The following is a 288162-nucleotide window of genomic DNA, read 5'->3' as shown; positions in this document are numbered from 1 at the left end:
TTTTTCAAAGCATTTCCAAAAACCAGAGTAAGATACCAGTTATTTGCTCACCTACGAAAAAGGACACCATTAACAAATTGGTCATTTAAAAGCTCATTTCTTTTTTTTTTTTTTAATTTTTTTTTTAACGTTTATTTATTTGTGAGACAGAGAGAGACAGAGCATGAACAGGGGAGGGTCAGAGAGAGAGGGAGACACAGAATCAGAAATAGGCTCCAGGCTCTGAGCTGTCAGCACAGAGCCCGACGCGGGGCTCGAACTCACGGACCGTGAGATCATGACCTGAGCCGAAGTCGGACGCTTAACCGACTGAGCCACCCAGGCGCCCCTAAAAGCTCATTTCAATGAGATAATTTGGTCTTGTATGAAAACTGCTGCCACAGGAATTCCAAATATTGGAATTTGGGCACAGGGTTCACAGCATCCCTAATGGAGAAAAAAAAAATGCAAGTATGAGTGAGAAAGCTACTTTCATATTTCTTGCAATCAGCTTTCCATCTTCATAATCACACCACACATTAACTACAACCTCCAATATTACATCCTACTCTCAGGTTGAATATTAGGTATTTACCCAGTAGAACAAGGTAGGAGGGATGATGAACTGAAACAAATTCTCAATGGCAGAAAACAAAAGCCAATAGCAGCCACAAGTCCAGTTGGCAAAAATCGTATCTCTCAGGTTTACCAGTTTATAAAAATTAAGAGGAGTTTTAACAGGGCATATACCGAGCCATAGTGATTGGGGACACTATTCAGTAAGATACGACCAAAATGCTGGCTGGATCCAAATCATACTGAAACATGCTTGAGAACACTAAATTTAATTCAAACCTGTATATAGATTAGAAAGTCTTTTGGGGGCAGCTGGCTGGCTCAGTTGGTTAAGTGTCTGACTTCGGCTCATGTCATCATCTCATGGTTCATGAGTTCAAACCCCAAGTTGGGCTCTGTGCCGACAGCTCAGAGCCTGGAGCCTGCTTCAGATTCTCTGTACCTCTCTGTCTCTGCCCCTCCCCAGTTCCCACTGTCTCTGTCTCTCTCTCTCTCAAAAATAAACATTAAAAAAGTTAAAAAAAAAAAGAGTGTTTTAAAAAAGAACTAAAAACAAAAAGTTTCTAAAGATGTAAATCCACTCAGTGAAAAAAACTCTACTGTATACAGTTTACCAAACAATTAACACATGCATAAAAATAGCCAGAAAACTCAAGGAACATCCTGGTGCTTTTCCAGAAATAGCCTTTGTTCCTTTCTGCTTTTTCTCCCTGGACCCCCCTCCCCCTCTTTTTAAATTTATACCTATTTGAATGCCTACTGTATGCCAGGAACTGTCCTAGGAGTGAGGTTAAAATGGTGGCAAAACAGACAAGAGCCTAACTACGAATATGTAAATCAGGGCAGCTGTTAAGACAGCAGGGGGCAGTGATATCTGTGATCAGAACACTTGGAAAGGCGTTAAATCTTTGCGATAACACTAGCAACCAAGTGAGGGGTTTAGATTAAGTGGTTAGGCTGTTAATTTTAAATCCCTCCACTGGAGCCCAGCATATCCAGGGACTGTTTTCAGTCCACTGAGGAGCATTCATTTCTTCCTACTAAAGCGAACACTACACGTCACTGTTAGACACTGTCTTCAGTGGCTTATGCTTCATTCTTTGATGTGTTTGCATCAACTGCATAAGATATATTTCTGTCGTAGCGCTGCTCCCATTAAGTGACTCCTTCCAGCTGCAGAAAAGCTGAGGCGCGATTCTCTTAAACACACTGCGGCCATAAATGCTCATAGGTGGTGTCACACACTCTTCCGAACTTAGGTGATAAAACACAATCTTCCAGGCTCAGTGCAGCACAGAAGTCGACCTCCTCAAAGGTGGTTTCCTCTGTTCTTCCCACGAAGCTTCTCTCCGGGGCTGGGAGGTCTTACTTTCGATCCCACCTGGTGCGTGTGCACTTCCCTCCCAATCAAGCGCCATCTGTCCATCAAACACCGGCAGCTGACATTCGACACCAGGCTGTCCTCAGCAGGTGGTCGTGCGTCCCACTCACTCAGTTCCCACCGCCTGCTGCCCAGGGCTGGCCCGGGTGCTGAGCCTCATGAGGCGGCCTCGCTCGGCCCGCCAACGCGCACTCAAAGGGAGGGGCGAGGGCGGGGGGGTGGGGGGGGGCGGTCCGTGGTGCTCCTCTCGCTCCAGAACCTTCAGCAGGGCGCTCCCGCTCCCCACAGCTCCCTGGGCGGCGCCGAGGTCCCCGGGGCGCAGCCGGGCCGCTGCATGGTGGGCGGCACCGCGCCCCCGAGGTTGGCGTCGAGGGACGCTGGCCACGCGGCCGGCCCAGCCCCGCCCCGCGGAAGCGGCGACCCGCCCTTCCGGCCTCTCTTCCGGTCCGGGCCGGTGGGCGCGCGCCGATTAACGACCTTATGCGCCGACGGTCGGCAGGCGGCGGCGGAGGCGAGTGGATGGAGGCCTCGGGCCCCGGCTGGGCGCGGCGGGGCTGGCGGCGGGCCCGGGCCGCGGGCTCCCCGCTCTCCCGGGCCGCGGTCGTCCTCCTGCTCTCCGCCTTCATGGCGCGGGCGTCCTCGTCAGGTGAGGCGCAGGCGCCCGGGCGGCGGGCTCTCTCCCCCCGCCCCCCTCGGGTCACGTGCGCCCGCCGAACCGAAGAAACTCCGGTACCGGCCATGGTGGGGGGTGTGTTTTCTTGGAAACCCGCGGGGGAAACGCGCGTTAGCGCGGGGCAGCGGCTGACTCCGTACAGGCAGCAGGGCTCCCGGGTTTGAAGTCAGATGGGCTGTGAAGCAGCCCCCCGATTGGCCCCGGGCGGTTTTCGGCCCCACAGGGGGTTGGTTGCACACGGAGCTTTGTGATCATCCGTGGTCGCGGGGCTCCATCTACTGGTTTTAGTCGTAAAACGGGGGAGAGACTGGGATGTTCAAGGGTTTGACGTGTTCCCGCCGCCCTTTGTCGCCCTCTTTGTGCCCCAAGAAGTTCCATCCTGTTTTCAAAATGTTACTTCGGTTATTGGCCAACACAAAAGTGAAGCAGGAGTTTCAGCCGGTGTCCTGTAACTGGAAAGGTGGTGGCTGCGTTGTTTAGCCTTCAAATGTTAGACTCTTTTTTTTTTTTTTTAAATAAAGTCTCTCCCAGAATCGAATAATAAAAAGCACAAAAGGGAGTTGCTTAAAATGCTACAAGTTGTACAAAAGAAGAGAAATGAGAAAAGAAGCCCTCCAGGAATGTAATTGTAGAGGGACTGTGGAGGAAGGCATGGGCTAAGGAGGAGAAAGGAAAGAAATGGAGTGAATAGACATTCCGAGCTATTCCAAAGTCTAGGCGTCAGGGCTCGTAAGGTTCTAGGATATGTAAGGAGTAGCCCGTAACCTTTAATTACCCAGTAGGAGAAGGATGCTTCTTGACCCTGACCCTTGGTCTTATGCTAGATGTGATGGGGTGTGTGTGAGCTACCTGTTGATCCGTTGACAAGATCAGACCTGAGGATAGAATAAATAGAACAAAGCAGGCAGTGTCTAGTATGTAAGCTCTGAATAGAAAAGACTGATACTTACATAGCATCTGATAGTTTGGGTTCAGCCCCTACAGTAACTGTAAATCTGCAGTTCAGTCCCATTTTGCAGATGAGAAAACTGAAGATGCTAGAGTTTAAGGTGACTTTCCTAAGACCAGTAAGTGGTTTTCTGACTTTGAATACCATACTTGTTTCTTTGCACTCTCCTCCCTCTCTGTTAAATGTTTTTGGGTATATGCCTTACTGTGTTTTTTTTTATAGTGCTCCTACGACTTGGTCAGTGCACACTATTATGCCCATTTGCTCATTCAGCAACGACCGAAGAATATCAGAATATATTGTATGCAACTATTATTATTTAGTTTGTACCATGTGCAAGATGCTTGGTACTGGTTCTTCATAGGTTGACACAAACATAGGTTCTACCATCGATGGAGTCTATAACAAGAAAAATCACATGTGTACATAAAGAACTGTAATACAATGTACAGTGCATGTCATTGAAGAGGTGCTGGTGATGGAAGCGAGGGAAAGTAAGTGATCAGGACAGACAGGTTTCAAGGAAGAGGGACTTGTGATTTGGGTCTTGAGGCGTGGGGCATTGGGACTTTAAAAACAGAGTTTTCTGAGTGGATGTAGAAAAAAACCAGGGATGAGATACAGTAGGGGGAAGCAGGAAGTAGAGTAATTTCGCTGGCATCTCTTCAACCGAGATCAAATATACTCTACTAAAGAATACCCTGGAATTTCTAATGAAGCAGATTGCTGATCGTTTGTTTTTGTTCTTGATAGCTGGATATTTGATTCGATTACCAAGAGGTTTTCGCTTGACCCAGGATACGGTGAAAATAGTGGGATCGTCAAATTTTCCAGGTATTAGCGAATAGATGTTCAGTAATTTTAAGAAAGTATTTATCATTTGTTTAGGTTTTATCAATCTCGTCCAAGAGGCTAATGTTGTGCAGACACCTTAGTCTCCTAAGGTTCTTTTCCTTCTATGGAAATGGATTTGAATTGTTTCCATATAGTTTTATTCATCCAGGTCTGATTCTGTTTGCTGTAATTGCTTAAGTGGGCCAAGTATAGTTATTTCTAGAAGTCATGTAATTAAAGTTGCCTATAGTGTTTCTGCTTGTTATTGTATAATTTTAGCCATTATATTAAATGTATGCAGTTCAAATATGCTACAGTTTTTTCAGTTGAAAAGGATTTGGATTTATAAGCTTTTGCAATAGTCACATGAGAAGCATAGCAACTAAAACTTTTTTTTTTTTTAACTGAGGTAAAGTCACATGCCTTAAAATTCCTCCTTGTAAGTGTACATTCCAGTAGCTTTTAGTATATTGACAAGGTTGTGTAACCATCAGCAGTATGTAATTTCACAACATTTTGGTATCTCCACAAAGAAATGCCGTGCCCATTAAGCAGTCACTCTCCAGCTGCTGGAAACCACTAATATCCTATTAATTTGCCTATTCTGGACCTTTATGTAAGTGGAATCATACATTTTGTGCTGCTTTGCATCTGGCTTCTTTTACTTATTATAATGTTTTTGAGGCTCATTCATGTTATAGAAAGTATCCGCACATCATTGGTTTTTGTGGCTGAATATTCTATCCTATGGATGCACCATGGTTTCCACTTTTTGACTATTTTGAATAATGCTGTTACAAACATCCCTGAAAAGTTTCTGTGTGATCATGTTTTAAATTCTCAATATACACCTGGAACATACGGCAACTCTATGTTTATTTGAGGAACTGCTGAACTATTTTTCAGAGTCTTCATTATTTTACTTTCACATCAGCAAAGTATGAGGACTCAAATTTTACAGCATCCTTCCCAGCATTTGTTATTGTTCATCTTTTTCAATCATAGCTAACCTAGTGTCTGTGAAGTGGGTTTTCATGTGGTTTTGAGTTACATTTCCCTAATGTCTAATGATGTTTAAGATCTTTTCGTGTGTTTAATGGACGTTTGGGTATCTGCTTTGCATAAATGCCCAAGTCCTTTGCCCGTTTTTTAGTTGAATATATATACGTATATGTATATATATATATATATGTATATGTATGTATGTATATATATATATATATATATATATTGAGTTGGAAGAGGTTTTTTCTTTTTCTTACATTCTGGATGCTAAACCCTTGTTAGATATTTGATTTACAATTTCTCCAATATTATAGATTGTATTTTCTTTTTTTTCTTAGTAGAATCTTTATTTTATTATTTTTTAATATAGTTTATTGTCAAGTTGGCTCATGTACAGTGTATACAGTGTGCTCTTGGTTTGGGGGGTAGATTCCCGTAATTCATCAGTTACACACAACACCCAGTGCTCATCCCAACAAGTGTCCTCCTCAATGCCCACCACCCATTTTTCCCTCTCCCCGACTCCCCACGTCCACCCTCAGTTTGTTCTCTGTATTTAAGAGTCTCTTATGGATTTGCCTCCCTCCATCTCTGTAACTATTTTTTCCCTGCCCTTCCTCCATGGTCTTCTGTAAAGTTTCTCAAGTTCCACATATGAGTGAAAACATACAATATGTGTCTTTCTCTGACTGACTTACTTAGCATAAGACCCTCCACTTCTATTCACGTTGCTGCAAATGGCAGGATTTCATTCTTTTTCATTGCTAAGTAGTATTCCATTGTCTATATAAACCACATCTTCTTTATCCATTCATCAGTTGATGGACATTTAGGCTCTTTCCATTTTTTTCCAACATAATTTGGCTATTGTTGAAAGTGTTGCTATAAACGGTGGGGTACATATGCCCCTATGAATCAGCACTCCTTTGGATAAATTCCTAGTAGTGCTATTGCTGGGTCGTAGGGTAGTTCTAGTTTTAATTTTTTGAGGAACCTCCACACTGTTTTCTTAGAGCGGCTGCACTGTGGATTGTGTTTTCACTTAAAAAAATGTTTTTAAAGACTTTAAATTTTAATTCCAGTATAGTTAATATACAGTGTTGTATTAATTTCAGGTGTACAATATAGTGATTCAACAATTCTATAAATTATTCAAAACCTATCAAGATGTGTGTACTCTTAATCCCCATCAACTATTTCACCCATCCCCCCAGTACCTCCCTCTGGAAACCATCAGTTTGTTTTCTGTAGTTAAGAGTCTGTTTTTAGTTTCTCTCTCTCTCTCTCTCTCCTTCTCTCTCTTTTTTGTAGTTTTATGGTTTTATTAACACAAACGCAACGTGCACACAAGTTGTCTATTCATTTTCTTTGCTGCACAAACTGGCATTGGGATTTGTGACTCTGATGGCCAGCTGGGCTGCTCTTTCCACAATGGCTTTGCCATTCTTAGAAGAGACATTGGGAGCAGTTTCTGCACATAAGACTAGTTGCACATCAGCAGCTCTTCATGCTCCTTGACGTTGTGGACCAGGAACTTCTGGAAGCAACTCCAGTGTTGGGCATCAGGATCTGGCCCTTGAATCTCCTGCACACCCTGTCCCGATCCCCTGGGTTTCTGCTATTGCACTTCATTTTGACATATCAGTCTGGTGCTAGATGAACTTCATGGTCCTCTTTTTAATGATCTTGGGCTGCACCAGGGGTCTGAGGGTGGCCTTGATGACTGTGCCAAGGAAGAGTGGGGGGAGGGACTTCTTTGTTCATTTGTAAGCAACCCAAATGACCATTGTTAGATGAATAGGTAAAGGAGACGTGGTACATATACACAATGGAATATTACTGAGCCCTAAAACAGAATTAAATCTTGTCATTTGCAAGGATGTGGATGGAGCTAGAGAGTATAATACTAAGTGAAATAAGTCCGTCAGAGGGAGAGTCAAATACCATATGATTTCACTCGTATGTGGAATTTAAGAAATAAAGCAAACGAACAAACGTGTTTTCAGTTTTTTAATAGTGTGCTTTAAAGCACACATCTTAAACTCTGATAAAGTCCGGTTTTTATTTTTTTCTTTAGTACCAGTGTTTTCAGTGCTATATCTCGGAAACAGTCCTCTAATCAACAGTCATAAAGTTTTATTTCTGTATTTTCTTATAAGAATTTCATAGTTTTGGCTCTTACATTTAGGTCTTTAATCCCGTTTTGAATTAATATTTGCATATGGTACGAGACAGGGGTCAAAGTTCATTCTTTTGCATGTGGACATCCAGTTGTTCCAGTACCATTTCTTCAAGAGACTTTTCTTTCTCTGTTGAATTTTCTTGGTGCCTTGTTGAGTAGAAGTTTGCCATAGATGTATGAATTTTTTCTGGACTCTAAATTCTATTTCATTGCTATCAGTCCTTTTGCCGGTACTATGCTGTCTTGATTGCTGTTTTGAAATCATTAAGTGTGAGTCCTTCAAATTTGGTCTTTTTCAAGATTGTTTTGGCCATTCTGGGTCTCTTGCAATTCGATATTAATGCTAGAATCAGGTTGTCCATTTCTGTAGAAAAGCCCATTGGGATGTCAGTAGGAATTGCATTGAAAGTGTAGATCAGTTTTTGTAGCACCACCAACTTAACCATATTCGTGAACATAGGGTGTCTTTCCATTTATTTATTCTTCAGTTTCCTTCAGTGATGTCTTCTAGCTTTCAGTGTACAGGTCTTGTGCCGCTTCTGTTAAGTTTATTTCTAAATATTTTATTCTTTTTTATGCTGTTGTAAATGGAACAGTTTTCATTATTTAGGTTTTGGATTGCTCATTGCTATTATGTAAAAATATAATTGAATTTTTCACATCGATGTTGTGTCCTGTCACCTTACTGAATCATTTATTTAGCTCAATATTTTTAGTTGGTGGGGAAGTCATTTCTTAGGATTTTCAAATATAGTTTTATTTTTTCCTTTCCAATATGGATGCCTTTTATTTTCTTGGCAGTTGCTCCAGCCAGAACCTTCCGTTCCATATTGATAATAAATATGCATGTCTTAGTCCTGATCTTAGGGGGAGGGAAAGGTTTTAGTCTTTCACTATTAAGTATGGTGTTAGCTGTGACTTTTTAAAAAAAAATTTGTTAATGTTTATTTTTGAGAGAGACAGAGACAGAGCATGAGTGGAGGAGGGGCAGAGACAGAGGGAGACACAGACTCTGAAGCAGGCTTCAGGCTCTGAGCTGTCAGTACAGAGCCCGACGCAGGGCTCGAACTCATGGACCGTGAGATCATGACCTGAGCCGAAGTTGGACGCCCATCCGACTGAGCCACCCAAGCGCCCCAGCTGTGACTTTTTTGTAGATGTTATTTATCAGATTGAGGAAATCCCTTCTGTTCCTAGTTTGTTGAGTGCTTTTATTGTGAAAGGGTGTTGCATTTTGTTAAATGCTTTTTCTGCATACATTGAGATGATTGTGTGTTTTTTGTCCTTTATCGTATTGACATAATGTGGTATTACAGTGACTGATTTTTGTATTTTGAATTAGCCATGCATTCCTGGGATAAATCCTGGCTTATTATGAAGCATAATTCTTTTTCATGCTGCAGGATTGGCTGCTACTATTCTGAGGCCTTTTATGTCTATATTCATAGGGGAAGCAGTTCTATAGTTTTCTTGTGTTGTCTTTGTCAGAATTTGGCTTTAGGGTAATAGTGATTTGATAAAATGAGTTGGGACATGTTCCCTTCTCTTCTAATTTTTGGAAGAGTTTGTGAAGTATTGTTGTTAGTTCGACTTGTTTGGTGAAATTCACCAGTGGATTCATCTGGTGCTGGGCTTTTCTTTATAGAAAGAGTTTTGATTACTAATTCAGTCACTTTCCTTGCTTTTGGTCTATTCAGACTTTGTTTTTCATTGTTTCTGGTGAGAAATCAGCTCATTTGAGGACCATATGTATGTAACAAGTTGCTTCTCTTGCTGCTTTTAAGAGTCTGTCTTTTGGGACTTGGGCAGATGATTATGATGTGTCTGGATGTGGATCCCTTTGAATCTGTCCTAGTTTGAGTTCATTGAGCTTTTTAGATGTGTTGATTCATGTTTTTCATCAGTTTGGGGGATTTTGCCATTGTTTCTTCAAATATCTTTATGCCTTTTTGCTCTCCTCTCTTCCATGGGACTTTTATTATGTATATACTGGAGTGTTTGATGATTTCCCACAGGTCTCTGGGTACTGTTCATTTATCTTTATTATTTTTTTCCCTCTTTCTTACACTGGATACTCCCCAATTGATCTGTCTTGAGGTCTTTGGATTCTTTTTTCTGCCTGCCTACATCTGCTTTTGATTCTTACAGTGAATTTTTCAATTCAATTATTGTACTTTTTAATACAGAATTTCTTTTGTTTTGTTTTTTGTTTTTGATAACTTCTGTTTCATTATTGATAATCTTTGTTGGGAGGAAGACATTTCCATACCTTTTTTTTAGTACTTAAGACATAATGTTCTTTGATCATATTTAAAATAACTGTTCAGTAATTCCAAAATTTGGGCTTCCTCAGGGACAATTTCTATTGATTGCTTTCTTTTTTTCCTACCTATGACTATATCTCCCTGGTTTTTGTGTGTTTTTTTTTTTATGTTTCATATATTTGGTTAAAAACTGGACTTTTTAAGTAATTTAATGTGGCAACTCTGGAAATCAGATATTGATGTTGTTGGTGTTTGCTGTTGTTGTTTGTATGTTTAATGACTTTTCTGAACTAATTCTTTACATTTTGTGTTGTTCGTCATGTAGCCACTGAAGTCTATGCTCAGTTAGCTTAGGCCAATCATTGGATGGAGATTTCATGAACACCACAGCCAGTCTCCTGGTCTTTGCAGAGGCTCTGCGTGCTGGTTGGGGCACACCCTAAATATTAGCTAGCCAGAGCATCAATTTCAGCCACACGTTAAGAACTTAAGTTCTTGTTCTTGACTGAGCATGCTGAGTCTTAGGCATGCACCCCCCACCCCCTGCCCTCTGCCCCATGCATGCATGTATGTGGTCTTCTGCTTTGCTAGGAATATGTTAGAACTTTCAAGCTCCTGTGGATGTCATTTCCAGCTTTTCCTCATAAGCTTATTGGTTGCCCTGCTGTTTAACCCAACTGTTACGCACTGCATCAGGCATTTATAAAGTTAAATGAAACTCTCTAGTTGCTTTTGAAAAATACTTTTTGGGAAAAGGCTTCTTATAGTGGTTGTGCTTTGCGTTAGATCCAGCAAAGACAGCCTTGTTGGAAACTGCCAGAGAAGTCCAATAATGGCATTCTCTGGGACGGAAGCATAGAAGTCTTGCCAACCCTGTTGGCCCTTCTAGTGGCTACCAGGGTGCTCGTTCTTACAGTGATTGGTGTAGCGGTGGGCAGAGCTAAGGCAGAGCTAGGGAGGGGGGCGATGGGAATAAGGAAACTTACAGTGCTACCAGCGCACCTGGATCCTGCCACAAATTGCCACACAGTGGTTGGATTAAACAACACAATTTTATTGTCTCCCAGTTCTGGAGGGGAGAAGTTCAGTCACAGAGACAGGGTTGATTCTGCTTGAGGGCTGCGAGATCTGTACCAGTTCTCCTTTCATGGCTTGTGGGTGGCCATCTTCTTCTGCCTGTGTCTGTTCACATCACATCCCCTCTGTAATTTGTATGTGTGTCCAGATTTTCCCCTTTTATAAGACACCAGTAGTATTGGATGAGGCTTGCCGTAATGACTTCATTTTAACTTTATTACTTTTCTTTTTTTTTTTAATGTTTATTTATTTTTGGGAGAGAGAGACAGCAAGCAGGGGAGGGGCAGAGAGAAAGGGAGACGCAGAATCCGAAGCAGGCTCCAGGCTCTCAGTTGTCAGCACAGAGCCCGACGCGGGACTCACACCCGCAAACCGTGAGATCATGACACGGGCTGAAGTTGGACGCTTAACCGACTGAGTCATCCAGGCACCCCTAACTTGATTACTTTTCTAAAGACACTATGGCCAAATAAGTTCACATTCTGAGATACTGGTGGTTAGGGCCTAAACATATGAATCTGGGGAGAGGCATAATTCAACCCATCATGCCAAAGATTCAGTTGTTTTTCTTGAATAAACTTTTCATGAGTTGCCTCAAGTCTTTGAGTAATTTCCAGAGCTCTGAAAATGTTGATCCAGACAATTTCTGTCAGTTTTTGTATTACCTTTATGAAGGGGATAATTTTTAGAGTTCCTTACTCTGCCATTTTCACTGATACCACAACTTTTTATCACAGTTTTTGTTTTAAAACTCTAATTTCTAAACTTAAATTGTAAAACATGTATCACTGATTTCTTTTTTATTGCTTTTTAAATGGGATATGATTACATTTATTCTTAATAGATGGACATTTCAGTTCAGTGTGGATTTCTTACAGCACATAGATTATTCTACAATGTTTTACTACTTGTGCCTACGTTTTTATTTTAACGTTTATTTATTTTTGAGAGAGATTGAGAGAGAGAGAAAGCGAGCAGTGGAGGAGCAGAGACAGAGGGAGACACAGAATCCAAAGCAAGCTCCAGGCTCTGAGCTGTGAGCACAGAGCCTGATGCGGGGCTCAAACCTACTAACTGTGAGATCATGGCCTGAGCCAAAGTCGGACGCTTAACCGACTAAGCTACCCAGGCATCCTATAGAACAAAATTGCTTAAAATTTAACAGCAATTAATGATATAAAACAAATAATTTAAGCATACAGGGAACTTTCTTAACCTATGGAAGAATATCTATATCTAATAGCTATATTCAGGGGAGATTGGTTCAGTTGGTTAAGGGTTGGACTCTTGATTTCAGCTCATGTTTCATATCAGGGTTGTAACTGTTGAAGCCTACTTAAAAAATGAAGGAGTGAATGAAGGAGTGAGTGAGCGAAAGCTGCATTCAGTAACCATCACACTATATGGTGAGACTTGAGAGACCGTCTCAAGTTAGGCAGAGTTTTGATTCTCAGATACAACTCTTTACTGGATCACAAAAAGCTTTGTATTTGGTGAATCAGTGAAATGTTGGCATGCCAAAACCTTTTCTACTCATAAGCTGATTTATGAGTAAATTCAAGATAATTGAATCTTTACTGTGTTCCTTTTGTATTTCCTAAAGAATATAATTTTGGCTTGTTTAATGATCAGGATTCTTTGAATTTTAAAGCAAAGTGGGAAAAATGCTTAACAAAATCAAAGCATATGTTTATTTTTTGACTTTTTAATCGCATTATAACTTTCAAATTCAGTACTTTGTATCACATCAATGTGAATAGTTATTCTGCTAATATAAACAGATTTATTGGTTCCTTTCAGGTTTGGTGTCTTTGCAAAACAGATACAGTCTAGTATAGACTAGTTTTAATACTTTGTAATTAAAATAATATCCTGAGAATAAAATAAGTTAGTGTCATGAACTCTGCATAAAAGCCCAATGCATTATTTTCAGATTGGTAAACCCGCATACACCCCCAAATATAATACATGTGTATATTTTTGAGTATTAGTGATCATATGGAATGCAATGAAATTTAGTCCTTATCAAGTAATTGCAGTTACCCAAAGAAAAGTTATAAAAACATGCAACGCAAACTACAAAAATGTGAGGCATTATAGAGCATAAAATGATACAAAATATTATTGGAACATTTTAATGTTGTATTTTCAGTGAAAGTATATGTTATGCTTCATCAAAAGAGTCCACACGTGTTATGTGTAACCCAGCGACTGCGAAATTCGGAACTGATAGATCCATCATTCCAGTGGCATGGGCCAAAAGGAAAAATTATTTCAGGTAGGCTTTTGTTTCTATTATAATTCAATGGATATGTCTGAAATATACTCAGAACACAGAATAGTCATATCTCATACATATGTATATGTTTCCTCACTTGTTTTTTCCTGTGATTTCCCTTTGGAGTTAGAGTCTAACAGTGCAGGTGGTATAGACATTTTTTGCACATCTTAATCTGAGATAGAGACACTTGATGACTGTTTAAGAGTTTGGGGAATTCTCTGAGCACCTATATTCCACAAAAATGTTACTTTTTAAAAAGTTCTTAGAGCCATTTTGGTTTCTTCATTCTGACTTCCGTTAGTCAAGTGTGTACGAAGAAGCAGATATAATTCTGGTTTTTATTGACAAATACAAATGAGCCCTTTGAGCTGCAGATTTATAAACATGGTTTTGTCTTAAACAGCACCACATAGGGACAGCTCAGGTCTTTAGTAGAGTTTTTACATTTTTTGATCTTATATTTTTTCTGACTAAAAACCATACCAATGTGGATTATATTTGAATTTAATTTCAATATTAGAATCTATTAAAAAAAAGACCGTATTTAGCTTTTCATACTTTGGTATTAAAAACATGCATTTAGATATACTGCATGGTTTGACCGTGATTGTGTATTAATGTATGACTGGTGCTGTGCTTACGAAAGAGGAAACTTAGTAAATCAGTTACTCATCCAGAGGAGAAGACAGACTCGAGAGACAGATGTGAATGGTAGCCTTATGGTTTCAATAAATTTTTGAGGAAACAAGATCTTAATCTCACGAAAGTATTTTTGTTCCACATAGCGATTACTATTGGTATGACTGGTCTGATCAACATTTGCTCCATTCAACTTCTTTTGTTATTTTGAAATGCATTATCTTTTTTCTAATCTTTCATTTGCTGATCTGTTTTTGCAGTGTAGTTTAAAAAATATAAATCAGCTTAGCTGTTCTTGTGTTCAGCCTTGCTAAATACCAGCTTAATGAATTTTCATCCTAACTATGTGTTCAATGAAGCACTTAATCATTTTTGCATACCATCCGGGAAGTTGTCTTTATTGCTCTGTTTACATCTGTTTACATTTTCTTTTTTCTTCCTTCCTTTCTTCCTCTCTTTCTTTCTCTCTCTCCCTCCCTCCCTCTCCCTACTGGTATTTGGAGAGAGTGCCTGTAGACGGAAACCTGGGGGTTTATTTTGTTATGGTGGTTGGGGGAAGGCATTATATTCATACCAAGACTTGGCTCAGGAAACATTCATAGGAAACACTTGTTTCGTAATAGGTTTTAATTCATATTTTTATATAATTGAATAATCTTAGCCGTACAGTTCTGAACTATTTATGCTGATTCTGAAGAAGCTCAAGGTTTAAATAGTTACTCCTCTCTAGGTGAGATGGTTCTTCAGAGTGAAGTACTCAGCTCTTAGTGAGAAGTACTCAGCTCTTAGTGAGTGCCTGCCTGGGGGCTGCACTGTGCTAGGCTTTGTGTAATGTCTCTGCCTCATTGTACTAACATAGTAGGAATGGATTAGCAGAGATCAGTGACAAAAAAATTCCAAGAGATCGGGCACTTAATAGAAATCAGTGAAATGGGCCAGGTATAGAAGCATCCAGTACTGATGATGTGATCAGATTTTATTTTTACTGCTCTGTGATAGTAGCACATTATGTAGTACAAGCATGTAGGTTAGTATATTTTACATTGGTGTTAAAACTCCATAAGTTCAAAAATAGAAGCATTTAAGTATTGAATTGTTTTTTTACAATTTGTTACTCCTTTGATTCGGAAATTGAAATCTGAAACATTTTCTTCTCTAAGATGCGTTGCCAGTCTTGTAGTTTATCTTGAAAAGTATAGTATGTGATTGAATTTTGAATCCTGCAACTAAGAGCAATATTTTATTTTACTCACTTTCATAAAGGAAAATAGACATTCAGATGTGTAGTTATTTCCAAGTAAGGATTAAATCATGTTAGTACAGTGGTTTGTTTTTTTTTTTATTTATAAAAACTATTCTCAGGAAATTCGGGTGTTGACATCATCATCATATTTGAGATTTCAGTGCAGGATCACATCATAATTCACTGTCTACCAGTCTGCAGGCTCATTAGTTCTATCATTATCATTTCAGAAAGATCTGGAAATGTCTAATTTTCCTAAAGCTTGAAAAATGGAGAATCTTTTTGGACACTTATAAATATTCCAAAGATAGTTTCCCTAAAAGTTAGCAAAAGAAATCATGTAATTGTATAATTACTTGCACATGCCCCTGGAGAGAAACATTCAGATTGTTTAGATGGGTTGTAAAATATAGGGGACCTATGTTAGATTTGTTCGGTCCCCCCCCAACCCTGTCTCCCTACCTTCTCTCCCTCTTTCTCTTCTTGCCCCCACTCCTCCTCTGTTTGTCTTCCCATATTTTAAAATTTTTTTTTTCAACGTTTATTTATTTTGGGACAGAGAGCGACAGCATGAACGGGGGAGGGGCAGACAGAGAGGGAAACACAGAATCGGAAACAGGCTCCAGGCTCTGAGCCATCAGCCCAGAGCCTGACGCGGGGCTCGAACTCACGGACCGTGAGATCGTGACCTGGCTGAAGTCGGACGCTTAACCGACTGCGCCACCCAGGCGCCCCTGTCTTCCCGTATTTTTTATTCACAAACAAAATGCATTTTTTGCAAAAAGACTTGTACGTCTTACCCCAACCCTGATCCCAACCTGATGAATTAACTCTTCTTGGTGGTGGGCTTCCCCATTTTTCTAAATATATCTAAGCACATACACACATGAGTTTTACCCAGTAACTACACTCTTATTATTCTTCTTGAGATTGAAGATGACATTCTATCCTGTACTATTTTTTATTGAATGAATCACATCATGTGTACAGATGTATATAAGATATATGCAAGTCACGATATGGTAAAACAGACATCCTAGAACCTGCAGGATACACCGTTACGAAGACCGTTGCACTCCTAATAAGATGCTTAAAAATCCCATTTTTCTGTCCCCGAACACTGGTCAGGTAAACACTACTGTGAACATTTACAGAATTATTCCCTGGCTTTTCTTTATGTGTTTGTCATGTGTATAAATATACCCACAGACACGTTTATCCATACTGACCGCCCTCTGCAGTACAGTACAGTCATTCTGTCCATTTTGGGTGTGAAAAAACTGAGGCATTGAGAGAATAGGATGCTTACTGAAGTCCTCGGCCTCTGAAGTCCAGCTTCAGAGTTCACAGATACAGTCTAAGTGAGGGAGGAATGGGATTTTGATTTTCCCTTTTCATCATTTTGTGAGTTTTTGGTTTTTTGTATCTTTTAAAGAATTTGCCCAATTTAGAGTCTTCTTTCAACTTGTTGAATTTATGTGCATAAAGTAGTTACGATACTGTCTTACTATCTTTTTAATATATTCAGGATCTATATGACGTGCCCCATTCTGCCTGATATTGGCTCTGTCTTTTCTCTTTCATTTTGGTCTCTCTGGATACAGGTTTAAAAATTTTACCAGTCTTGGGATGCCTGGGTGGTTCAGTTGGTTCAGTGACTTCAGCTCAGTTCATGATCTCAAGGTTCCTGAGTTCAAGCCCCATGCCAGTCTCTGTGCTGACGGCTCAGACCCTGGAGCCTTCTTCAGATCCTGTGTCTCCCTCTCTCTCTGCCCCTCCCCTGCTTGCACTCTCTGTCTCTGTCTCTCAAAAATGAATAAACATTTAAAAAAAATGTTCTTACCAGTTTTTTCAAGGGACCGGCTTTTGGTTTGATTTATTTTTCTCTCTTATTTTGTTTTTTTTTTTACTTTCACTGATTACTGGTTTTATTTTTATTATTTCCTTTCTTCTATTTGCTTTGGGTTAAATTTGCTTATCTTTTGTTGCTTGTAGAATTCTGGATTGACAGTTTATTTCTTTCAGCATTCTAAAGATGGCCCTCTGTATTCTTTTTGCTTGCATAGTTCCTAATGAGAAGTCTGCTGTTATCTTATCCCTGTCCTTCTGTAGACAGCATGCCATTTTATTTCTGACTGAATTCAAGATTTTTTTCTTTGCCTTTCATTTTCAGTGATTTGAATTTTACGTACCTCTTTTTTTTTTTCTTTGTATTTTGCTTAGTGTTCTCTCAGCTTCTTGGATTTTTATTTTATTTTATTTTTTATTTAAAAAAATTTTTTTTAACGTATATTTATTTTTGAGACAGAGAGAGACAGAGCATCAACGGGGGGAGGGGCAGAGAGAGAGGGAGACACAGAATCGGAAGCAGGCTCCAGGCTCTGAGCCATCAGTCTAGAGCCCGACGTGGGGCTCGAACTCACGGACCGCAAGATCGTGACCTGAGCTGAAGTCGGTCGCTTAACCGACTGAGCCACCCAGGTGCCCTGATCAGCTTCTTGGAGCTTTAATTTGATGCTTGCCGTTAATTTTTGAAAATTCTCTGCCATTATGTCTTCAAATATTTATTCTTTCCCATGCTGTCCCTCCTCTCCTTCTGAGATTTCTATCACCTATATGTAACGCTCTTTGATATTGTTGCACAGCTCTTGGATCTTTCTTCCTGGTGGTGGTGGTGGTTTATTTTTTCTCTTTGAGATTCAGATTGGGTTGTTTCTTTTGACATATATTGAAGCTCATTGATTCTTTCCTAAGCTGTATCGATCTTTTTATGAGTCCATTGAAGGAATACCTTGTGTTACTGTGTTTTTTGTTCTTGTTTTTGTCCATGTTGTTTTGCTTTTAGTTCTGGCATTTTCATTTGATTATTTTTTGTAATTTCAGTTTCTCTGCTAAAATCTCCTGTCTGGTCTTGCATATTATCCATGTTTTCTATTCAATATTTTAATGCTTTTGTCATTGTTATTTTAAATTAACTGTCTGATATTTTTGACATATATGTCACTTAAGAGTCTGACTCTGTACATCGCCTGGTATTTTGGAAATATGTCTTACTTATCTGTATGTCTCCTTGTTTTTTGTTAAAGTTGGACATCTTGAATAAAATAAGACTATAGATAGTAAGAATTTTTATGCTTTGAGATAAATACCTTTTTAAAAATAGCATTAATGGGGCGCCTGGGTGGTTCAGTTGGTTGAGCGACCGACTGCGGCTCAGGTTGTGATCTCAGTTTGTGAGTTTGAGCCCCGTGTCGGGCTCTGTGCTGACAGCTTAGAGCCTGGAGCCTGCTTCTGATTCTGTGTCTCCCTCTCTCTCTGCCCCTACCCCACTCATGCTCTTTCTCTGTCTCAGAAATAAATAAACATTTAAAAATTTTTTAAAAAATAGCATTAAGTCTTTAGTATTAGAAGTTTGTGTTAATCTAGTCACGAATTTATCTTGGTTTAATATTGGTTGTTGCTGTGGTTATTGAAAGCTTCAGTCAGATAAAGTTAAAGGTGTTTTAGGTATAGGCTGGTTGATGAGAAGTTCTTTTTCTCCAGTGTCTTTGGAGAAAACATTTCCTTTCTTGGCTTTGTTTTTCCTTTTTTATAAAAAAAAAAATCTCTAGAATCTCTTGCATCTCTTCTAATTTGATTATACTACATTTTGACTAGACTCTTTTACTGACGGGTCATTGGGAGAGAGGGACAGTCTCTGATGTTCGGTTAAGCCTGGTCTTTGGCAGGTATGGTGTCCCTGGGGCTTGTGGCCGGGGTGGGGGCAGCCGTCACAAATGCTCTAACCCCTTCTCCATCTGTAGTGTTGGCCTAGTACTTCTTGCTGACTGTTCCTCAAGGATGAGACTCTTTTCCCTTTATGTTTCCTTCCCCAGTGGCAATAAGTCTCCACAGAGTCCTAAGTGACTATTTTTGTTCCTTCTCTCCCTATACATTAAATCATTGTTGCATACCAGGAAGTAGGGGAAATGGGTGTGGGTGGACTTTTGGCAGGGTTGCTGGGCCCCTCCTTGAGCCAAGTCCGGTGGGAGTCATGCCTAGGATTCCCCTGACCTTCTCTTTGATCAGTCTGAGGTGTTCCTGAGGGTACACCCTATAAGAGGGTGTAACACCTCATCTCCCCCCACCCCAGTATCTCTGGTCCTCAGAAGTTTCACATGTTCACACAGGTTGACACTTGGCTTTTAGTAAATCATTGAGAACTTTCAGCTGAGTCTTCTTAAATGCTTGGGTCCTGGTTCTATCCACAGGTCACTGTCCCTCCCCAGATTTCAGGTTTATTGGTTACCTTCTCACCTCAGTTTTTTTGATAGGTTCGAGATAAATTGTTAACTGACAATTTGTCTTTTTCCTTATTGTAATAGTGGGGTCGATGTTCTTGTGGTCAGTTTCCATATCTGAGCAGAAACTAAAAGTGCAAACTTAATTTTTTTGTTAAATAATAAGTTATAATGAAATTGTGCTTAAATTTTGCCGTGTAATTTTAGAGTTGTAAGTCATGAACTAGAAGTCTAGTCCAACTCTAAAGTTTTAGATGATCAAGCTAAGTTGTGGAGAAAGAAGTATTGACTTTAGTTCAGTTATTCACGGACTGTGTGCTGTTGCCTGAGTTGTTCCTTTGCCTACATGTTCCTTTGGCATCATGAAATTCACATTTAAACACTGTTACTTAAAGGTCATTTGTTAAGTGGTGTTGTAGCATGGCTTTTTCTGTTGGCTGTGAAATCCTCTGAGTATCTTTTCAAAATGTGCCGCTTTTAATTTTTATTCATTCATGCATGCATGCATGCATGCATGCATGCATTTAGAGAGAGGGAGTGCATGAGTGAGGGAAGGGCAGAGGGAGAGGGAAAGCATCTCAAGCAGGCTCCACGCTCAGCTCGGCCCCAGTGTGGGGTTCAGTCTCAGGACTGTGAGATCATGACCTGAGCTGAAATCAAGAGTTGGACGTTTAACTGACTGAGCCTCCTGCGCACTCCCACTTTAATGTTTTAAAAATAAGAAGGTGAGAGGGTGCTTTATCGTGGATCATGTCCTACGTGATTTTCTGGCCGTCATAATACTTAAATTGTAATAGGTATTCAGATATGTATTAGTGCACTTATACTTCTAGTTTGGGAAAATTATAGCCAAGAATGCATAGCCTAATTGACAGCATGATATTCATGGTGTTTAAAATCTATGGGCATTTTATTTTATAGTTTGAGAAGAATCGGTATTAACTCTTCTTTATTTAAAAATTTTTTTTGAAGTTTTTATTTAAATTTTGGTTAACACACAGTGCAATATTCGTTTCAGGTGTAGAGTGTAGTGATCCAGCCCCTCCGTACAATCCCCGGTGCTCCTCACAAGTGTGCTCCTTGATCCCTGATCACCTGTTTCACCCAGCCCACCACCCACCTCCCCCATGCCAACCATTAGTTTGTTCTCTCTTGTTAAAGAGTCTCTTTCTTGGTTTGCCCCCCCCCTCTCTCTCTCTTTTTCCCCTGTGCTCATTTGTTTCTTAAATTCCACATACTAGTGAAATCATGTGGTATTTCTTTGACTCCACCTTTTATCATATTTACTATAAAGCATTTGTCTCTGCTGAAATCTATAGCAAACACTTGAAAACTTGTTAATCTGTTTTAGAAAAGAGACATTTTATGGTAAATATGTAATCTTTCATCAAAAAAGAAATGAGCATTACAATAGGAACATAGTCACAATTTATAACCTCTTTTTCAGCTTCATCCAAGGATTTGGAAATGGGAATTCTTAAGGCATAATATTCTGTGTAAATTCCTTGAGGGAGAGTATATCCATCTCTATTCATTTCTCCTTCAGTATCTGAAGTAGGACTTTGCATGTACTAGAAACCCAGCAAACTTTTAAAAATGTTTATTTATTTATTTTGAGAGAGAGAAAAAGAGAAAGCATGAGCAGGGTAAAGGGGTAGAGGGAAAGAGAGAATCCGAAGCATGCTCAGCATGGAGCCCAGTGTGGGGCTCCATCCCACCACCTGGGATCATGGCCTGAACTGAAATCAAGACTCAGACACTCAGGCAACTGAGCCACCCGGGCGCCCTGAAACCGAACAGATTTTTATTGAGCAAGTTAATAATGAAAATTTCATCATTAAGAACATTCCTGTTGTGTCTTTTTTTGAGGAACTACATTTATTCAAAAATAAATTTCAACCTGAAATTTATAAGCAATATGTTATTTACTTAAAGTGGAAAAAGATAATTATTTGCTGGGACAACACTTTCCATTCTAATGAAGGGCCTATGAAATTATTGAATGAGTTTTAATATAAAAATTTTCAAATGCAAAATTGGTTATGCACTTTCAGAATAATGACTTGAATTACTTAAGGATTTATAGCTTTTTCAAGTAATTTAAGTTGTATTTGTTACACGAAAACAATTCTGTGAGATATGCTGTCGTATATTATGATTCTTTGTTTTACAAATGATGGAGCTGGACCTAAGAAAGATTAAGTGATTACCCTCGGGTTACACAGTTTATGAGAAAGAAAGGTAGACCTGAAACCCATGTCTCAAGCCTCTAAATCACACCTCTTTGCTGTTACACAGCACAGCTTCCTCCCAGTGTGGTACTTAAGTAACAAAGCACACGGAAGTCCCAAGGGCTCTTAACATCCAGTCCTCATTCTCAACACTGCAGCTCTGATTGTGTGACTTTGGGCAGGTCGGGTGATCCAGTCTCTTGTTTTCTCTCTTCTGCAACCCTAAGGTTGTAACCCAGCCTTTGCCTGGTATCTTGTGTAATGACTAGAAGTTCCTAGTTATTAGTATCTTGGGTTAGTCTTTGTTCTGGATACATTGTTTCCTCCCTTTCACATACAGTTTGTAAGCTTACGGAGGGCAGAACTTATCAATCAGTGCACATACATATGTGGATATATAATTACTTTATAGCATATGTAAATAAATGCTGCTTTTATACACATGCGAATATCTGATAGAGTTCATTTCAATGCAAGGAGATTAGGAGTGCATGAAGTACATGGAATTGTCAGTCTCCTCTGCCACTTAGGCAGCCGCACAGTTGGTGACCCCTGGTTAGTCCAGTTCACACACTAAGAAGGTCATCCTGGCATCTGCTGTCAACAAACACCAGACGGAATCACTAGTTATGCCCCCGACAAACTCCAGTGATTCTGTAGGTAAATTTTGATGGTTTTGCTCTGTTTAGAAAATATTTTGTTATTTTATCTCAGTGTCGTGTAATTTAATTACTGTGTTATTCCTTTATTAGAAAACAGCACTACACAAGTAACATCCACAGGAAGCCTTATATTCCAGAACTTTGAGGAGGGAATGAGTGGAGTTTACACCTGTTTCCTGGAGTATAAACCTACTGTGGAGGAAATCGTGAAAAATCTTCAACTAAAATACGTTATATATGGTAAGAAGTGCATTTAGTTGTATGTTAACATTTCTTAATGTTTTCAAATATTTAAACATCTTTAGGTTTGTCTTAAAGGGACTTTATTTTTATTTTTATTTTTTGTCTTTTAAAGAAAAACTACTACTTGCCGCTATTTTACAAAGTGCTGCGTAAGTGTTAGTGCTGAGGGCAGACCTTCTTTTCTTTGGGGGAGTGTTGATATGAACGCAGATAAATTTAAACTGCTGAGTGAAAATGGGGCTGGAAATCATGTTTTCAGATTTTTACAATATTATAGTTCATACTGCTGTTAAATTCTGAGTTTCACTCTTGGTGGCACATTGCCATCCCCCCAGACAGGAGCATGAAATGCCACCATAAATCCTTCTCTAAAAGCAGTGCGGTCTGTGGAGGTATGAGATGGGGAGAGCTGGGTGGGTTACTCGAGTGGCCGGGAGAGCAGCGTGAGCAGAGGTTGCTTGTATGTCCCCTTTCACCGGGGGAACCTGCATGTGGTGGATGGAGTTGGGGTCCTCCGGGATGCACCTGTCTGATCTCCAGGACCTGGGCCTGTGCTGCCTTTCTGGACAGAAGGCTCTTCGCAGATATCGATTACATCTTGAGGAGAGGAGGTTGTCCTGAAGTCACTGAGCAGGCCCAGCGTCAGGGTCCTTAGCAGAGGAGGCACGAGGGCCATGGACACATAAAGGAGACGTGATGGCGGAAGGAGAGGCCCCCGTGGTTTCCTCTGAGGATGGAGGAGGGGCCACGGCCAGGGAGAGCAGGAGGCCTCTAGAAGCTGGAGCTGGAGGTGGAGGTAGCAGAGGCCTAGAACTTCCAGAAGGAGTGCACCTTGTAAGATTCACTTTGGACTTCTGGTCTCCAAAACTGCAAGATGATAATATTTGTGCTATTTGAAGCCACCGCGTCTGCGGTGATCTGTCACAGTAGCAACGGGAAACTAACGTACCATCCTTGTCACAGCTGGGTTGCAGAACGCGCGGCAGAATTATTAGTGGCTTCCTGATGATTTTCAGTCACTGATGAAACACTGTCCCATATATCCAAAGAAAGACATAATTTTTTTATGAGAAACTATGTTAACTTTCTTAGGCAAAAAATGTTTAAACTTTTGAATGTGTCACACTTCCTTTTTGTTACGTAGTTTTCCCCATCTTGTTATTTCACTTGTTTAAAAGGAATATACTTTGAAATCTCTTCTAAGGGTATATTCGCACATGCCTAAAATGAATGCTGATTTATAGTAATGGTAGGTGTAGCTAATATTTACTGAGCGTTCATTATGTGCCAGGCAGTGCTGTGTTTCCGTGGGATTAGGGCATTGTTTAAAGTGCTGTATTTGTATTCGACTCAGTCCTGCAACAGACCTGTGCAGTGCATACTGCCATGTCCTGTCTTGTGCAGAAGCACTGAGGCACGGAGTGGTGAAGCGACTCACTCAGGGCCTCACTGTGCGAATGGGGCGGAGATTCAGATTTGAATCTAGGAATTCTGATTCCGGAGTTGGTTCCACAGAGACCGCAGGATGAAGCCTCATTTAATAAAGCCTGACTTTGGAGACCTGCTATTCTTGTGCTTAAAACAAATCATGTAATTCGTTCTATTTCAATTATGGGAAGAGGCCAAATGTCTCCTCAACTGACGAATGGACAAAGAAGATATATGTATATAATGGAATACTACTTGGCAATGAGAAAGAATGAAATCCTGCCATTGGCAGCAACGTGGATGGAACTGGAAGGTATTATGCTAAGTGAAATAAGTCAGTCAGAGAAAGACAGATAATATATGTTTTCACTCATATGTGGAACTTGAGAAACTTAACAGAAGACCATGGGGGAAGGCGAGAAAACAGTTACAGAGAGGGAGGGAGGCAAACCATAAGAGACTCTTAAATACAGAGAACGAACTGAGGGTTGATGGGGGTGGAGGGGCGAGGGAGAGGGGAAAATGGGTGATGGGCATTGAGGAGGGCACCTGTTGGGATGAGCATTGTGTGTTGTATGGAAGTGATGAATCAGGGGAATCTACTCCCCAAGCCAAGAGCACACTGTATACACTGTATGTTCTCCAACTTGACAATAAATTATATTTAAAAAAAAGAAAAAAAGATCCACTTTAATCTTTCTAATGGCCACATGGTATTCCAGATTTGATTACTCCTCAGTTGGTGATCGTGGAGTTTGTGTCACATTTCCCTACTTCAAAGGGTACTGTATGGAACAGTTGAATAAATCCCTCTCCCTGCTGCCCCCACTGTGTATGTGTGTGTGTGTGTCTTTTTGTCTCTGTCTCTCATCTATTTCTATGTAAACACACAACCCACACATTTTACGTATGTATGCATGCATGCATGTATGTATTTGTAGTATTCCACCATGAGGCACACTTTATTTTTTCCAAATTCAAAAACAGACGAAATTAGGCTATCAATGGAGAAACAATGGGGATAATCACCTCTTTATTAATTAGTTTTGATAGAATAAATTTTAATCCTAGAAGACTTGTTTTAACTTAACGTTAGACTATATTACTGTGGTCCAGTATATATATATTATAGGTCCGTATAGTTATTACCATAGAGTTAATGTGATCCCATTTTATCAAGCCAATTACAGGTGGTGAAGATTTAATTTCACTTAGTTTCCCTTCTGTTAGAGCATCTCTACTCAATATGAGATATTTTAAGGCAGTGAGTACCACGACTATGGCAAATTTAGGCAAGGCTACAACTTAAGTGAGCCATACTTATTTTTCTCTATTTTATATTTATTATTCTAATATTACGGAGGGTAACATGTTTAAGTTTAGTTGGTTCTCCGGGTATAACCATAATTTGAGCCCTCTTATTAAGTCTATAGAGTTTGGCCATTTGGCACATTTTAACAAATGTTAAAATAAATTTATATTAAACAGGCACAAAAGCCATCAGAGCCCTTTTAAAATCTTTTTATATGTAAAGTTCTTTAGTATATACATTTGGTACATATATATTTTTTAATTTTTTTATTAAAAATTTTTTTAATGTTTATTTACTTCTGAGAGAGAGAGAGAAAGACGGAATGTGAGTGGGGGAGTGGCAGAGACAGAGGGAGACACAGAATCAGAAGCAGGCTCCAGGCTCCGAGCTGTCGGCACAGAGCCCGATGTGGGGCTCGAACCCACGAACTGCGAGATCATGACCTGAGGCGAAGTCAGAAGCTTAAGCGAGTGAGCCACCCAGGCGCCTCCCACTTTACCCATTTCTTGACCCTTCACTACCTGCCTGTGGCAACCACCAGTCTGTTTTCTGTATCTGTGAGCTTCTCTTTTTTAGGTTACACATAGAAAAGAAATCATACAGTATTTGTCTTTCTCCGTCTGACTTACTTCACTTAGCTTATAAAGCCCTCAAAGTCCATCCGTGTTGCCGCACACATGCACACGCGGCCCACAATTTCTTTAGCCATTCGATCAGCAGGGGACACAGTTGGCTACTGTCAATAGTGCTGCAGTGAATATGGGGGTGCATATGTCCTTTTGAGTTAGTGCTTTTTTGTGGGTTTTGGGGGGGGGGGGAGGGATAAATATCCAGAAGTAGAATTTCTGGACCATATGGTTGTTCAGTTTTAGTTTTTTGAGGAACCTCCGTACTGTTTTCCGTAGTGGCTGCACCAGTTTACCACCAAACAGTATGCAAGGGTTCTCTTTTTCCCACATCCTTTCCAGTACTCATTACTTTTTGTTTTTGTTTTTGTTTGTTTGTTTGGGTTTTTTTTTTTTTTTTTTTTTTTTTTTTTTTTTTGGTTGGTAACAGTCATTCTAACAGGTGCATTTCCCTGATAATGATGTTGAGCACTTTTTCATGTACCTGCTGGCCATCTGTATTTCTTTGGAAAAATGTCTATTTAGATCTTTTGCCTATTTTAAATTGGATTGTTTGTGTTTTTGCTGTTAGTTTGTATAAGGTCTTTATAGATTTTGGATAGTAACTGCTTATCTGATACATGATTTACAGAAGTTTTCTTCTACTCAGTAGGATGCCTTTTTTATTTTGTGGATTATTTTCTTTGCTTTGCAGAAGCTCTCTAGTATAATATAGTTTCACTTGTTTATTTTTGCTTTTGTTGCTTTTACTCTTGGTGTCAGGTTAAAAAACTTGCAAAGGTACTTATCACCTATATTCTTTTCTAGAAGTTTTATGGTTTCAGGTTTTACCTTCAGTTCTTTAATCCATTTCAAGTTAATTCTTGTGTGTAGTATAAGATAGTGATCCAGCTTCATTCTTTTCTATGTGCATGTCCAGTTTCCAGCACCATTTTTTGAAGAGACCAACCTTCCGTCATTGTATGTTGTTGGCTCTTTTGTTGTAAAATTAATTGACTCCCTATGTGGATTTATTTCTGGGCTCTCTGTTCTGTTGGTCTGTAGCTCTATACCATACTTTTTACATTACTGTAGCTTCGTAATAGAGTTTGAAATCAGGGAGCATGATGATGCCTCCAGCTTTGTTCTTCTTTCTTGAGATTGCTTTGGCTATATGGGGTCTTAGGATTGTTTGTTCTATTTCTGTAAGAAGCATCATTGTAATTCTGATAGGGATTTTATTGAATCACATTGATTTGGGTAGTGTGAACATCTTAGCAGTATTGATTATTATAATCCCATGTACGTGGAATATATTTTCATTTATTTGTCTTCTTCAGTTTCTTAATGTCTTATAATTTGGAGTAGAGCTAAAGTATTTCAGTTTCTTGAGGTCTGGTTTATCAAACTTGGTTATTAAGCATCGTCCTATTTTTTCCTAAAGCCTGACAATGTCACTTTTAATGTTAATGCATTTTCAGTTGTTTTTTGTATGAGGCGTGAGGTTTAAATTGTTTATAGGTGGATATCCACTTGCACCAGCTTCGTTTCTTGCAAAGACTGTTCTTCCTTTGATGGATTGTTTTTGTACCTTTGTCAAAAACCAGTTGAGAATATTTGTGAGAGTATTTCTGGGTTCTCTAATTTCTTCCATTAATTAATAGGTCTGTCCCTCTGCCAGTACCACATTAATTAATTAATTACTATAACTGTATAGAAACATTCAATATAAGGTAAAGTAATTCTAATTCTCCTACTATTCATTTTTATGAAGATTGTTTTTGTGTTTTTTGGGCCTGCCCCTTTCCATATAAATTTTAGAATAATCTTGAATGTGTCTACAAAGTGTCCTGCTGGAATTTCTATGGGAATTACATGTGGGAATTTCTATGGGAATTACTCTATAGATAAATTTGGGGGGAAATTGCCACCTCTACTATAGTAAGTGTTTCAATCCATGAACATGGTTTATCTCCATTTACTTAAGTCGTTCTTCATTTCTTACATCTATTATTTTTCTATTTTTATTTCTTTCATGTATGTGTTCAGTATGTACCTAAGTATATTATTTTGTTCTTTGGAGCAATTTTAAATGGTATTAGGTTTTAAATTTTGGATTCCACATGCTTATTGTTGATATATAGCAAATGAATTATTACTTGTATCTTAATCTTATAACCTGCCATTTTAACATAAGGTTAGTTAATAGTTCTAGAATCTTTTTATTTTGTAGATTCTCTGTGAGACAGTCATGTCATAAGCACAGATGGACAGTTTTGTTTTATTTATTTATTTTTCAATTTGTATGCCTTATTTTTCTTATTGTGGTGACTAGGACTTCTAATAATTTGCTGAATAAGAGTGGTGAAAGCAGACATCTTTGCCTTGATTGTAAATGTGATATTAGCTGTAGTTCTTATGTAGGTTCCCTTGAGGGGAGGTTGAGGAAGTTTCCTTCCATTCCAAGTTTGTTGATTGTGTGTGTGTGTGTGTGTGTGTGTGTGTGTGTGTGTGTGAGAGGGTGTTGGATTTTGTCAAGTGCTTTTTGTCTGCATTAACTGATAATTATGTGGTTTTTGTTTTGTGTGTTATTGATATAATATATTACACTAATTGGTTTACAAATGTTAAACCAACCTTGCATTTCTAGAATAGATAAATCTCACTTGGTCACGATGTATAATTCTTTCACTATGCTGTAGGATTCAGTTTTCTAGTGTTTTGTTAAAAGTTTTTGGCATCCGTGTTCATAAGACATTGGTCCATAGTTTTCTTGTGGTATCTCTTTTGTGTGGTTTTGCTATCAGGGTAATACTAGACTCATAGTATGAGTTGGGAAGTTTTTCTTCCTCTTTTGATTTTGGAAGAGTTAATTTAAAATTGTTGACATTTCTTAAAATATTTTCTAGAATTCTTGAGTGAAGACATCTGGACTTTGGTTTTTCTTCACTCTATATACATACACGTATGTATGTGTATATATACTGGTTATTAATTCTCTTTGTTTATTGTAGCTCTGTTTAGATCTTCTGTGTTTTTATTGAGTCAGTTTTAATAGTTTGTGTCTTTCTAGGATTTTTCTATTTTATCTAAGCTAATTATTGGCATACAGTTGTTCATAGTGTCCCTTTGTAGTAATTTTTTATTTTGTAAGGTCAGAGTAATTCTGCAATAATGCTGTTTCTTTCATTTCTGGTTTTGAGAATTTGAATCTTCTCTATTTTTCTTGATTACTTTAGCTAATTTTGTTCATTTCTTCAAAAAACTAGGTTTGTTTCATTGCTTCTATTGTTTTTCTTTTCACTATACCATTAATCTCTGCTCTACATTTTATTATTTAAATAATAATAATTTTCTTCCTTCTGTTTGCTTTAGGTTTAGTTTTCTCATTTTTTTCCAGTGCCATAAGGTTAAAGGTTAGATTACTGATTTGAGATCTTTCTTTTGTGATAAAAGCACATTATATGTACACACGCGCGTGCGCACGCGCGCGCACACACACACACACACACACACACACACACACACTGCTAAGTACTGCTTTAATTGCATCCCATTGATTTTGTCTTTATTTTAATTTATATCAAGATATTTTCTAACTGCTCTTTTGATTTCCTTATTTGACATACTGGTTATTTAGGATGCTATTGTTTGATTTCTGTGTCTCTGTAAGTGTCTCAAATTTCTCTCTCACTCTAATTTTATTCCATTTTAGAGACAATACTTTGTATTTCAATCCTTTTAAGTTTATTGAGATTTGTAGTGCAGTATCTGCAACATCTTTGAGTATTTGAGTGTGTGCCATGAGCACTCCAGAAGAATGTGTATTCTGCTGTTTTGGGTGGAGATCTGTAGATACTTGTTAGGTCTGTTTGTTCATGACACTACCCAGGACTTCTATTTCTATGTTGATCTTCTGCCTAGTTGTTGTATCTATTATTGTAAGTGGGTGTTGAAATCCCCAACTAATAATTGTTGTCTGTTTCTTTTTTTATTTGTCAGTTTTTGGTTTGTTTTGGTACATTGTTCTTAGGTGTGTCTATGTTTATAATTGTTCTGTCTTACTGAAGGATTTTCCCTTCTAATAAAATGTTCCTTTTTGTTTGTTTGTTTCGTCTAAAGTCTCTCTTACCTGATAATTGTATAGCCACTTCTGCTTTCTTGTGTTTGCTGTATGCATAGTATATCATCTTTCACGTTACTACTTTCTATCAGTTTGTATTTTTTTAAATATAAAGTGTGTCTCATGTAGCCACCAGATAGTTGATACTGCTTTTTCAATCCAGTTTCACAGTCTGTGAAGAGACTAGACAGTATCATTTTTGACTGGATAGTGTCATTCCTTTACATTTAATGTCATTTTTATATCATTAGATATACTCTGCTGTTTTATTTTTTGCTTCATGTGCGTTCCTGTATTTCGCATGAATTCTTTGGAATTAAAAGATTAATTCCTAATGTAGCATTTTAAGTAGTGATTTTTCACTTTGTATTTGAGTTTTATTTCCTGATTGTTCTGAGGATTACCACATACATCTTAACCTACCTTACAGAGTCAGCTTGACATTTATACTAAATTCCACTGAGATGTAGAAAAGTTACTCTTACATATACATATTCCTTTTCTCTGCTTTTTGTGGTATAAATATTATGCGTGTTACATTTGTAAATGTTACACAACTATCAATAGATAGCTCTTATTTTGCATAGTGTTATGTGTTTCTGAAAAGCCAGAAACAGAAAGGAGAGCAAGTGTGTTTGTAGGTTTATAGCTTACTAGCTTTTTTGTTGCTCATTTTTTATTCTCTTCATTTGTTCCCATGTATTCAAGTTACCACCTGTAGTCGTTTCCTTGGCCCAGTGTAGGGGACCAGTGGAACATCATACACAAATCCTTTACACAGTTGCTTTTTCTATCAGTAAAAGGAAAAAAGTAGAAGAAATATGCACTTATTCTGTCTTTGTAATGACATAATTACCTTTACTGGAACACTGTTTTTGGTGTGGATTCCGATTACTGACTATGGCCATGTTCTTTCACTCTAATCTGAAGAACTGCTTTTAGCTGATTCCTTCTTCTGCCAGATCACAATCCTCTCTTGAGCCCCTGAGTCCATTTTTCCTTTCAGTGCTTTCATTTTTCAACTGCAGAATGTGCACTTCGTTCATTTTTTATAATTTCAAACTTTACAAATATTAGTTATGTGAAATTCTCATTATACCTTCCTTCTTTAATCATAATTTCCTTTCGTTATTTTAACATATTCATAACGGATGCTTTGAAATCTTTATCTTTTAAATCCCACATCTGATCATTCTCGCAAGTGGTTACTGTTTCCTACTTTTTTCCAGGACATGAGTCATTCTTTTCTGTTTCCTTGCTTGACTCAAATTTTTTTCAGAACCTGGACTTTTTAGATAGCCTGGAACCTGCCGCCCTCCCCAGGCTTGTAATTATTTGATGTTTGTTTAGCAAGTGCCTAGATCATTTCCATGAAGTTCGCAAGTGTCTAGATCACTTCCATGAAGTTTGCTCCTCACTCACCATAATGTGAAGCCCCCCACCCTCAGCCCCTAGTTTGTTTTAGGAATGGCAGCAGTTAGTTTTTAGCAATGCCCTGGGCATAAATTCCTCTGAAGGCTGATCCAGTGAAGTATGCCTTCCTTTGAGGGGATATTCCCCTGGTCAGTGTTTGAGACTCTCTCTGACCTCAGGATTGTTGCTTGCAGCATAGACTTCCGGAGTTGCTGTCTGACAGACTAGGCAGCCTGCGTGCAGTTCACCTGCCCCCCCCCCCCCCAGGGAGTCTATAAGTCACCTCCCCACCGTCTTTCCCCAGACCTCCTGGGTTTTTGAGACTGCCCCGAGGTTCCAGCTTCCTGGCACTTTATCTCCAGTGATGCCTGTTCCTTCCAGAAGAGATTCTGAGCTCTCTGCTCTCCCGCCTGCTCCTGCCCCCTGGCACATCCTCCCACCTGACCCGCAGTCTGGAGCTGGGGTGAGGACACGAGTGCCCCCCTGCTGTAGCCGGGGAGGGGTAGCAGCAGCATCTCTGGGACCCCTGGGTTTGCTGCTCCAGCTGTGGACCCCTCACCGTGAACTGGGCCAGGGCAGTCAAGGGCAGCGAGGGCCCCCGGGGGGCATTGTCAGCATTGCCACAGCCAGTGTCAAGCCTCCATGGCATGAAGTGCTGGCCAGTGGAAGAAGGGAGTCGTCCCCTCCCAGCTGTCTCAGCCATACTCACCTGCACCTTCCCGCCGGGAGCAGGTAGTTCCGCTTGGCAGGAGAAGTGCCGACCCCCCCTGTCCCTCCTGGGGGGGCCGCTGTCTGGGGGCTGGGGAAGAGGGCGCCCCACATTCTCATCTGCCCAGTCTGGAGTGCTTTCCATCTCACTGGGCCGAGAGGGGAGGGAGGTGGAAGGTCTGGGTTCACCACCCCGGACTCCCTGTTCTTACTGACTGTTAGGAGATTTTTTTGAATAAATATTTTTTCACTTTTCTCTTTGTCCTAATGTCCCCCAAAACTCAGTTCCCCTCTTGGTGGGTGTTGAGCCTAAAGGCACAACTGAGCCAAGAATAGGAAAAGGAAGGGTTTTACTAGCAACAAGTAAGGAGAACATTGGGGATCTTTCCCAAAGCAGAGTCTCCCAGAATTGGGGTAAGTCACCAGGGCCAGCGGCTTCCTCAGTTCTCTGGCTTTGGTGGGTCCAGAATCTGAGCACTCGGAGGGCTTTAGATCCCGCAAAGGTACCTGAAGCGTGTGAGGCGGGTCAGGCTTCACTTTTGAGTCTGCACGGGGAGTTTTAAAATATGGGTTTGTTTTTGTTTGTGTACAGATTTTTTGTTTGTCTTCCTACCGACAGTATTTCCGTTATCAGAAAAGAATAGTAGATAATAGTTTATGAATATCTTCTGGCTCTGTTTAGTACAAGAACATGTTTAGTCTGCCCTAGTTTGTGCACACTTTTTCCTCCCCAACCGGCGCCTCAGCCACCAGCCTGTGGATTGGTCTAGGATTGTGTTGGCAGGCAAATGGCATTTCACCTCTTTGGTGGTGCCTCATCTCCCCTACTGCCACCCAAAAGTGTGTTTAAATCGCTTGGCATTCCCCGCCAATAGTTTGCAAGTCCACAAAATGAGTGGCTTTGGACTCCGTCTCTTAGCTGTTTTTCAGCTTTGACGTTTTATGTCGATTCTTTTAAAAGCTGGTGATGGAATAAAATGCAGTGAACTGCTGTCCGCTCATAATTAATTGATATATTTGTCAGAACTAACTAGCACCGGGAGTTTTATCACCTATTTATTGTCGCTGATATTGGTGCGGTTTTGGAGTGATGGTGGTTCGGAGCTGTTGGCCAAGAAGAATTCTGGAGATGTCTTTGGTGCAAAAAGGTGGTTTTATTAAAGCACGGGGACAGGACCCGGGGGCAGAAAGAGCTGCACTGGGTTTATGAGGATTGACTGGTTCTATAGAGGCCTCCAGAAGGACTTCGATGTGCTAAAAAGGACTCATAATGTCCCTGAGGCCTTGCTGTTGTCAGGCTAAGGCTGTTTTCCCTCCAGGAAGGCATTAACATTAAGACAGTTGGGAGTTTATTGGAGGAATGTTTTATTCTGCCTGTCTCAAATATTTGTCAATGGGCTATACTATTGACAAATATGTGTAACATTTGAGAAACATTAAATATTGTCAGTGGGTTATAAAGAAATTTAATTGGGGGCACCTGGGTGGCTCAGTCGGTTGGGCGTCCGACTTCGGCTCAGGTCATGATCTCACGGCCCGTGCGTTCGAGCCCCGCATCAGACTCTATCCTGTCAGTTCGGAGCCTGGAGCCTACTTCGGATTCTGTGTCTCACTCTCTCTCTGCCCTTCCCCCACTCACTCTCTGTCTTTATCAAAAAAAGGAATAAACGTAAAAAAAAATAAATAAAATAAAAAGAAATTTTATTTTATTTACCATTTCCTTCTTGTCTTTGTTTCCCACATCACTGTGGAGAGGAGGGTGATGTTGGGGCTCCAGGAAACTAAGTCTATGGGTTTCTGGAGATTAGGCTATTGATAGGATTGCCTTTTTCTTGTCATTTACTAAGGTATTTGTAAACTGGTGGAGACTCATGTCCTGCGTGACTGTGATCGCTTATCAGTTAAATTGTTTTTTCCCTTTCATTTGTTCTTGGGCAGTCAGGAGTGCCCAGGAATGTCGCGCAGAGCCCACCTTACTGGGGGTGGGGGGTGTTTGCCGGGTGTCAGCTCGCCTGATGCTCCCTCAGCAATCATTAGACTGTCTCCTGGCCTGTTAGTTCCTACACTCTTTCCTAGGCCAGCAGGGCCTAAAATAACTTTTCACACATCTCGGAAACTGTCGTTCTTTTTCTGGGAACCCCTCTCTCTTTCTGCTTGCATTAGGACCATTTTCAGAGATTATAAATGGTTGTTTTTTAAAAATAATTTACGTTATTTTTCATTGGGATGTGGGCTTCTGTTTCTCCAGCTCTCATGTCCTGCTACTATAATTGTTTTAATAATATTTTTAATAGTCATTACTTTATTAGATGTACCATTTGTTATTTAGTAGTAGTTTGTTTTCAAATGTTTGACGGATTTTATTTATTAAAAAAAATTTTTTTTAATGTTTATTTTTGAGACAGAGACAGAACATGAGCAGGTGAGGGGCAGAGAGAGAGAGAGAGAGAGAGAGAGAGAGAGAGAATCCAAAAGCAGGTTCCAGGCTCCAAGCTGTGTTTGATGGATTTTAATTGTTGATTTGGATTTTGATTTCTTTGTGTCAGAGCATGTGGTTACATAATATATGTAATTGTTATGGATTTCTTATCATCTTTATTTTTTTGTGTCATTTCAGTTATATATTGAAATGGGCAGGAAAAACGTTCCCCATTTCAGATATTGTAATGGCACTCGATAAAACTGGTAGATTTATGAGAAACATACTATTTGTTGCTTATAGCTGGTAATTATATGACTATAGTTTATTCTAAGATGAATATTAAGAGAACTTTCATTCCTAAGTTTGAGGAAGAATAATATATTGGTTAAGGGCGTAGAGTCTGGGGCAGGTTTCTCGGTTAGAATCTTAGTTTTGACACCATAGGCATGGGAGTGTGACATAACCCCCGTATCCCTCAGTTTCCTCAGGATGGATATAAAAATACTATGAACTTCTTCCAAGTAATGATTTCGCTTGAGTAGTTGCAATGCATTTGAATTGCTTAAATAACCGCTTTTGTGTTATTCTGTTTAATTTTTTACAGCTTATCGTGAGCCTCATTATTATTACCAGTTCACGGCTCGATATCATGCAGCTCCTTGCAATAGTATTTATAATATTTCTTTTGAGAAGAAACTTCTTCAGATTTTAAGCAAATTGGTTCTTGACCTTTCATGTGAGGTTTCTTTACTGAAGTCTGAATGCCATCATGTTAAAATGCAAAGAGCTGGTTTGCAGAATGAATTGTTCTTTACATTTTCAGGTAAGTAAACACAGTTCTTTACAGAAAACGAATAGCAAATTTTAAAGACATGTGAATTACCAACAACATTTTTAGAATGTAAATATTATAGATCTGAATACTTTTCATGTTCTCTACTCTGGCTTAGTTCTGATAGGCCCCAAAATAAAATTCTACTGATTTATGTGCTCAGTGAAAATTTTGCACTCTCAAATAACTAAACCTTGCTGTGGTAACTTATTAGAGAATGGGGTTAGTATAAGGAAATGCCTATCTTGATATTTGACTACAGGATTTAATTTGCAAAAAGCATCTAAGTGCAATAAGATGAGTTAATATAGATCAGATCAGAGGGACCGTTCTAACAGCTTACAGTGCTTTTCCTAATAACACAGAGTGGAGGCCCAGTATTTTCTGGAAATTTCAAGGAATTTCGAGGAATTGATTTTAGACTTATATAAAGGGCTTGTTGATGAATGAACACTTTGGAATAACTGTCGGTGTATTTTACTGGGTCCCATGGCAATTGACTCCGTCCCCTTTCCATCTCAAATGATCTTGCTTGCCGTACTCCTTTCTTTCTTCTTTACTCTGTCCTTGATTCCTCTCCTGCTGGTGTTTGTATTCACTCCTCTCTCTCTCTCTTTTTTTTTGGGGGGGGGACATCTATGATTAAATTTTTAGACACACCTGAGAGGTGTGAAGCTTTACAGGAAAAGAAGAAGAGAAGTTCAGCCCCATTTTCACTGTCTTTTTTTTTTATCTTCCTTACTGCTTTTCTCCTTTTCCAGAAAAATTGTGAAAGTTATTCTGCAGCTGCTGAGACAAAGTATCACAGTTAGACTGGTTCTTCAGCTCTTCAAGGACCCACTGTTAGCATTCATGAGTCATGAGATCTTTTACCCAGTGTATTTAATAGGTGCTGTTATTAGGCATTTAATAGTCCTTAGAAAACCTTGGAAGTGTAGTTGAACCCATAAGAGAAAAATGATGGTAATGGAAACAAGGCATGGTGGGCTTGAGATGCATTTCTCTAATGACTAATGATGCCGAGTACCTTTTCATGTGCTTACTAGCCATTTGTGTGTATTCTTTTTTGGAGAAAAGTATATTCAAGTCCTTTGTCCAGTATTTCTTTTTCCAGCTTTACTGAAATAAATTGATACGTAACATTATGTAAGTTGAAGAAGTAAGGAATAAGGATTTGATACACATATATATTACAACATGATTACCACAGTAAAGTGAACACATCATCTCACATAGTTACAGTTTATTTTATCTTATTATTTTATCGTGGTGAGAACTTTTACAATCTGCTCTTATAGCAACTTTCAAATATACCTTATTGTTAACCGTATTCACCATGCTCTATATTATATCCATATGCTTATTCATCTTCTAACTAGAAGTTTGTATCCTTGGTCTAACGTCATCCATTTCCCTCAGGCCCTACCCTCTAACCCAGCATCCACCAGTCAGTTCTCTGTTCCTATGAGTGGTTTTTGTAGATTCCACATGTAAATGAGATGGAAGTATTTGTCATTCTCTGTTTGACTTAATTTCACTCAGCACAATGCCCTCAAGGTCCATCCACTTTGTTGCAGATGGTAGAATTTGCTTTTTCTTCACAGATAAATGCTGTTCCATTGTGTCTGTATGGATACATCCTTACACACAATCGTTTCCTCTACTGTGAAGAAGTTTTCTAGTTTGATATAGGTCCACGTTTTGGTTTGGTTTCGTTGCTTGTGCTTCGGCTGTCATATAAAGTCATTGGCATGTTCACTAAGGAGCTTTTTTGTATATTTTCTTCTGGGAATTTTATGGTTTAGGTCTTACATTTAAATCTTCAGTTCAAATTAATGGTTGGGATTGGCGTGAGATCAGAGTCCAGTTTAATTCTCTGGCATGTGACTGTTTGGTTTTCCCAGTACAATTTATTGTAGAGACTACCTATTCTCCATTGAATATTCTTGGCTCCTTTGACCTTATATACATGAGTTTATTTCTTGGGCTCTCAACTCGGTTCCATAGATACGTGTTTTATGTCCGTACCATACTCTTTTGATTACCGTACCTTTGTAATATACATTGAAATTAGAAGTGTATTGCCTCCAGTTTTTTTCTTTCCCTGAAGTACATTGGTTATTCAGGATTCTTTGTGGTCCCATAAGAATTTGAGTGTTTATATTTCTGTAAAAGATGCTGGTGGAATCTTGATAAAGATTGTATTGAATCCATAGATTGCTTTGGGTTGTATGGACATTTTAACAATGTTGATTCTTAACCTTATGAACCTGGGATATCTTTCTACTTATTTGTGAGTCTTTAGTTTCCTTATCAATATCTTACTGCCTTCAGTGTACAGATCTTTTTACCTTATTGTTTAAATTTATTCCTAATTATATTGTTGTTTTTGATATTATTATAAGTGGCATTGTTTTCTTTATTTCTTTTAAAGTAACTTGTTACTGTATAGAAATGAAATTTATGTTTGTATGTTGATTTTGTGTTCTGCAGCATTACTGAATTCATTTATTAGGTCTAACAATTTTTTTGGTGGAGTCTCTTGCATTTTCTGTACGTATGATTGCATCATCTGCAGGCACAGACGTTTTTACTCATTCCATTTTGATTCAGATGCCTTTTCTTTCTCTTGCCTGATTGCTCGGGCCAGGACTTCTAATACTGTTACTATAGGAATGGTGAGAATAGGCCTCCTTGTCTTGTTCTTGATCTTAGAGAAAAATCTTTCAACCTTTTACCATTGAGTATGATGTTAGCTGTAGGCTTTTAATATGTTGGAGTACTTTCCTTCTGACCTGATTTGTTGGTCAGTAATTGTGAATGACTATTGAATTTTGCCAAACACTTTTGCATCTACTGGGATACTCATAGGATTTTTTTATTCTATTCACGTGATGCATCATACTTGTTGATTTGCATACGTTGAACCATCCTTGCATCCCAGAGATGACTCCTACTTGATCATGGGGTACGAAGCTTTTAATGTGTTATTGAAGTTGGCTTGCTGGTGTTTTGTTGAGAATCTTTCCTTCTGTATTCATCAGGGGTATTGGTCTGTAGTTTTTTTCTTGTAGTGTCTGTATCTGGCTTTGGTATCAGGGATAACAGTGGCCATGTAAAATGAGCTCTTGGGCATGTTACCTTTTCTTCAGTTTTTTAAAAGAGTTTGAGAAGGATTGGCATTGAGTTTTTAAAAATATTGGGCAGAATTTGCCAGTGAAGCTATCTGGTCCTGGTATTTTTCTGTTTGGGGAGGTCTTGGTGACAGATTCAATTCTCTACTTGTTGTTGATCTGTTCAGATTTTCTGTTTTGTAATGATTCAGTCCTCTTAGGCTATATGTTTTTAAGAATGGACCCATTTATTTTAGGTTGTCCAGTTCTTGGTACATAGTTATTCATAGCCACCTTTAATGATCCTTTGTATTTCTTTGGTATCAGTTGTAATGTCTCCAGATTCATTTATAATTTTATTTATTTGGGATCTGTCTTTCTTTTTTTTTTTTTTTTTTTTTTTTTTTTTTTTTTTTTGCTTGTCTAGCTAAAGGTTATCCATTTTGTTATTTTTTCAAAGAACCGGGGGCACCTGGGTGGCTCAGTCAGTTAAGCATCATCTGACTTCAGCCCATGTCATGATCTCACCATTCGTGAGTTTGAGCCGTTGGACTCTATGCTGACAGCTCAGCATGGAGCCTGGAGCCTCCTTCAGATTCTGTGCTTCCTTCTCTCTCTGCCCTTCCCCCGCTAATGCTTTCTCTCTCTCTCTCTCTCTCTCTCTCTCTCTCTCTCTCTCTCTCTCTCTCTCTCAAAAGGAAATAAACATAAAAAAAAAATAATCAGAGAACCAGCTCTTCTTTTTGTTAATAATTTGTTTTATTTTTCCTGTTCCCTATTCCATTTATTTCTGCTTTAATTTCTTTTGAGTTTTTATTTAATTCCAATTAGTTAACACATAGTGTTATATTAGTTTCAGGTGTACAACCTAGTAATTCAACTTCCATGTATCACCTGGTGCTCATCATGACAAGTGCACTTTTTAATCCCCATCACCTATTTAGCCCATCCCCCCATCCACCTCCCCTCTGGATTGGAAGAGCAAATATTGTTAAAATGTCTATACTGCCCAAAGCAGTCTACACTTTTAATGCAGTCCCTATCAAAATACCAACAGCATTTTTCGTAGAACTAGAAGAAACAATCCTTAAATTTGTATGGACCCCAAAAGACCCTAAACAGCCAAAGCAATCTTGAAAAAGAAAGGCAAAGCTGGAGGCATCGAAATTCCAGACTTCAAGTTACATTACAAAGCTGTAGTGATCAAAACAGTGTGGTACTGGCACAAAAATAGATACATAGATCACTAGAACAGAATAGAAAATCTGGAAATAAGCCTGACAGCTATATGGTCAATCAGTCTTTGACATAACGGAAAGAATATCCAGTGGGAAAAAGACCATCTCTTCAACAATGGTGTTGGGAAAACTGGACAGCTACATGCAAAAGAATGAAACTGGACCACTTTCTTACTCTGTACACAAAAATAAATTCAAAATGGATTAAATACCTAAAAGTGAGACCGTAAACCATAAAAATCCTAAAAGAGAACACAGGCAGTAACTTTATTGACATTGGCTATAGTAACTTCTTTCAAAATACGTCTCCTGAGGCAAGGGAAATGAAAGCAAAAATGAACTATTGGGACTACATAAAAATAAAAAGCTTCTGCACAGTGAAGGAAACCATCAACAAAAACTAAAAGGCAACCTACAGAATGGGAGACGATATTTGCCAATGATACATCTGATAAGTGGTCAGTATCCAAAATTTGTAGAGAACTTGTAAAACTCAATGCCCAAAACCAAATAATTCAATCAAAAAAATGGGCAGAAGGCATGAATAGACATTTCTCCAAAGAAGATACCTGCTTTAATTTTTCTTTTTGTCTTTCTTCTAATGTGAAGACAAGTTTTTTATTTTTATTTTTTCTTGTTCCTTGAAGTGTCATGTTAGGTTGTTTGTTGGAGATCTTTTTTGTTGATGTATACTCTTTTGTTTTCTTTCAAGAATTTGAAATTTTATCTTCTGCTAAATGTAGAAGATTCATTTTGAGTAAATATTTTTTATATACTGTGAAATATGGACCCAGTCTTCACTTAAGTGTGGATGTTCAGTTGTCCCAGCGCCATTCTTTGAAGAGACTGTGGTCTTCCCCGTTGCACTGTTACGGCACCTTTGTTGAGAGTCAGCCAGCCACCGATATATGGGTTTATTTCTACACTCTTCTACTCCATCGTTCTGTATGCCTGTCCTTAGACCAATACCACACTGTTTTTGTTGTGTTTTGTTTTTAATGTTTATTTTTGAGAGAAAGAGTGCGAGCAGGGTAGGGGCAGAGAAGGGGACAGAGGATCCAAAGTGGGCTGTGCACTGACAGCAGCGAGCCTGATGCAGTGCTTGAACTCACAAGCTGTGAGATCGTGACCTGAGCCAAAGCTCAACTGACTGAGCCACCCAGGCGCCCCGCTACACTGTTTTGATCATAAGCTTTTGATAGTACTTTGTAGTGAGATTTGAACCTTGGAAATGAGAGTCCTCCAGTTTTGTTCTTCTTTTCAACGTTGGTTTGCCTAGTTGAAGTTGGTTGCAGTTCCATGGGTTTTAGCATCTGTCTTTCCATTTTTGCCAGAAAAGGCCATTAGGGTTTTGGTAGGGAATGCCCTGAACCCACTGACAGCTTTAGATAGTATTAACACCTTAACAATATTAAGTCTTCCAATCTGCGAATACAGGATATCTTTCCATTTATTTAGGACTTTGTCTTAGACCATTGAGCTGCTGTAACAAAATACCACAGACTGGGTAGCTTATAAACAATGGAAATGAGGGGTGCCTGGGTGGTTCAGTCAGTTAAGCGTCTGACTTCGGCTCAGGTCATGATCTCGTCATCTGTGAGTTCGAGCCCCGCGTCGGGCTCTGTGCGGACAGCTCAGAGCCTGGAGCCTGGTTTGGATTCTGTGTCTCTCTCTCTCTCTCTCTGCCCCTCCCCTGCTCATGCTCTTTCTCTCTCTCAAAATAAATAAACATTTTAAAAAAACAGTGGAAATTTATTTCTCACATTTTTGGAAGCTGGAATTCTGAGATCAGGGTGCCATCATGTTCAGGAAGGATGCTTTTCAGGTGTGCAGACTTCTCATTATATTCTCACATAGCAGGAGAAGCCAGGAATCTCTCTGGAGGGACTTTTGCAAGAGTACTTGTAACCCCATGCATAAAAGCACTACTCTCGTGACCTAAGAACCTCCCAAAGACCCCCACCTCCTAATATCATCACATTGGGCATTTGGATTTCAAGATACGAATTTGGGGGGAAGATACACATATTGAGGCCATAGCAGATTTCTTTAATTTCTCTCAGCAATGTTTTGTACTTTCCAGTGTGTTAAGTATTGCACCTCTTGATGGATTTATCACTATGTACTTATTTATTCTTTTTGATGCTGTTTTGAGTGCATTTTGTAATTTATTTTGACATTGTTCATTGCTAGTATGTAGAAATTCACTAATTTTTGTGTGTTTTCTTGCATCTTGGTTGAATTAATTTGTTAGCTCTGTGTTTTTTTGTGTCTGTGCTTGGAATTTTTAGTTTTTTCCATATAGAAGATAATGTTACCTGAGGATAACAATAGCTTTGCTTCTTGGATTTCAACTTGTATAATTTTTATCTCTTTTTCTTGCCAAATTGATTTTGCTAGCCTGTCCAGTATACTGTTTATTAGAAGTGGCACAAGTAAACATCCTTGAATTGCTTGTAATCCTAGGGGGAAAGCTGACATCTCACACTATTGAATATAATATTGGCTATGGGCTTTTCATAAAAGTTCTTCATCAGGTTGAAGCAGTTCGTTTCAATTCCGAGTTTGAGTGTATTTATCATGAAACTGTCAGATTTTGTCAGATGTTTCTTCTTTATCAAATGAGATTATCCTTTTTTTTTTTTTTTACCCCTTCTATGAATGCATGTGTTTAATTTTTGATTTTCATATGGTGAACTGTCTTTGCATCCCTGGGAAATATCCCACTTAGTCAGGGTTTAAATTCCTTTGGTATGCTACTGGAATTTGTTCATTACTATATTATGGAGAATGTTTGCATTCATAAATTGGCCCAGAGTTTTCTTGTGATGTCCTTTTCTGGCTTTGGTGTCAGGGTAATGTTGGCTTCATGAAATTAGGTAGGAAGTGTCCCTTTTCTATTCTTCCAGAAGAGATTGAGAGTTTCTCTAATTACTCTTGATAGAATATACCACTGAAGCCATTGAATCCTGGGTTTTTCTTTATTGGGAGGTTGTTAATTACTGATTTGATCTTTTCTTGTTGTTGTTATATGCTTATTCATATTTTATGTTTCTTTGTGACTCAGTTTAGGTGGTTTATATTTCCATCTCTTTTATCTAGGGTATCATATTTTTGCATATAGTTATACATAATATTCTCTTATAATTCTTTTTATTTATGAAAGGTAGATAGGTAGTAATTCCCTTCTTTAATTTCTTTTTTTCTTTTTTTTTTGTAATTTTTTTTTTAATGTTTATTTATTTTTGAGACAGGGAGAGACAGAGCATGGACGGGGGAGGGTCAGAGAAAGAGGGAGACACAGAATCTGAAACAGGCTCCAGGCTCTGACCTGTCAGCACAGAGCCCGACGCGGGGCTCAAACTCATGGACCGCGAGATCATGACCTGAGCCGGAGTCGGACGCTTAACCGACTGAGCCACCCAGGTGCCCCATAATTTCTTTTTTTCTTTGGTTAGGTGGTGATCAATATTGTAGATCTTTTTAAGGAACCAACTTTTTTTGTTTTCCTTGATTTTATTGTTTTTTTCTATTCTCTGTTTTGTTTATACCTGTTCTATTTTGTACTGTTTCCTTCTTTCTGCTGTTTTTGATTACAGATTTTCTATACAGATTTTCTGATTTTAATTTTCTTGATTTCTGGTGTTTGGTTTTGTTTTGTTTGTTTTTGGTTTTGTTTTTGCTTTTCTAATTCCCCTGACTTTTATTATTGATTCCAGTTACTCAAGTGTTTTTAAATTTTTTTCTAATTTGCATTTTTTTAAGTTTTTATTTAAATTCCAGTTAGTTAACATATGATGTGTAGTATTAGTTTCAGATGTACAACATAGTGATTCAGCACTTCCATGCAACACCTGGTGTTCATCACAAGTACACATTCTGAATTTTATATTTCTGTTCTTCTGATTGAATTTGTCCTTTTTTGGTTTCCTTAAGATAAAAACTTTAATTTAAATTGTTCTTCTCCTCTAGAATTTGAGTTCAGTACTATAAATTTCTCTCTAAGCCCTGCTTTTACTGTATCCTACAAATTTTGATAAGTTGTATATTTCATTTGGTCCAGAATATTTGAAAATTTATCGGGACTTATTTTATTCATGTGGTATATATTGGTCTGTTGTTTAAGGTGCAAGAATCCTCCAGCTCTCTTTCTATCATGTATTTCTCGTTTAATTCCGTTGCAGCCTGAGAGCATGTATTGTATCGTTCCTCTTTCAAAACATTTTTCAAAACGTGTTCAGTGGTCCGGAGTGTTGTCTGTCGTGGTGAAAGGTGCATGTGCTCCAGAAGAATTTGTATTCTCCTGCTGGATGAGGCATCCTATAATTGTCAGTTGGATGCATTTGACTGATGTTGCTCTTGAGGTCCACTATGTTGTTACTGATATTTTACCTTCTGGATTTGTCACAGATTGATCAGAGTTGTTGAAGTGCCCATCTCTATTAGCAGAGTGCTCCACTGTCCTTGTGGTTTTATTAGTTTTGGCCTCCCATTTCTACATACTATGTTATTAGGCTTGTACTCGTTAAGGATTGTCTGTCTTCTTGGAAAAATGACACCTTTATCATATATAATAACCTTAATTGTGATAACTTTTCTTTTCCTGATGTTTTATCTACAATGAAAATTAATATTACTGTTCCAGCTTTCTTTTGATTTGAGTTTGTGTGTATATCTTCCCCTACCCCTTTAATCTTCATCTACCAGTGTCTTTGTGTTTAAAGTGGGTTCCTTGAAGATGAGCTATAATTAGGTGGGTTTTTTTTTGAAAATTCATTCTGACGGTCTTTTTAATTGGTATATTTAAACCGTTGACTCAAAATCAGTATCGATGGGGTTGGATTGAGATCCGCCACATTTGTTACTGTTTTGTGTTTGCTGCCCCTTGTCTTTTGTTTCTTTTTTTGTCTTTACTTTTTCTGTGTTCTCTGCTTTTAATTGAGCATACGTATGATTCGGTTTTTTTATAACAGAATTCCCAAATTTGTTCTCCCTTCCCCTTACAACAACACTGTTGTGTACTTAATTGTCCCTAAGCTTTAATCCACTGTACGATGTTCACATTATTTGGAACAAGCTATTTATTGTCCGTTTAATGTTAATATTACCTTCGCTTTTTACTTCTCTAATGATATTTATTTAGATACAAGTTTTGGACATATGTTGTTTTCCTTCTCTGTGAAGAACTTCTTTTCACATTTCTTGCCAGGCAGCATTTCTGGTGACAGATTTTCTCAAGTTTTGTTTATCTGAGAAAGTCTTTTTTTCTTCTTCAGTTTTGAAGGATAATTGCACTGGATTCAGCCTTTTAGTTTGGTGGCAGTTTTTCTTTCAATACTTAGATTTACTCACTCTACTCTCTTCTTGCTTGCATGGTTCCTGAAGAGAAGGTTGGCTTAATACTTTTTGAAAATAGTTTCTATTTTTTATTGTGGTCAAATACACATGACATAAAATTTGCCTTCACTATTTCAAATACACAGATAAGTGGTATTAAATACATTCATGGTTTTGTGTCATTTTCATCATCATCCATCTCCAAAACCCTTTTCATCGTAGAAAACTGATTCTTTATCCTCATTAAATAAAGTCCCTATTCTCTTCGCAGCCCCAGGCATCCATCATTCTACTTTATATTGCTGTGATTTTAATGATCTCATAAAAGTGGAATCGTACAGTCATTTTCTTTTTGTTACTGGCTTATTTCACTTACTGTAATGTCCCCACGGTTGATTCATGTTGTTACATATGTCAGAATGTCCCTCCTTTTTAAGGCTGAGTAATATTTCATGTACACACACACACACACACACACACACACACACATTTTGCTTATCCATTCATCCACTGAAGCCCTTAGCTTGCTTTCAAGCTTAGCTGTTGTGAATAATGCTGCTTATGAGTGTACACGTATCTCTTTGAGACCCCGCCTTCAGTTGTTTGGAGTGATACTTATAAGTAGATTTGCTGGATTGTTGTAAGTGTATACTTATAAATATATATGGTAATTCTGTATTGATTTCTTTAAGGAACTGCTTTAGTTTTCCACAGGGGCTACAACATTTACCATTCTCAATAACAGTGCGTAGGAGTTCTCATTCACCATGTCTTCACCAGCACTAGTTCTTTTTTTTTTTTTTAATGCTTATTTATTTATTTTTGAGAGAGAGAAAGAGAGAGCACAGAGAGAGGGAGACACAGAATCCGAAGCAGGCTCCAGGCTCTGAGTTGTCAACCCAGAGCCCGACACAGGGCTTGAACCCACGAACTGTGAGATCATGACCTGAGTCGAAGTCAGACGCTCACCTGACTGAGCCACCCAGGTGCCCCATTTTTTTTTATTTTCATAGTAACCATTCTAATGGGTACGAGGCAGCATCTCATTATAGTTTTGGTTTGCATTTACTTAATAATTAATGATTCTTGAATACCTTTTCATGAGCTTATTGGCTGTTTGTACATTTTCTTGAAAGAAATGTCTGTTCAGTTCCATTGTCCATTTTTGAACCAGGTTGGTATCTTTTTATTTAGTTTTATGATTTTTCTGTGTATTCTGTATATTAATCTATTATCAGATCTCAATTTGCAAGTAGTTTCTCCCATTCTGTACATTGCTCTTAACTCTATTAATATTGTCTTTTGATGTACAATTTTTCAACTTTTCATGAAGTTTGTCTAGTTTATTTTATTGCCCTTACCTTTGGTGCCATATGTGAGAAATCATTGCCACATCCAGTGCTGTGAAGCTTTTGCCCTATACTTGCTTCTGACAGCGTTTTGGATCTTACATTTAGGCCTTTGATCTATTTTGAGTTAATTTTTGTATATGGTATTAGGTAAAGGTTCAAATTCATTCTCTTACCTGTGGATGTCCATTTTCCCAGCACCATTTGTTGGAAAGACTTTCCTTTCCCCATTGAATCATCTTGGCACCCTTATCAAAAATCATTTGACTGTATATGTGAGGGCTTTCTTCGTGTCTAACTCTTCCACTGGTCTGTATGACTGTCTTTATGCCAGTTCCATGCTGTTTTGGTTGCTATAGTTTTTTTAGTAAGTTTTGAAATCAAGAATTGTGACGCTTTCAGCTTTGTTCATTTTCAAGATTGTGTTGGCTATTCCAGTCGCTTGTGATTCCATATGAATTTTAGGGTGGGTTTTTCTATTTTTACAAAAACATCATTGGAATTTTGGTATGATTGCACGGAATCTATAGGCTGCTTTGTGTGGTGTTGACAGTTTAACACTATTAGGTCTTCCGATCTGTGAACATGGCATATTTCCATTTATTTTTGTCTTCTTCATTTTCTCACATCAGTGCTTTATAATTTTCATCATGTAAGTTGTTCACCTTCTTGGTTAATTCCTGAGTATTTTTTTATACTATTGTAAATGAAATCGTTTTCATAATTTCTTCTTCATACTATTGGGTGTAGTTTTAGAAATGCACCTGACTTTGTATCTGGCAAGTTTGTTGAATTTATTTGTTTGTATAGTTTTATTTCTGGAATCTTTATTTCTACATATAATGTTATATCATCCGTGAATAGAAGTAACTTCACTTCCTTTCCAGTTTGATACTTTTTATTTCTTTTTCTTGCCTTACTGCACTGGCTAGAACTTCTAGTACTTTGTTGAACAGAAATGGCAGAAGTCCACATCCTTGTTTTTTTCCTCATCTTCAAGGAAAAGCTTTTAGTCTTTTACCACTGAATATGATTTTGGCTGTTGCTGGTGTGTGTGTGTGTGTGTGTGTGTGTGTGTGTGTGTGTGTGTGTGTATCTTTTATTATATGGTGGGATTTTCCTCCTGCTTCTATATTGTTGAGTATTTTTTTCATGAAAGGGTGTTGAATTTTGTAAAATGGCTTTTTTGCATCAAATGAGATGGGCATGTGTGTTTTTAGCCCCTTTATTCTGTTAATGTGGTGTCTTACATTGCTTTTTGTATGTTGATCCATCCTTGCGTTCTGGTAGTAAATCCCACTTGATCATGGTGTATTACTCTGTGAATATCCTCCTGAATTCAGTTTGCTAGTATTTTGTTGAGGAATTGTGCATCAGTGTTTATTAGTGATACAGATCTGTTATTATTTTCTTTTCTTATAGTATCTTTGTCTGCTTTTTGTGTTATGGTGATGCTGGCCTCATAGGATGAATTTGGAAGTGTTCCTTCCTCTTCTGCTTTTTGGAAGAGTTTGAGAAGGGTTGGTATTGATTCTTCTTTAAATTGTTGTAAGAATTTGCCATTGAAGTCCTCCAATCCTGGGTTTCTCTTCTCAGTTCTGTTTTCCTTTAGAAATTGTCATAGTCTGGTATTAGGTACATGAATTAGGTGCATACATGTTTATAATTTTTACATATTACCACTCTATTAAATCTATTATTAATATATAATGTTCTCTTTTATACCCTTTTTTGATTTCAGGCTTATTTTGTCTCATATTTGTGTAGTCACCCCTGCTCTCTTTTTGTTACTGTTTTTGTGGAGTATCATTTTCCATCCTTCCACTTTCAGTGTACTTGTGTTTTTGTATCTAAAGTGAGCCTCTTGCAGACAGCACATTGTTGGATTATGGCTGTTTTATTCATTCTGTCAATCCCTGTTTTTTGAGTTGAGAGTTTAATTCATTTACTTTTAAAGTGATTACCCATAGTACAGGCTTTACTTCTGCCATGTTGCTTCTTGTTTTCTATTTTGTTCCTCATTTTCTTCATTATAGCCTTCTTTTTTTTTTTTTTTAAAGTTTATTTATTTTGAGAGAGAGAGAGAGAGAGAGCACATGCGCAGGTAGGGCAGGGGCAGAGAGAGCGGGAGAGAATCACACGCTGTCAGCCCAGAGCTGGACACCAGGCTCCATCTCACGAACTGTGAGGTCATGACCTGAGCCTAAGTCAAGAGTCAGACTCTTAACCAACTGAGCCACCCAGGCGCCCCAATTACAGTCTTCTTTTGTGTGTAGTTGACTTTTTGTACTTAAATGTTTAAAGCTTGCTTTATTTTCTTTTGTGTATGTTCTATAGGTATTTTCTTTGTTGTCAAAATGGGAGTTACATTTAACATCCTAATGTCATAACGCTAATTTGAATTTATACCAGCATAATGTTAGTACCGTCTGGAAACTCTCCTTCAACAGTTCTGTTCCCACCCCTTTCAGTTGTTGATGACATAAAATTATGACTTTATATATTGACCCAAAATATAAACTAATATTTCGAATGAATTTAGTCTCTCAAATTGTGTAGAAAGTAAAATGTGAAGTTACAAAACAACGTTGCAGTCATACTACCTTTAGGCTGTTTTTTAATCATGTCAATATTACTGTTATAATCCAGTCTTACAATAATAGCAGCTTTTAGCATCACTCATACATTGACCTTTATTGAGATCTTTATTCACATGGCTGTGAATTTCTGTCTCGTGTCCTTCCTTTCACCCTGTACGACTCCCTTGACCATTTCTTGGAGGGCAGATCTAGTGGTAGCAGAGTCCCTCAGCTTTTGTTCATCTGGGAATGTCTTAATTCCTCCCTTACTCTTGAAAGACAGTTTTGCATGTTGTAAGATTCTTCGTTGACATTTAAAAAAAACAACTTTTAGCACTTTTATTATATCAGCCCAGGACATTTGGCCTCTAAAAGCTTTTATGTGAAATCTGCTCAGAACCTTATTGAGGATCCGTTGTATGTGACAGGTTACTTCTCTCTTCCTGCTCTCATGATTCTTTGTCTTTCAGAAGCTTCATTATAATGTGGCCTCATGTGAGTCTTTTTGAGTTTACCTTACTTGGTATTTGTTGAGTTTCTAGATGTTTATATTCATGATTTCATCAAGTTTGAGAAGTTTTCAGCCACCGTTTATTAAAATACTTTCTCTGTCACTTTCTGTTCCTTCTGGGACCCCCACAGTGTAGATTTTGGTCCATTTGATGATGTTCAAAAGTTTTCTTAAGTTCTGATCACTTTCCCTCGGTTTTTTTCTTTTCTTTAGATTTGATAATTTCTAATGTTCTGTTTTTAGGTTGGCTGATTTGTTTCTTCTGCCTGATCAGATCTGCCTTCAGATCAGTTATTCACTTCAGTTCTCATACTTAGCAGCTCCAGGATTGCTTTTTAGTTTCCTGTTTCTTCAATATTTCTATTTGTTTGTACAGAATTTTGACTTTATCCACACCTACTCTGATTTTTTTCCTCATCTTCAGGAGGGTTGTTTTATATGAGAGAACCTCTTGGGACGAATGGAGGCCTAAACTTACGAACCTGTGGAGGGCCCTGTAAGACAGAACTCCCCTAGAGTTTCTGATACTTGAGTTTGCTCGCTGTGAGCCTTCAACAGATTCTGAATTACAGTTTTCTTACTGGTACTAGCTCCCCTGGCTGGCTCTTGGGGCTTCTCCTGGTGAACAATAGTTAACCTGTATCCACCCATTTTTCTCTACAATTTTGTGGACAGCAGTTTTCCCGGAGACCTTACTTATTTGGTGAATCAAAGAAGAGTTTGTGAGTTTCAGTGTGTGTACCTCTTACGAGGATGGGAGTGATGGCATCCAGGTTCCTTTCATGGTGGACTGTAAAGCAGTAGTTCTCTCAGATCTTTTTTGTTTTCTTAATGCTTCTGTTACTGATTTTTTTGTGTTTAATTGACTATAAAATATCATTTTGGTTTTATTCTCATTTCCTTTTCTGAATGTATCTAGTTATTCTCTTGGCAGCCACCGTGCATTTTACAATTAACAACTTGAATATATAACTATATAGTTTGGATTAATACTAGCCTAGTATGAGCAGTGTACCAAAACTCTGCTCCAGGATAGTTTGTTCCTTCCTCTCTATGGTGTGCTCAGTGATTGCATTTTTGTATACGTTGTTTACCATTAACATAGATTTATGACTATTGTCTTATGTATTTATTTTTAATCACATACATGAAAAAAGTGGAGTTAAAAAAATAAAAATACAGCAATATTGCCTATTACCTGTGTAGTTAACTCTACAACTGTTACTTATTTCTTTGTATAGCATCAAATTATTATCTGTTGTCCTGTTACTATCTAATGTTTCAAACACTGTGTTTGGAATATTTTACTTTCTTCTTCATTTCTGAATGCTAGTTTTCCAGGATTCTTGGTTGAAAGCGTTTTTTCTTTTAATGCTTTAAATATGTTATCTCACTGCCTTTGAACCTCCATGGTTTTTTTTTACAAGAAATCTGCGATTAATCTTTTTATGCACTTGAAGGAAGTGACAAGTTTTTTTTTTTTTCTTCTCTCTCTCTCTCTCTCTCTCTCTCTCTTTTTCTGCTTTCCATATTATCTCTTTGATTTTTGACAGTTTGGTTATAATCTCTTTCACTGTTGAATCCCTTGCATATATCCTGCTTCAATTCCATTGATCTTTTTGGATATGTGATTCATGTCTTTCATCAAATTGGGACACTTTTGGCTATTATTTTTTCAAGTGTTCTTCAAGTCTTTTTCTTTTTCTTTTTCTCTTTCTTTTTCTCTTTCTTTTTTTTTTTTTTTCTCAACTAGGACCCCCATTATGCTTATGTTAGTACACCTGAAGTCCAATAGTCTCTTAGGCCTTCAGTTCTTTTCCTGCTTTTTCTTCCTGCTCCTCTTAACTGGATACTTTCAGTTTACCTATCCTCAAATTCACAGGTTCTTTCTTTCACAAGATCAATTGAAAACCTGTAGTGCGTTCTTCATTTTAGGTGTTGTAATTGTTAGTTCCAGAATTTCTGTTTGGTCTCCTTTTATATAATCTTTTACTTTATTAATATGATATATTTGTTGAGAAATCATTTTCCTTTTTGTTGTTGTTCTCTGTTCATTATTTCCTTTAGCTCTTTGAGTATATGCAATCCAGTTGGTATGGAATATTTATTTGTCTAATAATTAAATTTCTGTGCTTCCTCAGGGATAGTTTGTTTGTTTGTTTTCATGTATGGTTCATACTGTCTTCTTTCATTCCTTGTAATTTTTTTTTGAAAACTGTACATTTTTTTTTTTAACGTTTATTTATTTTTGAGACATAGACAGAGCATGAATGGGGGAGGGTCAGAGAGAGGGAGACACAGAATCGGAAACAGGCTCCAGGCTCTGAGCTGTCAGCACAGAGCCCGACACGGGGCTCGAACTCACGGACCGTGAGATCATGACCTGAGCTGAAGTCGGCTGCTTAACCGACTGAGCCACCCAGGCACCCCAAAAACTGTACATTTTTAATATTCTAACAGGTAGTTACCATGAAACCAGATTCTTCCACCTCTTTTGTGTCTGTTGTTATTGTTCATAGGTGTTGTGGTTGTTGGTTTAGTGACTTATCTAAACTACCTTTGCAAAGACTGTTCTTTGTTGTGTGTGATCTCTCAGGTCTCATGTCCTTTAGCTTGATGTTAGTGTTCTGATAAGAGATTCCTTAAGTGCTGTGCTTAAGTCAACTTCCCTTGATTCAGGTTCTTTTGAATCAATGATTCAGAGACCATTGATTGAAAAACCATTTGATTCTTCTAATTGTAAAAATTCAGCTATTTTCCAGAGTTTCAGCAAAGTTGACTCTGTTTTGGGTTATTTTTGTCAGCATTTCTGTGGTAGGACATGGCTCGAAGTATCCGAAATCACCATATTACTGACATCATTTCTTTTTCATTGTTTCATTTTGTAGAAAGTTTAATCTAAAAAAACAAAACAGGGTGCATAGTTTCATACAACGTGAGGTTAGCCATCTAGCCTAAGTAAAGCATGTATATCATAGGCAGGAGTTCAGGAAGAAATTGTGCTGTCTCAGGTCCAGAGAACTGATGGAGTGAACTGATCTAGGGAGCGTGAGCGTTATGTGGTTTATCTAACATGGTGGATGAAACCATACTGCCTGTTGGCCCTTACTAGCTTTGTACTGGATTTTAACTTAAACATTCTACATGTTGGTGACTTGATTGATCACTGTCCGTACTGACTGATCCTGAAGACTGGATAATTTCTGTTGATTCTGTGTTACTATTTCCAACAATTTTGATTTAGCGTAATAAATAGTAGATTTTAATGAATTTTTTTATTTGCCTTAAAATTTTATAAGGATTTAAATTAAAAATAAAATTGTGGGGGCGCCTGGGTGGCTTAGTCAGTTAAGCATCTAACTTCAGCTCAGGTCATGATCTCACAGTTTGTGAGTTCAAGCCCTGCATCAGGCTCTGTGCTGACAGGTCAGCTCAGAGCCTGGAGCCTGCTTCGGTTTCTGTGTCTCCCTCTCTCTCTGCCCTACCCCCACTGGCGCTCTGTCTCTCTCTCTAAAATAAACATTAAAAAGTTAAAAAAATAAAATTGTGTATCTTCATGATGATCTGATCTCATAATCATATTATGTTAAATTGGTAGACTCTGGTCTACCATCTTCTGAATTACTTCATGAGCAATAGCTTCAAAAGCCAGCATTACCTTGGGTGAATAATATTTTAAATATTTGGCTACAATTTGAAAATGCTTTCTTTAACTCCATTGTATATTTTTGATACATAAATTTAGAAATTTTACATTTCCTGGGTCTGGTTTTAGGATGGTCTCATTTTAAAAGGATTTAAAGTAAAAATAGTCCATAAAAAAAAAACAAAAAAAAACCCAAAAAAAAAACCTCCTTTTTTTTTTTTTTCCCCTCCAAATCTACAACCCTACTTGGAGGTCTGCTTCAGCTCAAACACCTTGTTCTGTTTGCTTTTATAAAATCACCCAGATGTGGTTTGTCTTTTTGTGATATTTGATAATTCTTTGTGATATAATTCAGATGAAAGCAGGGAAGAATACTGAAGGGGCGCCTGGGTGGCTCAGTTGGTTAAGTGTTCAACTCTTGATTTCCACTCAGGTCATGATCTTGCGGTTCGCGAGATCGAGCCCTGCGTTGGGCTCAGCACTGACAGCATGGAGTCTGCTTGGGATTCTCCTTTCCCCTGTGTGTGCATGCTCTCTCTCAATTGTAATTGTCAAAATAAATAAACTTAAAATAAAAATAAAAAAGAATACTGAAATAATGAAGATTGCCCAATATTCTACAAGTGTATTCTGCATTTATTAGTACTTCTGTGGTCAATTTCATTACCTTCGTATCAACACTTATCCATCCAACATATTTTACATAACATATCAGGCAAAGTCAATAATATAGAGCAAGGATCTTTCTTCAAGAAGGTCATATTCTACTTAAAGGAAGATGTCATATAACAGTAGTACAGCAAATACTGTGGCGGAAATTCCAGGTGTTCTTTGGGTGCTATGAAAGTAGAGATGTCATTAGGAGATAAACAGTTAAGGAGACCCATGAAATTATTGGTGTTTTAAAAAAATTCCATGCAGAATAGCAACTTAAAGTCATGTATAAAGACAACACAGAGTATATCTAGGAAACATTCTAGAATGGCTAATGGGTAGGATATGATTGAGAATTTGGAGAAAGTAAAATAGTCACGATTGCTTGTGGTTAGAGAAGAGCTTAGATTGTTAAGACTGACATATTTATATTTAAAATTTTTTTTTAATGTTTATTTATATTTGAGAGAGACAGAGACAGAATGCAAGTGGGTTAGGGACAGAGAGAGAGGGAGACACAGAATCCAAAGCAGGCTCCAGGCTCCGAGCTGTCAGCACGGAGCCTGACATGGGGCTCGAACTCACTAGCTGTGAGATCATAACCTGAGCTGAAGTCAGATGCTCAACTGACTGAGCCACCCAGGCGCCCCTGACATATTTATATTTTAAATCTTATTTTTACAACTGGAAAGAATGGCAAAATCATAATATTTAGCCTGTTGTTTTACAGAGCAGAGAGCAGAAGTCTCAAGGAGATAGTAAATAATGTGCCTGGGTTTCTTGATGATAGACCTAGGGGTAGAAATCAGACTTTGTATATTTTGGTCCATAGTGAAGTAACTGAGGGTTTTAGAACCCTGATAATTAGGTTGATGAGGTAATTTAGAAAGATTATTTAATAGAATTCTCTAAAGTCCTCTTTTTCGTATTCCCCTTTTGGTTTTTATCTCTTTGCAAATTTTTTATATCTTCCATGTTCCTCAGTCAAGTAAGGTATAGTTATTCATGGTAGTCTCTTAATGATCCTTTGAATTCCCATGTTATCGGTTACAGTGTCTCCTTGTTTATTTATAATTTTGTTGGTTTGGGACATTTCTTTTTTCCTTGGTTAGCTTTCCTAAGAGGTTGCCAATTTTGTTTCCTTTTCAGAGGAGCAACTAACTCTTACTTTGGTGAAGCTTTTCTATGATTTTTCTGTTCTTTATTTCATACATTTCTGTTCTAGTCTTTATTGTTATGATCAGGCATTGTTATTGTTACTATCATTATTATTAATTCTTAGGATCAGTATAATAGTGAGGTTTTCCTGATTCATATTAAAAAACTTTTTGGCTTAGGTTTGTAGCTAAAAAGAGTAGTTTAACATTAGGAAAATTGCTTAATTACGAATGGAAGAGAAGTATTAGATAAATCATCTGTTTTATATTTCAAAAGCCAGTTTTAATATTATGATACAGTACTTTGGGCCCATGATAAAATAAAATGTATTTTCTCAGTTTCATCTCTAGACACTGAAAAAGGACCTAAGCCATGTGCAGACCATAATTGTGAATCTTCCAAAAGACTGTCTAAGGTATGTTATGTGAGGCTGGAGAAAGAAAACACCATGAACATGCTCAGTGTGTAAGTAAGCACTTCAGCTGTTTTAGAACACATCAGATCCAACCCTGCACTTAGGAAGTTCAACAATAAAAATAAAACTTCAAATAATAAATGACAATAACTTAATAGAGTTATTATTTTTATGAAAAGCTTTAGAATTTAGCATCTTGTGACTATATTAAGAAAGATGATTTTTCCACTTATTGGCCTTATTTGTTCCATGTAATTAGTGTATATGTATACGTACATATATTAGTATGTTATATACACTATGTATATGTTATATATGTATATTAGTGTGTATGTGTATATCTATGTAATTATAATTAAATCACATAGAGTCCTCTCAGTGCTTAGGCTAAAAATTATGCTGAAACTCCCAGCAGGTATTTTAATGTACTTTTCTCTCTCACATTATACTCCACATATGTAACATACAGCAGTGTTTTCCTGTCTCTAATGACTCTTCAGTGATCATAAGCACTTTGTAAAAAGGTGATATTTTTGAATACTTAGAATATAAAATTATTTACATTATGATAGTTGTAAGGGTTTCCTGTTCAAGGTACAGGTATTGCATATTCAGGTCAATATCCATTACTTTTGCTCAGTGAAATTGATTGAAGGGGATGATTTCTTAACTTGCACTTAGTAAGCCTCCTGAAATAGTATTGCTACATCATCAATCTGTATGTTTTCAAGTATTTCCATTTAAAATTTTTCCTTAGGGGTTATCTTTCACCTATGGGATAATTTTTTTGTTTTTTTGGTTTTTTTTTTAACTTTTGAAATAGGAGTTATGTTATGGGGCACCAGGAACAGAGAGCAGTAAATCTTATTTTTTTAATCTTATTTCTTAATCCATGGGTACTGTGCTAACCTTTATTATTAACACATCTTTTAGACTTCTACCAATCTTCAAACTTTTACATAGTCATAAACCTTCATTTCTTTGGTGATGGAGTGGGAATGTGTGTTCAAGCCTGGGAATTAGGAGTAGGGAAGGAAATGGACACATTTTATTAATTTTCTTCAAGATGATCTCATGGTGCTACCCATTTGTAGTTTCCTTCCGTCATTTAACATTGAGAGTCAATTTTATTTCTACTTTTTAAATAGAAACAAAAAATCAAATTCTGCAATCCATGAAGCTTGTAATAAGAAAGGTCTGCAATTTTATTAACTCCATTTGTTCGTTTAGAATGTTATTTGGTTATATTAGGTTGTTCCTGGAACATTCTGCCCTGTGACTTTTCCTTTCATTTGGATACTTTTTTTTTTTTTTTTTTTTGCTATTCATCTGTCCCTTTGCTTCCTTTTTTCTCTTCTGTCCTCCTTCCTGTTGTCCTTCTTTTCTTTCTTTTCTGGGCATAAAATGGTCTCTTTTTGTTTGTTATCTCAAAATAAAGACTGGTGCTTTTCTGGCTTGATGGTAGTGTAATAGCAGTGTAATGGTTAGCATAATGATAAAAAGAATTCAGTAGCACCTGGGTGGCTCAGTCCTTTGAGCATCCACCTTCACTTCAGGTCATGATCTCCTGGTAGGTGAATTCGAGCAGGCACCAGGCTCCCTGTGTCTCCCTCTCTCCCTCTGCCCCTCCCCAGCTAATGCTTTTTCTCTCTCTCAAAAAATAAATAAACTTAAAAAAAAAAAGAATTCAGAATTTCCAGGCCAAAGTATTTTCAAAGAAGCATTTCTGGGGCCTTCATTTGCAGATCTGAAAAATTATTTAATATTATCTGCTTTAGTGTTCATTTCATTTGGTTTTCAACTTTAGGGCCTTTTCATTTTGCATTAGCTTCTTATTTATTGCTATAAATACACTTCTTTGAATTTAGAAAGATGTAAGCAACTTGAAATTTTCCCCCAACTATGGTAAATTCAAACTTATCTTGGCATATTTGCTGCAGTGAAGATCTATCTGGCTCTTTGAAGATTTGATCCGAGTATGTTCTGTTTCTTCTTAGATGCACTGTTTTTCCACTGTTCTCTTGCATTGATCTGTTTGGTAATCCTGTGCCATACTTTCTTCATCACTGTACCTTTACAGCAAATCTGATGTCAGGTAGTATAAGTATTTTATCTTGGTTCCTTTTCAACATTGTTTTATATTTTCTAGGTCCTTTGTATTTCCAAAAAATGTCTATTTTTTATTTTTTTAATGTTTTTATTTTTGAGACAGAGCACCAGTGGGGGAGGGGCAGAGAGAGGGGGGCAGGGGATCCGAAGCAGCTAGGTGCTGACAGCGGTGAGCTGACACGGGGCTGGAACTCAGGAACCCCAAGATCATGATGGCTGGAGCCTAAGTTGGACACTCAACCAACTGAGCCACCCAGGTGCCCCTGTTTCTAAAAATTTTAAATCAGCATGTCAGGTTTCTAAAAACAATGAAAAATGCCCCAGATTCTGATTGGAGTTTCCATATCTCTCCCAGTCAGTTGGTTAGAAGTGAAATTTTAATAATATGAAGTTTTCTTATACCTGATCATGTTAGTTTTTCCATGTTTATTTAGGTTTAAAAAATTCACTTTTCTTTTTTTGGCAGTTTTTAGTTTAAATGCCTTGCATGTTTTCTGCTAAATTTATTCCTAAGTATTTTGTAGGGTTTCTTTTTTTTTTTTTTTTTTTTTTGGTACTATCTTAAATGGAATATTTAAAAAATTCATTTGTCAGTTTCAGTTTTCAATAGATGTTTGCATGTTGTATATTTGCGTATTGTATTTGCCACCTTGTTAAATTCATTTGCTATAGTAGTTGTTTTAAAGATTACTTAGGATTTTCTATATAAACCACCGTGTCATATGCAGATAGAGACTGTGTTTTTGTTTTTGTTTTTTTCCTGATTTTTATACCTTTTGTTTCTTTACTGATCCTGTTTGAATGGCCAGATTTTACAGTATTTAGTCATAAGAGTAGGTATCCTTTTCTTGTTCCTGATCTTAGGGGAAAAGCATTTAGTCCTTCACTATTAAATACATTGTTAGCTCCAAATTTTCATAGATGCCATTTACCAGATCAAGGAAGCTCCTTTCTGTTTCTAGTTTACTGAGAGATTAGTAATCTAGTTATGGATATTTGTTCAATTGTGTTAATACTAATTCTGCCTTTATTGAAAAAAACCCATATATCTTCATTATAAGTTTAGCAGAAAACATGGAAGACCTTCAAACTAAAAACCACAGTTTGTGCTTTTATCCTTATAAAATGTCCCCTTTAACCCTTGCTCTCAAATGTTATCTGAAATTAATATTATTAATTCAGTGATTCTGTGCTTACGGTTTGCCAGGGATACGTTTCTAACCATTTGGTTTCAATTATCTATGTCCTTATATCTAAAATGCATGTTTCTTATAGACAACATGTAATTGACCCCTTTCTATTCTCAATAAAAACGTCTTTAATTGAAGTATTTATTCCAGTAAAGTTTAATGTCATTATTGATATAATTGGATTTATGCCTATTATTTTACTATTGTTTCCTTATTTTCCCTTCTTTTGTAATTTTGTTTCCCTTTTTCTTTTTCATTCTTTGTGTGTATTTTCAGAGTTTCATTTTATCTATCTATGTTTATTTATATTGAGATACAACTGACATATAACGTGATACGGCTGTTAGTTTTAGGTTTACAACATAATCACTTGATGTATGTATATATTGCAGTACTATTATTACACTAAATTAACATCTATAACCACACAGAGTTGCTGATTTTGTGTGTATGTGTGATGAGAATTTTAAGATATATTATCTTAGCAACTTTCAAATATACAGTACATTTTTGTTACCAGAGTAACCATGCTGTACATGACCTCCCCAGACTTACTTAGTTGTTTTACCACATCTACGGTTTCACTTTCCATGGTTTCAGTTACCAGTGGTCAACTATGGCCCCAAAGCAGATAATCTTTCTTTCTCATGTTTGTCAGTAGGTCATTAGTGTCAAAATGCCTGCATTATTCACCTCACTTCATCTCATCACATGGGCTTTTTTTTTTTTTTTTTTAATTTTTTTTTCAACGTTTTTATTTATTTTTGGGACAGAGAGAGACAGAGCATGAACGGGGGAGGGGCAGAGAGAGAGGGAGACACAGAATCAGAAACAGGCTCCAGGCTCTGAGCCATCAGCCCAGAGCCCGACGCGGGGCTCGAACTCCCGGACTGCGAGATCGTGACCTGGCTGAAGTCGGACGCTTAGCCGACTGCGCCACCCAGGCGCCCCATCATCACATGGGCTTTTGTATCATCTCACATCATCACAGGAGAAAGAAGGGGGCAAGTAGAGTGCAATAAGATATTTTAAGAGACAGATAAAGAGACTACTTTCACATAACTTGTGTTATAGTACATTATTATAATTGTTCTATTTTATTGTTGTTGTTAATCCCTTATTGTGATATAATTTATAAACTCAACTCTACCATAGGGATGTATGTATAGGACAAAACATGGCATATGTAGGGTTGAGTAACAGCCACAGTTTCAGGCATCCATTGGGGATCTTAGAATGTATTCTCCACGGTAAGAGGGGACTCCTGTAACTGGAGCTCTGTGCCATTTGATCACTTGTTGACACATCTCATCCCCTGCCCAACTTTGATTGTTTTAAGATTGCACATATAAGTGAATTCAGACAGTATTTCTTTTTCTTAATTTTACTTAGCATAATGCCCTTAAGATCCATCCATGTTGTTGCAGATGGCAGGATTTCCTTTTATTTTACATGTGTGTATATGTGTGTGTTTATTTATAGTTGCGTATGTGTATATACATACACACACATGTATATATATATATATATACATGTGTGTGTATGTACATATATGTAAATGCATACACACACACACACACACGGTGTTTTCTTTACCTGTTTATCCATTGATGGACACTTAGGTTGTTTCCATGTCTTGGGTATATAAGTAAATGCTGCAGTGGACATGGGGGTGCACATATCTTTCTGAGATAGTGATTTCCCGGATATATACCTGGAAGTAAAATTGTTGAATTATCTGGTGGTTCTGTTTTCAATTTTTTGAGGAACTTGTCTGTGGTTTTTAGTGGCTGTACCTATTTCCATTCCCACCAATAGCCCACAAGGTTTTCATTTTTCTCATCGTCTTTGCCAGTGCTTGTTATTTCTTGTCTTTTTGATAATAGCCTTTTTCAACAGGGGTGAGGTTATATTTTGTGGTAGTTTTGATGTGCCTTTCTCTTATCACCAATGACATTGAGCACCTTTCCACGTATGGGTTCGCCATTTGTAAGCCTTTTTTTGTTTTTTGGAAAAATGTCTGTTCAGAACTTCTGCCCATATTGTAATTGTGTTTTTTGTCATTGTTTTTATTGACTTGTAGGAGTTATATATTTTGGATATTAACCCCTTAACAGATACATGATTTAAAATTGTTTCCTTCCATTCCATAGGTTGCCTATTTATTGCTGGTTTTCTTTGCTGTACAGAGGCCTTTAGGGTTGCTGCAATTTCACTTGTTTATTTTGGTGTTTGGTATCAAATCCAAAAAAGTCATTGTCAGAACCGATCTCAAGGAGCTTACCCCCTATCTTTTGTACCAGGAGTTTTATGGCTTCAGGTTTTACATTTAATAAGTGGATTGCTTTGGGTAGTGTGGACATTTTGACAGTATTAATTCTTCCAACCCATGAGCATGGACTGTTATCCCATTTATTGTGGCTTCTTCAGTTTCTTTCATTACTGTCTTGTAGTTTTTAGTACGTAAGTTTTTCACCTCTTTGGTTCCATTTATTTTTAGGTATTTTATTCTTTCTGATATATAATTTTTTATGGGATTGTTTTCTTAGTTTATCTTTCTGATGTTTTATTTTTAAAGTACAGAAATGAAGCTAATTTTGTATGTTGATTTTATAACCTGCAACTTTTCTGCATTCATTTGTTTTACAGTTTTTTTTCTTTGTAGGTGGAGTCATTAGGGTTGTTACATATAACACCCTCCCATCTGCAAATAGAGTCCTTCTTCCTTTCCAGTCGAATGCCTTTTCCTTCTTTGATGCCTTGAACTGTTTTGTATCTCCTTGCTCTGACTGGTGCTTCCCGTACTGTGTTGAATCAAGGTGGCGAGAGCAGGCATCTGCCTGGGTTTCCCATCTCAGAGGAAGACTTTGAAAGTTTCACTGCTGACTATGTCAGCTGGGGGTTTGTCATGTATGGCCTTTGTTATGTTGAAGTTCATTTCCTCTGAACCCACTTTATTGAGAATTTTTATCGTAATGGATGGTGAATTTTTGTCATGATTTTTAACCACCTATTGAGATGGTCATATGATTTTTATCCTTCATTTTCTTAATCCGGTGTATTGTACTGATGCATTTGTTTATGTTGAGGCTTCCTTGTAGCCTTGGGATAAATGTCACCTGATCATGATGCTGTTTTTTAAAAAAAAAAAATTATTTTTTTAATGTTTTTATTTATTTTTGAGAGAGAGACAGAGTACTAGTGAGGGATGGGTATAGAGAGAGGGAGACACAGAATCCGAAGCGGGCTTCAGGCTCTGAGTTGTCAGCACAGATCCCGATGTGGGGCTCGAACTCACAAACTCTGAGGTCATGACCTGAGCCAAAGTCGGACACTCAACTGAGTGAGCCACCAGGCGCCCTGATGTATGATCCTCTTAATGTAGTGTTGAATTTGGTTTACTAATGTTTTGTAGAAGATTTTTGCATGTCTGTTCATCCAGGATAGTGACCTCAGTTTTCATTTCTGGTAGTGTCCTTGTCTGGTATTTGTATCAGGTAATGCTGGCCTCATAAAATGAGTTTGCAAGTGTTCCCTCCTTTTGTATGTATTTTTAAATAATTTGAGAAAAATTCTATTAATTTGAGAAAAATTGGTATTAATTTTTTCTTTGAATTTTTGGTAAAATTCACCAGTGAAGCCATCTGTCTGGTCCTGGACTTTGGTTGTTGGGAGGGTTTTTGATTGTTGATTTAGGCCCCTTACGAGTAATTGATATGTTCAGATTTTCTCTTTTTTCATGATTCATTCTTGGTAGGTTGTATGTTTCTATATATTTATCCATTTCTTTTAGGTTGTCCAATTTGTTGGTATATAATATAATTGTTCATAATAGTTTCTCGTGTTTTGTATTTCTGTGGTATGGTATGTAATGTCTCCATTTTCATTTCTGATTTTATATGCTGGAATCTGCTTTCTTCTTGGTGAGTATAGGTAAAAGTCCATATTTTTTAGTTTTTTTAAACTGCTTTTTGTTATTTTTTTATTGTCTTTTTGGAGTCTTTATTTTTCTCTGATCTTTATTGTTCTCTCAATGAGAAATGAGAGAGATCATGACCTGAAGTGAAATCAAGAGTCAGATGCTCAAGCGACTGAGCCACCCAGGCGCCCCTCTGTTTAAATCTCCTTACCTTGCGTGTGCGTTAACTAATTACTGTATTTATTATGATCATAGTTATTTTTTTACTATTTGTCTTTTGTTCTTCATACAGTATTTGTAAGTGATTAAGCAGTTAACACTAGATTATTCAGAATTCCACTGTACATTGACCTTGAAATGTGCACTTTCACATGTTTTCCTGGTTACTAATTAGCATGCTTTCCCTTTAGCTTAAAGCACTCCTTTGAACATTTCTCATAAGGCCAGTCTGGTGGTGAGGAACTCCTTCAGCTTTTTATTTTGCATGAAAAAATTGAGGAGAGTTTTAAGTAAAATAGAGCTGTAAGAATATTCCAGAGAAATCCCTTGTACACTTTGCCCAGTTTCTCCCAATGGTGACGTCTTGCAACCATACCGACAGAGAACAGTCTCCCAGGAGGGGGTATTGACATTGGTAAAATCCACTGCCGTCCTTCTTCTTTGGCCAGTTCACTTGTATTCATTTCTGTGTGTTAAGTTCTGTGATGTTTTATCATTTGTGCAGAGTCATATATCCACCACCATAGTCCAGATACAGATAGTTCAGTCCTGCAAGGGTTCCTGTGCTGCTTTTTCATAACCACGCCCTCCTCTTTCCTCACCCCTCCCACCCCTCTCCTTAATGCGTGATGTTAATCCTTAATTAATTGATTAATTCTTAATTCTGCCCTCCTTTTCTAAAGTTTCATCATTTTAAAAATTACAACAAAGGAATCTTGGAGAATGTAACCTTTTGCTGTTGACTTTTTTTTCCCCTCAGCATAATTTCCTACAGATACATCTGAGGTGGTACATCTATCAGTAGTCTGTTCCTTTACTTTACTTTACTGAGTTAGCGTCCCACAGGGCATATACGTATACAGCTTGTTTAGCTTTTAATCTGTTCTAGGACATCTGGACCGATCCCAAGTTTTGACTGTTAAAATTAAAGCTTTTGTAAACTTTGTGTACAAGTTTTCCTGTGAAAATAATTTACCGTGTCGGAAGACTAATTGTGGGTGATACTACAGTTAATTTTCCGTTCCCATCAGCAGTGTCTGCGTGGTCCAGTTTCTCTGTGCTCTACTCTGCATGTGGTATTGTGTAACCGTTGTTGAGTTTGTCCCCATGAAAGTTACTTAGCAGTATCCCATGATGGTTGGCATTTGCATTTCCCTAGTTGCTAATGATGTTGATCAGGTTTTGTTATGCTTATTTGCCACCTGCACTTCCTTTTTGATGAAGTATCTGATGCTCATTTTCTGCCTGAATTGTTTGCTTTTCTACTGTTGAGTGAGGAGGGCTCTTTGTATATTCTAGATGTAGTCTTTTTCTGAGAGGTTGTTTGTAAATATTTTCTCCTAGATTTTAGCTTCTCCTTTCTTCCTCTTCACATGGGTTTTTAAGGAAAAAAGTGTATCATTTTTATGAGTTCAAGTGTATCAATTGTTCCTTTTATGGGTTGTGCTTTTTTGGGTCAAATATAGGAACTCTGCATAGTCCTACATTCTGAAGATTTTCCTCCCTTTTTAAATTTTTTTACATTTTCCATTGGTATCTGTGATCATTTTCAGTTAGCTTTTGCTTTATACATGGGATTTAGGGCAAGGCTATTTTTGTTGTTACTGTTTTGCCCCTGGGTATTGCATTCCTTCCTCATTTGTTAAAAATGCTGTCCTTTATCCACTGAATAGCTTTAGTACCTTTGTTAAACCATAGCTGAGAGTATTTGTGTGGCCCTCTTTCTGGGTTCTTTATTATTTTCCTGTCTTTGTGTTTATGCCTCCCTCAATACCTCACTGTCTCAGCCAAGACAGCCTTAATGACAGGCAGTTATTCATTGCATTGTATTCCTGTCTTTTCAGGATTGCTTTCACTATTTTAATATTTGTGCTCCATTAAATACATTTTACAATGAGTTTGTGTATGTCTGCAAAAACCTTTGGGATTCTTGTAGGAATTCTGCTGATCAGTCCTGCCCAGGGGCACCTTGTTGTGTTGGCTTTGCTTTATTGCACTTCACAGATACTGCGTTGTTTTTTTGTTTTGTTTTGTTTTGTTGTTTTTTTGTGGTTTTTTTTACAAATTGAAGTTTCCAGACTTAGGGGAAGAAGCCGCTGCAGAAACAGCAAGAGAACTGGAATCAGAAGTAGAGCCTGAAGACCAAATTGCTGCGTCTCATGATACAAGTTGCTTCTCAGGGAGGAGGAAAAAAGTGGTTTCTTGAGATGGAAGCCACAGCTGGTGAAGATGCTGTGAAGATTGTGGGAATGACAATAAAGGAATTAGAACATTCCATCAACCTGGCAGGTAAAGCAGTGGCGGCCGCGTTTGAGAGGATTGATTCCACTTTTGAAGGAAATCATGTGGGTAAAATGCCATCAAACAGCATCACATGCTGTAGAGAAATCATTTGTGAAAGCAAGAGTCAGTTGCTGTAGCAGAGTTCATCGTTGTCTGATTTTAAGACATTGCCACGGCCACCGCATCCTTCAGCCGCCACCCTGATCAGTCAGCAGCCGCCAGCATCGAGGCAGGACCCTCCACCAGCAGAAAGTACGACTTCCTGATAGTTCAGATGAAGGCTAGTGTTTCTTAGCCAAAAAGTGATTTTTAATTAAGGTACGTACATTGTTTTTTTAGACAGAAAGCTATTGCACACTTAATAAACTACAGTATTGTGAAAGTACAGTTTTTTCTGTGTATGCCCAGGGAAAACAAAAACTTCATTTGACTCATTTTATTGTGATATTCACTTTACTGTAGTGGTCTCGGAGCCAAACCCACCTTTGTAGAAATTTGGGAATAACTTAACACTTTGACTATGTTCGTTCTTCTAATCCATGAACGTGCTGTCTCTATATCTTTTTAAGTCTTCTTTAATTTTTTAAATCATCTTCCTGTAATTTTTAGCATACATAACCTGCTAGCATGAACTGTGTCTTGGGGTGCCTGGGTGGCTCAGTTGGTTGAGTCTCCAGTTCTTGACATTGGCTCAGGTCATGATCCCACAGTTCTTGGGACTGAGCCCCACATTGGACTCTGTGTTGACAGCGTGGAGCCTGCTCTGGATGCTCTCTCCCCTCTCTCTCTGCCCCTCTCCTGCTCATGAGCACATACATGCCTGCTCTCCCTCCCTCTCTCTCTTTCTCTCTCAAAGAAACTTAAAAAAAAAAAAGGAAATACTGCGTTTTAATTTTAGTTTTCTTATGTTCACCGTTTATGCCTAGTAATGCATTTTATCAGTGTGTGTTGATCTTGTTTCTGAGGTCCTTGCTGAACTTGCATATTAGTTCTAGGTCTTTTGTATTGTGGAGTATTTAATATTCCTTGAGATTTCCTTTGCTGACGATCATGTCATCTCCAGTTTCATTTTTTTCCTTTCCAGTCTGTGCATTTGCCTCCATATTGATTTTTTTGACTTCTTGAAGTAGCCAAAGCATCCAGTGCTTTATGAGTTTGAATATGAGTAGTGAGAGTAGATTTCCTTTTTCTGAGCTTATGGAGAAAGCATCCATTCTTTCAGCATGAAGTACGATGTTTCTTATAGGTGTTTTGTAGATGCTTTTTGTAAATGATTTTGAGACCGTGCCCCTGTAATCTTACTTTGGTAAAATTTTTATTAACAGTAGGTATTGGATGTTGTCCAAGACTTTTCTGAGTTAATTAATTGTTATGATCATATGATTTCTCTTCTTTTACTTGTGGATTACATTGATTGGTTTTAGAATATTGAAGCAACCTTGTATATATGAAATAAATCACACAGGGTCATGTTGGATTTAGTTTAATATTCAGAATTTTTGCATGTAAGTTCATGAGAGATATTACTCCATAGTTTTCCTTTAATTAATTAATTTTTTGTTTAGTGTTTATTTACTTTTCAGAGAGAAAGAGACAGAGAGAGATACAGAGCATGAGTGGGGGAGGGGGCAGAGAGAGACAGAGGCACAGAATCCTAAGCAGGCTCCAGGCTCTGAACTGTCAGCACAGAGCCTGATGCGGGGCTCGAACTCATGAACCATGATATCATGACCTGAGCTGAAGTCAGATCCTTAACTGACTGAGCCACCCAGGTACCCCTCCTTTAATTTATTTTTTAATGTTTATTTATTTTTGAGAAAGAGAGAGGCAGACTGCAAGTCGGGGAGGGGCAGAGAGAGGGAGACATGGAATCCAAAGCAGGCTCCAGGCTCTGAGCTGTCAGCACAGAGCCCAATGTGGAGCTTGAACCCACGAACCGTGAGATCATGACCTGAGCCAAAGTTGGATGCTTAACCCACTGAGCCATCCAGGCGCCCCTAGAAGAGATTTTTTAAATTCAGCATTAATTTTTGAAATATTGGAATTTTATGAAACCTGGATATTAACATTTAGGGAGCTTTTTCTTACATGTTTAGTTCCTTTACTAGTTACAGAACTGTTCAGATAATTGTTTTTATTATAGTTGAATTTTTATAGTTTGTGGTGTGTGAAGAATTAATCCATTTCTCAGTTGTCCTTCCCTTGAGCATAGAGTTGTGTGGAATTTTCTGTTATTGACCTTTAATGTCTCTTAGTGATACTCTCCATTTCATTGCGGACATTTCCATTGGGTCTTCTCTTATTTTTGTCACTCACATTAGACCTTTATTAATTTTATTGATCTTTATGAAGAATCAGCTTTTTGTGATATTGACTTTATTGTTTTCCTGTTTTCAATTTCATTAAATTTTGCTTCCACCTTATTATTTCCTTTCTTCTGTTTGCCTCCTTCCTTGTCTTACTTGTCTTGTAGCTTCTTGAGACAGGTTACTTCTATTCCTTTGTCTTGTCTCATAGAAAGGTTCATGCTGTAGATCTCCATTTCAGCTTGGCTGTAGCTCTGTCTCATGTATTTTGACATGTCATTGATTTTATTTTATTTCTCCAAGTTTTTATGTAAATTCCAGTTAACACACAGTGTGATAATCAGTTTCAGGTGCAGAATTTAGTGGTTCATCACTCTCCTACATCACCCAGTGCTCATCACAGGTGCTGTCCTTAATCCCCATTCCCTGTTTCCCCCATTTCCCTACTTCCCTTCCCTCTGGTGACCAGCAGCTTGTTCTTCATGGTTAATAGTCTGTTTCCTACTTTGCCTCCTTCTCTGTTTCCCCCCCTGTGTTCATTTGTTTTGTTTCTTAAAACTTTCAAGTGAGTGAAATCATAGAATATTTGTCTTTCTGCCTGATTTTGCTTAGCATAATACTTTCTAGCTCCATACACATTGTTGTAAATGGCAAGATTTCATTCTTTTTTGTGTCTGAGTAATATTCCATTCTATAAATATACCATGTCTTTATCCATTCTTCAGTCGATGAACATTTGGGCTCTTCCTATAATTTGGCTATGGTAGATAATGGTGCCATAAACATTGGAGTGCGTGTATCCCCTTCGAATCAGTATTTTTTTTATCCTTTCACTGTTTGCAGATGACATGATACTCTATATAGAAAAGCTAAAAGACTCCTCCAAAAAATTGTTAGAATTGATAACACGAATTCAGTAAAGTCACAAGGTACAAAATCAACGTGCAGAAATATTTTAACATTTCTATACACCGATGATGAAGCAGCAGAAAGAGAAATCAAGGAATCGGTTCCACTTATAATTGCACCAAAAACCATAAAGTTCCTAGGAATAGACCTAATCAAAGAGGTAAAAGATCTATACTCTGAAAACTATAAAACACTGGTGAAAGACATTGAAGAAGACACAAAAAATGGAAAAATATTCCATGCTCATGGACTGGAAGAACAAGCATTGTGAAAATGTCCATACTACCCAAAGCAGTCTACACATTTAATGTAATCCCTTTCAAAATACCACAAGCGTTTTTCATAGAGCTAGAACAGATAATCCTGAAATTTGTGTGGAACCACAAAGACCCTGAATAGCCAAAGCAATCTTGAAAAAGCAAAGCAAAGTTGGAGGCATCACAATTCCAGACTTCAAGTTACATTACAAAGCTGTAGTGATCAGAACAGTATGGTACTGTCACAAAAATAGATCAGTGGAACAGAATAGAAACCCAGAAGTGGACCCACAACTATATGGTCAATTAATCTTTGACAAAGCAGGAAAGAATATCCCAATGGGAAAAAGACAAGTTTCTTCAACCAGTGGCATTGGGAAAACTGGTCAGGATCATGCAAAAGACTGAAACTGGACCACTTTCTTACACCTTACACAGAAATAAAATCCAAATGGATGAAAGACCTAAATGTGAGACCTGAAGCTGTAATAATTCTACACAAGCAGTAGTTTCTCTGACATAGGCTGTAGCAACTTATTACTAGCTATGTCTCCTGAGGCAAGGGAAACAAAGCAAAGATAAACTGTTGGGATTGCATCAAAATAAAAAGCTTCTGCACAGTGAAAGAAGCAGGCAACAAAATTAAAAGGCAACCTACAGAATGGGAGAAAATATTTGCAAATGACATATCTGATAAAAGGTTAGTATCCAAAATATATAAAGAACTTCTCAAACTCAACACGCAAACAACAAATAACCCAATTGAAAATGGGCAGAAGACAAGAAAAGACATTTTTCCAAAGAAGAGATGGCCAACAGACACATGAAAAGATGCTCAGTATCACTCATTATCAGGGAAATGCAAATCAAAACCACAGTGAGATACCATGTCATACCTGTCAGAATGGCGAAAATGGACAACACAAGAAACAACAAATGTTGGCAAGGCTGTGGAGAAAGGGGACTCCTCTTGTGCTGTTGGTGGGAATGGAAACTGGTGCAGCCACTCTGGAAAACAACGTAGAGGTTCCTCAAAAAGTCAAAAAAAGAACTACCCTGTAATCCAGCAATCACACTACTGGTTATTTACCCAAAGGATGTCACTGATTTCAGTACTTTTAAATTTGTTGAGCTTTTGTTAGATGGTTCAGAACATGATCTATCTTGGTAAATGTTGTGTGAGTACTTGGAAAAGAAAGTGTATTCTTGTTGGGTGGTTTTTTTTTGTATGTAGTTGATTATATCATGTTGGGTGATAGCATTGTTTGTATCTTTTTCTGGTCTTGCGGGTTTTCTGTGTAGTATTTCCACCAGCACCAGTTGCTGGTCAGGCGTGTTAACTCCCCATTTCCCCTTCTCCAGGACCTGGCAGCTACCATTTAACTTTCTGTTCCTTTGAGTTTGACTCTTCTATATATTGCATATAATTTCAGTAGTATAGTAATTTTTGTGATTGGCTTATTTCACTTAGCATAATGTTCTCAAGATTCATCCATATTTTACCATGTCTTAGAATTTTCTTCCTTTTAAAGGCTAACATTCCATTGTACATTTATGCCAAATTTTGTTTATCCATTCATCCATTGATAGACTTACAGGTTACTTTCACTTTTTGGCTCTTGTGAATAATGTGTCTGAAAACATGAGTGTTTATGGAATGTTTAATATATCTGTTAAATCTGTTTGGTGTATAGTGTTGTCCAAGTCTGATGGTTCCTTATTGATTGTGTGTCTAAATATTCTACCCGTTATTGAAATTGGAGTATGAAGTCTTCTAATATTATGTGTTGATGTCATGTTTTTTCTTCAGTCCTGTCAGTATTTGCTTTATATGTTTATATAAACGTATGTGTTTGGTGCATATATATTTATAATTATTACATTGTCCCTTTGAATTGACTCTTTAATGATTACATAATGCATGACGTTCTTTGTCTTTTGTGATAGTTTTTTATTCTGCGAAAGGGATTTTTTTCCCAGGTGTAAAAACAGCATCCTTGCTGTCTGGTTTTCATCTGCATATCTCTTTTTATCCTCCACTTTCAGTGTGTGAATCCCCTTAAATATAAAGTCACTTTCTTGTACACAGCGTAGAGTTAGTTGCATCTTGTTTTATCCACGAAGCCACTCTGTGCTTTTTGATGAGGGGGATTAATCTGTTTATATTTAAAGTAATTATTGGTAGGTGGGGGTTTACTATTTCCAGTTTGTTCATTGTTTTTGGTCTGCTGTGTAGTTTGTTACTCTCTTCCTCTGTTGCTGTCTTCCTCTGTTTTTTGATGAATTTTTTGTACTGATATGCTTTGATTCTTTGCTTGAGATATTTCCTTTGTCGTTATCATGAAGCTTGTATATAAATCTTACATTTATAACAGTCTGTTTTAGTGGATAACGTAATTGCATATGAAAACTCTATATTTTTGTCCCCTCCCCTGACACTTTGTTATTGGGGTCACAGTTTACACCTTTTGTATTGTACATCCATGAACAGATTTTTGTAGTTGCATTTATTGTTAATACTTATGTCTTTAACATTTTTACTAGCTTTAAGTATGATGTGTGCGTCACCCTTATAGTATTCCATTATTCTGTATTTGCATATATATTTACCTTTACCAGCGAGATTTACACTTTTCATTCTCTTTATGTTGCAATCTAACATCGTCTTACTTCGTCTTGATGAACTCCCTCTAACACTTCTTGCAAGGCAGTGCTCTCCTTGAGGTTCTGGGGCTTCTGGTGGTGTCAAACTCCTTCAGTTTGAAAGGTCTCCTCTCCTTCATTATTAAAGGGCAGTTTTGATGGGTATGGTATTTTTGGTATTGTTGGCAGTTTCTTTTTCTTCCTGAACTTTGAATATATTATTACACACTTTTCTGCCTGCATGGTTTCTGTTGAGAAATCCACTGATATCCTAAGGTGGTGGGGGTACCCCTTTTTTGACTGGTTGCTTTTCTCCAGCTGGTTTCATAATTCAGTCTTGGTGAACTTTGACAATTTTAGTTATAATGTTTCTTGGTGTCCTTGGTAGTACTGATTAGTACAACCCTTTTGGGATTCTTTAAGCTTCATGAATCTGGATGTCTGTTCCTCTCCCCAGATTTAGGAAGTTCTTTGGTTTTATTTCTTTAAATTAGCTTTCTAATTTCTTTGTGTTTCTCTTATATTATGGGACCTCCATAATGCATATATTGATTTAGTTGATGATGTCAAATGAGTCTTGTGGGTTTTTTCACTTTGTTTTTCTTTTCTCTTAGACTGGATAATTTCAAATGATCTGTCTGTGAAGTTTGCTGGGTTTTTTTTTTTTTTTTTTTTTTTGGTTTTTGGTTTTTGGTTTTTTTTTTTCTCTGCTTCATCAAGTCTGCCTTTGAAGCTCTCTCTTGAATTTTTCCATTCAGTCATTGTATTCTTCATACCAGAATTTCAGTTTGGTTCTTTTTTATGGTTTCTGTCTCTTTGTTGAACTTTTATTTGTTTATTGTTTCCTGTTTTGTTTGTTATTTCTCAGTGTTTTCTTGTAGCTTACTGAGCTTCTTTAAATTTATTTTGAATACTTGGTTAGGCAATTCATGGATCTTCATATCTTTGTAGTCAACTATTGGAACATTTTTGTTGTTGTTGTTCCTTTATGGTGTCATATTTCCCTGATGATTTGTGATCCTGGTGGCTTTGGCTGGTGTCTGAACATTTAAAGAAATTGCCACTTTCTCCAATCTTTGTGGTCTTGCTTTAGGAGGGAATGACCTGACTAGAGATTTGGTGGGGCGAGGTGGGGAGGGGAATCTCTTAAACCTTTTCAGTGGATGCACCTGCTGAATTCCCCTAGCTCTGTCTCTTGGGGGAAATGTATTAGAATTGTTTCCCTTCCTCAATCCGATAGAGCCATGCTGGGTACCGAGAACCATATCAGGTGTTTAGGGCAACTCAGTCCTTTTCCCTCTGGCGATGGCCTGAAATGCCAGGGCTTTGTGTGCCAGTGCCACTTTTCTCCCTCCCTACTGAAGGAAGTATTTTGATTATTTTGCCCCTGTGTAGCCTGTGGAGCCATGCCAGCTGCCCAAAGGGTCACCTTTCTCTTTTCCCTGAAGCAGTCCACTTAGATTCTTGGCCGATGGGTATGAGTGCCATTTCTCTCCCTCTTTCCTGAAAGGGAATTTCAGGTTTGTATACCTTCTCCACATTTTGCAGAGTTAAACTTGTTACTCAATTTCACTCTGGTTGCCTAGCTCTGTGTGCCATCTGTTGGAGTTCATGGTGTCCTGGCTCATTCCCATGAGACTCCATCCCTTTTCTTTGTTCTTAGCTTTCCCTAGATGATCCAGCCTTGCTGATTTCCTCTGAGTTCTGGGTGCAGACAAAGAAGTAGACCTCCAGGAGCAGGCCTCATGGACAGTGCTCCACAAGGCTGGGAAGCCAGACCTTCACATGGCACTGTCTCTCCCCCGTGGGATAAGTTGTGGGCCAGAAGGATCTTTCCAGGTTTTGAGTTTTGCTGGCCCAGGGAGCAGCGATGTAGTCAAAGTGAAACTGTTCTTCCAACCATTTTCAGTGTATCCGATCTTGGGTTTTGTGGTCCATGGGGATGCTGGAACATTTCTAGTATATATTGAAGAGTTCTTACAAAGTGTTTTCACCCACGGATTACTGTCCAAACAGTGTTTCTGTGTAAGGTGAAAACTGGGACCTCCTGTTCTGCCATCTTATTGATGTCTTTCTTTTGGGGGTCCAAATTAACAATCTAGTTAACAATCTTTTAAGTCCAATTAACAATCTCTGCTTTTTAATTGGAATATTTAGACCGGTTACATTTAATTTAATTACATTTGGATTTAAATACAACACCCTTCTATGGGGGGGGGGGTGCTTCCATCTATTCTTTATAACATTTTCCCTTTGATTCTGCTTTCTTTTGGTTGATTGTGCCTTGTGCCTTGTAAGAAGAAATAATTCTGTTTCATATCCTGCCTTGTCCATTGCCTTATTATTTTCAAATAAAACAACTGCTTTATGTGGATTGGTTTCTATCATTCCACTACATACCAGTTACACTGGTTTTCTATTCTTCAGATTTTGTTCCTTCCCTATATATATTTTTTGGATTGATTAAACTTTATCTTTCCTCTGTTATTTGGATGTTATACATTCTTTTCTTACTCTTTTTGTGGGTTTGCTTCAAATTTTAAGATGTATTCTTGATAGCAGAACCAAAAGTTACTTATTTTAGTTTCCAAAAAAGTACAAGGGACATAAAGACCTATAACTCTGATGACCTGATCATTTTTATGGGTTTTTTTCAACAGTATTTTAGTTCTTTTAAAAGTTTTTTATTATTATTATTAATATAGTTTCAAAATTTCAATGTCTATGTAGATAGATCCACAGTTTTATCCATTTCCTTGTTAACTTTTCCTTCTTGCATCTCAGTCCATCCTTCTCATGTCATATTTTTCTTCCAGAATTTATTTTTCCATTGAGATCTGAGGATTCATTGCCGTCGTCCTTTCTGGAATGTTTCTGCTGGAATAACTTTGAAAATTACCTTTTTGCCCCATTTGTTTCTCTAGAACTTCTATTTTTAATATGTTTTAGATGATCTCATTGATTTTTCCATATTTCTGCTACTGTCCTACTTTTTTCTTTTTTATGTTCTGTATTGAGTAATCACAGATATTTATTGTGTTACATTATTTTGCCTCCCACTGGGCCTATTCTGATGTTCAGTCTGTCCACTGAGTTTTTAATTTCACTCAGGCTTGCAAGCCATTTATCATTTGTAGTTTAGGGAGGTTGTTTTACAAATGTACTTTACCTTGTTTTATGGTATAAATTTCCTTTTTCATGTTTTCATATCACTTTTGTGTCTTTATGTATTTTAAACATACTGTATATCATTTTTGTGTCTTAGGTAACTGAGATTCTGTTGTGTGACTTTCTCGATGTTCTAATTTGGCGGTTTGCTGTTTATTCTTTTGCTTCTCATTTCATCCTTTTCCTTATAGTTCTGTTTGCTGAAGTCATGTTTATCAGCCTTTATTGGTAGATAGTCCCTTTGCCTAAGTTGTGGGTATGCTTCTGCAGGATTTCTGGGTTTGTTTCTGCCTAACTCTCCAGGGTTGTTCTCAAAAAAAGCCACATTTTATGTTAACTTCTAGTTTGGGGATCTTATACCACATAGAAAATGCAATAAAAACCCAAACGCACTTGAAAGGCAAACCATTGTGTAGGAATTCCCAGAGGAGTTTTTGCTTTCCCCAGCCCTCCACTCCATAGTCCCCTTCCAACACCCTTCCTCCCTCAGCTTTGATAAAGAAGCTTTCTTGTTGATTCCCTTTTGTGATTGAATGTTTTTCTTGGCTCAGTTTTTTACAGAGTCTTTTTTTTTTTTTTAAACAGGTTTAAGACTTTTTCCCCTATGTCTTTAGGCTGGTAAGTTAAAACACTCTAGAATACTCAGACTAGCATTAAATGAATCAGGAATCTAGCTACTATTACATTTGTAGTTTTTTCCTCATTTTTGGCCTCCCTCTCTGTCTCTTCCTATCCTTCTCCTTTTATTTTCTCTCATTGTTGAAATATATTCAGTTAGGTGATTTTTAGCAGGAGGATTTTTCAGGATATCTAGGACGCCATATAGTTGAAAATGGAAGTTGTTTCTTGTACTTTTCGGGGGAGGGGAGGGTGCGTGTGGGGGAGGGGCAGAGAGAAGGGGACAGAGGATCCAAAGCGGGCTCTACGCTGACTGAGAGTCTGAGAGCAGTGAGCCAGTGAACCATGAGATCATGACCTGAGCCAAAGTTAGACACTCAGCCAACTTACCACCCAGGTGCCCCAGTTTCTTGTATTTTTAAATGTCCTTTCCATACTCCCACTGCCTGCAACTTGCTTTTTTCAATTAGTAATATACTACTTTAAAAATTCTTAATATGACCATTGAAATCTCAATAATTTCAAAACATGAATTAGTTTGCCTTTAATCTTTCTTCCTTAAGAGCCTGGTGTTCCAGTGCAAGTTTTAATCCCTCTGGAACAATCAGTACTTCAGTGACATCGCTAAGTGAAGAGTAGATTCTTTGGTCTTTTGCTGCAGGGTTGAAGTCATCTCCACCTTGCAAATTTAACCTTTTCTGTTCTGAAGTGCTGGGATTCAGTGTGCATCTCAGGAACGGGTTCCAACTTCCATGGTTCAAACTTCCATGGATTTCACACAAACCTGTACTTTCCTCCTCCTGCTTTCGGTCCTGCTTTGAGACTGAGCTTTATCTCCTAGTTCTGTGCCCAACTCACTGATGTGTACACAGTACCCATGTTATAGTGTTCCCGTCACGAAGACGACTTTGTATTTCTGTTTAATCATTTTTTATAGTTCTCCATTGGGACCTTCTCTTGTGAGATAGGATGTCCTTTCTCTCACTTGCTCCCTGAGCACTAGTATCTCTGATCTTTTTTGTGCAAATTCACAGCTCTGTCCATTACATCCAAGACACCTTTAAGCTTCTGTCTCCGTTTTTGTTTCTTAATTCCATCCCCAATTGATGGCCATAGTTATTTTTCCACAGAGATTTCCAAATGTAGGTGTTAACCAAGAGTATCTAGAGGACTCTAACTTACAGGTGTAATACCCTAACACCTGGAAGATATTAGTTCTCCCCAGTAGATATTGGAGCTCCAGTTGGACTCTAGTCTTATACAATGTATGGCATGTGTGATCTATTACAGAACTACCATAATGTTAAGTAGTTACTGCCTTCTGGGCTAATGTAATGCTTAATGTATTAAGCAGATAGGACAGCCTTTCCAGTCACTTTTGTTCACTACCTAACTTGGTTGGTATGGTCAGTGGAGCAGACTATGGCATTTAACATAAGCTGTTCAACTTCTGTCTGTAAAAGTTCATACACTTTACAGGCTGTTCATTGTTGAGATAGTAATGGCTTCTCATTCCAGCCCTGTAATTAATGACCAGTCGTTGTAGAACATAGTCCTTCCGTATATGCTTAATCATTCTTTAAAGTTTTTTGAGGGTGGTGAAGGAAGGAGTAGCATGGGCTGGGAAGTGTGGTGTTTATTAAGTCAGGTATATTCTTTATATCTTAGACCAGATGATTAATTTATGGAGGGTTTCTATAATTACAATTTCTTCTTATATCATCCACACTGATCCAAAAAGTTTTATGTTAAAATTTGTAATCCTTACCCACTCAGAGAATTTGTCAGTTTCACCCTTTGGTATAAGTAATTAACCCCACATCAACCATCAACATACTTAGTATAAAAAATTTAATTAATGATTCAAACAATTTTTTGCCTTTTTTTTAATCAAATAAGAGATCTATCCTTATTCTTTTTAGAGGGAAAATAGGAAACAGGAATCTAATTTATCTGATCATTTTTCTCCCTAACAGGTTTTCTCATGTTTAGTTGCAGTGATTTAGTTAGTTAGTTAGTTAGTTAGTTAGTTAGTTAGTTAGTTAGAGGTGGTGTTAGGAAGCTGAGTGATTATGTTTGTGCTCCTGTAACTTTTAATTATGGTCTGGCATTTAAATATGGCTAATCAGATACCAGATTTATATCTAATTAATTCTTAAGTATTTCCTTACCCCAAATTTATGTTTAACCAAATAAACAGTAATAAATTTACCAAAGTTTATCAAAAGCAAAAACAAACCATTTAAACTATAGAAAGCTGGTAAGTAATTGATGAATAGAATATTTGCCTTAAATGTAGTATATTGAAAACATTGGTATAATTATTTAGAATAAATTTTCATGCAAGGAAAATTTGCAAGAAATGTGAAGAAGTCAGTAAGTTGAAGTACACCTTCAGTGGTTAGAGATCAGCATGAGTCCATTCATTTGTGCTCCTGACCTGATTCGAAGTTCCCAGTTAGAGTGGTAAAATTGAGGAGAACTTACTGGCTTGTAGAGGGTTTGAACTCATGCCCCTACTTCCTGCTTTAACACTGAAAAGCATAAAAACCTCTTGTTAATTTTAAGACTCACACCAGAATAATTATTACAGGCAAAAAGGTAATTAATTATAGATCAGAATGATGCCTTAATTATTTTGTTCATTTAATTTTGGGAGTACAGAAGTGGAAATTTTAACATTTGCTGTATTTCCTCTTGATTTTAAACCTGATTTTTCTTTGTGGAAAGAGTAGAGGGTATTCCTTTTTAAAGGAATGCTTTTTAAAGATTCTTAAAGTACGTTTTTAAAGCACGTTAATTGTTGGAGTACATTTCTTAGAGTATATTCAACTCCACAAAGAGCTGTTTTGATTTTGCTCATATGCCCATCCATATATTATTCAAAATCCAAAGGGGCCAAAATGCTGTTATATATCCAAATGGTTTCTTTGTAGCTGTATTTGAAGTCTATTTGGAAATCTGATGTTTATAGGTGACATTTTCAAATTTTTATATGTTATTTATATCCTGTGAATGCAAGAATAAATAAGGACCTCAGGAATTTGTTTTCACTGCCTCTAAATATGTAAGCACCCTTATTTGTTCTAAAATTAACTTATTTCTGATAATAATTTTCTCATATTGTATTTCAATTTTAGGCTAAAAATCTTATAGAGAGATTTTTTAATCAACAAGTAGAAGTTCTAGGCAGACGTGCAGAGCCATTGCCCGAAATATACTATATTGAAGGTACTCTTCAAATGGTATGGATTAATCGCTGCTTTCCAGGGTATGGAATGAATACCCTAAAACATCCAAAATGTCCTGAATGCTGTGGTATGTAATGAACTATAATTTCATGGTTTATATTTATGAAACCTTCCTTCTTTTCATGACCCTAAGTGAATGCCTAGTATTTATTTTTACTATCACTTAGATCTTTAGCTGATTTTAAGCAGTGTGTTTGAAAAGACTACATGAGCTTGAAGATACAAAAGAAAAAAAAGCTGGCTTAACTTGGGCCTTGTATTAATATTCTAGCAAAGAAGGGTTAGGGGCGTTCTGGGAGGACACACAGATAATGGGTGTGAGTCATTTACTTACCCTAAAAAGAGACAAAGGATGTATTTTTTAGAATCCATTATTGATGAGTTTACATTTGTACAGTTTAGACTAGCTATATTTTTACTTTCTCTTTTTTGCAATAAGTATATGAATTGTTTTCTTATCAGTTGTTTTTTTCTGACTTTTGATCGGAGCTCCAGGGCTATCTGGAGCTATCTGTGCTATCTGGCTTTCATCTGTCTTTTCCTTATTAAAGAAGAGAGTTCTATAGAGGCTGTTTAGAATAAGTTAATTCATGGATTCAGAGTCTTTGAATTTCTGTTTTCAAAAGTTGAATGAGGCAATTAATCTTCAGTTTTAAAAGGCTTTCTAATAGCAACATCAGTAAATTAGTACCATTTTCATTCAGTCTTCTCTGATTGTTCTTTTCTACTCTCTATCTTAAGTTAGATCAAAATCCTTTCAGTATAATAGAGCACTAAATTTTCTTTTTCCTTTGCTTGACTTAATTGGTAGATAATACTTTTCCTTTTTTTTTTCTGATTGAGTTTTTGGTTAAGGATATGAAATTTGACAAAATGTACTTGAAAAATTATCTTAGGAAATAGGACACAGATTTAACAAATAAAACACATATACCAACTGTGTAACTATTTTGATAATCTGTGATTATGTATATCACTTTAGAGCACAGATAATGGTGAAGAAACCCTGGAAATACCAAACAGTGAGACCAGAACCTGGTAGTTTAGCTGTCTATTAAATGCATTTATATTTTCACTTTATAAAGACCTAAGATAAACTAAAAAGCTTAAATATTTGTATGTCATTAATTCCAAGAATTTTGAAATAGTTAAGCATAGCTTTTTCAAGTGAAATAATAGGGTTGAATCTCTGAGAAGCACAAAAATTTTACTACTGAAAATTTTTTTGCATTTATACAATTTTGGATAATACAGTTGTCACATTCTCTCATTTTGCCATGCAATTATAACATTCAGTCTGTTAGGCATCATCCTGTTTGATCAAGTTCATTAAAGTAATTGTTTTATTCCTGACAACAGACCCCATGGGAAGTATGTAATGAAACTTACAAGTTTCAGAAGTATTTCCTGCCTCTGTTATACTATTTTGTTCTCCCAGACATGGGGTCTGTGCCCACAGAGTTTACAGACACAGGAAATGCATTCGTAGAACAGTTAGGGAACAAGAGGCATAGGGAAGAGAATGAAAAGGAAATGATATAAAGGAAACTGAGTTACAGATAGGCTGGGTCACAGAGGATGTGATTAGACATGGCTTTCTGGGTTGATGTGAGACTTGAGGTAGGACTTTGAACATGCAGGGATAGCAGTTCTAGCCAAATCAGGGGCCTGAAGGAGCATCAGGTTGCGGGGGGTGAGGAGGGGGCGGGGAGGTTGCATAACCAGGGCTAGAGGGGTTCTGTCAGAAGAGCTCTGGGTTTAGCTGGGCTTGGAGAGGGCAGAGTGGAAGGGTACAAATTTAATGTGGCAGCAGGAGTCCTATCTTTGAGTGGAGGAGAGAAAGAACATTTTTTTTTCATTTTTATGGGATCATTATCATTGCTCAGTATACTTATTAACTAGTGATTTGCTAAATTTCATTTTATGCCAACATATGGTAAATAAAAGTTTTAATTTAGAATTACCTTTGTGCTGTCATCATTTCTGTTACACGAATGAAGTAAGACTGAGCTGCCTTTTTAAAACAGAACTCATTAAATATAATGTGACCACCGCATACAGTACTTTTGTCTATACTACATGAGGCCATCGCTCCAAAATTTTTAGAGAGCAAATGCTACCCAAAAAGATATTTAACTCATCCTTTGAATTGGAAGCCGGTATTAAATGTGCCATTAGTTACAAGACAAAATTAGCATACTAAATGAACTTAAATCTATTTGGTATAAAATGGAATGCTAGAGAGAAGCAAATGAAAACATGAGGTACTTTGTAAAACAATTTATTTCCAAAATGAAGAGACAGCAAGCTTATGTTTAACAAAGAGGATTGATTGGGACATGAATGTGAGAAAAATGCGTTTACTTTCTCAGCAGTAGAGTAAGTGAACAGTGGGTGTTTTCTTCTTTTTGGATGTCATACTTTACTTCTGTGATTTTACTTCTAGATGACAGATAAAGATTGCTTGCTTATAAACTAGTGGAGGCTTAACATTTTTACCTATGTTATCTTTCTCATTTCTAATTCATTTAGCATTTTAAATTAATTTTCACTGTAAAATACTTCTCTCATTTCATATTTAGCATTGCTTAATTTTGTCATGATTTTGTCAATCATTTTGATGCTGAAGAAAGAAGATTCTAATTAAGTCTGTGAATACTAGATGTCTCATACTTTCATAGATTATAAAGATAATACAACCAAAGACCAGCTAGAAGATTATATTGTTTTCTAATATAATTTTTTTAAAACACAGAATCTTAAATTTTATTTCCTGGATGATTTCTGTAGTTTGTATTATTTCTGTAAAACTCTATCTTGTTTTTATTCTTCTCCATTTTATTCGTATTTAATTGCCTCAGAAAAACACCTGAATGTCAAATAACGGTTTTTGACATAAGTTCCCACTACACCTTCTTTTTCTTCCTCTTTAAACTTTGGCAGTGGTTTTAAAACTCCGGTGTGTATCAAAATTACCTAAAGATTTTCTGAAAAATATATCAAGGTATGGGAAGCAGACATCTCCTTCTGGAATAAGCATTTAAGGTGATTCTGATACACATGGAGGTCTGAAATTCCTGAGTATTAGCATTGGTGTGGCAGTACCTTTTTTAAATGCTTGAATAGTAGCATGATAAGCAGTACCCAGATAAGATAACTTTCCTTCTACTGGGGAAGCAGACTATTTTTCACTGACTGTTGCAGATTGAATGTATAGCTCAGTAACTGTTTATGTAATATTGTCAATTTCTGTTGCTTTCTCTGAACATAAGATTTGCTACTGTACATTCAAAGCTCCCAGGGGCTCTTTGTTAGTGATATCGTGTCTGTGAGTGGTCAGAAATAATTAGGTTGTTGGTACAGTATTTAAACATCTTGAGATGATTTTATTAAAAAAGTATACCTTATAAAGTACCTGTGTACTTTATGCAGTAAAAGTGAATTAAACGATACAGTTGTTTTTAATAAGGTCTTTTAGACTCCAAAATTTATCTTGCTCAGATATGCAACCCTGAACCTTTGTTTTAATTTTAAATCAAAGAACCAAGAAAAATAATAATAATAAAAAAGCTGATATTAACAAAACAGGATTGGCAAGAAGTCTCACTAGATACACAGAGGGGCATTACATGATGATAAAAGGCTAAGTCTGTCAAGATATAATAATGTAAGATTGCTAAATTTATGAGTGCTTAATAACATGGTTTTAAATATGTAAAACAAAAAGTGTCAGAGAGGTAATACTGGAATGCCAAGCCATAAAGAAAAACAATGAAATTGGACCCAGTTTAAAAAGTCACAATCACCTCCGGATGTGTTATAGACATAAATACATAAAAATAGTAAATATGTTAGAATACAGTGTAGAGAAATATCATCATGTCTTCAGCATCAGAAAATGATTTTCCAGGGTGCCTGGGTGGTTCAGTCAGTTGGGCAACCGACTTTGACTTGAGTCGTGATCTCACGGTTTGTGAGTTCAAGCCCCGCATCGGGCTCTGTGCTGACAGCTCAGAGCCTGGAGCCTGCTTTGGATTCTGTGTCTCCTTCTCTCTCTGCCCCTGCCCCACTGTGCTCTGTCTTTTCTGTCTCTCAAAAATAAATAAATGTTTAAAAAAAATTTTTTTAAGTGATTTCCCAAAAGAGACACAAAAATCACTAACTTTAATTAAATGATTGATAATTTTTTCTACTAAATTAAGTACTTCTGTTTATCAAGACACTGCAAAGAGAGAAAAGGTAGTCTACAGAATGGGAAAATTATTTGTAATGGATATAACCAACAAAAGACCACTACCCAGAACATATTTAAAAATTTAATACAAAACACTTTTTAAGACAGATACCATATGTTTTCACTCTTATGTGGATCCTGAGAAACTTGACAGAGACCCATGGGGGAGGGGAAGGAAAAAAAAAAAGAGGTTAGAGTGGGAGAGAGCCAAAGCATAAGAGACTCCTAAAAACTGAGAACAAACTGAGGGCTGACGGGGGGTGGGAGGGAGGGGAGAGTGGGTGATGGGTATTGAAGAGGGCATCTTTTGGGATGAGCATTGGGTGTTGTATGGAAACCAATTTGACAATAAATTTCATATGTTAAAAATAAAAAAAAATGAAAAATAAAGTAAATTAAAAAAACACTTTTTAAAAAAGACAAACAATTTTCAAAAATGGGAAAAGATTTGAACAGATGTACTTAACAAAAGAGTAATTCCAGGTCATCAATGGGTACATGAAAATAGTTCACACTTTCTGTAATCAGGGAAATGTAAATTCAAGACAGAATGAGATCCGACTACACAGCTCTGAGATTGACAGGAAGTAAACAGTCAGGGAATACTAGGTGCCGAAAAGGGGTGGAGGCCCAGGAGCAGCCGCACTCTGCCTGCGTGAGTGGAGATCATGCCACTGTGGGAAACAGTTGCATGTCGTAGTAAATGTGCCATGCACGCATTCTGTGACTAGCGTTTGACTCGGGGAAATTTCATCACGGCGTATTTTCTAATAGTCCCAAACTGGAGGCACCCCAAGTGTCCACTAATGGTAAGATGTGTGAATAACTAGTGATCTATTCATACAATGGAATGCTTTACAGGAATGACAGTGAATGAATGGGGATTACAGTCATATGGGTGCATTTTATTAACTTACAGGAAAGAAGCTAAACACCACAGAATCCATGTAGCGTAGGCATAGTTCAATTCTTTTATAGAGATATATTCATGAATGCTGAAACTAGAATGCAGTCCAGGGACAGTATTACCACAAAACAGAAGAGTGTTGACTTCTGGAGGGATGGAAGGGAGTGTGACTGGAGGGGGACAGGAGGAATTTGGGAGTGATGGCAGTTTTGTGTTACAGCCTAAACTGTTTCCAGATAGGTTTCTGTGCGATATTCATTATATTGTACATTTATGTCTTTTTCTCTCTTTATGTGTTATATTTCATAATAAGATGTAAAGATACTAAATTGTCCCCTAAAGCTCGAACACCACTGTAAAAGGCACTGTGAAGAAAAGAAATTTACAAGGTTTTTTTTTTCTTTTTCTTTTTGTATGGTATCACTTGATTTTTGTCTTCATAAATTTACAATTCTAACAGCTATTAGTAATGGCTCAGTGGGAATAATGAAATCATTATGATTTACTTTCTTTTAAACATTAAGTTATAAACATAGTTCTGTATTATTCTGCTGTCTTCAGGCTGGTTTTATTTATTTAAAATGGATAGCCAACAATAGAAATTCAGACTGGTTTTATTTATTTAAAATGGATAGCCAAGCATTTTATGTTAGACTTTAGGTTATTTCCTATTGTTACCATGATATTAAAGATGATTTACCATTACAGTTATTCAGCTTTTATTTTTTGAGTTATTTCCTTGTATACATTTACAGAAATGTGACTACTAGTTTTAAAAAATGAGCATTTTGGGGCGCCTGGGTGGCGCAGTCGGTTAAGCGTCCGACTTCAGCCAGGTCACTATCTCGCGGTCCATGAGTTCGAGCCCTGCGTCAGACTCTGGGCTGATGGCTCGGAGCCTGGAGCCTGTTTCCGATTCTGTGTCTCCCTCTCTCTCCGCCCCTCCCCCGTTCATGCTCTGTCTCTCTCTGTCCCAAAAATAAATTTAAAAAAACGTTGAAAAAAGAAAAAAAAATTAAAAAAAAAATGAGCATTTTGACTTTGGATATTTTTGGTTATTTTATCAGTTTTAAATGTTCACACCAGCTCCAGCCTCTCTCACAATAGAGATGGGATTACAGACAGTTTGGAACTTCTTTTGTTGGACTGCAAGCATCACTTTTCAAAAAGTAAAAAGCAGACTTTTACAGCCATACACAGTTAGACCGAGTCACTCCCCTCGCCGCAGGCTCGTAGGCTAATTCCCTTTAGTCTCCAGGGATTTTACACTTGCCACTCAAGGCCCGTTCCCCAGACAGCCTTCCATGGCCTCCTCTTAACTGTTCTGTACCTTCTTTCTCCCTCTCTGCCCGCCTGCAGTTAAATCCTCCTTTAGGTCTTTCTCCAAAATTTATCTTCTCGTCTCTATTCCTGTTACAGTTGTCTAATTTGAATTCCGTGTGTGTGTGTGTGTGTGTGTGCAGCTGCGCACACACTCATGTGGAATGATTACGTTCCCTTCCTAACTGGGGAATTCTTCTTTTCCTCTTCAGCCCATATCTCACATAGCTTTCAGTTATACCCCTAAATTCCTAATGTAATCCCTTCATTTTTTACTTTAAAACCTTCAATAATAAGATGCTGGCTTCATAGCATAACTTGCTATTCCCATCCTGAGCCATTTCATCCTTATCTTTCAGCAACTCATAAATACCTTCAGTACAGTAGTGGCATTATTTTCTATTTTATTCATCCAGACATGTGTTAGAATTCAGAGATATATACAGTGGCTTATTGCTAAACGTCAGACCCTAGGGATACCTTGATGAATGAACTGAAAAAGTGGCTTCTCTGATATTTAAGTTTATCAGATCAAACAACCCTTAAACAGAAGAGTTAATAAAATCATTGCACGTGGTGATCGGCACAATAAAAACATTAAACAGGGTGATATGATACGCTCTAGTGTATCAGTCGGGTTCAAACAGGAAACACTAGTATATCTAATAGCATTTAATGAAAGTGCCGCAGTCGGAGGTTTGGGTGGAATGCGGGGGCCAGTAAGGTGTGTTGAAGCATCTAGAACTACAACGCCTTGAAGCTTGTATCACGTACCATCCCCAGGCTTGAAGGAGGACGAGGAAGGAGCCATGCAGCCTGTAGGGCTGGATCTGGGGAGACGGGCTGCCTGGGGCAGGCTGTGGGCATATGGCAAGGTGGTCACTGTGGACACCCAGCAGCAAGGCAGGGGGGAACGAATGCCCTGTTGTGCAGACCTCTAAGGGAGCCTCCTTCCGATCAGACACAAAGGGAGGGACCCTGGGTGATAGGGAGTCTCTCAGTATTAGCTCCAAGAAGCATAGCACAGGGCACAGAAGGGTGGGAAGTGCACCAGGCTGTGGGTTTAAATGGAGACTGACCATCAGAGATAGTAACTAGGGTTTGGATGGAGGACCATATCAACTGGATTTTGAGGAAGACTTGACTCAAAAAGTGACTCCTGAGTTGAGCCCTGTGTGATGAGAAGAATGTCATAGAGATTTGTGAACAGAGTTTTCCTGGCAGAAAACACACACAAAAGCAAGACTGAGCATGGCCTAATTAATAACTGAGTCCTGCCCATGGCAATAGAGAAAGTGGATGGATTTAATATATTTAAGGGGCACAGTCAAGAAACATTATTCGTGGATTGTGAAAGCATGCGGAGGACAGGAGGAATAAGGTATAATTCTTAAGTTTTAAGTGTGAGTATGTGCTTTAACTGAGATCGCAGTTGAATTGTTTCGTATCATGTAAAGTTGCAGTGTGATTTTATCTCCTATTGAATGCCCAGTTTCTCAGGCCCATTTATTGAAAAGCTCATGCTCTCCTAAAAGCTCAATTGAAGTGTCTGTATAGGTAGAGGTGGGTATGTTTTTTTAATCCCCAGTATGGTGGTGTTTGGTGGTGGGGCCTTTGGGGAATTGATTTTTGTATACGGTGGAAAGTCAGGGTCCAGTGTTATTTACTTACATGTGGGGTATTCAGTTTCCCAGAAATCTTTTATTAAAAAGGCTATCCTTTATACATGGAATGGTCTTGGTTTTCTTGTTGGACGTCAGTTGATCATGTAGGGGAGGGTTTGTTTCTGGGATTCTCTCATGTCCCATTGGTCTGGATGTCTGTGTTCATGCCACGCTGTTTTGATCAGGAAGTGTGATTCCTCCAATTTTGTCTTTCTTTTTTTAATATTTTCTGGTTACTTGTAGATGCATGAGTTTACATATGGATTTTAAGGTGAGTTTTTTTATTTCTGAAAAAAAAACATAGTTGGGATTTTGATAGGGATTGCATTGAATCCGTAGATCGCCTTGTGTGGCATTAGTGTTTTCATCTTAATAATATTAAGCCTTCCAATCCATAAATACAGATGTCTTCCCAATTATTTGTGTGTTCTTTATTTTTTTTTTTCCAGCAATGTTGAAAGTTGTAGTTGTCAGTGTACAGGTCTTCTATCTCCTCTTTTAAATTTATTTCTAAACATTTTATTCTTTTTGATGCTATTGTAAAATAGTTATTTAAATTTTCTCTTGAATTGTTCATTGCTGACTTAGAGAAATGCAACTATTTTAGTGTATTGATTTTATATGGTGCAACTTTGCCGAATTTGTTTATCAGATTCACAGGGGTGGTTTTTTTTTTTTTTTGAGTCATAAGATCATGAGCAGAAATAATTTTCTTCTTCACTTACAGTTGGATTCCTTGTATTTCTTTTTCTTACCAAATTACTCTGTCTAGAACTTGCACTATGGTGAATATAAATAGCAAATGTGGACATCTGTGTTGATTTTGGTCTTGGGGGAAAAGCTTCAGCCTTTTATTGTTGAATATGATGTTGCTATGAGTGTTTCATTTTTGGCCTTCACCATGTTTAGAAACTTTTCTTCCCCTCCTAGTTTGTTATTTTTATCCTGAATGAGTATTGACATTGGGAAAATGGGTTTTTTGCATTCATTGAGATGAGCACGTGTTGGATTTTTCTCCTTTTATTCTGTTAATGTGGTATATTACATTGATCAAGTTTTCATATGTTGAACCATCCTTGCATTCTGGGAATAAAAACCCACTTGGTTGCTGAATTTGGTTTCTTTGTATTCTGTTGAGGATTTTTACATCAGTATTTTAAGGGTTATTGGACTGTATTTTTCTTACAGTGTCTTCGTCTGGCTTTGGTACCGGAGAAGTGCTAGCCTTGTAGAATTAGGAGGTTTTCCCTCATTTGCAAATTTTTGGATGAGTTTGAGAACAGAATTTGTGTTACTTATTGTTTAAATTTTGGTAGAATTCATTGGTGAAGCCATGTGATCCTGGGCTGTTCCTTCTGGGGAGGTTTTTGATAACTGATTCATTATCTTACCAGTTACAAATCCATTTGGATTTTTTACTTCTTTATGGGTCATTTTAGTAGATTATGTGTTTCTAGAATTTTTTCCATTTCATCTAGGTTATTCAGTTTGTTGGTATATGATTATTAATAGTATAGTTTTATATTCTCAAAATCAGTAATACTATTCCTACGTTTTTGTTTGTGTAAAATCAGTAATGTTCCTATGTTCACTGATACTGTGATTTTAGTATTTTGAGTCTTCTCTCATTTAATCTTACTCAAACTAGCTGAAGCGGTCCATTTTTTTTTGTTTGGGCTTTGTCGATTTTTTTTATTATGTATATTATATGTAGTATATAAAATATATATATTACCCTCACCTTTAATCTTTATTTTTTCCTTCATTCTGCTGGCTTTGTGCTCAGTTTGTTTCACTTTTCCTAGTTCCTTAAGTTAAGTCAGTTTATTAATTTCAGATCTTTCTTCTTTTTTGATGTATATATTTAGTTATAAATAACACTCATAGCACTTATTTTGCTGCATCCCTTAAGATTCATTGATTGTTTATATTGTTTGATTTCCAAGTATTTGCGAATTTTCCAGTATTCTTAATATACTGATTTCTAGCTTCGTTCTTTTGGGATCAGAAAGGATACTTCATTGATTTTAATCTTTTAAAATTGATTAAGACTTATTTTTTTTGTGATCCAACACATGGTCTGTACTGGAGAATGTCCCATGTGCACTTGATAAAAATATGTATTTAGTTATTCTGGTGGAGGCTACTGTGTGTGTCTCTTAAGTCCTTTTGGTTTATAGTTTTGTTCAAGGCCTGTAATGATCTTTTGTCTGCTTGTTATTATTAAAAGTGGAGTATTCAAGTCACTATTTTGTATAACTCTTTTTCCCTTCAGTTCCGTCAGTGTGCTTTATATGTTTTGGGACTCTGTTGTTAGGTGCGGCACATGTATGTTTATAATTGTATCTTCATGATGAACTAAATTGTCCTTCATCAGTATGTACTTCCCATCTTTTTGTGTTGTTGTTGTTAAGTTTTTCTCTGAAAATCTATTTTCTCTATATTAGGATAGCCACTCCAGCTTTCTTTGGTTTTTATTTGCATGTAATAACTTTTTTCTGTTTTTTTACTTACAGCCTATTTGCATCTCAGGCCTATTTGGGTCTCTTGTGGATAATGTAATTGCATCATTTTTTATTATCTGCTCTGCCAGTATCTGTCTCTTGATTAAAGAAGTTAATCCACTTACATTTAAAGTTACTGCTTAAAAGGAGGGATGTCAGTTTTTTTGATATTTGTTTTTTGTATTTCTTAAAACTTTCTTTTTCCTAATTTCTTCCATTGATGTCCTTTTCTGTTGAGTTGATTTTTTTAATAGTGACACTTTTTTGATTCCCTTCTCATTTCCTTTGTATTTGTAGCAGAGCTATACAATGGGGATGACATAAAACAACCTGACTTTAATTTTAGCTGATACCAACTTAAGTTCATTCAAATATAAAAGCTCTACACCCCCTTTGTTTGTGTCACAAATTGTATCTTTAATATTGTGTGCCCCAAAACAGAGATGTGTAATTATTTTTCTGCATTTGTCTTGTAAATCATTTTGAAAATAAAAAAGTGGTTACAAATTGAAATAATAATACCCACATTTATACTCCTCATGTATTTACTTTTACCAGAGATCTTTATATTGCCTCCTGGCTTTGAGTTACTGTCTAGCATTCTTTATTTCTACCTGAATGACTTCCTTTAGCATTTCTTGTAGGGCAGGTGGTTTGGTAATGAACTCCCTCAGCTTTTCTTTATCTGAGAATAACTTAATTTCCCCCTTGTTTTTGAAGGGCAGGCATTATTGCCAGATGTAGAATTTTCAGGTGACCCTTTTTTTCTTTCAGTACTTTAGGTATACAGTGCCACTTCTTTCTGGCCTACAAGATTTCTGCTGAGAAATTGGGTGATAGTCTTGCGTAGGATCTCACGTACGTGATGAGTTGCTTATGTCTTGCTTCTTTCAGTATTTTTCTGTACTGTTGCCTTTCAACAGTTTGGTTTTAATGTGTGTTGCTGTGCATCTCTGAGTTTATCCTACTTGGATTTGTTAAGTCCTTCTATTTATAAATTCATGTATTCAAGTTTTTGACCTTTATTTCATTGCCTTTCCCTTCTCCTTCTGGGATTCCCATAATTTCCACCTGCAGATGTCCCACAAGTCTTCATTTTTCTTTCTGTAACTTAGACTTGATAATTTCAATTTTTCTATCTTCTGATTCACTGCTTCATTCCTATTTTTCATTTCAGTTTTTTTTTTTAAGATTTCTCTCTCTCTTTCTCTCTCTCTCTATGTCCTCCATTTCAGTTCTTGTATTCTGCAATTCTGATAGGTTATTATACATTCTCTCCCTTTCTTGAAGTTTTCACTGAGTTCTTATGCCCTTCTCTCCAACCTAGTGAGCATCTGTACAATCATTATTTTAAATTTTTTATCAGGCATACTGCTTGTCTCTGTTTCATTTGGTTCTTTTTCTGAGGTTTTGTATTTTCCTTTCTTTTTTGAGTATATTCCCATCTCCTCATTTTGATTGACTTTTTGTGTTTCTGGGAGTTAGGTGGAATGGACAGCTTCTTGTAAACTTGAAGGAATGGTCTTGCATATGGTCCTTCTCTCGGTAGACTGTGTGTTCCTGGTGACTTTGGCTGGCTGGCTGTAGCTATGGCCGGCATGGCTGGGGGTGCTCTGGAGGGATGACCAGAGTTGAAGTTGGTGTGGACCAGGTGGTCCCAGTGCTCACCAAGCAGAGAGTAAGTACCCTGTCAAGACGGCTGAAGTGTATGGAAGCCAGTGGTCCCAGGGCTGTCTGTACAAAGGGAACCCTGGGAGAACAGCTGAAACTGAAGTGGCTGTCCTAGGACATTCTGTGCAGGGGGTGCCCTGGTAGGGTGTGGGCGAGGGGTTCTGGGGTTCCACACAGGGGCAGGCAGAGTGAGGTGGGTCATGGGGTGGCAGGGGGAGGCATTCAGAAAACAGGGTCACCCTGGCAGGACAGCTGTTGCTGTAGTTCTTTATTTTGTTAAAAATCTTAATTTTTACCCGTTTGTTCCTTTTCCATGTCACTACCCAACTGCCAAAGGACACTTTTCCCTTTTGTTTTTTTCTTTTTTCCTCCTCAAAAAAAATATATGCATCTTGAATATTTGGAGATTTTCAAAATGTAATTTGATATTGAGTTCTGATTTAATCTACTGTGGTGAATGGAAATACTGTGTTAATTTAATCCACATATTTATAGTTATTTTATTGGAAACAATGTGAATCCTGTAGTTGTTGAGTGTATTGGTCTGTAAGTCTCAGTTTTGTTCATGTACTTGATAATGCATGTTTGTTAATATAACCTATATTCAAATGGGATTTTTGATCTACTTCTGTGGCTCTTTGTTCTATTCAGTTTTGTCACTTACCAGGAAAAAAATGGTCAAAATTCTCAAATATGATTGTTTTTAAAATTAATTTTTTGATATTAGTAAAACCACTCCAGATTTTTGTGTGATGTTTTCTAACCTTGTCATTTTTTGAAAGTAATTAATGTGTGTCAGCCTTATAGATGAACCTTCAAGTTTTCATCCATTTTGACAATGTCTTTTAATTGGATTTTTAATCCTTTTATATTTAATCTATGGTTTGGATTTAAGTATACCGTAGTATGCTATATTATTCACTTAAGTATAGTGCTTTGATCAGTTGCAAAGGTATTAGGAGTTAAGACTTAGATCTATCTTTTTGAGGGACATAATTCAACACACTGCAATCTGCCCTTAGCCCTCAAATATTCTTGACTGTACCGCTTTCAAAAATCCATTCCCCCATCCCAGAATCCTCTAAAATTTCATCCCATTACAACTTCACCTTTGAGTCTAAAATCTCACTCAAATATCGGTTCAGAAATTCCAAATCCCCATTATTTAAGTCCTCCACATTGTGTATGGTTGCGACTCCACTGGTGATCCATCTTGGGGCAAAATTCCTCTCTGTCTGTGGACATTTGAACTTAGGAAAAAAATTACCTGCTTCTAAAATAAACTGGGATAGGCATAAGAAATTGCCAGAAAGAAAGGAGTCAACAAGTTTGAAACTCAGGAGGGAAAATTCCTTTAAATTTCAGGGCTTCACCATAGTCCTTTATATCTCAGGCCTCTTCCCGGGGGACCCACAGAGGCACGGATTTCTGGGTCCACGGAGTCCATGGCTGCAGGTTCCAGGCCTGTGGCTCTCACTTGGTCAGCCTCTGGGCCTGGGATGCTCTCCTGCCAGTCATTCCTCCCTTTTTCCTCAGAGGGGAACATATGTTTGCAGATAATAATACCAGCCCATTGCCTGCTTGTAAAATTTTGGAACTCTAACAGCCCTCTTTAATTTTATCCTGTCTGTCCCCTTTCGTCCACATGAGCAGTGTTTCTGCTGTAAAACATTCTCAGAAACCTTGCGGGTGTTCTGTTTGTGTCTTGGACGCTCACACCATTAATCAAAAATCTTGTGGAGGCACAGATCTTTTCTGAAAACTGTGAATATCAATTCCAGGTTTTGGGGTGGTTGAGTGGATCTATGAGTCACATACCTAATTTCAGTAGCAAAAGTTTATCTGGCCATACCATCATTGTCCCCAAAGCTTGCTTTTCTGCTAGCGAATATCCCGATTTCAGCATCTTTTGCAGTGTGGGTAGGCCAGGAACCTTTCAAATGATCACATGCTGGTTCTTTTTGCCGAACAGTGCAGTCCTCAGTTTCTCTGCTTCCTCCTGCATTTTACTATAAACAGCAAGGCAAAGCCAGAGTACACCTTTGATTTTTCTTTGTTGGGATTTTTTTTTTTTTTTTTTTTTTGTCTTTCGTTTTTTGCTAAAAGTTCAGTTTTTGAAATACATATGGCTGTTCAGGTCATTTTTTTTTCTTGGCAACATTTGGGTAATTTGTATCCTTCAGTACCCTAGTATTGCTTTAGTAGCGCTGAACAGATTTTCACGTGTTGCATTTTCATTTTCATTCACTTCAAAATGCTCATTTCTCTTGATTCTACTTTAAGCTATCAGTTATTTAGAAGTGTGACATTTAATTTCTACATGTTAAGGGGATTTCCAGATGTGTTTCTTTTATTGAAACCTAGTTTAATTCACTTGTTGTCAAAGAACATACTTTACATGACTTGAACACTTTATTGAAATGTTTTATGACCCAGAAAATGGTATATCTTGGTAAATGTTCCATTTGTACTTCAAGAGAGTGTGTATTTTTCCCTCACTCAGTAGAATGTTCTTCTGTAAGTATCAGATCAGTCAGTTTGTTGATATTATTTGAATCTCCTATATTGCCCCTGATTTTCTGTCTATTTTATTTCTATTTTATTCTATTATTTAGAGAGGGGTATTTATTTACCTTTCTTACTAAAGTGATTGAGGCCCCCCCGAATATTATCTCCTTTAATAGAGTCAATTGACTGTAAATGTTAGCCACATCCACACAGTACCTTCACAGCAATGCCTAGATTAGCGTTTGACTGAGTAACTAGCCAGTAGTGCTTATAGCCAGGTTGACACATAAAACTGACCAGTACACATGCTATGCTGTACCGTTTACTATTTCCTTACTTTAAATGTGTTTTTGTTATTTAAGATGTATTTATTTCAGCAATGTATAATTTGATTCTGCTTTAAAAAAAAATCTAATCTGACAATCTCTGCCTTTTAATTGGAATCTTTAAACCCATTGTAATGTGACAATTCATATTGTTATGTTTAAGAGTATCATCTCACTGTTTTCTATTTCCCTCTTATTTTTTGTTCCTTTTTTATCTATTTTTTTTCTTCAGTCAATTAAATCAATTGAATATAACTTAAGATTCCATTAATCTTGCTGTTTATTAAGTACAAGTCTGTGTACGTTTATTTTCCTGGTTGCTTTAGGCTTATGATGTATATCATTAATTTAGTGCCGTCTGCCTGTAAGTAATATTCTACCCTTTCACATAAGCGCTAAGCATCTTATGTGGTATGTTTCCATTTCTCCTCCCTTGACCTTTGTGCTAGTCTTGACATCCATTTTAGTTTTGTATGTATCACAACTCTCACACTACATTGTTACTATTTTTATTAGCTGATATCTTTTAGCAGGACATAAATAATAAGCAGATCTCATGTATTTACCCATGTAATTACCATATCCAGCAGTGTTGATTTCTCATGGAGACCCACATCCATCCGCAGTTGTTTTCAATGGCCTGGAGGATTTTATTTATTTCTTTTGGTGTGACTCTGCTATTGAAAATACTTCATCTTTCTAATTTCTGAAAAGAGTCTTTCTTTTTCTTCATTTCTGAGCTACTTTGTTTACTAGATATAGAAATCTAGGTTGATAGTTTTTCTGTTCTTTATACATTTTTCCAGCGTGGCCCACCCCTTGTCTTCTAATTTGAATTGCTTCCAGTGTGCAGCCCTCTGTCACCTCTTTGTTCCTCGGTACAGTAGGTGTCTTTCTTTCCGAGAATCCTTCTAAGAGTCTCTCTTTATCACTGCTTGTGAGGAACATACATGGGAGTCACCTCCATTTAGTTTTTTCTTTGTGATTCTTGCCCTTGGAGTTTGTCTTTGAGTTTATTGGATCTGTGGACACTCCGTGCTCTTTGAATTCAGAAAGTTGTTCAGCTTTATTTATTTCTATAACTTTAACCCCCTTCTCCTTTAGAGATTCCACTTAAAAGCACGGGAGCTGACAGTTTCTCACAGCTTTTTGTTGATCTCTTCACAGAAAAAGTCTTCTGTGTGTTTATTTTGGAGTTTCTATTGTTTCGTCTTCACACTTCACTATTCTTTTCTTTTGCAACATCAAATCGACCAAGAAGCGTACCCTGTGTAGTTTTTCATCTCACGCATTCTTCGGTTTTGACTTCCTGATAACTTAAACACTTTTTATATCTTCCATGTCTTAAGTTTTGAACTTACGGAATATTGTTATATTAATTGTTTTAATGGTCTCTTCTACTAGTTCTTACATGTTTGTTCACAGTAGCTTGCAATTCATTTATTTGTCTTTTTATTATGAATCATACTTTTTTGCCTCAGGTACCAGTTAGCTTTTTACTGAATGCTATATACATTATGCATGTTTTGTTGTTTGTTGTTGACTATTTTTGTATTTCTGTGTTTTTATATTAGTGAGTTTGGTTCTGGGACACACTGATAAGTTGTTGGGAGACAGTTTGACCACTTCTGATCTTGCTTTTAAGGTTTATTAGGCTGAACCAGAGTTTAGTCTAGGCTGATTATTCCCTACTATTGTGAGAATTTTCTGTTGACTGTGGCCATATGCCTATCATTCTTGAGGGTTTCTATACTAACTAAATATAGTAATATGCACTAAAACCACCCTGTATGAGCACTGGTACTGTTACATTATAGTATGGCAATAGAACCTAAAAGCTCATGTCCTAAGAAAACAGTGGAAAGCTATGTGTTTTATGACTAGCCTCAGAAGTCACCTTGCTTCACTTTTGCCATACTCACAAAGGTCTACACAATTTCATAAGGAGGTAACACAGACTCTACTGCTCAACAAAGTCACAACTGAAGAATGTGTAGGATGGGATACATTGTGTTTGTCATCTCTGGAAAAGTCCTTTGTATTTCCATATACATTTTAGAGTCAGCTGGTCAATTCCATTTGCAGTAAGCCTGATAGAATTATGATTTAGACAGAATGTGGCTTTGTATTCATGAGCTATTTCATTTTTTTCATCATTATTGTGGGATAATTGACAACATTCTACATAAGATGTACAACTTGACGTTTTGATATATGCATACATTGTGAAATAATCACCACAATAAAGCTAATTAACATAATCCATCACCTCCCATACCTCATATAGGTACCATTTGTGTATGTGTGCATGGTGAGATCACTTAATATCGACCCCATTCGTGAATTTCAAGTATGCCGTACAATATTATTAATTATAGTTACATCACTATGTTTTGAGCTCTAGAACTTAATTCATCCTGCATAACTGAAACTATAATATCTCCTTATTTCTCCTTCCTACCAGCCCTTGGCAACCCACTATCCTACTCTTTGCTCCTTTGAGTTTGACTGTTTTAGATTCTGCATGTGAGAGAGACCAAGCCGTATTTGTCTTCCTGTGTTTGGTTTATTTCACTTAGCGTAATGTCTCCCAGGTTCATCCATGTTGACACGAATGGCAAAATTTCCTTCTTTTTTAAGACTGAATAATATTCCATTGTATATATAAATCGTATGTTCTTTACTCTTTTATTTGTTGATGGGCATTTAGGTTATTTCCATATTTTGATTATTTGTAAACCATGTGTCTGATAAGGGGTTAATCTCCAAAATATATAAGGAAATCCTACAACTCAATAGCATAAAAACAAATAATCCAATTAAAACACAGGCAAATGACCTGAATAGATATTTCTCAGAAGAAGACATACAAATGGCCAACAGGTGTATGAAAAGGTACTCAAAATCACTAATCACCAGGGAAGTGAAAATCAAAACCACAATGAGATCTCATCACGTTATTGTCAATAAGACAAAGAGACCTTAGGTAACAAGTGTTGGCAAGCATATGGAGCAAAGAGAACCCTTGTACACTGTTGGTGGGAATGCAAACTGCTGTAGCTATTATGGAAAACAGCATGGAGGTATCTTTCTTTGGCTTCTGGAAGTACTCTCATGAGTATTCTGTCATTTTCAGTGAGAATGTCTTACACATTTTTGACTCTATTTTAAATTGGATGTTTTTTATTGAATTTTCAATTGCTGACTGTTAAAATACAAATACTAATTTGTATGTGTGATTTATTTCCTATGACCTACAAAACATAGTTGTATTTGTAGACCCCTCAGGTTTGTTATGTAAATAATCATATGGGTTAGCAAATAAAGTATCACTTATTCCTTTCAATCTTTGTGCCCCCTATTTCTTCTTTCCTGTTGCAGGGGCCTTAAGTAAATATTTAATATAAATTATGAGAAAAAAATATGCTTATCTTTTTTCTAATCTTAAGGGGAAAACATGCCATATTTCACCTTGAAGTATAATGCTAGCTGTGTTTGTTTTTATACGTCCTTTATCGGACCAAGAAATTCCTATTTATTCTTAGTTTATGAGCTATTTTATTACGGATGAGAATTGGATTTTGTCTACTGCTTTTCTGCATTTATTAAACTAAAAATTATACTTAATCTTTAAAAATATTTATTGAGCCTTACATTCTTTGGACAGACTCCCCATCATCATTATATATTGTTGGATTTAACATGCTCATATTTTAAGGAATGGTGTTATTTATATTATGCATTTTATTATAATTTCTTTCTCAGTTTTAGGATCATGAATATTCCAGCCATGAAAAAACAAGTTGGCGATGTTCTTTCTTCTGCTGTATTTAAAAAAATCCATGTATGGGGATTATGTATATGTGTATGATACATATGTTCATGTGTATATATGTAATAATAGTATTTTTTTCTCTTAAGTATTTTATTGAATTCACCAAGGAAACCATTTGGGCTAGGAGCTTTATTTGTGGGAAAATATTTCTTTAATCAACTTTATGAAAGTGTCATTAATGCACACGTTTTAATTTTAAATGCAGACATACTAATTATACAGTCCAGTGAGTTCTGGTAAGTGTTTTCATCCATTTAACCAGTGCCATTCGGAGGATACAGAAAGTTCTGTTGCCCCAAATTGTTCCCTTAATGCCACTTCATAACCACTCACACCTACTTGTTAAAGATAACTATTTATCCATTCAACTTTTCATAGGCATTTGGGTTGTTTCTAGTTTTGGCTATTGTGAATAAAACTTGTAAGCACATCTCTGTGTGAGTTTTTGTGTGGAGCTACATTTTCATCTCTCTTGGGTGAACATGTAAGAGTTAAGGTGTAGGGGGATATGGTAAGGTACGTTTAACCCGTTAAGCAACTCCCAAAGTTTAAAGAGTATTGGTTGGATGATTTTCACACCCGCCAGCAATGTATGAGATTTCTGCTTGTTTCATATTCTTGCTGTCTTGATATTGTCCATTTAAAAAATTTTAACTGTCTCAACCAGAGTATAGTACTCTGCCATTTGTCGTACAATATACGGTTACCATACAGCTGATACCAAGTACCTTCTCGTGTTCCGTTTGAGCACGCAGACATATTCTTTTGTGAGTTGTTGTTCAAATATTTTCCTCTACCCTTTTGTCAAGTTATTTTTCTAGTGAACACTGGCGTATGAAGGTTTATTCATATATTCTGGAAATACGTCCATGTGTTTTCTCTTTGGACTTTCTTACCGGTGTCTTTCAAATACCAGAAGTTTTAATTTTGACAACACTAAGTTTCTCAGTATTTTTCTTAATGGCCCAAAGATAATTGTGTTCAAGAAGTTTCTGCTTACCCCAATTTCATGAAGAGTTTTTCCTATTTTCTTGTAGAAGTATTGACTTCATATAGTGTGGCCTTGCCAAACACTGCTACTGTGCTAAGAGTTTTTTTTTTTTTTGAGGATTTTTTTCATACCTGATCATGTCACATGGGCATAAAGACACTTTCACTTTTTATTTACAGTTCCCACCCCCTCTGTTTGTATTGCCCCGTTAGTCTGGCTGGCATGTTTGGAAAAGCGCGCAACAGAAGTGGTGAGAGTTGGCATCTTTTTCCTGTTCCCTTGTCACAGTCCACAGGCTTTCCCAGTTCAGTGGGATACTAGTTAGAGGTTTTTCAGAGGTGCCATGGCTGGATGAAGGAAATTCTCTTCCATTCCCTGTTTATTTCAATTTTGATTATGAATGAGATTGAATTTTGTCACGATTTTTATACACACTGTTGAGATAATCATATGGTTTTTATCTGTTATCATATTTTATGATGAATCGATGGATACATAGATGTTGAACTGACCTTGCATAAGCTCACCTAATGTAAACTATGTGTGATCATCATTTACCATTTCTGGTTATCTCTGGGTTTTATATGCTTACTGTTACGGATATTTGTATCTATATTCATGAGGGACTTTGGTCTGTAGTTTTGTAAATACTTGTAAAGGTTTAGTAGTAGGGCACTGCAGGTTTTAAAAATGAGTTGCAATCATTTCCTCTTCTTGCTTTGTCTAAATAGTTTGTAAAATTTCTGTCATTTTCTCTTCAAATGTTTAATTCTTCATTGAAGCTATCTGTACCCGGAGGTTTATTTTTATTTGTTTGGTTTTGCTTGGGGGGGGGGGGGGGCAGAGAATTATTATGGCTGTTTGGAAACAGATCTTTTTCTTATAATGGTATAATGGTGTATTTCAAACATCTAGAAGCCTATAAAATGATACTGCAAACAAGTACGCACATGTATCATTGCAACAAGTAAACAAGTAAATCTATTCAAAACAGGTTTTATATTGTCGCTTATTTCATATTCTAAGATTTGAAGCAATTTAAATATGAAACAGCTGAATCCTCCTATAAACGAGGCCTCCACAGTCCATCGTCTTTCCTTTCTGCCTTGATATATCTGTTCTCAGAATCTGGTATTTTTTATCCCACTTCAGGATGTTTTACTTTTCACTTTATTTATTGAGGTAATCAGTAACCATAGATACTATTGGTTTGCATGGTAATCACGAAATACACGTTGTCTTACCTTAACCTCTGTGACTTGTTTTGGGCTCAACATTGACTTAAAATTAACTTCTCATTTTGAAATCATACAGTTTAATAACTTGGACATGCATGCATCCATGAAACTATCACTACAGTCCAGAAAAAGGTTTTCGCCATAACCCTGAATTCTGCTTCTGCCTTTTTGTAATTGAGACTGCTTCAACATTCATTCCAAAACAAACACTGATATGCCTTGTGTCACTGTGTATTAATTAGCATGCATTTGTATAGCTTTCTATATATGGAATCGTGCAGTATATAATGTTTGTCAGAATACTTTTCACTCAGCATAACGATTTTGAGATTCATCACTAGTATTGCATGTCTTAATGGTTTGTTCTTTATTGCTGAGTAGTATCCCTTGTATGGATATACCACATTTTGTTTATCCATTCACCTGATGACGGACATTTGGGTTGTTTCCAGTTTTAGGCCATTAAAAATAAAGCTGCTATGAAAATTCCTGTACAAGTCTTTGTGTGGACATATGTTTTCAATTCTCCTGGGAAAATACATATGACTGCGATTGCTGGGTCATGGTAAGTGTATGTTTAACTTTATAAAAAAAAAAGCCAAATTATTTTTTTAAGTGGCTCTACAATTTCATGTTCTACCAGCAAAGTTGGGGAGTTCCAGTTATTCTAAATCCTTCCAAAGCAGAGTATGGTTATTCTTTTTAATTTTAGCAATTCCAGTATGGGTGTGTGCGTGTGCATGTGCGTGTGTGTGTGTGTGTGTGTGTGTGTGTGTGTGTGTGTAGTGGTATCTCATTGTGGTTTTAATTTTCAGATTCCTTTTAAAAAGATACTTTCAAGTTCCCATTAGATATTGGTATTTTGTTTGTACAGTGTCTGCTCAAATATTACCTTTCCCATTTTTTAAGCTGGTTCTTGTCTTACTGAGTTGTAAGAGTTCTTAATACAGTATAGACGAAAGTCACGTTCCAATATACAGGTTTTCTCCGCTATCTGAAACTTCACTTTATGCCACTTGGTTTTTAGTAACGACCTACCTTAGAAACCGTTTTCACTAACTGAAGAAACTTGAGGGGATTTCCACTTCTAAGAAGTGGTAGTTGCTTCTTTGCTTGACACCATTTACGGCATTCCAGAATGTTTCATAGGAATGCCCTGCTTTCAGATAGAGGGGAACCTGTATGTGCCACGAATGTGTCATCCCAGACTGGCCTGCATTTCCGTTTTCAAAGAAAAATGTTGAAGTCCAACTAACTCATTTTTATCATATGGCTCATGTGTCTTAATAAACCTTTTCATATTCAAAGACCACGAAGATTTTCTCCTATGCTTTTTGTTTTGTACTTTGGGTTGTACATCTAGGTCCATGGTCCATTTTGAGTTCATTTTTGTGTTTAGTATGAGGTAAGGGTTGATGATCATTCATCCCATCCTGGTGATCCAGCACCATTTACTGAAGACTTTTCTTCCTCCATTAAAATGTCCTTGGCACCTCTATCAAAATTCAACTGACGATGCTCGTATAGGCTCGGTTTTGCTCCGCTCATCCACACATCTATTATTTCACCAATACCAAAGTGTCGGTGGCTGTACTAGTAACTATTGTATTACATTTTAAACATTTCTTTGGTTATTCTGTTTTGTGAATTACTGTGTACATTTTAGAATTAGGATGCCAGTTTCTGCAAACAAGCCTGCTGTAGTCTGAATAGATTGTATTTATTCTGGAGACAAAACTGATAATAATTAATCATCTCAAACATACTCAGTCTTCCTGACAGTGAACACGGTTATTCTCCATCTGTGTAAATTATTTTAAATTTGTCTCAAGGATGTTTTGTAGTTTTCAGTTCTTTCTCAGATTTATTCTTAAGGATGTTAAAGGGTTTTCTTGCTCTACTGTAAATGGAATTTTTTTTAATTACTTATTTTCCAGTTAGCTTGTAAGAGTGCAGTTGATTTTTTTAAAGAGGATATTAAGGCATTTACTGATTACACATGATATATGATGCACAGGCTTCATTCCCATTTATAATTTTATCTGATACCATCATTCAGTTCAGATATATGACATAGGATATGCCAAAAACAACCAAGTAAATTCTGTGACTGCGCTTGGGTGATCCTTTTAATAGTGAACTGCAGGTCACAACAGTAAATGTCAGCTCACCTGTACCAAAGTTTCTGGAGACCATGGCTTCTGTGCCTGAGCAGGTGGTAAATAAATTTTGAATGGAACCTGGAATGACCTTGAAGGAATTCTAACTTCACATTGTTGGAATAGTATACCAAAATGGCTTCAGAGTAGACTAAGTTTATACAGCACATTTTTAAAAAGACACACTCATTCAGCATCATGATCAGACTATTACATTTAACAATCGACAACGTGGGTGCAAAAAAAAAAATCTACACTGAAACCCTCTGTTGGAATGCTTTACACCCTCCATAGAACAGAAACTAAAGGGGTGCCCCGGTGGCTCAGTTGGTTAAGCGTCCGACTTCATTCAGCTCAGGTCATGATCTCACGGTTCCTGGGTTCGAGCCCCGCATCAGTCTCTGTGCTGACAGTTCAGAGCCTGGAGCCTGCTCCGGATTCTGTCTCTCCTTCCTGCTCATGCTCTTTCTTTCTCTCTCTCTCTCTCTCTCTCTCTCTCAAAAATAAACATGGAAAAAAAATTTTTTTAAGAAACTAAAATAACCTGTTGTACAATTAGTTGCAAATACAGCCCTCGAGACTTTTGTCCATGCACGTGAGTATTGTCTAAAACATGTCTTCTTTGTAGCAGCTGGGCCCTGCCACCACTGTGCGTGACTGAGTTCACACATATCTTGTAACCTGTAACTTCCCTGTCACTTCTGTCTCTCCTCTCCTGCTCAGCTTTATTTTCTGACATAAATTAAAATCTTCTGCCACTGTCATAGCTACAGTTCCTGCTGGAACCACCACAGCCACCTTGGCTTCGTGGTTTGGCACAGTACCGGCCTCGACCACCATAGGGGCCAGGGCCTCTGCCTCCAAAATTCCCTCATTTCTTGGGTCCACAATTAGAAGATTGATTGTTGTAGTTGACACCACTGTAGTTTCCCTCATCTCCAGAATTGCTTCCATCATCACCGTGTCCATTCACGCCACCCCCACTGCTTCCATATCCACCACCACCTGGACGGCCACCATGCTTACTGCAGTTTCCTCTGTGACCACCACCAAAGTTTCCAGAGCCACATCCATCTGGCATCTTTTACTTAGATAGGACTTTCCTTTACTTCACAGTTGTGGCCATTCACATCGAATGGTAAGCTTGTAAGCTTGTCTCCTGAACCGTGAGATCACGACCTGAGCCAACTAAGCCCCCCAGGCACTCCACAGCATGCTTTTCCTGAAGTCAGAGTCATCTAATGTTAACAAAAGCAAAGCCTCTCTTCTTGCCACTGCCTCAGGCAGTCAGGATTTCAGTCACTTCAGTTTCCCCTTACTGTTCCACATACTCTCTTAGATGACATTCTTCAGTGTCTTCTTTAATGGCACCAACAAATTCTTTTTCACAGTGAAGTGGGGCCCGGATCTTTGAGAATCTCCTCTTGAGACAGCCTCTCCATCCACCTTGTGTGGCCTTGCCTTCATGGCTGCACCCACCTCCTCCGCAGTAGCCGACATGACAGATGAAAGCTGTGGAACACTTGGTGTTTGGATCTCTCGTTACTGCTCCGTTCATGAACGTGCCCCAGCCTCGCAGTGACCCCTCAGCCTCCCCTCGGCTGGTTCAAGTATGAAACCTCTGATGAAGAGCTTCACGGCCCTTTGATATCTTAGACTTTGACTTAGACGTGATGGTAGTCGGAGGGGAGACTCTAAGGATGCTTACTCAGTGGTGCCCACAGGTGCAGTGGATTTGTAAATTCTTACCTGGGTCATGTGACCCTATTTAATTCACTGATTGGATCTCGTAATTATGTATACTCTGTGTAGTTTTACATGAGTAAACCTATCCTCTGCAAGTAACATCAGTTTTACTTCTTATGATTATACCTTTTTTTTTTTTTTTTACTAGCTTTATTACAGTCACTAGATCCTCCAATACGGTGTGGAATAGAAATAAAAACGGGTTTTTTCCAATATTAGAGATAAATAACTTTTTACTTTTAAGTATGATATTAGCAGTTGGATTTTCTTAGATGCTTGTTGTCAGTTTGAAGCAGTCCCCCACCATTCTTAGTTTGCTGAAGTCTTGATCGTGAGTCGTTAGTGAATTTTGTCCTATATTTTATCTGCAGCCTTTGAAATAATCATGGTTTTTTTCCTTTCTTACGCGAGTATAGCAATTTGCATTGATTGATCTCCTAATGTTGAAACAACCTTGCATTTCCAGTGTCCCTTTCGATATATTCTTTATCCCATTGGTCTATTAATAGGGTGTTAATTTCCACATATGTGTGTGAACTTTCCACTTCATGTTACAGATTTCTGGCCTCATTCTGTTGCGATTGTAATAAGATGATTTGTACGCCAGTCTTTTAAGGTCTGTGTTATGGCCTAAAATATTCTCTATGCTAGAAAATATTCCATGTGCACTTGAGAAAAAATGGGTATCTATCACTGTGAGTGGAGTGTTTTTGTATATCCATTAGGTTTAATTGGCTTATTGTGCTATAAGCCCTCTGCTGATCTTCTGTCTAAAAACTCTATCCATTATTTGAAGTGAGGTAATGAAATCTCTAATTATTAAACCGTAGAGCTGTCAACTTCTCCCTTAATTCTTTGTTTGCTTTATATATTTTGTGTGCCTATTGTTTGTCGTATATATTTTTATAATTGTTATATCTTGGAAATTTGACCCTTTTATAAGTATATAGTTTCCTTCTTTTTCTCTTATAACAGGTTTTGAGTCTTCTATTTAGTGTGATACTAGTATAGCCATGCAGCTCTCTTCTCATTACTATTTTCATGGAATACCTTTTTCCATCCTTTTACTTTCAACCTGTTTGTTTCTTTTGATCTAAAGTGAGTCTTCTCCAGATTGCATCAAGTTATATCATGTTTTATTTATTCATTCTGTCAATCTCAGTCTTCTGATAGTGGAATAGAATCCATTTACATTGAAAGTAATTACTGACAGGAAAAGATTTATTTCTGCCATATTACTTCCTGTTTCCAGTATGTTGATTGTTTTCCAGAGTTCTTTCAACGTTAACTCTGAGAGTTTTTGTTTGATTTTTTTTCAGGTCTTTTTGGTTGGGACAACCTTTTGGGGCTACCTGTATTTTTGCTGATGTCACTGTATTCATTTTTTGAAACTTTTGTGTCTCTTTATTCTATAGAATGGGCAGTTCCTGTTGGTATGTCTTCGTATTTACTGACATATTCTACTTTTGTTGTTATTTTGCTGTTAAACATATCCAGGTTTGTTTTGTTTTGTTGTTAGTATTTCAGTTTGGGGATCTAGAATTTTCTTTTATATGCTTTAGAGCTTCCATTTCTCTGATGCAGTTTTCCAGTCTGCTCACTTATTATGACAGTGTATTCCTTTATGTCCGTGAATACATCTGTGCTAGCTGCTTTGAAGTCTTCATGTCTGATAACCACATCTGTGTTATTTTGGATCTGTTTCTACTGATCTTTTTCCTCTTGACGATGAGTCACAGTTTTCCAGGTCTTTGAAAATCTAATAATGTTTATGATACACTAAACTTGATGGATAGTGCTGTATAGAGTCTTCTGATTTATTTTTCTTCTGAAGATTGTTGATTTGTGTTTAAGCGATATGCCAGATTCAAAATCTAAACTCTCTCCTCCACCGTAGGCATCATCTTCTCGGTTTGTTCAGCCTTCCGACTCTTGCTTTTGCTGAGCGTGCAATATCATGGATACATGTGAAGGTCATACATTAGCCAGTTATCTGGGTGGAGTTTACATGCAGATTTTAGAGCCCCTGACGCTGTTCACTGAATTTCTCCCGTTACTTTCCATGTCTTCTAGTGGCCTAAAAGCCTGTCCTTTTACTTTTTGAAACCAGTTAAGACTGGACAGCTGCTTCAGTTTTATCTACCCGTGGGCCGCATGGACTGACAACTGCCCGCCGCAGAAATCTAGAACAGCTTTACGCGGTACAGTTCTCTTCTTTCAGGAGTTAGCGTGCCTTCGGTATCTGCCCGCGTTTGCCACCTCTTCAGGGCTGTCCAATAGTGTGCTGCTTTTTCCAGACTTTATCAACTCTTACTGCAGATGTGTGAATTTAGTACAGTCTAGATTTGGAATTCTAACCACCTGTTTTTTTTTTAACATTGTGGACATTGTTTTTGGTGCATGTTTTTTGTTTGTCTAACATAGTCTAAGTCTCATTGCTTATTTTCTCAATATCTTTTTCACAGTCATGATAAAATTATTTTTCTAATAATTTATTTCATTAATGTCAAAGTTTTTTCTTTACCCTCAGATCTAAAAATAAGGGTACATGCCTTATACATGTCTTTTAAAGGGTTCTCTCTTGTGTTGTACCGATCTGCTGTAATTCCTATTAAACGTCTTGATGTCTAGAGAGGACAAACCACTTGATTTATTCTTTATAAATGCTACCAATTTTAAATTGTCAAGTTAAATAAAATAAAATTGTGGTTGAGGTTTTGAGTTACAGCTGATATAAATTAATTTGGTTAATATTTATATTTTTGCTTTAGTAGCATAAGATAGGATTTTTAAAAATCCAGCCTGGGAATCTCTCTAATGGTAACCTGTTTTAACTGATTCACATTTTGTAGACTGTGTTTGTGAGATTCATCCATATTTTTTGTGGTTATAACACTACTTAAAATTTTTTTATTTCCATATAATATTCTATTATGTGAATGTAAAAAGGTGTATATATCTGTTTTATTGTTTAAAATGGGTTCACAGGGGCGCCCGGGTGGCGCAGGCGGTTAAGCGACCGACTTCAGCCAGGTCACGATCTCGCGGTCCGTGAGTTCGAGCCCCGCGTCGGGCTCTGGGCTGATGGCTCAGAGCCTGGAGCCTGTTTCCGATTCTGTGTCTCCCTCTCTCTCTGCCCCTCCCCCGTTCATTCTCTGTCTCTCTCTGTCCCAAAAATAAATAAACGTTGAAAAAAAAAATTTTTTTAAATGGGTTCATACTTCTGAGTTTTCTTGCCAGGAAGAATAATGCTGTTATGAATAGCTTTGTGTATATAGCCTAGTATCCAAGATTCTTCAAAGTGTTTACCTAATACTGAATCAATAGATATGTAATTCGTTAAAATATATCCGTGTCTTTTCCAAATTTGGTGTGTTAATTAACACTTTTACAACAGCAGTGTGGGACAAATCCTGTGTGCAGTTCTTGGCATAATCACGCCTTAAATATTTGCAATCTGATGACCCTTATGTCTTGCATCACATTTTTTTTTAAATTGTGGTAGAATATACATAAAATAATTTAATCTTTTAAGCATATTTAAATGTACAATTTAGTGGCACTAGGTACATTTACATAGTTGTATAACCATCAGCACCATCCATCTTTAGAACTTTTTTAATCTTCATCTGAAATTCTGTACCTATTAAATGATAAGTCCCCATTCCCTTCTTCCTTTAGTCCCTGACAGTCCCCATTCTGCTTTCTGTCTCTATAAATTTGCCTACAATGGGTACCTCGTATAAATGGGATTATACAAGTATTTGTCCTTTTGCGATTGGCATGTTTCACTTAGCTTCTGTGTTGTAGCATATGTCAGAATTTCCTTTCTCTTTAAGACTGAACAGGATTCCCTGGTATGATGGACCACATTCCCATTCCCTAAAATGTGTGGTAGGTGACCAGGACACAACCCCATCCCCTTCCACGTTACTTTTCATGGTTTCACGTTCCCACATTGGTTCACATTAGTTCACCTAACACTTATGTACCGCATCTTTTTTTCTTCTTTTAATTTTACAATTTTTTTATTTCAGCATAGTGGACACACATGCGACATTAGTTTCAGCTGTACAGCATAGTGGTTTGGCAAGTTTATGCACTATGCTGTGTTTACCACAAGTGTAGCTACCGTCTGTCCCTTCACAAAGCTATCACAGTATCATTGACTGTATTCCCTGTGCTGTGCCTTTTGTTCCCATGACTTACACCACATCTTCTGTATCCATATGTATGTAACCACATTTTCTTTATCCACTCATCTGCCAATGGAAATTTGGGTTGTTTCCACCTCTAGGCTCTTGTGAATAATGCTGTAGTGAACCATGCATGTACAGATTAACTCTTTGAGATCCTGCTTTGAGTTCTTTTGGATACGTTAGTTAGTTCTATGTTAGGCTTCCAAAATGAAATCCCGTAGACTGGATGGCTTAAACGGTACATTTTCTCCCCCCCCACACACACACAATGTTCGAGTCTAGAAGTCCAAGTGTAACCTTTTGGCTGATCCCATTTCTGGCAAGTGCTTTCTTCGTGGCTTGCAGATGGCATAACATGCCACCTTCTCATTATGTCATGTGTGCAGAAAGAGCGAGCAAGCACTCTGCTGTCTCTTCTTATAAGGACACTAACTGTCAGATCAGGGTCCCACTCTTGCGACCTCATTTAAGCTTAATTACTTCCTTAGAGGCCCCATCTCTAATAGTGCCACACTGGGAGTTGGGTCTCAACATATACGTTTCAAGAGAGGCACACACCTTCATTCCACATACTTATACCCAGAAGTGGAATCACTGGATCATTGGTTTTTAATTTTTGGAGGAACTGCCATATTGTTTTAAGCAGAGACTACACCATTTTACATTCCCACCAACAAAGCACAAGGCTTACAGTTTCTCTACCTCTTGGCCAACATTTGTTATTTTACCTTTTTGTTTTGTCTAATAACTTGCCATCCTCATGTGTGTGAAGTGGTGTGTCATTGTGGTGTTAATTTGCATTTCCTTGGTGGTTAGTGATGTTGAGCATCTTTTCATGTATTCGTTAGTTATTTGTGTGTCTTGTTGGGAGAGATGGCTCCTCAAAGCTTTTGCCCATTTTTTAATTGGGTTAATTTTTGTGGTTGAGTTATAGGAGTTCTTTGTTTTTTATTATTGGGGTATTAACCTCCTTGTCTGATATATACTTTGCAAATAATTTATCTGTTTTTCTTTTGTACATACTTGCTTTTGGTGTTATATAAACAAATCATTGAAAAACATAATGTCATGAAGCTTTTTTCCTGCGTGTTCTTCCAAGAGGTTTACAGTTTCATCTCTTCTTTTTAGATCTTTGATCTTTGTAAGCTAAGTTTTATGTAAGGTGTAAGGTCAGAGTCCATACTCCTTCATTTGCATGTGGATATGGGCTTACCTGCTACCCTTGGTTGAAATGACTGTTCTTTCCTCATTTGAATGATCTTGGCACCTTTGTCCAAATCATTTGAGAGTTTTTTCTTGGCTCTCTACTTTATTGTCTCTCGCTCTGTCTTTATGCCAGGACCACACCATTTTTATTATCGTAGGATTAAAATCCGCAAGTGTGAGATTTCCAACTTTGTTCTTCTTTTTTTCAAAATCGTTTTGGCTATTCTTGCTCCCTTGAGGTTTCAGTGAATTTTAGGATGGATTTTTCTTTTTCTGAAAAGATTGTCACTGGGAGTTCAATAGAATTTGCATAGAATCCATGAGTGGTTTGCAGTAGTATTGACAGTTTAACAATAGTAAATGTTCCCGCCCATGAACAGGGGGTGTCTTGTCATTTATTTGTGCCTTTTTTGATTTCTTTAAGTAATTTTTAGTAGTTTTTGGTATACAAGCATTATGCTTTGTCAGTTCAGTTTATTCCTAAATATTTTATTTTTATTTTATTTTTATTGTGAACAGGACTGTTTTCTTTATTTGCTTTTTGGATTGCTCATTGTTAGAAACACAACTGATTTTTGCATGTCAATTTTGTCTCTCATAACTTGGGTAAATTTGTTTATCAGGTAAATTGGGCGGGGGGAGTTGGTGGATTCTTTAGACTTTTTTTGCATATAAGATCATACTGTCTGTTGACAGGCTAACATTGCTTCCCCTTTCCAATTTGAATTTGCTTTTTTTTTTTTTTTTTTTTTTTTGCCTTCCTGCTCTGGGTAATACTTCCAATATTGTATTAAAAGAAGGAGAGATAGTAGTCCTTCTTATCTTTTTCCTGATCTTAGGGGAAAAGCTCACAGTCTTTTATGATTATGATATTGGCTGTGGGTTTTCATGAAGGCCCTTTATCAGGTTGAGGAAAATCCATTTTATTCCTCTTTCTTTTTTTTTTTAAACATTACATAAGTATCTATTCTACCCACCGCCAAACGTGGTTCTACTCTACTATTCACCATCACCCTCTCATGATGTGAGAGGGAATTATTGAGAACACAACACAGTTTTAGCTTTTAAGGAATGTATCCTCTAATTGGGTATAAATCTAAACATATGAAAATATAAGTAACAATGACTGAACGTGGTTAGGGCCAGACGGATGATACAGACTTGCTCCCAGTGCTCAGGAATGGAAAAAACACAAGACTGAGTTCTGTGCATATGATACTGAGTGTTGACTGTGTTTCAAGCACAGTCACAGAAATACACATTTTATTGATTTCTTCATGATAATAGCTGAAGCTTTGCTGAAAGTCTGGCCACTGTTTTCTTAAGCATCATACATCCCTTTGATGTAGGAAGTATCCTAATTTTGTAATCAGGGAATTTGAATCCTGGCAATCTTAGGGTACTTGCATGCGTTCATAAAGATATTAAGTGAAAAATTCGAATTTGAAACCAAATTTGACTCACTGCAGAACTCCTTTTTATTTGGCAACTTTGCCTTCTGTTCCTTCACGTATGTTCCTGTGGCATCTGTCTTCCTTGTTGAGGTAGAATGGACAAAACTGTAAGATGCTCACGGTGTACCCTGTGATGGTTTGGTATGCATTTGAGAGGATTTCCCCCATTTAGTTAACTGGCACCCCCATCACCTCACATAGTTATCTTTTATTTTATTTTATTTAGTTTTGGGGAGAGCATTTAAGTCCTACTTTCTTAGGATCAAACCTTCAGCTAGAAGATGGATAAAGTCTAAGGATCTAACATATCACGTAGTAACTATGGCTGATAACACTCTACTACATAATTGAAATTTGCTTAGAGTTTTCACCATAGCGTGATGGTGGATTTTGCCAAATGCTTTGTGTGCATCAGTTGAGATGATTGTATGGGATTTTCCCCTTATCAGTCTGTTAATGTGATGTATTGCATTGTTTTTCACATATTGAACTGTCATTACATTTTAGGAGTAAGTCCTAAGTGACCATGACATATAATCCTTTTAATATGCTGTTAAATTTGGTTTAGTATTTTGTTGAGGACTTCCATCCGTATTCATAAGGCATATTGGCCTTTCGTTTGTTCTCGCGTACCGTCTTTGGCTTTAGCGAGATGGCAATTCTGGCCTTACAGAATGAGTTTAGATGTTGTTCCTCGTCTTCAGTTTTCTGGAAGCGTTTGAGAAAGATTGGGGTTCATGTTGTGTTTTAGTTTTTTTTTTTGTTGTTGTTTTTTTTAGAATTTGGTAGAATTCACCTGTGAAGGCATGGGGACTTGGCCTCTAATTTGCTTGGAGATTTTTGTTTTCTTATGTTTTGTTGTATTTTTTTATTTTTTAATTCTGGTTAAAAAGCACATAACATAAAATCAACTACTTTAGCCATTTTTAAGTATACAGTTCAGTGGTCTTAACTTTACATCGTTGTGCAACAGATGTCTAGAACTTTTTCATCAGCTGGAAGTGCATACCTTTTGAACAACTTCTATTTCTTCCTCCCCTCGGCTCCTGGAAACCACAGCTCTTTTTGTTTCTGGAGTTTGATATTTTTAAATACTTCTTGGGGCACCCAGGCGGCTCAGTTGGTTAAGCGTCTGACTCTTGAGCTCAGCTCAGGTCACGATCTCACAGTTGGTGAGTTCAAGCCCCACATCGGGCTCTGTGCTGACAGCGTGGAGACTGCTTGGGATTCTGTCTCTCCCTCTCTGTGCCCCTCCCCAGCTTGTGCGTGCTCTCTCTCTCTCTCTCTCTCTCAATAAATAATTAAACTTAAAAAAAATACTTCTTGTACGTGGGATTATGCACTGTCTTTGTGTAACTGGCTTCATTTCACTTAGCATAGTATTCTCAGGATTCATCCATATTGTAGCACATCACAGGATTTATGTTTTTTAAGCTGAGTAATATTCCAGTATGTGTGTATGCCACATTTTCTTTCTCCATCTAGCCAATGAGGGACGCGTAGATTGTGTTCACCTCTTGGCTGTGGTAATAACTGCAGTGAACAAAGGCGTAGGACATTCCCTCCCATCACAGCGGCGACTTCTCACATTCCCACCGATGGTACGAGGCCTCCGGTGGCTTTGCATCTTTGCCACCATTTGTCCTTTTCTTCTTCTTCTCCTCCTCCTCCCTGTTGTTGTTGTTGTTGTTGTTTTGATAGTGTCCATTCTGATGGGTATGAATGAAGTGATACCATATTCTTGTTTTGACTGGCATTTCTCTAACAGTTATTGAAAAGATTGAACACTTTTTCATGTTTGGTCCTATGTGCTTTCTTCTGATTCTTCTGTATACTTGGCTGCATTTATTTATTTATTTATTTATTTAACTTTCTTTCTTTCTTTCTTTCTTTCTTTCTTTCTTTCTTCCCTTTCTTACTATACCTTTCTATTTTTAAACATCTTCATTTCCCTAAGAGTCTGCACCCCGCTCCTCCTGTGGCCCTTGGGTGTTCTCTGTGTATTCCTCAGTCACCAGTCTCTTGTCCCAGGTATCTGTGGGTCTGTAATCACTTTGTGGTTCTCAGAATGTGCCCAGGGCTCTTCCCGGCCAGAGATTTGCCCTACGTCTGAAACAAGCAGCGCTGAGACCAGTCCCTCGGGTGGCCGTCAGACAGGTGGCCAGTCCGGTGTGCCCTGCCCTCAGGTTTGTGGGCTGGAAGGGAGCACTGGCTGCTGCTCCCCTGGAGGCAGCCTGGCCTCCCCTGTGAGCCTGCATGGGGGAGGAGCTCTGGGGCAAGGGCGAGCAGAAGTGCCACAAATTTTCCACCATGTTGAGCCTGCCTTCTTGATGGGATGTTCATCTGGTTGCTGTTGGTCTCTGACTACTTTCCAAAGCTGCTACAAGGTTGTTTTAGCCAGTCTCTTGTTGTTTGTTTAGCATTTCCTTGGGAGCCTGGGGGCCTGGAGCCGTCATCTTGCTGAAGTCACTTGAGCTGTCATCTTGCTGAAGTCACTCTCAGTATATTAGTTTGATGCTTATTCACATTTCCCAAATTCTTTCTTTTGTTTGAATGAAGTAGGCTCCACGCCCAACCATGGGGCTCGAACTCACGACCCTGAGATCAAGGGTCAGATGCTATACTGACTGAACCAGCCAGGCACCCCACATTTTCCAAATTCTTAACTTTCTTTGAGTGCTTTTTTTTGGTGGCTCAGTCAAATTGACATGTATATTTTCTTTTTTTCCTATTTTTAAATTGGTTTTCTGTCCTTTCCCCATTGATTTATACAAATTCTTTGTATATTCTGAATAGTATTCTATTGGTTATTTATCTACAACTGTGCCCCCAGTTTTGTTATTTGGCTCATTACTTCTATGATTTTTGTAATTAAGTTCTTAATTTTGATATCACATGTAGCATACGTTTTGTATTCTGGTTGGTTATTTCCCTTCTTAAGGAAGTATTCCCTGAAGGTTTTGTCCCCCACCTCTCATCTCTTTGCACTTTGGTACTGATTAATCACCAATGCTCCACCCCGCTTCGTGACACAATCAGGATCTCGTCGGGTCGCTCTCATGCCCGTAGCCAGGAAATACTCTGCTCAGTGAGACTAAAAGCTAGAAGACAATTTTGCTAATCTTCTCCTTTAAATGTAACTAGCATTTTAGCATTTTTCCTGAATTCCACATAAAAGGGAACATGACATTTTAGGATAGACCTTAGGAGAGAGGGCTGCAGACAAGTTCTCCGAGGTATTACAGCACATACGGCATCATGAAGATCTGTTAATTCTGAGAACATTTATTAGAAGATCATATATAGTATTCAAACTGGGGTTTAGACCGTTTCATGCCAGTGTCTGCTCTGCTGGTGACCCTGTGTGTAAAGTGTATGTAAAGACTGCCCGCAGATTCACTTTTCTCTGCTCCCTGTGTAATGACTTAACACTGATAACTTTTCTCAGCATGTCCATATTATGCGTCAAGAAATATTAATATGCATTTTGGAAGAAAGTGTACTGCGATCACCATCTTTGGAAAAAATCGCATCATTACGGTTTTACCCTATACATCACCACTTTAAACACTGTTGTTATGACCACAGCAAAAATCGATTTCACTTGGTCTAACCGGTATTTTTTACATAAAAGATCAATTCAAACTTGAGGAAATCTGCTGAACCTAGAATGAAAAACACTTCATCTGAGTAACAGTTATTTCCCAGTTTGAAAGAATATTATTTGAAAGAAAGATATGAAGTTAAATAATGTAATCTGACCCAGATCCAGACAGTGACCTGCATTACTGAATCATGGTGCTAGAAACAGAATCTTCTTTGGTGGCCCATAACAGCCATGCCTTAGACATGCAATTTTTTTTTTTAATTTTTTTTTTCAACGTTTATTTATTTTTGGGACAGAGAGAGACAGAGCATGAACGGGGGAGGGGCAGAGAGAGAGGGAGACACAGAATCGGAAACACGCTCCAGGCTCTGAGCCATCAGCCCAGAGCCTGACGCGGGGCTCGAACTCCCGGACCGCGAGATCGTGACCTGGCTGAAGTCGGACGCTTCACCGACTGCGCCACCCAGGCGCCCCGACATGCAATTTTTAAAAAAATTTTTTTAACGTTTATTTATTTTTGAAAGAGAGAGAGCACTTGAGGGGTAGAGGGACAGAGAGAGGGGGAGACACAGAATCCGAAGCAGGCTCCAGGCTCTGAGCTGTCAACACAGATCCCGACGTGGGGCTCAAACCCATGAGCTGCGAGATCACGACCTGAGGCGGTTGGACACTCAGCTGACTGAGCCCCCCAGGCGCCTCACTTTAGATGTGCAGTTAACATCTTTGTGAATCCTTGGCTGACTACATTTGCAATAGGAAAAGGAGGAACAGGATAATCAAAGACCCCAGCCCAACGAGAGTCCTTGGCATCACATGACCTTCATGCCCCTGCCTCAAATGGAAGTGTAGGGAAAAGCACCGGTCCCACCGAGGGCAGAGCATTTATTGAAGGCTTGCGGTGTTCTGGATGCTTTTTCATCTATGTCATGTGATTTCAGTCCTCACATCACAGCATAGACTTGGTTGTCACTGTGCCTGTTTTACAAATGAAGAAGCGAGAACTAGGAATCGACTGCTTACCCAGAATCCCAGAGTCAGTCCATAACAGAGAGTGTATTTGCCATTAGATTCTTTCTGCCGTTAGATTCTTTACTTCCTGCCGCGCAGAGACAGCTGTGGCAACATATTCATTATATACAGGGATGATCGAACCACGTTAAGTTAGTAACTTTTCCCAGATTAAACATTTAGCAAGTGACAAATAGGAGTTGAGGTCACGAGATTACCAGAAATAAGCTGCAGGTCCTTCCCGTGTTCAGGGCTGTCTTTATGCATCGGCATATGGACCGTCTTCACCTCCCTGGCTTCTGGTGAAGCACACACAAGATGACCCTGCCAGCTTTCTGAACTCAACATTATGTGAGGAGTAAGATTGTGTGAGCTCGTAGTCTTAGTCTAAGCCAGGATCACAGTGAAAAGTTACAAGTTTTCGTAGAAGGCATTTAGAGTGGTCTGAATAGAAACAGCTAGTAGATGGTTGCTGTCAGAGGTTATTGGTGGGAAGGGGGATGGAGAGATACTTAATGGAGATAGAGTGGCGGTTCCTCCCAGATGAAAAAGTTCTGGAAATAAGTTGTACAACAAGGTGAATATACTTCACGCTATCGAAGTGGACACCTAAGAACGGTTAAGATGGTAAATTTTATCTTATGTGTATTTTGCCACAGTTACAAAGGAGCATGAGTTATAAAAAAGAATAAAGAATCTTTTTTGAAAATGTATCCTCCATGTAAAATTAATTTATGTGGCATTTGAGGAAACTGTTAACCTATTGACTTATTCTTTATTCACAGTGATCTGCAGTCCTGGATCTTATAACCCCCGTGATGGAACTCACTGCCTTCAGTGCAACAGCAGCCTGGTGTATGGAGCTAAAGCGTGCTTATAGGGCCATTGTTCTGAGTTCTTTGGTGGTTTATTAAACACAAAAGTATATTTTCGAAGTATTAATACATAATAAATCACTATTATGCCAAAATTAAATATATTCGATTTTACAAAATCTGGTGTCATCATTGTCATTGAAACAGTGTATATCCAGATGCTCTATGAATGGAGCACTCACTGATCCTTAGCCATCGGTGCCGATCCCACACACGACTTCAGAGTGTTTCTTGGATCGCTGCTTTTTAAAAATAGTTCCAAATATGCTATATTGGTGTTACCCCAAAAGATACTTTAGGATTATTTTAAAATCGCCCATTCTGCACTTACTGTATGTTGACTAATCTCAGGCCACCATGTTCTTCCATAATCGTTTGGTTCCAGCTCGTTTTGTTCCTTTGAACATTTAAATTGGTAAGCTGTTCCTTCTTCTAGTTTGAACTTTCATAGTTAAGGGTCACTTTTTAAAAGGCCTGTGCATCTTATTATTGCAAACTTTAACCGCTGTAGTGTAAGGCCAGGTCCCAACGACACCATGAGTTTTTAATAAAGTTCAGTGTGGTGATCTTCAGCTTTTCAGTATAAAGGCCTTTAAATTACCTTTTTGACATTTTAGAATGGAATAATCATCTCGTATGTGCCTACATTAACCTTTGAACTTTTCACAGTGTGGAAAGAGAACCTCTAGGTTCTTGCCCTGAGGACACCTCTAGGCAAAAGTATCAAACAGTCATCACATCTTTTATTTCATTTCCTTTATTATTACAGTTGTTTTGTCACAGATACTTCTCCCCACACCATCATACCCTGTCTCACTCTGGGGTGCTGTATTTGAATTTGGAAGATTACCCAAAATTTAAAGATTTAAGTACCAGTACGTTACATGAGTAACGTACGAAATTAGTAGTTTCTCAATTTTTTAATTATTGTTCCATTTATATTTGTAACACTGTCTATGCTCTTAGACATGCCGTTCTTTTCCTTCATACTTCCTTTCTGAAGACATAAACATTTGTAAATGGCAAACACACAGGTTGGGTGTAGGCACAGCCGGGCAGCACATCGACGGGGAAAAGGTCTCTCACACCTGGGCTCTACCTGACTGTAAAATTGACCACTTAGACAGTCTCTCGTTTGCTCATCCCCTGGACAAATCAGCACCCTGGAATTCTCACATCAGTGCAAAGGGAAGTGAATTCATATGACATTTCTTTGTTAGCCTTGGTGATTTTTTTTTAATTCCTTGTAACTTTGATAATCATGACATCATTGTTTGCATATGGTTTTTAGAGTTTTTTTTTTTAATTTTTTTTTACGTTTATTTTTGAGAGAGTGAGACAAGTGAGAGTGGGGGAGGGGTAGAGAGTGAGGGAGACACAGGATCAGAAGCAGGCTCCAGGCTCTGAGCTGTCAGCACAGAGCCTGATGCGGGGCTCGAACCCACAGACCATGAGATCATGACCTGAGCCCAAGTTGGACGCTCAACCGACCAAGCCACCCAGGCACCCCTTTGTTTTTGTTTTTTTTAAAGCCTTCTTTCATATAGTAAGTCACATATTTGCCGTTACACTGTTGAGGAGGTTATGCGTGTTAAAGTACCTGTTTTTTGTACCTAGTAAAAGACCTCCTCACTCACCATCTCTAAAAGCAGCGCGGCTCGCTAAAGCTTTCCAGATTTCTTAATCGTGTAGTAAGATGAACTGAAATACATTTTCTCTTGTACTCCCTAAGTTTGGGGTATTTTTTTTTTCCCTAGGATTGAAAACTGCTGAGGAATTTAACTTCTGACACATTTTCCTAGGGATGAACGATACCAGCTCAGTAGCTAGTCAGCCTGGGGAAGCAGAGCAGAGCCATAATTATAATGGTGGTGCTCTTACTGGAGGTCAGAATCCAGTCAGGAAGAGAAGGTGATCTGGGATAAGAGTAGACAATAGGAGAATAGTGAGTGTGAGTCCTGGAATCATCCTATGAGAATAAATATTTCCATACTTAACAGAACCATTGCATCTATTAACATACAACACAGAGTGTTGGAAGTTGTTTTCAGCGATGACAATGCGTACAGTAAAAATGACGAACTGATCCCTGAGAGAGGCCAATTTCAAGTGTTCCTTATTTTTGTTGGCATCAGAATAATATCTTCCACTTACATAATGCCTTAATTTTAACAAAACATTTTTTCATATTAACGCAATGTGACGTTTACACCCATCTGTGAAGTTAGGGAAAATACGATTCCCGTTTTGTAGTTTATCCGTCGGATTTTTTTCTTACCATAAATGTGTAATTGTGTGTTCGTTTGGCAACATGTAAAAAGAGCCTTATAACAAGTTGGGTCCAGTAATTTTACCTTTAAAGGAAACTATCTTAAGAAAGTAAATTAGAAATCAGGTGGAATATTACGCCCAGTGGTGTTAATATCCACATTCTATATATGAATGAAAATGGAATTACCACCGATGAAGTTAACATCAAGAGAAGTGGTTGAATAAATTATGCTAGTTCCATAGGACAGAACGTCAGCAAGTGTTGTTTCAAATTTTCAAACTAACCCAATGTTAACAGTTGTCTTCTGTAATAGGATCATGTCAGCAGGTTTTTTTGGTACCCTCTTTTCCAAATGTTCTACAGTGAGACAAATTAGTTTCAAAATCTTGGAAGCAATAGACACACTTTGAAAAATTAAAACAGTAGCGGTTGGAAGAAGGCATTATTGCCCACCTCTCTGATATCCACTCACTTCTGCCCATCTTCCCAACAGAGCGCCAGGCTTGTTTAGCCCAGAGAACAAGCCTTTTCTGAACCCGTCAGCACATGGCTTCTTTAGGTCAACTGCTGTGTTGAAAACCCCATGCTCCAGGACAAAGCCCACACTGAGGATAGGGCGGAGGTGCCCACGATGATGTCGAATCACTGCCCTTGTGTCTGAACCCCAGGCTGCCCTAGACTTGCGCAGTTGTGTGAGAGAAGAAGGCGCCTTGTGTCGAACGAAGCAAGTTAGATTTTCTGTAACCTTGCAGTTGAAAATATCCTAACTGGGGGCGCCTGGGTGGCGCAGTCGGTTAAGCGTCCGACTTCAGCCAGGTCACGATCTCGCGGTCCGGGAGTTCGAGCCCCGCGTCAGGCTCCGGGCTGATGGCTCAGAGCCTGGAGCGTGTTTCCGATTCTGTGTCTCCCTCTCTCTCTGCCTCTCCCCCGTTCATGCTCTGTCTCTCTCTGTCCCAAAAATAAATAAACGTTGAAAAAAAAAAAAAAAAAAAAAAAAAAAAAAAGAAAATATCCTAACTGATAGAGTATTCATTACAGGAGGGGGAAATACCACTTATAGTTTCATAACCCAGATATCAGCAGTGTTGTTAACGTTGTGGCAAATCTCTTATTTCTGTGTGATTTTTTTATTCATGCTGTAGATACTCATATTTCCCTTACAATTATGGTGTATTTTGCATAGTATTTTATTCACCTCATTAACATAATTTTAATTAATATTTGATATTAATTATTATCAATATTATTGATATTATGTTGATATTAATATTATAAAATTATTAATAATTTTAGAGAAATTACTGTGATTAAGTATTTCTAATTTGTGGACATTTCTATTGCTTTCCAAAGTTGCACTGTTCTATAGAGCGTTAGAGCTAACGTCTTCTTTCTTATTGCTCTGTGGTATTTTGAAGTCTTCTGTAGGCTGCGTACCCAGAAGTAGAATACTGGGTTTGGAGATGTCTAATCCTCTGGACCATTTGCCAATTTCTTAAAGAAATGTACCAATCTACAGTCCCACCAGTAATCTATCTGAGGACCTACTTCACCACGCCCCCCCGACATCACTTTTTAAATTATTTTGATATATGGAATAGTTTCCCATATTCTGAGTACTGGTGAGTACTTTTCTCATCTATCAGTGCCGCTGCCGTTGCTGACGATGGCTATTTATCTACAACTTACTATGTAAAAGGTGTTGTCTGAAATCCTTCATATAGATTTTCACATTTACTTTGCCCAGCTCTGTGACTGTTTATTATTCTCTTTTTATCGACAAGAAAAAGGAGTCACAGCAGTTACGTAACTCTCCCAGTTCACACAGCTGGTAGGTGGGAAGACGTGTGCCAGTTTCGTTTTGGTTCTGCTGCGAGTTACAAAGTCCTGGTCTGGAGGTTTCCTTTCTCATATCGGGCAAGGTTGGTTTAGAGCTGGTGCAGTGGCCCCACGGTGACATCCTCCCCTCAGGCCTCAGGCCTCTTGTCTTTTCTCTGCTCCACCTTCCCTAGTACAGCTTTTGCCCTCAGGGTTGTGCTTCTAGGCATTGACTGACCTTCAATTCAGAAGTGAAAGGGGAAAGTGAAAACCCTCTAAAGACTTCTATGTTACATTGAATGGGGTAATGTCACAAGGCCCTGACACTATAAAGGAGTGGAAAATAGATCCATTCACCTTTTATTCTCAGTAATAGAGGAAAAGGAATATAAGACATATACTTGGAATGGGTGTTAGTGAGTCAGAGTCTTTATCTCACACAGAGCACCTCTTTAGTCTGTATCGGTACACTCCCTTCGCATGACTGGTTCCAATGAAATGTTCATTCTTTCCCCCAGTAGTACAGCCTCCAACTCTCAGCCAGTGACCGTATCCAGGTTGAAATTCAGACTCAGGGGAGATGAACAGAAGGTTACATGCGGTCCAGGGCCCCTGTGGTGTAGACTGTTCATTTGCCTCCAACCTACCCAATATAAAGTGGGTGAGAAGGAAGTGAGTAATTAGTTTAAAATATCCATTCAGAAAAAGAGAGAAAAGAGAAACACATCCTAGTCACCCATTCAAGTGGACAAGATACAGTGAGATCTTCCCACCTTCAAACTGGTGTAAGTTCTTTGATTAGAATCTGGTCTAACCTGTGGTTATCTTTCTTGTCCGTTATATTCCGCTTTCTGATTTCAGTTCACTCTCTCCTAGCAGTCAGGGGCCCAGAACACACAGGCTGACACGGGTCAGATTTTGATATCCACGGGGCCATTGTGTTGAGTTCTGTTGGGTTCTGTCATCACGGTCCAGTGTGATGACAAAAAATGCAGAGAGGCCTCCATGGCTCAGCTTGTCCCCACTCTCTTCTGCCCTGCATGCATCTCACCCTGGTATTGCCTGTTCTGCAGGCCACCGGTGACCTCAGGCATGCAACCCAGTGCTCAGTGTTCATAGGAGGAGGCTTCCTGGACGTCTCACTTCCCACAGACCTGTCTTCTTGTGGATGTAGAGATAATATTGACTCTGTTGCTGGTGGCAATTCATGGTTTTCGGTAGCAGAATATAATTTAAATCAACACCTGTTATACCCAGGGTCAAGTGCCTGTAGAAGACAGGGCTTTGGCATCCAAGCAGCAGGGGAAATAATGCATTTTAATGAAGACAATGAAGTGTAAAGACTGGGTGAAAAAATGATGAGTTTAGGGCTTTGGAGAACCAGAAATCTATGCCATGAAAGCAGCTCTTTTTTCCTGTGGCGACACAGACTTCTGACAAGTTCTAATCAGATGGTGGGCTGGATTACCAAGGAGCTTGAATTCACAACCTAAAAGTGTTTCTCAGGTTAGAGATAAAACATTGACTGGGAAGCAGAGTAGGATCCTCAAAATGGAGCTGAGGGCCTATGGAAGATCCCGCTGAAGCTGGGCACATCAAAGCCAACATTGTACTGGGCTGCTTTTGTTGATGCAAGGGGCCCTTTGCCCTTGAGAAGGTTAGTCTTTCTCTTGTCTGCAGAACCTATTGTCTCTCCTAAAATAGTTGTTTTGCCTCCTTCCCAAAACCATCATCATTTTTCATTGCTTCTGAACCTATACCTAAACTTGAATCCTGACAATGCCCAGGCTTGTTTGGGTACCAAGTGTTACCTACCATTCATAGCAAAAGAATTTCAATAGCTAGCCAGTTTATATCAGGAGATATCTGGGATATACATATGCTGTGACAGACACACACCCTAGGGGGCCCTGTCCCCAATGAGTTGTTACATCTTGTATATTCCTGTCTTGAGTGTGGGAAGTACCCATGAGTCAAATTTAGACAATAGAAGATGTCAAAGGTGGGGTGGTCACTTGCATGATTACCTTACGTAAGACTTTCTACCATCTGACTGGAGCAACAGATTCTCCAGCTGGCCCTGGAGAAGTGAGCTGCTGTGCCCTGATGGCCTGTGAGAGAAGCAACAGGCAAGCACCTGCTGCGGGCCGTGGACAGTGAGAGCAGCCTCTGCTATCAGCTAGCACAATTGTACAACTGCAAGGAATTGAACTCTGCCAACAGCCATGTGAGCTAAGATGAGGACTCCATACTCCAGAATGGAGCCCAGCCCAGCTAACACCTTGGCTAAAGCCGAGTCCCGCACAGAGGACCCAGCTGAGCCATGCTCAGAACCCCCGCTCCACAGAAAACTGAGATAATAAACGGGTGTTGTTTCAGGTCACAAATTTTGTGGTAATTTGTTACGCAGCAATAGAAGACTTATAACTGATACATACGGGAGTAGATCCCAAGTAGACTCAGGATGGAAGGAGTGTAGGACTGGACTGAATTTATTGAGATGGATATAATTATCAGAGATTCCGGATTCAATGCATTAGCTTGAGCAGCTGAGAACAGCACTAAAAGTTTGCTCGTCTGAGTGACGTGGGAGTCAGTGCATCAACCTGAATCCAGCAGTGGATGATGCTGAATGGAATTGACAAGGCTGGAACTACTTGGCATGCTGAGTACGGTGTCTGAAGGCTGGGGAGACTGGAATGCTGAAGTGGATTTTTTCTGTATAACATCTGCCTACCCACTCCCCTATTTCCAACCCCCGATAGGTCTAGACACTCCTGTCACCAGAGGAGTTGTTGGTGAATGGAGTGGTGGCTTTCTTGGAATCTCTGTAATGGAAGTTCTCTGTGTTCCAGTAATGAGAGCTGGGGTGCTGTCACTGAAAGGGGCTCCACAAATGGGGATGATGGACAGATGGCTTCTAGTAGTTGTGCCAATAGGAAGTGAAAGACAGGTGGCCAACAAGGCTGGAGCAGTGATCAGAAAGATGTGATCCACTGGGATCTTTGGCGTGGGTCTGATGTTCACGGTGTCCTAGGGCTGAAAGAAATGGATGGCAGTTCGGTCCACCATTGTATTAGAATCTAGGTTTATTTGTTAGAGCTCCAGGCCTGTTTCAAAGAAGACTGACTTAAGTCACAACAGTTGGGCGATGACTTCTTAGCTAATTGTCAGAAATGAATCACAGACCCAGAGAGGTGTTTACACCTTGAACAGAGTAGGGCAGAGTCAGTTCACAGCGACTCTTGAGGAAGGACCCACTATTCTGCCAAATATTTATGCTGCAAGGCTTTCTGGCCTTCCCTAAACAGACCGATGGCCACCGGATAGGGGCACTGCCTAAAAGGGTCATGAAAACCAGCAAATATTTTGGAGATTACTCGCCTTTGGCTCTTACCTGATGCTCCTCCTGGGAACCAAAATACCTCTATGCTCAGGTACAGACTAATGAAGGAGTTTAGGGTCAGGCTTACCTCCCAGTGGTCCCCTGGCCTGCTGCAAGTTCCAGAATACATAGTTGGTCTAAGAGCAGCCGGACATATTCCTCTTCCTGGTTCAATGAACTATGGAGTTAATGGCAATTATACAAAAGGCCTGGTGGAAGCCCCTAGAACAGTCCCTACCTACCACAACAACAAGCCAAAGCAGTACTGCATTTTTGGAGGCATTGCAGAGATTAATGCCATTTCCAAAGGCTAGAAGGATGGAGAGACAGTGATTCCTTCCACATCATTATACATCTCGTCTCTTTGGCCTGTGCCAGATAGATGGATCTCGGAGAATGACCGTCCAGCATTCTGTGGGGTCCAGCACAGATACTACTTACTAGAATACATTAAAATAGTCCCCAGTCTATGGAATGCAGCTGAGGACCTGGTGAATAATTTCTTCTCTATGCTTTTAGGTAGAGACCACCAGAAGCAGATTGTTTTCAGCTGGCTGGCCAGAAGCCTACTTTCACTGTCCCACTACAGGGCTGTGTTGTATTCTAGCCTCTGCCATAATCTTGTCTTCAGGCAATTTTGCCACTTTCCCATTTTGTAGTACACCACCCTCATCTACTACATTAAAGGCACCATTATGATTGTTTCCGGCACAGGGGAATTATCAAATCCTGCATGTCAGAGCATTGGATATAAGCCCCACAAAAATTCAGGAGCCTGCCACCTTGGTAAAAATTCTAGGGATCCTGTGATCTGGGGTATGTTGTTATCCTTCTATGATCATGGACAACTTTCTTTATCTTACTTCTTCCACAAATCAAAATGTGCATTGTCTAAGAGGGGAGCTCTTGTGGTTTTGACATCCGCATTTATTTCAACTGAGTGTGTCATTTCTGCACATTTACTAAGTAACGTGAAAGGCCACCAGCTTTGAATGAGGCTCAGAGCAGGAGACGTCCCTGCAACCGTCCCAGCCACTGCACAAGCCGCACCCCAGGTGGACAACGTGACCTCGGCAATCCAAGCACACGGGAAATGTCGCAGCAGATAAGGTATAGTGTGCAATCTTGGGCAGGTTTGTAGAGGTGAGGTGAATCACAGTGTGAACATTTGGGTTGTGAGAGAAGGCCACGCTGTCCTCTTCACATTAACTCTTCTCCTTTTGAGAAACGGCTTCTGGATTGTCTCTGTGTTCTACAGTTGGCTGCCAGGAAAATGGTTGTGCTCTAACACACGGAGCTGTGGCATTGGGCGTGCACAGCAGCACTGTCAGCCAGTGGGACTATGAGAGGGAACTGGGCTCAGGCAGGGTCCGAAGAGCATGGTAAGTTGCACAAGGACTGGCTCAGACTCTCATGGTTCCTAGTCCTGCGTCCTCACTTCATCCTCCATCTGTGACCTCAATGTGGTATTCTCCATGACAAACTTACTGGGGGAGAAAAGGTTTGATCCTAATTAGTTGTGCACCAGTGATACTCACCAGGGTGGTCCTGAAGGGGAGTGGCAAAGGGAATCTTCGCCACAGGTAGAACTTCGGGCAGTGCTCAAATTTTCTACAGTGCCAGGAATGAGAGATGACTAGAGGTACAGGTCTACATGGGTTTTAAGCAGTAGTAGGTCAGCAGTTTGGCTCACTGATCAGAGACTTGGAAGGAATGAGATTGGAAATTTGGTGACAAAGTGTTAAAAAAAAATGTGTATGATCTCTCCAAATGAGCACAGAGTTGAAGGAATGAACACTAAAGAGAAACTCAGCAGAGGGGAACCTTCATAATCCAGCGGGCATCATGGCCCATCCATGGATAATGGTCAGCTTCTCCCTTCTTTGCCAGTAGGCTCATGAACAAAGTGGCCATAGTGACAAAGATGGGAGGGTTTGCTACAAAGGCACAGTCTGGCCACAGCCACTTCTGAGTGCCTGTCCCTTCAGCAGCAGAGTCCAACAGTGAGCCCCCAGTGTGGCAATATTTACCTGAGAGACGGCCAGCCAGCCACCCAAAGAGTAGGTTGGTTACATTGGACCAAGGTTATTATGAAAGGTGCAGCCCTTAGTTCACACTGGAACTGGTATAGATTTGCCTTCCCTGCATACCATATCTCTGCCCAAACCACCATCTGTGGATTTACCAAATGCCTTTATTGCTGTCATTATACTCCTCACAGCATTGCTGCTGATCAGGGAACTCGTTTTGTGGGAACTGAAGTGTGGCCATGGGCTCATGCTCATGTAATTCACTGGCCTTACCATGTGCCCCATCCATCACCTTGAAGCCATCTGGACTAAAGTTGAAGACTTTTACAGTGTCAGCCGAGTGACATCACTTACTGAGGCTAGAGTAATTGTCTTCCTGGGGGTGATGATTTATGCTCCCACTCACCAACTATTAGCGAGTAGCTGCATTGCCCTCATTGATTTTGTGCCTGTGGAATTACAGTACTTCTTGTAAGATGGGCATGGTGGGAGGCCCTAGAACTGTCACTACTGCATGACACTAATATACCATGTTGTCACTTCTATAGTTAAGACTCCTGGGTTTCAGAATTGTGTGTGTGTTGGGGTAGGTGATGGGAATGGCTTCTCATGATCACCCTGTCTATTCACTAGCAAAACATTTGCTTCTTGTCTCTGCAGTTTTGGATTCTGCTAGTTTAGAGGGATTATTTGCCAAGGGGAGAATACTTCTATTAAATTGTAAGCTGAAACTTCCACCTCGTGCTCTTGAACCAACTGGTAAAAAGTTGGTGACTGTACTGGTTTGGATGGATCGACCTGGTCATCCAGGGGGAATTGGGTTGCCATAACACAAAGGAGCAGGAAGGAGTGCAAGAGATTCTCCATCACATGTCCGAGTACCCCCTGGTCCTGTGGTAAAAGTGAATTGAAGACCGTAGCACCCAGTCTAGGTGGGGCTGGTGGTGGCACAAGTGTGACAGCCATGACAGCCTTCTACTGGAAGGAATAACCAACTGATGGCCCCACGGCTGCCTTCTGAATCCCCCCTGCTTGCATGATGCTATGCTTCCCACAGACTGCTGCCACCAGTGACCGAGCATGGGGTCGTGATGCAGGCCCATTATCTAGGTCTGTGGGAGCTTCCTGATGGGCAGCTGGGGTTAGAGGACTGCTCATCAGCCCAGCCAGCTCCTTCTTAAGACTGTACTGCAGTCTACAACTCTGCCTAAGCCCTGCCTATCTGCTCTCCTCATGGGGTCCAACCTGCATCATTACATGAAGGCTCTCTCTGCCTCTCCCCTCTTCCTCTCCTTTTCCTCTCATAGACACTTTCCCAAATTAATCTCTTACATAACTAAACCTGCATTTGTGACTGTTTCCTAGAAGATCCAGACTAACCCCAGTTAGGCCAGGAGCCGGTCTGAGAATATGAGGCAGGAAGATGGGGCTTCAGTAAATGTTCTCTGATGACCACGTGGGCAGAGGGAGTGCTCCACTGAATGGCATATCCTCGCAAGTTCTGATGATTTAGGTCTTTGAAATATAAGGGGACGGTGATGTCAACAGGTTAGCAGATTGATGCTTTGAAAAGAAATTATGTGAAGTGGAGGGTCTTTAACAAACAGTATAAGACCATGTGTGAAAGCCAAAGCCCTCTTTGGTAGCATACAGAAAGACCCTGTTACTTGTACTGCCAGGAACCAGGGGGTTGGAGTTTGAGGGTATTTGATCAAAGGAACTGGAATGTACAACTGTGAGAGAATTCATTGACTAGGACATTTTTCAAGGGAGGTGCTATTTAACCCTCTGGCAAAGTACTCCAGGTTATGGGGAAACTTACTGCTAGGAGGGTTTTTCGATGTCTGGAAAAGGGGGTGGGCCACCCTGAGCAAAGCAGAAATGCCAGAGCTGCCTCAGGAGATGGTAGAGGAAGGAATGCTGGGATTGATAAATTATGTGAGGCTAGAAGAAACCAACACAGCATTATGTTCCACAAGAGACTTCAAGGACACACCGTTCATGGGGCCATGTGGGATGTGCTGGTCTGAGCATTTGTGGGTTTCCTGTAATGGGAGGAGAGGTAGCCAGAGCAATACAAGTAAAGTCTTACGGAACACCTAACTGTGGGGCACCAAGTGACCATGAGCCCAGAACTTTCCATTATGATGATTATGTTGTGTCTGCACTGACCCAGCAGCAATCCATTGTTAGATGGAAATGGTACACTGAGAACTGAGTCCAGGTAAGACCAGGTGGGCCAAGGAAGCTATATTAACTGGTAATCCAGACCCCCCCATATCACCAACAGCAAGTGTACCATTACTCTGCTCTAAGCTGACATCAATTCAACCAGCTGAAGGATAAGGAAAAATCCCAAGGATGAGGAAATCCCAAGCTTGACTTGCGAGTGGATTTGCTCTCTGTGGTTGCAAGCCAGAATTTGAGAGTGGTTATCTCATTTCAGAGGTGGCCCTGCAAGACTGGAGAGGGTAAATGATAGACTGTTCCTAGGCAGTGGAAATAGCCTGGCTGTAACCAGGGTCCTAGAAGGAAAAAGACTGAAGACTGGAGAGAAGATCTGGGGCAGAGTACTATGGGTGGACATATAGCCTTAGGTACAAAGACTTGGTTTTTTTTGAGAGAGAGCAGGAAAGGGGCAGAGGAAGAGGGAGAGAATCTTAAGCAGGCTCCATGCTCCATATGGAGCCCAACACGGCTCAATCTCCCGACTGTAAGCTCGTGACCTGAGCTGAAAACACGAGTCGGACACTTAATCAGCTGAGCCACCTGGGTGCTCCAAAGTGCGAAGGCTTTTAAACACACATTAGCACCCAGCAAAAGGCATGTGACCCTTAGAAGAGGTACTGAATGGCCCAGTGATAAAATGTCTCAGCCAGGTGATATTTGCCAGATTTAATCATCAGCTGCACTAGCGCTCCATATGGACACATAAATAGAATGGCCAGAATAGGGTGGTGGGGCTATATATGGGCCCGACAGCATGGACTCCCACTTCCCCAGCTCTTCTAGCTAATGTCAACTCTGAATGTCAAACCTATCCCAAACAGAGACCACTAGTGGGTCCCTGATAGGGCACTGTTCCTCAAGGACACTAGCCATCCATGTGGTAGCAAACTGATGACATCCAGCTCTTTCCAGTGGCTCAGTGCTTGCAAGGATGTGTACCTCCCCACTATATATACAGCACCACTGCCCAGGCTGACAAAAGGCCTGACACCCAGGCATGGGATTCTGCACAGAAGAGTATCCAGCCAAGGTTTGGACCACTTCATGATGTAGGAGGGGCAGCAGTGGGCCCGACACCACCCAGCAGGGGCATGGGAGTGCCATCTTCTTCTGCAGGGTGGAAGGTGGGTGAGAGGACAGCTCCCAATGGGACCACTAAAACCAAGGGTGGAGGTACAGGCTTCCCTTGTGTTGCCTGGATTAGGGTGTGTTTACAGCCAGAAAGGTCTTCTAATGTTAGGTCATCTTTTTCCCATCCTCTTGCTTTTCTTGGAGCATTTTCTGTGTTTGTTGGTGGTCCTGGGATGTATGGGAGGCAGTAAGGAAACCGGGGCACTCCTGCAGTGGCATTCTTCAACTCCTTAAGTTCTTAGGCAGCCTCCTCCCCCCTCCTCCTTTCCAACTTTCCAAGGTTTCTTAAGCTTGTTGTGTCAAGGATTTTAGAAGTAAGAGGGAGAATCTTGGAGAAATGGGGATGCTTTGTTTTGGCAGGACCACAAGTCCCCTGTAATATGATTTCACTACCTTAGTATCTTCAGAATCTGTCACGATTTTGCCTTTTCCATTCCTGAAATTGATTCCTTATGCCTTCTTTTTCTTTTTCTTTTTCTTTTTGCTCAGTCACATCAGATTTATTATTTCTCTTGTGACATCTCCTTTGTCCTGTGGGATATTTGAAATTCTGTTTCTTGATCTACAACATAGGGAGAGCTTTTGTTTTAATTTTTCTTATTGATTTACAGTTTAAACTGTTGTCAAGATTTATAATCTTTATGATGTCAGATTACAATATGTCGAGACTTCATGGCTCAGTTTAAAGTCATTGTATGTAAATTTTCCACGTGTGCTTTTAAAAACATGTATCTGCAAATTATTTAGGAAGAATCATGTGCATGCCCAGTACATCAGTTTTATCAATTTTGTTGTCTAGGTCCTTCTGTTATCTTTTATGTCTCCTATTGATTCCATCAGTTACATATAACAATATTACCCTGTAGATTATACTATATGTATCCTTATCAAGATCTAATATTTATATGGTCCTCTTACCATTTTATATGCTTACCTTTTAAGAATGCAGTTGCTATAAAGATATTCTCAAACGAAAACTGGAAAAAAAAAAGTATCACCAGTAGAAATTCACTAAAAGAAATGCCAAAGAGTGTTTTTCAGACAGAAGAAAAAGTATTTCTTTCAATGAAAGATGAAGGAAGGAGTAAAAGCCACTGAAATGGCAAATATGGAGATATAGCTGAATGGTGACTGAAAAATTAGTAAAGACTTAGTAAATTTAAAATAAGCAAAATTAAAGCAATCATAACAATAGGTGTTTCTATCCTTTTGTCTTCCTCCTTCTGTAGCTTTAAATATTCACTACATCCTTCACTCTCTTATGCTTCCTTATGCATTTCCTATCTGTGCTTGTTTCCTTTTGTTCTGTCTTCCAATTCATTATTCTTATACTATTCTAATATTCTGTGAAACCTATTCAACTGAATCTTTATCATTTTGAGGTCCAAAATTCTTACTTTTCTTTTTTTTTTTTTTCAATTTTGCTCAGTCAGTTTAGGTTTTTAATCCTCTGCTGAAGTTCTCAATTTTGTCCTGTACCTGCTTGAGTGCAGCATGTCTCTTTATATTCTGGATCTCATTACTGCGTCATGACAGAACTTGCGATTCTGCACCTGTTGTCCTTAATTTCTGCTCCCTGTGTTGATGCTGTCTCAGCCCTGTGTGCCTCTCTAGCTTTGGCAATATGCTTCGTGTTTTTAAAATATTTGTAATCATAATTTAGAGCCCAAGTGTTTTATACTTCCAGAGAGGAACCAGAGACAGCAGCCACCTAGGATCACTTTAACCCAGTTTCAGCAGTTGTGATTTTCTGGAGGAATCCAATGATTCAGAGATGGGCTGCGGTTAAGATAGCACCTGGTTCACCCGCAGATCACCTGTGCACCTTGCAGGCAGCCCACTGGGATCACAAACTGAAGTGTGGGGAGATGACCAAGGCCCCCGATCTTGGGTGCACCCAGACTCCAAATTTTTCCCTGATTACTCAACCCACAAGATATCAAAATTGCTCGTCAGTGTCTCAGTATACTATCCCAAATAGGAGTTGTACTCGGCAAAAGTGCTCAGAATGCCAGGCTACACTCTGCACTTGTGCCTTTCCAGCTCTCAGTCTGATAGTTTTTCCTAGGTCTTTAGGTCACCAATCACTTCAAAAGGGATTATATATTCTGTCCAGTTTGTTTTATCAACTTGGGCAGGAAGATTTTTCTACATTACCTAATCTGCCAACTCAGGAATGTGAGTGAAGTTCTTAGTTTTAAAAAGACTTTTTTTTTTTTAATTTATTTTTAAAGAAGCCTTTCCTTCAGGCCACATGAAGCAAAGGAAACTAGTGAGGGTCCGTAAGAAGTACTTGAATTCAAGATATTTATTTACGGTTAGTCTATATTTCCAGGTATTTGATTTAAGGTGCATTGCATTTACTTTTAGAAATGACAAAATAAAAATGTACCATCATCACACCCATGCTGTGGGCACGGTTATATGATAGATATTACTTCAGTGTAAAGCAGTGAAATCCTTCACTTAAGTAACAGGAGTGGAAGTCAAAATATATATTTGAATAACCTTCAAGGATTATACTTAAGTAACTCAAAATAATTGTCAAATTTTGAGTGTTTTAATTATACACATTTTATTCTTGTTTAATCTAGTTTAAAAGGCCGAAATACTTCAAAGGTATTCTCTTACACGTGATTCTATCTACAAGTGCAAAACCCAGTTTAATAAATAGTTTATTTTATAAACCAGTCCAACATACATACCCATGCGACAACATATACAGATTGGGCCTAATCATTAAATTCAGCTCCACAAAATATTAAGGTTATTACAAAACATTTTCTGGCAGATATTATATATAAATGGGATAAAAGCTATGATATGATATAAATTATATGTTTTAAATTTAAACACAGGAAAAAAATGAGTCCTAAAGTGAGACATTCACTTGCACTGATTTAGAATCTTCCAAATGTTTTAACTTCAATATTCTCACATTTCCAATGTGTTAAGTAATAAACACTTTTATATGGAACTTGTGCTTTATCAATATTATCTATTCTAGTCCATGTGGTTTCCAAATATTAACTCCTTCAATGATCTTAGAGGTTGGTACCACTTTACCAAAGAGCAATCTGCAGTACAGAGGTAGGTATCATGTACCTGATCAACAGTCAGTAGGTTGGTAGGATTGGGTTTAGAACCAGACATCCAATGGCCAAAGTCTTTACTGCTAAGTTACATAAAGCAAAGAGATTGCAAATATTTATTTTTTTATCTAGGATATTTACGGCACGAATGTTAAAAGGATGTTTTGGCCTTGGTCGTTAGCCATTGTGGTCCTAGACCTGTGGAGTAAGGCCCATGCCAGGGATGGAAACCACTTGCCTACGCCTTCTAACTCCCGCCATTGTCTGCTGCTGCCAGAGCCATCCCCTCCAACCAGCATGCGCTAGCCCTTGTTCCCTAAAGCATCATGGGTGTGCGCTCTGGATCAACGCCTTCTCTTTCCCCTCACCTGGAATTTCTCTTGGTAGTTTCAACACTGAACATAAAGTCTCCACATGTCAGATAAGCAAGAAAAATGGTGGCTGAAGGGTCCTTCGTTGTTACACTTGGTAGATAAAACTGATGTTGTTGGACCCAGGGCATGATCACTTACTGGCAGACTCACTTTCACAAAAGGACTTATAAAAATATATCATTGTTCTCAGTCTATACAAAACTGTCTGTAATTCATCAATGTAGTATTTTAGTATATCTTTTCCTACAACAGCCTGTTAAAAATGAAAACACAATGATACAGTCTTCTATATATCTGGGTCCTTGTAAAGCATCCCATATATTTGTAAATGATGCCATTTAAGATCTTTGTTTTTTTTCACTTTCAAATACTGGTTCCATGGGATAAGTATTTAAAATTCTGCAAGAAAATAAATTCAAACTATAAGTAGTAAATAACGCTATTAAATACATATGTGTATATACACGTGCTTATATTTATAGCTATGTACACATAGTTACAGGCTTCATGAAGCTGTATTTACATAGATAAATTTGAATGGCAAAATCGGCTGAAGAGAGTCTTTGTCTACTCCAGTGCACCTGTTACTGCTTATATCCAGCTTTCTTTGATATCTGACTTAAAAGGAATGTCTAGCCAATGATGCCTTGCTTCTTTTGTCTTTTGTTTGTTTCCTTTTAAACATCCCCTGCTTGTATGTATATTTTAGACCATGGTGAATTCAGAAGGTAATTTTACCCATTTGTATAAATGCATGCATATATAGAAGGAAAGCTTCCAACTGGAAAATTGAGATACTTTTGAAGAATAAATTGAGGAAAAATTATCTCGCTCATCGACCACTTTTGTTTTATTATTTTCTTTGTTGCCTTAAGAAAGGGGTTCATTATGTATTTTTGAGTTTTTAGGAAATGCTTCTCAGTATTTTAAAGGTTTCTAAAACATCTTTTAAAATTTATATTACTCTAATATTATTCTAAATTTTGAGTCTTCCATTTTGGGTCCCACATCCAAATTAACCACTCCCTTTATATTCCCCCAATTACTATATAACATTATTTGTCCTTTCAAGTGTAGGTATCTGTTCATTGTACTAAAAAAGTCCATAGTGTTTCTTTTAAAGACATTTTGTTTTTTGCAAAGGACACATTTTTATTCTCATTTCAGTGTTGCTGTTTATAAGATCTCTATTTTTTATAGTATCAATGCCATAATTAACCTACAGCATACAAAAAGACAGATGGAAAATATTTTTATATCAAGCCCCTTTATTACAATGATGCCTTATTTTATTTTATTTTATTATTTTATTTGATTTTATTTTTAGAGAAAGAGACTATGAGCAAGGGAAGAGAGAGAGAGAGAGAGAGAGAGAATCCCAAGCAGGCTCCATCCCAGGACCCTGGGATCATGACCTGAGCTGATATCAAGAGTCGAACACTTGACCAACTGAGCCACCCAGGTGCCCTGCTTTTTTAATTTTATTTTTTGCAATAATGCCTATTTTTAAGCGGGAATGTTTTCTTCTAAAGGAAAATGCAAGGGAGGGCAGGGGGAGCAGACAGATCAGCCTGGCCAGTGGTCTGCAGCTGGCGGCCGGAGGGCCCTGTCACTCTTGCAACAACCACTTCCCCCATCTCCAGGATCGTTTTCAGAAATAGCATGTGCTTTGAAATCACTGATTTAACATTATGTAACATGAGCAGAGTTTACTTTATAATTAATTCCTATTAAACTGGAGTTTGCGAGGCTAAAATGGAAACTGTGTGCAGACTATCTTGTGGAGAGAGCATAACTAACCCGAAAAGGCACTTGATTGTTTTAAAGACATTGGTTCCATACAACATGAGCCTCATCATTCGGTCACTAGCTAACACGCACCAGGAGGTAGCAAAACTTTGTTTTCAATTATAAAAGGTGTTACTGATGCAAGTTAATGAATTTAAGACCAAAGTTCAAAATGGCCGAGATGCCCCCCTGTGTAGACTGATTTAAGCGCCTCCGTTGGTGTACTTGACTAAGAGCTCCATGGACCTCAGGACTATATCTTTACTAGTCAGCGAGGCCTAAACCATCCTTGACACACAGCATACACCCAGAACATATCTGTAGAATGATAGAAATGGTCAAGTGAGGTCAACAGCTACTGTGTCAGAAGAGTATTTGATGCAGGTAGACCGATCCATCCCAGCCCTGACCATGCCCCATGCAGGATAATGGGACCAGGGGGAGCTGGCCCCAGTTCTCTCCCTGACATCTGAACAGGTTACCTACCACGCGTTAATTTCCTCATCGATACACAGCTCAAGTGACAAAAGGAAGAAACCAAAGGGAAGAATTTGAAGGGCCTATTGTAGTGTTTGTCCTATAATTGGCACGCAATAAATGGCAGTTTGTTTCACATGGCTTCAGGAAGACTGGGTTATAATATCTGGTCATATTTTGTAAATCTCAGTGGAAGGACCATACCTACAAAAAAGATATATAAAACACCATTGATGCTCGAATACAATTTTAACCAGAAATCTAGATATCATTCAGTTAGGAATCAAAATATATAACCAACATTTAGACAAGGGAGGTCATGATATTTTTGTGAGGATCTACCCTTCACTTCATTGAGCATCAAGATCACCAGAGCTGAATGACGGGGTTAGGGGGCCATCCATTCCTTGTATCTGTGGGGAGTACTGTACAAGAGCATTTTGAAAATCTGGTCATAGAGGCCCGTGTTCTAAAAGTGAATGATAAGACTTCAAATCCCAGGACCTAGTGTAATGCAGAGTTTGGTTCTTAACCCCATCATTCACTAGCCTGAAATGTAAACCTATTTTCCAACTTCCCCAAGCCCACATATACTTCTCTGCAAAAAAGGGGAGAATATTAACCTGTGAGGCTAAATGAGGTAATAAATTAAAGCACCTAGCATAATTCTTGGCTTAGAGTTTATGTTTATCAATTGTCTAACAGCGGGTTTTTAAAAACGATTTAATAACCTATTTTGCTATATATATATATATATACATATATATGTATATATATATATGTATATATATATATATATACACACACACATATATATATATAACATTAATAGTTTCATAGAAAAGCATTACTTACTGGATAGTTTTCACTTTTAAAATTCTAATTTGCAAGAAATACATGCTTAGGAAGGGAACAATGCCTGAAATCAAATAAAAATAGAATGTATTGACTTGATAACATAAATATAATATATAAAGGAAAATGGGAAAAGGAATAGCTCCATAAAGTGTATTTGAAAACAGTTCTGCCTAAGATTTCAATTGCAGGAATTTTTGAAATAGAAAATTAATCATTAAATATTACTAAAGTTTAAATGAGGTTGAGAAATGTTTACATTTCCTGAAAATTGAATTTAAACTAAGGCAGCAATACTTACAATTGCTTTTACTCATCAGACTGTGTCAATGATGTCCTAACGTGACTTCATTTATATCCTTTGATTGCTGTTGGGAATTCTGAGCCTGTATAATGCGTAAGTCATAGGTTTTGTGTACTTCTCTGAACTCACAGGAAGGAGTTAAACAATACACATCTCTTGGGCCATCAAATGTCCATGTGCCAAGCAGAGTGCATTTTCTGTTAAACCTTCCTAATCTGATTGACCGTTTGGGTGAACACGCCTAGCATGAATGTCAGCATCACTTAATGTTCAACGGGATTTATTCCTTTAAAAATGAGGCATTTGGCACCCAAAATAATAGGATACCTAGGAATAAACCCAACCAAAGGGGTGAAAGACTTGTACTCTGAAAACTAGAAGACACTGATGAAAGAAACTGAAGACGACACAAAGGAATGGTAAGACATCCCATGCTCATGGATTGGAAGAACAAGTATTGTTGAAATGTCTATATTACCCAAAGCAATCTACACATTTAATGCAATCCCTATCAAAACACCAACAGTGTTTTTCACAGAACAAACAATCCTAAAATTTGTACAGAACCACAAAAGACCCCACATAACCAAAGCAATCTTGAAAAAGAAAAACAAAGCTGGAGGCATCACAATTTCGGACCTCAAGTTATATTGCAAACCTTTAGTGATAAAAGCAGTGTGATACTGGCGCAAATATAGACACATAGATCAGGAGAACAGAATAGAAAACCCAGAGATATATGGTCAAAATTAATCTTTGACATAGCAGAAAAGAATATCCAACGGAAAAAGACAATCTCACCAACAAATGGTGTTGGGAAAACTGGACAGCAACACGCAAAAGAATGAAACTGGACCACTTTCTTACACTTCACACAAATATAATTTTAAAATGGATTAAAGACCTAAATGAGAGACCTGAAGCCATAAAAATCCAGAAGAGAACACACACAGTAACTTCTTTGACAGTGGCCATAGCAACTTCTCTCTAGATATGTCTCCTGAGGCAAGGGAAACAAACAAACAAATAAACAGACAAAACTAAAACCAAATCAAAATAAAATAAAAAGCTTTTTCACAATGAAAGAAACAACAAAATAAAAGACAACTTATGGAATGGGAGAAGATATTTGCAAATGACATATCTGATAAAGGGTTAGTATCCAAAATACATAAAGAACTTATCAAACTCAACACCCAAACAACAAATAATCCAATTTAAAATGGGCAGAAGACATGAATAGACATTTATCTAAGAAGACAGCCAGATGGCCAACAAATACACGCAAAGATGGTCAACATCACTCATCACCAGGGAAATGCAAATCAAAACTGCAGTGAGATACCACCTCATTCCCGTCTGAATGGCTAAAAAAAAAAAAAAAAACCCAAAAAACAAAACATAAGAAACAAGGGTTGGTGAGAATGTGGAGAAAGAGGAACTGTCTTGCACTATTGGTGGGAATGCAAACTGGCACAGCCAGGGTGGAAAACAGGTGGAGGTTTCTCAAAAAGTTAAAAGAGAACTACTTTATGATTCAGCAATGGCACTACTGAGTATTTACCCAAAGAATACAAGAACTCTAATTCCAAGGGATCCATGCGCCTTGATGTTTATAGCAGTATTATCTACAATAGTTAAGTTATGGAAGCAGCCCAAGTGTTGAAAAGCTTTAGTAATCAAAGCAATATGATACTGGCACAAATATAGACACATAGATCAATAGAACAGAATAGAAAACCCAGAGATAAACCCACAACTATATGGTCAAAATTAATCTTTGACATAGCATATACATATATATATTCCATTGACATAGCATATACATATATATATTCCATCATATATATAATCAGCCATAAAAAATGAAACCTTGCCATTTGCAATGACTTGCATAGAGCTAGAGAGTATTATGCTAAGCCAAGTAAGTCAGTAAAATATGATTTTGCTTATATGTGGAATTTAAGAAACAAAACAAATGATCAAAAGGAAAAATAGGGAATCCAAGAAACAGACCCTTAACTAGAGAGAACAAATTGATGGTTACCAGAGGAGAGGTGGGTGGGGGGTGGGAGGTGATGGGGTTAAGGAGGGCACTTGTCGTGATGAACACCAGGTGATTTATGGAAGTGTTGAATTATTATATTGTATACCTGAAACTAATATAGCATGTAACTAATTAGAATTAAAAACACAAAACAAAAAATAAAAAATAAAATAAAAATTAGGTGTTTGGGCTTAATTTCTACATTTTTGTGTTAAAGTTAAAACAGCAGGTGCTTTGCAAAGCTCAGAGGGAATTCTGTGGTGTTCAGACAACCACCACTTTCTAACATGTCTCCAACTGCTTGTGGAAATCTGTGTTTTTGCAGAAATGACTCAGTTCACTGGTTTATGATTTTATTAGATACCTATCGAGGTGTTTAATTATGTTATGTAAGAAGATTCAAATATGCATATAAATACTGGACTGTGAAAGTCTAAGACAAGAAACTTATATTCTAAAAGTTGGAACAAAGTAAATGAACACTGCAAATAACAAAACTGTTAAACTTGACCTGTTTTCTCGTCACTAAGCACCAGTGTCTCCTCGGTATAAGAAATGATGTTCAACATGACAAATTTTACACCAGAAATCATTTGTTTCCTGACCTGCATCAGAACTGGCCGGTGGCCGTGTAATTGCTGTTCACCATAAACCCTGCAACAGTGGGCATTCGTATGTCTCAGGATGCTGCAACCCGGACATTCAGGTTTGCAACTCAACCGAGAAACCAGGAGACAACAGGGCAGGCAAACAGTCATGGGAGCTTTGAGTTGCTCTTCAAGATGTTCACTGGCCTTAAGTAAGGACAGCAAAAAGCTCTGAGTTAATATATTGAAAACAAGTCAGCAAGCCTTTAACATAAAGGTATACTAGATGATATTCTGGGGACCGAATGTTCCATAGCCTGAAATAAAGACAGCTTAGCATAAATAGTAGAGCATACGGAAAAAATAAATTGTGATGCAAAAGTGTGATATGATCTCTACATCATGCAAAGGTAAAATACCAAATGAACAGTATGGCAGGGGCATAGACAGTCCGATTAAGAGCAAATAATTCTTCTCAGCAGTGATGGCCCTTAAATTGGATATTGGAAAATGGCTAATACCTCAAAATGCTGACAAGGCAGGGACTTGGGATGTAGCGGCCATGTTCGAGCATGGTTGGAGGCACCCAAAGCCTAAGGCTCTAACGGCCAGTGGTAGACAGGGGCAGGGTGTGGGCTGTGACCTCACAGTGAAGATTCCAGTTCATAAATTCAGTCAAAGATGGCATCTGTGTTTAGGAAACTCAACTGGGAGACTGGGGAGTCTGGTTTGGAATGGGAAGGATGAACCAGCTGTATGTGGGACAGTGAGAAGTGGCCCCTGGCATGGAAAACATATGGGCTGTGAACTCCCATTTATTCTGGAAGGAGCGAATTGCTGTCTCTGAATATGAGTCTTCAGAAGTGACTGCCCCAGCCACCCACAGTGGCTACCAGTGGGAACAGAGTGGGTGGGTAAGCCTAGTAAGAACATTATGTTGCAAGTTATACTGGCCAGTGAAGCCCATATGCTGGTGCCATAGGTGCCCTGACTGGCATCTCTGCAACGGTCTCCTTACTCAGATGACAGGGAGCCTCCATCACCTTTCCTTATTGTTTTTAAGTGAACTATAACCCCAATGTGGGGCTCGAACTCACGACCTGAGATCAAGAGTCACATGCTCTACTGACCAAGCCAGCTGGGTGCCCCCTCACCTCTCCTTATTACCTTGCGTTGGAGAAGACCATCTGATTTTTTAATAATTAATGGAAGTAGACTTGATCTCTTGCCTATTAAAGCAAATATGGTACATTGTTAATATTTGTTAAATTTGGCTTGTGTCACGTATCAGTTCTAGCATTTTTTGGGTGGACTCTTGGGTTTTCCGTGAAGAGCATCATGTCATCTGTGAAGAGTGAAAGTTTGACTTCTTTGCCAATTTGTATGCCTTTTCTTTCATTTTGTTGTCTGCTGACGCTTGGACTTCCTACACTACGTTAAACAACAGCAGTGAGAGTGGACATCCCTGTCGTGTTCCTGATCTCAGGGGGAATGTTCTCAGTTTTTCCCCACGGTGGATGATACTAGCTGTGGGCCCTTCATATATGGCTTTTATGATGTTAAGGTATGTTCCTTCTATCCTGACTTTCTTGAGGGTTTTTATTAAGAAAGGTTGCTTTGTCAAATGCTTTTTCTGCATCTATTGACAGGATCATATGGTTCTTATCCTTTCTTCTATTCGTGTGATGTATCACATTGATTGATTTGAGAATATTGAACCAGCCCTGCAGCCCAAGAATGAATCCCACTTGATTATGGTGAATAGTTCTTTTAATATACTGTTGAATTCGATTTGCTGGTATCTTGTTGAGAATTTCTGCATCCAGGTCCATCAGGGACATTGGCCTGTAATTCTCTTTTTTCCTGGGGTCTCTGTCTGGTTTGGGAATCAAGGTGTAATGCTGGCTTCATAGAATGAGTCTGGAAGTTTTTCTCCCCTTTCTATTTTTTGGAACAGCTTGAGAATGATAGGTATTATCTCTGCTTTAAATGTCTGGTAGAATTCCCCAGTCCCCTCTGGTCCTGGACTCTTATTTGTTGGGAGATTTTTGATAACAGATTCAATTTCTTTGCTGGTTATGGGTCTGTTCAAATTTTCTATTTCTTCCCTTCTGAGTTTCGGTAGTGTGTGGGCATCTAGGAATTTGTCCATTTCTTACAGATTGCCCAGTTTGTTGGCATATATTTTTTCATAGTATTCTCTAATATAAAATCAATGTACAGAAATCAGTTGCATTTCTATATACCAGTAACGAAGCAATAGAAAGAGATATTAAGGAATTGATCCCATTTACAATTGTACCAAGAACCATAAAATACCTAGGAATAAACCTAACCAAAGAGTAAAAGATCTGTATGCTGAAAAATATAGAAAGCTCATGAAAGAAACTTAAGAATACCCAAAGAAGTGGAAAACCATTCCACGCTCATGGATTGGAAGAATATTGTTAAAATGCCGATACTACCCAAAGCACTCTACGTATTCGATGCAATCCCAATCAAAATAGCACCAGCATTCTTCACAGAGCTAGAACAAACAATCCTAAAGTTTGTATGCAACCACAAAAGACCCTGAATAGCCAAAGTAATGTTGAAAAAGAAAAACCAAAGCTGGAGGCATCACAATCCTGGACTTTTAGCCTGTATGAAAAAGGAGTCATCATCAAGACAGCATGGTATTGGCACAAAAACAGACACACAGACCAATGGAACAGAATAGAGAAAGGAGAAATAGACCCACAAATATATGGCCAACTAATCTTCGACAAGGCAGGAAAGAGTATCCAATGGGAAAAAAGACAGCCTCTTTAGAAAATGGTGCTGAAAGAACGGGACAGAAGCATGCAGAAGGATGAAACAGAACAGTTTTCTTACACCATACACAAAAACAAATTCAAAATAGACGAAAGACCTAAATGTGATACAGGAAACCATCAAAATCCTACAGGAGAAAACAGGCAGTAAATTCTTTGACCTTAGATGCAGCAACTTCTTTTTTTTTTTTTTTTAACATTTATTCATTTTTGAGACAGACAGAGCATGAGTGGGAGAGGGGCAGAGAGAGAGGGAGACACGGAATCCGAAGCAGGCTCCAGGCTCTGAGCTGTCAGCACATGCCCCGATGTGGGGTTCAAACTCATGGACCGCGAGATCATGACCTGAGCCGAAGTCAGACGCTTAACTGACTGAGACACCCAGATGTCCCTCAGCTGCAGCAACTTCATACTTGATATGTTCCCGAAGGCAAGGGAAATAAAAGCAAAAATGAACTACTAGGACCTCATCAAGATAAAAAGCTTCTGCACACCAAACAATCAGCAAAACTAAAAGGCAACCAACGGAATGGGAGATGGTATTTGCAAATGGCATAGAGGATAAAGGGTTAGTATAAAAAATCTATAAAGAACTTACCAAACTCAACACTCAAAAACAAAAAATCCAGTGAAGAAATGGGCAGAAGACATGAATAGACACTTTTCCAAAGAAGACATCCAGATGGCTAAGAGACACATGAAAAGATGCTCAGCATTGCTCAATATCAGGGAAATATAAATCAAAACCACTCTGAGATACCACATCACACCAGTCAGAGTGGCTAAAAGTAACAACTCAGGAAACAATAGATGTTGTCGAGGATGTGGAGAAAGGGGGACCCTCTTGCACTGTTGGTGGGAATGCAAACTGTGCAGCCACTCTGGAAAACAGTGTGGAGGTTCCTCAAAAAATTAAAAATAGAACTACCCTACAACCCAGCCTAGCACTTCTGGGAAATTATCCAAAGGCTACAGGAATGCTGATTCATAGGGCCACATGTACCACAATGTTTACAGCAGTGCTATCAACAATAGTCAAATTATGGAAAGAGCCCAAATGGCCATCAACTGATGAACAGATAGAAAAGATGTGGTTTATATATACAATGGAATACTACTCGGCGATGAAAAAGAATGAAATCTTGCCATTTGTAACAATGTGGATAGAGCTGGAGTGTACTATGCTAAGTGAAATAAGTCAGAGAAAGACAAATATCATATGATTTCACTCCTATGTGAATTTGAGAAACTTAACAGATGAACAGAGGGGAAGGGAAGGAAAAATAAGTTACAAACAGAGAGGGAGGCAAACCGTAAAAGACTCTTGAATACAGAGAACAAACTGAGAGTTTATGAGGGGTGGGGGTTTGAGGGGTAGGAGGTGGGTGATGGGCATTGAGGAGGGCACTTGTGGGGATGAGCACTGGGTGTTGTATGTAAGTGATGAGTCACATTAATCTGCTCCTGACACCAAGACTACACTGTATGTTACTAACTTGACAATACATTTTTAAAAAATGGCTTGTGTCTTTAATTCTGTTTTCTATATAGTTAAACTATATTTTAAACTAACAGGCATAGTTTTCAACAAGTCTCGGCTGTTGTGTGCATTGTGCACATTCCAAATAATGGACACATTAAACACAGTTCACTGCTCAAAATCAAAACAAAACCCAAAATATGATAACACCTGAATTCCCTGAAATTTTTGGATTTTTTTAAACATTGTATATACATATAATGTTTGTATTAGGGGACTAGAGAGTTTCTATTTATTTATTTATGTATTTATTTATTTATTCATTCATTTATTTAAGTTTATTTTTATTTTGAGAGAGAGAGAGTGTGCAAGCAGGGGAGGGGCAGAGAGAGAGGGAGAGAGAGAATCCCAAGCAGGCCCACACTGTCAGCGCAAAGCCCAACGAGGGGCTCGATTTCATGAACCGTGAGATCATGACCTGAGCTGAAGTCAAGAGTCAGAGCTTAACCGACTGAGCCACCCAGGTGCCCCAAAAGGAGATTTTCTTAAACATGTTCATGATGCTACAAATTTTAAAATGGGTAAGAAGTCGTCTCTTAAACATGTTCGACCACACAAAGGAGATGAAGAAATTGAAAGTCTCAAAAAGTCGAAAGAAAAATACTGAAACAAAAGATAGTTTTGAGGCATATCAACCCCTTGAGGTCAAGGATGCTCTCGCCTCCGCATTTGCTCTAGCCTCTGGCCCAGTATGGATGCATCTAAAGTGTGCTGTATGCAAGAATAAAAGGCAAGGTTTTAAAATTACGCAAGCTTCTGTGGAATGTGGAAATACTGACATCCATCAACGGCACAGGAGGGATTCTGTGACTGAAAGAATGAATCTCAACAGAAAGATTAGATCACTTTCAGAATCGTCCCGTTGTTTACATAGGTCACTTCCCTTTTGCAGACACGCAAGTTGGGTAATTTGGAACAAATTCATGTAATACATTTTAAGCACAGTTTCTTCTTTCAACGTGAATAAGTACCCTAACAATTAGCTGGACTCATGGGGCAGGCTGATTGGAATACTAAGAATGACGGCTCTCCAAAAACGTCTGCACTTGAGCTTGGAGGCTCCTTGTTCAGGACCATGTCCAAACCAGAATATTTTGCAATCAGATAACTTGGACTTGTATTTCCCTCTTTATAATGCACGTATTAAGGTTATTAAACTCATTGAATAGTTTCATTGTTAAAATCTCTGTAAAATGTTCTATGGGAAAAAAGAAGAGGAAAATAAAATTTCGACCTGCTATAGCTTTATAGATGTGGAAGTCTACGCTAATGGCAAGAAATAACCTAAGCGTAATAAGCTTCTCTTAGACAAAAATGCAAATCATATCATTCCATATTAAGGATATGCAGTGTCGTCAACCCAGGTTCTGCCATGTTTGGTTTCCATATTGTTCTTACGTGGAAAGAGGACCGTGGGGTTGAAACCAGAGACAGAGTTACTCTAACAACAGCCACTGCCCTCCAGCTCTCCCAACTATGCCGGGGACAAGGGTGGGTCACATGCCTTTACAGCAAGTGAGAGCCAGTTTCCCAAGATGGTCTCCCGTTCACTCTCTCTGCAACAAAGTACCAGGTTTCCTGAAATTCTCACAGCACTCAAGGTCCCCTTGCCATCACTTCAGAGCTCACCGCCCATCCGGATAGGGGCTGCATCACCAAAGGAGGCAGGGAGGATCTGGGCCTCATCCACTGAGTCTCTAACGGCTGCATGCCTGATGGGGAGAGAAGAGGCTGTTTGTGTAGCGTTAGCGATAGCTAATGACCCACCTCCTCATGGGGACTGGTGCCCATTTGGCAAAACCATCACTTGTAGGACCCTGTCTCAAAAAAAAAAAAAAAAATCTACCTTTGGATAATAGAATGCTGATGGCCAATGCCTAGTAGGCTTTAGTGGCAAAGGTTAAGTTTTGGAAAGCAACTAGCTAATACTTCCCCTGAGTATTTTCTTGAAAATCTATGTGTGTGGAGCCCATATGGCCCATGATGTTCTTGATAGACAAGATTAAAATTAAGTGTAAGCATAAGGAAAGTTCTTGAGGCTTCATTTAGGGCTGGCTTTGCATTTATTAAGGTGCACAGTGGGTCACGTTTTCACTATTGACAAATATATCAATTTTTCTTGATTATTCAACCTTTAATGATTGAATGATTTCTTAAGATACTGGATGATATTTTGGTATTCTCTGCTCTTTTTAGGAAAGCTTTCCAACCTCCCTTTGCTGACCTCTGGGCTCCTGCCACAATGCACTATAATTTCTTACTCATGTCATGCCAAGGGCCAAAAGCCCAGGAAGGCGAGAAACCATGCTTTATTTCCTGTTTTTGTCATAAAATAATTTATACTATTAATATGTGCTTAATTCAAGCTCTGGGGGTAAATAAAAGTATGGGGGGAAAACTTTACAGATTTCAAATCGTGATTATAATTTTCCTTTTTCACCTTACACCTTTTCAGACTGACAACCTTTTCACTAGTGTGCCAAGTGTCGATGCTAATGGCAGAAATATTCTCTAATAGGCCCTGCGCAAGGGTCAGGATTTGCGGCGGCAATTGAAGAGAAATCAAAGTGGTTTGGAATTACATGTTAACAACACAAAAGTCACAGAGTGGACATAGCCTTTACCGCTGTTTGTTTTCACATCCTGGATGGGACTCCCTTCACTCTGCTTTCGAAATACAGGGCTATCTTCTGATTTTACTGTCTTGTATGGAGGGTAGGTGATCATTCCAGTGAGAAACATGTGTCCATCTAGTGGAGAGCTGGGATCCCTGCACCAGGTGTAGACTTGTCTGGGGTCTGTTTTCCTCCACTCTGCCCCAATCAAGAAATCCCCCTCTCTCCCTGCATGCTTCAGCTTTACAGAACAATGCAAACTGTCCAGCCTACCCTGTTGCTTAAGTTATGAGATGACTAAAGGGCACGCTCAGAAGAGAAAGTAATGAACAGAGGATGAACCGTATGTGTGTGTCCAAGTACGGTCCCCAACGCGGAGGCATCGAAAACATAGGAAAAGTGCATGCCTGTTGTCTTGGTATAATGATTCATCAGTGACTGAAAACGGAGGTGGTAAAACCTATAAGTCATCAGAAGAAGGAAATATATTTATGTGAAGTAGACTGGATCTCCTAAGGACACTAGATCGATCTCTGTGATGAAACAGAATGGGGGCGGGATTTCCGGATTTCATCATCGTATGGGCCATCGACGGGTGCAGTGTTCCGAGAGGTGAGGCAGAATCAGCCACCACAAACAACCTCGTGTGATGGAATCAGAAAGGAAGCAGATATGCAGGTACGCAGTGAAGGCGGTTGACAACACAGCATTTTTAATCTGTATCTATAGAAAACATTTATATAAGCTCTCTAATAGAGGGATTATAGAAATACATTTAATATATAATAGTGTACTTCGGTGTACTTACTGTGAAAATAGCACATTTATTTAGAGAGGGGGTTTTGTGCCCAAAGTTCTTGTGGACGTTTTGAAATAGACCCATTTCCTTCTTCTGAAGGAAACGGTTACCGAGAAGCGCAAAAGGTACGCACAACTTTGCACACTCCTCATCAAAAGTCTTCTCCTTTTGGATGACATTCCCCAGAGTCATCTAGAGTGTTCACGTCTGTAAAATATTCTAGAAAAACGTCTGTTTTGTACTGCCCCGTGTCTACACCTGCCGGCATTCGTGCCTCGTGCACATGGCCTGTCTTTCAATTCTCCACGTCCCTTCCTCGTAAGTACAGTGACATATGGTACACTCGTCCGTCTTCACTTCTCTTCCAGCTGGGATGACAGCAGTTTCTGCAAAGCAGTTTGGACCTGGAACGCAGAAAAACGTGTTATACTCGCAGCAAGCGTTAATCTATAATGTATTTAATTAGGCAGTCAGCTTCACAGGATATGTTGTGTTCACTGTCCCACGGATGACAGTGGGAAAGCTATGCTTTAAATAATACGAAGTACCCCCACCTTTTTTGTGTGTGAAATGAAACTGGCATTATTTACATGTTTTTACGAGTGGCAATACTGTGATTTTCACGAACGGTTCCGTTTTGGGGCCTTATACGTAAGTCACACCGGCTTACATATATTTTGTAATGTATGTAATTTTTGTAATATTTTGTAATATATGTATTATATGTAATCACACCATTTGATTTAATTCTAAGTAATCACAGGAAAAAGTTAGTGAAATGTAACTTTCAAAGAGCCAGGCTGAGTCTGATTCTCCAAGGCACCTTTACAAGAGAGAGCTTAAATAAGCAAGCGGCAGGTTTCTAGATGTCACCATACGAACCAATGACCTGAGGGGCTCCTGAAACACTGGCTGCTGGTCCCACCCCCAGAGCGTCTGACTCACGAAGTGTGGGATGGGGCCAGAGGATCTGCTTTGATGACAAGTTCTCAGGTGCTGCTGCCACGAATGGTGGTCTGGGGCCCACGCTTTTGAAAAGCACCGTCTTAGCGTTTACCAGCCTGTGCGTCTTCCCCAGGCTTCCACGTGGGCCAAAGATCCCTACAAATCTCAGTCAGCGTCAGCCGTAAGCTTCTCTGCCACCTGCATCATGCTCTATAGAAGGTCAGGGATATGAAGGAATGGTTGCCAACGTGAGTTGACACGAACCGTTTTTATGTTACGCTTCACGCAGCTGATCTGGATCTGAACAGCTGCCTCCAAACCTCCCTCCAGAGTGGAAATGTCAGGAGTTAACCATGGCCTCCACAAGGGCTCCCAGCACTGAACTTCAGCAGCGAGTCACATTCTCATTCTCCCTTCCTTTGCTTCCACCGTCTTTGATAATATGCCCGCTACCAAAGTAGGCTGAACTGTGATGTGTGAAGTCATAAAAGAGACGAAAGACATTCATTCACCGACACCATTTGTAAAAATAAACTAATCCAAACAAGCTCCACGATGAAAACAGAATAATTCTAGGGGTTCCTGGGTGGCTCAGTCAGTTAAGTGGCTGTTGATTTCAGCTCAGGTCATGACCTCACGGTTCGTGAGTTTAAGCCCCACGTCAGGCTCCCTGTTGATGGTGTAGAGCCTGCTTGGGACTCTCTCCCTTCTCTCTCTCTTAAAATAAATAAACTTAAAAAAAAAGAAAAAGAAAGTTGTAAAAAAAAAACACAACAGAATAATTCTAGGCAGAAAAACTCATGTTTTTATGGCTACTGTTTTTCACATTAGCCAACCTGCAAACTGTACTAGCTCCTAACTGTCACACACTGGAACCCGTGTCCCAGTGCACACAACCCCTTCTCCCTCCATGGACTCTGCTCTCTTCTTGCCCTCAGCCTCCCCACCCAGCCCTAGGATTCATCTCTTGACTTCATTTTTTCTTCCTTGGAGACCTTGAAATGTTAGCAATCATCCATCTGGGGAGGAAGCCGTGTTGCAGTTCCAACCCCCTCTCTGCTGAGCGCTAGTCCTGTTTCTCCAGCCTGCTGGTGCTTCAGTCTTGCCAGGGGTGGTCAAGTCCCTCCCCTCTGTCAGCTGTGGTGAACTGCCGTATTTTACTTTATTTTTATTTTTTAAAAATTTTTCAGTGTTTATTTATTTTTGAGAGAGAGAGAGGATGAACAGGGGAAGGGCAGAGAGAGGGGGAGAGAGAGAATCCCAAGCAGGCTCTGCACTGTCAGCGCAGAACCTGATGATCTCACAAACTGTGAGCTCGTGACCCGAGCTGAGATCAAGAGTTGGACGCTTAACCAACTGAGCCACCCAGGTGCCCCAAACTGCAATATTTTAAACACATACATACCCTTGCCCACCCAGTAGGCCAACATGAGGTCCTTTGTCTCTGCACATTCCCACTAAACCCACTCAGGGCTGCCTTCCAAGCTCCTCAGGAAGGGATGGCTTCCTCAGCTCTGTGAGGTCAGAGCCAGCCAGTGCCATGGCCATGCTCCGGGAAGGACTCACTTTGTCAATACCTGCCCTACTCGGCAAGTGAAACACCCATGAATCTTATATTCTCACTCTCTTTGGCATGCTTTCTTTCCATTTGTCTCCTTTGCAGAGTTTAATTTAAGAACACCATCTCCTAATTTGCCCTAAACTCTGTCAGTGTGCTTTGCACATAGAAGACACACCATAATTGCCCAGAAAACCCATACTCATAGGTATAGGTATTTATAGGTTTCTACTCCAGAAAAATCTGGATTCAAAGTCTGATACCACTGCTTGATAGTTATGTGATCTTGGAATAAGCAATATAGTTGTTTTGAGCTTTAATAGCCTGAATTACAGATGGGCAGAAGACCTGAATAGACACTTCTAATGAAGACAACAGACACATACAAAGATCCTCAACATCAACCATCATCAGTGCATATCAAAACCACAATGAGATATCACCTCACACCTCTCAGAATGGCCAAAATCAAAAAGACAAGAAATAACAAATGTTGGCAAAGATGTAGAGAAATGGGAACCCTTGTGCACTATTGGTGGGAATGCAAATTGGTGCAACCACTGTGGAAAACAGTATAGAGATTCCTCAGAAAATTAAAAATAGAACTACTGTACTGGGTATTCTGCTACTGGGTATTCACCCAAAAAAACAAAAACACTAATTTGAAAAGATATGTGCAGGGGCACCTGGGTGGCTCAGTTGGTTAAGCATCCAACTTTGGCTCAGGTCATGATCTTGTGGTCCATGACTTTGAGCCCCACATCGGGCTCTGTGCTGACAGCTCAGAGCCTGGAGCCCAGTTCAGATTCTGTGTCTGCCTCTCTCTCTTTCCCTCCCCAACTCACGCTCTGTCTCTGTCTCTGTCTCTCTCAAAAACTAAATGAACATTTAAAAAAAAGATATGTGAACCCCTATGTTGTTGCACCATTATTTATAATCACCAAGATATGGAAGCTCTCTGAAAGTCCATTGAGAGTTAAATTTTTTCAACGTTTTTATTTATTTTTGGGACAGAGAGAGACAGAGCATGAACGGGGGAGGGGCAGAGAGAGAGGGAGACACAGAATCGGAAACAGGCTCCAGGCTCCGAGCCATCAGCCCAGAGCCTAACGCGGGGCTCGAACTCACGGACCGCGAGATCGTGACCTGGCTGAAGTCGGACGCTTAACCGACTGCGCCACCCAGGCGCCCCTGAAAGTCCATTGATAGGTGAATAGATAAAAAATGATGTGGAATATATACACAATGGAATACTACTCAGCCATCAAAAAGAATGAGATCTTGCTATTCGCAGCCACCTGGATGGACCTAAAAAGTATTAATTCTAAGTGAAATAAGTCATTCAGAGAAAGACAAATACTGTATGGTTATATATTTTTGCATGCGGATGCCTAATAGTTCTACCACCATTTATTAAAAAGATAATCTTCATTGTCCTGTGTTGACTCCTTTGTCAAAGATCGGGTCACTATATGTGTGCAGGTTTATTTCTGGGTTCCCAATTCTGTTTATTGATCTAGTCATCATACCACACTGTCAGTTCATGTAGATTGTCTAATTTGTAGGCACAGAATTGTTCATTGTATCCCTTTATTATCTTTTTAATATCTGTGGGGTCTGGAGTGATGTCTCCTATTTCACAATATTACTAATTTGTGTCCTCTCTCTTTTCTCTTTAGTTAGCCTGGCTAGAGGCTTCTCAACTGTATTGACTTTTTTCAAAGAACCAAATCCTGGTTTCTTTGACTTTCTCTATTAATTTCCCATTTTCAATTTAATTGATTTCTCCTCAAATTTTTATTAATTTTTTTCCTTCTGCTTATTTGGATTTAATTAGCTCGTCTCTTTCTAGTTTCCTTAGATGAAGTTTAGACTGATTTTAGTACTTTCTTATTTTCTAATATATGCATTCAATGCCATAAGTACTCCTCTAAGCACTGCTTTTGCTGCACCCCACAAATTCTGATTAAGTTGTGTTTTCATTTTAGTGAAGTTCAAAATTCAGTTTTCAAATTTCTCTTGGGACTTCTTTTTTGATCCAGGTGTTATTTAGAAGTCTGTTGTCCATTGCCAAGTATCTGGATTTTCCAGGCATCTTTCTGTTGCTGATTCCTGGTTTAATTCCACTGTGGTCTGAGGGCAGACACCATAGGATTTCTATTCTTTTAAATGTATCACAGTGTGTTTTGTGGACTAGACTGTGGTTTATCTTGGCAAATAATCCATGTGAACTTGAGAAGAATGTGTATTGTGCCACTGTTGAATAAAATACTCAATAGATGTCAATTGTAACCAGTTGATTGAAGGTACTGAGTTCAACTATGTCCTTACTGATTTTCTGTCTGCTGGATCTGTCCACTTCCGATAGCAGATGTTGAAGTCTCCAACGTAATAGTGAATTCATGTGTTTCTTCTTGCATTTCTATTGGTTATTTTCCCTCATGTATTCTGACACTCTGTTGCTGGTGAGTATCACATGGAGGATTATTATGTCTTCTTGGAGAACTGACCTGTTTATCTTTATGTTAATTACCTTCTTTTTTTTAAGAAAAAAATTCATGGTTATTTATTTTTGAGAGAGAGACAGAGACAGAGCATGAACGGGGGAGGGGCAGAGAGAGAGGGAGACACAGAATCCGAAGCAGGCTCCAGGTTCTGAGATGTCAGCATAGAGCCTGATGCAGGGCTCGAACCCATGAACTGCAAGATCATGACTTGAGCCGAAGTTGGACAACCAACCGACTGAGCCGCCCAGGCACCCCAGACCTTCTTTATCTGTGATATCTTTCTTTGCTCTGAAGTCTACTTTGAAATTAATATAGCTACTCCTGCTTTCTTTTAATTAGTGTTAAAATAATATATTTTTCTCCATCCACTTCCTTTTAATATATATGTGTTTTATATTTAAATTGGGTTTCTCATGAACAATAGATAGCTGGGTCTTAAAGTTCTGGCTCACTCTACTTCTATCTTTTAGGCCATTAATATTTAAAGTGGTTACTGAGGGGGTGCCTGGGTGGCTCAGTTGGTTGAGCATCTTATTCTTGATTTTGGTTCAGATCATAATCTCACAGTCATGGGATTGAGCCCTGCATCTGGCTCTGTACTGTGTGTGCAGCCTGCTTGAGATTCTCTCTCTCTCTCTCTCTCTCTCTCTCTCTCTCTCTCTGTTCCTCTCTTCTGCTTGTGCATGCTCTCTCTCTCACTGAAAAATAAAATTAAAGTGTTTATTGATATAATTAGATTTCTATCTACCAGATTTGTTGTTTTCTGTTCCCCTTATTCTTTGTTCTTTTGTTTCCTTCTCTTCTTGCCTTTTCTGGATTTAACTGAGCATTTATTATGATTACATTTTCTCCCTTTTTTAAACACATTTTATACTTCTTTTGTATTTTTTTAAACTTTTTTTTAAACTGTTAATCCTAGAGTTTGCACTATACATTTACAAATGATCCAAGTCTGCTTTTAAATAATGCTATTGTGTCTCCGGAGTGGTGTGAATAATGACAATAACAAATAATCCTAATTCCTCCCTCCCAGCCACTGCATCACTATTATTCATTTCACTTCTCCATAAACATAAATAAAGATAGCTATCCAACTACATACATCAGCATACATAACCGAACACATTGCCTCCTGAATCATTTGGAATGGACTATTATCTGGTAGATCATTTAAGAATATGAAAAATAGAAGTTTTTGTTTTGCCTTTACTTATTCATTCTCTGGTGCTCTTCCTTTATGTAGATCCAAGTTTCTGCATTTCCCTTCTCTCTAAAGAGCTTCTTTTAACATTTCTTGCCAGGGAGGTCTCTTGGCAGAAAGGCCCCTTAATTTTTGTTTGCCAGAGAAAGTCTTTATTTCTCTTTCACTTGTCAAGGATAATTTTGCAGGGCGCAGAATTCTCTCAACACCAACTATTTTTCTCTGCTTGGATGGTTTCCTAGGAGAAGTCGAATGCAGTCCCTGTATTTGCTCCTCTGTAGGAAAGGTGCTTTTACCTCTGAATTCTTTCAAGATTCTTTGCTTATCTTTGATATTCTGAAGTTTGAATATGGTGTGCCTAGGTGTAAGTGGTTTTCTGGTATTTATTCTGCATGGTATTCTCTAGGCTTCCTGGATCTGTGCTTGGTGTGTAACATTAATTTGGGGGAAATTCTTAGTCATTGTCTCAAATTTTGCTTCTGTTTTTTTTTAGGTATCTTCCCCTTCTGATGTCCCTGTCATGCATGTAGATGGTCTATGGATCTTGGATATTCTGCTTATTATCCCATCAAAGGAATTCTTCATTTATGTTACTGTTTTTGATCTCTAGCATTCTTCTAGCATCCTGGCATTTCTTTTTGATTTTTAGAGCTTCCATCACTCAACTTACATTACCCATCCATTCTTGTGCATTGTCTGCTATTTCCATTAGAACCCTTAGCATATTAATCACAGTTATTTTAAAATCCTGGTTTGATAATTCTAACATGCCATGCCTGACTTGGATTCTGAGGGTTGCTCATCTCTGTGTTTTTGACCTTTGAGTATGCCTTGTAATTTTTTTTTTTGACAGTTAAATACACAGTATATTGGGTAAAAGGAAGTGCTGTAAATAGAACTTCAGTAAGATGATGGTAAGGTAAGGGGTGGAGGGAGGGGAAGCATTCTGTATCCTATGACCAGGTCTCGGTCTTTCCATGAGCCTTTGCCTCTGGACTGTGAACTTTACAAGTGCTTCTTAGTCCCCACCCCCACTTTGGTTGTCCAGGATGGCTAGAGCGGGCTGCACTTGGGTGCTTCCCTTCTCCCATGTGGAAGGGTGAAGTGAGGAGTTGGGTATTTCCCCTACTCTGGTCAGTTATGTCCTGATAAAACTCCAGAGGGTTAGGCTGGCTCTGGTCAAATATTTTCCCTGGACGGCAGACCTTGTTAAAAAGAATAGAATGACCTGAAAGATTTCAAAATGGATACTTGGTCCCTCTACCTTCCATAAGACATCAGAGCGCATAAAATTATGGGAACCCTCTCCCAGGACCGGGTCCTGCTGGCATTTTTGACTGTCAGACTCATCCACACTGAACCTCCAGCAATTTGTCAGTTACAGGCTGTGACCTCAGATCTCTGGTGGGTCTAAGAAGAGTTACTGACTTTTCAGTTTGTTGAACTTTTTACGTTTTTAGGATAGAAAGGCACCTGGAAACAGCAATGATTGATTTTTGAAGACTGAACCAGTTTTACATACCTGGAATAAATCTCACCTGGTCACAGTGTAAAATTCTTTACATATATATTATTTTGTTTGTTAATATTGTAGTAAGAAATTTTGTTTATATTTATGCAGGATATAACACGGACTTCATTGAATGGGTTCGAAAGTGTTCCGTCCTCTATTGTTGGAAGACATTGTGTTGAGGTGGTATTAATTTTTAAAATATTTGGTATTATTCTCCAATGAAACCACATAAGTGGTTTTGAGGGGAGTTTTAAAAATGATGAATTCAATTTCCTGAATAGTTTTCATATAAGTTATCGATTTCATATTCAGATGATTTGGGGTAGTTTTTATTTTTCAAGGAATTGGTTCATGGCTTTTAATTTGTGAAATTCATGTACGTACAGCTACTGACAGTATTCCTTTTAATGTCTGTTGGGTGTAGAGTGGAATCTCTTGTTTTCTTTCTTTTATTAGTAATTTGTCTCTTCTCCGCCCCTAAAATCTTTTGTTTTGCTGGAGGCGTTTATCAATTTTGTGAATCTTTTCAAGGAATCAGTTTTTGTTTCATTGATTTTTCTCTAGTGATTTTCTGTTTTCAATTTTATTGATTTTTGTTCTCATCTTCATTATTTTTTCTTTCTACTACTTTCGGTTTATTTTGCCTTTCTTTTTCTAGCTTCTTGAAGTGACTTAATTGACTTGACAATTTTCCTCTTTTTTAAAGTCAGCATTTAGTTTGATAAGTTTTCCTTCCAGAACTGCTTCAGCTGGTGTCTCGCAGGTGTGGATGGGTTGTATTTTTATTTTCATGAGACATTTAATTTTACAGACTTGTAACTCAAGAACTATTAAGGATCTTGAGGGGGAAAAATGCTCATGATAAGTTGGTACACTAAAATACAAATTACTGCAGAGAATCCTGATGACTAAAAATAGATTCTGGCCACTATCATCATTCACGGGCAAATAAACCTCCATATAGTTTACCTCCTTAGTAACTAGGGGAATAGAGAGAAACAGTTTTTAATCTTTATCAATTAATCTAATTATAAATTTAACTTTCATATTTATATGCTACTTTAACAGAAACATGAAGCACACTGAAAAATTTCACAAACATGGAAAACAAGATTTAGACCAAGTATGAGTCAAGTTACATGGCTCATGTTAATTACTGATACATTACATTATGTTCACCTGGCCTGGTTGTTATTAGAGGCCGCTGGCTAAAGATGGCTGATTTCATAATGAACACAGTACATAATGCTTTTCTTACCTCTGGGACAGCCATTTAAGTTAACAGCTGATAGACATTGATAAACTCAACCTCTCTGTGTTAATTTGATGTCAGGGCAAAGGATTTGCAATTGTGAAAGCTGTTGTTTATACCATCTGGACCCCATGAACAGGTGCACCCCCTTCTCTGTGGCTGATGCACAGAATCAGAATAGCTCAGAGCCAACGGGCATGGTGCCTGCTCATGGAGGGCCGTCCATGGGAAGGAGCATCTCATTCCCTTCAGGGCCTCTACACTCCATCTCTTCAAGTGCAGTCTGTGTTGAGTTCCCCGTTTTACCCTGGTTACCAGCACAATTAGCCCATGACGGGTGTTCATTTAGGGTGTACCGAACTCACGATACTTTAGGCTGAAGCTCACAAATTCTAAATCAAGCTTGAACCTGCTGGGACATTTGTCATATGAAGGATCCCTCCTGGCTGCTCCTGGGTCTCCCACAGAACTGCCTTCCCCAGTGACAGCCTCAGTGCCCAGCGAAGGGCTGGGAGCCCCTGGGGACAGGAGCCACAACTACGCTGCCATTTCATCCCAGGGTCAAGGTCTGCAGGCAGCACAGGGCTGGAGCTCAGGAAATACACAATCAGGTTACAGTTTTAGAATTAAATAATGAACAGACATGACTAAAATAAAACTAATACAGCCCTGCTGATGGGTAAGTTGCCAATATGCTTCAGATTTTGACAGCAAGCAATGGAAAGCAGCAATTAGACATGGAATTAATGAAGAAAGGTCTCCACAGGTGCCTGGAGGCATATCTCCTTCTCTTCCATCAAAGACCAAACATTGAGGAACAGCCCAGCACACGAGAATGACAGGGCAACGGAGCAGAAATCCATGCGCTGTAGGAGCCCAGCGGGGCCAGCACTGGCTCAAGGCAGCTCATTTTATTTCAGGCACTAGACTATTGGCATTCTTTCCTTTGGAGCCATGCATTAAAATAAGATTAATTCCCAAGTATACCGAACTCCACATCAGTTTCCCATCTTGAAACAGCTACGTCTTCCCTACCCTGTTGTAAATCGTGTTCCCTACCCCACAAATCTGACTTCTGAAGATGAAATCTCCCGCTGTTATTTGCACAGAGGAAGCAACATCTAACGCATTTCAATTTCCCTCTCATATACCTTGTGTATGTTAGATTCGTAGGGCGTTGGTCTCAAAAAGCCAGGAAATACCGTTTTCCTAACATGCATTTTCATCTCCCCGCCAAGTCAAATGAAATAACCAAGTATATGTTCACGTGTTTGTGTGTGCATACACGATCATGGGCACATGCATGCTCTTCTGGGAAGGGTCTAGTACAAAATCATTTTTTAACCAGAAAGTGGGGAAAAAAAGAGCAATTAAATCAAGGAAAAATCTTAAATGGCACTAAATTATGCATGAAAACTAAACAGACTTGGTCTCTGTAGAAAACCTTCTTCTTCAAAAGAAACAGTTCTGGAAAATTAATATCCTGCCCTCGGGGTGGCTCCGGGCGCATGCTGTGAGGACACACAATGTTCCACACAGTTTATGATTCCTTTCGGCTTCCTGGGAACCCGCCCTTATTCTGATCCCCGGACCTTAGGGGATAACTGCTGGATCATCTTTCTCCCGTTCTTCCAAGTAGATCCAATTTATCACATACCACCCAGTCTGCATTGGAATTCAAGAAACAAAACAGTTCTTCATTTTTTTTTTTTTTTGAGAGAGAGAGCGAGCGAGCACACAATCGGGGGAGGGGACTTCAGGGGAGCGGCAGAGGGAGAGAGAGAATCCCAAGCAGGCTCCACATTCAGCACAGACCTGGACGTGAGGCTCGATCCCATGACCCCGGGATCATGACCTGAGCTGAAATCGTGAGTCAGACAGACACTCAACCAACTGAGCCACCCAGGTGCCCCATTCCTTCATTTTTAAGTGAAGCAAAAGTTCTCAGAAAACGCTTTGGGGGAAATAATACGGCAGGCTCAAAGGAACGAGAGAAGTATCTTCCAAAGTTCTGAGAAATGGCGAAAGGTTTGCTGTTTAAAAAAAGTCCCCACTGTTGAATAAATTGGGGTCAGGTTTCATTAAACAACTCAGATGGGGTTCCTCTCCTGAAGATCTTTCTGGAGGCTTCACTCTGTCAGTAGGTGCTGATAAGCTCAGAGGAAGGGCTCGCGTGTGCCTGTTCTAAACTCATTTGACCATGAAGGCCTTTATGCACAGTTATTAATACCATGATGGCCATTTCTATTCTGCAGATCAGTGTCTGGAACAGGAGGCAATAAAATACATGTGGAAAGGATGGCTGACCCCTTCGCGTGGTGCATGCAGAGCCCCCAGGTGGACACTGGGGGGCAGCACAGGACAATGCACCGGTAAGGATGCCCCCCGCAGGCCCATCTCCCAGCCCACACGGCTCCAAATGTCTCTAACACATTTTTACTGAACTTAGTTACAGAATTATAAATCGCGTTAGCAACTGGTAAGAATCCATTAAAACCAGGAGAAGAAAATGGTTGACCTCAGAACTGGACGTGTGTTTAAGGCTGTGTTAAAAGCAAGAGATTGGGGGGCGCCTGGGTGGCTCAGTCGGTTGAGCGTCCCACTTCGGTTCAGGTCATGATCTCACAGTTTGTGGGTTTGAGCCCCACATCGGGCTCTGTGCTGACAGCTCAGAGCCTGGACCCTGCTTCAGATTCTGTGACTCCCTCTCTCTCTGCCCCTCCCCCCACTCATGTTCTACCTCTCTCTCTCTGTCAAAAATAAATAAACATTAAAAAAATATTTAAAAAATAAAGCAAGAGATTGGGAATGTCCTGTCGCCGGTGAGTGTGTGAGGGGGACAGTCTACGATGCATGCTGGAGGAGGACCGGCAGAGGAAAGGCCTCAGTGAAATCATACACGGCGGGTGCACAAGCAGGAGAGGGAGGGACAGAGCCCGTGCACCAGCAATCCAGCAAGCAGTAAAACGCTGATTAATTTTTTTTAATGTTTTATTATCCATTTTTGAGAAACAGAATGTGAGCAGGGAAGGGGCAGCGAGAGAGGGAGTCACAGAACCCAAAGCAGGTTCCAGGCTCCAAAGCAGGCTCCAGGCTCTGAGCTGTCAGCACAGAGCCCAACACGGGGCTCGAACCCGTAAACTGTGAAATCATGACCTGAGCTGAAGTCTGACGCTTTACCGACTGAGCCACCCAGGTGCCCCTAGTAAAACGCCGATTGCAGTGAAAAGAACACTCTACGTGCCTGTGAAGAAAAACGTGTCCCCAACACACACACAGACGACAGCAGGTAACCATTACTTGTTGAACATCGATACAGACCCACTGTTGTGTGAGAAGCTTGCTGGACCCTCAGCTGGTAAGCTCCGGAAGGTACTGTCTTGTTGACCTTTTTACATATTTTTCATTGTCCAGAAAAATGCACAAACACTTAGTTGTAGCGAACACAAGTCAACACACCCCTGAACCTGCCACGCCAACCAAGGATCAGGACAGGACACTGCTGGGACCTGAGAAGCCCCTGGTGCCCGGGGCCTCGAGGCTCAGCAGAAGTTGTAAGGGTGTCCGTGTCTGCACATGGTAGGCTCAGAATCATTGCGTGCACACCCGTCCAGAGCATGCTGTCCCCAATGCAACGCTCACGTGATTCACCCAGGCTGCTGCATGCGGCTGTATTTAGTTCATTCTGGTTTTTTTATTTTTTATTTTTGAGAGAGACAGCACGAGTGGGAGGGGGGCAGACAGACAGAGAAGGGGAGAGAGAGAATCTAAAGCAGGCTCTGTGCTCAGCATGGAGCCCGACTCGGGGCTCCATCCGGTGACGGTGAGATCATGAACTGAGCAGAAATCAAGGGTCGGAGGCTCAACTGTCTGAGCCACCCCGTCTGTTGTACCGTGTTCCATTTTGTGAATATTCTACAGTTCATTTATCCTTTCTATTATTGATAGGTGTTTGCCTTCCAAATTTGTGTCAATAGTAGAGGCTACAGTAGCATAGTGGTAGCTGTCATGGGACTATAAGCTGGTGTAAACATTCTTTTTTCTTTTTAAACTATTTTACTTTATTTTAAGTTTATTTATTTTGAGAGAGAGAGAGAGAGAGAGAGAGAGAGAGAGAGAGAATCTCAAGCAGGATCCGTGCTGTCAGCACAGAGCCCGACACGGGGCTCGACCCCACAAACCATGTGATCATGGCCTGAGCTGAAGTCGGACACTTAACCGACTGAGCCACCCAGGCGCCCCTGCTATCAACATTCTTAGACACGATGTTGGTAGTGCTTCCACCTCAGGAGTGGGGGTGGTCAGGTATGTGACCATTCAGTCGTAGCAGAAACGCATACATATACATTTTCCCAAAGCACCTGTGCCATCCAGACTCCCAGAATCAGCACGTGGTAATTCCCGTTCATCCGGATTCTTGTTTTTATTCTATTTGATCAGGTCTGGTGGATGTGTCATAATATTGGATTGTGGTTTTAATTTGCATTTCCCTGATCACGGATGACTTCGATCTTCCCTTTCGAAGTGCACCATCCAAATCTTTTGTCATTAGTGTCCACTGGGTTGTCAAGATTTTCTTCTTCATTTGTAAGAGATCGTCACATCCCACGGGTGGGTCCTTTGTCTGATATGTGACTGCGAGTCAGATTTCCAGTTATAATTATGAAATTGCTGTCTTTCCTTTCGGCTCTTCCAAATTTTGCTTCACATACTTTAAGGGTATGCAGTTAGGTATATATACATTTAGATTCGTGACGTGTTCTTATTATAGTGATCCTTTTAGTGCTGGTCTCTCGTGACGGATCTTGCCTTAAAATCTAAGTCAGGGGCACCTGCGTGGCTCAGTCGGTTAAGCATCCCACTCCTGATTTTGGCTCGGTCATCATCTCACAGTTCGTGGGATTGAGCCCTGCATTGGGCTCCAAGCTGACAGTGTGGTGCCTGCTTGGGATTCTCTCTCTCTCCCTATCTCTTTGCCCCTCCCTCGCTCATGCATGCACGCTATCTCCCTTTCTCAAAAATAAATAAACTTTTTAAAAAATGATACATTATCAGACATCAACATAGCACCAACTGCTTCCACTGGTTAGCTTACAGGGTCCGTCTACATTCAACAGTCAAAAAACATTTTTTTAAGTTTATTTATTTTGAGAGAGAGAGAGAGAGAGCATGGACAGGGGAGGGGTAGACAGAGAGAAAGTCCTAAGCAAGCTCTACACTGTCAGTGAAGAGCCCAACTTGGGGCTTGAACTCACAACTGTGAGATCATGACCTGAGCCAAAATCATGAGTTGGACACTTAACTGACTGAGCCACTCAGGTGCCCCAACATTTTTTTTTTTTTGTCTTATAGTTAAAACATCTTTTGAAAGCAGAAGATAGAGTTAAAAGAAAAAGAAAAAACAACACCTCTGTGAAAATCTTTATCTTTTAATCATACTGAATTTTTATTTGACACAATGCTGAATACATTTGGCTGAAACCTATGGCCTTGGGACTTACTTTCATTTGTCCCATCTGTTTTGATTGCTTTTTCTTCCTCTGTTGTCTTCTTGGGGATTAATCCCGCACGTCTCTTCCCTTTGATCTCCTCTCTTAGCTTGGCTATTTTTCTGCCTGAAATGCTCCTTCGAGTGGCCTCTGTAGTGTGGGGCCCGCTGGCCACACCCCACGATTTCTCTTCTGTTGTGTTTTCAGGAGGACTAGAAGTATTTTTGTGGAGCCTTCATTTCCGGAGGATACTTCTGTGGCTCGTGGAGTTCTAGGTGTAAATTATTTTCGTACTTCAAGCCCCTGCTACACTTCCCTGCCCTCTAGAACCCTCGCTGAGCCATTGGTGCTGGATAGGGCTTTGTTCCCTCAAAGATAAAATGTCCCTCCTTCGGTTCACTCCCAAGACTTCTGGGCTCCTCTTTGGTTTTCGGTGGGTTTTTACTCTTTGTGTTGCTGCTGGATTTCTCTGGGTTTATTCTACTCCAGGTGAGTAAAGTTTCTGGACTTGTGACTTCTGTTGGACTTCCTTGACCAGCTTTTTTTCAGGGTTGCTTTTTTTTTCCCCCCATTCCATTCTGTCCCTTTATTCCTTCTGCGATGAAAACAGTCGTGCGTCAGACCTTCTGTCTTTCTATGAACCCTTTACATTACTTTTGTCCCCACTCTCTTTCCTCTGTCTACCTCATCTGGGTATTTTCTATGGTTGGACTTTCTTTCTTTTCTTTCTTTCTTTCTTTTCTTTCTCTCTCTCCTTTTTTCTTTATTTTCTTTCTTTCTTTCTTTCTTTCTTTCTTTCTTTCTTTCTTTTCTTCAATGTTTATTTTTACAGGGAGAGGGGTCAGAGAGAGACAGAAAATCCCAAGCAGGTTCCATGGTGCTGTCTGCACACAGCCTGATTCAGGGCTCAAACTCACAAACCACGAGATCCTGACCAGAGCCAAAGTCAAGACACTTACTTAACCAGCTGAGCCACCCAGGTGCCCCGACAGATGCACGTTCTAGAGCACCTGCTCTCTGCTCTGCCTCCTCTTTTTAGTAAACCTTCTACTGAATTCGGAGTTTCTTTTTGCATTTTTCTTTTTTTTTTTTTTAATTTTTTTTTTTCAACATTTATTTATTTTTGGGACAGAGAGAGACAGAGCATGAACGGGGGAGGGGCAGAGAGAGGGAGACACAGAATCGGAAGCAGGCTCCAGGCTCTGAGCCATCAGCCCAGAGCCTGACGCGGGGCTCAAACTCACGGACCGTGAGATCGTGACCTGGCTGAAGTCGGACTCTTTTTGCATTTTTCAATTTTACAACTTTTTCAATGCGATCCGGTTCTCAGGGACATTCTCCAGCTTTTCTTCTGTCTGCTTGAGCATTAACAGAGTTCTTCAAAAATCCCATGTGATATTTAATATTTCTTGATAAACTGTGAGTCTGTTTCTTATTTCCTATTCTGTGGTGCTCTTCATCTGGGTCATTTGGTCTTTTTTCTTGGCCTGCGTGGCCATTTTTTATTAGATGTTAGGGCAACATTGTGAAGGCTGTGGGTGATGCTTTTGGCACGGGTGGCAGGGGACGGGAGTGGTGCCTTGATCCAGCTGACAGCAGACTGTCGGCATTGTTGGGGCTGGTCTGCTGGTCTCCCCGTCACTCCCTGGGACGTCTCAGTTGAAAGCCGCTGTCTGTGGGGGCTCCTCCGCCTTGGAGGGCCCTCGATGCCGTCCCCGTCCTCAGCCCTGCGATCCCCAGAAAGATCTCTGCCCAAGTCCCAGGCACCCGCCGCTGCTTTCTGCTTGGGTTCTGCTGGCCTGGCCTTGCACATGTGCGGCTCAGGAGTCTGGGAACGCTTAGGAGTCGGATGCTTATCCGACTGAGCTACCCAGGCACCCCTGTTTTGTTTTTGTTTTAAATGTGTGTATACTCAATCCAGCCTTAGAGCTGACCTCAGTGGGACTTTTCTGCATACACCCTGTTTCATCATGGCTAAGAATAGAGCACGGGTTTAGAATTTTGTTGTCTACGTGTATCTGACTCACCATTCTCAAAGGAGAAAGGAACAGATCATAGGTAGCCCGGGAAGGGGGCACGTTCACCTGCAGAGGCCGGTAAGATGTTACCATCATATAGGCCAGAGAAAGGAAACCCAGAAATATCAAGAGAGTAGAGCTGAGGTTAGATATTAGACTTTCTTTTGCAAAATGTATACTTGTCTCTGGAGTTTTCTGGAGGCCATCTACCTACCGTGCCAGATGGCCTCCCTGTTTCAAAATCTCAAGTAGGAATGAGTGATGGTGACACACAGGGACATGTGTGGGCTGTTGCTGAAGACCCTCAGAGGCTTCTGGAATTCAGTGGGCTATTTACAAGCCATGTTGATTCAGTCTGTCATTCCTTTCCAATTTGCACTTTTCCTTCCAGTAAAGGTTCAGCAGTCAACGTCAAAAGCCACATGTGGGAGCCCCGAGGAGGAGTTCCAGGTCCGCAGGGATGTCCTTGTGTGTTCAGAATTCTGCCCACCCCCTGGGACCGGGGCTGCACTGAGACAGGGCTCCCAGCTTCAACCTGGCCTTCAAATCCCAGCGGTGCATCCCTCCTTCCCCACTGTGGGTGCCCCCCACCGAGCCCGCACAAAGGCTGAGGGACTTCACCAAATCTGAGCATCAAGCCTGGGATCGATCATAATGTTGTGAAATAGGAAAAAAAAAAAAAAAACCCACTATAGTCCTAACAGAATAGCACATACCAGAACCGTAACTTTATAGCCTGATACCACACCTAAATTGTTATCTGAACAGGATCTCAATTTTGGAGGGGTGCCTGGGTAGCTCAGTTGAGCATCTGACTTCACAGTTCGTGAGTTCGAGCCCCGGGGTCAGGCTCTGTGATGACGGCTCAGAGCCTGGAGCCTGCTTTGGATTCTGTGTCTCCCTCCCTCTGTTTCTCCCCTGCTCACTCTCCGTGTCTCTCTCTCTCAAAAATAAACATTAAATTTTTTTTTAAAAAACAATGCACCTGCAGACAGACTCTGCCATGGACACAGAATAGTCCTGAAATTGAGGTGAAACTCCAACGGGAACCAAAATCAGATACTTTTTAAATCACTGAAAGGATAAAAGCAAACAAAACATGTTGAAAGCAAAGTAAAATAAAACTGAACAAAACCCACAAAAACTAACCTAAAAAAGTACCCATAAAACATAAAGCAGCAAAGTCTCATGGGGTCCCACAGTCGTTAAGATGGAGATGTCTGTGTCTACTAAAAGCTGAATCTTTTTAGTTAAAAGCAAGGAAGAAAAACCAAAAGAAGAGAACCAAAGGGTGGCCGGCAGGGAACATAAATACAAATCGACCATCAGAAAATCTAAATAGAAGGATTAATTTCAAGCAATACCTCATTCCTACAGAAAGCAATTCATCATATTATACGGAGAAATGAAGAGGGAAATCTTGTAATAGAAATGAAATGAAGAAAGAACATTTTAGCCTTTACGCATGCCAAAGAGCATGCCCATGAAATACTTGAAGAAATACCCATTTGGAATCAAAATCAGAAAGTACAGTCACATCAGTTTAAATTGCCTCTATAACACGAGGCATTTTAACTCAAGGGTTTATGGCTACAGGAAACGCCATTATTGTTGCAGAGGTCAGGCTAAAACGGCGAACCCGCACCTTCAAGCACGAACATTCTTTATGTCTGAATTCTCCAGGGCTTTTACGAAAAGTGACTCAGAGCCGCGCAGACTCAAGCCCAGTTTGCCGGGGTTTCTTCTTCCATCACCACACGGTGGTGCCCAGGATGTACTTGGCATTCACCCAGCCTGGTAGCTTCAGACACCACCCAGCTCCCCGCCCTCCATCCCCTGCGGCTCCTCAGCCTCCGGGCTCCTGCCTCTCACCGGTCCCCTCGGACACCCCCGGGGCCTTTTCGAATTTGCATCAGAAATTTAACTCTGATCTTCCCCAAACTTCCTTATTCTGCAGCTCTCCCTTTGGCAGGAGCCTCTGGTTGCACAGAGCTGAACCCAGAGGCATCTTGGACTCCTGTCTCTTTCTCAGATGCCGCCCCCAAGCACCAGCACCCCCACCTGCTTTACCCTCCAAAGCATGGGGTGACCACTGACTCCCCACAGCCTCCAAGGCCTCCCGGGGCCCCAGTACTCCAAGCCTCAGGGCCTCTGTGCTCCCCCTGGGCCACCCTGGGCTTCCCGCTGGCCCCGCCCCTGTCCTTGCAGGTGAGAAGGGCAGAGGGATGCAGCCAGCAGCCAGCCAGCCCATCCCTCCTCTGTGCTGCCTGCCTCCTGCCCCCCTTCCCATCTGTCCCCAGGAGAGGGTCCTCCCGCCCCCCCTTCCCATCTGTCCCCAGGAGAAAGGCACCTCGACAGTTCCTGTGTACCGCGTTCACGCCGCACCCCCGTCCAGACGCGTGCCTGGCCCACAGCAGCTGCACAGCATTTCTTTCCTTTGCTGGACTCGTATCTTTCCTTCCCTTCCCTAAAATTCCACTTTGTATAGCGTATCTTGGATCCAAAGAACAACCAAATTCTATTATGTATTATGTTAGCTTCCCATTAATTTATTTTGGGGGCTGTGTAATTGAATAATTTAGGCTACTCTACAAGCATCCTTTTTGCCCCCAGTATTGTAACAGATAAAAGGAGAACAGGTATTATTTTCTTAAAAAGCGTATCTTGGCATTTCACTCTTAGCGTGAGCCTGAGTTGAAACAGACATTTCTTGTAGTTAAAAAAAAAAGTTTTTAGAAAAAATTCTAATTATTTCGGGAGCTATTACATTTCAGAATATATTTCGCTTATATTTAGTTCACTGTCATATCTCTATCGAAACATGGGATTTTTCTGCAGTTTGTCAGAGCAATTTTCTTTTTAATTTGGTTGTGGTGTAATGATCCTAATTTTATTAAATTTATCGAGACACTTTCTCTCCTTTAATGTGTTAATTTTAACTAGATACCTATTATTTGCTTCTTGAAAACTTGCAAAAAGTCACTATGAGAATTTTTCTGAAACTAAATTAACAATTACTTCAATTTCTTACAAGCTTTTAAGACCATTCTAGTTTTCTACTTCTGCTTTTGGGACATTTTTAGTAAGCTCAGAAGTATCCCACTTCTTTGAGATTTTATTTATATATTTATTTATTTTTTTTTAACTTCTTTGAGATTTTAATATTTTATTAAATAATCAACTATGTATTAAAACTTACAATTGTACAATGGATTCCTCAGTAATACAAATTCAGCCCCACAATTCATAGCTTGTATTTTTCTCCCAATTTTATAAATTAATGTTTTTCTTCTTTTTATCTGACTTGTTAGAAGTTAGACCTTTATCTTCGGTTTGGTCAAAGAGTTTGTTTTCTGAGTATCAATTTCTTTCTTTTTTTTTTCTTTCAATGTTTTTATTTATTTTCAAGAGAGAATGACAGAGTACAAACAGCAGAGGGATAGAGAGAGAAAGAGACACAGAATCTGAAGCAGGCTCCAGGTTCTAAGCTGTCAGCGCAGAGCCTGATGTAGGGCCTGAATCCACAAACTGCGAGATCATGACCTGAGCTGAAGTCAGTAGCTTAACCGACTGAGCCACCCAGACACCTCTGAGTGCCAATCTCTGATCTTGTCTTAGTTTCTCTGTCTCAGAGGGACAGCCTGGCGCACTGGGGCAGAGAAACCCTGGGCGACAGAGCAGCGGGGGACAGGCCAGAGGACACGTGGATCCCTGCCAGTCCTATCGAAGGGCAGACTGAGCCTTGGGCTGGCTGCTGCTTCAGTAAGCAGGGACGAGGTGCAACAGAATTCAGACAAGAAAAATACATAATTGCTTCTTAAAAATTGCCTTAATTCCCTTTTTAGGAATTAGAGCAGAGAATCCGATTCTGTTACAAGTTTTTTTCCCATGCTGCTTGAACGTGACATTTCCAAGCGTTCCACATTAATCTCTCCATCTGAAATCTGGGGGTGGGGAAGCCAATCGTCAGCGTGGCAGCACAACGCTTGGGTCTGTCTGTCTGTCTGTCTGTTGCTCTCCTTCCCCCCCACCTCCTCCACCCTCTTTTCCTACCCACCTTACACGGTTGTATCCAACCATTAGAGTGGAAATCTGAACTACACGATGTACACGGTTAAAGAATAAAAGAGAACAGGGTGATGAACACAGTGGCAGTTCATTGATATGGAAAAATAATGTTTTCCTCTCTCTTTTTCTAATCTGCTCCTTATTGCCGCAATGTTACAAGATGAGGTGGGGAGCCAGGGGGCAGGCTTTGCGGAACAGAGAGAAATATTCAGGAGTCGATGATCCTACTCCCGTTTGAAAGCGTTCGACAAATTCCCCGTCAGGAAGGGGTTACCGCTCCGTTAGTTGTGTTTCCCGTGAATTTGATAAAAGAACAGAACGAATATTAATGATACCTCCAGTTTGTTAAGTTTTACGGCATGTGTAAATCCATTCTTAAATATTTAGGCACAATCATCTTCTGTTTTGAATAATTTTTAAAATGGGAAAAACAATCTGTGTGCAACAGTTAAGCAAGCAGGTGGTGCTTGGATGCTTATCGAGAAGCTGTGTTCATTTGCTCTTAGGCATATAAAACGATGTAAAAACATAATTTATTCTCAGGACTACTTTAAACAAAGAATAGCAAAACTTTACTCAGAGATTGACTACAGTGAATAATAAACATTTTTATTTTAATGGGTGTTCATTGCTTATAAATATATCTGTAAATTCAACTATAGGGCTGTAATAGTGCTAAACTAAATTACTCAAAATTGTTCTTATTAGATAAAAAGTAGTTTCAATCACTATTTTAAAAAGAGGGATGTTCTGACTTTTTTAGAAGCTTATTTATTTATTTTGAGAGAGACAGAGACAGTACGAGTGGGGGAGGGGCAGAGAGAGAGGCAGACAGAATCCCAAGCAGGCTTCACACTGTCAGCACGGATCCCAATGCAGGGCTCGAACTCATGAAACTGTGAGGTGAAACCAAGAGCTGGATGCTTACCCGACTGAGCCAGTCAGGTGCTCCACAAAAAGAAAAACTTCCTTTCAAAAGCCTATCTGTAGTTATGCTCAAAGGAATTTAACCAAATCAAAGGCATATAGGGGAAATTAATATATCCTAGAATAATATTGTGATGTGTTTCACTGATACATCAAGGCATCAAAGAAGACATCCAGATGCCAACAGACATGAAAAAATGCTCAACATCACTCATCCTCACGGAAATACAAATCAAAACCACGATGAGATACCACCTCACAGCTGGGAGAAAGGCTAAAATGAATGACTCAGGAAACAACAGACGTTAGCGAGGATGCGGAGAAAGGGGAGGCCTCGTTGCACTGTTGGTGGGAACGCAGACTGGTGCAGCCACCACGGCAAACAGTATGCAGGTTCCTCTGAAAGTTAAAAGTAGAACTACCCTACAATCCAGAAACCACACCACCGGGTATTTACCCCCCAAAATGCAAAACCACTAATTCAAAGGGACACATGCACCCCAATAGCCAAGATATGGAAACACCCCAAGTGACTGATGAATGGATAAAGATGTCGTATACATACAATGCAATATTATTCAGCCATAAAAAAGAACGATGTCTTGCCATTGGCAATAATGTGTATGGAGCTAGACAATAATGCTAAGTGAAATAAGCCAGTCAGAGAAAGACAATACCATGTGTTTCACTCATATGTGGAGTTTAAGAAACAAATGAGCCAAGGGGAGAAAAAAGAGAGACAAACCAAGAAACAGACTCTTAACTATAGAGAATAAACAGATGGTTACCAGAGGGGAGGTGGGTGGGGGATCGGGAAAATAGATGATGGGGATTAAGGAGTGCACTTGTTGTGATGAAAAAAATAAAAAAATAAAATGCTTTAAAAAAAGAAGTTCTCAAAGAAACTATGGCACACATTTTGCGGGTCTAATAACACATATCTTGAGTCTCCTTCTGATTATTTCCCAAGAGGACAGAAACAACTAAATCCACAGCAAATGAAGACAAAGAGATGTTTTGCCCATGGTTAGAGGTGTAGGGGTGAGCTCTTTTAATTTTTTAAGCATTTTATGAGTTCACTGTCATCCAGACTTGCTGTTACCCCCAACGTAATTTCAGGCCTGGTCTTTTGAAAGTCTCTGTAGGAGAAGCTATCATACCAGATGGGGTGGAGTATCTCGTAGGCAGGCGGCACGCTCAAGACCTGAGCTGGGAAACAAAAGGGGAAGCCAACTGGGAGAGTCAGGGCCCAGGCAGCGGAGCCAGGCTCTCCTCCTTCTGCTCAAGCATATTTATCGTCACCTCGTCACATCCTGGGCCAGTAACTCCTGAGGACAACTGAACACAAGTGAGACACGGAACTGGCTTCTTCAGGAAAAAGAACTGCACCGGGATGGGTCTCAGGACAAGATCTTGGCTCCCGAGGATGGAACGGAGAACCCCAGAAAGGGCGAAACACCTGAACTGGCGAGTTACCATAGAAATGATTGAAATTCGACTATTCAATAAAGACACCAAGGCCAGGTAAACTGACATTTGATTTCAGTGTAACCTCCAATCCTGCTGTTCTTTAAACTCCTCTGTCTTGGGAATAAATGAAGAGCCTCCCAGGAATAGCATGAAGCCAGGAGGACTGAGTACCAAAGCCTGATAAAGACGGTAACCTGAAGGAAATCCAGATTCATCCATAAATAGAAATATAAAAGTTTATTTTATTTTACTTTATTTTACCGAAAGAGAGAGCATGACCTGGGGAGGGGCAGAGGGAGAGAGAGACAGAGAATCTTAAGCAGGCTCCACACCTGGCACAGAGCCTGACACGGGACTCGATCTCGTGACTGTGAGATCATGACCTGAAACTGAATTCAAGAGTTGGACACTTAATCAACTGAGCCACCCAGGTGCCCCAGAAATACAAAATTTTAAAAGCAAATATAAAGATATAGAATTCAGCATTATATATTAACCAGTATAGGATGATGGACTGAGAAATAAAAGTGTGGTTCAACAGAAAAATGTATCATCACGTTTTATATCAATACTTAGAACAGAAAAACCATTTTCATATGAAATTATTTAGCAGATAATCTTAGTAAAACATTGCAAAAGCAGAAAACCTTTAAATAAGAGAATGGTTTACTGAAATCTAATGGGAGTTATTCTCCTGAATGATGAGGCATAAAATTATTTCAATTAAAACCAAGGACTAGAAAAGGATGCCCCCCTGTCATCACTGTTTGATTTAAACTTAGAGACAATGAAACAAAGGAATAAAACAGCTGTGCCAGACACCAGAAGCCACTAGGAGTCCATGGGGATGCTGTCAGCAAGAATGATACTCAGAAAACCAAGTAACTTTCTGAGGCTTTAAAATACGTACACAGAAAAGAGAGGGAGAGAAATATTCCACTGACAATAGCAGGCACACCTAAAAATTAGCAAAGATGGTAAAAAGCTTCCTTAAAAAAAAACCCAAAAAACTAGTCAAAGAAATGAATCAATAACCAAAGAGAGGTGTCTGGGTGGCTCAGTTGGTTAAGCATCTGACTTCAACTCAGGTCACGATCGCACAGTCTGTGAGTTCAAGCCCCATGTCAGGCTCTGGGCTGACAGCTCAGAGCTTGAAGCCTGCTTCTGATTCTGTGTCTCCTTCTCTTTCTGCCCCTCTCCTGATCATGCTGTCTCTTTCTCTCCCTCAAAAATAAATAAACATTAAAAAAAAAAAAGAACCAAAGAGAAAGACCTACTGTGTACCAGGAAGGGGACATTTCAGATCACAAAGATTGCAGCCCAGGGACTTCCCAACTGGGACTGGGACAGAGCTGTTGATGAACGCCACTCCCTTTGGGTCAGGCCCCGAATTACCTACTGTACCTGCAAGCAGGAGTAAAGCAAAAGCAGATGACGTCCACGGGACTAAGCCTCTGCCTGATCGGCCTGCCATATGTGCAATCTGTCTATGCAAATATCAACCCTCTCTGGGTATGTTAACATCATCGTTAGTCCCAAGTTATTCCTACAAACTTCTGCAAAGAGACTATCTAGCACAGTAAAAAATGAATAAATACCGAGACCAGACAAGGAGAATGAAAGGTACAGAACAGAAACATAATTGCTTCAGACATTGGAATTATCTGACACAGAATGTAAATGAAGTTTGCTGACTATATTAATGAAGGTAAAAGACGAAAATTGAGAATTTTGGAAGCAGACTAGAAACTATTAAGAAAGAATCAAGCGGAAATTCTAAAACTGGAAATATAATAGTCAACATTAAGAAGGCAATGGGTAAGAATGACACAGAGTAGATACATCTGAAGACAGAACGAATGAGGTGGAACACAGTCGGTTAAGCATCCGACTCTTGACTTCAGCTCAGGTCCCCCAGTTGTGAGATCGAGCCCCAAGCTGGGCCCTGTGCTGACAGCACAGAGTCTGCTTGGGATTCTTTCTTTCCCTCTGCCCCTCCCCTACTTGCATGCATGTTCCCACTTTCTCAAAGTAAATAAATAAACGTAAAAAAAATACACAGAGAGTATGTAATTGACACAAAGGAAATAGCAAGAAGCTGAGACTCTGGGAGTTAGCAGACTTTTTCTGTAAAGGGCCAAAGAGCAGCCATTCTAGGCTCTGTGGACGAAACAGTCCTAGCCAACTCAGTTTTATCACGGCAGCAAGAAAGCAGCCATACACAACATGTAGATGAGTAAGTGTAGCTGTGTATCTGGGCAATGTCATTTATAGAAAGACGCAGTGGGTTGGACTCAGCCAGTCGGCCAGTTTGCCAGGTCCTGGTCTAACCTATGTGAAATTAAATCACCAATAGTTGATTAGAAAATAATGCCTGAGCAATTTTTTAAGAGATCGGGAAGAGAATTTTCAAAACTTATGAAAGGCTTTATGCCAGAGATTAAAAATATCTCCATCAAAGTAAAAGAGAATAAATAAAAAGCAAACTAGAATCTTGGAATATCATTATGAAACTGCAGGAGAAAGAAAACAAAAACAAAAACAAACAGCCCAAGAAAAACCAAAAAACACAAAGACAAAATCTTAACATTGAACAGAGAAAAACAGAGTGAAAAGCAGCCCGTGAATAAAGCTGAACACGGAGAGTAAAAGAAAATGAAAAATATCTTCCATTTTCAAAGGAAATGACAGTAAAAGTAGAGGTACACATTGAGCAAACGTTCTTTAAGGATTCTTTCTATAAACTGAGGAAGACTTTTTGAGATTCTATATATAAGTGAACTCAGGCTGTATTTGTGTTGTTGTTTTTTTTAATTTATTTTTGAAGGATAGAGAGACCGAGCGTGAGCAGGGGAGGAGCAGAGAGAGAGGGAGACATAGAATTTGAAGCAGGCTCCAGGCTCCAAGCTGTCAGCCCAGAGCCCGATGAGGGGCTCGAACTCACCAACTGGGAGATCATGACCTGAGCCGAAGTTGGACGCCCAGCCGACTGAGCCACCCAGGCGCCCCTCTCAGGCTGTATTTGTAAACAGTTTCAAATGCACAGTGCTGAGGACATTCATTGCCACCAGACCCTTACTAAAGGGTAGTCTTCAGAAAGACTGTTATCATCACAAACACGTGAGTTAATATACACGAGTGCTGTCCAAGGAAAAGGACAATATTAATGCATCGCTATACATAGAACAAAGCTGGAGGTATCATGCTGCCTGACTTCAAATTATATTTCAAACCCATAGTAGTCAAAACAGTATGGTGCTGGCAGAAAGATTCACATCTAGACCAATGGACTCAAAGGAACCAACACATGAATGGTCAACTCATCTTCCACACAGGTGCCAAGGATACACAGTGGGCAAGGATAATCGCTTCGGCAAATGGTGTTGGGGAAGCTGGATCGCCACATGCAAATGGATGAAATTGGACCCCTATCTCACACCACACACAAAACTCAACTCAAAATGGATGAAAGACTTAAACATAAGACCCGAAATCATAAAACTCCTAGAAGAAAAGTTAGAGATAAAGCTCCTTGACAGTGGTCTTGGGGATGATTTCTTGGATGTGACACCAAAAGAGAAGGAAAAGAAAAGAAAAAGCAAACATAAACAATTAGGACCATATCAAATTTAAAAGTTTCTACAGAGTAAAGGAAATAATCAACAGAATGAAACACAACCTACAGGATGGAAGAAATATTCACAAGCCGTGTAATCCAATTAGGGGTTAATATCCAAAATATATAAGCAACTCAACAACTATATTAAAAAGCAAATCAGGGCACCTGGGTGGCTCCGTCGGTTAAGTGTCCGACTGTGGCTCAGGTCATGATCTCACAGTGGGTTCAAGCCCCGCGTCAGGCTCTGTGCTGGCAGCTCAGAGCCTGGCACCTGCTTCAGATTCTGAGTCTCCCTCTCTCTCTACACCTCCCCCACTCACGCTCTGTCTCTCTCTCTCAAAAATAAACAAACATTGTCAAAAAAAAGAAACTCAACAAAATATGTAAACAGTAGACAAAATATATAAACAGTAGGACTACCGTCACACAAAGGAAACCCAGTGTGTAACCCAGTCACACAAAGGAAACAAAATCACGGTCTCAAAGAGAGATCTGCACCTTCATGTGCACTGCAACATTATCCACAATAGCCAAGATACGGAAACAACCTAAATGTCTCTTGACGGGTTAAAGGGCAAAGAAAATGTGATACAGGGGCACCTGGGTGGCTCAGTCGGTTGAGCGTCCAATTTTGGCTCAGGTCATGATCTCACGGTTCATAGGATCAAGCCCCACGTTGGGCTCTGTGCTGACAGCGTGGAGCCTGCTTGGGATTCTCTCCCTCTCCCTCCCTCCCTCCCTGCCCCTCCCCTGCTCATTCGCTCCGTCTCTCAAAAAAATAAATAATAAACTTAAAACATGAAAAAAATAATAAAGGCTTAAATGAAAGCAGCTTGCTGATAGTGACTCTCCAGGGTATAAAAGTCATGACTCATAGATAGGAGGATGGTAACCCCCCAGTTCCTGGCTCTCTGTGTCCACCTCCTCCCCTCCCCCATACTAACAGATAAACCACAGCCGTCGCAAACCAGGACCTGTCCACCCGCGAGTCTGGGCAAAGCTGGACAAGATGAGTTAACGAACACGTGACTCAGGGGATACATCTGAGCACCAGCTCTGCGCCAGGAAAGCGTCTGTGTGTGCCCACGTATTTTTCTCATTTGACTTTCGCACCACCACTGATGAATCAGGCAGCAGCAGCCTTCCCCCCAAGTTTCTTCTGGCATCGTCTCTAATTCTGGAAGGGAACTGGCCTTCAAGGAGAGAGTCCTACAACGCCAGTGCATGCTAAGGAATCAATGTGGTTAAAAGCACACCTTCCAAACCTGTCAAAAGGAATTCAGCAAAGGCACCACGAAATGAGCCCATCGAGAGCACCGCGCTGATAAATTTAGACTTTGTGTTTTAAGTTGACTTGGCAGGTTGTGTCAAATTCCTCAGACGTGAAGGCTTAGCAAATAAAGCAACTCTACAACAGTAATTAAGAGAATCGTTTTCAAGCTAATTATGCTGTGTTTCTGCATGCCAAATAAAACCGCCGTGACAGGTGACGATTGAACACAGATACCGACTGTCAGAAAAAAGGCAGGAGGAAGGGGATCTTAAAATAGGATGAAATGTCAAGGCTCATGAAAAGGAAACTTCTTCCCTTGACCCCTGTGCTGGGGCGGCTCTCAGTTACACTCATATAGTTTCGTCAAGTCGGTATTTGGCCCAAAGACTACATTAAGTATGAATTATGTAAAGAACGTATCCCTGGATGCACCTGAAGACTTATACGATACTTAGATGAGAGTCTGTGGTCTTAAATGAACTTTTGCATACATTTAGTTATTTTTAGAACTCTGTGAGACAAGATGCTATTTTCCCACTTTACAGATGTGAAAACTGAGGTGCACAGGTAATCCGTGACTTGCCCAAACTCGTCAGCCACGAGGTGGCAGACAGAAAATCAAAATCCGGTCTTTTAATGATTATTTATGTTTTTGAGAGAGAGACAGAGCATGAGCAGGGGAGGGGCAGAGACAGAGAGGGAGACACAGAATCCAAAGCAGGCTCCAGACTCTGAGCTGTCAGCACAGAACCCTACGCACAAATTGCGAGATCATGACCTGAGCCAAAGTCGGACACTTAACCGACGGAGCCACCCAGGTGCCCCCAAAATCCGGTTTTTTAAAATGGTGACGGGTATTGAAGAGGGCTGTTGGGATGAGCACTAGGTGTTGTATGGAAACCAATTTGACCATAAATTTCATATTAAAAAAATAAAAAATAAATGGAGGGCATATGTAGTCTCTACTGAACCAGCCGTAACTGTTCCTCGCGTGGAAAAATTCTCTGTATTTTCCAATCTCCTTGCACGATACATTTTAGCGCCCTACCACACAGTCGTGAATGACTCAGCTGTGGAGCAGAGGTCCTCACCAATTACTTACGTATCTGAGCCAGGCTTCTGTAGGTCATGGCCTACAAAGTGGATTATTGCTTCCGGATAAGCTTCTAGAAGTACAACCCCCAGGTCACAAATTCTGAACATTTTTAACACTTGATACCCGTTGTCAAGTGGTTTTCCGGAAATATTACAGGACTTGCATTCGTTGTACAGAATGAGTGCGTTAGTGAAGCACTGACGCCTTCTGTTCATTCTTCGGCCACTGCCGACCAAGTGCCTGCTACGTGTCGCCTACCGTACAGACGCCAAGGATACAGTGGTGAAAAGACCAGGCATGATTCCTCTCCTGGGGGGATAGAGCCTAGTGGGAGACACAGACACTACCCAACACCAACAGTAACAAGTAGCCACCCTCTGTGTGTACTTACTAAGGCTGGGAGTTGTCTTCTGCCCTAAGTATATATGAAATAACACGACTCTCAAACAGTCCCTCACATACTATCACTGCCTCCTTGCAAGAGCAAAGTGGGGTGAAGCGGCTGACCCCGGGCCGTGGAGCTAGGAAGGAAAGGGGCGTGTGGCCCCCGCAGACCGTGACCCCTCCCACCAACAGACTAACCACTCACGTGATGTCCAACCAGAGCGGGCAGCATCGAGGACACTCCCTCTCTGATGCATCTCGCGCTCGGCACAGGGGGCCCCCGCCTTGTGAAAGGACGGGATCCAAACACTTGTATTTCTTCCCCTGTTATTTGTCTATTACAAACTCTTTTGTAGAAACAATATCATAAACCGCCTCTAGTCCCATCTCCGAGACTTATTTTACCCATTTGGATGGACGGCGACGTTATAAGGATAAAAGTACTTCAACTACACCTTTGCATCAGTTAAAACTAATCTCCAGGGGAAACTGGAAGTCCAGGAAATTCCCTCCTACAGGGAGGGACGGGTGGAAGGCAGGAATCTTCAGTGATGGTTGGAGATGAATGCACAAAGGAGGTGAAGATTCACGGCCGACTGACTCCTGGCCCCACGGGGCTTAGAAGGAAGGCGGCCTGGCCTGGGGCTGCCGACAGCGTTTTCCCATTTTTACAGCAAAGGTGTAAGTTCCAGAAAAGAAAAAGGAAGAGCACGAACGCCCCCAGGCCTGCTGCCAGACCTAGCGGCTACATTACCTTCTAACTATTTTATCTGAATGTGTGTGGATGTGGGCAGGTGTGTGGTTTGCTGTTTCCAAACTGTGGCCCTGACACGCAGGGCAAGGGCTCACCGGGCCCTCCATCAGTCTCATTCTGTCCCCTGCCCCAGAGAAAACCTCCATCAATCTCTGCTATGTGTGCTGTGGCTGCATTAAACCACGTACACACACACACACACACACACACACACACCAATCGAAATAATGCAGATTTTAATTTGGTTGATTTTTACATTTAAATGAACTTAAATTTAAAAAAATTCAATGCTTATTTAGTTTTGAGAGAGAGAGAGAGAGAGAGAGAGAGAGAGCAAAAGCAGGGGAGGGGCACAGAGAGAGGGAGACACAGAATCCGAAGCAGGCTCCAGGCTCTGAGCTGTGAGTACAGAGCCCGACACGGGGCTCAAACTCACGAACTGTGAGATCATGACCTGAGCCAAAGTCGGACGCTTAACCGACTGAGCCACTCAGGTGCCCCTACATGAACTTGAATTTAAATACGAATGCCTCTTGCTTATTATATCGTTACTTAGCTACCACGTCTTATGACCTTCTCTCCCTGTTGACAGCAATACAGACGCTGGGGGCACCTGGGTGGCTCAGTCCACTAAGCGTCCAACTTTGGCTCAGGTCATGATCTCACAGTTTGTGAGTTTGAGCCCCGCATCGCACGCTCTGCTGTCAGCACAGCACTGTCCACTCACATCCACTGTCCCCTCTCTCTCTGCCCCTCCCCCCCTCAAAAATAAATAAACATTTAAGAAAACACAAATGCTGCATATCAGTACATTACAGGAGTGTGGCATAATTCACTTCTCCGTCCGGCCGATGACCACTGTTTAGACGGTTTCCATTTTTTCCCCATTATTAACAACAGTGATTTAACAAATACACATGTTCTAGTGTCCCTGTATGAAGTCCACTAGGGATTCTCTACCTACCCAGAATCAGAAACGCACGATCTCGGCACATTGCCTTGTTGTGCACGCTTAGAATTTTAAAACACGCGGCCAGACTTGTTTCCAGAGCAGCCCTTTGGATTCAGGCTCACACCAGCTGTGCACAACATGGTCTGTCCACATCCTCGCCACTCACTGTCACCCTTCTTCCTCACAGTACCGGCTGAGAGTCCGCTTTCCCCCATATTGCTTCATGGTTCCGTGAAAACCACCAAGTTTCAACATTTTTTTCACAGTGTTGTTTTCATCAATATTCCCTGTACTGTATCTGCTCCCTCCTCAAATATTAAAAAAACAATTTTTTTTTTAGTTTACTTATTTTGAGAGAGAGAGAGAACACATGAGTGGGGTAGGGGCAGAGAGAGAGAGAATCCCAAGCAGGGTCCACACTGCCAGCACAGAGCCCAATGTGGGGCTCGAACTCGCAAACTGTGAGATCATGACTGGCACCAAAATCAAGAGTCAGGCAACCTACTGAGCCGCCCAGGCATCCCTCAAATATTTTTTTATTAATTCACAGTTTTAAGTCTATTTGGATGCCAAATCCTTGCCTTTGCGGTCTTTATTGTATTTTATTGTAGAAAAATCTCATACGGTATTTTTTTTTTTTTTGTATTTTAGTTTTTTGTATCTTGATGGAGAAAATTTTCATTCCCCTTGATATAAATTCTTACAGATTCAATGACTTACTTTTCACACGTAGACTTCTAAACCACCTGGGACTTACGTTTGCACAAGGCACGAGGCTGTCTGGGAAGCTGGCCTAATGGGCCTTTCTCCTCCGGGGTTCTGACGGGGACCCTGCCCTCTCTCTGGGTAGGGATGGGCTAACCCCCAAAGCTCCAGCTACCGCAGCATAACTACCGCCAGGCTTTTGAAAAGGATCACCTTGTAAATCGTTTCCTCTGGGGACATTCTCAGGTACGTTCCCTTCCTGCATGAGCAATGCTGCTCTTGCTGGCACGCGCCTTCCCTGTGTCTTTCAGCAATAATGGGGTGGGGAGGAGTAAGCCCTCTTCGTTCTTGTGAATGTGAAAATGTCTCTGGCCTTAAATGTGAAAACGTCTCTGGCCTTATTCTGGAATGAGAGTGTGATGACCTTCGAATTCTGGTTCAGAACTGTCTGCTCTCGGCACTTTTTTTAAGTACACTATACCCCCAATGCAGAGCCCAGGGCGGGGGCTTGAACTCACAACCCTGAGATTGAGACCTGAGCTGATATCAACAGTTGGAGGAGCTTAACTGGCTGAGCCACCCAGGCACCTCACTCTGCACTTTAAAATAGGTACAGTATGGGGGCACCTGGGGGGCTCAGTCAGTTAAGCATCTGACTCTTGATTTCAGTTTGGGTCAAGATCTTACGGTTTGAGATTTAGCGCCACATTGGGCTCTGTGCTGACAACACAGAGCCTGTGTGGGGTTCTCTCTCTCCCTTTCTATCTGCCCCTCCCCTGTTCACACACACACCTATGTGCTCGCTCTCTCTCTCTCAAAATAAAGTAAAAAAAAATTAAAAAGATACCAACAAGAGATGTTACCACTCATCTTATTTTTACCAGTAAAGTTTTCCTATAAATGGATACTATAATCCTTTATCCCTTTATTTATTTCTAATACACTTGTCCGAGGTCCATGTTGGAATGCTCTATTAGCTCTATATCCTTAGGGGTAAACTCTCCAATGCATTGGGTTCCATGGCATATTTTCCATGGTTTTGTATTCTTTTTTTTAGTATGTGTCATCAATTTTGGCTATCAACTCATCCTCCAAAGGATTTTCTTCTAAGAAAGTCTGACACATATCCTGGAGCGGGTACACAGGTGTTTCGCCTGGGCTCTGTGGAATTCACCCGTTCATTAGTCAGTTTTTTTAAAAAAATTTTTAAATGTTTATCTATTTTTGAGAGAGAGAGAGAGAGAGAGAGAGAGAGAGAGAGTGTGTGAGTGGGGCAGGGGCAGGGGCAGAGAGAGACAGAGACACAGATTCTGAAGCAGGCTCCAGGCGCTGAGCTGTCAGCATGGAGCCCGAGGCTCGAACTCCATGGAGCACGAGATCATAACCTGAGCCAGTCAGACAGTCAGCTGACTGAGCCACTCAGGCACCCTCATTAATCAGTTTTTTGATAGTTTCTTGAATTAGGATCCCCCCACAAAGATCAGTATAAAATGAGAGGGAAGAGCTACATTCCTCTCCTGTGAAGAACTCGATTGGAATCATGGTGTATTATCCCAGCCCAGGTTAATGGGGGAAATTTTCTGTTATCTACTCGTGATAATATCATGGCTTCCCAGCCCTTTCTTCCAAAGGGGGAGCCTAGTTTGGCGTCCCTCGTGCACAAGGCACCTGCAACCTCAGCTCACTCGGGCAGATAAGAAAATCTCACCCCTCAAGACACTCCCTGTCCATTATTACCCAGGTAGCTATCACAACTATCATTTACGCATCTTTGAAAATTTTTAGTTGTATCAACAGTAAAAAAATAGAAATCTTACAGGTTGGATGAAGATTTTCCTTATGTACATACTTGTGCAGCTACTACCCCAGTCTCCAACAGAAAATTTATTTCCCCAGAGAACTTCCCCATGCCCCCCACTAGCTTGAACTTTAAATACATAACATCATACAGTATGTATTCTCTTATTCAGGGCTTGTTTTCCTCAGAATCTTATTTTTGAGATTCCACCATGTCTTGCCTATAAGAAGTAGTTCATTCCTTTTGACACCTGAGTGGTTCTGTGCGGTATGAACCTGTCATAGTTTGTTAATCCATTCTCCTCCTGATGGGCACCGAGGCTATTTCTAGTTTTGAGCTCCTATGACTAAAACAGATATGTACGTTTTGGTAAATGTCTTTTGGTGGACAGGTGCAATCGGCCCCCTTGGGTGAGTAACCAAGAGCAGACGTGCTTGGCCATGGGAGGCACAGGTGTTAAGTTTGCAAGTCAGTTCCTCACCATCATCTACTATTGCCAGGCTCTTTCATTTTGGCCATTCTGGTGAGGAACATCGCCATTTTTAGGGCTCTTTTTTTAATTACTTTGACCAAAGTATATCAAAATAAGGATCTAAAGTTTTGCAAAAGGATCAATATAGAAAGCTATGCTATTTATTTACTTATTCATTCGAGAGAGAGTGCGCATGTGTGTGTGAGTGGGGGAGAGAGGCAGAGGGAGAGAGAGAGAGAATCTCAAGCACGCTCTATGCTCAGGGTGGAGCCTGACACAGGGCTTGATCCCACGATCCTGGGATCATGACCTGAGCCAAAATCAAGAGTCAGATCTTCAACTGATGGAGCCACCAAGGCGCCTATTTATAATATATATATATACATATACATTATATATATATACATATACATACACACACACACACACACACACACACACGCAAATATATACATTATATATACGTATGTATACATTATATACATATGTATATATACATACACACGTGTATGTATTTATATTTATATATATTTATATTATATATGTTTATAATATGTATTTATAAATATATTAACATAAATTTATAAATATTAATATATATTTATATAGTATATATTAATATTTATAAATATATAAATATTAACGTATATTATGCATTAATATTTATAAATTATAGATATATAAATATTAATATATTATATATTAATATTTATAAATATACATATATTTTTGCATGGACCTGATTTTTAAAATCTTTCATCTCTTGGACTACCGCTCTTCTACCTGGACTGACACCTGGACTGGTGAGCCACACACTTTCAGACCTGCTCCATATTAATTCCTACCATCCCTCCCTGGAGCCTGGGTGAAAGAGTTTCTCCATTCACTGTGTACTTCGCACATGCTTAACCCACAACAATTATCGCACAGAACAGAATGGTCAATCAGTGTCCACCTCTTCTTCCAAACTTCAGGATACCATGCATTACTCAAATATAACACCACAGCCTCCTTCAGGGGTTAACCGCATAGCTGGAGTTTCTAAATATTTAGAACCTGGAGCCTGCTCCAGGGATGAGCACTGGGTGTTGTATGTAAGTGATGAATCGCTGAATTCTACTTCTGAAGCCAATATCGCATTGCATATTGACTAACTAAAATATAAAAAATAAATAAAACTAGGGGCGCCTGGGTGGCTCAGTGAGGTAAGTGTCTGTCTGAATTCGGCTCAGGTCAGGATCTCACGGTTCGTGGGTTCAAGCCCTGTGTCGGACTCTGCTGACAGCTCAGAGCCTGGAGCCTGCTTTGGATTCTGTATCTCCGTCTTTCTCTACCCCTCCCCTGCTCATGCTCTGTCTCTCAAAAATAAATAAATGTTAAAAATAATTTAAAAAAACGAAGGCTATTAACAATAACAACAAAAAAGAAATTCACTTGGCCAAAGAAGACCAAATCTGGTATCTGCCTAGAAACAATAAAAAACTTTTAGGGGCACCTGGGTGGGTCAGTCAGGTAAATGTCCGACCTTGGCTAAGGTCATGATCTTACGGTCTGTGGGTTCGAGCCCCGCGTCGGGCTCTGTGCTGACAGCTCGGAGCCTGGAGCTGGCTTCGGATTCTGTGTCTCCCTCACTCTCTGCCCCTCCCCTGTTCAAGCCCTGTCTCCCTGTCTCTCAAAAATGAATAAAGACATTAAAAAAATTCAGATGAAAACAGTAAAAAAATTTTTAAAAGTAAATAAAGAAAGCAGTGTATGCCTCCTGCTAATTAAACCTAATGTTTCCATGATCTCTAGGGAGGCAGTGTCATTAGTGTTACCTCCAAAGACAAGAACTCCGTTATTGTAGGGAAACTAGACTATCAGCTGACTCTTTCTCACCTAGGATGTAATTTTCCCAGGAAAAAAAAAAAAAAAAAAAAACAACAACCATGCTGCTAATGATTCCTAATACAAGAAGCTGTCAGAAAACTGATTAATGAACATGGACCACAGGCACCTGGAAAGAGTCCACTGTCCCTACAGGTGTCTGGGGTGGGGGGAGGACATCCCACTGCCAGTGCATGGCAGACGGACAGGTGATCTTTGGATATTCAGCCCAGAGTCCCTCCCGGAGCCAGAGCTGGGAAGGGTGAGCTTCTCAGGCACCACACAGAACCTTCCCCTCCTCCGCAGAGCGTCTAGGGAAGCCACTCATCCCTTCATTTTTAACAAATGAGTGTCAGTGCGCGGGGCCTACTGTATTTAGCGTGGGCCACCGCTTCCTAGGCGGGGATGTGGTCGCCCTGCTGTGCCTTCCCGTCACACTCCTGTCTGCTCCTGTCCGGGTGCAAGTAACACATTCTGACGCTAAATGAATTCATGAGAACGCAGCCCCCCTCGTTTTCTCATTGCTCGTCCTTTCCTGCAATCTTCAGGAGGGAAAAATCTCCAACTAGATCTTTCGGGCAGATTTTGGCCAACAGAAGCTCCTGTGGAATCGGTAAGTGATGTGGACAAATGAAGCCCGAATCCCTTCACAGCACGCTGGCTGAAATGGAAAGCTTTTCCTCACGCTCGACTCTATCCATTGGACTCCGGAGAGGCCGTCCTGACATATTTGCAGGACCACTGGGTGCTGCTATTTAAATTTCATGAGCCATCTGTCTCTCGACAGTGAGTTACAGGATAATGAGGGTCATCAGTTCTGGCTGAGCCCTGCTCCTGTTTGAAGTCTCACTCATGAGTCTCTTAGCAAGAAGAGGACACAGAAGGGCTTCCGGATCCTTCTCCTCAGAGAGACGGGGCTTCGCTTGGTTGCTGTTCCTCACTGGAACCACTCGAGGCGTGTCCCCATCTCTGAGTGGGAAGGAAGGACACGTGGATCCAGTGCAACAACACAGAGGCCCATAGACCCTGACGCAGAGCTGCTCTGCCCAGAAGTCCAGCTACGAGCCAGTGTTCACGACCATCCCATGAGGCAGCAGCTCACATCACCCCTTCCTTCCCACAAATGGGGAAACGATGGCTCGCCAGCATCCTCCAAGGGAGGCATCTGACCACCTCTTTGTGATGAGACTCTGGGCCCCCTTCCAGGAAGAACTGGAGTCTGTCTCTCCACCTTTTGAGCCGTGCTGTGGCCGTGTGGCCTGCCATGGCCAGCAGGGCACGAGCAAATGTAACACGAGCGGACTTGCCAAGGGCTCACACGCTGGGCTGGCCCTGTCACCTCCTCCTGCAGCCCCAAGGCCACCACGGAACAGCTCCGAGCTGTTGTGGGGCATTAGGGTGAGAGTGCAGAAACTGCCGGCCAAAGCAGGTGAAAGGACAGCCAGCGTCAGGTGACGGTGACACTACTGGCACATGTCACATCTGGGGCCGCTCGAAAGGGGAAAAAGGCACCTCCTTTGCTCTGGGACGTGCCTGAGAGTCGGCCGCTCTCCCAGCTGCGTACAGCAAGGGACTCACATGAGGGTGAGGCGTGAGCCCGAGGAGGAACTATTTAGCTTTATAAGCAGAATTTACAGGAAACACAGGGAGCCAGGCATTTGTGGGTTGAAAAATGATGTTGCCAACTGGAGAAAGACTCTCAGAGGAAGAAACAGCCTCAGGAAAAACATACAGCAAGGGAAACTAAGACTAGAAAGATTTCAGGCGACTCCTAATGGAGTCCCTCGACTAGTCAAAATGGCTGCCAAGCGTCATGAAGTCACTGCCTTCACAAAGGCACCGTGAGATGCTGTCTGGTGCCACCAGAACATGGAGACCTGTGGGGGATGGATAAGAATGGGGTGGGGGTGCTGGGAGCCAGCAGGTGAGGAAAATGAGGGCTGAAAGGCTGCGAGTTTAAGCAATTTATCAAAGATTACCAAATGGATGGAAGAGAATTCATGATTTGATCCAAGGGAATCTGATTTCAAGCACAACTCTGATCACAACCTGTCAAGATGCTTCCAACTTCCCTGCCTTGCCCATGGCCCCTCTTCCTGACCTCTGTGTTCTTTTTTTTTAACGTTTATTTATTTTTGAGGGGCGGGGGAGGGCAGAGAGAGGGGGAGACACAGAATCCGAAGCAGGCTCCAGGCTCTGAGCTGTCAGCACAGAGTCCGACGTGGGGCTCGAACTCACAAACCACGAGATCATGGCCTCAGCCGAAGTCGGACGCTCAACCGACTGAGCCACGCAAGCGCCCTGAATTCCATGTTCTTATAAAGTCAATATGCAAAATTACATGTCCACACAAGTTTCAGTCGGAAAACATGACACTCACCGTGTACCATTTACAACGGAAAACAGGACCTTTAAGAATAAATAGAGAGGTACCAGCAAAATGGCCTGGCAGGCGGCCCCACACTCCCATCCTCCTGCAGAAATGCTGAGAAACAAGCAGGAGCTGGATAGAACTGGAAGACTGTCAAAGGTTTACAGCAACCAAGTGGATTCCGTGCCAAGAAAAAGGCGATGGAAAAATGGAAGTACCGCTCCTCCCCCCTTCCCTTATGCGCTCCCCAGTGGGCACCTGGCCCTGGTTGTGGGGGAGGCAGAACCCTGTGTATCTGCAAATTAGTGTGTATGTCTGTTCAAAGCTGCCTGAGGCTACCAGAAGGATCCTCACCAGCCTCTGCTTCTCCTAGCTCAGAACCCGCTCGCTCAGGGTCCCCAGAGACGGAGGGGGGAGTCTGGGGACAAGTGTACTGGGGATGTGGGGGCATTCAAAAGTGCCCAGGTACATGAGGCGTGGGGTGGGAGCTAGAGATCCGTGAAGGCACCCAATGCAAGAAGCACGATCAGAAAAATTCTGGAAAGACCCTAAGCCTTCATCCCAGGCTCACAGACCCCAGGCTCAGCAGAGGCTCGGCACAGACGGGGCCAATCTGTGGACAGTGGGAGCCGTCTCCTTTCCCACGTCTCTCCAGATAACAGCTAGCATACAGAGACGTCAGTGACACGACGACAAGCGACGCGTTCTCTGCAAAAGCAGCGGAGAAAAGCCCCCAAACAAACCGATGGCGACAGCCTCCAAACACAGCATCCCAATCAACACGCCGGGGGAAGCCGGGGGATCTGATCTCTGATTTTATCACGTGATGGTCACCATACGTCCAGTCCTTCAGAATAAATTAATGAGAAAGTATGAAAACATGTTGCCAAAATGTATGGGATGCAGGGAAAGCAGTGGAAGAAGGAAATTTATAGCTATAAATGCATACATTATAAGAGAAAAAAATCTTGTGTCCGTCACCTAACTTACACCTGAAAGAACTAGAAAAAACGAGTACCCTAAACTCAGTGCCAACAGGAGGAAGGAAATGATGAAGATTAGAGCTGAGATAAAACAGAGAACAGAGAGACAATCGAGAGTAAACAAAACCAAGAGTTGGTTCTTTGTTGGTTTTAAGTTTTTATTTATTTATTTTTGAGAGAGACAGCACGGGCAGGGGAGGGGCAGAGAGGGAGAGACAGAATCCCAAGGAGGCTCTGTGTTGCCAGGATAGAGCCCAAAGTGGGGGCTCAAACTCTAAAAACCGTAAAATCATGACCTGAGCCAAAACCAAGAGTCTGATGCTTAACTGACTGAGCCACCCAGGCACCCCCAAGAGTTGGTTCTTTGTAAAGATCAACACTACTGACAAATTTTAGCTAGCTAGAGAGACGAAGGAAAAAAAAAAGACAAAAGACACAGAAACTAAAGTCAGAAATGAAACTGAGAACCTACAGAAATAAGGATTGAAAGATGCTACCATGAATACTCGGCCCCCCAAATTAGATGAAATGCACAAATTCCTACAAACTAACTACTGAAGCTGACTCCATAGAAGTAGAAAATCTCATGAGACCTAGAACAAGTGAAGATCCTGACTCAGTCATCAAAACCCTCCCAAGAAAGAAAAGTTCGGAACCCGATGGCTTCACATTGAAAGCACAATTTGCCCAAATCCTCATCAAATCTTTCTGTATAATACAAGAGGAAGAACGATTTCCAGCCTCTTGGAAGAGGCCATCCTTGTCCTGATAACCGAAGCTGGACAGAGGGACTAAAAACAATACAGACAAATATTCCCAATGACTATATACGCAGAAATTCTCAATGAAATATCATCAAACCAACTCCAGGGGTGTATTGAAAGTATTACACATCATGGCCAAGTCAGATTTATCCCTAGAACACAAGGATGGTTATACATACAAAGATCAATCTGTGCGGTATGGATCACATTAACCAATGGGGCGTGGGAACATACGCGATCATCTCGATGTAGAAAAGCATTTGACAAAATCCAACGATTCGCCATAAAAAACCGTTAATTAGCTAGGAAAAGAAGGCAACTTCCTAGATGTGATAAATGGTTTAATTGAAAAACTCAGTGCTAACATTCTTCTCAATCATGAAAGTCCGGCAGCTTCTTCCCTAAATCAGGGAAAAGACAACGATGTCTGCTTTTACCATGCTATTCAACATTGCACTGGAAGTCCTAGCCGAGGCAATCAGGCAAGAAAAAGAAATAGAAGACATCCAAGCTGGAAAGGAAGAAGTGAAACTATCTATTCTCAGATAACACGATCCTGTGTATGGGAAATTCTGAAGAAATCCTAAGAAAGCTACTACAGCTAAACACTGAACTCAGCAAAAGTCACAGATCAGCATGCAAAAATCAGTTGTGTTTCTACACACCAGCAGTGAACAGTCCGAAAAGACAGCTAAGAGAGCGATTCCCTTCGCAAGAGCATCGGAAAGCATAAGCTATCTGAGATTAAATTTAATGAAGGTGATGAAAATCTTGTACACAGAGGACTGCAAAACACTGCTGAAAGAAATGAAAGAATATACAAATAAGTAGGAAAAAAAATCCACATCCATGGCTTGGAAGACAGTATTGTTAATAAGGCAATATGCCCAAGGAAACCTACAGATTCAACACAATCCCCATCAAAACTCTAACACCCTTTCTTATAGAAATAGAAAGGCCGATTAACTTTTAAATTCCTCGGGAATTTGCAAGAGGCTCCAGAGAGCCAAAATAATCTTGAAAAAGGAAATCATTGGAGACGCACACTTGGCCAATTTCAGAACGTACACTCTAAAGTGTTAACAGTCAAAAGGCTGTGGGGTACAAGAAAAGTGAAACGAAACAGAGTTCAAGAATAAACCCAAATAGCGAGTCAAAATCGCAATGAGATAATCTTACAACTGTCAGGCTAGTTAGAATCAAAAAGGCAAGAAGTAAGTGTTGGCGAGGATGTGGAGAAAAAAGAAACCCTCACACACTGTTGGTGGGATTGTGAACTGGTGCAGCCACTGCGGAAAACAGTATACAGGTTCTTCAAAAAATCAGAAACAGAGGGGCACCAGGGTGGCTCAGTAGGTTAAGCGTCTAACTCTTGATTTTGGCTCAGGTCATAATTTCACGGTTCGTGAGTTCGAGCCCCCATGTCGGACTCTGTGCTGGCAGTGAGGGGCCTGCTTGGGATTCTCTCTCTCTTTCTCTCTCTCTCTCTCTCTCTGCCCTTCTCTGGCTCTCACTCTCTCAAAATAAAATACAATAAATAAATAAATAATTAATTAATTAATTTTTTAAAAATGAGAAATAGAAATACCGTATGATCCAATAATTCCACTACTCGGCATTTACCCAAAGAAAATGAAAACGTTCGTTTGAAAAACATATGCACCCCTATGTTTACTGCAGTATCATTTACAAAACAGCCAAAGGAAATGGAAGCAACACAAGTATGCAATAATAGATGGATGGATAAAGCAGATGTGATTTACATACACAATGGAATAGTACCGAACCATGAACAAGAATGAGATTGTGCCACCTGCAGCGACATGGGTGGAGCTAGAAGGTATTGTACTAAGTGAAATAAGTCAGCAGAGAAAGACAAATACCGTCTTATTTCACTTATATGTGGAATCTAAAAAATAAAACAAACGCACAAACGAAAAGCAGAAACAGACCCATAAATACCAAGGACAAACTTAATGATTGCCAGAGGGGAGATATGGTTGTTGGGGGGATAGAAAAAATGGGTGAAGGGGAGTGTGAAGGACTGACATGCGACTGTGGAATGAATAAGTCACAGGGTAAAATCTGTAGCTGCAAAAGCTACGGCATAGGCGATAAGTCATGGTACGTCACCATCGTATGGTGACAGATGGTTGCGACACTTGTGGTGAACACCGTGTGACACACAGACTTGTCGAATCGCTAGGATGTATACCTGAAACTAAGGTAGCATTGTGTCAACCCCATCTCAACATAAAAATGTTAAAATAAAAAGAATATATTCAAAGAAACAAGTCTATAGCTAACTGATTTTTGACGAGGTACTGAACCCATTCAATAGCAAAGGACTGTGTCTTCGGCAGATGGCATTGGGACAGGTGGACAACCATATGAAAAAGAATGAAGCCGGACTCCTACTTCACACACTATACAAAAATTAATTCAAAATGCATCTTTGGCCTAAATATTAGAGCTGAAGCCATAAAATTCGTACAAGAAAAGAAAGGCGTACATCTTCATGACCCAACATTTGGCAAGAGTTTCTTGGCTGTGATGCCAAAACATGAGCAACAGAAGAAAAGAAAAACAGGATTTCATGAAAATTAAAAACTTTCATGACATCAAAGGCCATTGTATGAAGACCATGAAAAAACAACCCACAAATGGGAGAGAATCTTGGCCAATCATTTACCTGATAAGGGCTTGCTATCCGGAGGAAAAGTTACTCCTACAAGTCAACCATAAAAAGACAAACAACCAGCTTTCAAAAATGGGCAAAATATCCGAATAATCCTGTCTCCAAAGAGAGTGGCCAAGAAGCACACGAAAAGATGTTGCAGGGGCGCCTGGGGGGCTCAGTCGGTTAGGTGTCCGACTTCCGCTCAGGTCTTGATCTCGTAGTTCGTGGGTTCAAGCCCCGCACCAGGCTCTCTGCTGTCAGTGTGGAGCCCGCTTTGGATCCTCTGCCCCTCCCCCACTAGTGCTCTCTCTCAAAAATAAACATTAAAAAAAAAAGATGTTCAACATCATTAGTCATTAGGTAAATGCAAATCAAACCACAATGAGATACTTCAGATGTGCTAATTTGGCTGTGAATTTTTTTTTGAATATGAAGAATAACAGGTGTTATTGGAGAGAATACAGAGAAACCGAAACCCTTGCAAATTGGGAACCTCTGTCCACTGCTGGTGGGAACACAGATTGTGTAGCCGGTGTGGAAAAGTTTGGTGGTTCCTCAAAAAGTTCAACATAAAAGTTATTGTGTTGCTTTGCTAGGATGGGTGTCCCCAACACCAGAGACTGGGTGCTCTGAACAACCGAAATTCATTTCCTCACAGCTTTTGAGGCAGCAAGTCCAAGCTCAAATAGAGTCAACAGGTTTGGTTTCTCCCCAGCCCCCTCTCCTCGGTTTGCAGATGTCTGCCTTCTCGCTAGGTCCTCGCATGTGAACTTGGCGGGTAGACAGTTCAGTCTGCAACGGTTACCGTATGACCCAACAGTTCCACCTGTGCGCACACGCCCAGAAGTGAAACCAGGGATTCGGAAAGATACTAGTTTATGCCAGCGTTCACTGCAGCATTCGTCGCAGCAGCCAGAAGGCGTAAGTCACCCAACTGTCCACGAACAGATGAACGGATACACAGAACGTAGCATCAGCACCCGATGGAATATTACTCAGCCACCAAAAGGAATAATAAAATATAAGATGGGAGAGCCTTGGGAACAGAATGCTAAATCAAATGAGACACAGAAGGACAAATATCGTATGACTCCGGTCATAGGAAATAAATAGAATATGCAAATTCTCAGAGTCAGAAATCAGATGAGAATTTACCAGGGTCTTGGAGAAGAGGAAAATCAGACTTATTACTTAAGGAGTACGTTGTTTCTGTTCAGGGTGATGAAAAGGTTTTGGAAATAGATAGCGGTGATAGTTGCACAACACTGTGAATGTAAAATGCCACTAAACTGTACGCTTAAAAAACCGTCCAGGGGGTACATAGTCAGGTAAGCATCGGACTCTTGGTTTTGGCTCAGGTCACGATCTCACGGCTTGTGAGATCGAGCCCCATGTCAGGCTCTGCACTGACAGGGTGGAGCCTGTTTGGGATTCTCTCTCCCCTCCTCCCAACCCTCGTTGCCCCTCCACCACTCACACGTGCCCCCCGCCTCTCTCTCAAAATAAATAAATTAGCATTTAAAAAATAGTCCTGGACATGAACAGCATAATGATCATAGACAAAAATACTGTATTATAAACCTCAAAGTTGCTAAGAGACTAGATCATAATTGTCCCCACCACCACTAAAAAAGAAGTGATAATTATGTGATGTGATAGAGGTGTTAGTAAATGCTACAGTAGCAATCATATTGCAATACATAAATGTATCAAGACGGGGGTGCCTGGGTGGCTTAGTGGGTTAAGCATCCAACTTCGGCTCAGGTCATTATCTCACGGTTCGTGAGTTTGAGTCCTGCATTGAGCTCTGTGCTGACAGCTCAGAGCCTGGAGCCTGCTTCAGATTCTGTGTCTCCCTCTCTTTCTGACCCTCCCCTGCTCACATTCTGTCTCTCTCTGTCTCTCTCTCTCTCTCAATAAACATTAAAAAAAATTACATAAATGTATCCAGTCAATACATTCTACACCTTAAACTTACACAATTATATCACAATAAAAATAAGTTTAAAAATGGTTAAAATGGCAATTTTTACGTCATGTATTTTACTATAAAAACTCTTTTAAAAATATAGCAAAGTGGCATAAAACTCTTCTACGTATAAAATCATGAAACTTGAAGAAAGCCATTGACGATTTATTACACATATATACGTATATATGTGATCCATAGATAGGAAGCCTCAAAAAGGTGAAGTTCCTAACTTTCCCCAAACTAACCCACACATTCAATGCCACTATAGTGAAAATCTCAACAGAGTGTGTGTGTGTGTGTGTGTGTGTGTGTGTGTGTGTGTGTGTGTTGAGACATCACAAGCACACCTGTACGGAGGAACAAAGGGAGAGAACAGTCAAGATCATCTTGAGGGGGAACGACTAGCCTCACCAATTGTCAAGACTAGTGTAAATTTACAGTCATTCAGAAAGAGCATTGACACGGCAATAGACGCACGTGTCAGTGCGACAGAATCAAAGCCCAGTGTTGACTCTCCCATAGGTAGAAAGCCACGCCCTCACCGACTCACTGCGAATCAACGAGAATCAACACGGGGCTCTCCCCAGGGACAGTGACTTGGCCAGAGACCGCCACTGTTTGCTGCTGTGCCCATTAAGATGTTGTCCGCACATTCATGGGTGATTTCTCTCTCATATGAATCGAGACCACGGATACTGGCTATTTCAGGTGTGGACTGACATGAGATGGAAGCGGTGCCCTGACACATCGGGAGGAGGAATCAGAAGGTTCTGGAAGGCCTGCGGGGTCTTCCCTCTGCCTGGAGCACGATCACCACAAGCCCGTGGAAACCAGACCTCAGATGCCCACAGCACGGCCTCCACAGACCCTGGGGCAGACCCCAGGCTGACATGACGTGAAGTCACAGAAGCTGGGGGTCCGCCTGCGTGAGTGTGGCTCGTGGGGCGGTGTTTGTGGGGACAGAAGACTGCTGGCCCTCTACGTCCAAGCCAATCAGAGGTCAGCACTGCGCAGTCAGGTCACACACGTAAGTGAAGCAGTCTCGTCCATAAGGAGCAGCCGGGTCCCCGTCGTCAACGAACCCACGCACGGACGATGGGGCACCTGCTGCACCTGGGCTGTCAGGGACAGTTAAGAAGGAGCACGAGGTTTCACTGAGAAAGAAAATCTACTGTCAGTTAACTGCGATCCAACGTCTTCTTCAGCCACTCATTGCAAAGCATCCCAGTGTCAAAGGTAACGGCATGCAGAAAAGGAAGAAGGGCCTTTTAGGGGCCGTGAAACATGCCCGTTGCACTCACTGTCGAGAATTTGATGTGCGTGTGCTTCCTGCCGTCCTGTCCAGTCCCGACTTCACACTCTACTGAGAAACATACTCATTTTTCTGTTTTAAAATATAGAGTCTGAGGGGGCGCCTAGGTAGCTCAGGCAATTAGCGTGTGACTTCTGCTCAGGTCATGACCTCACCGTTCATGAGTTCGAGCCCCACGTCGGGCTCTGTGCTGACAGCTCGGAGCCTGGAGCCTGCTCTGTGTCTCCCTCTCTCTCTGCACCCCACACACACTCTGTCTCTCTCTGTCTTTCAAAAATGAATAAATGTTAAAAAAAATTTTTTTAAATAAATTAAAAAAATGGGCAGGGGCGCCTGGGTGGCTCAGTCAGTTAAGCATCCAACTTTGGCTCAGGTCATTAACTCGCGGTTCCTGGGTTCGAACCCTGCATCAGGCTCTGTGCTGAGAGCTCGGAGCCTGGAGCTGGCTTCAGATTCTGTGTCTCCCTCTCTCTCTGCCCCGCCCCCACTTGCTCTCTCTCTCTCTCTCTCTCTCTCTTTCTCTCAAAAATACATAAATATCAAAACAGTTAAAATATGGAATCTGAGAAGTCCTGATCCCTCCCAGACAGGGCAGTGTTCAGCCTCACATCTTTACAGACTTTCTAGTTTTTTTATGACGGAGACAAGTATGTCCCCTCACTCGCCCCAGAACCAGGCAGTTTCAGCACGTGGCATTGGCCAAAATTCCTGCAGCTTTTCCCTCTGAAGACATGTGGACAGCAACAGGCACCTCGCCAGGCATGGTGGCGAACGGGACCGTGCACCTGGAGCACACAGCTGGCTCGCCGTATGGCTCTGATAACAAAAAGTAGGAACATAGATACACCTGAAAGTACTGTACGTTCTACCATGTTCTACCAGAATCAGGAAACGTCAGCACCTGTCTTCTCCCGCTGCATCCTAGAACTGCCTGACACCTGACGACGACGCCCGGGTTTCTGGTGCCTCGATGTCCTCCCAGTGCCCCGAGGAGCACCTGCCACAGACTGGCCACGTGGCCACCCAGCGCAGCCCACAGTCAGTCGCCCATGGGAGGCCTGGTCTGCAGAGCGTGAGGTGCCCCTCCTCCCTGGGCAGTGATCCCCACTTCCAACAGGGGTCAGAGCAGACACCGTGGCCATCGCCAGTGGCTGTCCCCATTCCGAGGTCTCCCCATCACCCCTGTGATCCCATCGAGGCTGGGGCAAGGTCTGGGCCAGGTTGAGTGCCTGGGGCTTTTGCTTCCATCCTGTGTCCCTGTTGTTTTTAGTGAGTGTGGTGAGGAGGAAGAGGGAAGAGAGCTGGGTCAGAGCAGATGTGTGGTCACGAAGGGCTGTATTTTTATGAAAGCTGATGACCCTCTGCTTATTCTGGTCACCCCTGTCCTCAGCCCTCGGTGATTTGCAGGTGGCGGCCTGAGCCTGCAGTTCAAGGATACCGCCACCAGATGGCGCCGCCATCCAGGGCACATTTGTTTCAGAACTGAGGCCAGTCAAGTTCGGGGAAGCCCTGGAAAGCCCAGGTCCCAAATGCCTGTGCCAGACCAGGCTCTGGAGGAAGTGAATTAAGCCAGAGACACTTACACCCCCCAGACATAGGTCTGGAGGAGCGAGACCCAGCCCCGTCCGCTCACTGCAGGGTGACCAGGCTCCGACGGAGGACAGATGAGCCGTGTTGCCCTCAAACCATCATTTCCTCCGAAACGAAAGCGACAACCATACAAACAGGAACAACTGCTAAATATTGTGATCTCGGGTGTCTTCAGGCCTCTGCCCCCAGAGTTTAAGAGAATGATGAAGGTTTAAGGATGGAGTGAAATCATCTCCCTTTAAAGGGCTGGGCTGGGGGCACCTGGGTGACTCAGTGGGTTAAGAACCCACTCTTGGTTTCGGCTCAGGTCATGATCTCATGGGTTTGTGGGTTCGAGCCCCACATCGGGCTCTGTGCTGACAGCACGGAGCCTGCTTGGGATTCTCCCTCCCTCCTTCTCCCTCTCTCTGTGTCTCCCCCAATCCCTTTCTCTCTCTGTCTCTCTCTCAAAATCCATAAATAAAAACTTCAAAAAGAAAAAAGGGCTGGGTTGCACGTCAGAGTGAAGCAGAGACAGGAGCCACTGTTTCAGTCAATCAGCAAATGCCACTGACAGCTGCTTGGCCGGGCAGAAAGTGATCTGCAAAGGTCATCCTTGATCCTCCAGGATCAGAGCAGCAGGCTGCCGTGCTGCCCCAAGACCAACTGGGCAGGTGACATCCTGGCAGCTGGGTCACTCACCTGGAAAAAGGCAGAGGCTCTGAGGTTGCCATGGGGGCCTCAGACTCCGCTGGGGAGGGTCGGGGACCAGGCTGGGGCCGAGGCGTGGAGAATTCCCGCCGGCCGGATGACCGGCTCCCTCCTTGGGGACACGGCTGTGCGGCTGGCCTCTGGCTGGCTTCCCGAGGCCCTGACTCCCCAGGGTACTTGTGTTTCACTGCTCCAAAGCTCACGCAAGACTCGAAGCTGGGCCAAAGATGGGACGCAGGTGACAACCTATGGGGATGAATACGTCTTCCCCACTGAGGGTCCTGCGAATGGCAGTGGGGGGGGGCGGGGAGAGCCAGCCTGACCTCAGTCCCTGTGTTGTGGCTGGGAAGCTGTACAGGGACCGGTGGTGTCACTGATGGGCTTTTTACCCCAGGCTTAGGTCCCAGGTTCCGGACTCTCTTCCTTCATGCATGGCTCACTGTCGAAGCCACTAGTCACTTTAAAAAAAAGATTTTTTTAAGGTTTATTTCTTTATTTTGAGAAAGAGAGAGAGAGAGAGAGAGAGAGAACCCCAAGCAGACTCCACACTGTCAGCACAGAGCCCGATGCGAAGCTCAAACTCATGAATCGTGAGATCATGGTCTGAGCTGAAATCAAGAGTCAGACGCTTAACCCACTGAGGCATCCAGGCTCCCCAAAGCCACCAGGCACTTTTTTTTTTTAAGAGTTGACATAGTTCTTTAATGTCCAAATTTCCATGCAGAAGATCTCACCAATCCGCCAGCAAGTTGGTAGTCTCTGATCCTATATTCTATTTCCTGTTACAATGAAATACATTTCTCTATTAAACGCCAGAGGTAGTGAATAATAATATAAATTGTCATCACCTTTTAGGTAATAACATAATGACTTTTACAGTGATGTGGCATTGAACTCACAATCTTTTGGTCTCAACTTGGTTTCTTCTCCTTTCCTTTTTTTTTTTTTTGTTTCATACATGTTAATTACATTAAAAAAATTTTTAATGTTTTTTTATTTTACTTTTAATTTTGAAAATTAAAAAATTTTTAATGTTTTTTTATTTTACTTTTATTTTACTTTTGAGAGACAGAGTGTGAGAGGGGGAGGAACAGAGAGAGAGGGAGACACAGAATCCGAAGCAGGCCCTAGGCTCTGAACTGTCAGCACAGAACTCAATGCGGGGCTCGAACCCACGAACTATGAGATCATGACCTGAGCCAAAGTCGGACGCTTAACGGACTGAGCCACCCAGGGGCCCCTATTTTTTAAATTTATTTTTTTAAATTTACATCCAGGTTAGTTAGCATATAGTGCAATAATGATTTCAGGAGTAGAACCCAGTGACTCATCCCCTACACGGAACACCCAGTGGTCATCCCAACAAGTGTCCTCCTTAATGCCCCCTGCCCATTTAGCCCATCCCCCCACCCGCAGCCCCTCCAGCTCTGTTTGTTCTCTGTATTTAGGGTCTCTTATGTTTTGTCCCCCCCCCGTTTTTATATTATTTTTGCTTCCCTTCCTTTGTGTTCATCTGTTCTGTGTCTTCAAGTCCTCGGATGAGTGAAGTCATACGACATTTGTCTTTCTCTGACTAATTTCACTTAGCAAATACCCGCCAGTTCCATCCAGGTCATTGCAAATGGCAAGATTTCATTCTTTTTGATTGCAGAGTGATACTCCATTGTATATATATCCCACATCTTCTTTATTCATTCACCCGTCAATGGACATGGGGGCTCTTTCCATACTTTGGCTATTGTCAATAATGCTGCTGTGTGGCGTGCCCCTTGGAATCAGCACTCCTGTGTCCTCTGGATAAACAGCCACTGGGCACTATTAACAGCAGTGTCAGCTGTCACTGCTCTGCTCCCGTAGTCAGGTCTCCGTAAATGCTGGTCTGCTATGAGCCAGGCCCTGTGGCACCAGTTCCGCGGTGGCCCGGAAGATGTACCCGCCTAGGACCTGTCAGTGTGGCCTTTGTAGATGTGACTAAGTTAAAAATCTTGAGATTGTTGAGGGGCTTCGAATCCAGTGACAAGCGTCCTCATGAGAGAAGACGCACAGGGGGTAGGGTCACGTGAAGGAGGAGGCCGGGGCTGGGGGAGGGTGTAAACCGCAGGACCGAAGCATTAAGGTGACTGCAGGATGGCAGGATCGGGTCCGGCTAGTTCTCCCTCCAAACCCTGTGAAGGCACCAGCCCTGCCTGCAGCCTGGCTGGACTCTGGTCCCCAGAACTGTGACGGCGTGAGCTGGGCTGTTGGAGGCTGCCCGCCCCTGAGCACGGCCCCGCCGGCAGGTGGTCTGGAAACGGAGCCAGAGACGGCACGTCCGAGCCCGTGCCCTGGATCCCGTGGGAGGAGCACGGCACCGGCTTCCTGTGCTCCGCGGGGGCAGGGATGGGGTGCACGTGGTCGCGGGGAGGCTGCGAGCCCCATACTGCGGGGAGCAGGACCGCTGGGCGGGGCGGGCCGCACCTCAACCTGTACCCCCGACACAACACTCCCATGACAGGCACAGGCACCCCGCTGGGCGCGTCAAGCGGCATCAGCCTGGATGCACAGAGGATCTATATCCTGTGTTAGGGGGTGGGGGTGGGGGGGTCTATATCCTGTGTCCTGTACCTTGTGTTGGGAGGGAGGGAGCTATATCCTGTGTTCCGGGGGAGGGGGGGGATCTATTTACCGTGTCCTGTACCCCGTGTTGGGGGAAAGCTATACCCGTGTTTTTTGGGGGGATCTATATCCCATGTCCTGTACCCCGTGTTTGAGGGGATCTATATCCTGTGTCCTATACCTTCTGGGGTAATCTGTATCAGGTGTCCTATATCCCATGTTCTAGGGAATCTATATCCCGTGTTCTGAGGGGAGAGTCCATATCCCGTGTCTTGTACCCTGTATTGGGGGGGGATCCATATCCCTTGTTCCCGGGAGTGGGGTGGGGTGGGGATCTATATCCCGAATCCTGTACCCCATGTTGGGAAGGAGCTATATCCTGTGTTCCTGGGGGGGAATCTATATCTTGTGTTATGGGGTGAGGGGGCCTATATCCCGTGTCCTGTACCCCATGTTGGGGGGGAACTACATCCCGTGTTTCTTTGGGGGATCTATATCCCATGTCCTGTACTGTGTTGGGGGAGGGATCTATAGCCCATGTTCCCGGGGGTGGGGTGGGGTGGCGGTCTATATCCCGAGTCCTGTACCCTGTGTTGGCAGGGGGGTGAATCTATATCCTGTGTTTCAGGGGGGATAATCTATATCTTGTGTCTTGTGCCCTGTGTTCCCAGGGAGGATCTATCTCCCGTGTCCTATACCCCATGTTCCAGGGGATCTATATCCTGTGTTGGGGGGGTCTATATCCCATGTTCTGGGAGGGTGTCTATCCTGTGTCCTATATCCCGGGGGGATCTATATCCCGTGTTCTGGGGCTTTGTCCCTGTGACCTGGAGAGACCACTCTCCCAGGACTACACAGCTGCCTACATAGAGGTAGCAAACAAGTCCCGTGGAGTGCTTTCCAGAAGCATAGCAGCCACCCCTCAACCCCTCCTCCACGGGGCTTTAGGTCACCCTACCGTGACACAGATCACATTAGTCCACAAGGTTAACAGACAATATATAATTTGTCAGAGGTCACATACCTGATCCCAGTCAGACAAGGAATTTATTGCCTGACTCAGTCATGATGTTATAAAATGCTGTCACTTACCACTTCCTTGTTTAAAAATTTTTTTACGTTCATTTATTTTTGAGAGAGCGAGAGAGGAAATGTGAGTGGGGGAGGGGCAGAGAGAGAGGGAGACACAGAATCCGAAGCAGGCTCCAGGCTCCGAGCTGTCAGCGCAAAGCCCGACAGGGGTCTCGAACCCACAAACCGCGAGATCGTGACCTGCGCTGAAGTCAGATGCTTAACCCACTGAACCACCCAGGCACAGGAGTGACCCCTTTAAAATCCGTCTATTCTTACAGCAAGACCATCCCCACAGCTCGCTGTCCTTTTAAAACACTTTGCAAATAAGAAGCCAACGTTTTCAAAGGCAGCCACAATTTGTAACACAGGCCTTCTGCTCCGTGCAAGCCAGAGCTGAATCCTGCATGCAGGAAATTCACAGCCTCACACTGAATAATTCACAGATGCAATCTGTCAAACTGCTAATTATTCTTCCAAAGACAAACAATCAGATATTTGTATCATAATATTTTACCTCAGCCAGGAGAAACTGCCAAGGTGTCAGGGTGATTAGGAAATGTACTTTTCTGTCTGTCAGACACCGCTCGGGAAATCTGCATACGTATCAATACACAAGGAGGGAAGGAGTATGCGTTGCTCTGCTGTGAAATCGTGAATTAAGTCGCCAGATAGGCAGCGAGGGACGAACGTGTCGGCAACCTTTTAGGCCCTGTGCGTGCGGAGATGATATAAGTCTGTGCGGTGCTACAGCTGCGTGCAGGAAACAAGTAAGGCGGTAATAACAATGTCACGAGGATAAAAGCGGAGAGTTGTCTTAGGCGCCAAACGTTCTAAGGAGAGGCTGCATGAGCGGAGTCCTGAAGGGCCACTGCCAAATCGGGAAGGTGGGGAAAGGCACCGCGAGCACAGGGAACAGCAGGTGCAGAGACAGAGGTGAGGGAGTAGGTGAGGCCATTCTGCAGATGGCCCGCAGGCCCGGGGTGCAGCATGGCCCGGGGGCAGCAGCAGAGGCTGAGGCCACACAATACAAGTGCTTGAGTGAGAAGCTGGTGCCATGTGCATGTTACGGCTGATGCCCCGGGACGTCAGGGAAGGACGAGCACCGGGCAGTGACGTACGAACATTTTCACCTTAGATACTATTTCATCTGTCAATCCTGCAGTGGAAGGCAGAGGTGGGAGGCCAGTGTGGCAAGGTCCCGATGGATGGAGAAGAAAGGAAGGACATCAGGGATGGGAGGAGATAGGACAGAGACGCCGAGGGCTGATTTGACGGCAAGGGTTTCTGGGTTGGGCTGCGGAGCCCGCTGGATGGCGATGCGTGGACACGGGGAACCGGGGATCAGGACTAGAACCAGGGTCGTGTTGTTGCGAGCCTGGTTACGATGCTCTGTCTTCCTCTGCCCCTCTCCCCTGCTTGTGAGCTCTCTCTCTCTCTCTCTCTCTCTAAAAAACAAAAAAATTAACAATAAAAAAAGACTGAAGCAAAAGTGAGCCAATGCATGAGAGAGAGAGAACACAGAGAAAGAGGCAGGCCACGCATCTGAATGAAACCTGTCAGATGCTAACACAAGACAGAACCTTCGGGGCCAAGGACAGGGGTCAGTCTTCACAAACAGAAATCCCTAACTTCAAGATAACAACCCTCCGTGGTACTTTAGAGACCAATTATAATTCCTAATAGAAGGTGTTGACATGTTAACAAGATGAAACTCAAGGACACTTTCCCAGTACAAAACAGAGTAAGCCTTCTCTTCCTCTATGCGGGACCACAGTTCCAGAAGTCTGTCATGCTGGAGCGGTGGACAGAAGCATCTAGGAGGGAAGGACTGTGTGTGTGTGTGTGTGTGTGTGTGTGTGTGTGTGTGCGTGTGCGTGCACGCTCACACACAGTTCTCTTCTAGTGTATTGACCAATGAAAACTTTTTACCCTTGTGTCTGGAAAACCTGTCCCTGCGGATATTTTGATCTGAGCGCTTCCTTGTGACACTCATTGTAAATCACGGCTCTGCTCTGCGGAGTTGATCTGGCATCCTCATTTCCAAAACATATCTGGGATGGCTTCCCAAAACAAGCATCGCTTTGCTTGACAACATCGCACCGTCTCAGAGGGGTCCTGGTCCCCAGATCTAGGCTCGCCGAACGAGCCTGCAGGGGCACCGTCCCCCAGAACACGGGCCTGGTTCCGGGACCTCCCCTCGATGCTGGTGCAGAAGCCACCACTGCCCACGACTGGTCTCCTCGGCTCACGGCTGCCGCCTCTCTGGGAATCGGGCAACAACAACAACATCCCACTTGGGATGGGAAACCTTTTCTGTACCTACTGAAATCATTCACTGAAGGGTGATTCTTAGAGACTTTTTTGTTTTTCGGCTTTTTGGTTTTTGGGTTGTTTTTTTCTTTTTCTTTTTTTTTTTTTTTTGACAGAGAGAGAACAGGGTAGGGGCAGAGAGAGAGAGAGAGAGAGAGAGAGAGAGAGAGAATCTCAAGCAGCCTCTGCGCTCAGCACAGAACCTGATGTGGGGCTCCATCCCACGACCCCGGGATCATGACCTGAGCCGAAATCAAGAGTCTGACGGAAAGTAGGAGGGTGCTCTGGGGCCAGTGGTCTGCTCTGCATCATGGTTGACTGAATTAATCAGCAGCAGGTCCCTTATTTCCTGAATGATAACAAAGGCACATGCGAAGAATCTCCAGAAATGTACGCCTCATCAGTCGCTGGGCCTCCCTGAGCCACGCCTCTTCTTGACCCAGGACTCTGGGTCAAGTCAGAGCTCTGATGGTTCCTGATCCGAGGCCTAAGACCTTCACGGACCTGGAGTTAGCAGGTATTAAGAAAAGTGGCTCATCCATTAAGAAAATGAAGCTTAAAGCACAACTTGAATCTGAACTTTCATGGATAGGGCCCAAGACTGGAAGTCCCATGCTGGCTATCTCTTATCGGTTATAGTCGTCAAGAAATTTTAAAGCAAAAGCCCATGGATAATCTCACGGGGGGTATCTATTGTTAAGCCGGAGAAACACGACTTTCCTGTAGGGTCACACCGGCCTCCACACTCTGGTGGCAACATGGCCAAATTCACTGAGACTTTCCTCTTTGGATTGGCAGGGTGCATTCTTCCATATTTCTTCCCAACAGCGTTAGTGACAGTTCATCAGTATGAAAGTGTACAGGCTATTCTGACGAGAACTTCTCGATTAAGCTCACTAACACAGGTCCAGGGTGAGCTTTTTCTGGAAGAATCCAATAGATGAGGGTCTGCGTTCATTTCATGTCCTCAAGCACCCCCGTGTAGACCTTCCCAACATTAGTACTTTGTTCTTATGTTATCTGAGTTTTTATGTTCTCCCGTATTGTTTTGTCTGAACTAGCATCTCTAACAGGCATCCGCTTAAAATTAAAACAGAATAAAATAAAATAAAACACAGTAAAGGAAAACAAAACAAAATGAAAACAAAACAAAATACAAGTAAGTCATGGCATGTTTTTTTTTTTTTCTGAGTGAAAGTGGACGGATAATAGATTTTTAAATATTTTTTCATTTCCTGAATGATAATATTCTCATGTAAGTTATGGCGTCATGATAGCTGGTTATTCATGCATGCATATGAACTAACATTTCACGTCTATTTACTGTTTACAGAATGCTAACGACGTCCCCTAGAAGAGTGGACTCTAAAAGGTTCTCCTCGGGGCGCCTGAGTGGCTCAGTCGCTAAGTATCCGACTTTGGCTCAGGTCATGATCTCACCGTTGGTGAGTTCGAGCCCCACGTTGGGCTCTGTGCTAACAGCTCAGAGCCTGGAGCCCACTTTGGATATTGTGTCTCCCTCTCTCTCTGCTCCTCCCCCACTCACACTCTGTCTCTCTCTCAAAAATAAGTAAACATTAAAAAATAAATAAAAAATAAAAGGTTCTCCTCATAACAGTGGCCCACTTTCTAATCCAGCAGAATTTGACACTTGTCCTGGTGCTCACTAACGCCCCACAGACAGGTTCTGGCACTCAGAAACGTGGAGAGGCGAGCACTGATTTCCCACAGAACCGGGATCTGTGCAAAACATCCCCATGAATTATGACACATTATGAGACCTGTGGACAAGGACACTGACTAGGAAGAAAGAGGGGCAGAAAAGTGAGCCACGCTAAGTACATCGGTACTGAAAATCTTCCCCCGTGTGCCACGCAGAACATCTCACCTACTAGAAGGTCCGAGGGAAAAGGCTCCATGTCCAAATCATTTCAGGAAATTTGCTCTACCGGTTCTGGGAGATTTCGAATATGCACTGCCATATTGGTGCTCTGAGACGTGAAAGTCCCAGAGAAAAGACACTTGTTCATTTGTGTTTAGGCAGAACTTTTACATCCACATTTAAGTGGTGAATCCCTCACTTAAATTACACCAACACGTTTCATTGCCTTTCTCCCCTCAAATCTTTTCTTTCCACTTGCCCACAGTACCTTGAGCTCATAATTCTGCTTATTGATTTTTTCCTGATTCTCTTACTTCAAAAAAAAATGCAATGTGTAATGTCTTAGGCCACCTAGCTTTCCCAAATGGCCATGAGCCTCCCCTGTGGTTGTCCGTGTCAACAGGGAACTGTCAGGGTCCTTTGGGGAGCTTGCACATAAAGACCACTTTCTCTGGAACTCTTCCCAGGCCTGAACAGACAGCTTCACTCCCACACGTATTATGTCTCATCAGAAAAAATCCCAAACCACACTCCTCCGTTCACTCAAAATAAGACCAAGTATTTCTAATTCCTCTCCTTTCGGGGGGGCGGGGGGTGGACCCACTCAAGAAGAAAATGTTCCTTCTAGTTCTCCTGATGCCTTTCCGGTCTGTCCTCCCCCAGCCCCTCTAGTGCATTCCTGGCCCACTGATGATTGGTACCAGGAGCTGACCTGTCTGCGTGCAGAGGCTACACGTTGCCTCAGCGGCCGGAGAGAAGGTGGAGAGAAACAAACTAAGTATACGAGGGGCTTGGCTCCTTGTGAACCTGAGGTCTATTGAAGCTGGAGTTGAAAACTCATGAGAGTTTTCCAGAACAGCTGATCCACAAAAATCAGCAAAACAGTGAATACATAGCTTATGATGCATAGAGCTTTCCTTGGAGCTACATTGAAGCGCATGTCTTAGCTATTTGGGAAGAAAAAAAAAATCTTCCAATACCCCTTCTCTTCTCAAAATAAATAAAAGCAAAGGTATTCCGAAACATGTACTTAATTTGGGCACCTAACTCTGATCGTGCTTAGTGACCCACAGCACCCCCTCCCGCTGCTGAACATTATCACACAGCACTGGAGTTTTACTAAGTGGCCCCCCACGAAGCTGGGGGCTAACAAGCAGCAGTAGCACTTCTGCCAAGCAGGTGGATGGGTAGAGAACTAGGCACTGATAAGGTCTGATGCCCCCATTAAGCAGCTGCTTCATGATGACCATAACTTCAATGCTGCCGTATATATTCTACAGGACTATTTTGCACTGCATTTGGAGAGACCTCCCCCAGCTCAGGTTCTCGGCAGCTCCAGAACATGGGGGAGATTCTACTAGTTTGCATTTAGTATCCAAAGAAACATGGGCTCATCTATGAGCCACGTTAGGAAAGAACTTCCGAGACTTACTCGACCACTAATCAAAGAATGATAGCTTTCTCAGGGTAGCCTTCCTTACCGGGAGTCACTGTCATAGGAGGGAGGAAGTAGGTGTCTGTGCAGGAAACTCAGTCAGCCACGTGGGCCTGAGTGGTCCATACAGTGAGAGAGAAGTGTCCCAGCATCCACTTCCGGGAAGGAGACACTACTCCCTACTCCCTGGGGTCTCTCCATGGCCTTGACTTTAGGAAGACACGATTTGACCCTGAGGATCATTCATCTGGGAAAACAATGGTGGATACTTAGCTCAGAAAACACTACACCTGCTTTGAATGTTTGTAACTTGAGGTTCTAGAAACACATGAATTCACAATGAGAAACGTGGGGTCCATGAATGTTAAACTTCAGTTCCGGTCAGAGGATCCCCCCTTTGTCAAGTGACTCTGTCTTTAGGCAGCTCTTTTTTCTCAGGATGTTTCCAGAGATCCCCAAGCCCCCACCTGCACGGATCTGGCACGTATCATCCCAGACCTCCCAACCACGGGCACGACACAAGGAACCTTTGGCACCAGAAAAGGAAAGTGCACCTGGTTTCCATGTTACAGCCCTGCCTTATTGAAGTGATCTCCTCCCCAGATCACGTCCAGGTGCAAGCTGCCAGGTGTCTCAACAATTATCATGCTGGTTTCTCCACACATCAGTCCCAAAATGTGACACATGATTTAGTTCAAACAAGAATTTTGATGGGATTCCAGATATTTCCTAACAAGCAAAGCCTTGATTCCTCTTCAGTGCTGGGGGCCTTAGACCATATGTGCTGGATGATGTTGCTTCTTGTGAGTTATCACCTTTGCCTGCGAGAGCTCAGGGCATCAGTTCAAGACGTCAGGGGACGCAGAGTCTGAATTCCCATCCTGCCTTTGGGTCGGGCCGCCCTAACAAAACATCACTGACTGGGTGGTTTAAATAACAGAAGTGTATTTCTCACAGTTCAGAAGGACAGCAAGTCCCAGATCAAGGTGCCGGTGACTCAGTTTCTGGGAAGAACCCTCTTCCCGGCTTGTGGACAGCCACCTTCTCGCTGTGTTTGCATCTGCAGAGAGAGCTCTGGTGTCTCTTTCTCTTCTCATAAGGACACCAGTCCTATCAGATTAATGTCCCACCTTTATGACCTATTTAAGTTTTAACAATCCTCACAGGCCCTGTCTCCAAATACAGTCATATTGGGGGTCAGGACTTCAACACGTGAATTTTGAAAGGACATAATTCAGTCTATAGCACCCAGTAGTAGTTGTGTGACAATGGGCACCTTCTACACTACTTCTAAGCTTTGTTTTTTAACTTACAAAATGCACATTACATTTCTCCTGTAGAGTCACCATCAGGCTTAAATGATATGATCCTGGGGCACCTGGTAGGCTTTGTTGGTGAACCAACTCCTGATTTCGGCTCAGGCCAGGATCTCACGGTCGTGGGATCGAGTCCTGTGTCGGGCTCTGTGCTTAACGTGGAAAATGCTTAAGATTCTCTCTCATTCTCTCTCTTTCTCCCTCTGCCCCTCTCCCCTGCTCGCACTCTCTCTCTCACTCTCTCTCTCTCAAATAACTTAACTTATAAAATAAAATAAAGTAAAATAAAACAAGGCAAAACAAAATAAAATAAAGTAAAATAAAACAAAACAAAGTAAAATAAAGTAAAATAAGACAAAACGAAATAGAAGAAAATAAAGTAAAATAAAATAAGTAAAGGAAGACAAAACAAAACAAAATAAAATAAGATACAGTAAGTAACGTAAGATTAAAAAATTAAATAAATAAAATAAAATAAAATAAAATAAAATAAAATAAAAATCTCCCAGAAAATCCTGGAAAATTTTGGGTCTTTAAAAAAACTTCAGTTATTATTATGACCATCGTGACTTTAGGAAGATGTTAGTTCATCCCTCCCTCAGACCACTGCTTGCGCACGTACGGTCTACTCGAGGAGCAGCATACAACCAACCGCACAGTTTCCAGGCTGGAGCACCCGGGGGCCCCGCTGACGCAGACCCCCGCGCCCCCAGCCACTGGAGGGATTCCAGCCGTGAGCATCACACCCTCAGCACCCGCCCCTGGGTGCGCTTCCCCGCGGACGAGATGCCAAGAGACAAGAGTCTGCGTCCATTCTGCCCTCGCTCGGCTCAATCGCCTCTGCCAACAGCCAGACCCCCTCAAATGTCCAACCCATCACCCTAGGAGGTGAAACAGAGGGCCAACCTGCAGACCAAGACAGGATCTGAATAAGAGATTACAGGTAAATCACACTGTCAACCTCAGGAGCCTCCAGTGAGAAATGCGTCACACGCAGCACCCCAACTTTCCTGGTTGAGGACCTCCAGCACTTACTCACCAAAGATGCTAACCCCAGGCTCTGTCTCCCAGTTCTTATCACGGGCTCACGCACAGGACGGGGATACGGAACAGAACCTTTGGGAGAGCCCCGCGATCCCCCAGCACGTGTACATTTAATACTTGGATTAACCAGACCCATGGACTGAGACTCCATGTCTGGGCTGGAGAGCTCGGGCTCGTCTTCGATTTGCTTCCACTGAGCCGTGCTTGGTCCTGACCCATCACAGACGCGGAAGAAGGTGGTAAACTGATTCTTGAACTTTGTGCTTGCCTTTTCCATAAGGATGCTTTTCATTATGTTCTACCATAAAGACCCACAGGAAACTTTCTCCGAGGTCTCAAAAAAATGAAGACACAGGATCCTCCTAAGCAATACATTTTGTCTTACGAGTGCCACGCATCGTAATGCCACGCATCACATAATGGACTAGATCTCTCCCCCTTAGGTACTAGAAAATGCAAAACAAAATGTGTATCTCATGTCTAATAAGTGTGTGTGACCTCTGGAAAGCATTCAGGGTCACAGCCTTGCTATTAGATTTATCTATTTTTCTCCCAGATCACATCATTTTTTACATTTTAAATCTTTCCCACTTTGCATCTTGGGTGCATGTTGTCAGGTCTTCTAGTTTTTCTCAGTTTTATTGAGATACAATTGCAAGTCTTTTCTGAAGTGAGGTGGGGTGCAGAAAACAAAGCTCCTTTTTCAATGTACCTTTCCCAACTTGAGTTTCCATGCATTCCCCACGATGCCAGTGATTGCCCTGAGTTTGGATGTCTGGCGAGGTTCCTGTTCTGAGAAGGTAGGCTGGAGACACGTTCAGGACTTTTCCACGCCCCCACCCAGCCTTCGGGACCCCCTGGCAATGCTTTGAGTGAAGGATCTTCATTTTTAACCAAGAAGAGGGGACCCAAAAGTCCTTCACAGGTGCTCTCGCCTCACACAGTAAAGCACATGATCCGGTCACTTGTTATTGATTTCCCCACGTTGAATACCAGTTTTTTGCAAAAGACAGACACAATTTTCAGCCATTATTCGAAAAAATGTCTGAATTTAATTAAGTGTGATTACACAAGGCGGTGTGAAAAACGTTTGCATGGTCCATTGAGTTTCTCAGAGCGCCGGTTATTTAAATATTCTCTCACTGAATATCACAGTTGCAATTCTTAATTTAAAATCTTCACATCTCTATGGAATATGTTTAATAAAAATGTTTGAAAAGAACTGGGTCATTTTCGTTACGTTTCCCAACTCACTTCAATGGTTGCCACATAATATCATCTCGAAAGCCAATTTTTCATGTCACACAAACCAAATAACTTAGACTTCAAAGACTCAAACTTCAAGTAATTACTGACTATATTCTTTAGCAATTAGTTGTGCACACATTCGCATGTCCTTTGAATTTTGTTCAAGGGCAGGGACAAATGTAGTATGAACCCCTGACCTGACTTCTTCCTGAGCAGAATGTATGATATAGATGTACCCACAACTAAATAGGCATTTGAGGGGCGTCTGGGTGGCTCAGTTAGGCGTCCGACTTTGGCTCAGGTAACGATCTCATGGCTTGTGAGTTCGAGCTGCGCACTGGGTTCTGGGCTGACAGCTCAGAGCCTGGAGCCTGTTTCGGATTCTGTGTCTCCCTCTCTCTGCCCCTCCCTCCCCTGTTCACGTTCTGTCTCTGTCTCTCTCAAAAATAAATAAACATTAAAAAAAAAACTTTCTTAAATAAACATTTGACTTCTCTTTGAAAGAACAGATACCCTTTTGCATATCAAAATTCTGAAATATTTTGCCAGACCCCAAGAAAGATATTTATAAGTTTTGTGCACGCTGAAGTGTAGGTTTTGGAGGTTGGAATAGAGCCATAGGCAAAAACATTACGTGTAAAAATATTAATGAAAGCCATCAAACCTATTATTCATTTGTCTCTTCATTTTACTTCAAAAAGTTTTGCTGGTATGTTTCATACCAGTACACCTCTTGGGTGATCTGGCTAAAATAATGTGTCCAAATTAAAGTGATGGCTTGATGCCTGTATTAGATTAATCTGGAAATAGCATCACAGGCTTTTGTTAAACCCTGAATGAAAACAAGCCACTTAACGAAGCCTCCTCCTGCAGTTTCTATTCATTATCATCTATAAATTATCACGTAACGTCCAGGAATGGAAAGTCAAGGAAAATGTATTTTCGTCTAAAGCAACTTAATTCATCTTCAACTGTTTTGGATAAGGAACTTGCTCATAAAATGGTAAAGGGTTCAGCGTCTTCTTTCTTCTGACTTAAAAAATTATGGTCATTATAACAAATAGGAAAAAAAATTGTAAAGAAGGAAACAAAAAGTTATTAATAATTGTCTAAGCCAGATAGCCAATGACAATAGTTTGTGTATGTCCTTCCAGGGACAATAAATCCATAACTCATTTATTTCACTTTCAATCAGTTGTTTTTTTTGGTGCATAGGAAAACCACTGATTTTGTGTGTGTGTGTGTGCTGACAATTTAGTGAACCCTCTTACTAGTTCTTACGATTTATCTCTAGAATCTTTGGATTTTCTACATTCTGTCTTCTGCAAATAGAACTGAAACCATGCCCCATAGGCTGAACGAGTTTAAATTAACAGAAAATTGACAGTTTGTTTTTTTAGAGAATTGTTTCTCCCTATTGGTTCTTTCCAGACCCCACTAACAAACTCACTAGGCTGTCTCTGGAGAAACCTGGACTCAAGGTCAACTGATATGGTTCCAGCTCATGCACAAGCAAGGCCCTGCATCCCTAACCCAAATGGCCTTAGACCCCAGAAGATCCCCACAGTATCTGTGGGCAAACCAAGAACTAGCCAGCCGAAGGCAGCCTAAACCAGCTTGAGCTCAGCCACCGAGTCAACATCAGCACAAACGAGCCAAGAAGTATCAACAGTTGCCTTGGCTTCCTTATAAAGTCTACCTTAGGAGAAGCACAAGTTTCATTAAACATATGATGCAGGGGCTCCTGGGTGGCTCGGTTGGTTAAGCGACCCACTCTTGATTTCAGCTCAGGTCATGATCTCATGGTTCGGGGGATCGAGTCCCGTATCGGGCTCTACACTAAAAGCACAGAGCCTGTTTGGGATTCTCTCTCTTCCTGTCTCTCTCTCTGTCCCTCCCCCACATGCGCTCTCTCTCTCTCTCAAAATAAATAAATAAACTTAAAAAAAAAAAAAAACCAACATACGATGCGTGTACAGGCATGTTTTCCAAGTAAGCCCGTGCAACTTTACGCCCTGCTTCACATATGACAAAACTCTGCTTTCTGAGTATGCATTCATCCGAACCCTCTAAATAGAAGGAACCCACTCACTCCCACTCACGGAGACACGGCTTTGCAAATTACTCCCCGTGATCTCTTCATTTGCCGCAAATAAAGTTTCTTTTGTGTGACGACTCCCCCTGGTGTGGTCACGAGCTACAACTCACCACAGAGAGGACTCATGCTGGTCCAGTTCCAACACCTTCCTCCTTTCCTATTACAATTCTAGTCCCCTCATGTCTACCTGTCTCATTGTATTTGTCAGGATTTCCACTAAAACTCTGAATGAAAAAATGAAGATGATGGGAATTCCTTCCTTTTCCCTGAAGAGGAGTCTTAACATCTTTCACCTTTAAGCATATTTGCTTTAGGTTTCTATTTTGTCTTCATAATGTATCAGATTTCAAACTTTGTTTTTATTCCTTATTTAAGGTGGATTTTTATTTTTATTTATTTGAGGGAAAGAGAGAGAGCATACATGCCTGAGCAGGGGAGAGGAACAGAGGGAGAGACAGAGAACTCTAAGCAGGCTCCAGCTCAGTGAGAAGCCCTAGGGGGGACTCGATCCCACGACCCTGGGATCATGACCTGAGTGGAAAGCAAGAGTCTGACGCTCAACCGACTGAGCCACCCAGGTGCCTCTGGATTTTATTTTTTAGTCACGAATATGAACTGTTTTGTCAGAAACTTCTTTTAAGCATGCTGAAGCAATCCCACATTCCTTCATTCTAATCCCTTAATGTGACTGATTATCTCAACGAATTTTCTTATCTTGGCCAATCTCTGAATTCATGAGGAAATGGTACCTGATCATCAAGGGGTTTTTGTTTCATTTTGATGGATTTAGTTTGATGATATTTTCTGTAGCAATTGTTTTTGTCTGAGTTTGTGGGACTGAGTTTCAGACACTACTTTTTTCAAGGATTTTTTGCCTCATGAAGAGCTGAGTCACTTTCGTATCCTTTATTCAACCACGCACTTTATAGGAGCACAATAGATACCTGCATCTTGAGAGTCTGTAAAACAACTTGGACCTATTATTTGTGAGCCAACTTTTAAAAACAAAATCACACATTCCATTTTCTTTAATGTCTACATGGCTGTTTAGATTTTTATTCTTTTCTTGGATCAATTTTAGAAATTTATCTTTCTCACAAAATGTTGATTTTGGGTGCCTGGGGGGCTCAGTGGGTTAAGCGTCCGACTTTGGCTCATGTCACGATCTCACGGTTGGTGAGTTTGAGCCCCGTGTCGGGCTCTGTGCTGACAGCTCGGAGCCTGGAACCTGCTTCGGATTTGTCTCACTCTCTCTGCTCCTCTCCTGCCTGTCTGTGCACACTCTCTATGTCTCTCAAAAATAAACTTAAAAACAATCTTTAAAAAAATGTTGACTTCACTTACTTTTTCAGTATTTTTGCCTACAATTATTCACCGTGTTCACAACCTCGATTATAGTTGGTGCTAGGTCTCCTGTCTTTTGTCCATTGTAGGCTCCATCTTGTGAGTTCATTACCAATTTTCATGGTGATCTTATTTTCAGTCCAGTCTTACATTTTCAGGGGTTCCTTTGTTCCTGACTTGGGACAAGGTCCCTGGAGCGGTGGGAGCTTCCTTCCACCAGGGTTCCATGTGTCTAAAGGTTAATTTGTGAGTCTTGAACTCCCAAGTGGGACAGGACCTCTGAGACTGTGCAGAGACCCACCTGTCTGTGGCCAGCTTCCACCTGTGTGGCCCACTGAGGCCACCCCAGCTCCCCCAGTCTTTGTGGAGTCTCTGCTCAAGGAAACTCGAAACTGCTCAACGCTATGCCATCCAACCCACAGCCAAGCCACACTGGCCAACTCTCTACCACCCTTCTGTCACTTCCCATTTCCCCCAGGCCCCCTCACCTCCTCTTTGCTCCTACTTTTTCACCTCCCTACAGCCCCTTTTGTTCCTTCTGTTCTCCGCTAGAAACCCTCTTACCTGTCTCGGCCCGGAGTTGAGTTCAGTCTACACTGGTCTCTCTCCCCAAGATGCACGGGGCCAAAGACAGTCGGTCTTGCCCCTTTCACAAGTGCCCACTGCTGCTGCCCCCTGACGATTCTAACCCGGTTTCTTCCTGTCCCCACCACGTACACAGAAAGATCTGTACCCCAAGCCCATGTGTGCGAAGGGGAGCAGAATACGCCGCCCCCAAAATAATGCCTTTTTGGCTCAAGGATTATTTGGAGCTGATCATTTTTGAAAGGACAGAGGCACAAGAGAGTCTCTGCCAACATAAGGTGCCCTTTCAAGAGGAAAATTTATATTTATAAACCACCATTTGCATCTACAAGAGATGGAAGGCTAAATCACAAGAAACTCTTTATCATTGGGGAAGGCAGTGCCTTAAATCTCAGATCAACCTTATGCTTGTTTACTGGGTTTTCCTAGTCACCTCCCATAACTGGGTCCCCTGCACCAGTATCTCTGTCTGTAGCTGAGGATGCTATTTAAGGTGGTGGCTTGGGCCATCCTGGGGAGTTACTCAGTTTTTCTGGGTCTCTCCAGGTAGATAGGAGATGTATAGTCTTCTCTCTTTTTCAATCTTTTGTTGTTACAGGGGCCTCGGGCAAGAACTCATAAAATTAGAGGGAGAATGATGTTTTCTCCCCTACAGGTGTCACCTATAGCCAAGTGCCCTGTCCCAAGGAGGCCAATTGTTGAGGCCTCTAGGCAGTCCCAAACTGCCAGGTCACTGTGGTACTGACTATCTGATATTAATCTGGGGATGTTACTTACCTTTTCTCTTTCACCTAAGCTACGTATTTTAAAAACAAAAAACACATATTTACCCAGCATTTTTTAAATGTTTATTTTTGAGACAGAGAGATGGAGAGATGGAGCACGAGCAGGGGAGGGGCAGAGAGAGAGGGAGACACAGGATCCGAAGCAGGCTCCAGGCTCTGAACTGTCAGTACAGAGCACGACGCGAGGCTTGAACTCATGAATTGCAAGATCACGACCTGAGCCAAAGCTAGCACTTAACCGAGCCACCCGGCCACCCCTATCCAGCATTTCTTATGTGCAATTGTGGGGGTTTCATGAGTCTCAGCTCTGTCTGCCATGTTGCCAGAAACCCTTGTATTTTCTACTAATACTTCACATACATTGACATTTAGTAGGACTAATGAATTTGCTGAATAACCAACTTGCTCGTTAACTTGTTGCATTAATATACATTTTCTAACTGGAATCCTACTCTTAAAGCTTTGTATGAGCTTCCAGCATGAGCTTCCTAATGCGTGATGAAAGTTCTCTGCTTAGCTTCAGTCTCCATATAATTGAACTCTTTGATTCCCATGGAGTCCCTCCTGGAAATGAATTAGCCACTGGGGATGAGGAATGGAGGACAGAGCAACATACAAATGAACTGCATCAAGTCAACCCTGAAGTTTGCCCCAAGGCCCACATAACCCAAAAAATGTCATTCAGCTAATCACAACAGCCCTGCTCAAGGATCAGAGGGGATTGTCTGGCAAAATAGGAACCCTACCTCACCCCCAAATCCAGGACTCCTGAGGACCTCTGCTAGTCTTGCCCAATCAATATACTGTCCCCAAGGTGCAAGGCCAACTTTCCAGCCCTTGTATATGATCATGCAAAGGCCACTTCCACATCCTCCTCTCTGGCCTGGATGCCTCCTGTGGGTTCCAGACTCCTCATTCCCTACGGGATAAAACCACTTGGATCTCTAACTGGCTTGCCAAGCTTAACTCATCTACAACTGGACTCCTAACCCATCCCCCACCATCTTGATGCATCCACATTCTTCTCAGCATCAACAAATATCAATCCCATTCTTCCAGCTGCTCAGGCTGGACTTGCTGCAGTTCGCCTGGACGCCTTTCTTTCATGCCCCAATCCAATCCATCAGCAAATCGTGCTGGCCCCACCTTCCTGGCATGCTTTTAGTCCTGGCTCTGCTCATCCTGATTTCCTGGATTTTGTGCATTTCCAACTCAAGACATACATAGTCTATAGGTGCAATCCTGGAAATGGCTTTTTCCCTGGAGCACTTTTAGCGTGATCTCCTTGGGGCAGGGTCAATTTATGAGCCACACCTTTAACCCCAGGGCTAGTGGAACACCTGATGGGCATTTGGTAAATGGCTTAGGAAAGGAAAATGACTCCTGGGCAGAGCTCATTGCCAAGAAGCTAAGAACACTTGAGAAATCTTGACAACGTTCAATTTTATCTGAAGGTCAAGGAATCCCCACACCCTTCTGCGTTCTGGAAAATGGCTGACAGCAAAGGATTACCTCTCCCCCACATGACTTCAGTGAATTTCACAGATACTCCCCGTTTACCCATGATGAAACCAGACACAGAGCCTCCAAATCCGCATTCTTGCCTCATGAAGGATTAGCCGAACTGCTTCATCCTCAGTGACCAATCAGAAGGAAATGCATATCAACCTCTCTCCAGGGTCCTGAATTTGGAGCCACAGTCAGCCTGAGCAGCAGCAGACAGCAATGCCTCCACCCGCACCATGCTGGCCATGTTCTTGGATGGACTATCCAATCATTCCTCCCCTTCATCCCATGGTCCCACACCCAGTTCTCTCTGCCTTGCTTCCTCTCCATCATCAAACAAAACCTATGTGGCCTAACTGGGGACATGTGCGGCTCTTATGGCCACAGCATTTTGGCCTATTGCAATGGTCCCGACCCCACCTGGCAGTAATCCTTTCGAATGAAAGTCCATTCTTCCTAAGTTGGAATTTTTAAATTTTTTTATTTTAATTCCATTACAGTTATCGTAGCGTTGTATTAGTCTCAGGTGTACAATATAATGATTCAACAATTCTGCACTCAGTGCCCATCATGACAAGTGCACTCTTAGTCGCCTTAGTCGCCTTCACCTGTTTAACCCATGCCCCCTCCCCCCCCTCCTCCCCCCCCCCTACTGAACAGGTTGTTGCTGTAGTCAGAATTTCTTCTCAGTGTCAGAAAGACACAGGCACCCAGTCTTTGACCACCTACTTCCAACAGTTGGAGATCACCGCCCTCTCAGTGTCCATTTCAATGGGGAGCAGCTCTCATTATGACAAGTCTCGCTTTACACTGAGCCCAAATCTGCCACCTGTGCATTCATTCTACCCACAAGGATCCTCTAAGCTACACGGAATAAAACCAGTTCCTTCCCCAGGAGTACTTGGTTATTACATTTCTTCCTCAAAACCTTCTCCTCTCCAGATTAAATAATTACATTAAAGGAATACAACACTCATCCTCTCGTCCCTGAATCCTGGTGTCCACGCAGTAGCGAATGGTCCTTTCTATGACTGTGGGTGACAAAATTTCAAACATTAAAGTATCAACAATCAAAAGCACAGAGTAATAGTTCACAACAGAGAATAATATTTCACTCAGAATTAATTAGAACAACTCCAAAGAACCACTACGATGAACAAGTTTGTTAAGAATAACAGGAGAAGGGGCACCTGGGTGGCTTGGTTGGTTAAGTGTCTAACTTCAGCTCAGGCCATGACCTCACGGTTCATGGGTTCAAGCCCTGTGTCCGGCTCTGTGCTGACAGCTCAGAGCCTGGAGCCCCTTTTGGATTCTGTGTCTCCCCCTCTCTCTGCTCCTCCCCACTCGCACTCTGTCTCTTTCTATCTTTCAAAAATGAATAAATATTACAAAAAATTTTTAAAAAGTAACAGGAGAAGAGTGGGTGGCTGGGGACAGGTACCCTCCACTTGGGACCCATGGGCAGACTCCCGACACAAAAGAAGAGTCACTCCCTACAGGAGGTGACAACACATGTTATTGCATCACTCATGTTAATACATGAATTCTGGGGCACCTGGGGTGGCTCAGTCAGTTGAGGGTCTGACTTTGGCTCAGGTCATAATCTCACAGTTGGTGAGTTTGAGCCCCAGGTTGGGCTCACTGCTATCAGCACAGAGCCCACTTCGGATCCTCTGTCTCCCTCTTTCTCTGCCCCTCCCCAGCCCACTCTAAAAAATAAATAAATATTAAAAAAAAAAAAACATGTATTCAGGAGACATGGAGATTAATGAACTTTCCAGGTTAAAACCACCGACTAGAGAGGAACCATGAAAAATTAATGTTAGATATACGCTAGTCCAGGAAAACTATCACCAGGCGAATGGGCAGGAAGGCAAGAGTAACACAAAGTGAATTCACAAATTCTGCAATTGCATCCAGTGAACTCCACCTATGATGAAATCATGATGTCAGAGAACTCTAACCACACGGGGCACCTAGCACCCCACGGGGGAAGTGGTTCTGATGGAAATGGCTTCACTTCTACTCTGGGACTTCTACTAGCTAAAGACATTTTCTTACACTTTAAAGAAAAAAAAAAAACCACGAAGATCTACAACATGCAAGAACAGAGAGGAAGAGAATGCCTCCGATTCGCTCCCGGGGACTTTGAAGAAGGGGGGCCCTGCAGGGAAGAGCTGAACACAGTCACGAGACGGAGCAGTCCCCACTGCAAACCCCACACCCCGTTGTGTTGACTGCTCTTTCGAAGGTGGAAGAAAAACATCTCGGTAGCTGGAGGACAATCTGTAAAACACACCCCCCTGGCTGTAAAAGTCATCACAAGCAGCAACAGAGATCTGAGAGCAGATTAACCGGAGGGAATAACAATAATGAAAAAGATAGCTGCCGATCTGCAAATGAGCCGCTAGAAAGCTCGGCTTCCAGTTAGCACACAAAATCTCAGGACACCACCCTTCCCACCAAAATAAGGAGCTGGATCCGCTATATAACCATAGGGGGTTTCTTGTTATTGTTTAATGTGTTACTCATTTCAGAGGCAAGGGCCCCCCAGGTGATGAAAGACATGAGCCTCGATGGGAGAAAAGATGTCTTCGTGGCGGCAGAGTGACTGGCCAGGAGGGGGTGGCTTATGCGGTCACCAACTTTAATGGCCGCCAGGGACGGCCTGATCCTTTACACCAGCTCGGAAGCAGGTCTGCACCCAACACCTGCCCCTTTCCACAGGTTCGTCAGTGGCACAGGGGAAGTTTGGGACAGGGCTGCAGAGCTAAGAGACCCTACGAGGCTGTCTGGGCCCTAACCGAGTGCTGTGTATGCCCTCTTGGGCACAGAGCAGACAGGAACCGCCAAAGCCAAGGAAGCCAGGAGCACAGCTGCAGGGGGAGGGGAGCCCTCAGGGACCAAAAAGCCAGCAGCCAGGTTGTAAGTGGAAAGAGACCCTGATGGTTCAGAAAGCTGGCCACGGGAATATAACAAACAAACAAAAAAAATCTCAGGTCCAACTTGGCTAAAAGGATCACCGTGGCCAAGCCCTGAGGACGTGATGCTGGTCAGGAATTGACTCCACCGAGGAGGCACCACGGTGCAGACATCGGGAGATACCACCGCACAGACACCAAGGAGGCTGAAGGTTCTGACAACACCAAGCCCTGGTGAAGAAGTTTAGCAACGGGGAGTCTCATACATTGTTGGCAGGAATGTGAAGGGGTACGAAATGCTTGAAAACCGCCCATTTCTTGTGACTTTAAAATTCTTTTTAATGTTTATTTTTGGGAGAGAGAGAAAGAGAGAGAGACAGAGACAGAGACAGAGGCAGAGTGTGAGCCGGGGAGAGGGGCAGAGAGAGAGGGAGACAGAATTGAAGCAGGCTCCAGGCTCCGAGTTGTCAGCACAGAGCCCGACACGGGGCTCCTCGAACTGTGAGATCATGACCTGAGCTGAACTCAGACGCTTCACCGACTGAGCCACCCAGGTGCCCCAATTTCTTGTGACCTTGAACACAGACCTAACGCGTGGCCCACTCTTCACTGCTCACCTAATAGCCACAGAAGTTGAATGTCTGTGCAAAGACTGGTACAAAACCGTTCATGGGACTGAATTCATTACAGCTGGAACTGGAAGAGACCCGCATGTCCGTCAGCAGAGAAATGCATCTACAGACTATAGTATATCTGTACAACAGAGCACTACTTAGCAAGAAAAAGGAGCTGATATACAAATAAGCACGGAACCATGGAAGAACATCAGAAATACTGGTTGAGTGAAAGAAGCCAGACACAAAACATCTCACGTCTGACTCCCCTTATACGGAGTCTATAAACAGGCAAAAATTACCTACAGAGATAGAAACGAGAAAGTAGGTTCCTCTGTGAATGGAGTGGGAATTCAATGGCATGTACACGAAGGGATTTTCCAGGGTGATGGGTAGGTGGATGCCTAGGGTTCTGATTTTTGCAACTATCACTCAGAAGATACCTCCAGATCACCTAGGCTAGAGGCCAGCGGGCATTACGATTGTGGTCTCATAGGATTGAATATGTTCGCCTACTTTATAATCTGCTGCCTGTTGGTCCTCTTACTTCCAGCCAGCCTGAAAGGGGGTGCCGAGATCCTTCCTTGTGAAACACGGACACCCTCAACACCTTGGAACTATCAAGAATAAATCAGGTCCCTTCAAAAATCACCAAGGTTAGAAAGACAACCAAGCGCTAGGGGAAGGTGGAATGATAAGATTCATCTTCTACCCAAGGCCAATCCTTCAAGACTGGCAGCCATTGAGTACATACCTCCCAATAATTACTTTACATTTAAATGGACTAAGTTCTTCAATCAAAAGACATAGGGTGGCTGAACAGATTTCTAAAACACAAGATCCATCTATAAGTTTCCTACAAGAGACTCACTTCAGATGCAAGGACATACACAGACTGTTAAGTAAAGGAATAAAAAAAGAATGCTTCATGCAAATGGAAATGAAAGAAAGCTTGGGTAGCTATACTTGTATGAGACAAAACAGACTTTATTTTATTTTATTTTGTTAAGTTTTTAAGTTTATTTGTTTTGAGAGGCAGGGACAGTGCGAGTGGGGGAGGGGTAGTGAGACAGGGAGACAGAGAATCCCAAGCAGGCTCCACACTGCCAGTGCAGAGCCCGATGTGGGGCTTGAACCCACAAAACTATGAGACTGTGACCTGAGCTGAAACTAAGAGTCAGACGCTTAACCAACTGAGCCACCCAGGTGCCTTTGGATAAAACAGACTTCACAACAAAGATCATAATAAGAAACAAAGAAGGACTTTACAGAATGATAAAGTGGTCGATCCAACAAGGGGATATAATATTTGTGAATATTTATGGACCTTACATAGGTGCAGCTAAATATTTAAAGCAAATATTAACAGACCTAAAGAGAGAGGTTGACAGCAATACAGTAATATTGAGTTTTTAACAACTCACTTACATCAGTGGATAGATCATTCAGACAGAAAAATCAATAAGAAAACAGTGTGTCCTTGAACAACAGTTAGACCAGAGGGACTTAATAGATATATACAGAACATACCTTCTTCTCTAGGGCACAGGGATCAATCTCCAGGATAGGTCATATGTTAGGCCACAAAACAAGTCTCAATAAATTTCAGATTAAAAGCACACTGAGCATCTTTTCCAACTACCATGAAAGTAGAAATCAATTAGAAGAAAAAAAAAATTGGAAAAGTCACAAATACGTGGAGATTAAACAACATGCTAATGAACTTCTATAGGTCAACAGAGAAGTCAAAGGAGAAATCAAAAAATACACCCAGGTAAACGAAAAAGGAAATGTAACATATCAAAATCTATGGGGTGCAGCAAAAGCAGTGCTATGGGAAAAGTTCACAGTGATACAAACCTACTTCAAGAAACGTGAAAAACCGAGGGGTGCCTGGGTGGCTCAATTAGTTGAGTGTCCAACTCTTGATGTCAGCTCAGGTCCTGATCCCAAGCTCATGGGATCAGGCCCCACGTGGAGCTCTGTACTGTGCATGGAGCCTGCCCAAGATTCTCTCTCTCTCCCTCTGGTTCTTCTCCCATGCTTATTCTCCCGCCCCGCTCTCTCTGTCAAGCAAATTCCAATGGTATTTTTCACAGAAATAGAAAAAACAATCCTAAAATGTGTATGGAACCACAAAAGACCCCAAAGAGCTAAAGCAATCTTGAGAAAAAGGAACAAAGGTGGAGGTATCCTGCTCACTTATTTCCAATCATACCACAAAGCTACAGTAATCAAAACAATATGGTATTGACATAAAAATAGCCTCACAGATCAATGGAACAGAATAGAAAGCCCAGAAATAAGTTCATAGACATATGGTCAATTAACTTATGAAAAAAGAATGAAGAATTCAAAATGGCAAAAGGAGAGTCTCTTCAATAAATGGTGTTGGAAAACTGGATGGCGACATACAAAAACACGAAACTAGATTACTATCTTATGCCGCTCACAAAAAGCAACTCATAATGGATTAAAGACTTGAATGTAAGACCTGAGACCACAGAACTTGTAGATGAAAACACAGGCAGCAAGTTGCTTGACACTGGTCTTGGTGATGATTTTTTGGATTGGAGTCCAAAAGTAAAGGCAGCAAAAGCAGAAATAAGCAAGTGGGATGACATCAAACTAAAAAGTGTCTGCACTGCAAAGGAAACCATCAACAAAGTGAAAAGGCAATCTACTTAATGGGAGAAATATTTGCAAATCATGTATCTGATAAGGGGTTAATATCCAAAATAAATAAAGAACTTACACAACTCAAGAGAAAAAATGATCTGATTAAAAATGGGCAGAAGATCTGAATAAATATTTTTCTGAAGAATTCATCCAGATGGCCAACAGTCACATGAAAAGATGGTCAACATCACTCATCAGCAGGAAAACACAAATAAAAACCACTAAGAGATATCACTTCACACCTATTTGAATGGCTGTTATCGAAAAAGACAGGAAATAACAACTATTGGCAAGAAAGAATGTGGAGAAAAGGGAACTTTTGTGCAGTGTTGGTGGGAATGTAAACTGGTACAGCCACTACGGAAAACAGTGTGGAGGTTCCTCAAATAATTAAAAATAAAACTACCATATAAGCCAGAAATTCTACTTCTGGGTATTTATCCAAAAGAGACCAAAACAATAATTTGAACAGAGATATACACTCCTATGTTTTCTCAGTAATTTTTACAAAAGCCAAGATAGAGAAACAACCTAAGTGTCTACTGATGGATGAACTAATAAAGACGATGTGATGTATATATACAACTGAACACTACTGAGCCATAAAAAGAAGGAAATCATGCCATTTACAACAAAATGGATGGATCTGAAGTTATTATGCTAAGAAATATGTTGGACAGAGAAAGACAAAAAAAAGTATGATTTCACTTATATGTGGAGTCTAAAAAACAGAACAAGTGAGCAAACACAACAGAACTCATAGAGACAGAGAAGAGAATGATGGTTGCCAGAGGGGGCAATGGTTGGGAGGTGGATAAAATGGATGAGGGGGGGTCAAGAGATACAAAGTTTCGGTCATAAAATAAGTCATGGGGATGCAATATATGGAATTGTGACTATAATCAATAACATTGTGCATATTTGAAAGTCACCAACAGAGTAAATCTTAACAGTTCTGACCACAAGAAAAAAGTTTGTAACTTTGTGTGGTGATGGATGTTACTTAGACTTACTACAAGTGATGTCTCGCAGTGTATACAAACGCTGAATTATTATGTTGTACGTCTGAAACTAGCGTGTCAATTATACCTCAATAAAAAAAAAGTCACTGAAAGACTAGCAACAGTGTTGAGCGTATGGGAAAATGGTATTCAGTATTAATAAAATACTAAAATGGGCTGGACTCTTGTGTAAAAAATTAGACACTGCTGCCTTTAAAATGAATAATAAAATTCAAAGCAGTTCAAACAACTTCTCAAACTATTAAAAGACACTGAAAATCAAAATACATACACTACAATTCTAGAATGTGCAAAGCTTCAACCAACCTGCATGAGTATAAATGTATGAGAACTGACTACTAAAACCCAAGAATGTTGAGGGGCGCCTGGGTGGCTCAGTCGGTTAAGTGGCCGACTTTGGACCAGGTCATGATCTCGCGGTCCGTGAGTTCGAGCCCCGCGTCGGGCTCTGTGCTGACAGCTCAGAGCCTGGAGCCTGTTTCAGATTCTGTGTCTCCCTCTCTCTGACCCTCCCCTGTTCATGCTCTGTCTCTCTCTGTCTCAAAAATAAATAAACGCTAAAAAAAAAAAAAAAGAAAAAAAACCCAAGAATGTTGAAAAACACATACAAATCTAAACATACAAAACTATAAGCCCTACTCAAAAACACAAGTGCAATCTGAGATATCTAATTGCATTATAAGAATATGAAACACCATGCTAAGCAAGAAATTATAAAAATAGTCGAAAATATATAATATTATATTTAAATAAGGGAAGGTTATAGGGATAACATGTATACACTTAGGTGTAAGTGTTCATAAGACAAGGAATAATTAATTGCGAATAAATTATTTTTCCCTGTCTTGCTAAAGATGAAAAGCTTTGCCTAAGAAAATACACATGATTCATATAATATTAAATTTACCATAAGGCAAATAATATTTTGTACTTGCTAAAAAAATACATATGGATATCTATACAGTACACCTACTATGTGCCAGACTATATTAAATATCTTAGGTCAGTTTTTGTGACAATGTTTTCCCAAGTTTCAAATATGCATTTAAATCTATCCAGATGTATAAGAGCTTTCCTAAAACTTAACACGTACCTGCTGAAAACTTCTGATGGTAGTGTACAAAAGTATTAATAATAAAAACTATCATTTTTTGGACAGGTAATATTTATTTCCACTCATTTTTTTTTTCATTTTCATTTTATTTTAGAGAGAGTGTGTGAGTGGGGGAGAGGGACAGATGGTGAGAGACAGAGATAGAGAGAGAGAGAAATCTTAAGCAGGTTCCATACCCAGTGGGGAACCCAATGTGGGGCTCAATCTCATGACCCTGGGATCATGACCTGAGCCGAAATCAAGAGTCAGACACTTAACCAACTGAGCCACCCAGGTTCCCCTATTTCCATTCATTTCTGAGCAGTGTTTAATTTCAATATGATTATTTCTTTAAGCTAAAAATAATGGAGAGGATTTTTCTTTTTTAATTGGAATTGTTTAGGCCGTATGTGTCTGCACCTCCAGACACACACCTGTCCGCACTTCCTTATCTGCCTACCCTATGTTTAGAACCACATCTGGTGTATTGTGGGTACACAACTGACAATCATCAATTCCCTCACTATGGGCTTTACCTTTTTGAATCCATAAATAATTTAGTAATGGCCTAGTATATGATTAATTTTTTAAAATGTCTTATGATGTTTAGCTATTTATTTTTTATTTTTTTTTGCTATAAGATTTTATGTGTGGATTATTGAATTTGTTAAAGAATTCTCATGTCTTCATTTTAAAGGCTAAAAGTATGGGGTGCTTGACTGGCTCAGTTGGTTAAGTGTCTGACTCTTGATTTTGGCTCAGCTCATGATTGCACAGTTTGTGGGTTCAAGCTCTGGATTGAGGTCCATGCTGGCAGTGCAGAGCCTGTTCTGGATTCTCTCTCTCTCTCTCTCTCTCTCTCTCTGCCCCTCTCCAGCTCATGTGAGCTCTCTCTCTCTCTCAAAATAAACAAACTTAATAAAAATAACTAAACTTAGACTCACTGTAATGGTAGTGTAGTTGAAAAACCCTCACATATTTGCCAATGAGGAAAATGACATGAGAAGTAACTATTAGGAGGTACTGGAAAGCCACCCAAAGCAGGAAAAACCCCGAGTGTTTACTCTCAACAGACATGGACAACACAGCCAAAGAATGAGGACTTGTAGCTTTTTGCTTGAAGGTGCTCCAAACACCCCCTTTCTTCTCTAGTCACAGAAAGATCAGTCACTGCTCCAGGGACAGAGTCAGAGCTTGTAATTGACGGACTTGAAGTAAGAGAGCCACAAAAGGTATGCAAAATCCAAGTACAGATCTACCTGTGTTCCTAGCAAGCACATGGGCAGCACAGAGTCTGAGGAGCTAGCTAAAAGGAAGGTGCAGGTGAGGGAGAAGTCTATCCTTGAAAGACAGAGTATATCGACTACCATCTGCAAATATGCTGCTTTTGGACAATGTGCATTTCTCAGCACGTGTGTAGTTCGCGCAAGAGAAAGCTGAAGCCTTACCGGCTGGAGGGATCAGAAGACACAGGTGGGATGGGCAGAGCAGCTGGAAAGCTAGAGAGAAACTTGGAAGCAAGAACGCTGATAGACAGGTTGGACTTAATAGTAGTATGAAGTGAGTACGTGGTTGGCCGCTAAACTTCCCAGGCCCAGTGGGACCCAAGAGGGCCAGGCTGGAAAAGAACAGTCGTTAAGCACTAAGGACAGGGTGCAGCTGCCGCACTCCTAGGGACGTCCACAGTTACGGTGTGAGTCCAGGTATGCCTAGTGCCCACTGGAACAGAAGAGCATCAACCCTCAGGAGAAACGACAGAACCCAGAGTTGTTGTGGCAGCAAACCTACAATGTAAAGGGTTTTTTTTTGTTTTTGTTTTTTTTTTAAGTTTTTTTATTTATCCTGAGAGACAGACAGAGCAAGGGGGGGGGGTGCAGAGAGAGAAAGAAAGAGAGAGAGAGAATCCCAAGCAGGCTCAGCACTGTCAGCACAGAGCCCAATGTGGGGCTCAAACTCACGAACCATGAGATCATGACCTGAGCTGAAACCAAGAGTCAGACGCTTAACCAACTGAGCCAGCCAGGTGCCCTTATGATGCACAGCTTTTAGACAAGAATTAGTAGCCACAGAAAGGAACAGTAACAAAAAATAGGTCTGCCCCAAGCAGAAGGAAAAAGGCTCTAGAAACCAAGTCTGAGAGGATCTAGGTGTTGGGTGCCACAGACAAAGTCATCAAAGCAGCTATTAAGAGATGTGCATGTTTTTTAAATATGGTCTTAATGAGTCTTAATGACTGGACACAGAGAAACAAAACAGAGAGATGAAAACTGAAAATAATTTAGTGGAATTCCTGGAGGTGAAAAGCACAATTACTAATACGAAAAAAATGCACTACGTAAACTTCTGCAGCAGACTGGAGACAGCAGGGGAAAGAACTGGTGAACTTCAAGGCATATCAATAAAAATTATTTAATTAAACGAAAGAAAATGAAAAACAATTATGCTCTCAAAGACTTATGGGACGATATAAGGAATTTTCATATGTGAAGCTGGAATCCAAGGACAAAAGACAGAGAGAAAAAGGGGCGCCTGGGTGTCTCAGTCGGTTGAGCAACCGACTTTGGCTCAGGTCATGATATTGTGGTCTGTGAGTTCGAGCCCCACATTGGGCTCTGTGCTGATGGCTCAGAGCCTGGAGTCTGCTTTGGATTCTGTGTCTCCCTCTCTCTGGCCCTCCCCGCTCATGCTCTGTGTCTCTCTCTGTCTCTCTCAAAAATGAATAAACGTTAAAAAAAAATTTTAAATAGCAGAAAAGTAACTTCAGAAATAATGGCTAAAAAGCTCACAAATTTGTAGTGTATTTAGCAAGGTGGGAAGACGCAAGTGAAGAGACAAAAACCAAATTTACTTCTATACCAAAGCAACAAACAACTGGAAAATGAGATGTAATAACACATTTTCATTTAATATTGGGAAAAAATAATACTAGGAACTGAGTTGTGCAAGACCTATACAATAAAGACTCTAAAACATCACTGAGGGAAATTAAAGAAGACCCAAATGGAGGACAGACCATGTTCAAGGGCTAGAAGACTCCATCTAGCTAAGTTCTCTATTCTCTCTAATATTCACCTTTAAACTAAACACCTCTCAATCAAAATACAAATAGGCTCTTTGGACAAGCTGAAACTTCATTAAAATGCTTATGACAATGCAAAACCAAAGTAATTTAAAAGCAAAGTTGAAAATCTTGTTCCCAATTCCTGATTGTATCAGACTTAACGTTAATTCTACAGTCGTCCAGCGTCTGACATTGACATAAAGATAAACATGTGGATCAGTGGAACAAAATAGATGATCCAGAATTAGGCCAAATTTCTACGAATCGGTTTTTGACCCAAAAATGTCAAGGTAATTCAACAGGGAGAAGATGTTCTTTTCAACAGATGGTGCTGGCATATCAATATGGGATTAAAGTAAGCATCACCCTTTCCCTTCCGCTATTTACTAGAAGTATGGACCACGGTCAATGAATCTGAGACCTAAAATCATAAGCCATCTGGAAGACAACACAAGAGGAACCTTCATAACCTTTAATTAGGCAAATATGTCATAGATCGGACACAGTGTAAACCATACCAGAAAAATCAATAATCAGACTGCACCAAAACTTAAAACTTCTGCTCTCTGAAAGATGCCATTAAGAAAAGGAAAAGGCATGGACTGAGAGAAAATTTTCACTACGTATACCAATGGATGTGTACCAACCTCTCTAAGCCAATTATAAAAATCAAACAGCTCCATAGAAAAATGAGCTGGAGATTTGAGCAGGCATTTCACGAAATAAGCAATACAAACGGGCATAAACCACGTGGAAAGAGACTCAGCATCAGTCGGCCATAAGGGACAGTCACACGGAGGTCCACTAGAGCCACCAGAATTTCTAAAATTAAACACTGCCCATGCCAAGTGTTGGCAAGGATGTGAAGTAAATGTATAATATATTTCACAAGTGCGCTGTTGACCCAGTTTTGAAGTCACGGCTGAGAACACTCAATCCCCCTTCGAAGGCAGTTGGCTAAGCTCCCATTCCAGCTCCTTCCCTTATCAGGCACTCACATTCTGGAGTTGGAATACGTACATTTCCAGCTGCCAAAGGCCCCAGTAACTCACACCCAGGAATGGCCACTCCTTATTTGGGACCATGGAATTATTCAAAATACCAACCCCCCAGGAAGCCCAGGTAGCTCCACCTAGCTAAGGGCATGCCACCTGCTGTCCACAAGGCACCTCCTGTGGCTCCAGTTTGCTGTCACCCTGTCCCTGGATGCAGCCTGCTGTGTGGCCCCACCCGGCAGCCTTCCCCTTTGGAGTTGTAAGAGTTCTGCCTTTCAACTATCTAAATTCCTTTGTGTTGTGTGTGACAGAAGTTAAACACTCACTCTTGGCAGTTCTGTTCCTGGGAATCTGAGAGAGGCTTAGATATGAATGTTTATAGCAGCACTATTCACACTAGTAAGAAACTGGAAACAACTCAAATATCCATCAAGCAGTCAATGGATAGACTGCAGTATATTTGTAACCGGAGTTCAATAAAATCTGATGTATCCATACAGTGGAATGTAATAAAATGTGGTATATTCACACAGTGGATGCTACTCAGCAAGAAGAAGGACGGATTTGATGCCTGCAACAACAGTGTGATGAAATCTCAAAAACCTGGCAGGTGAAAGGAACCAGACACTATGACTCATACTCTATGATTCCATTCACATGAAATCCTATAAAAAGCAAGTGAAAGGAGCGCCTGGGTGGCTCAGTCGGTTGAACGTCTGACTTCGGATCAGAGAACGTCTGATCTCGCGGTTTGTGAGTTCGAGCCCTGCGTCGGGTCTGTGCTGACAGCTCGGAGCCTGGAGTCTGCTTGGGATTCTGTGTCTCCCTCTCTCTCTGCCCCTCCCCTGCTCACATGCTATCTCTCTCTCAAAAATAAATAAATATTTTAAAAAATATTAAAAAAAGAAAACTATTGTGACAGAAACCAGATCAACAGTTGCCTGGGAACGAGGTGTATGATGGGGACTGAGAAGTAAACTACTCAGTTAAAAAAAGGGGCTTTTAGTTACATGTAAACTAAAACCACTAAAACGATGTAAACACTAAAACTGAACTGAAAACACTATACAATCAATATGATAAAACAAAACTAATTTAACCGGGAAGGAAAATCCATACAAGCCAGTATTTCTAAGCCACCGTTTTCTTCCTAGTACTTTTTTTTTTAATCTCTACATCCAACATGGGGCTTGAACTTAGAACCCTGAGATCATGCTCTTTCAACTGATCGAGACTGGTAGTACTTCTAGGACTTCTTCAACACTGACTACCCCAAGCCCAAATCCGCTTGTCAATTCTTCACAAATTTATTGTTTCTTTTTTTTTAACGTTTATTTATTACTGAGAGACAGAGAGAAACCGAGCATGAGTGAGGGAGGGGCACAGAGAGAGGGGGAGACACAGAATCCGAAGCAGGCTCCAGGCTCTGAGCTGTGAGCACAGAGCCTGATGCAGGGCTCGAACTCACAAACCGTGAGATCATGACCTGAGCCATCCAGGAGCCAAGCTGCCTGCACTGGTCACATCCTCAGATCTTCGTTCTCTTGTAAGACTCCCATAAATATGTACAAATTTAATTAAATTTGTGTGCTTTTTCTCTTGTTGATCGATCTCTGTTAGTTTTCATTTCAGACCCAGCTGGGGATCCTAAAAGGGGCAAGGGAAACGGTTTCCTCCCCTACACTAGGAATAATTATTTTTGGTATAGTTCACAAAATTCATTCTGTTAATGATATAATCTCGTTTGTGAGGGAATTTTTTTTTTTATAATTTTTTTTTCAACGTTTATTTATTTTTGGGACAGAGAGAGACAGAGCATGAACGGGGGAGGGGCAGAGAGAGAGGGAGACACAGAATCGGAAACAGGCTCCAGGCTCCGAGCCATCAGCCCAGAGGCCGACGCGGGGCTCGAACTCATGGACCGCGAGATCGTGACCTGGCTGAAGTCGGACGCTTAACCGACTGCGCCACCCAGGCGCCCCTGAGAGAATTTTTTAATAGTCTACTATTTTTTTTTTCAACATTTATTTATTTTTAGGACAGAGAGAGACAGAGCATGAACGGGGGAGGGGCAGAGAGAGAGGGAGACACAGAATCGGAAACAGGCTCCAGGCTCTGAGCCATTGGCCCAGAGCCCGAAGCAGGGCTCGAACTCACGGACCGCGAGATCGTGACCTGGCTGAAGTCGGACGCTTAACCGACTGCGCCACCCATGCGCCCCAATAGTCTTACTATTTTAAATGTTTCCATAAAATTACCTGGAATTTTTGTCAAGTTACATTTTATGGCTTATAAATTTGGAATTATTAGCATATTGAATTGGCTCCTCTGAGGCGTATCCTTTTAGTTGAGAAAATTCTCTCCACAGATGCTGAGATACGACACAACAAACCCAGAAAAATACGTTAAATGGAAAGACATGCTCATTTCTAATCATGGTTTGCATGGGTATGCCAAGTATTTTCATACGTACTATCTTTATAGTAACATAGAGCAACTTTCCTCAATACCTATGTTTTAAGACAAAATTCACCAAATTTTTGTTTCTCTTGACGATTTTTTTGAGTGCTCACTGAATTCAAATGTTAGAAAAATCACAGGGCTTCTTAACTTTGTGTCATTTCTGTACAGGGTATCAAGAGATCCAATTTAGCATATGAGCTCAATCAAAATAGTCTTCCCACACACTGATATATCCCAACACACAATGATTAAGTCTGAAAATTAAATCAAACACAGTGGCGGCCCCGTTGTGCAATTTGCTGTCTCTCCAGAGCCATCTAAGTACCGTCTGGATCACAGGTTTGGTTTTCACAACGGTAACTTTCTAAAGCGCCAAAAGCTAGTTTTTTTTCTAATTTTTGAACACCGTGATTAAAGATTTTGAATGATTCTGAAAGAAATATACAGCCGAAATATAGACAATGCCGTTATTTAAAAAAAAATACGTTGGGGCGCCTGGGTGGTTCAGTCAGTTAAACATCCAACTTCCGCTCAGGTCATGATCTCGCGGTTCGTGGGTTCGAGCCCCACGTCGGGCTCTGTGCTGACAGCTCAGAGCCCGGAGCCTGCTTCAGATTCTGTGTCTCCCTCTCTCTGCCCCTCCCCTGCTTGTGCTCTGTCTCTGTCTCTCTTTCAAAAATAAATAAACATTTAAAATATACATCAAAAAACACCATTAGGCACTTACGTTGACTCTACAGATCTTCCGAGATTAAACTGTTTCTGAAGAAAATCCAACTGGTGAAAGAGGCACCAACGAATCTGCCAGGTTTTTTTTTTAATTCACAAAATGATGTGCTTAGATTATTTTTAAAATATTGGCAATTACAGCTTCCATATTTATTTCTAGGATATCACAGTTTGCTTGGACGCAATTACAAATATGTGTGCCACAACGAACTTCAAATGCATTTCGACTCCACTGGTTTATTAAGTTAACAATATTATGTTTTTTTTTAATAATGCTCTGCTCTGCCAAGAATGTATTCATAATAGCAAACAATTATTCTACTTCCGACCTTGAACTTTTAAAAATACGTTTAGAACAGAATGAGCAATTGCTTTAGATGTTTTACCTTTGATGGAATTAATTTCCAAAAGTTTTGCTTTGATTCCAGGAACGGAATTTCAAACAAAACAAAATGAAACAAAACACACAAACAAACAAACAAAACCCTCACTTTGTTTTTGTTCTGAATTGATTTTCTATCTGAAGCATAGGAGAAACTGATAGAAAAGGGACATTATTTAATTTTTTTTGGTGTGTTTTCCTTCTGCTATTGGAGACAACACATTGACAGCTGTTGGTTTACCTTTTGTACGACTATAAAAACCCTGCAATGGAAAATGGGTGGTGTTCACCCAGAGTAAGTGAGCTCTCCATGAGAATTCATGGTTCAGAGATGCACAGGTAAGCACACCTTCTATCATCACACATGTGAAATCAATGTCTTTAGACAGTCTTCTTAAACTTACTACTAACTTCTGAACTGGAAGCGATGGTTTCTTAATCAGATTTATGTGTCCCAGTTTTTCTGTATCTGTTCAGTGAATTCACTGTGGCCCCATCAGCCAACTAGACAAAGTTTGTGAAAATTACAAGTCCATTATCAACAGTCTCGAGAAACAGAAAGTCAATACTACTTGCTAAATGCTCCCTTTCTTCATAATTTCATTCTTTTCCTTCCTCTCTCTCTCCCTCTCTCTTTTAGCTCATTGCTAATAAAATGATTAGTTGCAAAACAGGAGAGGTCCACGCTCAGCTCCAGGCTCTGGGATGGTTCATTTCTGTGCACATCAAGCACGTTCTCAGGATCTCTTATAGTGCCAGACTTCTACATGTACTTATGAGACTAGGCTTGCGTTGCTTCTTCGGGGTAGGGTTGTCAATTTTCATCTTTTTGGTAATTTCAAATGATTGATGTCTTCCAGTTGACTTAGAAACCGTAAAGGCACTGTCAGCTTAAGTCATGGAGAAGAGCTAATTCCAATGAGGTGAACTTTACTTGCATCTCAACATATGCATTAAACATACTTACATTCCTTCAGAACACAAAACAAAACCCAACTTCTCGTCAGGCTGGTTAGAATTTGTCAACATTTCACCAGTAGGTAAAAGACCCCTTTCTAACAAGCACTGGATTTCCTTTTAATTATTATTATTTTTTAAATGCATTTACATTCTCTACAAAGTTCTTCTAATGTTAAGACTAGACTGGACAAAAATGGATTTCTTGGAAACAAGTATCTTTTTATTCTCCCCTGCTTATAAAATCTTAATGAATGAGCCCTTCCTTCAGGCTTTTCATTACTCATGGGGCCTGGAGGGAATAACTCAATATCTTCATTATTCTGCGGCTCTTATCTGAGATAATGAACGTCAGGCTGCCTGGGTGATAATCATTTCATGGAGCCTGGGGATTGAAGCTGTTTCATGAGAGATGTTTCTGGCATTCAAGATGGTTCAGAGCCCAGAGAAGACACGGGGTCAAGGGTCAGTAAAGTATTCACAAGAGCTAAAGAGACAAAATTTCCTCCCAGGGTTTCTAGAAGCATGGTATGGTCAGTAATTCTCTCAAAGCAAGGATGGGCAGCTGGTCTCCCTCAGTTTACTTTAGTTAGATGGGATCAAGACCTCGGGGATACATAATCAAGAAACGTTATATTTTACATTTTCATCTGCCCAGCCATCCCCACCTGTGGGCATGGCAGGGGACAATGGAGTATGAAATGAGCAAGTTCTGTCCCCTAGCCCTGGGGCTGTCCACTGCCACTTGGGAAAGACCAGGCCAACAAAGGATGGCTCCTCAGGGTGGTGGATGCCGGGGGAGGGGTGCCTGAGAACAGGCCGGTAAGGAGCTTTGGCACTGGTCCTTGAAGACAGACGGGGTTTTGCTTCTTCCAGAAGGGCTGCAAGGCATTTCAGGTGAACTGAGCAACCAGGGAAAAGCAGGGGTAGGAATGTGCCCACAGGTCTGTGTACATTCACCACAGGGAAGGCAGGTAGAGGGAGACGGGGCAGGGGTGCTCTGTGGACAAGCTGGGAAGCTGTGTGGGCACTGAGCCTTTCCTTCCAAGGGGCCACGGAGAGGGCTCCAAAAATCTAACTGCTAGGAGATAAATGAATTTGCGGTTTTCAGGGGGAAATGTGCCACACTTTTTCTAAATACAGTTGACCCTTAAACAACATGGAGGTCATGGGCACGGACAATCCACACAGTCGAAAACCTGCATATAACTTTTGACTTTCCTGAAACTTGACTACAAAGAACATACTGTTGACCCAAGGCCTTACCAATGACATGAACAGTTGATGGATGCGTATTTTGTATGTTATATGTAGTATATACTGTATTCATATAATAAAGTAAGCCAGAGAAAAGAAAACGTTTTTCAGAAAATTATAAGGAAGATGGGGCACCTGGGTGGCTGGGTTGGTTGAGCGTCCGATTTCGGCTCAGGTCACTATCTCGCGGTTTTTGTGTTCAAGCCCCATGTTGGGCTCTGTACTGACAGCTCAGAGCCTGGAACCTGCTTCGGATTCTGTGTCTCCCTCTCTCCCTGCCCTTCCCTTGCTCTCTGTTTCTCTCTCTCTCTCTCTCTCTCTCAAAAATAAACATTAAAAATTAAAAAAAAAAAAGAAAATTAAAAGGAAGAGAAAAGGCATTAGAGTCCTGTACCATGTTTATTGAAAGAAAATCTCTGAAGTGTGCAGTTCAAACCCGTGTTGTTCAAGGGTCAACTGTATCAATCACATTTATTTTATGTGCTAAGGCATTTCCTCTGATTTAAATAATAGAAGTTTTAAAATTTTCTAAAGGTACATGTGTGTGTATACATACCATTTGATCTGTTTACTTTTTTAAGTTTATTTGTTTGGAAAGAGACACAGACAGTGCAAGTGGGAGAGAGAGGGGCAGAGAGAGAATCTCAAGCAGGTTCCGCACTGCCAGCACAGAGCCTGATTCGGGGCTCGAGCCCATGAAGAAGCCGTGAGATCGTGATCTGAGAGGAAACCAAGAGTCGGACGTTTAATCGATTCAGTCACCCAGGCGCCCCTGATCTAGTTCCTTTTAGAGATGAGCAAAGTGAGGCCCAGATGTGTTCGGTGGAACCGTCAGCAGCCGCGGTGGCTGGAACCGAAGCCAACAAGCCTGCTGAGGGCTCCAGGCTGTCTTGGGGATTCTCAGATCCCCCTGCCTGGCTTTTATGTGTCTCTCGGTCCGCATGAGTGGGAGGTGACAGGGGGCCTTCTGTCTGTGGATCTGCAAAGAATAACTGCGTACTTTCATTTTAAGCGATTATCTTGTTAATTTACAAAATGACTTAACGCTGGAAAATGGGAAAGACAAGAAAACCTGTGAACTGACAGAGCAAAGAACACTGTTCTTTCTGTGCACCCAAAACAGACTGCTGAATAATGACCTCGGAGACATTTATGCATTAGTCCCAAAGAATAATCGAATGTTAGCCCTCTAGGGCCCTCTAAGTCACCTGGTCCGGTCCATACCTGAATTCGGCACCACGGACTCTGGACGCTTTTGAGGAACTGTTCCAACAGTCAGAAGCAATTCTGTCAGCCTTTCCGTGGCCACCCACGCACCGTAGCCTTTCTCGCAGAGGTGACCTGCATGCAAACGCACCAGCATTTGGGGATTCTCGAGGGTGGAATCTAAAATATACCTACCGTGGTCCGCTCCTCACGTGACCACAGAGTTGTTCAAACAATGGCTACTGTCCCCCCCCCCCCCCCCCCACGATGTTCGGAGCATTCGAGTCACAACACAGGTTAAAATACAGACCATCTCTTCAGGGGCCTACATTTCTTATGATCTATGACATCTGATTGCTTCTCATTAAAGAATTGGTGATATTTTTCTCCCATCTGATAATGCTTTACTCCATGATGGGTGATGTGCTTTTAGTAGACTCTCCACAAATGTGATTAAAGATAAATTCCGTGCACAGCTGTCAGGGTTACCAAATTGCAACCCCTCTTAAGTGAAGGCATTTGTTTTGGAAAAGATGAGATACAATTTTCAGAACTGGTGGTTTATGGCTCCCTCCTGGGGTAATGGGCTCTTTTATACCTGAAGTTTATCTTCCTGAAAGACAAATAAAACGTGTGGGTTTTCTGTTAGCGAAAGAGCAGAATGTGTCTACTGATCAACAAAGAGAGTATTTTATATCCCCTCGTGCACCCGCTGGAAGTCCTCGCAGAGAATATTCATTGGCTCATTCTCCTGGAGACGGAGACAGATTAGGGAAGCCATCCACGGGGCTCCTTATCCTCACAATGTCAGCCTATTTCTACCAGAATGCATCCCATGTAAGCGTTCTGGATGCGGTTCAAGCTACCTCTGGTAATGGAGCCATTGATCACGCCATGGATGTGGTGAATGATATCTGCCTGCTTTGGAATGAATGGCTTTATTGTATATTGTGACAATTGATTTCCCTTTTGCTGAGGACACGGGCTGGGAATATTTTAGGCCACCGTATTAATGACCAAGCAGCTTTTAGCAGATGAATGACGGCCAAGGACTATGAATGGATCATCTTCTAGAGGGCAGAGGGCCCTGCATGTGAGGCACCACTGGAAACCTAACCTCTTCTAAGGCCGGGAAACTACCACCGTGCTTGTGGTACAGCTTCCAGGGCTCCGTGCAAAACAATCTGGCGATGGCTTCACTTTTTAGAGTTACAACCGGACGTGGGGCTCTAGGAGGCCGCAAACAGTCCTGAGCCTTCGCTCCGCGGAACGTGTTGATGTGTTCAACCCTCACGCCAACCCTGCAGGGCACCTACGGGTTGTCCCCCCATCTGCAGGGGAAGAAATGGAAGTCGCTAAGAAAATTAAACAAGGGGACAGGGATTCACCTGGGAAGTCACATCTGCTTAGCTCCAAAGCCAGGATTTCCGCACTGCGGCTTCAAAACATTTAGTCTCACTTGACCACTTGAAATGCCGAGCAAAGCCTTTGTCTTCCAATGGAGCCTACTACGTCCTTTTCCAAGGGTTCCCAGCCCCACACCCAGAATGAATGCTGCAGTTTAAATATATTTGTGCCAAATAAGTAAATAAATAAATAAATTTGTGCCACTTCCGTCCTAAAGACTCTTCTCGGGCGCCTCACTGCCTTGGGACTTAATCTGACCTCGCATGTGGCAGCAAGGTTCTTGGTGAGCTCGTGTGTGCCCCAGCTCTCTCCTACCTCCAAGGCTTGTGGGACTATCCCAGCCCCTAACCGGGTGCCTTGGCTCCTGCCCAGGACCCCAACTTTTGGTTCCTCCTGCTTCTAGAGCCCCCAGAGTGCTCCTCCCTCCTCTCCCATGTGCTTCTCAGCTCAGGAGTGGCAGGGGCGGCGGGGGGGGGGGGGGGGGGTCCTGGTTCCCTCACAGGATCTGTGTTTCCAGAACTCTTCCCTTCTGCCAATGTATCTCCTGTAGCACACAGTGAGGATCAGTCAGTATTATGACCACTTCTAAACCCATCATGTGATGTAACTGTTACAAGATATCCACGTATGTAGCCATGTGTCCATTACACAAGTACAAAAAGGGTGCAGAGAAATCAAGCTGCTTCATCAAGCTTCTACTCTGGACACCTCACTGGATTACCGGGCAGGGCAAGAACTCCTTCTCACATCGATGACTTTCAGAACCATTTAAATCCTGTTCAAAGCGATCTTGTTAAGAAGGCAGCAAAGCATAACACGTTGCGGAAAAAAATGCCACGAGACGTTTCAGGGTTTAGGTGCCTGCTATTAAAAACAATAAACGGGGCGCCTGGGTGGCACAGTCGGTTAAGCGATCGACTTCAGCCAGGTCACGATCTCACGGTCCGTGAGTTTGAGCCCCGCGTCAGGCTCTGGGCTGATGGCTCAGAGCCTGGAGCCTGTTTCCGATTCTGTGTCTCCCTCTCTCTCTGCCCCTCCCCCGTTCATGCTCTGTCTCTCTGTCCCAAAAATAAATAAAAACGTTGAAAAAAATAAAAAAAAACAATAAGCAACAATTTCTATAAATTAAATTAACAAAAGGTTTAGCAAGGTTATCACAAAACCAGAAGCTTTTGCTCACGTGCACGACCTTCTGTAAAACGTGATGATACGCATCACAATCATAAAAATGTTCCAAACCTTTGACCTGATCATCTCACTGCTGGGAATTTATCCAAATGAAATGATTCAAAAACAAATAAGGGCCACGCACACGGTCATGTTTACTGCAGTCTCACTCAGGTTTTCCCCTCTCCCTCGCCGTGGTCATCATAAATCCGAGCAAAGTAGCAGACGCAAGTTATTTACAGGACAACGTCCCCTCTACACTATGAGCTCATTACAGGCAGGCACCATAACTTGCCTCATCTTTGGGTCTGCAGTAAAATAAATAGGAATTGACTCAAGGTTTTATAAAAGCAACACACGCAGGGGCACACACGCGCACATACACACACACACACACGCTTCTCTCCAATAATCTGAAAGAAGAGCCAATTATTCAACAAAAGAACATATTTAATTATGGTGTCTCCCCAATTCTTACATCAGACTTCAAGGTGATTAGGAGATGTGGCTTTGGAGAAGCAACAGTGAAATTAACTTTCTGTAAGAAGTAGGCCAGAGAGGGGCGCCTGGGGGGGCTCAGTCGGTTAAGCATCCAACTTCGGCTCAGGTCATGGTCTCAAGGTTCTTGGGTTCATGCCCCACGAAGAGCTCTGTGTGGACAGCTCGGAACCTGGAGCCTGTTTCAGATTCTGTGTCTCCCTCTCTCCGTCCCTCCCCTGCTCGCACTCTGTCTCTCTCGCAAGAATAAATAAACATTAAAAAAATCAAAAACGAAAAATAAAAAAAGCAGGCCAGAGAAGGTTTTCCAGGTGAGGACAGTTGAACACATGTCTGCACCAAGAAGGGATACAAAAAAGGGACACCAGGTCTGGTCCTCAGCAAGATCAAAGGTCCCATGTAAAGGAGAAATGGCCAAACCTGGTGGACACTAGTTTGTGACCCGAGTCCCTGCTTTGTCTGAAATTGATGACCAAATGCAGTTCAGTCCGACTTTAGGAAACATACCAAAAATTAAAAAAAAATTTTTTTTTAAATCTGCTTTCATACACTTTCTGTCTAGAAGTTTACAAGTACCGCATACTTAACTCAGAAAAACAATTCTTCGTAATAATCAGGTAGCAACCACTGTGGGCCGGTCTGCGTCTGGCTTGGTTTATTCACCTTACAGATCAGATTCTGTCCCAATGTTTACAAACCAAAGTGTCCTTTTAAGCTGCTCGCAAATTTACAAAGAAGAGCTGCTAATGCAAAGGTCTCAGGAGGAGTGGAAGCGAAGTAAGCTCCTGAAGTCAAGCACTCACCCCCTCTCCATCCCTCCTCTTTCCCTAACTTGTCAGAAAGGAGAAGACCCAGGAGGGATTGGGGTTTCTCTGATGACCCAGAGAATCTGAGCCTGGAAGGTACAACCTCAAACCCAGAACGTTAGGTAGGGGAGTGAGGGGACGTCCAAAAGCTTCCCTCCAAAATAAATAATTGATGCTCGCTGGGCTTTATGAGGATTAATGGCATGCCATCCGACTTGTTATTCCCACAGCACCAGAATGTAGGCAAAACAGAAGGCATGTTGGCACTCTGGTCATTTTGATCTATGCTGGGAAATGCTGACGGAAGTTGAATGAAACTTGGGCATTTGTAAAACACAAAATTCACTTATGGATCATTCTTTGAGTGGAACTTGGACATTTGTAAAAAAAAATTCATTTATGGATCATTCTCCAGCAAATTGTTCACTAGGAAGTCACTTCCTCTGAAAAGCAGCATTGTGGCGTATCCCTCTTGGCAGGTCAGATTTATTACCCTTCTCGCTCTTGCTTTGGCTGCTGGGAAGCTCAGAGTCGAACCTGCTGTCCACCTGCAGGGGCACATGTGTCGGCGGGTGGAGACCACAGATCGGGGCAGCCTTTTGACTTGCCATGCGGTTGTTTCTCTCTGCACTGATGTTTCAATGTATAAAATATTACTACGTGTTATATATTTCCAGAAACTCTAAAATGTCCAGAGAAACACCAAGTGTAAAAGAATGCATCCGGAAATGCATCCAATTCTCCGAATGATCTCATTCGTGTCTAAAACCTCACAGGTCCTCTGTGTGCTTCTTTCTCCTTACCCTTGACCAGGAGGACGTATCAAAGGAGAGAAAAAACCGTTGCGTCTGAAACAGGTGGTTCTCGAAGGGAGGTCCCCACACCGGCAGCAACAGAAACACCCAGGAGCATGGCGGCTCTTGATCTCTGGGTCGGGAGTTCAAGCCCCAGAATGGGTGCAAAGCTTTAAAAACATGCAAATTCTCACAGCGCCTGGGTGGCTCAGTCGGTTAAGCATCAGACTCTTGATCTCCGCCCAGGTGATGATGCCACGGTTCGTGAGTTTGAGCCCTGAGTCGGGCTCTGTGCTGACAGTGCAGAGGCTGCTTAGGATTCTCTCTCTCTCTGCCCCTCCCTTGCTCATGCGCGCTCTCTCTCTCTCTCTCTCAAAATAAATAAAAACTTAAAAAAAATTTAAAAACAAATGCAAATTCTTAGACCCCAGGCCAAACCTTCCGGATCAGGAACTCTGGGGGTGGAGCCCAACTGGTCCATGTTTTAGCAAGTCCTGGAGGCAATTCTGATGCCCACCATGGTTTAGCTGGGTGAAAGGTGCATCCTGGAGCCTGGGATCCCTGCAGAGCACGGTAGGTGCAGCAGACCCGCAGGCACCCAGTGACCTCTGTTCTCACATTCTCCCTGCATTCACAGCCCCAGGTCCCGGGAAGCTGAATCATCAAAAGGAAGAGTCTAGAATGACGAGGAGAAGCAACACTTGAAGGAGGCAGAGAGGTACCTATAGCACAAGCGAGGAAAAATCAAACGGCGGTTGTGTGTGGGGAGCTCGACTACGGACAGGGTAAGTGCATCCGAAGCCACCCGCCAGTTTCCTGGCTTTGTATTCCTCTGTTTCTCCCTGACTGCCTTTTTCACGTTAGATAAATATTTTTAGTGGGCCATGTTGAGTTCCTTTGTTGATTTTAATTAGTGTTCGAAGAATTCAAATACCCACCCGAATTTATCACAGTCTACTGTGGATTCACAGTAATTTAATTTCACTAAAACAGATCCAAGTTTTTTCCCCTCTCATGTCTGCTCTAGAAGTAGGCCCTGTCACACAGCTGCAATGTTATGGAAGTAGACGAGGGGGACAGCAGCTCAGTGTGCAAGCCTCGGGGACAAGACTTGTCTCTCTGATCAGTGGAAGGAGGAGAAGGACACTGAGGTCCAAAGAGAGTTGCGAATCCCCATCACCTTTTTCCTCTCTTTTTTATCTCTCCACTTGGTTTCTATGTGTTGGAATTGTCTAGTCATTTATCAGAAAGATATATTCCATTTCCCCCCAAATATATGGGCTGCTTTGCCCTGGCTTAAGAAGTGTTGTTTGATGAACGGCGTTTCTTAATTTTAACAAAGTCCAATTTACCAATCCTTTCATCGTGGTGAATATCTTGAGTGTTCTCTTAAGTTAATCTTTCCCTACTCAAAATCATAAAGACGGTCTCCTATGTTTTCCTCTCTAAGAGTATTATTATTTTATTTTATTTTTTTTTAATTTTTTTTTTCAACGTTTATTTATTTTTGGGACAGAGAGAGACAGAGCATGAACGGGGGAGGGGCAGAGAGAGAGGGAGACACAGAATCGGAAACAGGCTCCAGGCTCTGAGCCATCAGCCCAGAGCCCGACGCGGGGCTCGAACTCACGGACCGCGAGATCGTGACCTGGCTGAAGTCGGACGCTTAACCGACTGCGCCACCCAGGCGCCCCGAGTATTATTATTTTAACTTGCCTATCTAAATGCTATTTGGAATTTTTTTTTTTTCAACAGTGTGACGCGAAAGGCAAGGTACCCTCCTACCTTCTACCCAATCAACCTAGTACCATTTGTTGGAACGATTCCCCACAGTACTGCGGTATCAGCATAATCTCATGATCTTTATTTCTGGGTCTTTTCTGATTCTATCCTGCTCTCATTGGTCAGTCTTTTTATCTTTGGGATGTTCATTACGTTCACAGTGTACCTGTTCCAGCTTTTGTGGTTCTCCTTCAGTATTTCCCTGGCTACTCTTTAACATTTACGTTCCCGTGTGGATTTGAGAATCGGTTTGGTAATATCCACACACGTGCACAGACACCACTGGGCTTTTTTACCGGAATTGTGCTGAACCAATAGCTAAATTTGAGGCAGGCTGACGTTTTTACATTACTGACTCTTCCAGTTATGAACATGGTACATCCTTCCACTTACTTAGGCCTTTTTTCATTTCTCTCAATAAAGCTTTAAGGTTTTTAACTGTGGCGGGGCGCCTGGGGGGTTCAGTCGTTAAGCGTCTGACTCTTGATTTCAGCTCAGGTCACGGTTTCATGGTTCATGAGATCAGGCCCCATGTCAGGCTCTGTGCTGTCAGCACGGAGTCAGCTGGGGATTCTCTCTCTTTGATTCTCTCTGCCCCTCCCTTGCTCTCTGTGTCTCTATCTCTCTCAAAATAAATAAAATTTTAAAAAATATTTCAAAAAAATTTTTAACATTTATTTTGGAGAGACCCAGAGAGAGACAGAACACAAGTCGGGGAGGGGCAGAGAGAGAAGGAGACACAGAATCTGAAGCAGGCTCCCAGCTCTGACCTTTCAGCGCAGAGCCTGATGCGGGGGTTGAACTCATGAACCGCAGAGCCAAAGTCAGATGCTTAACCAACTGAGCCACCCAGGCACCCCTAAAAAAATATTTTTAACCATGGCAATCTTGCCAAATTGTGTTAGATTTACTTCTAGGTATTTAATATTCATGATGTTACTTGAAAGACTACCTTTTAATTCATTTCTATTTGCTGCTGGTATATAGAAATACCACTGATTTTTACATATTTATTTTGTACAACAACTCCGATTCAAGTATTAATTCCAATATTTGTAGTTTCCTTTATATTTTTAATGGACAAAATCATTTATCTTTAGTGAAACACTTTAAAAGTATTTCCATAAGATTGGTGTTATTTTTTTGGTAAAGATTTTGGAAAGATTCAATGGTGAGGCCAAATGATAGTAGGTTTTTCCTTGTAAGAAGGATCTTGGTATGAGTATCTCTCTCTCTCACACACACACACACACACACACACACACACACACACACCATACAGTTCTGTCCAACTCACTACTTGTGGTTTAATCAAGATCTTTTCCTATTCTCTGAAATACACGGGAGAAAAAAAAAAACTAATTCTTAGTGCTTCTCACAACATTTTCACAAAAGTGCCTCCAATCATTTAAAGTCTCAGTATTTTTCTTTTTTCTTTTTTTCTTTTTTTATTTTTTTTTAAATTTTTTTTTAAATTTTTTTTTTCAACGTTTATTTATTTTTGGGACAGAGAGAGACAGAGCATGAATGGGGGACTGGCAGAGAGAGAGGGAGACACAGAATCGGAAACAGGCTCCAGGCTCTGAGCCATCGGCCCAGAGCCTGACGCGGGGCTCGAACTCAGGGACCGGGAGATCGTGACCTGGCTGAAGTCGGACGCTTAACCGACTGCGCCACCCAGGCGCCCCAGTCTCAGTATTTTTCTTAAAAATTTTATAAAAGTTTTCATTTCCTTCCCCCCCAAAAGCCATATTTATTTCCTCGTGGAAATACAGTTGCAAAAAACTAGTCGGCCCTGGAACATTGCAGGGGTTTACCCCTGTGCAGTCACAAATCTCTGTATGACTTTTGACTCTCCCCCCAAAACTTCACCACTCACAGCCTACGGGCTGACCAGAAGTCTTACTGATAGATCACACAAGGAGTCGATTAACACATATTTTGTATGTTGTATGTATTAAATGTCATACTCTTGAAGTTAGCTGGAGAAGAGAAAATGTTAAGAAAATCACGAGGAAGCAAAAACACATTTATAGAACTGTCCTATGTTTACTGTGAAAACATCTGTATGGAAGTGGACCCACAGTTTAAACTTGGGTCAGTCAAGGGTCAACTGTATTGTCAGAAGCACGGATACTCCAGCAAGATACACCACATTTGTACTCAGGGCCTTATGCTCTTGGAAGTGCGTTGTACTACCTCGGATATGTTCTTCCCTTTCAGACAATCAGAGCTGATCCTAACAAGGTCCAGAGTCAAGGTCATGCCCCACTTGCATGCATGTAGGGGAGCACACAGGTGCAGAACAGAGTCTCCCGATCTCCAATGTGGCAAGTGTCTGAGACAAAGGGGCTTTACTGGAACGAGTGCTGTGAACCTCATCTGTGAAGTGCGCCTGTTACCAGAGCACACCTGACATCTTGAAAGTCCGTATAAATGATATTCACTGTTTGCATCACTGCGAAAAGGGGGGAGAAAAAAAACGCAGTGCCACCCAAACCATTTTATCAAAAGAAAATCCCTGGGAGACTGGTCTACACAAGTCACCAAAGTGAATATATTAAGTGCACTTGATTTGTGATCATTTATTTATACCCCATGCAATCCAGGTTTCAAACTTTTGCTCCCTTGACGCAAGTGACTTTGACAGCTTGCAACTCAACTGTAATTTTCCTTCTGTCGGGAGAAGGAGGTATTTAAGGCGATAGGTCAAAACATTAGAGTATGCAGAGTAAAGGCCTGTTTACTGAGATCAAGACTTAAAACCTTCCTTATTCCATCCAAGCTATGTCTATCCAAGCATTGAATTTTTTATAAGGCGCCGGTTTTTTAATATATTTTTTTAATGTTTATTTTTGCGGGGGAGGGGCAAGTGGGGGAGGGGCAGAAAAGGAAGGGAAGAGAGGATCCTAAGTAGGCTCCGAGCTGTCAGTGCAGAGCCTGATGCAGGGCTCGTACTCATAAACCATCAGATCACGACCTGAGTCGAAGTCAGATTCTCAACCGACTGAGCCACCTGGGAGCCCCACGCATTGTTTTTGATGTCCTAGAATCTGGGATTCCACGTGTAATTTTTTCTTACAAAAACATTGTTTTATGTGTGTGCGTGGCAGGGATGAACTCTAAATTATTCACTAATCTCGGTCATTGATTACAGAGAACTCATGCGCACTAGAAACTCTTCATTTCTCAAGTCAATTTTTTGCTAGGAATGTCAAACACCATTTAATCTGTGAAGGTCAGAATACCCTATGGCCATTGGCGGCTGAAAAACCACATTCTATCTGGAGAATATGGTGTAGCAAAACTTACTAGCATTTATACGATTAGGCACATTTAAATTTCTTCCTACTTGTACGCCTGAAAATAAAAAAAGTTGTTGATGTTCTGACATAATTGGATCAAAACCTTTTAATACAAATCCTTCTAGAATCTGTAATCCTTCTTGAATCTGGTTTTAAAAAGCATATTTCTGCTCCTTCTAAGACTCTCGAATACACCATCCCCAAATCCTGCTTTATTCCATTCCATGCTGTCTCTCAAAGTAAGAATCCTTCAAATTTTAACATACGCACACCAGTAAGGAATTGGTTCAAGAACACACTGTGACTGCCACAGGGGCAGGGTGGGGAGTTGGGAGGGATAGGTGAAGGGGTTTCAAGAGGTACAAACTTTCAGTTATAAAATCCATGTCAAAGGGGCGCCTGGGGGGCTCAGTCGGTTAAGCATCCGACTTTGGCTCAGGTCATGATCTCACGGTTTGTGGGTTTAAGCCCCGTGTCGGGCTCTGTGCTGATAGCTCGGAGCCTGGAGCCTGCTTTAGATTCTGTGTCTCACTCTCTCTCTGCCCCTCCCCTGCTCATGCTCTGTCTCTCTCGGTCTCAAAAACAAAACAAACATTAAAAAAAATTAAAATCCATGTCATGGAGATGAAAAAAAAGATAATTTCTTTTGTTTAATGTGTATTTATTATTTTGAGAGAGAGAGAGAGATGCAAGCAGGGGAAGAGCAGAGAGAGAGGGACACACAGAATCCGAAACAGGCTCCAGGCTCTGAGTTGTCAGCACAGAGCCCAATGCTGGGGCTCGAACCCACGGACTGCAAGATCACGACCTGAGGTGAAGTTGGACGCTCAACTGACTGAGCCCCCCAGGCGCCCCCTGAAAAAAGATAATTTCTAAAGATAGTTCTCTGACTCTATACCTAACCGGGATAAATCCTAAGAGTAAAAAGAACTGCAAAGAAAGATCTTGAACTTTACTCAGTAGGCTTCATGCTGGTGATGGCATAAATAGAAGGTCTCCAGTGTACATTATGGGAAAGAACAAAGTAGGAGATGTATGGATGGCATAGGGTTACAGACAGACATGGGGAAAAGCAGGGATAAAGACAGAGGTCAAAAGAGATACAGCAAAATGGCAAAACGTTAGCCATAGGTAAATATCGTGAAAGGTATACACCTGTTCGTTGTGCCATTATAAATGGTTTTAAACCTTTATACAGTTTCATGGATTGGATGGAGTGTCTGGGTGGCTCAGTGGGTGAATTCAGCATCCAACTCTTGATTTCAGCTCAGGTCATGATCTCACAGTTCGTGGGATCAAGCCCCAAGTCGGGCTCTGTGCTGACAGCGCGGAGCCTGCTTGGGATTCTCTCTCTCTCTCTCTCTCTCTCTCTCTGCCCCTTACTCGCTCATGTGCCCATGTGTACTCTCTTTCCCTGTCAAAATAAACATTTTTTAATGTGTTTATTTTTGAGAGACAGAGAGAGACAGCATGTGAGCAGGGGAGGAGTGAAGAGAGAGGGAGACAGAGGATCCAAAGCAGGCTCTGTGCTGATGGCAGTGAGCCCGACACAGGGCTCAAATTCATGAACTGAGAGATCATGACCTGAGCTGAAGTCGGATGCCTAACTGACTGACCCACCCAGGCACCTTTAAATAAACTTATTTTTTTAAGTTTCAGGGATTGAAAATTCTTCAGAGATTGAAATCACATATTCTCATCTTTCGGAAACATCCAAAGATTCCTTATCAAACTCCAAAACTTTGTTTCTGATCGTGCTTGACAAGAGAAATAACAGTATCTTAGATACTTAAGATACCAGATCTGTGGGCAACCCATATTTAAATCAATCACTAAACAGCACTGACTCAACAAGAGGTTACTTGTGCAGTACACAGCCCTGCACCCAGCCCCTGAGCTGGTGCTGCAGTCTAGAGATGAGCCACCCTCATCTCTGACGGACCCCAGGCACCGACCCACGCCTCTGCAGGTTTCCTTCACTCCACACCCCAGCGAGGGCCGCCAGCCTCTCTAGCAGCCTCTCCTTCCCCACCCCGAATCCATTCCTGCCGGTTCTAACAGACCCTAGCAGAGAAAGCCACACTGATGCCCTTCCCACCCCGCAGCTGTCCGTGTGACCTGATTTTGCAAAGAGCTTAGTCTGTGCTCAAACGCCCCCCCACCCCACTTGATCGCATGGAATCTCGTGGCATCATGCCCCGTGGTTTTCGTTCTTCACAATTAACACACGCAGAACAGCGACGCCACGGAGAGCGTGCTCTACAAGAGCTCTAACGCTGTCCACTTACGTTCAAAAGGCCATGCAAACCATGCCTCCACAGGGTGACCCTTTCCACCCCAAACGCAGCGAGCTTGGTCTTCCTGGACTATCCTTCTTCCCCAGAAACTCGACTCCCCCTCCTGCACGTGTATCATGGTGGTGAAGTCCGGTACCTGCGTCTACCTCGCGAAGGGCATCGCGGCACCCCACCACCCAGGCGGTTTTGACTGGCACGACTGCAGAACCTGAGCATCGTCTCAAACACCAGCAACAGCCCCGTGTAACCACTGGCCACCTGCAAAGCCCGCATCGCACAGCTTCCAGCTCGGGCCTACAACCCCAGAGCGACGCCCCTCCCCTGAAACGCTCAGGCCGGGGAACTGCTTTCGCCTCTCTGAGCCAATCTGCGGCTGTGGCCAGGAGCCCTCAGGCCACGCCCTGGGGCCCTGCAGACATCAACGGAGCCCTCTCGCAGGGGCGGGACTCAAACTCCTGAAGATGTGGTCATGAAGCCAGAGTCCGCTCGCTTCCAGCTCAACGGCTTTACCACGCTGTCCTCTTGAGCCATCTCTCTTCGGCCCACTCCCCCTGGGAACACCCTCCTGTCACATCCCCTCTTCCAGTGCAGCGCCCAGAACGGCGCTCAGTACTTCGGGTACAAAGTACTTCTCGTTATTCAGGATGAGGAAACGCTGTCCCTTCATAAATTATGATCAAGGACATCCTGCCGTTTCTTCTCCGTAAACCAGATGAGGCTTTTGATCTACCACGGGCTCTCACCGGAGAGGTGGTTTCTCTTCCTGCCTGATTTACTTATGAAAAATATTCAATTATGCTCCCAGTTTAATTCACTTAGTAATGAAAAGCAAATGAGCCCGGCCGGCCTGTTTGATTTGTCTTGGAAGGAGAGAAACTGCTTTGCAAGAACAAACAAAGTTAAATTAAAATGAACGACTCTCCTCACTCTGGAAATCGAAATTCTCCACAAAGCACTTCTCGATGCCCTAGAACACGGGGCCGAGCCCAACTAGAGACAGCACGCCTCCTGACTGTCCCCTGGGGCCAGCAGTCACGTGCTGGGCCCGCGAGGGTGCATGGACACACATCCCAACTCACTCATGCACGTGGCTTTGTGTTTCACGGACCAGGAAGCAGGCGGTAAACACGTGCAGGACACGGCCCCGTCGACGGGCGTCTCGCTTACCATTTTTGCAGATGGGGCAGCACTGGTCAGGCTCGTACACGGGGTCCACACACTCCGTCTGTGGACACGCGGACACTGTGCACAGCACCTCTCCGTTGGCTTCGCAGCGGCACCGCTCACACGGAGACACCTGGAACACAAGCCCACGGTTGGGTCAGACCTCCTGTCCTCCTTACCATACAGACTCGTGTCTTCCTTCCCCCCAGACTTCCTTGGAAGACCCCCCACCCCGCCATGGTTTAAGAATGTAAAAAATTATTCAGAGGTGCCTATGAGACTCAGTCGGTTAAGCGCCCGACTCTTGGTTTTGGCTCAGGTCGGGATCTCAAGGTTGGTGAGTTCAAGCCCCGAGCTGGGCTCTGCGATGACAGTGTGGAGCCTGCTTGGGATTCTCTCCCCTCCCTCTCTCTCTCTCTCTCTTTGTTGCTGGCTCTCTGCTCCACTCCCACTTGGATGCTTTGTCTCTCTCAAAACAAATAAAATTTTTTTTTAAGTTAAAAAAAGAAGTATGCAGCCCAGTGGTTTGCAAAGTGGGAACAAAACCAGAGTGCCAGAGCAGAGACCGGCTCCTTCGGGGGCACCTGGCCTGTCCCTCTCAACCCTGTGCGGAGAGGCCGTGACTTAGTGACCCACACCTTGTGCCTTTTTACCAGCTTTCTTCTGAAGACAGGTCTTTCTTTCCACGTTGAACGGACTATTCACCTTATCGAATTCTTGCCTCATCGTCATGCAAGTGAGCTGCGGTCCCCTACCCCTGCCACGTGCCACCCGGCTAGCCTGGGACACTCCCATGTTTGCACGGAGTAGACAGGAAGGGGAAGGGGCAAGAAGAGGAGGGACCTGGCCCGGCCCGGAGCTGTGTGGATATGACCTCACTTGACCCCCACGGCAGCACTAGGTGCCCGCTCCTGCACCACGGCCCCCCGTGCTGATCAGGAGGCTGAGGCTCAGGTGACAGGCAGTTGGCCAAGGATGGACCTTGTGTGAGAGCCCAGGTGGTCCCCCCTTCCAGTCCCCTGCCCCAGGGCTCTCCGTCCATCACCCAGGGCAGCTGCGGCCCTCTCTGTGCTGGGCTGGCGCTTGCCTCGCTGTACTTGTGGCCACTGGCCCAAATTCCTCCTTCTGGATCATTCCAATCAAGCACAATAGCATTCCTGGAAAGGCTGCACGCCCCCAGCTCCCCATCCCGCCATAGCCACAGCCCACACCGTGATGGATTTTTTTCCTGGAAATCCCCGACACGGGGATCCGTCACCTGGGTTGACCCAGGACAAAGCAGAAACAGCAGATGCAGACTCAGCAGGGGGATGCAGATGCAGACGCGACGTGGAAACGTGCCTTAAAGGATCGTGGAACGGGAAGGTGACACACTCACGGAGCGTCCCGGGGCGGGGGCCCCAGGTGACCGACCGTGCTGCACCCACCACCCAGCCGGCGCACGTGACGTGGACAATGCCAACGACGCTCACGGATGCGCCTCTGTCTATCCAATGCCAGAAATAAAAGCTCAAATCTCCATCCGATGGCCTGGTTGGTGCACAAAGCAAACACTCAGTTCGTATTTAAGGTTTTTTTAATGTTTATTTATCTATTTAAAGAAAGCACAAGCGTGCATGAACGGGGGCGGGGCAGGGAGAGAGGGAGAGAGAGAGGATCCCAAGCAGGCTCCGTGCTGTCAGCGCACAGCCCGACGCAGGGCTCGATCTCATGAACCGTGAGGTCGTGACCTGAGCCGAAGTCAAGAGTAGGACGCTCAACCGACTGAGCCACCCAGGTGCCCCTGTATTTCCATTTAAAGGCTTTTCTCATGCACTAGACAGACCACAGCCAGCCTGGCTGGAAGTCATGGGACATCTGTGTGAGCAGGAGTGTAAGTATGCATATGTGTGAGTGTGTGTGAGTGTATGAGTGAGTGTGGGTGTGGGTATGTGTGTATGTGTGTGTGTATGAGTGTGTGTATGAGTGGGTGTGTGTGTACAAGTGAGTGTGCGGGTGTGGAGGTGTGTGTGAGTGTATGAGTGAGTGTGGGTGTATGGGCGTGAGTGTGTGTGTATACGAGTGAGTGTGGGGGTGGGTGTGGGTGAGAGTGTGTGTATGTATGAGTGTATGAGTGTGTGTACGAGTGAGTGTGTGTGTATGAGTGAGTGTGTGTGTGTACGAGTGTGTGTGTACAAGTGTGTGTATGAGTGGGGGGGGTGTGGAGGTGTGTGTGTGTGTACGAGTGAGTGTGTATGAGTGAGTGTGTGTGTGTACAAGTGTGTGTATGAGTGGGGGGGGTGTGGAGGTGTGTGTGAGCGTATGAGTGAGTGTGGGTGTAAGACTGCGTGTGTATATAAGTGAGTGAGTGTGGGGGTGGGTGAGAGTGTATGAGTATGTGTGAATGTATGAGTGTGTGTACGAGTGAGTGTGGGGTGTGTGCGTACGAGTGTGTGTGTACGAGTATGTATGTGAGGTGTGTGTGTGTACGAGTGTGTGTGTGCGCGAGTGTGTGGGGTGTGTGTGTATGGGTATGTTTGTGTATGAGTGAGTGTGTGTGTACAAGTGAGTGTATGTGGGGTGCGTGTGTATGAATGAGTGTGTGTGTGTATGAGTGTGTGTGTATGAGTGTGGGGTATGTGTGTGTATGAGTGAGTGGGGGTGGGTGTAAGTGAGAGTGTGTGTATGTGTGAATGTATGAGTGTGTGTGAGTGTACAAGTGAGTGTGTATGTGGGGTGTGTGTGTACAAGTGTGTATGTGGAGGTGTGTGTACAAGTGAGTGTGTGTGTTTATGAGTGTGTGTGTATGAGTGAGTGTCGGGGGTGTGGAGGTGTGTGTGAGTGTATGAGTGAGTGTGGGTGTGAGAGTTTGTGTGTATATGAGTGAGTGAGTGTGGGGGTGGGTGAGAGTGTGTATGAGTGTGTGTATGAATGAGTGTGTGTGCACGAGTGAGTGTGGGGTGTGTGTGTGTACGAGTGAGTGTGTGGGGGATGAAACCTCAGAGCCGCCAGGACACAATCTGACCTGGGCTGCACGACAGCCCTGGAAGCCACAACCAGTCTGGCAACAACATAAGGGCACGTTTTCCAGGAGGCTGTTGGCACCACAAGGCCCTCTTGTACGAGGACGGACTTTGCTCTTTGCTACGGCTGCTGTCCTCGTGACTTTCGGTCTCCCACTAATTCCCCTTTCAGCCGGTAGCATCCTCCCATCAAGGGTAGATTTACTCAGCCAGCGGGATGAGAGAAGGGTCTGGCGTTTTAAAAGCAGAGACCTTGAGTTCCAAGAGACAGGTCACGGTTCATCGCCTGTCGGAGCCGTCAGCGGGAGGGCTGGGACGAAAGCCATAAGAAAGCAAACAGGGTGGAGTAGACAGTGGGGAGCCAGGCTCACTGCCCCCAGAAGCGGCCAGGACGGTCCCATCTTAAGGGCAGGATAGTCCGAGAGGAACAAGAGGGTCAGGAATCACGGGAGCCTGTCCTCAAGAGACGGGCCCGACCTGGGCCCCACGGCCACCCAGGCTGCGCTGCGGGGATGCAGGACACAGCCCATTTGGTTCGGGAATTTGAAAGAAGGGGAGATCAAGCCTCCCGTCTGTCCCCAAGGAGAGCTCCGTGAAAGACCACCAAGGTGCAAATGAGGGTCACAGACGCTGCAGGACCGGAGCCGGCCTTCCCGCACAAGGGAGCACACCCCGGGTGAGGCAGGTCTGGAAGTGAAGTATTTCTTCCTGCTCCTCGTTCCACAACCTTACTGGGTCCCCAGTGTCCCCACGCCTGAGCCCATGGTTGCCCACAGCCTGGGCTGCTACTTTCCTTTTGATTGATTGACTGATTGACTGATTGATTTTTAAGTGTATTTATTTATTGTGAGAGAGAGAGAAAGCACGAGCAGGGGGAGGGGTGGAGACAGAGGGAGAGAGAGAGAGAATCCCAAGCAGGCTCTGCATGGTCAGCACAGAGCGCACAGAGCCTGACGTGGGGCTCGACCTCATGAACCATGAGATCATGACCTGGGCTGAAGTCAGACCCCCAACCGACTGAGCCCCCCAGGTGCCCGATTGCAACTTTATCAAAAATTTAACTGAGTTTTGCTATCACAGAATACTTAGAAATCCTGGCTCGACTCCTGGGAGATTCGCTCGTGTCTCAAACATATGAGTTGAGGCTCAGAGGCAGGATCACCGGAAGCGAGTGGGTCACACTCAGGCCTCACCTCCTACACTGCTTGCCCTTCCCAAGCCCCAGGCCGAGGTTTGCACAGGGGGCACAACCCCCCCGAGCCCCACACAGAGCCAGGCTGGCCAAAGCAGATGGCCAAGCCCCACCGGCGCCCCCAGGGGACCCTGTGCCCACTGCTGTCCCACCTGGGCCAAGAGCCCCTGCACGCCGTTTGAGTCAGAGCTCCCCATGCAACCCCAGTCCCTGGGACCCTGCCCGGGACTGGGGTCACCTCACAGAACTCTCCGGTGTCCCACAGATGTCCTGCTGGGCCCCTCCACCCTTCTCTGGGTGTGTGGCCCTGATCACTGATGCTCAGACTTCACGGCACCGACGGCCCGGCCCGCCTCGACCCTGCACACTGACGTACTGACAGCTCCCAGGCCTCAACCGACCGAGTCCGTTGCTTCGCATGTCGATGCCTTACTAGCACAGTCCTGCCACCCAAGAAAGGTTCCCCGTTGTACGAACTCCACCTGTTCTAGCCCCAGCTCGCACGTCCTCCTCTAGGAAGGACAGCACAGGAGGACCAGGCCTCTCCTCTCATTACACCTGTCACAGCGCTCAGGTGGCCCAGGAAAGGTTGCTAAGTTGCAAACCACAAAAACCCACCTGCCCGCGTGAACTCAGCAGCCAGGAGCAGAAGATGCAGCCACACAAGTTCAGGGTCACCGGGTCATGGAGGAAGGGTGTGACGGGACCCAGCTGGACTCAGACCAGCTGTTCTCCCTGCTGCCAGTCCCACCAGCACCCCCCACCCACACAAAGACACAGCCCTGCCTCTGCACCCCCCCACCCACACACGGGCACCGCCCCGCCTCTGCACCCCCCCAACCCAAACCAGGCACCGCCCCGCCTCTGCAACCCCCACCCACACGCAGACACCGCCGGGGGGTCCGTCGTATCCTAATGAGAGCACCTCTGCTCAGGATCCTTTGTGCTGGAAACACGGGACCCTCCACCGACAGAGAAGGGGACAGGCTGCCAAGAAGACCGGAAGCTACAGCCCATGATCCCAAGAACCTCAACACTGGGCTTGGCTCAGCAGTCATCAGGGCCCATCGGGCATTCTGGGTGACAGTGACCCTCTTTCTGGCTCATCTCACCGTGCCACATGCACGGTTGGCCCCTCCCCCACCCCGCCACTAGCAGGCGCGGGTGGCTGATCCCACCATCTGGAGGAGGTTCACCTGCCCCGTGATGCCCCTACATTCCAAGCAGCTGTTCTGACTCTAGCCGCCAGGTCTGAGCACCCCCAAAGCTGCAGTGTCCCCACCTGCCATCCCCTGTTCCCTGTCCCACTGCAGAAACCATATGTCAGCCCACCCAGTGCATGACTGCATCTGCGACCCACAACACAGACTGCCAAGGCACGCTTAGGAGTCAAAGGTGGCAACCCTTTCTCCCCTTCCAAAGTTGTCCTTGCCCAGAAAAACAATTCGCCAGGCCCAACCTAACTTTAAAACAACAGTACCTCTACTTAGCAAATCACAACCTACATACGGTATCACATGCCTTGTGACAGAAATACCATTCTTTGCAACATAACGGTTACAAATCCGAGAGAATCCCAAGCAGGCTCCATGTTCGGCTCAGAGCCTGATGCAGGGCTCTATCCCATAACCCTGTGATCATGACCTGAGCTGAAATCAAGAGCTGGATGCTTAAACGACTGAGCCACCCAGGAGCCCCGTGAACACATGCAATTTAGACGCATCACCTATAAGAACATGTGGGCGTTTGAGGAAAAGTCTCCATCCTCAAGGCAGCCGCTATGTGCCAGGAGTGGACAGAACATGGGTTGGATAAGGACATCAGGAACTGGGCTTGAGACTAAAGATAAGCTCTGTGGCATTCCTTCATTTGTCCGAGCCCTGAACCCAGATGGACCAATACCATTTCCACCATTTTCCTGGAAGGTAAGAGCACACGTGAGAGCTGGGAGTAGTTTAGAAGACTGTTAGCCGGCTATGCACCCTGGGGCCGGCCTCAGATCCAGGTTCTCCAGTCTGGGAATGCCGTCCTGGCTTCCTCGGCCAACACTGCTCACGCAAATGACACGTCTCAAAGTGGATCTAAGAAACTTACCCTGACACCTGAAGCAGAGCAAGGAGGGACGGACCTGTCTGAGCACGTTCTCAACAAAGCGACCATAAATACAACGTGCACAGCAGAGGCTCCAGAGAGAGATTAACTTGAGACTAACTGATAATTAGTTAGACCCTCGTAATGCTCAGTAATGACACACGTGTCTGCATCACACGTACACGGGCACGAAGGACGGTGAACTAAAGACTGAACCTATTTCTATACAAGCAAGTAGGAACAGGAACCATGATTTATAGGTGGGACAATTCTTACAGACGAAATGATGCCGACACAAGTGGATAGTGCTTCAGTCAAGTGCCCTGTACATAAAGATCTAGACCAGACGGGTACAGAAGTGGAGTGGAGAACTTCTGTGCGAGTTGTGCATAAGCAGCCGTGTATTTTAGCGCATGTATCTTACGTTAATGAACTCGGTGCCAATTAGGCGCTGATCTGTACGAAGCGCTGCCTTGTATGATCTGTAACTGCGATTATAACCACTGTAACCACAAGAAGGACCAGGATCCGAAATATTGCAGAAAGCACATTGATTATGAATCTTGGTCCTGCCCGTGTCCCAAATCGCTTCCCACTCTGGGAGGCAGAAACTCACTTCAGGCCCCTCCTCCTACTCCTGCCCGCACGGTAGATTCGTTCACCATTCACTGGCAGGCACCTATTTTCCTCAAATCTGGCCTAAACGCATCCTCCTGTTCCGTGCTGCCAAAGAGAGCCACTGGCTGGGTGAGAGGCAGACAGTGCTGTGTGTCACCTGAATCCCGTTGCCTGGATGGCGACCACCGCTATATTCCAATCTGGAACTTTCTACCGCGACTGCTAGAGAAGGTGCCACGAAACCCCACTGCCACCAAATAAATGCACTGGCTCCTGGTGGTCAGGGAGCAACTCTGGGCTAAATGCAGATGCTTCCTTAGGAGCAGACAAATGGGAGGCAGCAGCCTCCCTGAACGATTTCCCATGTTTTCCTACATGGAATTAATTTCAACACAGAGAAGACAGAGAAGCTGAGCTGAGTATAGATCTTTCTCATTGAAAGCCATTCAACGTCAAATAACCTCTTCTCCCCACTTCTTTGTGTCCTCGTCAGCAGAGATCCTCCAGTAATAACCCCCAACCTTCTGGGTTCTGCAATGACGCAAAGTGAGATTAACATGAAAACAAAGAGGGACGCTGAAATCTGGATTTCCCTCTACTTTCCTCTCTCCCGGTCCTTCCTGTCCTTCAACACCCCTTGAATTCTTCCAGGAGCGCTGGCTTGGAGCAGAGTCTCTGGTACCAAGAACCCCAATCCCAGGCTGCTGGTGAGTAATCAACTCATTCCAGGGTGACTCAAGAGCAGGGCAGTGTCCCCATCACATCTGGGATTGTTAAGGTAACGGAGCCGGTGCAAATATCCAGGCTCACTAGATACTGAGTGAGTCAAGAAAGTGACGGCTAGGGGTGCCTGAGTGGCTCAGTCAGTTAAGCGTCTGACTCTTGATTTCAACTCCGGTCATGATCTCACAGATCATGAGTTCGAGCCCTAGGTCAGGCTCTGTGCTCAAGTACCAGGGATTCTCTCTCTCCCTCTCTCTGCCTCTCCTCTGCTTGCTCTCTCTTTCTCAAAAAAAATAAATAAACTTTAAAAATTTCAAGAAAGAGCTGAAATGAACTTGGACAGCACATTATGAAAAACATTAAAAAACAAATCTACAGCATTGCCTCAGGAAGAGTCGGTCGGCGCCTTATGAACAGGCGCTCAGGGATCAGACACCCACACCCGAGAACAAGGAAATAAAGGTGAATCTCTCTACAGAGAGGGATCAAGATTCGCATTCCACATTTAATCCACTAATGGAAGAGAAGACACAGTCACTAGAATGAGTTGAACACTAAGGCAGTGACTTTACAGAAGGGATCCCAGGGCTTGTAAAGGAATGTTTGGAAACCAAAAGACAAAGTGCATGGCCGGAGCTGAGAAAACACAGCCTCCAGATTCTGGAGCGATCAAGTCCCAGACTTAGGGCACAGATGTCACACCACACTCTTCCTCTTGCATATTTTCTTACCGTTCTCTTCTCTTGCCTTTAAATAGCTACGATTTGTGCCGAGTAGCTGGGGATCCAGGCCCCCTTACTCACCCAAGGGACAAACTTCTTTTCAAATCCAACTATGGAAGATGTAAGATCTGGACATGTCCAACCTGCAGATTTGGGGCAATGTACACACAGGTCCTGGGGCTGCGACACCAGGTCCCATCGCCAGCCCCTCAGGCTCCCTGCCCTCTGGACTCCTGCACTCTCAAGGGGAGGTATGAAGAAAATCCCACCACTCACCCCATGCTCAGTCTGGCTAGGGAGCTAGGGCATAAACACACGGGAGAGAAGCTAACAGAATAGCAGACAGTGCCAGATGCTAAGTGAGCTGGGTGCATATTAAGAATTTTTAAGGCAGGGACGCCGGGGGGCTCAGTCGGTTTAAGCGTCTGACTCTTGACTTTGGCTCAGGTCATGATCTCACAGTTCACAAGTTCGAGCCCTGCATCGGGCTCTGGGCTGAAAATGCAGGGTCTGCTTGGGTTCTCTCCCTCCCTCTCTCTCTCTTTCTCTCTGCCCCTCGCCCACTTGCGTGGTCTCTCTCTCAAAATAAACGAACTTAAAAAAAAAAAAAAGAATTTTCCAGGCAAAGTTGTGGGTTTTGGCTGGAACGAGAGCAAAGAGAGAAAACTCCAATATGCAGAGGATGCCATAGGGACAAGGTGCCCTTCCCAACGTCCTAAGGCCAACGGGAGCTTTCCAGCGCGTCTTAGGAAGAATGAAAGTAGAGGAGGATGTCTTTCAAGAGGGAGAAATCCTCAGATGCTGAGTAATTACCCAGAAGAGATGAGATTCCTAAGACCTCAAAGGACAGAGATACCCCTAAGACACTTCGCAACTGAACTGATACAGAACCACATTTTCCACCATCGGCAGGTGCGGGGAGCCCCGGAGCGGAAGGAATCATCCTAAAACTAAGGAGCGTTACTTCTTCAGCGTTTGCGCACCTGAGTTCTGTTTGCACATCCTGACCCTGTCACAGAATTTATCTGACGACCCTGTTGAATTCAGCAACAAGTTGCCAGAGGCACCAACTAAAAACTTTGCTGGGGATGACCGGCAGCTTCCCCAAAGTCACTGTCACATTTTTGTCACCAGATGGCGAAAGCATCCTTTCCAGCTGCCGAGCTTGCTTTCAAAGTGCCAGGCAGCCACACTTGTTAACGTGTGATGCACTCGGAGGGAAATCACAAAGTCCCCTTCTATTTAAACCACCGGGTCTTATTAGCTTCCGATTGCCGGGAGCTGTGTTATTTGGGAGCTGGAGAAAAATGCTGGAGCGCTGCCTTTCAACTCTGCTTCCCCCCCACCCCCCGGAGTGAAACACACCCCCGAGTCTGGTGAATTGCCAAGAACCTCCGGGGAAGCAGCCTGAACTGGGGGTCTGGTTGGACCACCGCGCCTCTCCTGTACAAGCCTCATGCATGCGTCCCGGGCCTCCCCAGGTCTCCCTGCAAGAAGCCGGGAGATGCTATGCAGGGCACGGCTTTCTTTCCACAGTCCCCTCGAAGCAGATCTCTCCCCAAGGCTACGTCAGGTCGCTTACCTGAAACCGTCTTATTAAACTAGGCAAGGCACCTGCGAAGCTCCATTTCCACACGGTAAAACAGCAGGGTCCTTCAGGGATACCGATACACCTGCCTGCCAGCCTGCATCCTCCAGGCCTTCCATTGGTCAGGACCAGCACAGAGCGCTCGGACCTGCGTGCCCCTCTGCCCTGCCTTCTGTTCCCCAAAGTGAAATGGGCTTGATCCTTGGCCACCTTCCAGCCTCCAACACAAGCCACTGGCCACCCAGCGACAGAACACTGCTGCTCCCCAGGCCCTGCAGGAGAGATTATTTTTGTTGTTGTTGTTCTCTTTGTCTTTCCACTCTCTGTCAGAGAACGGATTTGCACACAAAGGGACTTAATTAAGAACTGTCCCCAGAAGCTGTCAGCTTTTCAGTAAGGGGAAGAAAACCACCCCGCCCACCACAGGACAGACTAACAGTACAACCGTCTGACACCCCAACGCCACATCAGAGAGTGGCTTTTCCTTCTTCGTGGTTTAGCTTGTGGCAAGACTGTCTAATCACGTCCTTCAAATCCCCTCGTGACGGATTCCCTCAGATTAACACAGATGACGAGGGAACTCACTTAAGGGAAAAAAAATGCTGGCCATGTTTACATGGTGCATTCTGCTTGGTGGCAAACAGCTGAGTAGCTTGGCTAGAAGAACACTGAACATTCTGGAATGTTCTGACCTGACAGATCACACGGTCAGATGAGATGCGAAAAAGACCATGCGGGCTTCCTGTCACGGAGTGTGTGTTTGGGTCCCCCCAAAATTAAAGTTGGAGCCTTAACCCCCCCAGTGGGATGGGAGCTGAGGTCAGGAGGGTGGGGCCCCAAGGTTTGATTCCTGTGCTTTAAATACAAGGAAGAGCCTGGCGATCGCGGTCAGCTTTCTCCCCATCATATGAGGACCTGGGGAGAAGGTGGCTATCTTGAGCCTCAACAGAACCAGACCTTGCTGGCACCATGATGTCGGACTCCCAGCCTCCAGAACTGTGAGAAGTAAATGTCTGTAAACTTCTGCAGTGGGGGCAGACATGTGCCCACAGTGGGCCAGCCCCTGGCCCCCAGACCCTGGCCCGCTGCACACAGAGCAGGGCAGGGAGAGAGGAGAGCCCGTGATCACAGGCAGCCAGACAGGGACCCCCACTGCTGGGATACTGGGTCTGCACAGAGCCCCTCTCCTCTGACCCTGGGAGCAGGGTGCCATTGAGATTTGGGGGGGGTTGGTTTACATTAATAGATGCTCTGCTCATTCAGATTCCTAAACTAAGCCCTGAATGGAAAGGACACATTGCCAACTGGGCACTGCCAGCCTGGGGCCAGACTGGGGCGGTAAGGGCCCCAGGGAAAGATGTTGTTAAAGCCAAACTTCACTGTTTTAAAAATGGGAAAATCTATAGCCTCTTGTGTTAGAATAAAGAGTGAAACATAAGTAATCCCTGGAGAGAAAGAAACAGGGCTTGTTCCTCATTTTATACCTAAATGACTAAAATGAAAAATCTCTCAAAGATGGGGCGCCTGTGGGGGACTCAGCCGGTTGAACGTCTGACTCTTGATTTCGGCTCAGGTCATGATCTCATAGTTTGTGAGTTCAAGCCCTGCGTGGGGCTCCGTGCTGACAGCATGGAGCCTGCTTGGGATTCTCTCTCTCTCTCTCTCTCTCTCTCTCTCTCTCTCTCTCCTCTCTCTCTCTCTCTTCCCCTCTCCAGCTTGTGCTTTCTCTCTCTAAATAAATCAACACTGAAAAAAAAAAGCCTTCCAAGGAGTAGGCTTTTAAAAGGTGGGTATGAGGGCGGGATGTGGGATTGGTTCTCTCTGAAGGATCACAAATTCAAAATTTTTTCAGGGGCCCGTCGCGTAAGAAAACAAGGTGGTGAACCAGGTGCATGATAGCGAGTGGTGGGGACTAGGGCACGCTAGGAAACTTAACACGCTGAGGCACCCATAGGCACATCTCATTCTAACCCATAGGCACATCTCATCCTAACAACACACACACACACACACACACACACACACACACACACCCCAGAAGAAAACAGAACCATGCCACTCCGTGTTGGCATTCTTCCTTCGAGACGGCAGGAATAAGGCTCGTCCTCGGCAGGGAGGAACAAAGACGACCCAAGAAGCACGTCTGTCTCCTCTGCCCAGAGCTGGCCAGGCTCCAGGAACAGGGCCCACGCTTCCCAGCTATCAGGTGGCCACGCAGACACTGGTCTGGACGACATGTGAGGTCAGAGTCTGACTGTCCTGAAGCTCCGTTCCGTGCACAGCAGTTGCCGATTCCCGGGAAGGTGCTGGACCGCGGCCCAAGCCCAGGGCTCACGCCGTTGGCCCCGCGCTCCTTTCCAAAGCTGAGCCTCTTCCAGAGCGTCCTGGAATTACAACAGGACGCTGCCAGCCTGTTCTTCTCCAGATAGGGAAGTCCCTGTCCGAGGTGGAGAAGACACGACAGGGCTCACTCACAAAGACATCCTCTTGGCTCTTAGGTCCCTGAGAGCCGACCCTGGCAGTCACCAGGTGCAAGATGAGCTTTCTTCCTTGGCTTCCTGGAGGGCATGGGGACCAGAGGGGATCTCCGCCCTCAGCTGGAGGTGACGTGAGCCGAGTTGATCCCTCAGGCTGCCTGCGTCCCTGGCTCTTCACAGGCCCAGGGGAAGCCAGTGGCCTTGTCTGATTTCTTTCTCTTCCAGTCTACCCACCCCTGAAATGTCTGCATGCGTGACATGGCTAAGCCACCAGCGGGTCAAAGAACACGTGTGCAGGGCATCCTGGCCACTGAGGACTCCCTGCCCCGTGGCTGTGGGGACAGAGATGCCCCCGTGACAACCTGTCCACTGGCCCAGGGCCGAGTGTCGCTCAGAATATAACCATCAATGATTCAAGAGGGGGACCAGGAGCCCAGCTATAGCTTCTGATACCTTCACGGGAATTAATAAGTAAGAGTCGTGGCTTGTTTGAAACTAAGTTTGTGTTTTCTCTGCCCTAAGCCTCCTACTGAGATACTGAAGGACCGCTTTCAAAAGTCACACGACATTCAAAAGTAAAATATGAGAAGTTGTTTTTAAAGCTGAACAAGGGAGATACATTTGTGTAGCATGTCAACCTTTGAGGAAAGCAAAAAGGCAAAACGGGAGGACCAATCATTCTGGTACACTTTGGTAGATACATTACTATTTATTTCTGAGCTGCCTCATGGACAACAGGTACCGAGAGCCAAGAAGGAGGGGCATATCATCTTGAAGTGATCTGAAGTTTAAAAAAAATTTTTTTCCCAATGTTTTTATTTTTGAGAGACAGAGAAGCAGAGAAAGAGCGGGGGAGGCAGAGAGAGAGAGAGGAGACACAGAATCTGAAGCAGGCTCCAGGCTCCAAGCTGTCAGTACTAAGCCCGACGCCGGACTCGAACTCACGAACCCGTAAGATCATGACCTGAGCTGAAGTCAGACGCTTAACCAACTGAGCCACCCAGGTGCCCTGAAACGATCTGAATTTTATTACAGGAGGGGCAGGAATGATCACCCACAGGCAAAGGGAGCTTGGTGGCGTCTGTGATCAGCAGTCCTGGAAAGCAGGAGGGCCTTTGCAACTGCTTACCTATGGCATGATTTGGCCTAAAGCTGAGCTAGCTGCACCCCACCCCCTGCCCTGGTAATAACTTTTTTCCAAGAACATTTACCAGTTGTATCTGATGGCATTTCCTGTTTGTTTAAGGATAAAGTTGGAACTCAAAATCCCTATCTGTAGTCCAGGTGTTCAATTCTAGCACTCCGGACGTTGGTTATCAGGGGCCGTTCTCCACCCTGTAGGATTTTGGCAGCATGTCTGGCCTCCACTCATTGGATGTCAGTAGCATCCCACCCCACCCCAGTTTTGACCACCAAAAACGTCTGCACCCATTGAACAAGTCCCCACAGGGGCAACATGACCCTCAGCTGAGAACCACTGGTCTATGCTTCAGTGAACAGTAACTTTTCTTCCATTCCTTCTTGACTCTGTGACTTGGCTTCCCAGGTCATGTTCTCCTTCCTGAGTTTCATCCTTTACACTGCATTTTGAAGTTCCCTTACTTATGGTTCGTTTGGTGGCATGCTCTATTTTTGTTTAAAAGTATCTTCATTCGGCCTCCTTCCTGAAGGATAGTTTTGCTGGATACGTAAATTGGATTAACTCTTCTTTTCTCTTTGTTCTTTAAACATGTTCTTCTACTGTTTGGGGTCTTTCTACCAGTGATAAGAAGTCAGCTGTCAGCCTAGTTACTGCTATTTTGAAGGTAAAGTCTGTTTTCTCTGGATGCTCTTAAAATCTTTTGCCTTCAGTGCTCTGCAGTCTCACTATGATATGGCTACAGGTGAATGTATTTTTGTTTATCTTTCTTTTTTTTAAATATTTTTTAATGTTTATTTATTTTTGAGAGAGACAGAATCGAGCAGGAGAGGGGGAGAGACAGAGGGAGACACAGAATCTGAAGCAGGCTCCAGGCTCCGAGCTGTCAGCACAGAGCCGGATGCAGGGCTGGAACCCAGGAACCTCTAGATCATGACCTGATCCGAAGTCAGATGCTTAACCAACTGAACCACCCAGGTGCTCCTGTTTACCTTTCTTTAAATTCCTAGGGATGCATTAATTGGAATATCAAGGTCTTTCAACTAGAATGTCTGGCATTCCATCCCTTCATTTTCCCTGTATTTTCTACTACCTCTTCCAGAATTCTGATCTGATCCATGTTAACTCTTCTCTGTCCTCCATGTAACAAAGCATCTCCTTCCTATGTTCCATCCGTGTGTCCATATTTCACTCTGGGTGACTTCTCCAAATCTTTCTGCTAGTTCGTTGAATTAGCTTATAACCTGTACCTGATGTAAAGCCGAACCCTCCCATTGATTATCAATTCAAACTATTATATACTGCTGTATACAAGTTCTACCTGATTCTTCTTCAAAACCAATCAGTATTGGGAATATACTTGTTTTGTCTACCTATGCATTTTATTTCAACATAGAGTTTTTGCATATTAAATAGTCTCATTTTTATTCCAACATCTGGGTCTCACTGGATTACTTTAGTCTCAGCAAACTCTTGCTTACGATGCCCCTTCTTGTGTGTAATTTTAATTTTGCTGTCACATTCTTTGGAACGCTACTTGTGGGATTCTTTGCGGCCCCAGGGGGAGGGTGCATTCCTCCTGGGGACATTTGTTTCTATCAGACACCTGTCGGCATTGCCAGCCAGGGATGCCCCCCACCCCACCCCACCCCGCCCCTCGCCTTTAAGCACAAATACCCCACCTGGATTTTCTGGACCATCCAGGGAAGCAGCTTCATGCTCGTAAGACAGCACACACACTAGATACAGCAAATGTTCAGAGAAAACCTGTCAGCTCAACTCAGCCCTGAGGCCCATCCAGGGGGGTCTGTCTGCACTCCTCCTTGGCAGGACATGCTTTTTGGGGGAGCATGGTCTTACGAGATACACCCCAGTGTGACGTTCTCTCTCCCTGGGGCCATGGGCTTGTCAGGTACCCCAGCCTCGATCCCAGGCATCAGACGATGCTCTCAGATGGTCACCACTGCAAGGCTGACTTTCCTGTCTGGATTTTACCTCTAGGGATTAATTTTTCTCAATTTTTTTTTCCCATTTCAGCTATGCTTTTAAGAAGATGAGTGGGTTTTTTTTTAATGTTTATTTATTTATTTATTTATTTATTTATTTATTTTTTTAGCGTTTATTTATTTTTGAGACAGAGAGAGACAAAGCATGAATGGGGAAGGGCCAGAGAGAGGGAGACACAGAATCTGAAACAGGCTCCAGGCTCTGAGCTGTCAGCACAGAGCCCGACGCGGGGCTCAAACTCACGGACGGCGAGATCATGACCTGGGCCGAAGTCGGCCGCTTAACCGACTGAGCCACCCAGGCGCCCCTAATGTTTATTTATTTTTGAGAGAGAGAGAGAGAGAGAGAGACAGAGAGACAGAGCACGAGTGGGGGAGGGGCAGAGAGAGAGGGAGACACAGAATCCAAAGCAGGTTCCAGGCTCTGAGCCGTCAGCACAGAGCCGGATGTGGGGCTCGAACCCACAAACTGCGAGATCATGATCTGAGCAAAGTCGGGCGCTCAACCGACTGAGCCACGCAGGCACCCCAAGATATGTTTTCTATGATATCTGGGATTTCACGAGCTTTGTTAAGTGCTGGGTTTTCAGGCTATTAGTTTTCTCTTTTCCCGGGCAAAGGGTGGTCTCACCATGTTTAAAGCAAAATCCTTTCCGCCATAACCAGAGATTATGGCACAGAGCCACACGGCTTCTTAATTTTCCATCCCTATGCTTCTCCATGGGCCTCGGGCTTCTGAGAGAACTCACAGGGCCATGGGCAGATGCCTGACATCATCCTTTTCTGCAGATTCGAAAGGCACTCCGTGTCCTGGCCGCACCCCAGTGCCCGACAGAAATAGAATGAGAAGTGAAATCCAGCTGGCAGGATCTCAGGCTTGGAACAGAAACAGCAAAAAAAGGATTTCCAGCTATGTGGTCAGAAGCATACCACAAAGGATGGCTGTAGGGCACACAGGCTAGGTGGAAAAGCATCATCTTCCACCCAAACTCACAATTGTGCTCTTTGAGACAAACTCTTCTCCTCTTCCCCCTAGAAACCTGTCCCAGGCTTGCCCTGTCATTTAAAAACAAACCTTCGACAAGAGTTTAGATGGGCAGCTTCCAGCTGGGTGCCTTGCAGAGCCCCATGATTCTTCTCACAGCACATCACACACCTTGTGGTCACTGCCTGTGAGGCTGGGGTCACTGCCCGTTTACTGGGGGCACTTCAAGGTTTGGCGTTATGTCTCCAGGATCGTGTCCAAAGCCTGGCAAATATTTACCCCCCAAAATATATTTAAAAATGTTTTGAGGTTTGTTTTTGAAAGAGAGACAGACTGTGAGTGGGGGAGGGGCAGAGAGAGAGAGGGAGACACAGAATCCGGAACAGCCTCCAGGCTCTGAGCTGTCGGCACAGAGTCTGACATGGGGCCCGAACTCACAAAGTGTGAGATCATGGCCTGAGCCAAAGTCGGACGCTTAACCGACTGACCACCCAGGCACCCGCAAACAAAAATTTTTGAATTAAAAAATGCAAGAAGAAATTCTTGTTGGGATTGATCAGATTTGGAGATACCTTCCACCAAAGGAAATATTTATGGGAAAACCCCGGAGAGGCCCTCCCTAATGCTGAACCTCCACAGTCCGTCTTCCCAGGGACTAAAAACCCTCCAGGGGGGTAGTCACCTTCCACAAGAGGCACGCTCACCAGGGAAGCCCCCAGAAACCACATTCACCTGGCTGCAGGCTTATTCTCTCTCTCTCTCTCTTTTTTTTTTTAGTTTGTTCAGAGCTTTGTAGGTTCAAATTGCCTTCACGTATATCTTATTTACTTCTCATAAACTGAGAGATAAGCAGGATACTCTTTACTTTGGACCACTGGAAAGTAGGAGGCTCTGAGAATTGTTCAGGGGTACGAGAATGAAACAGAACAAGGGCTCACACAGACATCTTTAGAGGGTTAAGTGCTCTGTCCTAGAGGACGCTGAGACCCTCCACTCACACTGAAGGAGGCGGACACTCAGGATGTCCTACTCGGAAGGACACAGATAACTTATTTTGTTCTAGATGGCCTGAGTCAAACCCACAAAGATAACCCCTTGGCCAAGTTGGCCCAGCACTGGACACAAATGTGGGGCAGGTGTCCCAAACCTGTTCGAGCTTTCCCTTCTCCACGTACCTGGGATTCTCGTGGTCACACACAAGATGCCACTTCATGACCATATGGTCACAGGCATAAGATGGCATAGTTGGAAGGGCAACAGTCTAGGACTCAGATCCTGGTTCCATCATTTACTAGCTCCATAACTTGGATCAAGTCACTTAACCATGTTGAATCTTAAAGGTCAACACCTGGCCACATCTGAAAGTTTCAGAGAAAGCATATGGACTTCCCCCTTTAAAACAATTGTTACTCTTAGGGCGCCTGGGTGGCTCAGTCAGCTGAGCGTCTGACTTCAGCTCGGGTCATGATCTCGCAGTTCATGAGTTTGAGCCCCACCCCGGGCTCTGTGCTGACAGCTCAGTGCCTGGAGCCTGCTTTGGATTCTGTGTCTCCCTCTCTCTCTCTCTCTCTCTCTGCCCCTCCCCTGCTAGTGCTCTGTCTCCCTCTCTCTCAAAAATAAATAAGCATTAAAAAAATTTTAAAACAAACTACTACTGTTTAAATGGCTTTGGGCAAGAAAGGCAGAAACCGACAGGTCCAGAATTGAGAAAATCTTACTCAGAACCCAAGCAAACTCAGGCTTAGCAACAACACAAGCATCCGGCCGACTAGAGAACATTAGCTTTACGCAGCTTGATTCATTGTACTTTGCAAAGGTAAATAATAATAGTATTGTTTTATGTTAAGTAACATCAACTGGAAGAACGGAAATAAATACCATGCAACTGAAAAATATGATGAATGTGTCTGTCTCCTGGCACCTTTTCATAATTGCAATAGAGATCTACTTGGAGCTTTTGATTCCAGATTTCATGGAGGAAGTTTTTTCATTACTAAACTTCTGGAAAGGAGACTCTGCAGCAGGGTTAATCATGGGTCAGACACTGACGCCCTGGGAGAGCCTGGGCTCCCCGGCGGCCCCACATCCCCGTGCCTGCAGATCTCTGTCCAGCTGCCTCTGGTTCAACAGGCCTCTCACTCTGAAAAACAGGCGAGCAAGCAGTACTTATTAATAATGCAGCGTCTCTTTTTCTTCAAAGACTTCCACAATTGCTAATCAGAGTTCCTGATCACTACAAGAGCCACCGCAGATAGGCGAAACTGGCATCACACGACCCAGAAGCCAAGACTCGAGCAGTGTTCGTGTTCCTGGAGGGCCTTACCCACAGGCGGGGGTTGTATAAATTGCTTAGACGCTACAAAGCACCGGGACAATCTTGCAGACCCCCCGCTTCTAACCTCACAGTCCCCCAGGGCATCAGGAGACCCCGTGAGGGGAACAACTTAATTTTGCGGCTCAAACTGCAATCGTTTTCTGTTGGTAAACTCCAAATCTGACCTGCTGCCTGCCTTTCTGCCTGGTAGTCATCGGGGCAGATCTGAAACTGCTCCAGGGAGCCCCCACCGGAGAGCCGCTCATTAGTTGTGTCTGGCTCACAGATCTACCGCCATAAACAGTACAGTAGGTCCTAACAGCGCTCGGAATGGAATAGGCACAGAACGACAGTGGTTTAGGTGGTCTGCCTGCCTGGCTATGCTTCTCGGGCAGTGAGTTTATCACCAATCACCCCTGTACCTTCTTTGTAAATTCTTTCTTCAATCGTACTTGCCAGGGAGGCTTCCCCTGGCCACAGTCCTTGTATCTCCTTGGGCTCGTCCATGTGAGGTCAACTCTGGCCTCCGACACCTGTTATGGCTATGTTACAGCCTGGACTGTGCCCTCCCTCCCAAATTCTCAGGTTCAGGTGCCAACCCCCAGTACCTCCAACTGTGACCGTATTTCGAGGCAAAATCTTTACAGAGGCAATTAAGTTAAAATGAGGTCATCCAGGTGGGCCCCAATCTAATATGACCTGTGTGAGGAGACTGGACGCAGATGCACACAGAGCGTGAACTTGGTGAGGACACAGGGAGAAGACGGCCATCTACAACACCAAGGAGAGAGGCCTCCGAAGAAACCAACCCTGCCCCCACCTTGATCTCGGACGCCCAGCCTCCAGAACCGTGAAGCAATAAATCTCTATGGTTTAAGCTGCCTGGTCTGTGGTCCTTTATGACGGCAACGCCAGCAAATGAGCATGTCCCCAGGAAGCAGAGAACACGTGAAAATGCCATTCGTTTTAAAAAATAAATAAATAAATACAAACCAGCAGACCAGGCTTCCTTCTCCAAAGTTGGATACCTGCTTGTGTAAGTTGAAGAACAGGCCACTTGGTGGAATTTGAGAGGCAGTGGAGAAAACTCCACCAGCAACTACATTTTTACATGGCTACACAAATTAAGTTGGAAACATCCCTAGAGACATGAGAATGTTACTCTAGTCATTACCAGCGTAAGGGGATTTCGTGCGCGCGGCGAGTGAGGTCTTCCGCTGACATCTGGCCGAGATTATCAGCCAGGCTGCGAAGAAGAGGGATTGTGATGGCGTCTGTAGGGAGCAGGGAGAGGAGGGAAAAGACGAAACTGTGAAAATTGGGCAAAGAGCCACGTGCCCAAGAAAGAGCAGCCCAGGAAGACGGAGGGAAGCCGCCTCGCAGGGGCCAGATGCACAGCATCACAGGCACCAGGCAGGATCTGTTTCCCAGACAGATGCCCAGAGTGAGCCCCCAGGCTTCATCACTACCTCCCTCTCTCTGGAGAAGCACCGAGCAGACGCCTCAGACGCCCGTGTGCCTCCCGGGGAAGGAGGCCCAGCACTGGCCTCCCTTTCCCCTCCTTCCTTGCTGCGGTGACCAGCATTCCAAGCAAGACACACACGGACCACAACCCCCGTTTCCTTAACCTTTTCTTGGGAGAAGAGCAAAGCGCTTCAGACAGAACGTGCTCTCCTTTTCCACTGCCCGCACACGGTGCTGTGCAAACTACAGACCACACTAGCGGAGCTCTCGCTGAAAGCCGAGAACCTCCAGAGCAGAGAGGTGGAGAGTGGTCGTGCCCGGGCACTCGGCACCGCAGCTGGGCGTAACTGCAACCCCTAGTCACAGAAACGAGCATGACTTACACATCGTGCAGAATGAAATCATTAGGGGGTTGTACGTGTTAGGGGAGCAAGCGCGTCACCGAACGTGTAGAAGCTTTGCAACATTCATGCACGTGTCCATCCTGGCAGCCGCTGATGACTGGATGAAAGTTGAGAATGAAGTACCACTTGGAGACGAGAGATGTACTTAACACTCAAAAGAGAGGTTCACGGGTACCTTAATTCTTCCCAAGATTATCATCTCTCCAATCTCCCGTTTGTTGCCAACATCCCCCATCTCCAGAGGCTGCAACACGTTCTGCTTCCTGACTACCCATTTTTGAATCACATAAGAGTCCCCCCCACCCCCACCCCCTCCCCGGCTCGCAAAGGCAGCTCCGTGGCACCCAGCACTTAGCGATGAATTACTGCAACACAAGTTTGAATTCTTCTCTCTGTCTGTCATCTCAGGCAGATGACTGGCCACCCTGTGATGTGTCTGGGATTTTTAGATCGAAATGCAGCTGACTTCGTGAGACTCTTTTAGGAAATGACTATAAAACAAGATACAATGCAACCAACAAATGCAATCGATAAAAACTAACGACTTGCCTTTGTTCTTATAACCCTGAGAGATTTTTCTCATGAGCCTAAAACTCAAGAGAATTATTTTGTTGGGCCCATGCCTACAGCCCCGGCCCAGGCCAACATGGAAGGTACCTCTGGGTAGGGAAGATACCTCTTCCCAGGGTAGATACCTACCTCTGGGTAGGGAAGGTACCTCTGGGTAGGTACCTGGGAAGGTACCTGGGTTTTGCCAGGACCTTTGCCTCAGCACCAACACACCTGGGGAGACATGTGCCCAGCTTCCCACTAGCAAGGGAGCCTTGTGAGGGCAGGGCGCCTACCTAACTCCTGGTGTATGGTCAGGGTCTGGTTCATAGGAGTTTCTCGACAAAGTTGTCTTTGTTTCTTCGAAGGGCTGGAGTGAACAACTGTGCTAAACAGGCTGGCCTGGGGATGCATCCTGGGCATGAGGCCGTTAGAGCTCCAACCAGCCTTAGCTAACAGATGAGGAAAACAACCCCAGAGGAAAGATGCGATTTGTCCTTGTTCTGGTTAGTGGCAAGGCCAGGATGGACACCTGTTTTCCTACTCTAAATCCCAGCACTCCTTCCACACTTGCTACCTCATCTACAGATAGGTCCTTCCTGGCTTTCTATTTCTACCACACCAGGGATTGATTCTTCAAATTCCTTAGGGGCCATCATATCCTGGGCATATCCTGAATGTGTGGATATCCGAGGCTGGGCTCCGGGGGCCTCCAGCAGGATTCCTTCCCCCCTGCCTTCCCTCCCTGCTCAGTGCTGGGGGCTGCAAGCCCCAGGACGCCCCCTGTCACCCAGGAAACCCTCTCTCTGCCCAGTCAACAGGCCACGTGTCCAGACAGGCCTCCCTTGGGGGGTCTGGATGAAGATCTGTGCAGTTCTGCCCAGGCCACGGAGCAGGGGAGAGGCAGGGCTGTTAGAGTTCCCCAAGGGACCAGCACGTGCAAGGGGCCAGCATCTCCATCCAAACCTGTGCCCCAGCGGGGCTGGGCTTCTGTTTCACATAGCAGCATGTAAGGGGAAAAGCAGACAATGTGCATTAGCACAGCTCAGCCTGACTCATGAGTCTGCTTCTTAACGGCAACCTTGTCTTCATTCTGTTATTTAAATATTCTGTGCCTCAGTTTCCTCTTCCCCATCAACCGGAGATCACAGGTAAGCATCTGTTTCACAGTATGTAATGACGTTTAACCAAGTTAACACACGGGAAAAACGCGGCCTGCAGCCTGACGCACAGTAGGCGCTCAGGAGACAGCCAGTGCTGTATACACTGTTACTAGTATGCCCCTAAAATAATAATAATGATGATGATGATAATAACAATAATAATAACCCTAAACCGCACTTTCTGGTTTTTGCCATCCACTGTGTTTTGGCATCCAATGAGCAAGCATTTTCTTTTCCTTTTGAGGACATTTGCGTGATACTCCACCCCATAATCTGGGGAGATGGCTTATTTATAGGAATGGTCTCCCTTAATTAGCTATTAGCAGAAGACTATACCCCAAATGGCACGCCGAATTACCCCGTGTTTGGAAACAGGTTGAGCATTTCAGCGGCCACGCTTTTTAAATTAGAAGCAGCGGATTACCAGGGACAGCACAGCCAGTTAGTGCTGGGGGGGGGGGGGGGCGGGGGCGGCCGTCCCCTCAATGCCGTGGGCCTCACCCTCTCCAAACCGTTTCACAGCGAAGACCCGAGGAATTAATGTGGATCGGCCACTTTGCCTTAAAGATTACCTCCGCTCTGAAAAGACAGATCGTGTTGAGGGGACGCGAGCACAGCGCTGTCCGCCTCTGGGAACCAGAACGCGCCTCTTCTTCAAAGTGGGGGCGCCTAGCGCGCGGGGAGGTTTCACCCCGCGGCGGGAGGTGCAAAGTGGCCCCGGCGGGCGCTCGCCTCTTACCACGAACTCCTCCAGAGTCTGGTAGGTCTTGCCCCGGAACTCGCAGTAGTTCTTCCTCTCCTTGCACTGCGGACAGCACTGGCTCGTGTCGACGTGGATGCAGCGCGGGTGCAGCCGCGGGCACTCGGGCTGCGCGCACAGCGGCCCCTCCTCGGTGCACAGGCACGGGCAGGCCGAGGGGCCCGGCGCGAACTTCTCCCCGATGGCGTACACGAAGCCGCTCTCGTCCACGCAGCCCTTTCCGCGGTAGTCCGGGTACGCGTACTCCTCCGGCGGTTCCGGCGTGGGCGCCAGGTCCGGGCCGGCCGCGTCCTGGGCGGCGGCGGCAGCGGCGGCGGCGGCGGCAGCCGGGGGCTCCCCCTGCGGGGTGTCCCCGCGGGCCCGGCCCTGCAGGTCCCCTGCCTTGGCGCCCCCGCCCTGGGCGGCCCAGGCCTGCTTCTGCTTGCTCCACGCCTCCCGCCCGGCGAGCCCGCGGCCGCCCTTGCTCTTCCAGTCCCGGCCGCCGCCGCCCTCGTCCCTCGCGGGGCGCCCGAGCTCGCTCACCCGCCCCGGGCCGTCCCGAGACGCGTGCTCGCGCTTCTCCTGGCCCGGCTGCTCCGGCGCCTGGGCCAGCTTCTCCAGCGGGATGCTCGGACTGCACAGAGCCACCATCAGGCAGCAGGTGACCAGGAGGGAACTGGACAGCGCGCCAACTGCCATCGCAGTGCAGCTGGGCATCCCCTACCACGTCCCGGCGGGCGGGCGGGCGGGGAGCGCGGCCGAGGGGCGAGTCGCATTCACAGCCCGGGGGCGCGCCGCCGCCAGCCGGGAGCCGCCGTCCCTGCGGAGAGAACAGCAGCACAGCTGAGCCCCGCGGCCCGCGCGCGCCCGGCCCCCACCCGGCCCCGCGCCGCCCGGCCCCGGCAGCGCTCTAGAGGAACGAGCCGCGCGGCGCGGGCGGGGGCAGCATGCCCAGCGTTGGGGCCCCGCCGGCCCCCCAGACCTCACAGATGGGGCACGCGGACGTGGCGGCGGGGTCCCCGAGAGACGCCGGCCGGCGGCGTTTCTCCCGCGGCCGCGGCTAGCGGTGGGGACGGCCCTGGGCGGGTGGCGGAGCCTCGGCTGCCGGAATGCAGCGAGCCGGTCCCGCGCCCCCCTGCGAAACTCGGATGGAGCCACATAATCCGGGAGCCCGGGGTGTGCCCCCTGGGGTGCCAGCCACGCGGTCTCAAAGGTTACTCAATGGAGAATTCTGCAGCGGAGTTGGGCACGGGAGACCGTGCGGGAGGATATGGGGGTCCCCCCTGGCTCTCCTTAGGGCCTTTGGGGAACGGGGAGGGAGGGGGTTAACAGAGCTCCCAGGACCCCGTGATTCATTTCCCAACAACTTTTTAAATGCCTGCTGGACAGGGAGCAGAAGCCACATCCCCGCCCTCCTCCCCGGGCCCAGAAGCTCGAGAGGATGTCCCTGACCGCCCCCGGCGGCGGGCTCGGGGGTCCCGGAGGCTTCGGCTCCCCCACGGGTCCCCCCGCGCCCTGCCAGCCGCTCAGCGACTCGGAGCGTTGGCTAGAGATCCCCGAGCGGGCCGCAGCGCTGGGTTCGTGATCGCTTTCACCCGGGGGGGAGGGGGGGGAGGGAGTCGTAGCGGTGGAGCCCGAAGTGCCCAGGCAGCAGCACCAAGCAGTGCGTTGGGGGAGCTGGGGGTGCAGGGCGGGAGCGAGTCCCATTCACTCTCCCCATCTCCCAAAGCCTCTCTGGATCCCAAAGTTTCTGCCGCCCAAAGGGGCCACGAGAACCCTAGACGCGCCGCAGGGTGCGGGCAACCCAGCCTCTCCCCACCTCGCCGTCCATCCTCCACCCCTCCACCCGGCGCGCTCCAGGGGGCCTTTACCCCGCCCCCTCCCACCGCCCAAACCCCCCTCCTGGAGACCTGGAACGACCGTGCCCTGTGCTCACTCCCAGCCCCGGCTCGATGGACCGCAGCCCAGGGCGAGCCACCAGATTACAAACTTGGGGTCGGGGGTTCGGGAAGATGGGGTCCTCCCGAGCAGCCAGAGGGCGGAGCGGTGCCCCGGGCGCGTCCCGGCGCGCTGGGCGTCGACACCCCACATGCACCCTAGGGCCCCGGGGGCAGGCGCGCAGCCTACATACATGAGCGCAGGGCGCGGGCCGGACGCCGGGCTCGCGGCGGGCTCCGGGGCGGCAGCGGCGGGCGCGGTCCCGGGGCGCCGGCGCCCATCCTCCTGCCGGCGGGGGAGCCGCGCGGGGCGCAGCGCGGTGAGGGCAGCCCCACCTGCGCGCTCCGCCCGGCGCGTGCACCCGGCTAGGGCGGCTCCGCGGGCTTGCCCGGCGCGCTGCCCAACTCGTGTCCGCGCCCGCGCCGCCCTCCGCCGCTCCGCCCCGGGTCTCGTCCCCGCGGCTCCGCCGCCGAGCGCGCCCTGGGGCCGCCGGACTCGGCCTCGCCTTCTCCAGCCGCGGGGCGCGGGGAGGTCGCCGCGCCAGGTGACCGGAGGCCGGGCCGCCGCGGCGCGTCGGAGGGAGCCAGGAGAAGCCCGGAGCGCGGCGGGCGGGCGGCCGGGCGAGTGGTACCGGGCCGGCCAGGGAGCCCGCGCGCCCGCCTCCCGCCGCCTCCCGCCTCGCGCGCTCCCCGCTCCCTCCTCGGCGGCCCCCGCTTTCTCGCCAGGCGTCGCTGCGGCGGCCTGGCGCCGCGGGGAGTGGGGGACCTCCCGCCCCTTCGCTCCCGCGCCCGGCAGCGCGACCCACCTGTCAGTCCCCCGCGCGGCCGCCTGCCCACCCTGGCTGCCGTTCTCCTGCCTCGTCACTCACTCTCCACTGCGCCTTTCATCCGCGCCTTTTTCTTTCCTTGATTCTTTTCTTCAATTTCTTCCTTCCTAATTACCCCCCCCCCCCAGGCCTTCCTGCCTGTGGACAGCTTGGTTTGGCCCCTGTTGAAAACCCCCTAAAGTGTTCGATTTGGAATTCGAAGGCCGCGTTAGCTTAGCCGACTGTCGCGAGTTATTTTCCTCTTTACATGCGGAGAGACACAGAGGTGTATAGACGGGTGAGAGTAAGAAACGCATAAAAATCCGGACAGCGTCCCTTCTGAATCTCTGCCAACCTCTCTCCCGCCCCTCAGTGTCCCTTTCCCTGCTCGCTCTCTGTCCCCCACAAGTAGAAACGTCTCGGGTTAATTTTGTAAGGATGCTCAACTGCTAAGCAGAGAGCCCCGTGCGGTGCAGAGTTGGATTTGCTCTTTGATCCTGGGCACCGGATAGTAATGTTACTTTTCTTGGATAAAGGGGAAAAAAGGTACCTGTTCAAATTAACTCCAAAAATGGAATTTTTGTAAGGCTGTGCATTCCCCGGGCCAGGTCACCAGAGAATCCCTGAGAACGCTCCGGTGCAGAACACCCCTCTTCCCCGCCAAGGTCAGGCTCTGAGGAGTGGGAGAGGGGAGGAGGACACTGAGACAAATTCCTGTTCTCCCACACCAGATGAACATGGAGTGCCACAACGGACAGGGGGCCACAGGAAGCCTGGGGGCACGCTGCTTCCCCTTAACCACACAAACAAAAACAAAACTAAACTAAACTAACAACCAAAAAAAAAAAAAAAAAAAAAGAACAGAAAAGAAAACCCAACAACCCAAACCCAAAAAACACAAAAAACAAAACAAAAAATAAATAAAAATTAAAAACCACTTCCAAAATGATTTGAGCCTTTCTGCCTTAGAGTTCCTAACATCCCTTCTTCCTGTCACCTCACCTGGAGAGGCAGGTCACATTGTCCCAGGCTAATTCTTCTTCAGTCTTTAACTATCACATTTGTTTTGCCAACTGCTGTCATGTGGTTGCACTGGGGGTGGTCCTAGGTACAGGTGACTAATAATAAAATCCTACAAGTATGTGCCCAAGATTCTACTTCTAGCTGAAAAATTGGTTGGGGGTCCGATTGAGGGAATCATGATGTCTCTATATCGATCCCGCCTCAATCAGTGTTCTCCTGGAATCAGAAAGCCTTTGTCCCAGCCTCCTGGGCACAGTGGAGAGCCACAATTATGAGACAGTGAGGCTCGCAGGAAGAAGCCTGACAAAATTAGGAGCTAATTGTGCGACCCAGCATCCAAACCACTTTCTGTCAGATGCTCTCAGAGGTGGTGGGATGGAATGAAGGGGGGGGGGGAGGAAGCAGTTTTAGAAGGATTTCTGCCCTTAGTGAAGAAAAACAATACCCGTGCAGCCTTGATTAGCTGAGAAATTCAAGGAAGTACTGGGACTTTGCAGGCTTCAGAAGAATTTATTGCATTGGCAATAAATTGTTCAGTTCCTTCCTCCCTCCCTCCCTCCCTTCCTTCCTTCCTTCCTTCCTTCCTACCTCCCTCCTTCCCTCCCTCCCTTCCTTCCTTCCTTCCCTCCTTCCTTTCTCCTTTTCTATTCTTTCTTTCCTTCTGTTTTTGTCTACTGTCTCCTCAGGCTACAGATTAAGAGGCAGCAGCAGACAGATCACTTGGTGTCTCAGGAGCTTGCTTTTCCCATCTTCAAAAGGAAGAAAAGAAAATCTGCAATGGATAGGAAGCCTGGCGTGCTCTGGGACTGTGGCATATTTCTGCCCCCAGTATGTTCCTTCCGTCTTTCCTTCTGGGTGCTGGAGTTAAACCCATCGGCAGAAGCACAGCCTTGCTTACTTAGCAGTGAGTCTGAGAGTAAGTGCCCATCCATTCTGAGCAACAGACAGAGGAGATTGGTTCCAGGCCAAGGTCAAGGTTGACTCTTTAGTTGTCTCTTCTATTTTGATTTTTTTAAGTTTATTTATTTATTTTGAGAGAGAGAGAATCCCAGGCAGGTTCCTGCCAGCACAGAGTCTGACACAGGGCTAGAACTCAGGAACCACAAGTTCATGACCTCAGCCGAAATCAAGAGTGGGACACCTAACCAACGGAGCCACCCAGGCGCCCCGTCTCTTCTGTGCTAAATAAGAATATGATACAGTTTTATATGTCTATAATGAAAATTACCTTCCTCTCCAGGCAAGACTCAGTTTGTGTCTCTGTGACAGACCTTGTGGCAGCTGACTTTCTCACAGCTCTTGGGTGGCTGTACCCTCTTCCTAAATGAGGGGCTCATTTGAGCCATATTTGGGTCATATTTCTGTGCTTAGTCTGGGACCTATGTGGCCTACGTGGAGGAAGGAAAGAAGGAAGGAAGGAAGGAAGGAAGGAAGGAAGGAAGGACAGGAGGAAGGGAGGGAGAGAGAGAGAGGAAGAAAGAAAGGAGGGAGGGAGAAAGAGAAGAAGAAAGAAAGAAAGAAAGAAAGAAAGAAAGAAAGAAAGAAAAAGAAAAGAGAGAGAGAGGAGGGTAGGAGGGAGGAGGAAGGAAGGAAGGAAAGGAGGAGAGAGGGAGGTTGGAAGACAAGGAGGTTGAGACCAAGGGAGGAAAACGCCAGAAGAAACATACTCCTCCCTCATACAATGCTGGGCATGGTCACACTGCATCATTAACACCTATACAGTACCCCCAGTCCCGGGGAAACCATTGTTGTTTTCCATTTTGCCAATGGGAAGCCACAGAGGTCCTGAGTTCACTAAGGTCCTGAGTTCACTAAGGTCCTGAGTTCATTAAGGTCGCAGCCAACTCGGCTCAAGCCAAGTTAAGGTGGGAACCTCAGTCTCTAATGGGTTCTCTTGTCCCGGCGCAGCACCACTGGTGGCCTCCAAGGAGGCCTCTGTGGGTCACTTAGTGCTAAGTACTTAGCACACCGCTTCTCCCCAGCCCCCTACTCAGCCACTCCTGAGATGTAATCACTGGGCCCTACAACCCCGAGGACATGGAAGGGACTAAACCAGACTGTGCGCCCTTGAGGCCAGTTCCTGGCCCTCCCGAGTGTCTCATGCTTTAGAATTATGACGGGAACTCAGATGACATCTGCCAAGGAATCAGGGCACAGATTGGTGAGTGCCTAACTGAAAGGGGGTAACTTGATGAAGTGTCTCCAACCTGGAGCAAGAGTGGTGAGGATCAGGCTCGTCTTGGGGGGACAGACAGGACAAGAAACAGGTGCGTGGGGATGGGGGACACATCCGAGGTTCCAGTCGGATGTCAAGTCGAGGAGATGGTCCTCGAAAAGAGGGACAAAGCCACCTTCTGGAATGGGGGTGGCCAGGTGTCTGTGTCTTGAGAGTGGATAAGAGACTGCGTGAAATACGATACGGGAAGAGGTTTAGGATGACTTCACACAAGGCCAGGGCCTGTGGGGACTGGAGATCACCAGCACAGAGGGGGCAAGTGCCCTGTGCATTTTCTCTGCTGGGGATGCAGGCCCCGGAGCCCGCTCCAGATGTGGGCGGTGCACCCAGCCCTTGCCAGGGGAGGAGCTGCGGAGCAGGGTCCTGGGACGGATAGCCTTCGTCAAGCTCAAGTCTGGCCCAGGCCACAGGGCGGGCTGTGACTGCAACACTGTTTACCAAAAATGCAGAGCCCTCACTGTCTCCCACTGATTGCCGGGGGCCCCATACTCAAGCGTTTCCTTTCATTTCGCACAAATCCTGGGCACAGCTGCCTTTGACTTGAATTCTGGACTCTGGCCAGCAAAGAGGAGGAACGATAAAACTGTCACCTTTCAAGGGTTCGAAGGAGTAAAAGCTACTTCCCCAGGCCGTCGAGGGTGAGCAGGACCTTTTCGGTCCAGACAGAAGGGTGACTACTAGTAATTCAGCTTAAGGAGTGGGGGAAGCCACCTTTGGTCCTCTGCTGGCTTTTTAAGGGTGTGCACAGAGCAAGCCTGGTGGTGAAGGGAGCCACTAATTAAAGCTCTGCTCTGGATTGGGCTACCGGTCAGCTCCTGCTTACCCTTTGATACATGCCTGGGGTTGAGAGTTACTGCTCCTGGGGCCAGCCTGTGGCACAGACCGCTCGATCACGCTGCACTTCGGAGACTCACCCTTCTGCTGTCGTGCCAAAAGTCAGGAGCATCTGTTCAGAGAATCGAGTGAATGACTCACAGATTCTCTTCTAAAATCAGGGGCAAAACCTGAAAGGAGGCTTCCAGGGATCCGGTATTAATACACGCTAAAGTCGTGCACTGCATTAACATCGCACACCGTAGACACCTTGACCACTGAGACGGTTTCAGAAACAATCGTTATGAAACGGGGGCCCATCAGCGGGTATTGGTCTAAGGAGGAAGTTGATGGCCGGTGCTGGGTGCCTTATGCGGACTCTGGGCAGGATTTCCTTGGGGTTCATCCCAAGAATCTGGAATCCAGTCTGGAGCACTTCTGATACAGGGTATGTTTTCTTTCTTTCTTTTTTTTTTTTTTTCATGTTTATTTATTTTGAGAGAGAGAGAGAGAAAGAGCAGGGGAGGGGCAGAGAGAGGAGGAGACAGAATCCCAAGCTGACAGCACAGAGCCCGGCATGGGGCTCGATCTTATGAACTGTGAGATCATGACCTGAGCCAAAATCAAGAGTTCGAGGCTTAATTGACTGAGCCACCCAGGTGCCCCCAGGATATGTTTTCTCATGACTGCTTCTCTGGCCCATGGTCCTCCGCGGAGTCAAGCATCAGGCCCGGACATGGCACATCCAGAGGCCTGGCACTACTTATAGTCTGTTCCCAGCACCCCCAAAGCGGGCTGTGCAGACATGCCTGGCTGGGCTGATAGCCGTATGAGGGGAAGGGTGTTTCCATACGGACTGAGAACACAAATGGGCAGTACTTGTGTCTTTGGTGGAGAGTCAGGCAATGCATCTCCCTGGGATGACTTCTCTCCCAGGCCCCAAGCTGCTTGGTTTCTGGAACCTTCCATGGTATACCAAGGGGACTTTGAAATCCTCTGGAGCATCTCAGCATTCTCCCTGAGGTGACGGCAACCCTACAGGCGTTAGTTCTGAAGATGGCCGGTCAGGGACACTCCTTGGGCTCAGACATGAGCAAGTGATTGGTGACAATCCTGACCCCATTCGCATGAGCCTCCTGGTCCCCAGACAGCTTCTGCGCAGACACTGAACATGGGCCCGCCCGGGCGTCTGGGCCTTAGATGGACACAGCATGAGTGAATCATAAATCTCAGCTCAAAGTGGAAGGGACAGGCTGTTCAGGAAATGGCCATCGGTTGGCACTTAAACCAGGAGAAACTGAGGACCAAGGGAAGTGTGGAAAGCGCGTGATGGGCGCCCGACACTGCCCTGGCACACTCCCAGGCACACCTGAACAGGTTTCCTCCCCACACAGAAACTTCGGTGGAACCCACCTGTACGGGATCCACCTGCCAGACTGGGGCAGACACCAGCAAACTGCCCAAGGAGCCTCCTCCAACAGTCTTTTCTTCCCTCCCAAATCTACCCCCCTCAGCATTCGTAAGATGATGCTACACATACCTGTTCAATCGTGTCTCTCCCCTCCCATGCTCCAGCATCATTACCACGAGTCGCTTGTGTATTTCTAGCGCCGAGCTCCAGGGGCATCGGTGGCTCGTGGCCGAGCCGTGGCGACTGTTTATCGAGTGAATTAACAAAAAAATGCAAAGGACAGGACACCAAGTGCTCTTTGTGATCTTTGCCTCCATCCCCTTCTACTGCCCCTCCCCCATGCCGGGCTGGATCCTGAAAACAGCCAGGCGCCTGCGTGCTCCCTTAGAGGCCTCCTGACTTTTCTGTGCCCTTCGCTGGGCTCTCCCAGGCACCCACTCTTCTTCCTCTCACCCAGGAGCATGCAAGTTTAGGTTTTATCTCCAGCTGTGAAAAGACGCTCCTTCCTTTTAGCGCCAAGCTCCAGGAGGCCTGGGATGTCCCCACAGCCCTGGGCCAAGAGGAATTTTTTTCCATTGCTCTGCCTATGCCTTCTGCATCCTGGTCATACCTTAACTCTCTTACAATATTCAGGAAAGAAATCTGTTGAGGGTTGGATGGAGGGTTGAGGGATTCAACACCTGGTCCCTACCGCGGGTCAGTGGAGAGTGACTGAGGTGTACCCCGGGACTGGGCATTAGGCACAGGGTCCCTGGCACACGCTTGAGGCATTGATCTTCAGAATCAAGCCATCAGCCTTCTTTGTCTTATTCTTTACATCCAGTTGTTCAGTTTGGCCCCTGAGTCTGCTGGTGCTCCTTCGGTCTCCCTGGAAATGAACTCCCCAGCTAACGTGTGTTTCATCTAGAGATTGGATGAGTGCCACTTGGAGGTTCTGTCGTCAAGCTTGGGACTTTCAGCACACCGTTGCTTGTTTGCTTCAGGTTGAAACCCATCCACTAATCGGTATTCTTGGATAAAGCTTTCTAACGATTGCAAAGCCACTGTAGGGGCCAACGGCAGCCTGCCCCCAAACGTGCCACTTGGACAGAAGTTACATAAGAGCCCGTCTATGGAAGGACTCTGAGACCCCCGTCTCCCCCGGGAAGCAAGAAATAAATCTCTCACGTGAAAGGCACTGCCTCCTGTACCAGGAGGTACAGGGACATCCTCATCACCACACACAGGAAGTTTAGAGCCAAGAAGGCTGTAAAACTAACCCTTGTTACTTTTTATGAATGGATTACCCCAGCCCAATTTCTGGTTAGAATTCCTCACTCACTGAAGCTCTCAAAGGTAAGTTGTCTGTGTTCAGTCAACTCCTCGCAGACATATGGTCTCCTTGTCTAAAAGGTATCAAAAGCGCCTGCCTCAGTTGTTTCTTTAGGTCGTGACTTAGACACACGTGATAAAAATTCTGATTTCCTCTCCTGCTGTTGTGTCTCATGTAAATTTCATTCTTAGTCCATCCGGATGACGTTGAAAGGTAGAGGAAGAATTTTTCCTTCCTTTCCTTCAATCTATATTTCCATGCAAATCGGAAATATGCATTTCTTCCTCGGGTCCCAGAGGTATTGTCACTGTTCATCCATTTGAAGTTTACTTATTTGTGCTGATTATTGGAGATTGTAGGCAGGTACAGATACTTCCATGCTATAGATTTATAACTATTTGCCACCCATCCAGTGTCTCCCTGCCCCCCTCTTTTTTTTTTTTTTTACTGGCAACTAACACTAACCTGATTTTCCTGCAGAGAACCAAGCCCTACTCCCTTCTCAGCCACCTGCTTCTCAAGCAGAGCTGGGCAGCACAGTCCCTGGTCCACAGTGGGAGGCCAGGAGTGCTCGTGCGGTCCCAGTGAGGACCATGACAGTCATGCTTGAACCATCTGAAAACAAAAGCTTTTCTCTTTCCCACCGGACTTGAGTCTTATAATCATCAAGGCCGGATCTGCCAGGTGCTTCACAAGCCATAGATTCGACCTGACACAGAGACAGCACCGAAGAAAATCAAAGCAAGAAAAGAAGACAAAGGAAGTCCTGAAAATGTCACGCGAGGTCCTCACAACCTGGAGAAGGCTCCACCTGATGTCTCCAGTCGCCAAGGCCAACGTCTCCCTCTTTTGCCCCCAGGGGGATTTGAGTTGGAGTTTTCTATCACTGGCAAATTCAAAAGCCCTGATAAATCAAATGGTTCACGGACTGGATTCACTGATATCCCAATTCAGACAGCGGCCCCAAACATATCTGCAGACCCCCAAAACCCACCACAATGGTTAGACTGTACATGGCTTCAGTCCTGCCCTCAGCATCCTCAAAAGTGCCCCTTCACTTGGAAATTAAGCCCCCGCTTCCTTTAGCACAAGAATGCCTTTCATGCTGTTCCAGCAAATCGGTCTCTGTGTGCTCAGAGGCAGAATTGTTCCTGAATTGTGCAAAGAGTCCCCCTTGCCAGCTCCACTAGATTTTTTTTCTGGCAGCCCCAGCATCCAATCAAGATTTCTGGATCTCTTCCAATTATAACACCATTTAGAAATACTCAGCATTTCCCAGCCTTGAATAATGTATTGATCCCTTTAAAAGGAGAAAATATTCTCACAGACCCCCGATGTTTACTTACATTCTCTTTATTGTAATTCTACTTAAATATATGCAAACGTAAAACACTACAGACTCTTAGGCTTACAGCTTTTAAGCAAGTATAAAAATGAATTTACAGATCAGATATAAAAGAAACTACAAAACCAATGAAATGGAAATGAACCACCTTTGGTGAAGGGGACAGACAGACGAGAGGGCCCTCCTGAAGTCCCATAGCTGATCACAGTGTGGGAGGCTCGTGTCCCTGGTTAGTCCTGTTCTTCTGAGCTCAGCATCAGGACAAGACTCGGGCATGGTGGGGTCTGGATTCTCCAGCATTTTTCTCTATTCAGATTGCTTCAAAGCTTCATTAGCATGACTTCTTGCAAAGTCACTGGCCTCCACTCAACACAGCTAACACATTGACGTACAAAGGCTCGTTGTTGTTCTTTATTAAGTCTGTGAGTATCAGAGTTGCGCCAAGCATGGTATCAGCCTAATCATCAACATAAGTGAACCACGCGCGGGACATGAAATCACATTACGCTCCTCCATAAGGTGGTCATCGAGGGTCTCGAACGTACACTGTGGTTTCTAACCAACTTTATTGAGGAACTGTTTATACACAATGCGTGGCAGGGATTTTGTTTACTCTGATGAATGTTGACAAGTGTATATACATGGGTGACCACCATACCAATCAAGATATATATTGTTACCGTGGCTCCTGGGTGGCTCTGTCTTTTAAGCATCCCACGTCAGCTTTGGCTCAGGTCATGATCTCACGGTTTGTGAGTTCAAGCCCTGCTTTGGGGCTCTCTGCTCTCAGCGAGAGCAGTGTAGAGCCCACTTGAATTTTCTGTCTCCCTCTCTCTCTCTGCCCCTCCGCAGCTTATGTTCTCTCTCTGTGGCGTTCTCTCTCTCTCTCAAAAATAAACATAAAAAAAAGATATACATCGTTACCGCTCAGTTCCTGCTCAGGGGTCCCTTCTCTGACCGCTAACCCCTTCCTTAACATCGGCAGGCCCGGGAAAACTGCTTTCCTTCTGCTAGGTTAGGACCTCCCATACATGGCATCCTGTGGTACCATAGAGCCTTCTGGATCTGGATCTTTCACTCACTCTGATGTTTTTGAGATGTTAACGTGCGTTATGTGCACTGGGAAACCCTTCATTCTTCTTGGTGAGTAGTTTTCTGCTGTCTGCTGTCTGGCTTTACCATAGTTTGCTTTTCTTTTCCTTTTTTTAAATTTATATTCGTGTTAGTTAACATACAGTGTAGTCTGGGCTTCAGGAGTAGAACTCAGTGATTCATCTCTTACATATGGCACTGGGTACTTATCCCGAAAAGTGCCCTCCTTAATGCCCATCACCCATTTAACCCACCCCCAAGCCCCCACTCCAACACCCTTCAGCTTGTTCTCTGTATTTAAGAGTCTCTCATGGTTTGCCTCCCTCTCTGTTTTTATCTTATTTTTCCTTCCCTTCCCCATTCATCTACTAAGGGATGTTTGGGTTGTTTCTGGCACTTAGGATAATAACCCATATGATCATTCTTGTACAAGTCTTCTTTGAATATTTGTTTCCATTTTTCTGAGAAGGAGAATTGATGAACCTGTTTTTATTTGATTACTGTTAATCGGGTTAAGTTCACTTATTCTGATGATTATTTGTTATATTCTTCGAGATTTTCTAAGCAAAAATTATATGGGCTTCAAATAAAGTCAGCTTTAATTATTCTTCAGTCCTTATTAGTTTTTATCTCTTAATGACTCACTACATTCTTTGGGGATCACCAAAAAATGTGGAAGAAAAGACTCAGAGCTTTATCTCCGATCATACATGGGAAGCATTCAAAATGACATGATTAAATGCAGTCCTGGCTATAGGTTTTATATCTGATGTCCTTTATTGGCTTGAAGAAATTCCTTTCTATTTTTTCTTTGCTGATTGTTTTTATGATGAACAAGTGTTGAATTTTGTCCATCTGTTCTGCATCTGTTAACCTGATCATAAGATTTTCTCTTAATGTGTGAATTACACGGATGGAGTTTTGGATGTTGAACAAATGTTGCATTCCTGGGATGAACCCCATTAGGTCATGATGCCGGATCCAATCTGCTAATATTTAATGAGGACTTTTATGTTTGCAGGCACGAGAAATATTAGTCGGTAATTTTTTTTTCTTGTAAGATCTCTATCAGGTTTTGCTCTTAGGCTGGCTTCACAGAAGAAACTGTGACACAGTTTCTCATCCTCTCTGTTCTGAAAGAGCTTAATGTGATGTCTTCATTAAGTGTTTGATGTAACTCACCAGGGAAGCCATCCACGCCTGGAAGTTTTGGGAGGAGGTCGTCAGGAGGACGTGACTGCAGGCTGACCCGAGAGCCAGAACTGGGCAATCAGCAGCTCCTCGCCCGCCCTGTTCTGGGAACGTGAGCCCCACTTGCCTTCCCTGCTCCCAGAATCTGCCCCAAGGACATAGCCTTAACAGTGATGTGGGTCCAGTGACTGAGCCCAGTTAATGCCTCTGTAGAAGCTTTCAGATGTGGGGGTGTGGCGGAAAGGCCCCCATCTCGCGGCACCCCATGCTAGCCTTCTGCGTAAGTTCCCTGGCTTATGACACCTGCTGCTTCCCCATCCCGGGCGGCCGCCCGTCTTCATCTCTCTCTGCCCTTCGGGGACGGGGCCGGTTTCAGATGTCACCCAGGAAGCCCCCGAGGCTGTGAACCAACACTTGTGAGTAGGTTTTTAATTATAAATTACCTTTTAAAAACAAATATATAACAATTCAGATCTTCTAGTTTGCGCCACTCTGGTTAAGATATTTTCAAGGAATTTGGTCATTCTATTTAAGCTGGCAAATTATTTTGGCATGGTGTTGCTCACGATGTGCCTTTGTCATCCTTCTAATACCTGGAAAATCCAATCCGTAGTTGTCACAACAATTTCATCCTTCTCACGTGTGTTTTCTTTCTGTTCTCTTGAAATTTCATCAATCTTTCGAAAACACGAAAGTTGGGCTCCATTGATAGGCTCTATAATTTGTTTTCTATTTCCCTGCATATATGTTGCTCTCTTTTCTTCCTAGTGTTTTTATACTGGAAGCTTAGATAATTGATTTTCTATTAAAGTATAACTATTTAAAGGGGCTCTTGGGTGGCTCAGTCAGTTAAGCCTCTGACTTTGGCTCAGGTCATGATCTCCCAGTTCGTGGGTTTGAGCCCCGTGTTGGGCTCTGTGCCGACAGCTCAGAGCCTGGAGCCTGCTTCAGATTCTGTGTCTCTTCTCTCTGCCCCTCCCTCGCTTGCTCTCTGTCTCTCAAATATAAATAAACATTAAAAAATATTTGTAACTATTTAAAGCTCTTAATTTTACTTTAAAAAACATTATACCTACATCCTATAAATGTCTTGTCATCATTCAGTTCCAAGTGTTTCCTAATTTTTCTGGCGATTTTGCGGACCCATTTCTTACTTAAAGTCTGCTGCAAATTTTCCAAATATTTGGATTTTTAAAACCTATTTTATAATTACCAATACAGAATTTTAATTGGATTGCAATGTCAGAGAATGTAGTATTTACTATTTGAGTCCTTTGAAATGTACCAAAGCCTTGTTTCATGGCCCAGCATGATCTCTCTTGCTCAATATCCATCGAGGCCTGGAAAACATTTTGCATCCTGCAGATATCAGGCGTAGTGTTTTACAAATGCCAATTATGTTGATAATATTATTCCTATCTTCTATATTCTTAGTGAGTTTTTGTTTGCAAAAATACTCTGTCATTTACGGGGCACTAAAATCTCCAACGAGGACTGTGTTTGCTGTTAACACTTGGCAGTTGTGTCCATTTTTGCCTCATCTATTTCCGAATTGTTATATATTTTCATACACATTTATAACTTCTTGATTGTTCGCCCTTTCTGTCATCACGCAGAGATTCTCCTCCTATCGGGTGTCAACCCAAAAGAGGCTGTGAAGCAACCCAAACGGGTTTATTTGGGGTCTTAGGGATTGCAATCAGGGAGACACAGAGTTGACCCAAATTGAGACTGTGCTCCGAATTCCAAGTGGGGAATGCAGGCTTACAAAGGCAAAAAAAACAACAACAACAACAAAAAAAAAACCACAAGGTTACATAACTTGTTTTGAAAGAATTATGATTGGTGCTGGCAGAATTAAACTGACAATCTAATACATGATGGGCTATTTAGCTAACAGATGCTGCATTATCTCTGTTTCAGTCCAGGGTGGAAGGATGTGTTCCCGGAGGTGGGCCAGGTGCAACTGACAAGTTGCAATTAACACAAGTCAAAAGTTCATGGTGTTTGGGTAATTGAAACAGGAGACCTGCCCGGGACCAGGCTTCTTCCATACCCTCTGGACACAAATTTGCCTGACTCTTAGCAAAGCTTGCTTCCCTTGGGAATCTTCTTTCTTGTGGACAGTACTCCTGGTCTGAAATTCTATTTTGTCTGATACAGTCACATCAATCTGCTGATGCTTACTGCTGGTCCAGTCTTTTTCTGTTCTTTCAATCTTTCTCCACACCTTTGTATTTAACGTTCATCTCTTGGAAACAGCGTAACAGTGGGCAAGGCCAACCTGGCCATCCCCAGACATGAGCATCTGGTCCTTCTTGAATGCCTTTTAAATGAAAATCTCTGCCTTTTATTGAAAGGGTTTAGTGCATTTTCATTTACTGTAATTGTTGATATGATCAGGTTTACAGCTACCATCTTGGTATTTGTTTTGTATTTGTCTCTTATGTTTTTCATTCCTTTGTTCCTCCCTGTGTTTTTCTGGATTGATTGTTTTTTTTTTATTATTATTATGTCATTACATGTCTTTTATGGGCTGGTTTTAGCTAAATGTCAGTATTACTTGGTCACAGTTGCCCCAGGGATTATAATAGGTGCCCTTAACTTCATCACAGTCTGCCTTGATTAATGTTATAGCATTTCATATGTAGTGCAAGAACTTTACAGCATTATAATTCCATGTACACCCGACCCCATTCTTCATGCTACTGTGGTTATATAGCTTACTTCTACCTGTGTTATAAACCCCCAAAAAGTATAGTTATTATTTTTTTACTTTGACCAGTCATAAAATGTTTAAATGAGAAAAGAAAAAACCCAAAGTAATATTTCTATTTACTTACATCCTTACTCTTTCCAGTGCTCTTAATTTCTTTCTATAGATACCACTTTCCACTTGGTATCCTGTTTGTTTCCAACCTGAAACATGTCAAGTAGTTGGTCTTCCAGCAAAGCGACAAAATCAGCCTTCATTTATTGGAGCCGTTGACTTTATTATCAAAGATTCTTACTGCTGGATGTTGAAGTGTAGGGTGATAGCTTTTCATTTTCCACAGGACTTTAAAGTTTCAATACTTTTGACATTCCGTTGTTTTGAGTGAGAAGTCTAGTGTTTTTTGAGATAATTTTTTTAAGTGTTTATGTATTTCTGAGAGAGAGAGAGAGAGAGAGAGAGAGAGCGCACAAGGAGGGGAAGGCAGAGAGAGGGAGGCAGCACAGAGCCCAATGTGGGGCTTGAACTCACAAACTGTGAGATCATGAACTGAGCCAAAGTTGGAAGCTCAAATGACGGAGCCCCCTGGGTGTCCCAAGAAGTCCAACATTTAAAAAAAAACAACAACAACAACATTGTTTCCCTGGATCTATTCTGGATTTTTCTTTGGCTTCATTTAAGATTTTCTATGTATCATTAGTTTTAAGCCATTTAGGTAGGCTGTTACTAGTTATCCTTTCATTTGTATTGATCCTGATTAAATTCACGGGGCTTTCTGTATATCTGGGTTGCTGTTTTTGATAAAGTTTGACAACATTTTGGCCAACATTTAAAAAAAATTATTCTTCCTTCTTGGCCTGTCTCTCCCTCCTGTTCTTCTACTGGGGCTCCAATCACACACATTTCAAATGCTTGACAACCCACGTCACTGGGGCACTCTTCATTTTTCTTTAAATTATTTTTTCCCCAGGTTTACTGAGATTTAACTGACATACAACATCATATTCATTTTGGGTGTACAGCATGATGATTTGATATATGTATGTATTGGAAAATGATTACCACAATGAATTTAGTTAACATTCATCACTTTGTATAGTTGCAGATATTTTTCTCGTGATGTGAATTTTTAAGATCTACTCACTTAGCAACTTTAAAATATACCATATAGTGTCATTGACTGTGGCCACCACGCTGTACATGACATGCCCAGAACTTCCTTACCTTATAGGTTTGTCCCGGGAAGTCTGTACGTTTTGATCACACACCTTCACCCATGTCACCTGCCTGCAACTCTCTGCCTCTTGTGACACGAATCTCTTCTATGTGCCTATACACTTGGCGTTTTTAGATTCTACATATGAGTGAAACACAGTGTTTGTGTTTCTCTGTGTGACTTATTTCACTCAGCAGAATACCCTCAATGTGCAACTCTTTAGTCACAAACGGCAGAGTTTCCTTCTCTTTCCATGGCTGAATAATAATCCATTTGTGTATATAAACCACATATTCTTTTCTTTTAATATAATTTATGATCAGATTGGTTTCCATACAACACCCAGTGCTCACCCCAATAAGTGCCCTCATCCCTGCCCATCACCCACTTTCCCCTCTCCCCCACCCCCATCTACCCTTGTAAACCACATATTCTTTATTCACCTGCTAGTAGATAACTTAGGTTGTCTCTTTGTCTTGGCCATTGTAAATGATGCTGCAATGAACATCGGGGTGCATGTATCACTTCAACATAGTGACTGTTTCCTTCCACCGTGTGTGTAGAAGTAGAACAGCAGAGCAAGCTCCACACTGTTTTCTGTAGTGATGGTACCAATTTACGTTTCCACCAGCAGTGCACATGGTTCCTTTCTCTCCACATCTTCGCCAGCATTTCTCATCTCTGAGCTTTTTGATAATAGCCATTCTAATGGGTGTGAGAAGATATCTTGTTGTGGTTTTTACTTGCATTGCCCTGATGATTGGTAATGTTGACACCGTTTTGTTTCTTGTTGACCATCTGTGTGTCTTCATTGAAAAAATTTCTGTTCAGTTTCCCTGCCCATTTTTAAAAATTTTCTTTCTTTCTTCTTTCTTTCTTTCTTTCTTTCTTTCTTTCTTTCTTTCTTTCTTTCCTTCTTTCTCTTTCTTTCTTTCTTTCTTTCTTTCTTTTCTTTCTATTGTTGATTTATTATTTTCTTTTAAATATTTATTTTTAAGATAGAGAGATAGAGAGTGAATGGGGAAGGGGCAGAGAGAGGAGGAGACAGAGAATCCCAAGCAGGCTCCATGTTGTCAATGAGAAGCCCAACACGAGGGTCAATCTCACGAACTGTGAGATTGAGCTGAATATGCAGCTTGATCTCATGAAGTGCAAAACATGGCCTGAGCTGAAGTCAAGAGTTGGACGCTTAACTGACTGAGTCAGCCAGGTGCCTCTATTTTTTTGTTTTAGAGAGAAAAAGAGAGTGTGTGAGCAAGGGAGAGGGGCAGAGGGAGAAAGGGAGAGAATCTTAAGCTGGTTCCACACTGTCAGCATGACGCCTGACTCAGGGCTCAATCCCAGGACCCAGGAATCATGACCTGAGCTGAAATCAAGAGTTGGCCGCTCAACTGACTGAGCCACCCAGGAGCTCCCCATTTTTTTAAAGTTTATTTTGAGAGAGAGAGAGTAAAAAAAAGAGTGAAAAAAGAGAGAGCAAGAAGAGAGGAGGGGCAGAGAGAGGGAGAGAGAGAATCCCAAGCAGTCTCCGTATTGTCAGCACAGAGCCCCAAGCAGGGCTTGAACTCACAAACCATGAGATCATGACCTGAGCCAAAATCAACAGTTGGACGCTTAACTGAACCACCGAGGCACCCCTTATTTTATTTTATTTTTATTTCCTTAAGTAATCTCTACAACCAACACATGGCTCGAACTCACGACCTTGAGATCAAGAGTTGCATAGTCTACCAACTGAGCAGATCATGCACCCCTATGATCATACTATTTTTATGTTTAATTTTGGTAATGTGATGTATTACATTGTTTGATCTGCATATCTTGAACCATCTTTGCATCCCTGGAATAAACCCCACTTGATCATTGTGTGTAATCCTTTTAATGTATTGTTATATTTGGTTTGCTAATATTTTGTTGAGGGTTTTTGTACCTATGCTTATCAGGGATGTTGGCCTGTAATATGTGTGTGTGTGTGTGTGTGTGTGTGTGTGTGTGTGTGGTGTCCTTGTTTGGTTTTGGTATC

At 42.3% G+C, this 288162-nt stretch overlaps 2 protein-coding genes across 3 annotated transcripts; one reads left to right on the top strand and one right to left on the bottom strand.

Annotated features, from left to right (window-relative positions):
• The first annotated feature begins 2385 nt into the window (after nucleotides 1–2385).
• Nucleotides 2386–115777, top strand: ZPBP (zona pellucida binding protein). 2 transcript variants are annotated; one of them, XM_047826540.1, is made up of 8 exons: nucleotides 2392–2582; nucleotides 4312–4392; nucleotides 13073–13198; nucleotides 22347–22496; nucleotides 35115–35333; nucleotides 55266–55342; nucleotides 78104–78281; nucleotides 115577–115774. In XM_047826540.1, exons 1-8 carry the CDS (start codon nucleotides 2417–2419, stop codon nucleotides 115669–115671), a joined length of 1092 nt encoding a protein of 363 aa, XP_047682496.1. In that variant the 5' UTR covers nucleotides 2392–2416; the 3' UTR covers nucleotides 115672–115774. The 2 variants fall into 2 exon arrangements, with proteins under 2 accessions (XP_047682504.1, XP_047682496.1); XM_047826548.1 differs by lacking the exon at nucleotides 13073–13198 and having other exon boundaries at nucleotides 2386–2582; nucleotides 115577–115777.
• A 30091-nt stretch (nucleotides 115778–145868) lies between these two features.
• VWC2 (von Willebrand factor C domain containing 2) lies at nucleotides 145869–269761 on the bottom strand. Its single transcript, XM_047850150.1, has 3 exons — nucleotides 269045–269761; nucleotides 245873–246002; nucleotides 145869–146223 (listed from the first exon to the last, which is right to left on the bottom strand). Exons 1-3 carry the CDS (start codon nucleotides 269759–269761, stop codon nucleotides 146072–146074), a joined length of 999 nt encoding a protein of 332 aa, XP_047706106.1. The 3' UTR covers nucleotides 145869–146071.
• Between the last annotated feature and the right edge of the window lie 18401 nt (nucleotides 269762–288162).

The sequence above is a fragment of the Prionailurus viverrinus genome, chromosome A2, assembly GCF_022837055.1.
Source record: "Prionailurus viverrinus isolate Anna chromosome A2, UM_Priviv_1.0, whole genome shotgun sequence".
NCBI classification, from domain to species: domain Eukaryota; kingdom Metazoa; phylum Chordata; class Mammalia; order Carnivora; family Felidae; genus Prionailurus; species Prionailurus viverrinus.
Note: the sequence above shows the minus strand (reverse complement) of the source record. Positions and strands in the feature narration are given on the sequence as shown.

Excerpts from the sequence above, each read along its gene's own strand:
- VWC2 (XM_047850150.1), bottom strand. The coding sequence starts at position 269,761 with ATGCCCAGCTGCACTGCGATGGCAGTTGGCGCGCTGTCCAGTTCCCTC. Across the intron at positions 246,003-269,044 it reads AGACTCTGGAGGAGTTCGTG|GTGTCTCCGTGTGAGCGGTG; the intron begins GTAAGAGGCGAG and ends CTTGTGTTCCAG. Across the intron at positions 146,224-245,872 it reads CTGCCCCATCTGCAAAAATG|GTCCAAACTGCTTTGCAGAA; the intron begins GTAAGCGAGACG and ends TCTGCGTTCCAG.
- ZPBP (XM_047826540.1), top strand. The coding sequence starts at position 2,417 with ATGCGCCGACGGTCGGCAGGCGGCGGCGGAGGCGAGTGGATGGAGGCC. Across the intron at positions 2,583-4,311 it reads GGCGCGGGCGTCCTCGTCAG|CTGGATATTTGATTCGATTA; the intron begins GTGAGGCGCAGG and ends TGTTCTTGATAG. Across the intron at positions 13,199-22,346 it reads AAAAGGAAAAATTATTTCAG|AAAACAGCACTACACAAGTA; the intron begins GTAGGCTTTTGT and ends TTCCTTTATTAG.